The 262,117-nt window shown below is 40.8% G+C and overlaps 8 protein-coding genes and 1 long non-coding RNA gene across 16 annotated transcripts in view; 5 read left to right on the plus strand and 4 right to left on the minus strand.

Moving 5' to 3' along the window:
• Positions 1-9,339: 9,339 nt before the first annotated feature.
• rtn4rl2b (reticulon 4 receptor-like 2b) lies at positions 9,340-12,513 on the minus strand. Its single transcript, XM_079479292.1, has 3 exons — positions 12,369-12,513; positions 11,364-11,590; positions 9,340-11,283 (listed from the first exon to the last, which is right to left on the minus strand). Exons 1-3 carry the CDS (start codon positions 12,424-12,426, stop codon positions 10,210-10,212), a joined length of 1,359 nt encoding a protein of 452 aa, XP_079335418.1. The 5' UTR covers positions 12,427-12,513; the 3' UTR covers positions 9,340-10,209.
• Positions 12,514-17,589: 5,076 nt separating this feature from the next.
• On the minus strand, positions 17,590-34,016 carry slc43a3b (solute carrier family 43 member 3b). Its single transcript, XM_079479657.1, has 13 exons — positions 33,900-34,016; positions 33,583-33,823; positions 33,367-33,496; positions 28,420-28,466; positions 28,261-28,337; positions 26,544-26,636; positions 24,457-24,596; positions 21,991-22,076; positions 21,144-21,287; positions 20,873-20,980; positions 20,422-20,608; positions 19,974-20,097; positions 17,590-18,912 (listed from the first exon to the last, which is right to left on the minus strand). Exons 1-13 carry the CDS (start codon positions 33,924-33,926, stop codon positions 18,793-18,795), a joined length of 1,524 nt encoding a protein of 507 aa, XP_079335783.1. The 5' UTR covers positions 33,927-34,016; the 3' UTR covers positions 17,590-18,792.
• On the plus strand, positions 27,048-41,182 carry smtnl1 (smoothelin-like 1). 4 transcript variants are annotated; one of them, XM_079479661.1, is made up of 8 exons: positions 27,048-27,406; positions 29,113-29,584; positions 34,048-34,100; positions 37,557-37,801; positions 39,261-39,859; positions 39,943-40,057; positions 40,274-40,425; positions 40,521-41,182. In XM_079479661.1, the coding sequence occupies exons 4-8, from the start codon at positions 37,757-37,759 to the stop codon at positions 40,840-40,842; spliced, it is 1,233 nt and encodes a 410-aa protein (XP_079335787.1). In that variant the 5' UTR covers positions 27,048-27,406; positions 29,113-29,584; positions 34,048-34,100; positions 37,557-37,756; the 3' UTR covers positions 40,843-41,182. The 4 variants fall into 4 exon arrangements, with proteins under 4 accessions (XP_079335787.1, XP_079335786.1, XP_079335784.1 ...); XM_079479660.1 differs by lacking the exon at positions 29,113-29,584 and having other exon boundaries at positions 34,048-34,109; XM_079479659.1 differs by lacking the exon at positions 29,113-29,584 and having other exon boundaries at positions 27,053-27,406.
• Positions 41,183-76,605: 35,423 nt separating this feature from the next.
• On the plus strand, positions 76,606-79,893 carry phox2bb (paired like homeobox 2Bb). Its single transcript, XM_079479320.1, has 3 exons — positions 76,606-77,038; positions 77,675-77,862; positions 78,454-79,893. The coding sequence occupies exons 1-3, from the start codon at positions 76,798-76,800 to the stop codon at positions 78,877-78,879; spliced, it is 855 nt and encodes a 284-aa protein (XP_079335446.1). The 5' UTR covers positions 76,606-76,797; the 3' UTR covers positions 78,880-79,893.
• A 4,737-nt stretch (positions 79,894-84,630) lies between these two features.
• limch1b (LIM and calponin homology domains 1b) lies at positions 84,631-172,958 on the minus strand. 4 transcript variants are annotated; one of them, XM_079480583.1, is made up of 27 exons: positions 172,691-172,952; positions 148,247-148,317; positions 140,640-140,709; positions 124,703-124,806; positions 119,564-119,594; positions 118,939-119,049; positions 116,465-116,663; positions 114,432-114,687; positions 108,183-108,218; positions 106,935-107,058; positions 106,648-106,799; positions 103,936-104,317; positions 102,487-102,675; positions 101,248-101,329; positions 100,859-100,926; positions 100,630-100,735; positions 100,468-100,493; positions 99,687-99,800; positions 98,702-98,794; positions 89,845-89,967; positions 89,694-89,773; positions 89,188-89,288; positions 88,693-88,780; positions 88,484-88,567; positions 87,582-87,690; positions 86,718-86,820; positions 84,631-86,279 (listed from the first exon to the last, which is right to left on the minus strand). In XM_079480583.1, exons 1-27 carry the CDS (start codon positions 172,799-172,801, stop codon positions 86,254-86,256), a joined length of 3,039 nt encoding a protein of 1,012 aa, XP_079336709.1. In that variant the 5' UTR covers positions 172,802-172,952; the 3' UTR covers positions 84,631-86,253. The 4 variants fall into 4 exon arrangements, with proteins under 4 accessions (XP_079336709.1, XP_079336710.1, XP_079336711.1 ...); XM_079480584.1 differs by lacking the exon at positions 99,687-99,800 and having other exon boundaries at positions 172,691-172,958; XM_079480585.1 differs by lacking the exons at positions 140,640-140,709; positions 148,247-148,317; positions 172,691-172,952 and adding an exon at positions 124,986-125,143.
• Positions 172,959-190,847: 17,889 nt separating this feature from the next.
• On the plus strand, positions 190,848-216,635 carry LOC306907409 (catechol O-methyltransferase-like; the record flags this gene model as incomplete). The annotated part of the gene is made up of 3 exons (XM_079479464.1): positions 190,848-191,103; positions 206,248-206,444; positions 216,321-216,635. The coding sequence occupies 3 exons, from the start codon at positions 190,848-190,850 to the stop codon at positions 216,633-216,635; spliced, it is 768 nt and encodes a 255-aa protein (XP_079335590.1).
• A 9,200-nt stretch (positions 216,636-225,835) lies between these two features.
• On the minus strand, positions 225,836-228,078 carry LOC306907532. Its single transcript, XR_013787913.1, has 4 exons — positions 226,795-228,078; positions 226,653-226,714; positions 226,412-226,555; positions 225,836-226,270 (listed from the first exon to the last, which is right to left on the minus strand). It is a non-coding gene; the product is annotated as an uncharacterized lncRNA (long non-coding RNA).
• On the plus strand, positions 228,060-249,376 carry tcirg1b (T cell immune regulator 1, ATPase H+ transporting V0 subunit a3b). The gene is made up of 20 exons (XM_079479688.1): positions 228,060-228,453; positions 229,383-229,502; positions 229,797-229,875; positions 230,058-230,194; positions 231,437-231,532; positions 231,628-231,816; positions 232,113-232,195; positions 233,500-233,593; positions 240,752-240,964; positions 242,189-242,339; positions 242,436-242,575; positions 244,001-244,158; positions 244,248-244,338; positions 244,454-244,572; positions 244,710-244,923; positions 245,548-245,661; positions 246,781-246,858; positions 248,050-248,170; positions 248,247-248,418; positions 248,872-249,376. Exons 2-20 carry the CDS (start codon positions 229,386-229,388, stop codon positions 248,963-248,965), a joined length of 2,460 nt encoding a protein of 819 aa, XP_079335814.1. The 5' UTR covers positions 228,060-228,453; positions 229,383-229,385; the 3' UTR covers positions 248,966-249,376.
• A 10,002-nt stretch (positions 249,377-259,378) lies between these two features.
• mrnip (MRN complex interacting protein) overlaps positions 259,379-262,117 on the plus strand; it is a 12,545-nt gene continuing 9,806 nt past the window's right edge. For both annotated transcript variants that reach the window (XM_079480094.1, XM_079480093.1), the window contains exons 1-2: positions 259,379-259,580; positions 259,659-259,718. In XM_079480094.1, the coding sequence (XP_079336220.1) occupies positions 259,521-259,580; positions 259,659-259,718 (120 nt within the window). In that variant the 5' untranslated portion in view covers positions 259,379-259,520. The remainder of the gene's footprint in view (positions 259,581-259,658; positions 259,719-262,117) is intronic.

Consider the following 262,117-nt stretch of genomic DNA (forward strand, 5'->3'; position numbering starts at 1 on the left):
TCACGGATCGGGACCCGCTACTGCCGAGGCAGCGCGGCGTCTCCGTTCGTGGGGCTCGCAGATGGATGTTTATGAGGGTGTTGAGACGGCTTCGGCCTTTTCTCAACCCCCCAGTTCCATTGCCTCTGGAAGGGATACGGGAGCCCGCATGGCGGCTTCTCCCGCCCCATCCAGAAGCCCAACGCACTGCTCTAGCTCTGAGGAGTTAGAGAGTGTTGGTTTTCATGCACGGGACATAGATGAGCCCAATGAAATTCCCCTTTCCCCTGGGTATGAGGAGCTGTTAGAGGTTGTTGGCCGGGCGGTAGCCAGACTTGGCATTGACTGGCCCACAGAGCAACAAGAAGTTTTGTCTGTCAGTAAATTGGATGAAAGATTCTTGGAAAAACGGGTACAACCTCAGTGTCGGGGGTTGCCTTTTTTCCCCGATTTACACTCAGAGGTGTCCAAATCGTGGAAAAAACCATACTCTTCTCGCATTTCTTCCACATCGACGAATTTTTCGAATGTGTTAGGGGCTAGAGATAAGGGGTATGGCATGATGCCCAGGGTAGAAGAAACGTTGGCCGTGTATCTTTCACCAGATTCGGCATCATCTTTGAAATCCCCGACATTACCCTCCAAACCATGTAGAGTGACATCTAATTTGGTAGGCAAGGCATATATGGCTTCAGGTCGGGCTGGATCATGCCTACACACCATGGGTCTATTGCAGGCATACCAGGCCGACTTGCTGGGGGATATTAAAGAGGGCGAGGTAATAGATCCAAGTCTGCTCAACGAGTTGAGAACAGCAGCAGATCTTACTCTTCGGGCCACTAAGGAGACAGCCCAAGCTGTTGGGCGCTCCATGTCAGCACTGGTAGCCACAGAGAGACACCTGTGGGTAAATCTGTCAGGCATTAAGGAGAGAGATAAAACTGTGCTGCTTGATGCACCTCTCTCCTCGGAAGGCCTCTTTGGTGGTGCGGTCGAGACAGTTGTTGACCGTTTCCAGGAGACAAAACGCCAGACTGCTGCGTTTCATAAATATTTACCTCTCCGCTCTTATCCCCAGGGGTCTGCAGTCCAAGGACAGCCCCAGCCATCTACAAGCTCCTCATATAGGCAGCAGCAGAAGCAGAGTGTAGCTACTCGAACCCCCCCTCAGAGAGCTTGGGGGTCGAGGCAGCAACCTCCTAAACCTGCTAGGCAGGCGAAGCCGGATCTGAGAACAGTCATCGTCTCAAACCGGAAGGCTGCTGCAAAGAGGTCCTGATGTGTTTTCAGGACATCCGAGGGCGGCTCCTCTTGGAGGACTGAAAAGTTCGATCCTTCCAAGAAGTCCTCAGAAAATCTTTACGTTAACCCCGCCGTCCAAGACGTTTCGGGGCACGTCCGTTTCTATTACATGGAATCATCAGAGTCTACCCGAAGATGCTGTAGACCTAGTGAATCTGCAAATAAAATCAACAGTCCGACCATCCCCTGCCGGTCAGCCGTTTCAGGGCATCGGGCTTCACACAACCGACATCAATGTCGAAAGGTTGACCCCTTAGCATACCTTTCTCCACGAGTGGAGAAAGCTTTACAAATTCTAATGGGGTAGTAGAAGGGTAAGAGTTGTCTCTCTTGGTGAAAGGGGCCATAGAATATGTTCCCCCCCATGAGAGTCAGATCGGCTTTAAACAGCCGGTACTTCACAGTCGGAAGAAGGATGGAGGGCTGAGGCCCATTTTTATATCTGAGAAATCTCAACAAATCTGAAGAGATACAAGCTCAAGATACTCACTGTCCCTATTATTGTGGCCGGAATCAGATCAGAAGACTGGTTAACCACAATAGTGCTGAAATTTGCATACTTCCACACTCTTATCCTTCCTCAATATCGGAAGTTTCTCAGGTTTGCTTCGGGGGGCAAAGCTTACCTATATCGAGTTCTTCCATACGGCCTTGTTCTTTCCTCACGCACCTTCACAAAATGCATGGATTCAGCCCTTGCTCCATTGAGACTTCAAGGGATCCATATACTAAATTACATAGACAACTGGTTAATATTAGTTCAGTTTCACAATATGGCGATTCGACATTGAGATCTCGTTCTCGACCATATGAAGCGTGGGGGGTTACGGCTCAATGCCAAAAAGAGCAACTAAACTCCTCAATAGAGGTAGTATAGGATTCGGTCACGATGCAGGCACGATTGTCCCCTGCACGTGTCGAATAGATCCTGACAGCAGTGTCCAGGATCAAGTAAGGTCATGCTTACACTGTCAAGCATTTCTGTGAATTTTTTGGTCTAATGGCAGCAGCGTCCAACGTGATTCCTTTGGCCTCCTGCACATGAGATCTTTACAGTGGTGGCTAAAAGGCAAAAGGTTTTCCTCGAGAGGTAACCCGTTCTGTATGATCAGGTTAACGCGCAGATGCCTTCGTTTCCTGGTTATATGGAAGAATCCTTGGTTTCTCAATCAAGGGTTGAAATTGGAGTGCAGCATCACCAACTGCACAAATATTGCCTGGAGATTAGCTGTACTACAAGTACTGAGGTACTTCCTTCCAGTCCTTAGAGGCCATCATGTTCTTATCAACAGAATACGATAGTTCTCTTACATAAATCTTCAAGGGGGCCTGAGACTACGCCCTCTCTGCAGACTGGCGCACTAGGTTCTCCTATGGGCCCAGGAGAAGTTTACATCGCTCAGGGCAGTGTACATCCCTGGAGTCCAAAATGTGGGAGCAGACACGCTGTCAAGGCAGGGGCTGAGGCCCGGGGGAGAGGAGACTCCATCGACCTGTTTGCGTCCCAAGAGACGTTTCATTGTCCTCTGTGGTCTTCATTTACACGCCCAGCTCCGTTGGGACTGGACGCCCTGGTACAGACATTGCCACAACGGCATCTGTAAGCTTTCCCTCCGATCGCTCTGCTCCCAGGACTTCTAGAAAGAGTCCGACATACATTAAAGTGTATGTGGCAGCTATCTCGGCCTGTCACCCCCTATACCCGAGGGTTCTCTGGGGAGACATCCCTTAGCTGTTCGGTTCCTGCATGGAACCATGAGGATGAGGCCTTCATCTCAGGTGAAAGTTCCTGCTCTAGACTGTGATTCTAGAAGGGCTTTCCCAGATGCCTTTTAAGGCCATTGAGTCTAGCTGGGACATGCATTTATCCCTCAAGCTAGCCTGTCTGGTAGTCATTACCTCTCTTTGGAGGGTAGGCGACCTTCAAGCTTTATCAGCTTCTCAATCTTGTTTGGAGTTAGCTCCAGGCTTTTCATCCTCCACCTCACGAGATAGCGGATAACCGAAGGTAATAATTGTCATGCCCTGTCTGGGCGTTAGAAGAATATGTGCAGGTCTTCTTTATGACGAAATTCTAACCGACTGTTGGTTTGTTTTGGACCTCGTAACAGAGGTCAACCAACCTCTAAGCAGTCCATTTGTAAATGGATGGTAGAGGCAATTTCTTTAGCTTACGAGGTGCGTGGAATACCTTCACCTCTGCTAGTAAGGGCACATTCAACTCGGAGTATGGCTTCCTCGCGGGCCCTTCTGTCGGGCGTCTATGCGGGATGTTTATATGGTACTACAAACTGGACCTCTTTTCTTTACCTGGAACCCAGGCACTTTTGTCCTGAGATGTGCGTGGACACCTTCACACTTGGACAGACACAATGCATTATGGCGTAGTGGGCATTTCGTTCCCCAAAGTGTCAACATTGACGCAGTGTAGAGTTCCCTCGAAAGGGAACGTCTCAGGTTACGACTGTAACCGTAGTTCCCTGAGACAGGGAACGAGACACTGCGTCGTTGTGCCATAACTCCCTGTGCCTGGAGCATTTGCTTCAATAATTTTTGCAGAAGCTGATTTGCATTGCGTCCGCTTCCTATTTATACCTTCCGGTGCCGCGCGTCACTCGTGACGTCATAGTGACGTCATCGCGGCGCGACGATAAATCGCGGCGCGACGATAAGTCGCGAGATTAGTTTCACACAACGTATTCAGATGCGTCACGCTGCTGGCGTTCCCCAAAGTGTCAACATTGACGCAGTGTCTCGTTCCCTGTCTCAGGGAACTACGGTTACAGTCGTAACCTGAGACGTTTTATCTAATCACTGTGAGCTTCATGATCAAACACAGATTATCTGATTTGGACAAAGTGATGAATAATTAGAACCTGACGCTAACCATGACATGTCTGTAAAATACTGTTATTTTGGATACTTTTTTCATCTTGAGCTTTATTAAAAAAATATTTTAGAATTGACAGATTGACACGTTTCCTCAACCTCAAATAAAGCAGAGTTTAGTTTCCAATATGAACTACATGATCTTGAGTGAGATGGGTTATCAAAAGATACAATAATAGATTTATGATCGGACAGTGGAGTAGGCCAAATTTAAACCTTATTAACATAATCAGATATATTATGGATACTTTGTGTAGGCCTACTCAATTTATCTCTGGCTTTGCCTGGGGCACCACGAAAATGCGAAGGGCCTCAAAGCTGTAGCGTCACCCGCGTGCACAGGGACCTTACTGATTAACAAAGGTGTTGCAGAAACGGTAAGTGAAAGACCCCACAGGAATTGAATAACAGAGTAAACTCTAGACAAGACAATCAACAGTAAAATTCTTTATAGAATTCTTAACTTATCTTTATTTAAATCTGTTTATATACAGTTATATACAGTTGTGGCACTAAAGCAGCTTATGTTCCCCTTAAAAAACACATCTACACATAAATATATAGAAAAAATATTTTCACTTGTCAAACTGCAGTGCTATGACAATTTTTACACTAGTGGGCCCATATTTATGGTCTTGCCTAGGGCCCCGCAACCCCACGAGCAGGCACGCACACACTGTGTCTGTATGGGTGCCTTCTGGCAGGAGTATTTTTAGTTAAGAACAGAAGTTTAGTGGGGATGAGGGAAAGGGTGCAGCCCCCACGCTGCTGACGCAGTCTCTTAATCACCCTAAACTCATTAATGCCAAGCCCCCCCTTCCCATATCACACACTCTGCAGTACATGATCACTCTATACTCTACACTTGATGTTATTGTATTTCTGTTGTATTATGTTTTCAAATAATATAATTTCTGAGTATAAATTAGTTAAACTTGGTTGACAGCATCTGACAGCCTTGCTGCTGATTATCACTTAAGATAAATTATTATCTTTCATTATAATTTCATTACATTTCTTACCCATTTTTTTATAATCAAAGTTGGCCATTTTGAGCACTAATTTAAGCCCATATTTTGGTTAAAGTTTCAAAGCTGTGAGGTGTCTGTTTCATTCTTTACCAGTATATTTTTGGCAGGTGAGATTGTCCTGAGGGTGGATTGTTGAGGTAAACAGAGCCTATCTGCAATTCTTGCACATACTGTATCATGCTTAGATTATTACGTTTACGGCTTTAAATCACGACAGGTGCCAAAATATTTGATATATTTATTAACAGACAAACGTAATGATGTTAGTTTAAATCACAGAATATTTAAGTCTGTAAAAGGCAATAGATAGCCTGTTGAATTTTCTACTGAATTCTTTTGTAATCAAAAATAGTATTTCATTTGAATACATTTTCATTTTAAACAGTTTTCATCTTAAGTATGAGAATTCTGAAGTTTAAAATGTGCTTGCATAAATGTGTGTTAATTTACATCCATATGTTTTGCTCTTATATTGTTCACTTAACATTGTAGACTTGTAGATCCTCCATGCAAGTGTGTTTCTTCAGTATGACCTTGTTTGTCCCTAGCATACTGTTCACACACCTAACAGATGATGTCCATCTCACCCCACATTCTGTTAGTCCCTAAAATTAGCCGTCTCTGGTTATGGTCTTGCCAAATGAAAAATGACACTCTCTTTCTTTCTCTCAATTGCACTCTCTCATGCTTGACACACGACTGATGATGCACGTCACAAGCCCGCCAACACGCGTTCCATGAAAACAGAACCATCTGGAGAGAGAATAGCAGCGTGTGAGGAGATGATAAGATTTAGGAAACTGGAGATGAATGAATGGCCGGCTCATGAATGCTTTAGTGATTTTGATTGACATACAAGACAGAAGAACAATGAACAGAAAGTGTAGAACAAACAGCGCTCTGTGGGAGAATCAAGCAAATGCGTCTTTGGTAGAAAATCTTCCGGAAAATAATTCAGATTGTGAGCATACTTTATGCCTGTAGAAAAGTAAATTCCTAAATGAGACCACTTCGAGAGTGTGGATTATATATACACTGTGAGTGTTAATTTTACTCCTTTTAACACTGCCGATTTTACTGTGTAAAAGCAAAGTTTGTGACAGTTTCTAAAACTCTAGAGGACGTGACTCACCTAAGCAGGACACAATTTGCTACATTTAATGTCATTGTTGCCTGGCAAAGACAATAGAAAAAATAAAGAGGTCTCATTTAGGATTTTACTTTGTGCTGTGTGTTAATATCAAAGTTCAATCATAAGATTTATATATGAAGATTCTACTAAAATATGTAAATACTGTGTATAACTTCCAAAGAATTTTAAGAGATTCATCTGACAAGTTGTTGCTTAAGGACCTTTCCACCGAACGGGTTCGGTTTCATTCTATCTATATTAAATGGATGTAAAGGTTCATTCAGCAATTTCTGAGAAACACTGTTGATATTTGAAATCGACACCCCCAAATACATTCTTAAGTAAAAGAAACCTTAATAACATGCTTTACCACACATGAAGTGGATGTGTCTATTATAGATATAAAAAAGTGGATGAGTAGCAATTTTTTATTACTGAACTCGGACAAAACTGAGGTGTTACTTATCGGACCGAAAACCGCCCTACGTAACAACCAAGAATACTGCTTAACTATTGATGGATGTTCCATAAAACCCTCATCTTCAGCTAAGAATCTTGGCTTTATATTCGATAGTACTCTGTCATTTGAGAACCAGGTCGCCAACACCTGTAAGATTGCGTTTTTCCATCTTAAAAATATATCTAAATTACGTCATATGCTGTCATCATCAGATGCGGAGAAGCTTATACATGCCTTTATGACATCAAGACTAGATTACTGTAATGCACTATTAGGTGGTTGCCCTGCAGGCCTATTACAAAAACTCCAACTGGTCCAAAATGCGGCAGCTCGAGTTCTTACACGTACAAAAAAGTATGAGCATATTAGCCCGGTTCTGTCAACCTTGCACTGGTTACCTATAAAGCATCGCATAAATTTTAAAATCTTGCTTATTACCTATAAAGCCTTGCATGGTTTAGCTCCTCACTACTTGAGAGAACTTCTAACGTATTATAGTCCATCACGTGCACTACGCTCTCAGGCGTCAGATCAGTTGGTAATACCTAGAATTTCAAAATCAAGTGCAGGCGGCAGATCCTTTTCTTATCTAGCACCTAAACTTTAGAACAGTCTTCCCTGCAATATCCGGGAGGCGGACACACTCTGTCAGTTTAAATCTAGACTAAAGACGCATCTTTTTAATCTTGCATACACTACATTATCATAATATATGTATTTCAAAGATCTAGGCTGCACTAGTTAGATCAACCGGAACCAGGGACACTTCCAATAACAACTGATGCATTTGTTGCATCAAAGAGTGCAGAACAGTACTCTACTCTCAGCCAGTCTTGTCTCATTGTTCCAAGGTTACAAGAGCGGAGCGGGCAGGGCGCAATCCATTCCTAGACCTGACAAATGCTGGACGAAGGAAGTGACGTCCCTACAAAACTTCAGCCACTATTAGATTATTAATGATAATTTTAAATCTAATTTTTTTTTATTTTGCCTTGTTGTGCAAGCACTGTTGAGCTTGTGCAGAGGCAGCAGTTTTTGCCAGAGGGGAACTGGAATCCCCTGGTTAGGCCTGGTTTCCCTCCGAGGTTTTTTTTCTCCTCCAATGGAGTTTTGGGTTCCTCGCCACCGTTTGCATACTGTTTTGCACTGTTTTGCCTGGCCGGGGGGGCTGCTAGAATTTGGTAGTCTTAATTAATTAACACTGCATATAGGAATTTATTGTGTGTCTGATATTTGACCTGTGTTTTGAATTCCATAACCTTTTATGTTTTACTTATAGTCATTTTTTCTTGTACAGCTGCTTTGTAACAATGAAAATTGTAAAAAGCGCTATATAAATAAAGCTGACTTGACTTGACTTGATAAAGCAAAAGGGCCAGGCAAAATAATAATGCACATGATCAAACCAGTGCAGATGACATGAGATTATATATACTTTAAAAAACTCCAGATAAACAGTGACACTCAAAACTATTTGTTACTACAGTTAACATTACAACAACAGCAAATCTTTGTTCGGTGAAAAAACAAAACGAATGGTGGATCTGATTAAAGCTTTTTTGTTCTCCTTTCCACAGTAAAGGGTATGTGCAAACAAGATTTAACTCACACAGAACAGACATCTGCATCAACACTCACAAAATTGTTTGTTTGGGTGTGAATAAAAATTTTCAACAGAAATCGTATACTGCACCTTTAATTTTTAAATACATTTTATTGTGCAGCAAATTGTCCTGCACATGAAGCTAACTGCAAATTAAAAATGTAAATCATTTTGCATTTTTGTGTGACTACTTTTGTGTGACTACATATCCCAAATATGCTTGAAATATTTATATTCATAATTCATAAATGTTTTAGTTGTATCGCTACCAGATTTCTAGATAATCACCAAGCTCCCCCAACACACCAAAACCTTGAGACATTCCACAAGACACATTTTCAACAGAAAGTGGCATTGACTGGATCTTCTAAAGGCCACAAAAAACAATTATTGTTTTTATTTTCTGTATATTTATATTGTAGCTATAACTGACAGTGTCAATATATTTACAGGAAATTATTTATTATAAAAAAGCATCCATCTTCCAGTCAAAAAATAAATAAAGGTGTGTGTTATAAAAACTTAAAGTTAGTTATTAAAAGCTATCTAGGTTTATTTTATAGGTTTTCAACAAGTAAATTGCACTCATTTGATGGAATGCCCCTTAAATAAACATTAAGTAAATTAAATCTCCTAATCTGGAAAAATGCAGTTTCCCTATGGGTGTGTTTTAATACTTTCTATGTTCATGATGAGCTTCTTATGAGATAGGGGGAGAAACTCATATAAATTATAACCAAAGGATTATTACATATTAATAATATTACATATTAGTAATATTACATATTACCTAATGTTAGTATGTATATGGACTCTTAAAATAGTTGTAAGAAGTTTAAATAGTGGGGTTGGATGTAGGAGTGAAATTGCTTTGTGTGCAAACACAGACCCACACACAAGTGAAATACAGCAATAAAACACACAAACATTTCGAACATTTTTTGATGATGATTTATTAACAAGTTTTTGTAGACAGAGAGCATAATCCATTTGACCTTTTTTCTGCACGGAGCTGAACAGATTCTCGAAGAGAAAGACTATGAGATACCTTATACGCACACGGAAAACACAGTTTCTCACCCCAAGTGGTTTCTGAGCTCTTGAATTAAACAATGACTTCCTTTCTTAACTTTACTTGATACCCAAAGTTCCTGGCACGGCTTGTGTTAACTAACAACCTGAAGTACTTATCACAGTAATTTAACTGTTGATAATCAACATAAAATCAACATGAAAACCATCAACGTGTCATTCTTTTCTCAGTGTGATGTGCTTTAATTATTAGACAGTAGCCAACAATCCCCAAATCCACAGTCTTATATGTTCTGGAGAAATCTGTCTCAAGTATGTGTGTGAGCATGTACAGTATATGTTCCTATTTACTTTGACTGTGATTATCATTGATTATTTACATTCTCATTTGCTGGTATGAGAGTTTTTGTATGCACTGTCCTTGACAACCTAGTGTCAACTGCATCTTACTAGACCATGTAGTTTCACTTCCCCACCCACATATCTGCCTCTCCATCCATCCATCCATCCATCCTCTGCTTGTCTTTTTTTCTCTGACTATAGAGGAGGATGTGACTTGATGTTCCAAAGACAGCTGTGAGTGTCTGCATGAACGCAGTTGCCCTGTTTCTGTTGTGTGTGTGCAATAGAGTGTTGCAACATTCACCTGCAGATGTGTTTGAGACTTGATTTTTGTTTAAGTCTTGTCTACCTTCTCTGCGTGGCTTGTTAGCATCTGCCAGCATCAGCCTGACCGCAAGGGAAAGGGATTGTAGCATAACAGAACAAGGAGAACGAACACTCAGCCGAAGAGCAGATGGAAAGAGAGAGACAGTGCTGTAAGCGAAAGGAAGGACAGAAGTGATTGTGAGGAGGAGAGAACGGGAGAGTCATCACCTGGTGGACACTCTAGCTCGAAACAGCGGACTGAGGCTGCATCCTCATTGCCATAGTTTGCCCAGTACTCTTCAGGCTCTAGCTTGGGTAAGGCAGCCTCCTCCGCTGTGAGTTCGTACTTGGATGAGGAGGACAATGAAGGACTTTTGATGGAAGTAAATGGAAAGGCCTTTGCCGTCTCTTTACTCTTCTTTAAAAGGCTCTTGGATGATGAGGCTGGTTTGTTCTTAGAGAACCACCAACGTGTCTTGGTGCTGAAGGTGGTGGTTGTAGTGCCAGCCAGGGATCCTGGGTCAGGCAATGGGCAGATGGCAAAGTCAAGCTCTCGCAAGAACCTCAGGTCCTGGCCTTTACGAGGGACTGGTGAAGTGCAAATCAGGTCTGAGCTGGAGATCCGAGCTTTGCGGAACCACTCCCAGAGTGACCTTGCTTCACAACCGCAGGTCCAGGGGTTGGCATTGAGCCTGAGGAACTGCACTGACGATGTGTCCTTCAGCACCTGGCCTGGAAGCTCCTGCAGAGAGTTGTTAAAGAGATAGAGGATGGTCAAGCGGCCCAGGTCGCGAAAGGCTCGGCGGTGGACCTGCCGGATGCGGTTGTCGTGCAGAAGTAGTCGGTCGAGATTCACCAGGCCACGAAAGGCATTTTCAGACAGGGTTCGGATGCGATTGCCATGCATGAAGAGATGGGTGAGGTTGACGAGATCAGAAAAGAGGCCATCAGGAAGGTGGGTGAGCTGGTTCTCTTGCAAGTAAAGGAACTGTAAGCTGTAGAGCTTATGAAAGAGGTCAGCGGGCAGCTCAGTTAGGTGGCAGCGGTGCATGTGTAGGCTCTGCAAACGCTCCAGCCCCCTGAAGGCAGCCCCGTCTAGCCTGCGCAGTGATGGGTTGTCACTCAAATCCAGTTCCTCCAGTACATGCAGATTACTAAACGCCCCTGCCTCGATTGATGTGATGTTATTAGAGTACAGCCATAGGACCTGTGGATAGAGTGCATAATTTTTTTTTGTTTACTCAATCGGAATACTTACACAAAAATGCAATTGATCACATAATTTACCTGTGTCTCAAAACCAAAGGAGTCAGCTCTGAGCTCAGTGATGCGGTTGTTCTGCAGGAATACGCGCTGGGAGTCATAGGGCACTCCAGCAGGAACAGAGGTGAAGTTCTGAGACTGGCAACTGACCGTCATGGGTGTGTGGTAGCATACACACAGCCTGGGACATGCCTGACCCGGTGCACAGCGACATGCCAACAGCCACACCACCAACCAGAGAGACAAACCACCTGTGGAGAGAGAAGGATGGAGAAGTGGATTGAAAACAGTTGTTGAGGTTTGCACAAGATCTTCATGTGTTCACGGACATTAAAAAGGTGGTTACTGAAAGTTTTGGAGACATGCAGACATGAGGAAACACTTTATCAACGATATGCCCTGATTTACACAAAAAGCTGCAATTTGAGAAGAAATCCAAATTGATATCCAGATATTCTATATCAAAGAATCATATACCGCTGCTGTCCATGTCCATTCAGGACAGCCGAAAATAGTGCCTAAGAGTGCGTGAAACAAAAAGGTCGGATTATCCTCAGGTTCGTGAAACTGAACCTGATTCAATTACTTCAGCGCATTAATATTTAAGGGACCTCGTGGGGTTTCGTGACACTGCACAATAATGTAATGCTTAAAGACATGCACAGTGTGAATTAATCATGTTGTGTCCATTCATGTTGCTTGCGCAAGATTTTCCTATTACCTCACCTGTTACCTGGTCACTGCATGTCCTCTTTCAGGACAAGGTGTACTACTCTATCGACCAAACAGGAGTAATGTGGAAAATTAAATACATAACTAACGTTTTTTGGTTTTGAACCATGGTTCATTTTCTTAAGAGTGGTTATTCAAGGGCATTGTTTGTTAAAACAATCATTATTAGATTTTTAACAATTAACACAAAGACCTACCAACTTGTACATTTAAGAAGGTATAAGCATGCATTTTGTGCAAAGTGCATTATAAATCGTTAAGTTTAAATGAAAATAATAAAATCAAGCTGCTACTTACTTTTGAAGGTGAGAGTGTTGGAGGCGCGAGCGCTGCGCGCAGCCGAACGAGTTTCCATCCCAAAATGCAAACCGAGCGCGAGTTAGTCTAAGCGCGTGCCCGCTATCTGCGCTGCCGGTCTATGGTGCTCGAGTCGACTGCGACTGAAGAGCGACTGGGATGCGAGCGTTTATACTCTAACGCCGGCTGCTCGCGGAGGCGGGAGGCAGCGGATTCTCTCATACGTAACGCATGCGAGGGCGAAATGCTCGGAGGCGGGGGGGGGGGGGAACTGGACAGCGCGTGTGTGTACAGGTTTCTTTCACAATGTCTCCATAATGATTATAAAATTCGTAACCACCTACATTCAAAACGAAATTAATACTAAACTATTTGAATAAGCTTTTAACGACTTTTTTAACGTAAACACGCTAGAATTAGTCTTGTTTATCATAAACTGCAAGCGCGTGGGGGGGGGGGGGGTTAATAAGTAATGTGCTTTTGATAAAGCTTATTATATAAATAAATGAAATTGGGCATAATATTAAAAGAAAAACAAATTTTAATGTCATGATATCTCTTTTGGGTGTTCTCTGCTCTTATTTCTTTGTTGAATAACACAACAATGTCTTCATATAAATTCAGCATCGACATGACTTTCTGACTGTAGCAAAACAGTTACATTTGTAATGACAAGTGAACACTGAATTTTGTAAAACGTTTGAAAGTTTAATGTCAATATCATCTCGCAATTTCTTCAAAAGATCAATAACTTAGAACCATGATGTCAGTCCTGAAACCTATTAAAATGTTGAATTCATCGGAACCTAATTTAGAATTGAAAGTTCTTGTAATATACATTTACATTTATTCATTTGGCAGACGCAAAGATGCCAATAAGAGTTATAAAATTAATTTATAAGAAACATTTTTTCAAAATAAGTTATTTCTAACTGGAATCCTGATGTTTCTGATTATATCTTGAATTTGCCTCAATAAAGATCGGCTCATTTATTTCCACCTTTTAAGTCCACCTCGCTGCTTTTCATTGTACACTGTAAATACATAAGGCCTCTGTCTGTGTGACATATTAGAAATTTGTGCATTTGTTTTGTGAGTGTCATGTGGGGGCATCGAGTCATAGAACCCTGACCATGACTGAGGTCACAGTGTGTTCCAGATTAAGCATGATTCAGTCCATCTGCACACACACACCTGTGTCATGCCACGTGCTAGCAAACACACTCCACTCTACTAAATGCTAACATGTGCATTATGTAAGAATACAGTAAATACATAATCTCCATGTTGTCATAATACAAATATTTTATTTAGATCTCTAAGCCCTTTCTCTCACCAGACTATATCAAATAAACAGGTGAAATACTCATTATACACACAAAATGCACAATTTCACCTCGAACCTACACTGTAAAAATGAAATGTTGATTTAAGTTAAAATTTCAAGGCAACTTGCTGCACAGCTTTTTTGAGTTTACTCAGCTTTTGACCAAGTATTTCCCCTAACTCAAGTAACTGAGTAATGTCACATGACAATAAAAAACAAATAGTTGAACCAACTTAAATAACTATGCAACGATCAAATTTCTGAGTTCACTCAACTATGGACTAAGTCGACTCAACTCAAAAGACTTTATATAATGTCAATGTATATTTGTTCTACTATTAAACAGTCACTCTACTTAATAGTTATATTATATAGACACTCTTCCTAAGAAATTGCTTAAGTTGTTTGTGTATTAAACATTTTAGTAGTAACCTCACTGTGTCACTTACTTCAGGCCTCACCACTGAGCTCATGAGCCTCAATCATGGTAACAATCTTCTAACATCATTAAACATCATTTAGTTAAAAGAGGAACTCTTAATACTAAAGATAACTTACAATGACAACAAAAACTAAAAATTTTGCCAGCAAACACTAAAACAGCACCTGCCAATTGAACATTTTGCAATGCTAGGAACTTTAAAACACTAGAATTGTTTTTTGAGAATACACAGTTTGGCAAGTTGGTTAAACTTCTTCATTCGCTTTGGACAATCACTTAGATATCGAAGTACAGTCAATAAAATTGTTGTTGGATCCACATTTAGACTAATTTTGTTGTTAACTCAAAATTCTAAAAAAAACTTTGATCAAGTTACTTTATTTCCGTTGTTGGTAGAACAATTTGAAGTTTTTACAGTGTATAGCCATTATTCACTATTCAAAGGTTAGAAAAAGAGACGATGGGGGAAGAGATGCACAGCCTGCAGAGCCATACTGTACTCTCAGAAGCAGATCCCTACTCGTCATTATCAACTTTTTGTTTTAAGTTCGCTTTCTAGAAGCTACATGCACAATATCATGCACACACACTCACATAATTATCATTGCCCACAAGCACAGTCATCACTGAACATTCTCAACGCTACAGGGGGCCGTGGGGAGAACATACAGACACACATACATGAAGCAAGTTCAAACAGATGACCACACTCCCCCTCACCACTCGGGGCAGTGACACACTCTTTAAAGAGCAACAGACAGGGTTTTGGAAGAGTGCGCGCCCGTGTGTGTGTGTTAATTAGTATGTCGCCCCTTGACAACTGCCAACCTGTACTATTAGAAAACTAATTTGTTGTCCCCCTGTTGGACACTTTCTAATTGCGTAAAACAGATTGTTCACGCAATCTAATTGTTGAAGAACAGAAAAGCTTTTAAAACCATGTGTGTATCACTGTTTTAAATTCTTAATCTTTACTGTGTATGTATTGATAAAAATGTATGGCTAATGCTAAATGCTCTGTAGTTTGATTCCGATGTGATGTGAAATGAAAATGAGATATGTGGAGAGAGAAACGGCAGTACAGGTAACTCATGTCTCAGACCAGTGCAGATCTTGTGCCTCAGAGCGTCTACTTTTACATCATGTCCTCCCACCTGTTTGATACACACTGTTTACCACTGTATTTAGAAGTCTGACTTGTTTTTTGTCTCTCCTGTCTAAATCAATTGCTTTATACTCCTACAATCCTTTGCTTCTTATAATAGAGATGAGCAGAGCCTTATCATCTGCCTGTCATCTTTATATAACTGACTAATATTTACAGCCATTGCTGTTTCAGTGCCTCTTTCGTCTGTCTATCTGCTGTCCATTCATCCCTATTTTTAAACAGAGTCAGCACGTCATATCTCAAGCTATTATGACGCAGAATGAATGATGCTGAGTGAAGGGAGACACGCAAAGAGTGTGCAAGAGAAAGAGAGCAAGTCCCGTTGCTCTCTTGGCTGAGCTATTAACAAACCTGCTGTGATCTACATGGTTTAAGCTAAAATTGTATCCTTGTTTTATTTTCCAAATATGTGTTCGATTTACATAGTAACTATTTCTTCAGATGCTAGTCTACAAAAAGAAAGGTCAGCAGGTCGGATGAAGATTAGGGATCGTATGACTACTTGACTATACAATGGCTCTAACTAAAGGCATAGAAACGGATAAACAAAGCACTAAGGAAAGTATAAAGGTTTACCACAGCAGAAGACAATAAATGAATCCCATGATGACCAATGGAATTTTAAAGAACAGTTAAAGGGATAGTTGCCGCGAAAATGAAAATTCTGTCATCATTTACACATCCTCAGATGTATCTTTATACATGTTTTTGTTCTGCAAAACACAAAGGTGGATATTTGGAAGAATGTCAGTAACCAAGCAGATCGATCGGAAAAATATTTGGGTGAGTAAATTATGACAGAATTTAAATGTTTTGTTGAACTAGCACTTTAACATCACACACTCTCAAAGAAAAGATACAAAAGAACAAAAAAATGACACTTTTGCACCTAAGGAGAGCACATTAGTACCTTAAAGGTACATACTGATAATGTATATGTACATACTGTATTAGTTAATACATTGTAAATGGTAGCATCCCAGTTTTAGTATTCTTTTGTCTGAGAGTGCAGAAGCAGTCCTGCTAAAGAGGAGAGCATCAGGCTCTGATGTGATTCATACTGGTAACAGAAACCAACAGGACTGCATAGCTGCCTATAGCTAGACAGATGAGCTTCCACCAACGGTTCCTCACTAGGCCAAGCGAACAGACGGTAGAAAAGGGCATGAAAGACGAGAGGGTAGCCTTCCAATCTGTATCATGCTTGTCGAGAACATTACCACCAAATTACCGCCATAGCCACGAAGTTGTGTGAACGTGTGAAGTTTCAGAGTCAGATGAATCAGATGTATACCATTCAGAGCATCTTTAGTAGAACATGGATTGAGCACAACAACACTGCATACTGTATGTCCTCACTGTCACACACATGAATTTGAATTCAGATCCTTGCCTGATAACTGCCCAAACACTGGAAATTCAACAAGATAAATTAATGCAGGGGGAAATGAGCAGGAGAAAAGAAGAATTTCTATTTTTAACTTATAGTTTGTTGTGCTTTCTAAAATCCTGGTACTTTAGTGCCGTTGGACTGTCACATTACAGTATCTCACTGATTGAGTTCTTCTGTCAGTCATTACACATAACGGCCCTCGCTGATCTATTTCAAGTCCTTTTCTGTTCATTAGCACTTTTAGCAGCGCTGTCAGACCACGTCATACTCCAAACAGTTATCACAGTGAAAAGATGTTATTAGAGAGAGAATGATAGATGGAGAGGGAAGAATAAGATTGAGAAGGGGAGTATAAGCAGCCCAATCTGACTTTTTTTATTTGAGTAAAATTAATGTTGATGTCAACCTGTTCAATCAAGGAACTTTTTTGTTTACTGCTCTTAATTACCTGAAAAATCCCAGGATCCACAGTATTTATTAATAATCCTTTAAACATATTTTCATGAATGAACAAGAATGAAGGGCCAAATACTGAAATAGAAAATCATTCTCTGTATGTATACAACCCAATGTTGGGGTGCTTTTAATGCATTCGATTACAAAAATTCTTGTGAACTTTCCAGTTTGGAAAGTTTGTAAAAAAATAGTTTGGCTCCTGTCTCATTTGTTTACATGGAGAGGGTGGGATTTCATGACCTGTACTGCACCAGGTAGTTGCATATTATTTATTTTAATTCAAACCATTATGAAACATCATTAGCCATTTTTGATTGCCAGATCTTTAACCTCTAACCACAAAATGTTCATATTTTTCAACCAGAAACAGGGGCTGAAAATCTATCGAACATACATCACACAACAAAATCACCCAACCTCATTTGTTTTTCTTTTGAACAATTCCCTTTATTTTGAGTAATACAGGCGCATTTCAGACTGCAGTTGATTGAATAAAGCTTTCACAAATTCGAGCATGCAATTCATGTTACATCCTACAGAGGCCTCCCGCAACTACAGTTTTCCCAAGAAGCATGTACTCTTAACCAGTGGTTCTCTACTACTTTTGATTCAGGACCCTGACTTTACGGTAGATATCAAGGTATGAACAAGCATGGTACCAACAATTGTTGTCTCACATTGAAGCAACACATTATGAGTATAGAGCTATGAAATGAATTTGCCTAATGAATCCAATGAATCTTTTATCCCATTTTTGATAATCCTTTGATTTCACAATTTTAAATCTGAGTTTAGCTTGTTACAATTGTACAAGACATTTTCTGAAACTCTTTTAGAGACAATATTTTGAAAATATATCTGGGTCTTGAGAATTTTCTGAGACAGTCATAGGCAAATACTCCTCATTGAACCTTGTTCTTTTGAGATATTTAATTATGTCATCTGTGATTTTTCATTCTTAAGGGATGTCACCCAACCTGTCTAACCTGTCCTGATTAAGATAGCTTTTACCAAGTGACAGATGAATTTGTGCCAAAATACTGTTGATTTGACGTGCAACCTTTGATTGCAACAACAAAATATTCAGAATTTTCTCCTCCCTTTAAAAGATTTTTTTTGCTGTGAATAGTTATATGTTAACGCATATTTACTTTTATCAAAGTACTAGTTGAGAATCACTGATTAAAACATACACCTTTCGGGAGTTAAGTGCTCGGACAGATACACAAATAATTCAAAATGCCAAGAACGTGCAGATTAGTAGAACTTTTGTCTTGTTTGGACAAAACGTCCTTGTCATCTTATCACAGATCTATTTATTATGATCCCTTTAGGATTACTTTTATTCTGTTAATCCTTTAAAATTTAATTGTAAATCTCTTAACCGACTTTATACTTTGTTATGTAAAATGTATCATAGAAATGCCTTTTAAACTAGCTGTCATTATTTGTGCAATGTTCTTTTTAGGTATTTGAACGTGTTCCCAAATTGCAGGATCCAGGGCGAAGTGTGTGTGAGAACATTATAAAGGGTGGAGAAACCTGTCAATTTCCAGCAACCATCAGCATGGATAAAGAGTAACAGAAACCAGTTTTTAAAGTCAGAGGTCAGTTTGATATTCCCTTCGTCAAATAATCTTATGAAGAAGTGTTTATGTAGCCATTGGATCGCTGGGATGCTTGGCGCCGACAGTGCAAGTAAACATAGAGAGGGTTGATGAAGGCCAGGAGACTCAGAATGGTCAGAGCAATGTTCACCTAGAGACAAAACCATTTTTACAGTTCAGTCAGCACTATTGATCCTAAACAATGATATAGACGGGTGCTCGACTGATAAAACAAGCACAGAACAGTTTCAACAACCAATCAGCTGAACCATTTACACCCTTATCGATGCTAAATCTGGTATCTGACCAACAAACACTGTCATGGATTTAAGACGGAGGACTGGAGGCTTATTCAAATTACAGCAGCTTGATCTAATTTAAAAGCTGTCACCCTCCCTTCATTCCCGAATGAGTGATGCTTGACACATGACATGACTGTGAAAAAAACAGTACGTCAAGAAGAACAGTATGTCAAAATGAATTAATAGAACCAAGCACAGTGGCTGCCAAAATATTTACACAATGTGTCTCCAAATGTTCAAGCAATAAGGTTGTATTTGTTAACATTAGTTTATGCGTTAGCTAACATGAACTAACAAGGAAAAATATAAACCATTCATTACATTTACATTACATTACATTAACGCATTTGGCAGATGCGGTAATCCATTTTTCATTAAACTTCACATTTTGTTTTAGGTATGTGCAATCCCTGGGATCAAACACATGTCCATGGCATTGCTGACACCATGCTCTAACCACTGTGCCACAGGAAAGTAATTCATTATAGTTCATGTTAATTTCAGCAAATTTGAATTGTTTTTAACATTTTAAATCAAAAGTTGTCACTGTAAACATTAGTTTATATAAATATAACGAGAACTATTGTCATTAACTAAATAAATAAAGATGAATTAATGCTGAAAATCTATGTTGCTAGTTGGTATGGTAGCTAATGCATTAAGTAAAGTTTACAAATATAACCTTATCCGGAATGTGTCGTGACTTCATTAGCACTTGAGCATTAGAACTGAGAAAATTAAGACTTTTATTTCTTTGATTTTATATTTTATAATTAATGTAATGAAATTCATAAATATCTATCTGTGGTTGTCCAAACACTAAACATTCACCAACCCATCTTCCCTGAGCAAAAACCTAGAATATTAATCGTTTATTTTATTTGAACACTTTAAATACACAGAGACTTACATAAAGAGGGTCTCCACCCAATGGTCCTTTAATGAGGGCAAAGCAGGGATACTGGAGCAGAGAGATCACGGCTGAGAGTGCCATCAACGTTCCAAACAGTTTTCCAAAGTGCACAGGGGGAAACCTGGAAAAAAAACGTACCACATAACTACATACAAACACCATTACTCCATTACTTTCTCTTTTATTCAGGGATAATTCATTCAAGATTTCTTTAATGCCTTGTCACTAAGGAGTAATTTGGATGCCCAATTTATCTTATCACTTTTTTAAAAGAAAAGTTAAAAAACCTATATTAAGGATGTTTTTCATCATCTGGAACAGACTTGTTTATACAAATTCCATTTCATACTATGTACTTCGTATCAAAATCTAGATCAGATTTACAACAAAATACCTACTATTATATCAGCTATCCACCATAGTAAATGTGTCTGTGATAACTCACGCCATACTGACGAAGGCAGCGTTTCCTCCGAAGAGGAAGGATCTGTTGAGGACCTGAAGGACGAACGTGAGGTACTGCAGGGGCAGGACAGGTGTGGCTGCACACACTGAGAACAGCACACACTGAAGCACAGTCAGAGACAAAGACAGTATAGCTGCCCTTAGGTCGGCCTCTTGATCACTCTGACCTGCAAAAACAAAAAGATGTCCCAGCTAAACTGACCTGCATATGTTTTGTCTGCAAGGGTTGACCAGCCAAATGAGTTGATGTGATTGGTAACAGGGTTATGACGTCATAAACTGGGGTAGCTTCAAACTGCATTCTTTCATAAACTTTAGTTTTATGGAGAAAATACTCGGCAATGGTTTAAAATGATAGATTTACACCACATAGACATATAAACTAGATTTTTACTACAGGGGGAAAAGAAAGTATGTGTTTATGTCTTGACCTGGTTCTCGGCTTTTTCCCTTCCGGCGGTCCATGATCAGGCCATTCCAGGGAGCACAAAGGATTCCGCACAGCTGAGTGAACGCAAATGCGTTTGTATATCTGCTCACTGAGAACAAAAGCAAAAAGACTGTTCAAGGCAAAAACAGGACAAGATTATAATGCACAACTTGAGGTAAATTGCATGCATGTATCTACACATACTGCCTAAAGGAATTAGTTCACTTGGCAAGAAGGGATGATAACACTGTACATGTGTGAATATAGTGTACCAAGGCCTGCATCCCCAGCAGCAAGATGATTAAGCATCGGGTTTAATGTCCCGATGAACAGATAATGTCTCAGCTGCATCACAGAGAGCCACAGCAGATGACACATGAAGAACCAGGAGAGGAAACAGCTTTTAAAGGTCCGCTCTTAGAAAAACATACAATTATACAATCAACATACATTCTTTTTTGTACTATTGTAGCATTGTATTGTACTATCACATAAAATTCAGATACAGTAGTAGTTTTAAAAACTATAATATTATAATCCTACAACACTTCAATCTCTGTGTTTAGTAATGTCTACAGTTCAGTACACAATGCTGGATTTGGTTGCCAATATGCTCAGCAACTAATGTTGTTGGTTAACTTTATATACAGTTTTAAAACTATTTTAACTCTTGCCATTGTGTCTAGAGCACATTACAACAAATTGTGATCAAGAAATGACTGCTACTACATGGATAGAAATAATGACAAGGACATGTGATTGACATAAAGAAAAATCCTTTGGTCTGTGTTGGCATGTTGTTTTAGAGGTAGGTGATTAAACATTAGGGGCTAAAACATTGATCCACTAAACCAAAAACATCCAAGAAAATGTTGATTTTAAAGTTTACATTAGGTAATAAAAACTATTTGAGGGTTCTTAGTCACCAGCCTATAAAACTGGATTTAATCAACTATGAAAGTCAGAATCCTTATTAAAGACCTTCTTAAATTTGATAAAGCATATTATTTCCATTAGGATTTATGTTGTTTAGAGGTATATACATGTATTTACACAAATTGTAATTAGATTATTAGATTATTCGGGTTGAGCTGCTGTGAAATGCAAAAAAATGCTTACCCGGATTGTCTGTGTTATGGCCTTGAGGAGAATTCCTTCGAACTGGCATTTCCACTTGGGCCTGGGAAGTTCCCCCACATTTAATCCTGACAAAGCCAGAGAAAGACAGACACAAGCAAAACATTGGATATGAAGAATAACAGAATGTCAGTTTAAATTGTCACCTTTAGTTCTCCTTCAGTCGGTCTCTCGACGTTGTGTAGAAAGACTGACTGGGTTTGAACTTGAGAATCTATCATCTCCGAGATTAAGTTTAAAATGCCAATGGGCTTGGCGAATGGCACGCACATGCCAGTCTCCGCCTCGTACATACGGGTATAAAAGGAAGATGGCGGCGACCATTCATTCATCATTTGTTCTTCGGAACCTGTTTGGCACATGCTGTCTATATCGTCTTTGAGACTACTTTCCTGCTGGATTTATGACACGGAGCAGCGGACTTCTCCTTCTTGAGTGGACTTCCCCTGGGCGCTCCGGCAGACAGCTACAGACCTAAATGAGCTAAGCATGTCTCGTAGCTGTGTCCTTGGATCGTAGGATTTTGCTAATACTGAACCAGAGTTTGTTGCATTTTTGTCTTCTGAAATGTCTGCTGTCTCCAACTGAATTTGCTTTTGCTTCTGCATCATGTTCAGAAATGATTGCATTATGTGCTCAAATTTCTCTTGGATGTTCCATCTTCATCAACTGCTGTGGATGTTGCTGTACGGCCATATTTTCAAGTGCATAATGAACTTACTGTGCAAAAGGATTATGTATTCAGAGGATCACGACTTTTTGTTCCTGTTTCTTTATGACGGGTCTTGGTTTACTTGACCCATGAAGGTCATCAAGGAATTGTGCGCACAAAACAGCGAATTTGTGAACTTTACTGGTGGCCTGGGATTGACTGTTTAGTTAATGAACAGATTTAAACCTGTGAAGTGTGCTTGTCTTCTGATAAGACTACAAATGTCCGTGTTGCTCCTTTACAACCTGTGCCTTTTCCATCTGCACCATGGGAAAAAGTGGCTGTTGACATTGTTGGTCCATTTGAAACGGGGACCTGGGCTTGTCGTTATATAATGACACTAATTGACTATCACAGTAAATGGCCAGAAGTAGCATTCACTTCTTCGATCACAAGTAAAAATGTAATAGACTACTTGACGTCAGTTTTCAGCAGAAATGGAAATCCTTATTACATTGTTTCTGACAATGGATGTCAATTCAAGTCAGTGGAGTTTGCTGCATTTTTAAAAGCTAGAGATATCCAACATATACATACATCAGTATATCATCCTGCTGCAAATGGGGCTATTGAAAGATTTCACCGAGTACTGAAAAGTTGTATTCAAACTGCTATACTATCTGGAAAGGCTTGGAAATCAACAGTAACAGGGTTTCTTCAAACCTACCGTGCTACTCCACATGCTACTACTGGACAGTCTCCTTCTGAGTTACTTAGTGGTAAGAAAATGCGTACTCGCCTAAATGTTTTCCCTCTTCCTAATGGTTGCAAGGCTACTGCTGTGAGTCAAAAAGTGGTTTTGGCTCAAAGGAAGATGAAATTATATGCGGATCAAAGACGAAGAGCTTGTACTCCTACGTTCAAACCTGGAGACTGGGTGCATATACAAAGTCCAGTTCATGTTCCAAAAGGACATCCCAGATTTTCAAAACCTTTAAAAATTGTACGTCAGCTTGGTTCATGCACTTACCAGTTGTCAGATGCGAAAACTTGGCACGCTTCTCATCTTTCTCCAGTTTGTGCACCGATGGAAAATGTAAGTGAGAATGAACTTGTGCCCTTGCCTCTCCAATCTGGTTCTTCATCTACTGGGTTACCCAAAAATTAACTTGTGAACTTACCTACTCCACTGGTTGTTCTATCTGCATCTGCTCCTGGAAGGTCTTCATCTGCATCTGCTCCTGAAAGGTCTTCATCACGAGTAAAACGTCCTCCTCGTTGGATGCATGATTATGTTACGAAGGCCACAAAACGTGCCTTGGGTCAGTCGATGTCCCCTATGGTGGTCCAAGAGAGGCATCTGTGGCTCAATCTTGCGCAGATGGGCGACACCCAGAAGACCCGGGTAGGAAGACCCAACCTCCAATGTGTTGTGTCCAGTACACATGTGTCTTCATGCCACAATGCTGCGGCGACCAGGAGTGACCTCTCAGGTTCCTCAGAACAAAGGGTGAATGAATGACCGCCGCCATCTTCCTTTTATAACCGTATGTACAGGGCGGGGACTGGCGTGCGCGTGCCATTCGCCTAGCCCCTTGGGGTTTTAAATTAAATTTCGGAGATGATAGGTTCTCAAGATCAAAAGTCAGTCTCTCTACACAACGTCTCGTTCCCTCGATCAGGGAACGGAGGTTACAGTCGTAACCGAGACGTTTTAATGTATTAAGGTACTTATGTTTTCATGTATTTGGAAAAGGTAAGGCATATTGAGCACCGGTGTGGAATGTGTGGTTTACCCATAGTTGTAGTTCTCTGGAAGAGGGTAGGGAATACGGGTATTAGGTAACAGCACAAATGTGCGGAACAGATGAATGACAGCACAGCAGGACAGGAAGAGAAAAGACCAGCGGAAAGAAACTCCATCCTCAATCACCAACTGAAAGAGAGATGTGACCATTTCCATATTTCTTAATCATCAACATCATCTTTCCCAGGGCTCTAGACTAATATTTGTCAGGGGTGGCACTAATGCCACCAAGTTATACATTTGAAATTTAATACAATTACTTTTCATGTCGGCACAAATGATGCTCGAATCTTTCAATCGGAGATTAAAAAAGATAATATTAAACATGTGTTTGACTTTGCAAGCACAATGTCAGAGACTGTAATATTTTCTGCCCCCTCCCTGCTTATTGTGGTGATGAGGTACATAGTAGATTGTTATCACTAAACAGTCTGTTGTCTAAGGGGTGCATGCAGAATAATATAGCTTTTATAAATAACTGAAAGAGTTTTTGGGGCAGACCTGACCCGTTGAAAAGAGACGCTCTCCATCCCTCTTGGGCTGAGGCTGCTCTCGGCATGTAGTCTTAATTTTAAAACTTGTCTCACTTGGGACTTTGTCAGGGAGCTGACATAATGGCATAGCAAACCATCTGCTGGCTGTCAAATCTCACAGGAAACATAAAATCCAAATCATACAATAATCCCATCGCCAAAATATCTTAACACAGAAACAGTGTCCCCTTTGTCCCTCACACTAGTAAATACAAAAATACATAAACCATTTACAGGTAATCTGATTAATGTGAATCAAATAAAAAGCACATACAATGGGGATAATCAATTAATATGGCGGCTCGGTTTGCTAAATATTAGATCTGTTTCAACTAGAGTTCCTTTTTTCTAATTATGTAATACAGAGTGCCACAGGGCTCAGTGTGAAGGCCTTTTCTCTTCACATTATACATGCTACCCATAGGAGCTATAATTAAAGGTGCAGTAGGGACATACCAAACTGACATCACAGAACCAGTACTGAGGAAACCTGACTGTGACATCTCTTTGCATTGCCTGCGTAGCTGCAAAAACTTGCACTTGAACAGACAATCAATAACAATGACACTCTAAACACTTTTCCACACCAGGAGGTCTCGTCGATATTTGAACAGGGAAAACAGAAAAGTTAGAACTATATAAGCAAGAACCGTTCAAAATTGTTTACATAATCTGTGCACATTGCAGAGGGATTTGTGATGTTTTTCAGACATGGCCATTAAATTTCAGTCTGCACTGGAATTATCACTCTTTGGTGTTTTTCTTCTACTTCACCGGGAACAGAACCAGGAACACTTCCCATTAAACTGATGTACTTGTTACATCAAATAGTATAGAATGGTCTTCTACTCTCATTATGTCTATCACTTCAGTCTCCCGAGGTAACCAAAGCTGGATCTGGCTTGTAATGGGACTGGTCCGAAGGAATGAGATGATGGCCGGACTTCATCATAACGCACTATTTACTTTCTCAACATATAGCCGAACTAAAGCACCAAAATGTAATGGATTATATTGTCATTTGCATTCTTGACAGTTGAGGAGTTAACTTTGTCCGCTAGCTACGCTAATGTTTGCCTCTCGTAATTTAACAACAAAAAAAAAAATACAGTAATTCTGCACCGGCATACTTTCACACCCTACACTCCTACACCCCATCAAGAACCCTGCGTTCAGCAAACGAGCTGCGCCTTTGTAATGCCTTTTCATAAGTTTTATCCAGGAATGCTAACTGCAAGCCATGATATTATTGCAAATTCTCTTTGACCGTTTATAATATACTGTAGCCTATTTAGAGTTTATTTAGCTCATCTGTTAGACTTGCAATAATATACCATGAGAGTTTACACTGGATACAATTATCTTACCTTATCTATTTCATATTACTTTTAAGGTTTAAGGTGTTAAACTTATGTTGTTTTTCTTGTTTTTGTGTACAGCTGCTTTGATGCAATGCACATTGTAAAAGCACCATACAAATACAATTGAATGGAACCAGTCGCAAAAAAGTCGCAAAATATAATGTCTTCTATTGGCCTCTTACCTTAATGACGAGGAATACTGCAGAGGATGAGTCGAAAGCTCCATTATACAGAGTTATTATAGTGGAGCGATGTGTGCCAAAGAGATTTCCAACCTGACGGAAGCATGGGTGACACAAATAGGTGACATAAGAGGACATAAGTGTACAGGCCAAGAGGCCAGATTTACTAACTGCTTGCGGCTGCGTAAATGCCTCTTTTGGCGTAAGAAAAATACTGTCGGTATATTTACTAAAGATACGCAGTGAAACCACAGCAACATTTCTTTTACCTGACCTTATTGCATATGCATTTGTAGGCATTTCTTCTAAAGAAAACTTTATGGGAGGGGAGTATTTAAATGAATCATGCAACAGGATTTACTAAGGTTTGTGCTTGTCATTGTACTTGTATTTGTAGCTTTAATACCCCAAAAAGCACGTCTTAAACCCTGCGCCATAATGCGCGGATGAGCTCTAACGTCACCCAAATCCGCTGTTAAAAATAAATCACCCATCTCTCTATCTGAGCTGCTCAGATGGAGAGATGGGGAGATCTGCGGCGTGTGGCTATTTGCATTCCCTTATTAGTGGATTAATGAGCAAAACCTTTTCAAGAAGCTTATTTTTCTTTTGAACATTCAACTTGTTTTTGGTTGCTTTTTGGACCGTTTATAGACTGTTTCAGACACACTTGTCAACACTCCAGTCATTTTTCCCGTCATTTCTCCCAGTAAACTCCGAGAACGCGTGCGCCCACAGACAGACGCTCTCGCTATTGGAGCAATCGCAAGCAAGCAGACGGGGACTCCCCAAACAAGTTTGCGAAAGAACAGAAGGGGACTCCCCCGGAAGGCAACAATGGACTGTAACCCAAATATTGACAGGTATGGTTAAAATAGATAAACAGCCATTGTGCTTTTTAACCTGATAAGAGGATTAATGCATTCAGTGCAGCGGGAGTGACAAAGTAATGCAATTCCCATTTGACGAGAGACTGTACAGTGCCTGCTGAAAATGTGGTCTTAAACCCTTTTACATTTTAGATAGTGTTGATATTTTCATCATTAATAATTAATCAGATCCGCCCGCGACCCACCCGCTATTGATTACAATGTTAATTTTTGTCAATTGATCCACCCGACCCGCGGATTTTCATCATCACCCTGCTCAAATTTGCCCAACGTTTAATAGAAATGATATGGAATCATTATAGGAATGAGATTCTGCGCCTGTGTTTTTTAATGTGCACCTTGTAAATCAACCAAAGAAATTCCCAAAATACCTTCGCTATAGCACTATTTTGCCCTGTTTAGTAAATCTGGCCCAAATCTGGATTTTCCCTGCTATTTTAAAAACCTTTTGTGTACTATACTTAACACAAAAAGCATAACAGGCTGTGAGGCTCGTTATAATGAAGGTAGATATAAAATAAATAAATCTTACATGCTTACAGTGCGAAGATTATATTTTTTCTAAGAACACTATTGAAAACTAAAAAGTTATATAATGGTGTTTTTGGATCTAATAATGTAAAGAGTTCTTTGTGAAACCATATAACCTGGCAAAAAGCTATTTAAGAGACTATTTTAAGAAATGTTAGCACAGGTAATTTATGTTTGAGTCTATCAAAGGCACAGAGGCCTGTTTAGGGCTAAAGGTAGAAACATATTAAACCAATGCATACATAATCCTACATAATAAGACATTTATTTTTTCTGCAACCTGGAAAAATCAGTACCTGCATGTTGGTAATCAGGAGCAGAATTCCTCCCCCAGCGATTAAGGACAGAGCAGGAAAGAGAAGGACGGAGGTGGCTGAGGAATTCATTTATTCATTAATTTGGTACAAATACACGCTAAAATATATCAGTGAGGGTCCAGAAGAGACTGTATTTACCTGTACTCGAAAAGGCTATTAACAGCATTCCTACAGTGTAAACTGATCTGTAAAGAAATGACAAGACAGTGAGAATATTTCATTAAAAAAAATGAATCTCATTCCCTTCAAAGATGAAAAATGATATTACTGCATGTTCTAATTCATTAGTGTCATGTAAGACACACTTAAAATGTATGAATAAACAAACAAAATATCAAAACCAAGTAGGATCTGACGAATGGTGCTTGACCCTTTTTTCTTGGAACTAAATACACTTTTCTTTGCCATGTTTTCAGTGTGCACGTCTAATTTGTATATCTTGCACGATTATTTACAGTACAGCATGAACCAGGGACCAGGACATTTCTGGTCCTGAAGAGCCATGGTCCTGCATAGTTTAGCTTCAACCCTAATTAAATACACCTGAAGCAGATAATCAAGAGTTTCAGGACAACTAGAAAACTTCAAGGCATGTGTGTTGGAGCTGGTTGGAGCTAAACTCTGCAGGACAGTGACAGTCTCTTTAAAAATGCCCATGCCTTACATGAACCATTGACCTAGAGGAAACTTAACCATTGCTTTATTGTAAAAGTGCACTAACCATGTTTTTTGGAAGAATGATTATTTATATTACTCTAGTTTGACGACAATAATGGTAACTACTGTGATGGAAATTGTGGTTCCCTTTTTGTCTTTCTGACTTTCCTGTAGCTCAGTGGTAAGAGCATTGTGTTAACAACTACCAAGGTCACAGAAGGCTGTCCTATCTTGGCGACTGGCTCATGTTGGTGCACTCGTAAAATCTGTAGTGTATGCACAGGGATCTCATGCTCCTAGACCGGTTGGGACTTCGGGTCACCCCAGCGCAGAGCATCTCTTATCTTAGTATGGAATTGGATCTGTCTACATGACAGAGTGCCTTACCAACGAGTGCACCCAGTCAGTGCTGAACTGTCTGATTTACTTGTCGATAAGTGAGCCTGTACAAGGTCAAGGGTTGCTAGGCAAACCCGTATGCTTGAGCAGTTTGCTCCATACATTTTCTCAGAGGGTCCCGTATGATGTTCCTTCCACTCGATGGTCCCCTGTTGGTGAATCTGTGACCTCTCATCTGTGGTCTCCTTGGATGAGGTTCCGAACACCTATATTCCCTTGAGTTCTCCCCACTGGTGAGACCATGCAGGTATTACTACCCACACTGGAAAGTTACGATATCGTAGAGTGCTCACTAGTGACACACCCAAGACATCAGTGTTACTCTGCACAAGGCTGTGATGCAGCTCAGCACCATGGAGTTTTGTATAGACTGACAGAAATGGAGTGCGTCCCTCTTGCCACACGTTGTGTCTCTCTTGCCATGGCGCTTTGTTGTCTGCTGCAGCAACTTCAGACAAAAGCCTGAATGAATGGGTACGCCATCTTACTTTAGTACCTGTATGTACAGGGCAGAGACTGGCATGCGGATGCCATTTGCCTTTTAAAATAATGGTCAGAGTTGAAAGATTCTCAAGTTCAAATCAAATTCTTTCTCAACACATTTTGGCAACTGAGATGTTCCCTTCCTGTCATCCACTCAATGTTTGCTCTTGGGAAAAACATATAAATGTAATTGGCATGCCATTCTACCCCCATTCATACAGATAGCGCAGGGAAATGCCATGCACCATTCATTCAGCTTTTGTTCTTCGGACGCAGATGCTGAGCATCTGTTGGATGTCACAGTGGATCAGATCCATCCCTTTTTCAACATTTTCGACAGCAGAGCCAGTGGTGCTTAAAACATAATTTGCTGCTAAAAGAGCTCTGCACGTGTGTCTTTTTAATGATGCCTGGTTGCCTCTGTGCACTTGGATACAGGAGATATATCCCTGTGTCTGACGGACATGCTATCTGTATGATTCGAGAGTCTGGGGCACCAGACCTGAGCCAGGTTTCGTTGAAGATTAATTTTGAGGGCATTCCCATGAAAACATTTTTGATTTGTATTGTTATGCTCATTGGAAAACTGCACGTGATCGATTCTTAGTGACATTTACCTGAAGTAAACTAATGGTGGAATGTAACCTGCTCTGGAGATTAGTCCAACTGCTTTGATTACAAACATGATCAGTTTAGTGATTCAAAGATTGTGGAAGTTACTTATAAGTTAACTTTCTCCGTTCATTTGCTAAATCTTCTTTCTGTTATATTTGCCAAGCAGCTTTTTGTCAGGATTTAAATTGAAAGTGTGTTTCAAATTAAGCAGTATGAACAGGAAGAATAATTCAGAGAGGCCTAATGGCAATCATAATTCCACCAACAAGAAAGATCATCAAACTGGTTTCAGAAGGCATTGATCAACAGGTTTTTAACAGGTTTATAATCTAGCAAAGAATTAAAAACAAAATACTGTACGTATGCATGGTATGTTAAAACAATGAAACTGGATTAAAAAGGCTTTAAAGAAAGAGAAACATATGAAGCTGTAATGAGTGATGTGGCAGGAGAGTAGAGCAAATGGCGAGATAAGGACAAAAACATTGGGTTTCATTGCATCATAGTGTTATTTTGGTTTTAGTGTAAATTATTTAGTTTTAGTGTATGCAATTTAGCATTAATCACATTTCAGTCGTCCCCATTGTTTTAGTTTTAGTCTAGTTTAAAGGAAATAATGGAATAATGGAAATTCTGTCTTCATTTACTCACCCTCAAGTTGTTCTAAATCTGTACAAATGTCTTTGTTCTGATTAACACAGAGAAAGATATTTGGAAGAATGCTTGCAACCAAACAACCAAAGCTTGCAACCAAAGTTTCCTACTATGGTAGTCAATGGGGTCCAAGGACTGTTTGGTTATAAGCATTCTACAAAATATATTTCTCTGTGTTCATCAGAAAGAAGACATTGATTTGGAACAACTCGAAGGTGAGTAAATGATGACAAAATTTTAGTTTTAGGTGAACTGAATGTTTAAGAAATATCTTTAAAAAAGACACATAAACTGTATTTAATTTCTTCAGACATGTAACATACTTGGTTCAATCTTTAGCACATCATTCAATCTATAAATTAACAATCTGATTCACTTTTCACTTCTCTAATCAGTACAGCGCTGGTTTGTTTTGGCTTATGTGGCATTTCACGTTATGCACGAGCTTGCGTTAGTGGATAGGTAACATTGGCATAGGTAACATTGGCCAGGAATTCAATCCCAGCATAACAATTAAACAACCTCTGTCACATCTTTTAAATTTGCGCAGTGATGTTTACAGTACAGCGTGTGTTTGAAGCCCTTGCATAATGCCAAGTAATTTTTAAAACCATTTCTGAGCACTGTAAAATGCTCTAAGAGACATATGTGCATGTGTTTTAAAAGTTTCATAAATTCAATTTAGCTTAGTGAGGAAGTGATACAAATGGTGAAGCGGTTCCCGTGGTGATACTGGTGGAATATTGCATGGCTTTCAGCCAATCAGATTCAAGAACCAGAAATAACTTGTATACTGTTTTAAAAGAAATGCTACATATAATAACCAAAGCTATTGTAAGCATCCAGTGTGCCTTGTGCAATTACCTCAATCCTAATTGCAATAATGTTAGATATTAAGAAATATCTAGAGCAGGCATTGCAAGGTGGACTCATATTAACAGACATACCAAATTCATGACATCAGGTGCTGCGCAGAACTTGCTCATCTCAATGAAGAGATGAATTTGAGCATGCGACTCAAAACCTAATAGTGTCAACTGCCTGAAACCGAAATCAAACAGTCCTCAGAAAAAAAAAAACAAAGGAAACTAAATGTCTCATCAATCTAGGAACTCCTTACACAGGTGTGATTCATCACAACTAGCTGGCTGTTATAGTAGGTTTACCCCATGGAATATAGATTTGTACTGAAGATGGAAATCATTTGTGCATCTGTTTTAATAGATAGATATCCACACATCCTTCCATTACGGATGGATACATAACTATCATTTATTTCCCCTGATATTGTAATTAAAATGTTCTACTTGATGAATGCTATTTAGATTGTTTTTATTGCATTATCTTTGAACACTTGAAGGCTAAGTTATAACACTGTGTACAACACTGTGTAGCAAAAGTTAACAGTTGCAAGGAGTGACTGACATGTTTCAATTTGTTTAGGCATCAAGACAGTGATTCATATAATATAAGGTGGGATTTGACTGACTTGAAGAAGTTCCGACCAGTCTTGAATAATAAAATTAGATTGCTAACTTGTAAGACTAGTCTAAGCAGTTTATGCAACTGGCCCCAGGAGAAAATATGGGACTCACCAATACCAGTACCAATGGTAATGCTGTAATGGCATACACCATGGAACTAAAGACCATCATAGGATCATGGGATTGAACAGAACGACAATAGTATTTATTCCAAATTACTATAGTAATACTTTACAACGAAACAGTTTGTATTTTTTGTTAGTGGCACACTGTATTACCAAACGGTATAATCTACTCAATAAGCAAACTGTGAAAAATTGCATTTATCTTAAAACTTTAAGTGCATTTGACTATTTTGATATTTTGAGTTCCACTTAACTGGAAAATTTTAATTATGTCTTCCAATGACTTCAGAGCGATTCCCATTTATCACAAATTTAGTCAATTTAAAGAGTTTTGTAACATAAGTGATTTTAATGAGGTTAACATTGCGCAGACGAGCAGAGCATTTGCTTAGGAGGAAAACAGACTAATTTAAAATCTTAAGCGTTTGATGGCAATGCACAACATTGGTAATGCTACACCTGTAGTTGTCTGTTGTTCCTTCATGACAACATTGATAAGTGAAACTCAAGTAAATGAAAAAATATTTTGAGTTTACTATTCTCATGTGTTTAATATTCTTTACTTAAAAGTTTTGAGTTCTCTTAAAGGTTTGCAGTGTAGCCTACTTTACTGAAAACATCATTAGTCAGACAAACGCACACAAAACATACAGTTCAATCTGACTCACATTCCCAGTAGCCTGGAAACCATGGTACCAAAGTGGTCGAAAAGGAAGCCGATTGGCAGCGTAAGGAAATTATTCATAAAAGAGGCGATGGTGAAGATGAGGGAGAACTGCTCATCCTGCCCACTGCAATCTAGTAAAAAAACATTCATTATACACGTTTCTCAGTATCCCGGTGGACATGTATAATATTACCCACAAGTCCATTTAACTACTGACTTTCAGTGATGGTTCCATTTCTAGTGGTGTTCACGCACAGATTGCTGAAGTATCCCTGACTCTTCAGCACAAAAACCAGTGATGCCCAGCCGAACATGACCCCCGCAAACCCCAAACACTCCACCAACCCTGTGATCAGAGTGACCCAGTAGCGAACCCTCAGCCCAGCTCCCTGACAGCCAAACATCTTCCTGTCCTCTGCTGTGCTTGTATCAGACTGTCTCTGAGAGCCTCCAGTGACCTGGAAAACAAGACATTTACTGAGGAGTCAATTCAGTATTATTAAGATTATTTTAAAAAGTATCCAAAAGTTATACCTTTAGTGTTTTCTTATTCGCCAACATGCACACATACAGCGCAAGCTCCTAATGCGTATATAGACCTACTTCTCCCTCTCTCGCACATTTTCTCTCTTTATATAGACTTTCCCTCCCATTCTAACAAATCCCTCCTCTTCTTTTACAGAGGTGGGAAGAAGCAGTGTTTCTAAGTTTATACAAGATTCAACGTGGAGCACCGTAAGAGAGGTGTTTTGTGTAATTTGAGAATTTAAGAAGTTGACATAAACATCAAACTATATGTCATGCGGATATAGTTGGCACTAGCGTTTATCAATAGCCTTAAGAAATGTTTAAGAAGAATTGTTAATAAATATAATGCTTAAAAGTATTTTTTGGTATGTAAACGTGTTGGTTTGTAAATGTATTGGTTCTGCGACTCTGTGTACCATGCTATTATCAAGTTAATCTCGTTGAATAAACACGTGAATGTTGCTGCTTAGACCCCTGATAAAGAACTCTCCTGCAAGCTAAGGTATTTGTGTGTACCTAAACTCTATCACCACGCATGAAATAGGGTTGATAAGGATGCCACAAAAATGCGTAAATGGCCTACAGTTTTAGATTAGGAAATGTCCCATTCACATTCAAAGATCAGCTTCAAAGACAAATTCACTACCCATAGCACACTGGTTTGGGATTTATTATTACTATTCTTGTTATTTAAGAACGTTTTAAAACAAAGCAGAAGCGGAACCTGTGATTGGCACAAGACTCAGTCTTACTGAGGTTCTGCACTTCCCTTGTGGTTTGTAGCATTCGGTGATGCAACAGCGTTTAGAATAAGATGATTTTTGATCGCCCTTTCACAGTCCCCGTCACAAGACTACCAGAAGATTTCCTCTTATGTGTGACAAACGCTAATCTAACATGCACAATACACACTAACACACAATTCCCCCAAAATGATGTTCATAGAAAAAGTACATTTACAACAAGATCTATTCATTTACTGTTTTGATGTAACTGTCAGCAGAGAGGAGCCATACTTTATTTGTATGCTACAAATGGCAATCACATGTTAACTGTCAGATGTCAAATGTTCTTCTCAGCATATTTTTGTCTATATATATCATCCATTTCAATAACACGAGAGGATTTCATGGCTTTAGTTTTGCAAAATAGGCAAATCTCAGAATGCAGAACAAACTTTCTACCCAATTTTAACTAAAAGACCTGAAATATGTCAGACATAAAATCGGCTGTGACTGTACAAATGCAATTAATTAAGTTTTAAAAAGCATTCAGTGTTTCAACCTGTGTGTCGGATGACCATAAAATATCCCATGTCAGTTTCTCAATTGTCCAGTATACATACCTTTCTATTAAAAATGCCACCAATGAGGTCAAAATGTTTCGTTTACTTATGTCAACATCCCAACATTATGTCATTTACACCCGAAAAGTTTGTATAGTGATATACAATCGCTATAATCGTATTATACTGTATTCGTATTATTCTGGAAGCCGATAAAATATTTATGTAAAGAATGGTAAAACATGATAACTAATTTACTTCTAACCGAATAATATATGTCAACACAGTACATTTATTTATCTTTACAGATTTTGTCACAATCACTATTGACAGAAGCGATTCTGTTCTTAGTTCGTTCGTAGGCAATACTGTAGATATCCCACAGTAATAACGTTACAGATTATGTGAATGACGCGCCCGACATGTGGCTGAAGCTTCAGGAGCTGCTGCTGCTTAGAGATGCCCACTCCTCGCAGTAATAAAACGCTAAAGCTTTTGCTGGAGTGAGCATATTAAACATATTTAATGACAGTCTACCACAAAGGAAAGCAAGAAAGCAATAACACACGATAACACTAGAGATTTTCATTAACATCACTGTCAGTGTTTATTTTACAGTATAACAACAAAGACACCTTTGTATTTCATACAAAAACATATTACGTTCACCTGCACTGTATTAAAACTAGCTGTATGTAAGCACTGTATGCTTACAAAATACCACTTTCCTTCAAACAACCCGCTTTCTTCAAGAGAAGTTTTAAATTTGAGGGTTTTATTTTAGGCCTACTTTAGATCGTCGTTTTCGAGTAAATTAGTGTATATTTGGCGCCCTCTACTGAGAAAATCAGGAAACTTGTTCTGGGGAAGGTTGGTGCTATTTAATATTCTGAACTTGTCACACTGACTTTTGTTACAATTAAATTAAATACATTACTTTTTCTCATGATTCTCTATTTATGTATTATTTTAATTTAATTCATTCATTCAACTTGATTTAATTTTTTAGGTTACTAACCAATCCTCTCCAATTTTGTTAAAGGTCCCACACAACTTTAGATAACTTCTCCCTCAGGGTCTGTTGGCCTCTAAACAAAATACTATACATGTAGAAAGCACATATATATTTGGTTATTACTACATCAACAGGTAATACAGTGATTTTTAGCAGGATGAGTATATTCTTGCACCATGTTATGGACCAATGATAAAAAAAGAAAAGTCAAAGAAGCATGAGATTGCACTGCCACTTTTTATATTTTTTCATAATAGTTGAATTTAGCATTAATTTATAAAATATAGCAATAAATGACTTTCACATTTTACTGCAGAGGTAGGATACTATAACGACCTTATTGCAACTAAATTTAAATTGGCAGACAAAATCTGTCACTAGTATCATAGGAATTATCTACTGTAGGCAGTTTTTTCCACCTTTATTTATTTATGTACAGGAAATTGAGAGAAATTAAGAGCAACATGAAGTTGCTAGCATGTGTTTACACAGATCGGAGAGAGAGAAGATGACAGACAAATTGGGAGCGGTAGAGATAACCGTGGGGGTGAGTGAATGAAAACAAAGATAGCAGTTTATTTTTACATCCATCTGCTTTGTGTTGAGAGAATAGAACTATACATGTATGATAAGTGTGAGATACATACTGTATTCTCTGAACATTTACTAAGAAAAAGAAGAGAGACGTTATTTGTGTGCAATAACTTCAATATTGTCACTTTCTAGGTAAGAACAATTATGTTTAGATTCTATTATCCATTAAAACGATTTACTATTGAAGAACAGAAACTGTAATGATGTTTATGTTAAAACATGACTGGTACATTAGTTTATTTTTAAGCTTCTTTTGCTCTGTGTGAGTGTGTACATGTGTGCAAAGGGGTTTACAGTAGAGTGAAAATTATTTTTTGTTTTCTGATCTTTAAGGGCATGTACTGTATATATCAAAATATAGCTGTGGATAAAAACAGAAGTGCTTATTTATAAATGTGTGTAGAATTGGCCATACATGGTAAGGGAATTGTTTGTCTTCACAAATAGAATGAATAGTTACAAAAAAATAGAGACTTTTAAAATTGTATTTAAGGTGGTCCTCACTAGTAATAAAGACTCTAATAATGGTTTGACTCTAATAATGGCATTAAGTTTCCTGTGAGTGTTCAGCTTAGCCATACATGAAGGCTCTTTATTCTTTCAAATGCAGTTTTTGTCAAAACTGTTTGCAAATATGGAATATGATGTAATTCTGCAGTGTGTTTAAGTAAGTCTTACAAAGTATTTCATATTTTATTATATTCGTGAATTTGCATTAATATTGTTATTGCTACGGTGTACTGTATGTTTGTGTAATTTTGTGCATTAGTTTCCAGCAATAACAGCTGTTCAGTGGGAAACACTATTTCTGGAGCATGTGTTGTCTGAAAAGGTCAGAAGGACAGACACTGAGAGGATAGAAAGAAAGAGAGGAAGAAGGAACCAGACAGAACTTTTCTTCAGTGTCTGTTAACTCACTGAGTAGTTTGACTGAAGATTAATTCAGTTTGCAAAGACCACTCCAAAAAAATGGAGGATACTGAGAATATCACAGCGACCAGTGAAAATGAGCAGGTAAATATTGCAGTTTAATAACATTTATTTCAGTGTTTCTCTTTTATTTATAGAATTCATGTTGTTTTTGCAAATATATAGGCTATATATTAATAGCACTTTATTGGGTTCTTTTACTTTCTCACAAACACATGCACGGATAAGGTCTTAACTTTCATTTTAAGCTTGCAAAAAAATAGTTTAGTCCAACACAATCTGATGGACATTCATAGCTGTTTTACAAGGTAGCTAATTCATATAAATTCGTCCAATCTTTTTTGTATGTTTTAGTACTAATTGTTTTTTTGTGCTTTTTTTCCCTAACAATCGTATGTTTTTGCACGATTCACAGTGTACAAACTCACAGTGTACAATTTAGCCACCTTGTAAAATACATTCTAGTTCCCATGAGATCATGTTGTTTATTCAGTGTGTTGCCCTTTAAGTCGAAGGCAAATGTCAATGGAAAATTATTTAATTATTATCTGGGGTAAAATCAAATTCCCAGTCGGCTCATTGAGCTCATTGATTCTAGTTTGGTTCACATATGAGAATTCATTTTGAACATATTTACTAATGCACACACACACGCGTGCATGGACAATTACACAGACACACACACACACCTGCTCATATAAAGGAATGCTGCAGCTCTTTTTACAACTGGTGAGTCATGACCTCATGTGAAACCGGGAACAGCTTCTCAAAAGCAGAACTGATCACACATACACAGAGACACGACCCTTTAAATGCTAAAACAGAGAACATTGAATAAGATAGAAAAAGATAGTGTGAATAAGATAGAAAAAGATAGTGTGTCAAAGAAGGAGAGAAGACTGCTGCAAATAAGACATGACTTTGGGTTGTGACCCACTCGGGGAGAGCCACCGTTTAATGCACCTTGTTAAAAACCTTGTTTATATTTATAGTATGTACTATTTGCTGAGGGGTAATGAGTATATCTTTCCTTAGAAGATATTCTTTACCAGTGGAAAAAAACATTTTATTGAAAAAATAATTGTATTACATGCAGTACCATTTCAAATGCAAACTTTCAATATAAAGCTCGTATAATAACATGCATTTGCAGTAACTCATCAAGTAAAGACAACTGACTTCCACAAAAAGATAAAGATTTTGAATTCTGCCTGAATATCAAAGTTAAGGATGTACAGCATTTGCAGAAGATGATTAGACGCTTTATTGAATATTATGCATCATAGAATATAACTCATGGATATTTATCTGTCCAAATATGTGTCATACACAGCACATACAGAAATGCATGATGTTCAGACTATCTTAAAAGCAAGCCTTATTTATTCGAACTTTAGGTCTTATAGCAGTCAGACCAACCTGTCTAATAAATACATGTAAATGTAAAATATGTTATCATATGATAAGGTTCTGTGAGTATTAAGTTTGTATCACATCATTGTTCTGTTTAAATGCAACCATTTTTGGAACGGGCACTTCCCAGGACTCCAAACACATGGATCCCCAGGAGATCAACTGTACTGTAGCTGCCTCAGAGCCAGTGGATGGGACAGATACTACAGGCAGTGAACCTAATGATGAAAACAAAGAAGAAGAGGTGGAGACAAAACCAGAAGCCAATGACAGTGAACCATGTGAGCGAGGGGCTGGACTCACAGAGAATGTCAACACACTGAGGGAGGAGGAGATAGAGACAGAATTGGAGAAAAAAGAGGGGGTTGAGGAGCAAAACAATGAGACCGGGGTTAATGAGGAAGCAAATGAAGGTAACAATGATTCTCTCACAAAAGAAAATCATATTTATAAAGCTGATGACATATGTGGGGAGGAAGGAAAACTTAAGGAGAAGAACAAAGGAGACGAGCTGGGAAATAACTCTGAAAGTCAAACTGAACAAAAGACAGAGGACAAAGACAAAAAGGAGATTAAAGAAAATAAAGATCATCTCCAGGACAAGGAAAGAAATCCGACAAGAAAAAGTGAAGCAACTTCATTGTCTGCTCCAATGAAATCATCTGTGTGTCCACGTGCTGGACGGCCCTCTGCCAGAAGAGACGCCATGGCCAAGTTTCAGAAGGACCAGTAGGTCTTTATTTCCATAATAATTCTCATAACACCATGTGCTAATGTTTGCATTGACCTCAACATGCATTGCCCTGTTTCAGGACTCCAGTAGTTCGTAACTTCAAAGTTCAACGGACATCCATAGGCATGGCAGGTGGAGCTTCAATTAAACAGAAAATTCTCCAGTGGTGTAGAAACAAAACACAGACATATGAGGTAAACTAGTTTAAATTTTCTCAAATAATCTGAAGAACGTAAAACACCAAGAAAGAACTACAGCACAAAATAAAAACTAACGAGCCAATATGGTTCTTTTTTAACTTTTCTTTAGGAACCATTGAGGTTTTATTTAATGTCCATATACAATTGATTTGGAACCAGTTTCTTGAAAATAGTCCCATGTGTAAGTTATATCCTCTCCTTATCTTAAAGGGTGTCAACATAGAAAACTTCTCTTCATCTTGGAGTGATGGTATGGCATTCTGTGCCCTTGTTCACCGTTTTTTCCCAGACGCGTTTGACTTCTCCTCCCTTAAAGCCAGTGAGCGAGAGAAGAACTTCACTCTGGCCTTCAGCAAAGCAGAGTATGTTCCTAATGCAATGTGTGTGTGTGACTAAGGAAAGACCATAATCCAATGTAAAACACCTACAAATGCAAAACTCTCTTTCTCTTCCACAGGTCTCTTGCTGACTGCTGCCCCCTTCTGGATGTATCAGATATGTTACTAATGGGCAAAAAGCCTGACCCTATGTGTGTTTTTACCTATGTACAGGCCCTTTGTCATCATCTGTCAAAGATAGACAAAGAGAGGAAAGAAGAAAAGGAGAACAAGAACAAAGACGATGATCAAGAGGTGGCTGAAGTTCATGAACAAGAAGACAGAGAGAAGGATGAGAGTGACCAACATGAGGAGAATCAAACAGATTCTAGCATGAAGACAGTCAAGGAGACGGACCAGAATGAAAATGTAATAAACATAAATGCTGTGGAGGATGTTTAGAAAAACAAAGGAAAAAAAGAATACATACGACAGCCTATGTTCAAATAATATTAAACGATATATTTACATGTAAATAGTGTATTATCATAACCTTTACATTAGTGAATGTATGAATTGAGATTTTGACATAAAGTGTGAATAAACATATTATTCTGTTAATTTATTTAGGTATCATGATGCTATTTTTACAATACAGAGTTTTTCATATAAATGTTGACTAAACACATGGCTTTGCAGTATCTGACATTTTTGAGGCCTCTTAAAACCTTCGTAATTTTCAGCCTTATTGTGTCTGAAATTCTGATTTAATAAATAAAAAAAAAACATTTGTTGACATTACACTTCCTTGAAGAGAGCACAATTTATTTGAATGCTTTTACTGCTTTAAGAGGTTCTTTCCTGGGCTTTAGCTTTTTTTATTCCTTCTTCATTTAAATTGTATGTAAAAATATAGTTACATTTTTCCGTTCAATTGTGATCTTTATTACATTCCTAATGCTATCAATACTATGAAGTTTTATTTTGAAAATGAATGTGTTATTAGAATTGCAGCTGGGTGTTTTGTTACACTCCTAGTGGACAGCTTGTCATGGATCTCTATCACGTATTATAGGCCAAGGAGTAACACCGGAAACAGAAGCCATACTAAACTCTGTCAGCAGCAGTTTTTGTTGTTATGGCTTAAGTACATGACACCACCCAAGGGCCCCTACACAAGCCATAAATCACTTCACCTTCATGTTTGTGCTCGTGTTTACTTTAGCAAGCATTAGCAACAGGAAGAAAACAAGAGCAGAAAATGATTATATGCAGTGCATGTGCAATGCGACCTTGATGTTGACACAGTCAGGCAAATGTGTCTATAGACATATATGTGTTTTACTTTCACATCCTCTTCTCCACATGTTCCAGCTATTTGCTGCTATATATAAGCAGTGTAATATTATCTCTACTTCATTTGCACATCTCTCCCTTTCTTTCTCGCTCTCTCATATTTCCCTGAGTGTGGCTGGTATGAGTTTGGCTAAGTGATCTTGATGAGGTCCCTTCAGACGCCAGCTCTTGCACTGCAGTTGAAACACCCACAGAGAGAACCGAGAGTAAGAAACAAACCAAAAGTTTGAAATAAGAGAAGATGAAGAAATCAGTAAGTGTGTCTATGGGGTAAAAGTTCTGGAGCGCCTATTTGTTCGCAAATTGTTTCATCTATCAAGATCAACGAAGAAGTCCACAGATCGCCTTAAGACACACAGGATCATGCAATACTAAGGAAATTCTGACAGCCGGAACATTAATCTTTGTTGGATATGCCAAAGAAATTAATCATTGTTCATTTTAATTTCCTAGGAGGAGGAGGTTGTAAAGTTGCAAGTCAGAACTGAGAATATCTTCAAGTAAACCATTAAAATTATTTCTCCATGGAATCCATTGATCCAGAGTCCTCCAATTACATGGATTCGGACAGCACGACTTCGCCCATTCCAACATCTCTGACATCCCGTAAAACAACTCATTACCGTGACCACGGAGGATTTGGTTATGGCATGGGGATTGCTTGGACACATCTCCGTCCTTTCCTACCGTTCTTTTTGATCTCCTGTCTAGTGGTGATTGTGGTCTACCTTCTGCAGGCCATTGTATTTGGAGGACCCTTTAAGGACCCACTGTTTTTCAGCAAATTTGAGAAACGGTGGCCGTCACCTGCCCAACAGCCAGCCACCACAGCACATGAATCTGGTTTCATCTGAGACTGTGCAGTGTTATTGACGGGGGGCAACCAGAAACATCATCCTGGATCCTGTTATGAGGGGGGAGCTGCTTGTAAATCAAGATGATTTTGTTGCCCTTATAGTTTAGCTGAAATATATGCAAGGTCCAATAATTCACCTATAATACAATAAAACAAGAAGTTTTGTATAAATAGTTTAAACTTTTTGATTTCAACTTAAGGCTGTAAACCCTGTTTGAAAGTCAATCTAAGTAATCTTATTACATAGCCACATAGAATAGAAACAAAGCAGGCTGTTCTCTGTTAACCAATATTCCCCAAAATAAACTTTTATAAACTCTTGAAGCACCAAATAACAATTTGTTTAATATACAAATACTGTATTTATGGTTTGCTTTATGTTTTAATGTAGTCCAAATATGTCAATGTAAACTTATTTAACCCTTAAATGTAATTAATTTATTAATAAACCAATAACTGTAGTTGGCTATGTGCTTTGATTCTTTATTTTGCTTTAGTAATTTAAGTTTAACCTCTTGGTGCCATATGTTTCTATGGTTGGTTCAGACTTTGGATTTTTCTAATTCTAGCATAAGACATTTAATGTATATCACAAGGGGGTAAAATAACAAAACAGGGATGTATACAATATCCTAACAAGACAGGACCAAGACTACACTTAAATGAGACAAAAATAAACTCATTACTAGACTAGACTAGACAGGAACTCACCACACAATCACAATGAACCAGCACAAGACAAAAGACACAAGGGCATTAAATGAGGGATCAAATAAAGAGGGAACAGGTGTTGGGCATGAAATCAATGACAAACAATAAAGAGAAGATGAGAGGGCGGTACCAGGGATGAGACCAGAGAGAGAGTATGGAAGGCCATAAGGGCCATAACAACATGCCTCTCTCCACACACAACATGAGGTTCTGTTATGATCCTGCCACTAAACCAAGAGAAACATAACATGATGTGGCAGTATCATGACAGAAGCCCCTCCTTAAGGAGTGGCAACCTGATGCTCCTCAAGGCACAAACAAGACAAGACAGACTGTGACACTTACAAAAACAGGGCAACAAGACAAATACAAAACGAAATACAAAAGTCCAGGGGAAAGTCCAAACAAGGGCAAAACAGGGGAACACAAGTCCAAACTAGGACACGGACTGGATTAGCGGCAGGACAGGGAGTGGAAAATCGCGATCTGTAACAAAGAATGATGTTTGCACATGCACACTTTCACACATTAGCAGACACTTATTTGTTCTGATTTTTCACTGTTGAATTGATGAGGTGAAACTGACGCCATTATTGCTGTTTATTGCTAAATTTAAAGCTTATAAATACTCCACAGTTGCTCTGAAAGGAAGACCAAAAACAACAGCCTGAGTTGAAGAAGCTCGCTGATATGGTAAGGATGGAATCTCTGAATCGTTCTCTAAGCGGGGAACCAATCATGACAAACTGGGTCAGTTTATACCAATCAAACCAGGAGGGACTTTATGGAAACTGGAAAAAAATCTTTTTTGAAACATGAACATCTGATGTTAAACACCCAAATTCCTATGTTTGCCCCCTAAACAAATGCAAAAAAGGTTTGCCTTGAACTCCCTGAGATACGGGAACTTATTCGACTATTCGTTAGTACGACAGGCGGATACAGCCTGCACAATGAATGCTTGTACAGGACGCGGGATCGCTTGTGCTGTACGGTGGTGACTGCGTCAACAGCAATGCTTCAGAAACATAACATGAAAAAGAAGATTCTGAGTTTATGCCGTTGAGACAGCGCATTATAGTGGGCCTGCCCCTTATCGCAGTCTTAAACGGCATTGGCCAGTATGAGTTTAATGGCACTGGCGGGATTCAATAAGGCTTCAGGAAGGTTGTAGGAAGGAGGGATTACCCATTGCGTATGCATGCAATGTCGAGAGGCTAATCTCGAAACGTAACATAAAATAACAAAATAAATACATAAATGAATGATTTTTGAGTGCTTTGAATTTTATGAAAAATAAATAAAAACATGACATGTCAAATTTTACTTCATTTTAAATGCTATTGTAATCATAAGCTACCATAGACAAATTTGTCCACAAAGGTCTTCTAACGAAGACAAGCAGAGGGTTTAACAGACTAGTGACTCTTTAATTTAAACAATCAATTGAAGAAACTGCAAAAAGGTTACATAAGGTGACCATTGAATTACTTTTCTGGCCTTTGAATTACGTGTATTCAATATTATATATTTAAATAAATAAATGGTGACCATTGCTCGGGTAAACACACTTGAGTTACTGGACATTTGACTTACAGTTACAGAGGTAATGTAAAGAATTAATTACATTTGACTTCTCAACTTTCTCAACCAATGTTGATACGTCTGCTTACATTCTCATGTTGTTTGAGCAGTTAAGAGACACAGACAGTATAAAACTGCAAAAACCCTTCTCACTACGGCAAGGTCCTGCCAGATCCAACAACCCCACCCAGTGGAACAAAATGGCAATTACAGGAGAGGTGCACAACAGATTACAGCCAAACTACAGACCAAATCAACAAACAAGTATATAATGCTACAGAAATTAAGACAAAATAAATGAACTCGTTTACAGTGCAGAGTGTTTAGGAAAATAGTCCCCTTAATCGTCGAAAATGTGCAGGCACAGAGCTCCTGGTTCTAGATCAAGAACAACACAACCTGTACCCAATTTAATATTCTATTAAATAACAACCCAGGACCACAATGGCATTCCTATCCATATTTTTTGTTTGCACTACTATATAGACAGCTTCACTGGCAAATGTTATGTGGTCCAAACCTAACTTCTGGTAGACATCCACAACTGTTGTCTGTTAAGTAGTTTTAAATTAAATTAATACAATTAATGCACAATAAAATATCAAATGAATTAATATGAATACAAATGAAATATAACATAAATTGTTATTTTATAATCAAACACAGGCCAGCAAACCAAACAAACACAAACAAAATGTAGGGGGGGGGAGAACAGCTACACTGCAGCCGCTGCAACAGAAAGGTAATAGGCCTACTGCTCAGGAATAATTCTGAATTGCAGTTTTTTAGTTTTTATTTGTTACAAAAGCAACTTCCACACATCTTTCAATAGGTAAAAATTAGGTGCTTTTAGTAAAAGTTATATGATTTACTGCAGTACTACCAACTGGTCGGTCGCAAGAGTGTTATGATTGGGTCGCAGAGTGCACAGTCAAAAAAAGAACATCAACAACAAAAAAGTAATTCTAAATGTTGTTTGCTGATGTGAGATTGAAAGACGAAGGGCAGTTTAAGTAGAGTGCCTGAGTAAAACGTGCTGTACCGATTCAATATCTGGAATCAGGTCGTGGCAGGCCATCCAACTCATACGAACACATTGGTCGTTCCCCTTCAGTCGCTCTCTCGACGTTGTGAGAGACTGACTGGGGTTTGATCTTGAGAACCTACCTTCTCCGAGATAATTAATTATAAAACGCCAATGGGCTTGGCGAATGGCACACGCACACCAGTCTCCGCCCCGTACATACGGGTATAAAGGAAGATGGCGCCGGTCATTCACTCACCGTTTGTTCTTCGGAACCTGTGTGTTTGCTGATGCTACACGCGATACTCGACTTCGAGAAAACTTTTAACCTGCTGTTTTCATGACGCGGAGCAGCGGACTTCTCCTTTCGGTGGACTTCCCCTGGGCGTTTTGGCAGAAGGCTACAGACCTTAAGAGGTAAGTCCCTCCGGCTACGAGCATGTCTCGTAGCTGTATCCTTGGGTGTGACAGACTCATCCCGGAGTTTGACAGCCATGATTCCTGTGTCACTTGCTTGGCAAGCATGCTGAGGCAGGTTTCACTGATGCGGTATGTCCCGTGTGTTCGGACATAGCAATCAGGGTGTTGCGGTCACGGTGGCTACGTTCTTTCGAGCGCTGCCACCACCCCGTCTGTTTCCCAGGCGTGTTCAGCTGCCGTTTCGGTGAGGTTGACCGCTTTGGCGAGCGGCGGGGGTGATTTAGGGACTCCGATAGATGTTGCTCCGTCAGCCTCACGCTCGCGGACCATCTATACCCCTTCACACTCACCTGGTTCGTCCCCTACGAGCGGCAGACGGCCGTCTTATAGTGGTAAGACTTCGCACACGGATGATGACTGCGTCGGACAGCTGCCTGCTGGCATCGGATGCGGAAGACTCCTCTGATCTCCTGTTGTCAGGCAGTCGAGCTCCGGAGGAGACTGACGCTGAGATGTCGGTCATGCTTTCCCGGGCAGCCTCGTGCATCGGGTTGCAGGGTGTAACAACACCCACCCTCCGTTACCATTCTTCCCGGAGGTGCATGACGAGCTCGCCAAGTCCTGGAATGTGCCCCTTTCGTCGCGTTTCAGGCCGGAGGGCTCGGTGGCTGTGACTTCCCTGGTTGGTGGGGCGGCTAGAGGCTATGTCGACGTCCCCCGGGTGCAGCGTGCAGTCGCGGGCAACTTGTGCCCGCAGACAGCTGCCACTTGGGGGGCTCGACCTAGACTCCCGTCCAGAGCATGGATGCGCCCATCTCGCAAGCAGGGCTGCTTGGTGATACCGTGGAGGACGGCAGTTCTCCGCGGTCTGGAAGCAGACTGAGGCGATCGAACAGATCCTGCCATGCCGCAACGTGCCCGCCAACAGGTCGGCATGGTCTCGGGTGCAGCCTGGTTCCCAGCAGCCCCGCCCTCCTGCGGCGGCCCTCCGGTTGCAGGAACCTCCAAGAGGACGACCCACCAGAGACGTAGACCCCCGTGGAAGAGGGCATCTGTTCCCCGTCAGCAGCCCGCCAAGAGGTCCTTTAAGCGGCCCTGACGGGACGAATCAGGGGGAGATTTTACTGGGCCCGATTCCCGGCCTTTCCAGCGCCGGATCGGAGAAGGACGCTGCCTGCCGCGTTCCATCGAGTCTGGGCCCTTTTCAGGGTCCGGCGCCCACATACTCACAAAGAGACAAATCTCCCCTGGGTTTTCCTCCACAACACTCTCGTCCAGACCGTGTCTTGGATGGATCGGGCCGCCGACCGCAATCTCCCCCGGACGTTGCGTCAGGCCGTCTGAAGCAGGTAAACATACAGAGCCGTCAACCTCCCGGGGGTCCCCCCTGTGCGAGGTGACCGCACTGTCAGCCACCGAACCAGCCTCCCCCGGCACGGTGAAGCAGATTGCCCCTCTGGTCCCGTTGTCGCGGTTCTTGGGTGCTTGGCAGCGCACCAGCCCGTCACACTGGATAGAGAGGACAGTCCGTCTCGGGTACTCGATCCAATTTGCCAGGCGCCCCCCCAAGTTTCGGGGCATTCTGTACACCTCGGTGCGAGGAGAGAATGCTTCCGTACTTCGGCAGGTGGTCGCCGCCCTTCTGGCGAAGGGTGCGGTCGCACCCGTCCCTATAACCGAGATGTCGTCCGGGTTTTACAGCCCGTACTTCATCGTGCCCAAAAAGGGCGGGGGGCTGCGGCCCATTTTGGATCTGCGTCGCCTGAACAAGCACTTGCACAAGCTGCTGTTCAGAATGCTGACGCAGAGGCGCATCCTGGGCTCGGTACGTCACCAGGATTGGTTCGTGGCAATCGACCTGAAGGACGCGTACTTTCACGTTTATATTCTCCCCCGACACCGGCCGTTCCTACGAGCTAAACTATCTCGACGACTGGCTTATCTTGGCACACTCACGAGATGTGTTGTGCACGTAAGGGACCTTGTGCTTCGGCACCTAGACCGTCTAGGCCTCCGGGTCAACTGGGAGAAGAGCAAGCTCTCCCCCGTGCAGAGCACCACTTACCTCATCGGTATGGAACTAGACTCTGTCCGTATGTCAGCGCGTCTCACCAACGAGCGTGCACAGTCAGTGCTGCGCTGTCTGAGGTTGATCAGGCAGAATCCCTCGACGCCGCTGAAGAACTTTCATAGGCTCCTGGGGCACATGGCGTCCTCGACGGGAGTAATCCCTCTCGGGTTGATGCACATGCAGCCGCTTCAGCACTGGCTACAGAGTCGGGTTCCCTGGACGGCGTGGCACGCCGGCACCAGGCGGATTACGGTAACGCCTCAGTGCCTTCGCACTCTCTTACCCTGGTCAGACTTGACCTTTCTCCGAGCGGGGGTTCCAGTAGTCCGGTTGGACAGCACGACTGCCGTGGCGTACATCAATCGCAAGGCGGCATACGCTCACCGCAGTTACCACAACTCGCCCGACGCCTCCTCGTTTGGAGTCAGCAGGTGAAATCCCTGCGAGCCACATTTCTTCCGGGCAACCTGAACCAGACAGCCGATCCGCTCTCTCGACAGTGTACTGCCCTAGCACACAGCTGGCCGCGGGACAAGCGGAAGTACGCCTTCACCCCCCAGTGAGCCTCCTTGCACAGATCCTGGCCCAACCAGACCTGGCTCTCGGATCTGGTAGATCTGACGACGGCCCCCCCTGGCCCATTCCCCTGACGAAGGACCTTCCGTTGCTGGGGAAGGGCACGTTGTGGCACCCCAACGCAGGCCTCTGGAACCTCCATGTCTGGCCCCTGGACGGGACGAGGGCTTGCCCGTTAGCGGTCCGGGAGACTGTCTTACAGGCTAGAGCCCCGCCTCTAGGCGGTTATACGCTTATAAGTGGCGCCAATTTGTCCTGGTGTTCTCCCCGGGAGGAGAACCCGTGGAGTTGCCTGATCGGATCAGTGCTGACCCGCAGGTAAGTATCTCCGTCAGCACAACCTGGTCACCAGGTTCCTCAGGAGCGCGAGAAGGGTGTATCCACCTTGGCCGCGCTCCGTACCCTCTTGGGACCCTAATGTGGTCCTACAGGGCCTTGGTACGGCCCTGGTGAGCCCCTAAGAATTGCCAATCTTCCTCAGTTGGATGAAAGATGCACTCTTGGTGGCGCTCACCTCCATCAAGAGGGTGGGGAACCTATAGGCATTCTCTGTGTCCCAAAGGTGCCTGGAACTCGGGATCGGTAATTCTCACGTGGTCCTGAGATCCTGTCCCGACGACGTGCCCAAGCTTCCCACTACTCCCTTCCGGGACCAGGTGGTGAACCTGCAGGCGCTTGTTTCAACCAAGTTGGTTCAGCTATGACGCCACACAGGTGGTGGAGTAATGGCGTTTACTAATAAATACGTTCAGATCGAATTGTGTCTAATTCTTGCTGTTAATAACATATGTTGCATTTAAGGTCTACTTTTGTTGTCTGTTGTTTTATTTCACGATATTTAATTCATTTATAAGTGTCCTCTTATAATACGCCCATGGATTCCCCAAGTCATGGGCATGTGCACTTTTCAAAGAACAGCGCTTCTATTTTCTTGACAAACCGCCAAAAAAATTTAATTTGTATATGTTTAGAATGATGGCTTTGGCATGCACTACGTGTTGCTTGCTTTGATCAAAAGCTTGATGCATGTAAAGGGATGAGACGTTATCGAAATCAATGAAGCTATCGATACTGCTTATCCTGTTATCGATACTACGCTCTGTAATTTGATGTAAAAAGACATGATCTGAAAAGATGTCAAACATTTTGAGTTTCTCTATTACAGATGAGCTTTAGAACTGCAGTTTACAAATGCTTCTGCGCAAACAGAAAATGCCACATTACATAACTTGTGTGTGTTCCTTAGCATACTACTTAGCATGTGCATAGATAGGAGCACATGTAATTCAACATATTTACGTTACATCACTATGGTTATTTGGCGGGTAGACCGTATTTCTTTTTTCCTTTCTGGATTAGGTTTACATAAATGTAAGTACTATTTTCTAAGGATGTAATATTTTTTTCATTATATGTACTATTTTTATAATTTTACTAGCACATTTACTCGATATACTAAAGTAAGTAAATATACACCGTGGCCGAATTATTAAAAACAATGTTATAACTTCTGAAATAAAGGACTTTTATTTTGACGGGTTTCCGTAAAGAGGTATTTGACGGAAGCTTCCTCACTGAAAGCGCCAAAAGCGCAACCATCCCACTCTTTCGCTCATGAACACGCAAAACAGGCAGATTTTCAAATACATCGTAGAAATCATATGGCAATATGACATTATTCAGGGATGGAGAATGACCGGCAGCAGACTCTAATTTGCCATTTAACACCCGAGTACACAGATATAAAACAACACAAGTATCGATAACAGTATCGTTAAGCTTATTGATACTCTGTTACGACCCAATTATGTGCCGGTTGAAAAAAGTGCCGGTTCTCGCTACCCATTCATATGCATGTATGTATGTGTAACATTTGTTAGCTGCAGTGCTCGCGTGCTCCGCCAGAGGGCACTCACTCGTCACATGGACTGCCATTTCACACACACACTACACTTCCCATAATCCATTGCCGGATTTATTATGTTAATTATTCTCACCTGTGTCTAGTTTAAGTGTTGTCTCTCTGCCTATTTAAACCCTGATGTTACTTTCAGTCATTGCGAAGTATTTTATTTTGTCCCACTGCAATTCTGAGCGGTCCCTGATGGAGTAGTTTGGTTGAGTTTGGATTTAGTTGTCATTTTGGAACCGCTGATGCCTGCACCGACCTTTAGCCTACCTCTAGACATATAGTTCCAACCACGCAACTTTGGAATTCTGCTTGCATTGATACTTGGAACAGCGGTTTTAGGAAACAACATTTAAATTGTAATATACAGTTAAACAAACTATTGCCATTGTGATATAAGTAAAACTCATATTCACAGCTTTTTTAGCTCGTGATGAATGTGAACGCGCATATGGGACATTACTAACCTACACATTTTTTTAATTCAACATATTGTAAGTAATAAAATATGAGAATGTCATAGACAAAATTGATGGGACCCCTTTTGTTGCACCTTTAGAGCCAACCACTGCAAGTAAACGTTTTCTGTAGCTCTCAATGAGACTTTGATTTTAATAAAGCATTGCATATTAAAATGTAAGGCTTATTTGAAACTGAAATTAAAATGGACTATTACCAACATATTCGTGTATGCTCCTCCCAGGGTCACCGAAAATATCAGAACACCAGAGCTTACTCCCAGATAATCAAAAATGGGCAAAAAGGAAAGACGTGGACGGAGCTGAGGACCTGGTTGCTGAAACCACTCCCACCTACTTAGCTCAACGTTCTTAAGTTAGCTCAGGCTAAGGAGCCAATGCTATAGTATTGGCATTGGCGGTTGGTATAGAAGATATGATAATAAACATCATAAGATACAAATTAAGAAAATGCGCAAATACAGGGAATAAAGGGAACGTCCATTGACTGTTTTGCAATATATTTTAAGGTGACTTGTATTTTAAATTTAAAAGTCCTACATATTTTACCATAAAATTACATGTATCCAGGTATAAATACAGTTTATATTTTCACCATTAAATTCATGGTATTGCTACATTCAGTATAGTATTTATTCACATATATAATGATAACCGGAAACATCAGGTGTGCTGCAAAAAATATATATTTTGATGACGTTCCTGGCATACAGAAAATTATTTAGAATATGCATTTTCTGTTTGATGAAAACGAGTAACATTTACATTGTCATTTAGCAGACGCATTTTTCCATAGCGACTTAAGCAATAGCAATAAGCGATATGTCATATAAAGGTTTGATATTAGTGTCACGTTTCATCCAAACAAAAGGTTCAAGTATTGTTAAACTGTTGGAACAAATTTAATTTGTTTAATTAGATAAAAAAGACGTAGTGCTTCAGTTTTCTGCCAAAATGATATTCAGGTTTGATAGGCCTGCGCGTTATGCGGAAACGCTTACTTCATCATCATGACAACAGTTTGTGGTCAAGGCCCTTGATTAGACCATGTCTGAATATGTCTCAATTCAAGACACTGGAAAAATTTATATTTAAACATTTCTTCATTTTAGGTTTTTTATATGGTATATTTGTTAAAAATATTTTAAATAAAAAAAAGTGAGATGATGCTTGGATGGTATGATCTGTTGTGCTTTTAAGACAACTAAACATCAATAATACCATCAATTGTTATAAAATTGTTATAATTTTCATCGTTCAGGCAAACAATTGTAATAAAATTACAAACACGAGCGATTTAAGGCGACATTTCAGCAACCAAAGAAAAACCTTGTCACATGTAAAGAAAAAGCTCTTACATCAGGAGACTATAAACAACCTTTTTTTTATATTCCTTAGCATATATCTATTTTATATTTTGAAATATTTTAAGAATCTCATACTTTATAAATTAGAGAAAATTCCCAATATTGATAGTCATATTATATACAGTTCTGTATGAGGTATGCATCGAAACTGTAGCCTATTAAATGTATGTACAATTTTGCTGCTTGTCCTGCACGTGATCGCATGGGTCTGCCTCTTTATACTACACTGCAGTCTATAGAAGTAAAGGACGAGACAGAAGAACAGGCAAAGGGATTAACACTGGGCTGTATTCTATCATGGGCATGGCATGTCAGGTTTCTTTTTTATGAATGAATTTTTAAACAATTCGTTTTTAGTTTTCTGTAAGAATGCAGGACAAATATCAATTGATTAGTATTATTTTTATGCTACTTTTCTGATCCCTTTGACGCCAATTGTGTTACAGTCAAGGTAACGTCTGTGGTCTTAATATTTAATAAATACAAGTTTCATAATTTAAATAGTAATCATAATACCTTTTGCAACTCATTTATTTTATGGCTTTGATGGCATAATCGTTTTGCGCAGTCAGAATTACTTGCATTCGCATTGTTAAAACTACATTTTCAAATATAGCTTTTTAGGTGATGTGAGAAAAAAGATCTAGGCTGGCCTAAATATAGGCCTACTCTTAGACATCAATTAAATGTCAGCGTCTTATATGATACAGTCTACATAATGATGCTTTTAAGAACAATTAGAGAAATTCCTGTTTGAACAATATTAATGCACTTCTGGACATGACACAAAAATGTGCTTTATAACCGGAAAGCTGACTTGGGAAAAACAAATGATTAACATCTAAAATATTTTTTTCTACTTTAAGTTAAAGTTTACTCCTCCATAAAAATAATTCGACATATTTAAACATAATTTAGGCAACATAATTGCAGTCAACTAGTTTTTATATACATTTCTACATTTAGAAATAACAGAAATAACAGTAATAGCATAGTAATAGTAAACAAAAGTAATACAAATTAATCAACTAACTTATAGAGAAGACTGCATTTGCGCAAGTTACAATATACGCAAGCCAGAAAACGGATATTTGAGTAAAGCTCTGCGAGCATCCTGCTGTTCATCTTCCTCGCCTATTGTCCTTTTCTTCCTTCTACGCCGTGTCCATGTTTGACCATATGACATATTTAAGCCAGCTGTTAAAGCAAAATTGCGTTAGGATTCAATGCATCTAATTTGACAGATCCGCCAAACAACTCCACCATTACAAAACAGACACAAATAATCACTACAAAGTTTTTTTATTATAAAAATGCGTTATAAAGAAACGACCGTGGGTATGTTTAAAGAGGAATAAGCAGATGTACATTTTGCTCACAAGCTAGATAGTTAAACTATTTCGTACAAATATATCTGTTTACAGCTGTTTTGCAAAACTGTGTAAAGCGCCATAGGCTATACAACTGGACATCACGTGACATACACTTTCTAAAATGATAAGCAAATAATATTAGTTATAACTGATTGATAGTGCAGGTAGGCCTACTCAACAGTATAGTAACACAACTAAACGTTTATTAACAATTTAATGTAAATTTAACGATATGAAACGACTTGTTTTGCTCATCCGGACGTTGTTTACATGCCTGTGATTCTCTTCATAAGTCAGGGCATTGTCTATCACAAGGGCGTTTTGCAGGGTCGAGGAAAAAGAAAATCTAAATAGTCTTAACAGACAGAGGGCGCTATTCTCATTGCATCACGACAGTGATGCGGGCAAATGTGAAACATAATTAATTTATGTGCAATATTTGATCACAGCATATTTTTAAATCAACTTGTATACAGTCACGCTAAATGTATATTGTTAAGTTGATCGACAAGAGGGTCGAATAATGATGAAATTGTTTCTACGTCAGTTGAAAATATAGGCAATGTAAGCGATGCAAAATCTAATTATTTCTTTGCAAAACCTAATTAGGCATTAAAAAAGGTTAACGCCAGCGCCTGAAACCGTTTTTGTTTAATAATCCCATTACTGACGGCTCATCATGTATAAAATGGCGCAGAAGGACACAAACTTTCCACTTGTTAAAGTGAATCTCCTAGAAAAAGACAAGACAAACTCTACATTAGCCCACTGGTAGGATATGACAGGATACCGGACAGGAAAAGGCGCATCACGGCACTGTAAGTAGCTAGTGCGTTTTTAACGTTTTAGGGTTTGTACAATTGTTAAACGCTCACATTATAACATGCACTTTTACATGAATTAAATGCGGTGGATATTTTCTGTCTAATGCTGCATGTTACTCGGTATTAGAGACTGCTGCAGTATTGTGCAGTGTTTTTTTCCCTTTGAGATCACTGCACTGCTCAAACCGTCAGCCTACGTGGCAGAGCAGCTGCAAATAGTTGTTATTCTCAGAGGAATCACGTTGTTTGACTGCAGCTCATATGGATAAAAAACTTATTCGGAAAGATGTTTTTCATCCAGTAATCGAGGTCGAATAACTAAAAATCGGATATTTTACCGTTTTAACGTGATGCACACAGAAAAGTATTTAGGTCTGGAGGGTGAAACCATATCTATAGAAGCTTCGTGGATGTCTCAGTATAAATCAAGGCTTTAACGTCACTGTTTTAAATGAACTAGGAGCCTAAATTTATCAATTTCTTAACGGATTTCGAGAATATATGTTAACATGGACAATATACTGCGATTTAATCTCAGGTCCAGGAAGGACCAAATGACTTGAAGTAACATTAATGCTGCGTAACCTATTCTTTGGGAAATTAAACAACGACCAAGTGTAGCATTTTAGTAAAACCGATGCAATTACCAGGGAAACCCTTTCACTTTTCCACCCTTAACCTTTCGCTATTTTGAAACGGATCCATCAAATCGGGCGATGGCTTTTCGTCCAATCTGCATAGAAGCTAGGGCTCAACAAAAGAGACGGATTGACAGCTCAGAGTCAAAGATTGTGTTTAAAGGCAAAGAATCAAAGACTATCGTTAAAAGGAATGTGCTTGTTAACGGAGAAGACTGTATTCTCTCCGCAGCTGTGTATCGAACCAAGAATAAATAAATTAAACAAACAGGATGGGAAATAGGGCGAAACAAACGAATTTCTGGACAAGCAAAAAGGAATAAAAAGAAAATGGGATGCAGAAAATCGATTTCTAAAAGTTCTTCCAATTCATTGATCAAACGCAATTCCAAATAACAACTGTAAAAAGAATGCACTGGTGTAAAAAAGTAGGAAAAGTAGAAAAAAGTTATGCAACATTGAAATCTTAAAATAATATTTTAGTTAAAAATGCATACATGTGTATATATAACGGGGTATAGGCCTATATACAAATATAAGTTGTTTGTTGTTCGATGAATTTTATACCCCGTGCAAAAATAAAATATATCCGACCTATGACTATTTGTATATAGAATAGATGTAGTATTGGTTTAGTTGTTATATTTAATTGACCAGGTTCCGTTTAAGTTATGAGATCATGACTGTGAACGCAAATTGCTGAGGCGTTTCACAAATTTCAGGATGACATGACCTATTGTTACTGCCGCGTCCTTGAAGTTGCATTCAAATAGACGTAGATTATTGAAACATTTCGGGGAAAATGCCAATTAAATGTTATAACATTATTGAAACAATAACATCAAAAATTGCCGACATGAAACATTAAGATTAATTTAAAATATAAACGCATACCTATATATATGTGTGTAGTAGGCACACATTGTTTGATGCATCACGTATACACACATACATTCACATTAAGGCACATTTAAAAACACATTGAAAAATGAAATTACTAAATAATGAAAACACACAAGCGCATACTGCAATCTAAAGACAGTAGAGTTAGACAACGCCTTACCAGTAAAGCTGAAAATCTCAGAGGAAATATAAGCAAGCCATGTATGTAAATTATTCAAACATTGTTAATTATGCGAGTTTTATGTTCCATTTTATCCTCAAATTCGCTAATTAATCGGTTTTCATTTATTCCTGAAATATTAGCCTACTTACAGGTTTTGGATAAATTTTGACTACATGTTTTTTATGGATCATTTTCCTAAGCTAAATAAAGACATCAAATTAAAAATGAGTTATTGACAGGTTGAGGCAAATAAGCTAAGGGGCCGAAGTCTGCACACAAAGAAGCACTATTATAACTGCCCCATGGAGAATTTAATGTCAAGAGGACCATAACAGTATCGTTATTAACTATCAACTACAATCTCCGGATGACTTAATCAAACACGAGGAGCTGGAGTGGGAGCACGGATGCAATAATGGCTTTAAAATATGACGAAATTATTTCCCGTCATTTCAGAAAACAAATTGAACATTTATTGCATATATATTAAAAATTATACGCTGGTGTGTGAAGCTGATGTCTGTTTTATTGAGACGCTTCTAAAGGTGAATCCTCAGAGGAAGCATTTTCTGTCTTGTTAGTCCCACTGGAGAATGTTGCAAAATTGCCTTGAATCTAAAATTCTAAATTGATTCAGGAAAGAATCCACAGTCTGTGAGAGAAAACGAAACCACTCCCTTTAAATGCGCTTCCATGACCATTTTCGGGGGATCTGATGTGGCCTACTGTGGAAATGCTTTTATCTGCAAAAGAATAAATTTAGAACATTGTATGTTTAGAAACCCTGTTTACTTGGCCTGCACAATCTACACATAAAAAAGCCATACTTTGCTTTCATAAACATAACGATTAGGGATCCACAATGCTCGCATTGTGGAGTTTGGTACTGAAAATAGCGCAGACTCCCGTCGGCATGGCGAAGAGGCCTACTCTTTGTCTATGATGGTAAATGAATGGCTGGTGTCACCCACATGATTGGTTTGCACTATTAAATTGTCAAAAGAATGGATTTCCCTAATAATGGTTTTTATGAAGAGTTATGGAATGTGGCGTTCCTGGGGACGAACGTGAGGACTAACGAGGGTTGGAAGGGGAGGGGTAAGTGACCAAGGTCACACAGAGTTTTCGGCTGGGTTTCCAGAAACAGCGTCTCACGTATTTAAAACTTGTTTACGGCATGATTCCAAAGGCATCGTTAACAACATATTTGCATCTCTCCAATAACAGCCATTATGAGAAACAAAGCACTTAAAAATGAAGGTTATGAATTTGCATTATTGTAGAGCAATTCACTTTTTAATTTAATATTTTGTCGTTTTAAATTCGACTTTTAACTGATGTTATTCGAATGCTTCGCGATTTGCCTGAATTTCCAAAGGGAAATCTACTTTGATAAGCATCAGCCCATTCTAAAAATGTTTTGCTATTAAGCACTAAAAGTTCTTGGCTCTTAATAGGGGAATCGTTTTTAGTGCTATAGCACCATATCTTGGTGCTTCAGTGGTTCTTCAGAGGTTTTTCAGCGGTTCCTTGGAAGGACCGAGGTGCTTTAAGTTTTCGTATAAAGAACCTTCTAAGCACTCGTACAACCGCTGAAGAACCAATGAAGCACCATGATATGATGCAATATTTTGGACTAAAAGTTGTTCACCTATGATTATGAGCCAAGAACCACTTTTAGTGCAACATTGCACCATTATATAGAGTGAATGGTTTGTCCATTATATTGTTTGCACGAAGGGTATGAGTAGTGATCGTAGTTCATGTGTGTGCATCTATTACGTTAATAATTGTAAAAGTGTTTAAAGTGTTATTATTGTAATACACACAACCGTGCGTGTCACATCACATCGTTAAACTCTTTCCCTTTTCTGTATTAAGGCATGAACATTTCACACGTTTTACTAAAGCCGTTCTTATTATTGTGTGTTTTATTAAATTCTGATGTCAAAAGTGACGACCACTTTGGGAGACCTTTCAACGTTTAGGAATGTGTTCAGCACCTTTGAATGTGACAGCTCCCATAACAATACACACGATGTCGAACTAATAAACTAGAGCCTATAATACTATAGATTTAAGATCGTTATCTTTAGAGCGTGCAATCCGAAATGCGACATTCATCAATGATTATAAATAATTTAATTGTATTATTGTGTGATATGCTGAATAAACTTTAGCTTATGAACTCCTATACGGTTTGTAAACTGACAAAACCCCATTTGAAGTGTACACGTCTGACGACAGGTCGCATGTTTTTAAAGCTTCTTTGCTCAGATCTACGGCGTGGGCAACCTTTATTCAGCAAACTTTCATTCTAGTGCCAGCGTTTTGTGTTAGATGTTAAACAGCTCGGATCAATCCTTTCTTTTTTCTCACAACAAATTGGTGTTGACTCAAACACTCTGCTTCATTGTACGCATTGTGTTGCTGACCTCAGCTGAAGATTTATGTGTTTTTGATATTACATTTCGTCTGTCATTAACACTGCTCTCTTGTTGACTTTTCTTGACCCATCGACCCGTTGCCCAAACTTTCCCATATTCAACACAGGACCCCTCTCTTCTTCGTTGAGGTCGCCTGTCTTCTTTAGCTGTCAATGCGTTGCCCGTTTTTTTAAATTAGCTGTTTGTTCTGTGCTTGAACTTCAGTGTATTACACAGGCATTGTCCTCCTCCTGTACTTTGAACTCTGGATCTTCCCCTGAGTAAATGCCTTGTCCTACAAGTCTCCCTCTGGCTGCCCAGCTTGCTAATTAGTTAAACAAACGCATCTTCTAATGATTCCCTGGACCGAAGTCGTTTGTTCGTCTCAGCTTCCGCCGGCGAGGGTCTTTGCTTGTCCTGTTAGAGACTTGGCCTCTCTGACCCAAACTGACGGCGGGTTGTTAAAGCCGCTGGACGGCCCTGTCCGAAGGTTCATCCCCCACCAGGCCAAAGGGCACAAGGCTGAAACAGACTTGGAATGCCCACCAGCTGTTAACGGTAACAACGACGGCAATGCGCCAAGAATTTACAGTTTTCATCAAACTGTATAATTCATCTTTCCTGCTTCTTTGTATGTTTTTTAAATTATTTTCTTCAGAGCATAGCCCACTTAGGACGCGGCATGATTTTCAGTTGCACTATAATAGTCATATCTTTCTGTCTCCTTAATGTTGGGCAAAAAATATTGGGGACATTCAGTTTTCTTAGCAACGTTTCGCCATTTGACCGCCTCGTGTCTGGGCACTCCGAGGAGGTCTGGACAGAAATGGATACTAATTGCGGGGACTGTAACACTTCTGGTCGTTCAGTGCCTCGGGCGATCCCCAGACCTGCTCGTCAGCGGGTAATTGACAAGGCCTTGTCTGTTTTTGAGAGCAGCTGGTCCTAAGCACTGGCACACAAACGCAATCTTGACACGGCCTCTATTTGCCCGGAGGAGTCTGAGGGAAAACGCAGTTAAATAGAGGGAGATTTATTAAAACTCCCTTTGGGTGTCGCGAAGTAAGATATTTCCGATTGTGCCCTTGCGCCTCACTCCCCTTATTAATAATGGAGGGCGGCAATTTAGCAGGTGACATTTTTACTGCCATGGATCACGTGCAAACAAGCGCGAAAAAGTGTAAGACAAAAATATAGTGCTTAATAATATCTGACCGGATTGTCGCCATAACGATATGGTAATTGGAGAAATGCCTGTATTACTTTTATGAAATATATCATTTTTATTAGCATACATTGTTCGACATAACAACCTCTTCCACAGAACTGGATTTACCAAGTCGAATAAAATCACATTACCTTACACCATATGCCGTTCTATACTTTTAAAAGGAACGATCTAAAGTTGTTTAATAAAAGGTCTTTCTTGAGATTTGAGCCATATATTGAAGGCCTATATGTTTTAAGCCGTCAACAGACACTGAGGTTGTATTGTTTGCTTGTAAAATAGAAAGAGTTTCTCCAACTTTCCCACTGCCGGCCCGGATGAATGTAAAGAAATCCTTTCTGTCCGCTTTACACTGAAATCGTGATTTTTTTCGTGTATTCTCACGAAACTCCCCCCTTATGTCACAGTAACAATGCCTGGAGTGAAGCACCCCGTAGGAGCGCCACAGTTGGGGATCTTTTGGATTGTTTTAGACATCTTTAGATTTCATCAATCAAAATGACTGCAGTTTTCCATAAAAATACTGAATTTGGGACAAGGTCTGAGAGAGCTAGGTAGAAAATGCGCCGCTGTCTCGATCGATGATAAATGGCCATCCTTTCACTCAGTAAACAGAGAGATACGAGTTACTTGTCCTGCAGGTTTTATTTTTTTTATGAGTAAAAAAGTTTTGACAGTGACACAGGAGCTTATTTGAATTACATTATTGTTTTTCGTCAAAACAAGTCTAATATTTGCCGCATAGTAAAAATCCCCCTTTCCATCCTACATGTATTTGAAATAAACTGGAACTGTGATGGGCCAATCCTAATCATTTAACAAAAGAATAACAATTTTCCAATGGCCTCACGAGTGGAAAAAAGTCGACATGTTCCATATGAGGTTGAGCTCGTTGCAATGGACCCGGAATAGAGAATACCTTATTAAACATAAATAATATTAATTATGTGCGTGCGTGCATTTCGTAACATTTGATCTTATAAAATAAAATGGAATAATAGCATACAAAAGACTGCAAACAGGAAACACATTAAACAAAATATCTACGTATTGTCAAATGCGGTCTTTTTGTTGCACTGCGACATTTGAGTTCAGCTTATCCAGGCAATATTACTTTTTGATCATTAATGCTTACTGAGAAATAAACCCCTAAGTTAATTCATTTGTTATGAAAGAAAGGCATCCAAGGTCTGAATTGACCTTGTCGACTTGAAGAATTGTTTAATTTTGGTTCTTGGTTGGAGTACGGTGGGCATTGGTTGCTAATAGAGATCTAATTGATGGGTGAAGTGGCGTTTCTGCTCTTATTGCGCCCTGGCGTCTGCTGTAAAATAGAGCTATAATCGGATTGAGGTATTCCTCCAGGAGACTAGTGTGAGCCTACGGCCAGGGGGAAAATCGTTATTAAAAAAGTTAGGCACAGAGAGAGAAGTTCGACATACTGTTGAGGCCTGATGAAAATGGAGGAAAAGTGATATCATCGACAGACCTGACGAGACATCACTCTACCTCCGTAACCACTTTATACGCATTGCTCCAGAGAAGCTGCAAATGTGCATAAAAGGGCATTTAAAAACGTTACTATAAAACAGTTGAATGTAGGTTAAGAAATGTATTTTGGTGGTAGCATGCACGGCAAACTGATTTTTAAGAATCTAAGTGTTTTTTTGTAAAATGATAAACCCCAAAAGAACGTTAGTTGCTCTTAAAAATCACTAAACTAGAATTAACATGATCAAAAGGTTCTATGTTCTGGCAAATCGAGAAAATAGGTAATGCAACGTGAAATGCAAAATTTTATTTGCATTTTAATTGATAAAGGATCACAGGGAATTGTTGCGACCTTTCAAATGTTTGTACTTCGAGGGATCACCGAAACATTTCAGAACAAATGCCCAAATGATTTGATTGATCAGTCATGTAGTAAACATTCTCTATGTCTCCTTTTTCTCCTATAGAGACGCATTGAAGGCTGTCTGTGCTCTGAGCTCGGCCTCACAGGTGGATGATTGATGAGGGATGGGGGCAAGGCCGAGCACGCACAGCATAAAGACCCATACACGGCTCAATAAAGCCGGGCCTGAGCGGGGACCGGGCGCGCTCAATAGACGCTGGCGCGAGTAGATTGAGGCCAAAGGCAGAGAGGAAGGTGCTCTGTTGTCCCGTAATCCAGTTAGCCATTGAGCCACCAGCCGTCTACAGCACGATAGAGAGCAGTGGCGAAGGATGGGCGAGGAGAGACGACAGAAATGTTGGGACGGCCCAGAGGGGGGTGTGGGAGCGAGGCAAACCTCGAAGCCCCTGCTGAGAAAGGCTGAGCTGAAGAGTGAAAGAGTAAAATAAAGCGAAGTCATTGGAGAATATAGCAGTCCCACGCCAAGACAGTAGGCCTACTTTGAAACTAACTGCAAATGAAGAACTAGAATAATTTGGTTTCTTCATGCGAAACATGAACGACAGACATTGCTTCTAAACTTTTATTGCTTCGAACAATTAGAAAAATATGGAATAAATGTGAAGTTGAATTAAACAGATTATGTAAGACATTTTCATGTGATTGTTTATTGTGCATACAATGTAAATACAAAAATAAAATAACCGACGAAAAGATTTATGAATGACGTGTGACTTTTTATTTTATTTGTCAACAAATTATTAATCTAGTACATGGGAATATGTATATCGCAAACATGGGAACATCGATAGCCAGCCATCAGCATCCATGACAAATGCTCCCTACGTAGCCTGCACACCATGTTCCCTGCTTCTTTCCACCTCACCATTTCGAAACACAGCATCAGTCAAAACCACAATTAGTAGCCCATAATCTCCCGCCAGGACTGTCTTTCATCCAGCCAAGGCCACAGACAAGGTATCCTGCAGAACTGCCTTGTTCCTGGCGACCAGCGAGACAGAAGTGATGGAGAATGAGAGGGATGAAATAGTCATGCTCCAAGCCGCTGCCTGCTGGGAAACTCAGCAGGCTTTTATCAATTCTAATAATTTTCTTTAATCGCAGTTAAAAGTAAAACATATATTTTTTATGATATAATATCTTTATGAAATATACAAAAATAGATAAAATAGATAAGATTCTTAAAATAGATATGAAGAATGTCACAAATTCTGTCTGTGACTGTGTTGGAAGGAAGATGCATAACTGCATTTGACTTTCACTCCATCATAAAGCCGTTTTAATGATATATAACTTTACTCTGTCATCAGTACCTGTACATAAATTCTTTTGCAAAAAATCTCTATTGCTGTTTAACCTCAGGAAGGGTTCTTCCTTTTAGATACAATTATTATAATCTATTCAGTATAATTTCAAAGTGTCTCTTATACTGTCAAAATTATGAAAGCCAAAATGCTTAACAGGTTGAAGTGAGGCTGGTTCAGTATATGTCTGTATGTATTTGTGATTAGAGCAAGGGTGGGAACACATTTGGAGCCACAGGATCTTGTTAATTTAATTTCAACTTGGGTTTTAATTGCTCAATTGAAGTGATAATCTAGCCATAGGAATCTCTTTCACCTGTTCTCCAAGAATTCATTCTGTCGTCATTTCGTTAGCCCTCTGTTCACTTTGTGTAGAGTGAGGTTGATTTAGTATGCATAACTTGTTTTTTGTTGTAATGTTTTGTTGTTAGTTTTTTTGTCAGGAGAGAGCTAGAGGAAAAAAGGAATGTGTCGGCTGGCTCATATAGACCACTTCGTAAGATCTAAACAAAGGTGATGTGGACAAACTTCCTGTTTCAGTTTTTTAACATGGCACGAACATTGGAACAGAATACAACCAATGGAACATTTATAACCGGATCAAAATGCTTAATACATTTAAGATGAAATAAAATAAATCTTTGTTAAGTGGTCCATAAAAAACATTGATTCCAGTGGGGACCTGCCAGGTTCTATTAGTACTTGAATACAAATACAAAAAAAATGCTAATCACATTATTGACATTATAAATTTTGTAACATACTAATAAGATAGTACAAAAAATAGTTTATGAAATATTAATTAGAAAATTATAATATTATAAATTATAAAAATGTTCTTCTAATTTTGCTATGACACATAGACATAGTTATGCAAACAAAAATTCATCATCACACATAAAGTGTGTTTGAAGTATCGAAGACCACTTTTGAAAGTGCAAAATATTTGTAATCATTTATTTAAAAAGGTTATTTTTAAAATACTAATTTAGTTTATTTTCAGTTTTAAACTTATTTAAAATAAGATATTTTCAAGCCTCGGACACTTGGATCTCATATATATGTATTGAGAGAGAGACGTATATTTTGCCAGAAATATATTACTTTGGGGACATGAAATACAAGACAGACGGGAAAGAGACAGAGAAATAGAGAGAGAGGCCTTGGCTGCATGTGGGAGCATCCGCAAGCAAGAGAATAATCACAATGTAATCAGATTGCCTCGTTTGATAATGGACGGCGGGAAAACGAAGAGGAATTCCAGGCAAATTTGTGCAAATAAAAAAAGATTCCTCCTGACATGATGTGCCGGTGAGAGCCAGGATCTAATGAGGTGTAATTTGTCTAAGAGCATCCCCCTCCCTTCCTCCCAGCCACTGTATTCTACTTAAGAATCAGAGTTCATTTCATGAACTGCCCATCATTCACTCTCCTCTCTTTCCCATTCTCTCACTTCTTTCTCTCTGCCAATGAGCCTGACTTGCCTGAAGGTATGCAAGACTTATTTTTATGTGCCTTTACAGAGGGCTCATCCATTTCAGGTGGATGTTGCAACATAGAGCAATAGATGGAGTTGACTGGTGAAGTATGAGTTGTGCTGCTGGCAGGAATGATGATACAGTCAAAATGTGTGTGGGGGGGGGGGGGGGGTTGTTTGTGTGGTCTCCCCGACCGTATATATTTCTGCAACATAAGCAGGCATGCACACTTTTCTTTTTTGCTGGTGAGATGACTCCTCCTCTCCTGAGGGGAGAATTACCTACAGCCATCCAACTCTTCCCCTTGCCATTCCTCACAGCTCCCATAAATTATTGGAGATTTTCATATTTCATATTTCATCTACATTCATCTAGCGCATCTGGGTGGTACCGGGCAGGACTGATGGTGGTGGAGGGGGCCAACAGGGCGTCAGAGAGAAGAGTTGAACGTTCGGCAAGCTGGTGGTGGGGCCCCTGAGATGGCTCTAATTGAATTGCAAGGCCCTTGATTAGATTAGCCTTGCGGCAGCTTGCTGCCAATCTGAAGTATGGGTGCCTTCCATCCTACTTAACCCCTCTGGCCCACCCCACTACACACACACACACACACACCCACAGCAGTTGATACACACCGTGCCGAGCAGCCAGCCAGGCAGGCAGGCGGAGTGCCCCCTATACTTTTAGAGCATCAGAGTTTAGTGCTTTTGTGATTTTTCTTTCTTTGTCGCTCCTTGTAAAAAAGACGATCTTTCACCGCCAGGCCCTTCTACTGGAAACCCACCCCCCCCCCCCCCACTTCAGTCACTGCTGCTGGCCCAGAGTTAATCCAATTACTCTCAATTTGTGTATACATGCATCTTCCACATGTTTAGAAATGTGACTACAGTCGATAGTTACAAAAACAAGACAATAACATGTAATTGGTTTTAAAAGCTTTTTAAAACATGGAAAAGACAGAATTTATGTAGAGTTGGTGTGAAAAACAAAGTAAGGAAAGTCTTCTGTTAAAAAGATTATGTGTAAACATAGTCAAATTGGTTGTGAACATCAGTCAACCACTGATTTTACCCTTTCACGCAGTGGATGTCACAGCTCTCCACTTCTTACTTGTGTCTTTCTTCCCACCTTTATAATCATAACCCTATCACAAGGCCTCCCCATTTTCAGCTTTCCTCTGGCGCAGGCTTGACTCACTCCACCTTGGTGCCCCGAGTGGATGGATAAGGTAGATGAATATGCGCTGTTGTATGGCACAGAGAAATCATGTTGTGATGCAATTATCATCTATTGTAGCATGTAATTCTATCAGGTCTCTGTTTAACAATAATCTCATGTAGAATGTCTGGGGCCAGGTCCTTTCTTTCTCTATTGTTCTGTACTCCACTGAAAAACCCAATCCAATTGGAGACTTCACTATTGGATTTTTCCTCTGTAGAATAAACTGAAATCATATTTTTGCGGGATATTATCAATACATCTTGCCCAGGGAACTCAAAGAGACAAACAGATAAAGGGAACTCGTAGAAAGGAGGAGGAAGACATGATAGAGAAGGATAGATGTTGATGGAAGGCATGGGAACTGCAGGTGGCTGAGGTAACGGTTATAGTGGATACATGCCACCCCAACATGTCACACAAAATATGCACTGCGAAAATACACTGTGCAAAAACCCGTATCTGAGAGTTTAAAAGACAAAAATAATTCATAGCAGACTCATTAAAAATACAATCAATGTTATTTTTCAGTGCTTTATGTAATGTTTATTGAAAATACAGTTGAGAAATAAGAAAACAATACAGTAGAGAAACAAGAAAAATTCATAAAAGAATACTAGAAAACAGAAAAATTATAACATAAAATACATGGGATTATTGCAATTTTTAATATTGTAAACTGGTTATAAAATAGAAAATAACTGTATTTACAATTGTAAACAGTTCATATAACAAATGGGAAAGTGTATGTCCTAATGTAAATTCACTTATGCTAAACAAGCATATCCATACATACCAAGTGTCAAAGAGAGAATGTTGAATCCCTGCTGACTGGGTTTTCTGAATAGAAAGATGGCTAAATTGATATGTCAATTATAAACTTTTTCATGAAAAAAATGTTTGCTGTTTTATCTGAAGGCTCAGCACGATGCCTTGTATATGACACATTTTTCACACTGTATACTGCTTCATGTTCACTTACACAATGAAAAGAAATGATTGTGTCTTATGACATTTAAGAAATATAAAGATTTACTATTGGCAAAGAACTAACAAAGCACTGACTATATCTGCATTTTGAAGCACACACACACAATGCTCTTCTGAACACCTTCAATAATTTTAAACATCCAACAACAAAACTGTGGAGTTCATGCCAGCTTGAGGATATGCATTAGTCCTTAATGGTGGACAATACTATGCAAACTAATATTCTCAAATTTATTTTAATTTCAGGTTGTTACATTGACAATGCAATATGTAATGAAAAAGTGAATGATCTTAGATTTTTGGAGCCCATCTACAGACAAACATTCTCTGATATGTGCTACATAGAGACACACTTCAGTCCCCTCACCTGTTTACAACAGAATGTCTGTCTCCTCTAGTCTGCCAGCACTCTAGACAGACTCAAAGTCATCCATCCATCCCACCCGGCTTCCCTCTCCCCACTCTCTCACTTTTCATAATTATTAAATTACGCTCTGCGGTTCCCATTAAAAGGGGGACATTTTCTTCTTAACCACCTGCTCTTCCCCCTCCACCATGCGTTTTACACCATCAATCTCTCAGCGTTACCGGACCCCCTAAAAGCTTTCTGAATCCTCTATAATGGGAAGGCAATGTGGGGTCAGTATGAAGGGGGATGCTGGTCATTTTCTGTGTGTGTGTAGTGATGCCTCAGCACAAGTCTTGTGGTGGTGGTGGGGGGGACATGTTGGTCATTCTATCTGTGTGAGGTATTGTGTGCTAACACCCGGTCACTAACTGTGACCCCACAAAAGACAAAAGAGGGGGTGCGGTAAGAACACACAGATCCACCCAGTGGGTTGGTCAGTAATCTGCCCCTGATATGTTATGTGCCTTAGGGCAAAACATTGACCCCAAGTGAGGCCAGCCAAACAAACTACCAAACTATCTATTTATCTGTCTGTCTGTCTGTCTGTCATCAATCCATCAAACAAATCAGCTTTCCTAGCATCCTCTATATCTGTTTGCTTTAGCATCAGTTAGTGTATGGCATTGACATTGATATATCAATGTGTCTTTGGTATGCAGGTATTCAACAAGCACACTACTTGGAAGCCATTAAATTGTGTTCATAAAAAGAAAAACATAAGACTATATTTCTATCCATGTACATTTGCATATTTGAATTGGGCATGTACTTTTAGTATGTGCCTAATGCTGAACTTATATTTTTCCTAGATTGAGTTGTTTAGTTTTTGTGAGCATAGATATTATGAAAAGGTGTGTGCGCTTGTTCATACTGATGTGGTGTGTGTATGTGTGTGTGGTGTAATCACTGTGTCAGCACAGATGGAAGACTCTAGGCAGAGAGCTGGTGCTGATCGCTCTGTTCCCAGCATGCCTCTCATTACCTAATGCTCATAAAGCCACTCATATTATTCATCTCTGACAGCTTAGCCTGCTCTGCATAACCTAAACAAATCCTTCACACTCACACACAAGCACACACTTACGCACACCCATAAACAAAGATGTGCTCTCGCAGAGATAAAGGCAAGGGAACATGCAAAAAACAAGCAAAAAACACTTTATATAATTGTATTATATGTTTGTGCAATGACATGGCGTGAGAGAAAGACAAACACAACTACACTGAAATAATCCGTATTTCCTATGCACAAATGATATATTAAACATACTAGACACGCACTGGTACACACACATACACACACTCAAGCGGAGCCCAGACAACACAAAATTACACAAGCTGTATGAGAGATGAACAACCTTAATAACACCTTAAACTTTTCTGCCTTCCTCTCCCTCCTCTCTCTGCTTGCCTTCACTTCCCCCTTTAACGTTCAGTAATATGATTAGCGTGCAGCTAATGGCCTCTCCTTCTGGTGCTTGGAGACATTCTGCCCAGACCTTGGAAGGCACACCAGGCCTGCTGCAAAGAGGCTGCATCTGCAGAGAGAGAGAGGGAGAGAGAGAGAGAGAGAGAAGGAGAGAGAGACAGAGAATCTACTCCTCCTCCCCCAGAGCAAATCTATAGGGAGAGAAGAAGGCAGAGACAGGTGCATTTCTGCACAAATCGAGTTAGCCAAGACATGCCACATCCAATTGGACTAAATTGATGTGAGAGTTTGTGATGTCTGCCGTGGGTACTACAGCAAAGGTCAGTGTGCCGAGACAATGACATCAATCTGCCCTGCACGTGGCTAAGAAAAACTCTCTTCTTCCCCCCCCCAATTCACATGCTCACGAAAAATAAATAAAGTAATAAAGTAATAAAATGCGTGCTGCTGAACTAATTTATTTTATTACTGTTTTCTTTTACCCTTTGTTTGTAAGAAGGAAGGACGCCATGATGTGATTAATGACAAAATCAAAAAACTATTTTTAATTTTTTTATACTATCTACTAGCAGACATCTGAATGGGCCATGAGCACAAACTAAGCATTCACTCAGTAGATCATTCAAAGTGAGACTAAAGTTTTTGTCTCAAACAAGAGAAACTGAAATGAACAAGTGTGGCACAGGATTTGCTTTCCGCAACTCTTTCATTTCAGCCCAGGTCTGAAAATAGATATTTCTGGCTATTGCTGCCATCCCACCTATATTCAGAAAACCACTTTCTTTTATCACATTAGCGTTATTGCCACTATCGGGTGTTGACTCCGCAGCTCAATATCTTACCTCAGGCCTCCAACTTCTGTTTCTGTGATATGAGTCTGGCCCGAGCTCAACATCTGAACACTGCTCCTTAATCCTGAAACTACTGAAATTCTACATTTAAACATACAATCCTAGCAATTCTAAACTCAGAAGTGTTCTTATGGCAGGAGGAATCTTTATGCAATATTATTATGTATACTTATATTACTGAAATATACAGTATAATCAAATTATAATATAGAATTTTCTAGTTGTTGATCAGAAATTTGATTTTCAGTTTTTCTGTCAAAGTATTACTGTAGGATTGTTGTAAAACCTCAAGATTTCAAATAGGAACTTATGTTTATTTCATTCATGTTCAACAAATAATGCGCAAATAAAAGAGTTTTGCCATCCAATTGACAAAGTGGTTTTATAAAGTATGAATACAGTATAGTGTTTGCTTAGTTTGTCTGTAAGAAATATCACTTTTAATGCACCGTGAACTAACATTAACAGGGATTAATGCTGAAGAATTAAAATGTTCATTGTTAGCTAATGTTAGCTAATGCATTCACTACTGTTAACAAATAGCACCTTATTGTAAAGTGCCACTGCTACCGAAATATCATTGAATATTTTTCTAAACATTGATCTCATAGTTATCAAGTATGATTGACAGAGAAACCACAAATAGCCTACCAAAAAAAACTGAGAGAGCCTTAATCAATGGGTTACTCTAAAACATAGCTGTCTTTAAAAAAAGTCTATCAAGGACAACAAATATTTCAGGCAAAACTGGTCACAACAAACACCAAAATGATTAAACGTTATTGATAATTAAATATATTTATGACTTTATTCATGCAAACAACTGCCTTAAATCTGTGATTGACTGGCAAATAAAGCTTGTCTTAGACCATCTTTAAGTGTACAATGATGTTATTTTTTATTTTATTTTTAAAAGGTTGGAAAACTAAATCTATTTTTGTAGTTGTTGAAATGTGAGATAAATACCAACAGGTAACTGTCTATCATTAACATAAGCAGCCTGCTACAGATCATGACTTGCAAGCACACCTCACATCCATAATCGTGTTACAAAAATTTGCAATTATTTGTACAAAAAATAGCCTAGCCTATGTCCTATGTCTATGTAGAAAATGAAACGATTAATGACGTGAATAAAATCACATTGTGCTAACGCCAGGTGGGGAGAATACAATCGTAATCCATCAGCCCTCCCAGCAGAGCTATTCCATTACACCACATTAAGCAAGTTTGAGTTGATCTAACACCTTCGACTCTCAAAGCATTTTTCCCACCTCATACTATTAATACTCATTTATGTTCTGTTCAGGACTAAAAACAAAGCCGCTGACCGAGAGATTCATCATCGCCAGCTCGCGTTCATCACATTATAAATAGATGCTGATGATATGGCTAGAGTGTAGTAGATCTTTGTACCAAACCATAACATGACATTTTTCAGAGAAGACTATATGTGGCACTTCACATATGTAATTATTAAAGTTGCTTATAGCTTCTCATCTGAATAACGTTATCTTTCCTCCAACTTGATAGATCTAAGACTGACTGTTAATGCCACAAATTTTACAACAATCGATGCAGTATAATTTTATGCCATTTTCGAAAAAAACAACTAGTAGAAATGTAATAAAAATGACTAAATCTCTTCAGACACGAGACTGCGGGTTCAAATGTTCATGAGCGTTGGCTCTGTGACCCTTGTTATCTGTTCTCATTCATCAAAAACAATCGCTTATTCCAGGACAAATCCAAAAATCATGACAGGGAAAAAATGATTTATCGTCATGTATGGAGACAGAAGAATGCCGATCATTGTTTTCCCACTGAGATGTAATGTTCATCGGTGGCGCTGCTGCGGACTGCAAAGGCAGAAGATACCGAACCAGTGTGACTGACAGACATATAGGCCTCTTTACAACCTACAATTATTTTTTGCCATTTATGGTTGTCGTTATATCATTAGGCCTGTTATTATTGTTGTTGTTGTTACAGTTTAATTGTTCATCATTCGAACAGTCCAGACGTAATGGTTTGCATTTTGCACCTACAGTAATTACGATTCAACTTGAAGACCAACAAGAAACCCCAGAGAAAGCAAAATAAATTTGTTTCAACATTAAAAAACACTCAATCATTCTTGATGTTAGACTGTGTGCCCTTTTTACTGGTCAATCGCTTAATTCCAGTAAACCATCGTTCGGTACAATAGTCTGCTGTCTGCCACTAATGCATGTGTGATTAAGCATTTATCTTAGCACACGGGCAATATTAAGTCAGCAGGTCCTACAGAGACTCAGATGCCTTCGGGGGGCCGACCGGCCTGCTTGTGTAGGCACATGGAGACGGGCTTTGGTTAATGACAGTGACCCGAGCTTCATCGGCCATTCTATTCACCCATAATAATGGCCTGCTGGCTGATTTATGAGATCGGGGCTAATAATTGTCAATTGCTTTAATGCGGACAACAATGCCAGTGTGTTAAAAAATATGCCCCCTCTCATTTGTTTGTCCTCGTTTGTATAAATGACCTTGCTGTTCTACATTAGCCATGTTAAAATAAATAGGGCCTTAAACATTGACAGACCACAAAATACAGAGCCTTAACAGTTGCTTAAACAGATGTAAACACGTCGCTTCTTTTCGCATCCCCATTAAAATATACAATAAATTGTCAATTGCAATGGGCAATACATTTTTAAATAGTATTTACAATTTAAATTCCACTTTAAATTATATCATTTTGCCCTTAGGAAAATTAACCATGTGTTTATTGGTGGCCTAGTGACTTTTGGCAGATTGATTATCATTTGAACTGCTAGTTTTGTTTCATATATCATGGCAAAGCTATGGTTTTCATAAAGAACAAAATTAGTAGTAATTGATACCCTTAATATAGCACATCTTATATAAGAGAGCAATTGAAGATTTAGTGTGGGCCTTTCTTTCCAAATCTAATGAGGGTCACTGTTAAACCAGCGTTACACAGCAAGGGATGAAATGATGACAGGGGACTCCGATAAGAATTTAATTCCATCTCATTTTAGACAATTTTATGAATCGGGTTCTTAAACACTGGCAAGAGATTAAATAATCACATCTTTTCAAAATCTTATTTCGGTCCGGTCGATGGCATTTCTACTCCCGTTAATGTCGACTTAGAGGTTGGAGTAATTTCGTAATTGATTCCGAGCACAGGATCTCGGCGGGGCCAGAGCCGCGTTAGAGGGTAATATGTTTGCTAATACTGTCCCTGTAGAATAAGATTTTTATGCTAATCCGCTCCTCTGAAGGCAAGACATCATCGTGGTCACTTGGGAAGGCCCGTGAGCTGAGCTGATCATAACAATAAGGGAGCAGCTATCACGAATACACAGCCTATATATGGGACATCTCTTACACCAACTCTAAACTGGGTTTTGGCCATATTCTCAAAAAAGGCAAGTGATTTTATAGCCTGTAATTATGGGTATATCGATTTAAAAATATCCCAAGCACACGTCTTTAATACCACTTGAGGAACTTCATTTAAACAGATTTGCTGCGGGATTATTCGTTGGGAATAAACATGGCAGAATAATAATCACATGGAAATGACAAAATGATTCTAATTATGTTCACGTTTTATATTAATCTAGTTTCGATTAACTGCATTGTTACTTATGGTATGGGCTGCTTAAGAACAATGCAATGCAACACTTAAACGATTACTTTTTTAGTTAATTATATTTTTAAAGTTAGGAGAGGACTAACTGTAAGAAACTGCAATTACTATTGACAATCGTGAGTTATAATTGATGATTGCTGAATCGTTGAAGATCAAATTCTAGTTTAAAAACAACATGCAAAATATGCATTGGAGCAATGTTCAGAAACAATCCAATTATTAATAATGGATCAATATAAAACTAACAATTTATAAATATAATATTTTTTCTCAAAACAAAAATACAACTTTTATCATAATAATAATAATTATTATTATTATCATTACCTTAAAGGTCAAAATTTAATTTTCAATTCAATACAAAAACTATATAGCGCCTTTTGCCATTTTCATTGCATTATAACTAAATAGTAATAATTGAAATGATAGATTATTAAATAAAATAGAGACAAACTACGGTGTTAAATCCATGACGATGATAGAGATGAAAGAAATTTTTTCTAAAGCGTATACACCATAACCACACTTAAAATGGATGTAGGCTATATTAATTTTCTCTGACAATCTTAAGATTTGTCGACCTTGTTGTCGAACTGACAAGGAGTCCCACGATTCTGCGTTCTCTTATTCATTACTCTTTTTCTTTTCTCTTTTTTCGGATTGATCTACACACAAAGACATTTTGTTTTTCTTTTTGTCCTCCTGCCGACCCACAGAGCAAGAGAGCAGGCGGGCAAAGGATGAAGATGTCTCGACTGCGCCTTTTTAAACTTACAACCTTATTGTCAGCCACTTTGCCACCAAAGATTTAAGATCTTGCGCGCTTCACAGTGCTTTGATTTATTTAAGTGAAACCATATGGACGCTGTTATTTATACGTCATTAAATCACAAATTAACCTCTAAATTACTTTTATTGTACCATTATCAGACTGTTAATCACTGATAATTTACAGTTTTACGGTTTGCTATTAGAATGGGGCTTATTTTAAAGTGTTTCATGCTATTGACCTGTTAATGATATTATGCCGGTAGATGCTGATTTAACTGATTTATTACAGATTATAGTCGAGAGGATCTAAACACCTACTTGAGAATAACACGCGCTACAGTGTGTATGTCAGCGTGTGTGTTTGGTTTTCTTTAAGCATCGAGGTGGATATGTCGCTCATTCAAACTGTAATTTCAAACGTTTGATGTTGACATTTCAGACCGCCCAAAAGATCGTAGAACCAGTTGATAAAAGGAGATGTTGAAAATATAAAAGAGGGGCGTTTCAGTGGCTGGTGGACTAGAGAACACGAGAATAAAGAGCTGCTTGAATAGGAGAAACGGATGGTAAACGCTATAATCGTATTTGCCTCGGCAAAATATCAGAAAGGACTTTTTCAGCCCTTTGTTTGTTATTAGATTAATTCCTCCCGATGCCTTCTTTTCCGTTCGCAGACGCGTGGAGGGAGGACGGTGGACCAGTTGGTCTTTGGTTTCAATAATCAAATTAACCATTTGCTACATCTTTTAGTCACAACTCGCGCGTGGAAAGAAAAAAAAGCATAATAGGATGCGGGTTGTATTATAGAAAGACTGAACTTTTAATCGTCATTTATCTTTTTTTCTTTACAAAGAAGACGAAACTAACTGAAGGAACAAAGAAGGTTTGGAAAAAATCGTTTGGAAAACGTTATTCCTTGAATAAACTTCAACTCATGAATCTTAACCCGCTTTTAATGGGTCCGTTGCATTTTGCACCAAATACGTATTTTGACAAAAATCTGGTGCAACCACAGGTGCTTGTGCTTTCTATTCCTTAATAAAATCACACAACAGGTACCAATCAAATATTTGTTTTTCGTTTATGTCTGCACAAAGAATGAATCAGGTTATGACCGTGGCCTTGTTTTTTTCAGAGATATGTCGATTTTTTTCATTTATAGTTTTGTAAGATGTCCACAACTTTAATATACGAAGTATGATACCTTGCCAGCATATTTAGATTACAATTACCTCTAGGAATTTATGTATAGCTCATAGACATAGAATATATTTATTGAAGTATTTTTAAAACGTGTTTAAAATATCTGATGTTTATATAAGCCATTTAATTAATATTATGTAAATAAGTGCAAAGCGCAGCAAGCAACTTGTTTCAATAACAAAATTGTGTAACTAAAGAAAAATATTTGATCAGCAGGCTGATTTCTGACTTCGTTTTTCGGATTAAAAGATAAGGGCAAAAATTGTAATTCCATAATAATTTATAAATAGCCACACGGAACAGCCATATGTAAATTAGCAACTACATAATTTTAATTAAACTCACATAGGTTTGGATGCTAAAACATTTTTCTCTAAGGCCGAACGAATAATATTTCTTATTATTATTTTTTGGACCATCCCGCCATGAAATTGCTGTTAAATATAGTTGCAATGGAATCTGTTTTATGCTACATCCTTTATGCTGGCAAGGTTTGTGAGTATCCTGCTAAATTAAGCATTGCACATTCTTCGATCATAACACTATAGTCTTTTCAACTGCTGCAATTTAACTCCGAGTGCCAAAGCGGTGCTGTGGAAAACGAAAGAGAAAAGGAGACGGGGAAATACTATCGAAAATTCAGCCCAAGGTATACCGTCGGTTTAAAGGCTTAAAAGCTTGGGGAAAATTGGATCAGGGAGAATCGTCACCCAACTTTCATTATTTCCAAGTGGAATGATTGAATTAAAGGGCAAGATGGCGGTTTGAGCGAGAGGGCTATACGTGGTGGAGGGGGCTGGCGCGTAATGGCGGGGTATTAAATTCTAATTAGAGATGCAGGGGATCAATGATAGGGAGGTTGGACAGCCCGATCCCCCAGTGCCAGCCCAATAGACTGATGAGTTATTGTCATGTAAAAAAGCGCTAGCAATAAGACCCAAACGCTGTGCTATTGTCCAAGCGGAAAGAGCCAAGTTTATTATGAGGACTATATGCTCTAGAGACCTGGGGCTAGGCGGCTCCTTGGGAGGCTTTTCATAAAACAAGGCTCAGCTTCTATAAAGGAGGGCAGTTTTTGAGCAGGCGCCGAGCAGTGCACATCTACCCACGGCACGAGCCTCTTTCAAAGCAGTAAAATTCAGCCATCACAAGCTCCATCCGCGTTTTGGGTTCCTTTTTTCATGTTCTCCTCGCCATTTTAATCCAATTTTAATTTGACGTTTGTGTGTGTATTTTTTTTCTTTGGGAGTGCAGCTTTCCTTCTCCACTGAGCCTTTTCAATGTATAAAATGGAGTATTCTTACCTCAATTCCTCTGCCTACGAGTCCTGTATGGCCGGGATGGACACATCGAGCCTGGCGTCAGCCTATGCGGACTTCAGCTCTTGCAGCCAAGCCAGTGGCTTTCAGTACAACCCCATCAGGACGACATTTGGGGCCACCTCCGGGTGTCCGTCGCTTACACCGGGCTCCTGTAGTCTGGGCACCCTGCGGGACCACCAGAGCAGTCCGTACGCCGCAGGTAAGCCCCGAGTCAATTTTAGTTCGCCAGCTGAGAGACAAGAGAATCACGGCCCCTGTATATAGGACGCCTTGATTGCTTTCGAAAATGGAAATGTGTTTAGTATTTACCAAACGAAATTTGCTTACACAAATGAAAGAATTTATCACGTTAGAAGCGATTGCAGGCAAGAGGTAATTCAGTTACGGGGTTACACTACCCCAGTCACACCCTAACCGCCAACAAAATTATCTTAAGCTGCCAAAATGATGGCATAATTTATTTACTTTGCGATGAGACATAAACCTTCGAAAATAATGAAATAACCAGAGACTTAAGCTCATTATTGACACTGAATTGAAGTTACAGTGGCAACAATGGAGAAGATAAAAACATTTATGACAAGTTTCCAATCCAGTCTCCAATAACATTCAATTAACAGCGTTTCACAGATAACAGGATTACAGCTGCTTTTTATAACATTATCTTTTTTCATGATCTGATAGTATCTTACACAATTTATAAAGCTAGACCCCCTTTAATACAGAATGTTATTTCTTACTACTGTAGTTACATGCTTAATTTGCATGTTTTTCAAAACATTTCTGATAACATTACACAAATAAATAATAACTGGCTTATGTTTTATCTTAACAGTTCCATACAAGCTTTTCACAGACCACGGAGGTTTGAACGAGAAACGGAAGCAGAGACGCATTCGGACAACATTCACCAGCGCTCAGCTGAAAGAGCTAGAGCGTGTTTTTGCTGAAACTCACTACCCAGACATTTACACACGAGAGGAACTCGCACTAAAGATTGATCTTACAGAGGCTCGAGTACAGGTGCGATTCAATGTTTTTTCTGAGATTTATTTGCGTGTATTTCTTTTAAAACGTGATCCATTGTTAAATGTCAAATTAATATTGTGAATTTCTACTTTTTAAGTGCTTTTCACCATCCAGCTTTCTGCTTAAAAAATATTCAATTGACTGTACATGCATGCAAACCCAAAACGAGAAAAAAACTCCATAGAGCTTTCCTAAAACATAAGTATAAGCGTTATATTGGATTGGATTCAATTTATTGTCATTACACACATACAAGTACAGTGCAACGAAATTATAACAGCCATATATGGCTCTTATAGGCTACTAAAGAGAAAGAGTTTTACTGATAACTATTTTCTGCTTATAAATATACTATTTACTGTACACGCATGCAAACCTAAAACTCTACAAGAGTTGCATATGCCATCTTTATTTACTTAAAAATTTGTTAAAATCCATGTTAAAAATATGCAAACAAAATTTAACTTGTGTAACAATATTCATATAAAACTATATCGTTGTTCATTACCGATATTACCCACTAAAGCAATTCTAATTTTAATACTAAGACTATTGTAAAATGTAACCAAATAATATGTCCTACAGGTTTGGTTCCAGAACAGGCGCGCCAAATTCCGCAAACAAGAGCGCGCCGCTGCCGCAGCAGCTGCAGCAGCAAAGAACGGATCTGGAAAGAAAGCAGACTCTCGAGAGGAGGACAGCAAAGAGGCAAAAGCTACTGATCCCGATAGCACTGGTGGTCCCGGGCCTAACCCAAATCCTTCGTCTAACTGTAGTGGACCTAGTCCCACCGGAGGACAGGTCAGCGCCACAGGGAACGGGCCGGTTGAACAGGTGAAGACGTCAGTGGCTGGTATGGGAGGCACTGCGCCGAGTCAAGGTTGGGCTACAGCCCCCGGCACCATCACCTCCATTCCGGACTCTCTGGGCGGACCGTTCGCTAGTGTACTTTCCTCATTACAAAGACAGAACGTAGCCAAAGCCACGTTAGTAAAGACCAGCATGTTCTAAGTTAGTGTTTGATGCAGGCAAACAAAGCGACGGCAGCGAGATTCAGCAAACAAACTCGAGTTTACTCCAGTGACTGATACCATAAAAGAAGAGAAGTGAATGCCAAAAGAAGGACTCGCTGTTGAGAAAAACAGTTCTTGTCGCCAACTGACTACTTTCGATGCCATTGGTTTACACCACAAGCTGGATAATTGTATCATGCACATTATGCTATCATTTTGACTTTATCCGGACATTTTCGTTATGGCTGTGGTCAACTATCATGTCAAATGACTAAGTAAAATTACCAATAGACTGCAACGTGCGCGTCTGCTGCAAATAACATTAACGAAGGACTCATGAATATACAATGTCATTATACACGTCATTATATCTTGGCGCCATACTTATTTGTTTACATTGACTCTAACCGTACCAATAGCGTAAGTTACATGTCTGCATTACAGAATACTGCCAAATGAGGCATCTGTTATATATTTTTACCTATAAATTTACCAAGCCTTAGAGCCGGGGGCTCTGCAAAAATCCATCTTCACATTTACTATTAATCTAAGGCGAATTGTTCTTCAAAATGGCACAAGTACATACTTCACTGTTGACAGGAATACGTAAACGTTTTGTGTGTCTTTCTACAGCTGTGTTTTTGTGGCTCAAATTGTATAGTGTTAAAGCGTATTGACGTCTAGATAAGCATTAGACCACATCCCCCTTGTAGTTCACCGAGTCTTTATAATGTTTTACAAATTACAACTGGCGCATTCGTTTAAGGGAAAGGGGAATGGATGCAAAACATTGTATTTATTTTCTATATTATTTGCATGTTGTCTTCTCCGTCCAATTTTATAATGAGTTCACCTATTTTGTGAGCATAATGTAACGTTTTTTGTCCAGGATTTGAGAATTATTTATATGTAGGTAATGGATGCTTATATTTAAGAAGGAAATATTTCTACATGTGCACATAGTTTTCAGGTGTACCATTGACATGGCTGTTATAAAAATAATTACGATGCTAAAATTATAATAGTGTCCGCCTTTTGAATTTATGACGAAGTGTGTAATATCTTCAAAGCATTATACCTTAAAGTATGGGCGAAAGAATGCACCTGAAGAAAGCAGGATAATCCTCTGAATATTCCTCCTAAAGGTGTTCCTCCTAAACCAATGTGTTATCTGTTTCAGCACCGTGGACAGCAGCACAATATGCATGGTCACTAGGTCACATTTTCTTAAATACAAATTCTTTCAGGTGAATCATGCCGACAGAACACAGGATTCACTCAATTCGAGCGGACTCGAGACACTATTTAAACATACTGGGACAAAACGTCCAAACCATTAGCTCGAAAGTGAATAAATGTGTAATAAATATACTCGCTAAAGTCGCTAATGTGCAACGTGTTGTAACAAATTCAACACATAGTTAGGCCATAATATGGACATATTCAGTTAAACATATACATAAATACACACACATCCTGGCAAAAATATATCCTTCACAGTAAAGGAAAATGTTTTGAATAATTTAGCAATCACGCTTTATCGCCCCAACAATCAGAAACTGCTTTTTCTGCATTTTGTTATATTAATTATTTTTCTTAAATGTTTTTTTGACAGTCGTGCACAAAGATCCTTCTATTTGAATTGTTTAAAACAAATAAATAATGGGGGGGGGGGGTGAATTATACATTCACTTAAAGAGAGAAATAGAGAAGAGAGAAAGAAAACAAAAAGAACTCAGGCGAAAAATAATAAGATATATGTAAGTCGGCTTCTCTGTACAGAGATACAGTATGTAAAATATAATAAAACCGTTTTAAAGACATTATCAAAGAGATTAAAGGAATAGGTTCAGCCCAAAAATGTCCCCACTGACATTTTTGGGTGAATAGACATTTTTGGGTGAATAGACATTTTTGGGTGAGTAGACATTTTTGGGTGAATAATTTCTTTAAGGCACTTAAGAAAAGAAAATCATGTTTCATATTGTCTAATCACCTTTCTCTTCTCAAATTTGGTCAGATAAAGAACATGTTCTTCAAATTGATTAAAGGGCATAATATGAAAAGGGACATCTGATAAGGGTGGGGCCAAGACATCATTTGAGTTGAGTGTGAGTGCCTTCTGTTGATCCAAGAAGAGAATAACATGATTTTTTTTCGATTTACCACTTGCTTACCAATACAGAAAAATTATGTATAGAAATATATGTTAAACACATATAAAAACATACATGTTCGTGTATGGTTTCCACAGAGTTAAAAATATGTGTCAAATACTTACAAAAATGGCCGTCTTCTTATGTTACAAATATTTTCCCAAATACATAAATATGTGAGCCATATGAGTATATATGGATAAAACACATTTAGCATTACCATTAGGGTGATCAGTGTCTCATTTATGTGGGCTGTTGAGCTTTGACTTTAAATTGATTCAATTCAATCGGATGCTGTCAAATCAACAAATACCATGAAATAAGATCCATTTCTTGGCAGGAATATTTGTTAAGGATGTGCTGCTGTTATTATAGAAAGATTTTTGTAAACATTTTAACAGTTCCATTGAGAAAACTGTAAATATTCTGCAATGAAACCTCATTGATGGTGACAAACAAGTATACGTAACAAGCCTATGCATTGCAGAAGCATTTCAGTAGATTGTCACCTTTGATGAGGTTTGTATGTGGAAGTTTTTCTCAATGGTCCAAAAACGGTTTACATCAAAACAGCTGCATAAACAAGTTAAAGCCAAGAGTCAACAGCCCAACTAAATGAAACACTAATCACCCTAATGCTAACAATGTTTAACTGCACATGACCATGTATTATTTAGCTATATGGCTCATACACGATTTATGTAGGCAATTTTGCAACATATTTGTATGAAATGGCCATTTTTGTAATATTTTTAAACAGGCTTTTTATGTTGCATATATGTACAAGTATTTGACACACACATATATATATATATATGGAAACCATAAATTAACATGTGTTTTACATACATTTCCATATATCATTTTTCTGTATATAGAAAACTACTGTATATATAATGCACTTCATCTGCTTTATAAAGTCTATACAAATTACATTTAAAACAAACAAACAAACAAACAGACAGAATCTATCCATGGACCCAGTGGCTGTGCAGTCTGACAAAAAGACAAAACAAAACTCTTTGACTTCTCAAAGCATGACAAGTTGTGCAAATGTTCACAAGGAAATTCGATATCTGCATGGATGGAATACGTTCATGAAATTCGAATTTGACTGTAACATAACAGAACCAAAATTTCTATATCATACCAGAATGATTAGGAACTGGCTACTGGTTGTTGTAGCAGTGAGGATAGAGTGTACATTGCATTTTCTTCAGCAGAGGCAGCTCTGTCTAGTGGCAAGCTATCCGAACATTGGGTTGATGAAAACAAAGTTAGACAGGCTCTCCTGGACCAGTTTTCTCAGTTTAATGAAATTAGATGAAAAGGTCACTTAAAGGCGCTAGCGCTTTGCTTCCAGTACTAGTTTTGAACTCTATACTGACACCTGTCGACCTGGATAAAATAAAGCTTCTTTGCAAACTGCTGGTTCTTTACCGCTCCCTGCTGGTACATGTTAAATACACAATGTAAATTTAATGTGGTACAAAAGGATGTTTTGCCACAGCACAAGCACTATTTATGTCGTTTATAAAAATCGATTTCAGGGGTAAAAGTAAAATATATTTAAATAAATATATCATTCATAAATGTATATTGGTTGCTTAATAAAATATCTATATAACACAATGTCATCAATTAGCAACAGCCACCTCTCACTGTGGTGGGGAGAAAACTCTACTTTATGCATGTCAATAAATGCCACGATAAATTGCTGTGATATAAAAGATTGCATTTAGGCCTAACAGATGTTCAGACAGAGTGCGAACATTCACATAAAGTTTATTTTTGCCCTCAATCGGGTTGTTGTCTTTACTAAGATTTACACAACCTTTACTACTTTTAAAGTGAGCAGGGGGGACCTTGTGACACGCTTTTCAAAGAGATTTTTGCTTTCTTTTAATCAAACTTTAAAAGCAACCGGGCATGTGTATTTTCTGATGAAATTCTGCTTTAGAGCATGGACATACATTTGTGCTGTATTTCTCGTTTCCTTATCTTTATACTTTAATCACTATATATTTCATTATTTTTTCATTCTACCTATTCTATTTACTTTTCTTAATGTTGTTTAATCGTATGTTGGTATGTCATGAATTACATGAAACAGAAGACATGCGCAGACAACACTTTAACAAAACTCTTTATTACAACGAAAGGAAAACATGACTGAACTTAGTATTCCCTCAAGGGGTAAACAGAAAAAAACTAAAACTTATTTTTAACAAACTTAAACTTTTAACAAACTTAAAAGGAAAGTGCAGGGGGGCAACAAGACAAAGTCAGTACAAAGACCAAACACCAATAATCCAGCACAGGATTGCAAACACAAGGGCATTGAATAGGGTATAGGAACTAAGGAGAGATAACAAGGGAAACAGGAAAGAGTCGTAAACTAATGACAAGATAGAAAAACAACGGGGTGGGGCTATGATGTAAGACAGGAGACTACATGACACAAAGACACAAAAAACGTCCACGTGCTTCTAAACACAGGCGTAATACATGGGACTGCCATGATCTGGTCAGCCCGAGAAGCAGTAATTTTCACTGTCTGGTATCATGTATACTGGTATACACTGTCATAACACAACACTGCTGCAGGTTAAGCTTGTAGTAAAATAAAACTAACTATATAAAACAATCAATCATGGGAACAGGCAAATAGAAAATAAAAGAATACTTAAAAGTCTATAATTTTGTGGCGAGGACTTGTCTGGCCATTGTCTCCCATCAGTCGGAATACAAGGCAGATCCAGCTTTAGTTATCGTGGTAAATTAAAAGACAGATATACTAAGAGTAGAAAGAGTTTTTAATGGGAAGTGTTCCCAATCTGGTCAATCAAATTTACGCAGCTCCACAATACTGTAAAGGATCTAGACTACAGAACGAGAATCAAGTAGAGGCGATGTTGAATAGAAGTTGAATTCATTAAGTTCAGAAGGAGCATGGTTATGTAATCCAACCAATCACTGAGAAGACTATATAAAGCCATCCCTCACCTTGGTCCCATGACAGTTTTGCAGCATTGCATTGCCTCACTCTATGCCAGAGTGGTATCTATGAGTTAAGGGTTGAATCAGGGGCAAACATTCTGAGCTTTGAGCCCTCCCCCTGCATGGGCAGCATGCCAACCATTCTGAATTTACTAGTAGGCAGATGCTAGCCATTCAGTTTTTTAAATCAACTATACATTCCATCATCGTTGTGAAGTGTGTCGTGGGGGCTCGAGGAGCCCCCCACCTCAGCCAAAGTAACAGTGAAAACTAACTAACATGTCTCTTAATTATCACTCCTAGGGGTAGCATATATAGTGTGATAAGCTGTGACACTCTGCACTGAACTTTGATTGGTAAGACACCTCACTGTTACCACAAAAACGGTCAGATAAATATGATTTAAACCATGCCAGAACAATACCACTAATGGCAACATGTTTTGCCTACTCAGAAGGATAATGGGGTCTGTAGCATCAAAGGCAGCATGATCCGATGACAACAGCAGATTTGCACAGTTGTTTTATATATAATAAGTAACAATATTTACATCTTTAACATTTGTGTAGTGTGAAACAAAGAAACACTCAATTACATGTTTTTAACACTTTATTAATAAACATACAGCTGATGCATTTGAACATTGTTTTTTTATATTTTAGATAGTGTAGATTTGAATAATTATCATACCCTAGATTCACTCTCTCTCTCACGACCCTCCCGAAGCACATAAATACAGGCTAAATAAATTGATTACAGAAGAAAACAGCCAACATGATGAGAATTATACATTTTCTGATCCCAAGTCTCCTATGCCCATTCTGGTCAAGTATTTATAATGAATGAGTAAACAGTTATAGGCCTATTCTTTAGACGGTGTTAAATTAAGCCAGCTCATACATTTGTATTGCTTTGTCATGTTCAGAATGAATAAATGATAAAATAGTTTTTCCAGTGTTCAAAGTCTATAGATCCAAAGTATCATTAACTCTTGTCGCAATGTCTCTTGTAAAGACATTGCGTCTCTCATAAGGCACATTGTTTCAGTGCAACAACTTCCCAAACCACCTATTTAGAGTAAAAAATCTTAATACCTTACGATTTGTGTCAAAGAGGCAGCTTCCTCTTAGTACTGAACAGCACTTGTTTTTTTACATACATTTGATTTGTAAACAGCCCAAATTTGCCTTAGTATAAAAATACATACTTTCTCGTGGATAAGAAATACCATGATGGGGTCACTGGGGCAATACACATTTGAAAATTAATATGACAATATTACTTGCAAATCCCATTTTGTCATTTAAATCGTTCTAATCCTTTCAATGAATACTGTAAAATAGCTTTTATAATATATCCAAATGTTTTAATCTTCTAAATGGCAGGATTATCATGCAGTTGAGAAATGGATAAAATGAATGAAAGACTCTGCAATGTCAGAAACATTTGAAATAAAATACATTTGCAGGATCAGGATAAAGATGAATTCAGACACACCTGAATTATTTCAGATTTATCCATTTGATAAATAGCACAATTCTTCGTTTTCTCCTTATTGTGACATATTCTTTAAAACAGTTTTTCAGACAATAAACATTTGCTTATTTGTCTGTTACAATGTCAGAAAAATAAAACATGGTTTTCACTAAGCATTTAGTGGTAAACAAACGTATTGCTGTTGTTTCATGTTAAATGTGCTTGGGAATAGGGTTGGGAATCGTATATAATATAATAATAATTTTATCGATTCCGATTCTTCTTATCGAGTCCCAGTTTCGATTCCACAGTTGAAGTAAAACATTTAGATATCGACCTGTATGGTCATTTAGCCTGTTTATTGATTTGTTTGCAAATATATACATTTACGAGCACCGTTTTGTTTTTGACTTTTAAACACATAGAACCATGTTTTTTGAATTATTACAATTTCTATTACCATAGCTGAACTACATCATGGTTAAACTGTAGTAACTATAATTAAACTATGGTTAATTTGTGGTTCCTGTGCTTTTTGATGCAAATACTATAGTTGAAAATGTGCACACAGGAATTGATAAGAGGAATTCAAGTATCCGATTCCTATTCCTTTTGTTTCCGCCTTGCGATTCCGATTCCAAATTGGAATTGATTTTCAATTCCCAACCCTAACTGGGAATTAATATGTTATGAATATGAAGTGTTGTGTATAATATTCTTAAGCTCAAAAACTGAATAGTTCACAGGGTGGTGGGCTGTCCAGTGGCTGTAAGACAAGAAAAATAAAGAACATGTGACACTGAAAATCTACTGACGGAATTTAGTACACCTTAAAAGTGCTGAACAGTGTTTGAACCGAGGGGGGCCGGGGCTTTGGATAAAAGCATCTGCCAAATGCATAAATGTTAATGTAAATATTGGTTGAGTGGTCAAGTCAATTTTCTTTGTATAGCGCTTTTCACAATTTCATTGTTAAGTAGTCGTCGTTGATGCTTTTTAAAAGGGCTGATTGGGGACCCCCTAAGAACTCTATCGAACACTATTTGGAATGAACTCATATCAATTATTATTACATTTTTAATATTATTCAAATTGACATGTTCAACAAAAACTGACGGTTTGGAAATCCTTCTTAACATCCTGAATTTGAATACAGCATTAGAATAAAAAACTTCTAAAGGTTGATATTGGGAGATGGACTTACAGCGGGAGCGGATATAGCACTGATGGCAGTTGAGGAGTCCATTTCTGATCCTCACGTCTGTTCCTGTGCTGGTGTCACCCAGCTGGCCCTTACAGATTCCACACTAAGAGAATTGTGACAGGAAAAACATAACATACTTAAAACAAATGCTTACGGTTACTGGCTCAACACACCAAATGTTGTCACATTTGTCACTTTATTCACGGGAATAGAAAAAATTATGAATAAAAATGATAAATAATATATTTGATAAACCCTTTAAAAAGTTATACATCTTTAAAAAACCCTGAAAATTGACAATGTTATTCTATTTTTGCTTAGCCGTGAAAGTAAGTATCGCTACCTTTCTGTATACAGTGTATCTTCTGTTTATATGTTCTTCCAATATTTCTGCATTTTAAAACCTCTTAAACACTCCAAAGTATGACCCATAATGAACAGAGTTATTATAGTTTCTTTTAACTTTTAATTCAGTTTAATTCTATTTTGAATAAGCTTTTTTTTTGCGTTGCGTCGCCTCGCCAATCCTTTTTGTGTGATGATGTGTCTGTATTTAGTTTATTTTTGCTCCCCTTGTGGAAAGTGTTTGTTTTCAGTTTTGTATTTTATTCTGGTTAGTGTTTCCCCCCATCGTGGGTGCTTGTTTCGTATGTAATATTAAAGTCTTTGTGTTTAACCCCTTCATCCTCGCTGCCTGCGCTTGGGTTCTTCCACGTTCACGACAATCCCTTTCGGCCCTCCCAAATAAAGAACTTAAAATTTTAATGAACATTTTTCAGATGTTTGCCTGCATAATATTTAAGATATATTGTATTTTAATACCCCTGGTAAATTTACAGCTGATATATAGCTACACACATGTACCTTAAAGCACTGAATGTGGAAGTAAAGGCTGAGAGTCTCAATAATCATAGCTGCCCCTTTGCCAAGTGGGTTGCCACAACTTGAACACAGCTTCCTTCCACTGACAGACCTGCAAAACAAAACAAAAAATTCTAAACAAATGATCTGCCTAGATTTTGCAGAAATGTTCTCTTTTCATTTTTTTTAAGCAGCTGTTTAAGGTCTCACTCTGGAATTCTTTTAAACCGTATTGAAGGAGTTACTATCTATCCTTGCTCATATTGACTGATTTGGTCAGTTTTTTTCCTAAAAGACATTAAAATGTTTGCACCATGGGCAAACAATATATATTTCTATATTTACATGAACTATACTACACAAGTGGGAATATAGCCTATTTATTATGCTTGTGAGTATGTGTGTGTGCATTTTTGTCTTGGCATTCACTGCAGACAGTAAAGAAAGAATTTTGTTATAGTGAAACTTGTTTTCCTCACTGCGCATATGACAATAAACGCTTTGAATTTAAGGGCTTATTATTTTCAGAAGATACAGATTTTTTCAGTTAAAGGCAAGAGTTGTCCTTTTCCTTTGATTAACATTTTTATCTCAAATATTTAATCAATTTCAGTTTTCGTTAAAAACCATTACACTTATAAGCTATGACAGGCACCTCCGGCACTCCTGGCTCAAATGTCAAGCTACGTCTATGGTTGGCACACATATATTTTTTTGCCTACAAAAACATTTCAAGGCATATAAGCATATACCAAGTTTAGATGAAAAGATTTTTACATTTTAGTAGAATGACCCAAAAAGTATCTATGGGTTGAAACAGAACAGTGTGTTTGGCTTTCAGAACTTTGCTGAGACTTCTAGGTCAGTTGGTGGGACAGCTGCAAAAGTGAGTAACTGAGTTGTACCTGTTTGGTGATGGAGATGGTTGTGTGCCTGTGGATGAGGGTGATGTAGATGAATTTGCCAAATTTTTCTCTATAGAGCCAGACCTAAGGATGTATAGCCACATGCAAGGTTCAGCCCTCATGCACACAAACACACATGCTTACACAAGTTATATATAATAAAAACATTAAATTGAATGAATAAATGTTGTAATATTGCACACACACACCTTTTGCGTCCACCAGGTTTTGTCTGTGATGTATTCTTCTTCCAGGTCTCAGCTTGCTGCGATAGTTGTCTGTTGCTCGGTAGCACATCTGTAACAAAGAATAATGCATTGTTCGATTTTGGATACATCTTGTATGAACAGATTCATATTGATCCTAAATGGATTCAATACAATTAGCTAAAAATCACACTATGGAAAACAACAAAGAATCATGTACAAACAATAAACTTTAATATCAATACTTGTCAAACATGTCATATAATTCTTTTTCTGAAAATTTGATTTATACAAATGTTTTTCAAACACCTTTGTTTGAAAAAAAAGAAAAACACCATTCAGATTCATTGCTTGCATACAGAAATACCAAGAACTGGTGAAAATGTCAAGCTTCGGACACAAGTTCTGCCATCGATGCAATTCAAAATAATTATGTTGTCTTATATTTAATACATCTGATTTTAATCCGATTTTTTCAAGACTAGAGACTAGACTCACCATGACCAGACTGCAGTGTAGTCGGTTTCTCTCGGTTCTGGTCTTCTGGTCCTCTCTGGCCATAGGACTGATTCACAGACCCATGGCCTTGGGGTGGAGAACTGAAACATGAAAAAGTGAGTATGCAAATGATAAAAATCTTGAGGCATTAGAAAACAATATCTCTTTCCAATATTTAATAATAATCATATAAAAGGGATAAAAAGAACAATTCATCCAAAAATGAAAATGTTCTTATTATTTATTTACCCTCATGCAACCTATAACATGTTGTGAGAAACAGATGCAAGTCTTATAAATTAATTCATTTTCTATTCAGTATAACTGTACTGACACAACAAAATTGAGTTATGACAAGCAATTGGATCTGAAATCCATGTTCAATGATGATGAAAAACAATATCCTTTTTGTTTATTTTGAAGTTTGACAGCAAATGGGTTTGAAGTGACACATGAAGGGGATAATTTGCATTTTTGGATGAATCCCTTAAAGTTTGTTCCCAGACCTTACTGTCATCTGTAAAGACATCTGTCTTTGGGCCGCATCACCGATGACGTTGTCTCCTTGCCCGCAGTTCTCAGAGCTCTGACATGCAAAATACTATCAGTAACTTCAATATGCTGAAGCACTGTAACTGTAAATCCTGTAACTCATACCTGTGTCTCTGCCCTCTGCTGGAGCTCTTGCTCAGGCTGGGAATGGGTGATGCCAAGGGCTGACGGTGTAATCGATGTATAAGGGGTCAGCGGAGTAACAGTCTCTTCAAGTATTTTCTGCTCCTGTACTGACAGAAAATGAGGTTCACTGGGACACATACAAAGAGCTTTTACATTTCTCACATACAATTATTATCTAAGCTATGCATCTATGCTGGCAAATTTCACGTAATTAGTGTATATATTTAATAACCTTGTGGTTATTAAGCTGTGGCTCAACCTAATTTCAGGGACAGTTGTTAGCAGCATAACTAAAACTGTAAAAGCAACCACTTTTCTGATTTTTGCCCAGATATTGTGATTTTGTTTGTCATTTGTAAAAGTCAGCGTAATGTAAAATAAAACAAATGAAAATAAGATTTGTTTAGCCCTCTTTCCATATTATAACACATTATGCACAAGGCTATGCTTGTACACCAGTCAGGTGAAGTCAAGTCAAGTCAAGTCAGCTTTATTTATATAGCGCTTTTTACAATTTTCATTGTTACAAAGCAGCTGTACAAGAAAACATTGACTATAAGTAAAACATAAAAGGTTATGGAAGTCAAAACACAGGTCAAATATCAGACACACAATAAATTCCTATATGCAGTGTTAATTAAATAAGACTATCAAATTCTAGCAGCCCCCCCGGCCAGGCAAACAGTGCAAAACAGTATGCAAACGGTGGCGAGGAACCCAAAACTCCATTGGAGGAGAAAAAAAAACTCAGAGGGAGACCAGGCCTAACCAGGGGATTCCAGTTCCCCTCTGGCAAAAACTGCAGCCTCTGCACAAGCTCGACAGTGCTTGCACAACAAGGCAAAATAAAAAACAAAGTTAGATTTAAAATTATCATTACTAATCTAATAGCGACTGAAGTTTTGTAGAGTCGTCCTTCGTCCAGCATTTGTCAGGTCTGGGAATGGATTGCGCGCTGCCTGCTCCGGTAAACTTGGACTGCGTCCTGCCCGCTCTGGTAACCTTGGAAGAATGAGACAAGACTGGCTGAGAGTAGAGTACTGTTCTGCACTCTTTGATGCAACAAATGCATCAGTTGTTATTGGAAGTGTCCCTGGTTCCGGTTGATCTAACTAGTGCAGCCTAGATCTTTGAAATATATATATTATGATAGTCTAGTGTATGCAAGAGTAAAAAGATGCGTCTTTAGTCTAGATTTAAACTGACAGAGTGTGTCTGCCTCCCGGACAGTGCAGGGAAGACTGTTCCAAAGTTTAGGCGCTAGATAGGAAAATGATCTGCCACCTGCACTTGATTTTGAAATTCTAGGTATTACCAACTGACCTGACACCTGAGAGCGTAGTGCACGTGATGGACTATAATACGTTAGAAGTTCTCTCAAGTAGTGAGGAGCTAAACCATGCAAGGCTTTATAGGTAATAAGCAAGATTTTAAAGTTAATGCAATGCTTTACAGGTAACCAGTGCAAGGTTGACAGAACCGGGCTAATATGCTCATACTTTTTTGTACGCGTAAGAACTCGAGCTGCCGCATTTTGGACCAGTTGGAGTTTTTGTAATAGGCCTGCAGGGCAACCACCTAATAGTGCATTACAGTAATCTAGTCTTGATGTCATAAAGGCATGTATAAGCTTCTCTGCATCTGATGGTGACAGCATATGACGTAGTTTAGATATATTTTTAAGATGGAAAAACGCAATTTTACAGGTGTTGGCGACCTGGTTCTCAAATGACAGAGTACTATTGAATATAAAGCCAAGATTCTTAGCTAAAGATGAGGGTTTTATGGAACATCCATCAATAGTTAAGCAGTATTCTTGGTTGTTACGTAGGGCGGTTTTCGGTCCGATAAGTAACACTTCAGTTTTGTCCGAATTCAGTAATAAAAAATTGCTACTCATCCACTTTTTTATATCGACTATGCATTCCACTATTCGATTGAAATGCTGTGTTTCATGAGGCTTCGAGGAAATATAAAGTTGCGTATCATCAGCATAACAGTGAAAGCTTACTCCCTGTCGCTTTATTATATCTCCTAGAGGTAGCATGTATAATGCGAAGAGCATAGGCCCTAAGACTGAGCCATGTGGTACCATGTACTGGACTTTCGATTTGCGTGATACCTCATTGTTTATTGCTACATATTGAAAACGGTCGCATAAATAAGATCTAAGCCATTTCAAAGCTATTTCCTTAATACCGACATCACTTTCGAGTCTATGTAGGAGCATGCTGTGGTCAATGGTGTCGAATGCAGCACTAAGATCTAGCAGCACCAATAAGGAGATACAACCTCGGTCGGACGCCATAAGCAGATCATTTGTAACTCTAATCAGAGCAGTCTCTGTACTGTGATGTGCTCTAAATCCAGACTGGAAATCTTCATTAATCTCATTCCTTTGGAGGAAGGAGCAAATTTGAATTGAGACTACTTATTCCAGAACTTTAGATAAGAAAGGTAGATTCGAAATAGGTCTGTAGTTAACTAGTTCCCCAGGGTCCAGATGGGGTTTTTTGACAAGGGGCCTTATAACAGCCACCTTATATGCTTTAGGCATATGTCCTAATGTCAGAGATGAGTTAATAATGCTAAGTAGAGGATCTATAATTTCTGGGAGCATCTCTTTCAGTAGATTTGTAGGTATAGGGTCTAACATGCATGAAGTTGATTTAGATGATCTAATGATTTTAGAGAGTTCATCGTGATCTATAGTAGAAAATAAACGTAATTTCTCCTTAGAGGCGCTGTAGTTAGTCGTTTGTTCAGCGGGATTCACTTCTGGTTGCATAGTTATAATTTTTTCTCTAATATCTTGGATTTTATTTATGAAATAGTTCATAAAATCATCACTGCTATGCTGGTATACAGAATCAGAAGTCGCTGACGATTTATTTTTGGTTAATTTAGCCACAGTATCAAATAAAAACCTAGGGTTATGATGGTTTTCTTCTATTAGTGATGAAAGGTAGGCAGATCTCGACGTTTTTAGGGCTTTCCTGTATTTTTTAATACTATCCTTCCAGGCAATACGAAATACCTCTAGTTTTCTTAAAGTTGCGCTCCATTTTTCGTGCCGCTTTCTTTAGAGCCTGAGTGAGTTCATTTTTCCACGGTGTCGGTCTGTCATTTTTAATCTTCTTTAAGCGCAGAGGAGCAACTATGTCTAGCGTTTCCGAGAAGGTGGCATTAATATTTTCAATGGTAAAGTCAAGATCTTCAACGTTATTACTCATGCTAGAGATTTGAGACAATTCAGGCAAATTATCAAGAAACGCATATTTTGTAGTCGAAGTTAATGTTCTACAATATTTGTAACTTGGAGTTTGATTTGCCACCATTGGGTAGTGAAGCAAGCATGATACCAGATAATGATCCGAAATGTCTTCACTCTGCTGAAGGATTTTTACATCGCCCACGTTTATACCGTAAGACAATATTAAATCTAAAGTATGATTACGAAGGTGAGTAGGTCCCGACACATGTTGACTAACGCCCATGGAGTTAAGAGTGTCTTTAAAAGCCATTCCTAAAGCATCTGTATCATTATCTACATGAATGTTAAAGTCACCAACAACAAGGACTCTGTCTGCAGCCAGTACTAGTTCTGATAAGAACCCACCAAATTCTTTAATAAAATCTGTGTGGTGCCCTGGAGGCCTATATACAATAGCCAGAATAAATTTTAAAGATGTTTTGTCCTTAGTATCAAACTTTCATCGGCGGATCTAAGTCCTCTCGACGGAGCGTAAAGCCTTATCAAATAAAACCTTCAAAATCTTTAAGAGACAGAAAAGACCTTAGAAAGTTTCCTTAAATAAATTACCAGGTTATGTCATGATTCTCGAGTGGTGAGACAAGGACAGAGGACCCAGGTGCAGACAGCGGGTAAGGGGTTAACATATATTTAATAAATAATAAAACATAGACCCACGTGGGGGTAACAGAACAAAACAGGGATACAATAACATGACAAGACAGGACTAATACTAAGACTAACTAAACTCCAACAAGACTTAACTAGACTTAACTAGACACACGAACTCACCACACAAACTACAATGAACCAGCACAAGACAGAAGACACAAGGGCATAAAATAAGGGACCAAATCAAGAGGGGAACAGGTGTAGGGCATTAATCTAGTATGCCTAACAAGACGTTACTAGACGTAACTAGACGTAACTAGACACACAAACTCACCACACAAACCACAATGAACGAGCACAAGACAGAAGACACAAGGGCATTAAATAAGTGAACAAATCAAGAGGGGAACAGGTGTAGGGCATTAATCAATAACGAGGTAACAAGAGGATGGGAACAGAGACGAGACTGGAGAGAGTCTATGGAAGGCCATAATTGCCTCTCTCCACAAAAAACATGAGACTCTGCCATGATCGTGCCACTAAACCAAGAGAAACATGACATGATGTGGCAGAATCATTACAGGTTAATCTGTTTTTCCATTTTAAAATCATTATCTACTACAACAGAAGGCTTCACAAATGGTTTAAAAACACCCACATCCAGGTCAGGAGCCCCATATGCACCCCTGATTTAAGCAGTCTAACTTCTGTCTTGTCCTCATTAAATTAGAGAAAATTTACTGTCATCCAGGCTTAATTTCCTCAAGGCAACACAAAAGTGGCGCTATAGATTTTTGCAAATATAATTGTGTGTCATCTGCAAAGCAATGGAACACGATATTATTCTTCCTAAGAATGGATCCAAGAGGAAGTATATATAGAGAAAATAGAATAGGCCCCAAAAAGTTTAATTATAAAACGCCAATGGGCTTGGCGAATGGCACGCGCACGCCAGTCTCCGCCCCGTACATACGGGTATAAAGGAAGATGGCGGCGGTCATTAACTTATCCTTTGTTCTTCGGAACCTGTGTGTTTGCTGATGCTACACGCGATACTCGACTTCGAGAAAACTTTTAACCTGCTGGATTTATGACGCGGAGCAGCGGACTTCCCCTTTCGGTGGACTTCCCCTGGGCGTTTCGGCAGAAGGCTACAGACCTTAAGAGGTAAGTCCCTCCGGCTACGAGCATGCCTCATAGCTGTATCCTTGGGTGCGACAGACTCGTCCCGGAGTCTGACAGCAATGATTCCTTTGTCACTTGCTTGGGGCTCAAGCATGCTGAGGCAGGTTTCACTGATGCGGTATGTCCCGTGTGTGCGGACATAGCAATCAGGGTGTTGCGGTCACGGTTGGCTACGTTCTTTTCGAGCGCTGCCACCACCCCGTCTGTTTCCCAGGCGTGTTCAGCTGCCGTTTTGGCGAGGTTGACCGCTTTGGTGAGCGGCGGGGGTGATTTGGGGACTTCGATAGATGTTGCTCCGTCAGCTTCATGCTCGCGGACCATCTATACCCCTTCACGCTCACCTGGTTCGTCCCCTACGAGCGGCAGATGGCCATCTTATAGTGGTAAGACTTTGCACACGGATGATGACGCTATCTCTGTCGCTGCGTAGGACAGCTGCCTGCTGGCATCGGATGCGGAAGACTCCTCTGATCTCCTGTCGTCAGGCAGTCAAGCTCCGGAGGAGACTGATGCTGAGATGTCGGCCATGCTTTCCCGGGCAGCTGCGTGCATCGGGTTGCAAGGTGTAACACACCCTCCCCGGAACGCTCGCGGCTAGATGTGCGGTTTCAGGGGCGTGGTCAAAAGTCACGCCCCGCTCCGTTACCATTCTTCCCGGAGGTGCATGACGAGCTCGCCAAGTCCTGGAATGCGCCCCTTTTGGCGCGTTTCAGGCAGGAGGGCTCGGTGGCTGTGACTTCCCTGGTTGGTGGGGCGGCTAGAGGCTATGTTGACGTCCCCCGGGTGGAGCGTGCAGTCGCGGGCCACTTGTGCCCGCAGACGGCTGCCACTTGGGGGCGTCGACCTAGACTCCCGTCCAGAGCATGTAAGCTCTCTTCGACACTCGTGTCGAAGGCTTGCAATGCTGCTGGACGAACCGCCTCCGCCCTCCATGCCATGGCGGTCCTCCAGCTTTTTCAGGCGAAAGTGCTGAAGGATTTGGATGGCGGGAAGTCCGAGACAACTCGTATGAGTGAGCTGCATACTGCCACAGACCTCGCGCCACGAGCGACGAAGGCCACGGCACGTGCCCTGGGTCGGTCAATGTCCACAATGGTGGTCCAAGAGAGGCATCTGTGGCTTAGTCTTGCGCAGATGAGCGGTGCCGATGCGTCCGTCTCGCAAGCAGGGCTGCTTGATGATACCGTGGAGGACGGCAGTTCTCCGTGGTCTGGAAGCAGACTGAGGCGATCGAACAGATCCTGCCACGCCGCAACGTGCCCGCCAACAGGTCGACATGGTCTCGGGCGCAGCCTGGTTCCCAGCAGCCCTGCCGGTTCCAGGAACCTCCCAGAGGACGACCCACCAGAGACGTAGACCCCCGCGGAAGAGGGCATCTGTTTCCCTGTCAGCAGCCCGCCAAGAGGTCCTCTAAGCGGCCCTGACGGGACGAACCAGGGGGAGATTTTACTGGGCCCGATTTCCAAAAAGGGCGGGGGGCTGCGTCTCATTTTGGGTCTGCGGCTGACGCAGATGAGCATCCTGGGCTCGGTACGTCACCAGGTTTGGTTCGTGGCAATCGACCTGAAGGACGTGTACTTTCACGTCTCTATTCTCTCCCGACACCGGCCGTTCCTATGGTTCGCGTTCGAGGGAAGGGCGTATCGGTAGTGTCTCCACATGTCTCCCCTCGCTCCGTTGGGGTTGTGATATCGGTGCAAGCGCTGGGGCGTTTAGATAGATCCCCAGTCAGTCTCTCAACACAACGTCGAGAGACCGACTGAAGGGGAACGTCTCGGTTACGTCTTCATGCCACAACGCTGCACCGAATCACTGCAGAGAACCGCCGCCATCTTCCTTTATACCCGTATGTACCGGGCGGAGACTGGCGTGCGCGTGCCATTCGTCAAGCCCATTGGCATTTTATAATTAATTATCTCGGAGAAGGTAGGTTAATAATAATAATAATAATAAATTTTATTTGTAGAGCACTTTTCATAAGAAAATCTCAAAGTGCTACAGAAACCACATCAAAACACATGGATAATAGAAAACAACAGAAAACATTTACAATCAATAAAATACATACAGAAAAAAATGCATTCGAAAAGAAAAACAGCTAAACGAGCAGTGGAGAACAAATTTAAAAACCGCAAAGGCTACGAACAACTTAAGAACGCCTGCCTGAACAGAACAGTTTTTAGCTGTTTTTTAAAACTGTCCACAGACTGTGGTTTTCTGAGATGTTCAGGGAGGGAGTTCCAGATGCGAGGGGGAGTGACGGAGAAAGCTCGATCTCCCATGGTGCGGAGTCTTGAGTGGGGCTGATGGAGGAGGTTTGTGCTTTGGGACCGGAGGTTATGGGTAGATGAGTGCGGGCTAATGAGGTCTTTGAGGTATTGCGGGGCGTTGTTGTAGATGCAATGGTGGGTGATGAGGGCAATCTTGTATTGAATTCTTGAGGTTATGGGGAGCCAATGAAGGGTCTGAAAAATGGGAGTGATGTGTTCGTTTTTGCGAATTTTCATCAGAGTTCGGGCAGCACAGTTCTGAATGAATTGAAGTTTCTGAAGGTGTTTATTTGGGATACCGATGAGCAGGCTGTTACAGTAGTCCAGCCTGGAGGAGATTAGTGCGTGGATGAGTTTTTCTGCGTCAGAAAAACTCAGGAAGGGGCGGAGTTTTTAAATGTTTCTGATATGAAAAAAGCAGGTTTTGTACAAATAATTGATGTGATTTGCAAAGGTCAGTTGTGGGTCCAGCTTCACACCGAGGTTGGTGACAGTAGTTGAGAGGGGGATGTCTTGACCGGAGAAAAAGATAGTGGTTATGAGGGATGACTGGACCTGATGAGGGGTGCCGATTTGTATGGCTTCAGTTTTTGAAGTGTTCAGCTGGAGGAAATGTTGACTCATCCAAGCCCTGATCTCCTCCAGGCAGTTTGAGAGGACAAAAGATGATGGTGAAGAGGGAGCAGCTGATGATGAGGTGGCCAGTGATGGTGAAAGGGCCGGGGTGGAGCATGAATCGGTTCGCAGGTATAACTGAGTGTCATCAGCATAACAGTGAAAAGAGATGCCGTATCGGCTGATGACACGACCCAGTGGCAGCATGTACAGAATAAAAAGCAGGGGTCCCAGGATAGATCTGGAGCTGTTTGGGACCTGGCAGATCCCAGGCTGACATATTCTGTCCTGTCAGTGAGGTAGGAGATGAACCAGTCCAGTGCAGAGTGACGTAGACCAATGTCAGTGTGGAGGCGGTTCTCAAGATCAAACCCCAGTCAGTCTCTCAACACAACGTCTCGTTCCCTCCATCAGGGAACGGAGGTTACAGACGTAACCAAGACGTTTCTTTTAACTTATGGCATTGCTTGCAAAACTGTTTAAAAATAATAATAACAACAACACATGTGATCACACACAATTTAATCCTTACAAAATTAAAAGATGTAATAAATTGTTCATTATTAAAAATCAGGATTATTCAAGAAATTATTATTCTATATTTTCAAGAATTAACAGATTTTTCTTTTTGTAGTAAAGTTTTTAAGAGAAATTAATATCACCCTTATTATTAAACAGTGGCTGGGTAACCAAACATGAACACCATGCAATGGTTAAATAAGGACGTTAGTAATTTATTTGTAATTCTTTGGTTTGATTTGATTTAATCAAATTAAAATCAATGTCATAACGTATAAACAAGCTATGCGCATGTATTGATTCAATATTATGACCATATTAGAGAATTGAAAAACTGTACCAAACTTCCAAAAGTCTATTAACATTACAAAGATAACTCCACCTCCTCATGATATCGCCTTTCTTCCTCCTCCACCTCCTTCTGTGCCTGCTCCCATTCCTGCTTCAACTTCTCCTGTTCATGTCGATATTTCTCCTGTTATCACACACATGCATATCAGTCATTATATGTCAGTGAATATATCGGAATGTTTAGGTAGTCCTCCTCTCACTGCATGTCCACTTCTCCTGGTGTCCAGAAAGTTAATTCTGTTCTTTTTAAATAGGATGGGAGTGAATAAGGGGGAGATGTTAGTAGAAGGGATCAGAGGGGCTTAGATGGCTCAGGGGAAGCCAAGATCAGAAGCATGTTTAAAGTTAGGTTTTAAAGGTACAACTACAACAACTACAACCATTCTCACCTACAGACAGGCACACACAGCATCAGGGACTTATGGGCCATGATAGATGGCTTAAGCTCAGAGTGAAGAACCAAGAGCCTTCTAGTTATAATCAATATTTCCTGTACATTTTAGCTGGTAAATTGAGAAAAATCTGATCTACGATCACCTCCCTGAGACTGAATCAGTGTGACTGATTTGTGAATTGTCCTGTGCACAGCTTGGAAAAATTAATAACAGGCAAAAGGGTGAGCTGTAACAGCTGAAACATGCATCTACTTTGTTCTGAAATTCTTACAATAATAACAGTAGTTAAAACAGGGGTTCCCAACCTTTTTTACTGCAAGGCCCCCCATTGTATTCAACAATATTAAAGGCCCCCTTTCCACTCACAAAACCTCAACATTTATACCAAATAAAAGCTTTTAGAGCTTAATATTAAATATATATAAAAATGGCCAAACAATAAGAAATATATAATTTTTTAAATGCTAAAATAATAAAACATTTATTTTATGATTGTTTATAATTTTGACTAATTTCACCTAAGTCACTTAAGCCTGGTTAGTCTGGTTTATGGAATCAGGATCGTTTTGAGCTGGTGAAGCTCGGCCAGGTCTCAGTTTCAGCTCAGGCAGTATGTTGTACCTGAAGCATACGTTCCTGTTCTCTCTGCCATCTCTCTTGACGTTTGCGCTCTTCCTCGGGGCTCCAAGAAAAGTGTTCAGCGTGCTTCATCAGATTCAGCACCGTGGGAGGTACCTAACCACACCGTCCGCAACGACAGACATTCGGCACGCGAGGATTCACCAAATCACACCGATAAAGGTTTAGGAAGGAATGAATAGAAAGAAAGTTGGTCTATTACCCCTAAGGTATTCATGCTGTACCAACTCTACTGGAGAGAATATGGAAGACAAGATGGATATGTGAAGAGGGAGAAGTATGGAGAAATTCAGCTGCCATCTCATCTGGGTAAGAACATTCAGCACTTCAACAGGCTTTACAAATCAGCTGTTTACATTGGCTGTTAAACTTGCTTTGAGTTATGAAAGTTCTTTCCCCTTTGGCATTTTAAAGCTTATAGCTTTGAAACAAACCAAGCAGTTCCCACTATCACATCACAACATTTGTACTATACTTCTGATCACATTGTGAGTGCTGCTTGCAAAGATGCAAAACTCAAAGAAATAAAGGAGAACGGTGGGTAATTGATCATTTCGCATGGAAAATCTGTCTGTGTTAACAAATTAAGAGGGAAATATTGTTACTTACAATCTGTATTTTGAATGCGTTTCACTTCATGACAGCAACACACACAATTCATTATTAATTCAACACCAAATGAGAAACAGCAAGATACAAAAACAACCCCAAAGTCTAGATGCGGAAAGAGGAGAACTGGATGTGTTGATGTGTTATTACTTACATTCCCATCAGCTTGCTCAGCCATTTCTGAAAAAACAAAACCAATGAAATCAAGTTTCTACAACAAGGACTTTGATAAAAAAGTTTTAATAGCTTAAAAATGACCGGTGAAATGAAATGGGTTGAGTTTACTGCTGACAGAGTTCATATTTTTTTGATTTACCTGTTATTGGAACTTGGCACATTGGTGTGGTTCTGTTAGATTCACGGATGGATGAGTCTGATTCATTTGGTGATTTCTGTGGGGACTCCATTGCCGATTTTTTGACCTACAACCAGATTCATGGTCAAGATCAAATACATACAAATGCATAAACAAATACAACTTATATTTTTTGATATTCCAATTTTGCAGGAATTAAGCAAAGAAAATGGTTCACATTTGAACATACCTGTGCAGAGTAGGCATCGATGTGGGTCACATTCTCTTCAGACTCACTTCGATTGACATCAGTTGTATCTTTGCCCATTCATGTAGATATTCAGTGGAATGTCCAAATTTGGCAAAGTATAAAAAGTATAAATTCATAATTTAACTCACTGGCCACACAATCTTTTTCAAATAAAGCATTCATTTGTGCTATTTTGGTTAAGCAGCATTAAAATACTATGTTTCGTGCTTGGTCGTATAATGTTGTTGGTTTGTTTCATTTGATCAGTTCTCATTTTGTATTATATTAGACTACATGCAGAAACTCAATAAGCAGTTTCATCATGTACATACATGTACATTTCATCATTGCTTTATAAAGGTAAGAGACACAATTCAAAGCTGACTAACCTGTTACATCTGTTTTTAGTTCAGACACTTCTGGGGATATTTCGTTTTTGCCCCCCGTCAGCGGAATCATTTCTCTTTCAATCTGCAAAGAGTAACAGTCACTTAGACCCCTGAGCAGCTGCTCTTATAAACTCTCCAGTCAGGTTTTACTTCTTTAACTCCGAATCTTTTGCTAACAGTCCAGCTATGTGGTACTCATAAAGGGGTGACCAGAATACTGCAGTTTTTTGAAAAATAAACATTAGGTTGTTTCTGACCAATATTCCCAACGTGGTCAAAACGTACACTACCGGTCAAAAGTTTGCAAACACTTACTCATTCACTCATTCATTTTTTTTCATTTTAGAAAAATGGTAAGCCCACACAAAACTGTAGAATACCTACATAACTGTAGAATAAAATAATGATGTTGGGACAAAAAAAACTAAACAACTAAATAAAACTTGTGACAAGGTTATCACAACCCTGTTGCATTGTTGTCTTTTAAAGGGCCACTGAAATGCCTTGAAATGCACAGCACTATTTTATGTGTTGATGTAATTTCAACTAAAAAATTCAACGAGCAATATCGAGTGGCCACGCCCTCTTTTAAAATAACCAATAGGGTTTTGTTTATTGCACAGTCAACCTGGCAAAACTGCATTTAACAGCCACAGTGGTGTAAAAGTTTATTGGAAAGAAAAGGAAGATCAGTGATACCAGTGATGTGTGATTTGAAACATATTATTTGCTGTATGTTGGTGAGTTACACTGGTGTTTGTTTCTCCTTTACTCACTTATGTTGTGATGTCTGCGATGTCCGATTGTCCGATTGTCCGGCTGCGATGTCCGATTTCTGAACATTCCTTAACATTCAATATTCGGTGTAGATTTGAAACGGGTCGGATAAGGTTTGTTTTTCAGCGGATTTGCGCGTATGATCGCCGCATATGATCAGCTCTGTGCTATCATGTATCTGAACCGGAGGACACTCTCCCATGTAGTGCACTATGCGTCATTCACCATGTAGGACACCATACAATTCATAAATGAATTACACTTACCGGAGGAAAATAGGTGAATAATGATTTGAACTTTAGCCTGATCCTCACATAGAGCTATGACTTGACTTCAGAGTACAGTTTAGTTTCAAGATTGAGGACGAGAAAACAATGTTTTTTTTGTGGGATCACAGTGTGCAAGGTGTTGCTATATTGTATATTATGTGAGATTGTAAAGGAAATTTCTGGTTCATCTCACCTCTGTCATCATCAGTGTGGATGAGACTTCTGACGCATCAGTCTGTCTAATCTCTGTGTGCTGGGAGGGAGATGTGAAGAACTGCAGAGAATCTTCCTCTCTGTGTCTCTCAGGCCCTCCCCTCTCCTCCTCATTAATGCTGTGGACATCATCATCGCTCACTCCATTCACCCGCACTGTCTCATCCACCTGACAGAAAGAGTGAGGCGTTTATCATGAATGACATGGAACAAAGCTCACCCGAGAACCTGAGAAACAAAGATTTCAAATGTGTGTAATTAGAATTATTATGGATGTTATGAGTTGTTGTTGGAAATGTGGAAATACTATACTGCGGACCTGATTAATTCATTTCTGCTGAACATTTATCACATATTTCTACACAATCTAAAATTATATTTATGAGCAGAGCTTTGGCCAGTGAATGACTGCACATCTGCGCATCACTGAAAAATTACACACTAGTAAACCTTCATGAAATTTAAATATAGATCAAAAAGAGTAGTGGGTGACACTTGGGGAGGATCATCATTAACTCAGTATAAACAGATCGATTGTCAATTGTAGCCTAACCAAAATGACATAAAAAGCTTGTGTGAGTGTGGGAGAGAGAGAGAGAGAGAGAGAGAGAGATAGAGAGAGAAAGATGGCTATAATGTTTCACATTTGCTGAGTTGCTTTTTTTGTCTGTGTAAGAAACACTTCACACAAAGAGAGTCCATTCATACACTAGAACCCATTCAACACACTCCCACTAACACACACTACTCATTCCAGCCACCAGAGTGCAACATCTGCTCTTTCTGATGCTGTCTGAACCATACAATTTCACCTTGAGAAGTAAACAGAAGTTATTCATAAAACGTTGTTATGTAGTTTATTGTTATTCAGTTCGGACAGTATGGCCTATAGCTTCAAATATAGGGCTGCAATTGTCGGACCCAAGACTGTATGTTTTGTTTCAATGTAGTATCAATTTACGTCTTGAATGTTTAATAAAAACAAATAAATTAATTAAATTAAATAAATTAGACAAGTGTTTACAAAGTAAGAGAATAGGCCTATAATGATCAGAAAAAAATTCAGATCATTTAGTTTTGGAATAACTTAATGGGAAACGATTTGAGTTTCTAAATATTTTGACTTCTGTCTGCAGAAATGTTTTATATATTAAGCATAATCAGTAAGAATTTCCCAATCAATCCTGTGAGTTTACTAGAGTGATTCTTAGTGTTTATGATCACTGACTATAAATGCAGAACAAGTCAGACATTTAATAGATGTATTTCCTACTCCAATATTCTCCTTGAGCGAAACCTTTAACCCCAGGATGTAGTTGTAGTCCTTGTTATAGTAACATTTGTGGCTTGGCATTATTTTACGTCTCAACTTTTTCTCATATACTGTATCAGTGATCAAAAGAAATGTCAATTCAACAGCTGTGTGTACCTTATCTGTCCCAGCGCTGCCATTTCTACTCTGTCTGTATGGTATTGGATCCAGTGAATGAGCAGGAGCCAAAACGTTCTCAACATCTCCCATGAAACCCGTCACCCGTGTCTCAACTGTGGATGTGAATTTGGGAGCGGGGAGTGACTGTTGTCGAAGGTACTGCAGCAGGTTGGAGGACATATCAGGGGAGACGTGCAGGGAGGAGTGGCGGGTGGGGTCAGCTGATACACTCCTCTCCAGCAGCTTTGGGAGTTTGAGGCGCTCAAGAATAGCCTCGCTGATGGTGAAACGTTGGGCATAACGCTGCAGCACAGCAGATGCCTCTTCAGGTGTGCGGGCATTCCGATATGCTTCATGCAGGTCCCGCTCACGATGCTGCCTAACACAGAAAGGGAAACGAATTTGTTACGGATGTAACCTCAGTTCCCTGATGGAGGGAACGAGACGTTGTGTTGAACCGATAGATGGGGTTTGATCTTGAAAACTCTGATTGTACTTTTAAAAAGAACAATGATGTTGGCGAATGGCTCGGCATGCCCATTCATTCACCTTTTGGGCTGAGGAACCTGGGAAGGATAACCTGTTCGCTGCAGTGGGCAAAGAGTTGTGGCATAAAGGACACAACTTCTCGTTCCCTCTATCATGGAACTGAGGTTGCATCCATAACCCTTTCTTGCAGTCTCTCGACATTGTGTCGAACCGACAGATGTGGTTCCTATACTCGCCTGGAGAAGACGCTACGCCGGCGTACGCCCAGTGGGCCGTCGCAAAAGTTGAGGGTGTAACCCAGCCCCCAGCTTCTGCGGATGTCTGCCAGAGAGGTGCCCTGATCCAGTGAAAAGTGATGGGGTCCACCACCCAGTGCGCCAATCTCTGTTTGGGGACAGCTCTCCCTGTGCTGTGCTGTGCTACAATACAGACAAAGAGCTGCTCAGAGCTACCGAAGCTCTGTGTGCGGTTCAAGAAGAGGCGCAAGGTGCATACTGAACCAACACGGTAGGGGTTGGGTCTTCCTACAGAGAGAGTGCATGTAGACCCCCTACCATCGAGCACCTGCAGGAGACCCGTCTTTATCATAGATTAGATAGAGCGGCCTCTCCCCGGGGCTCTACAGGTCCCACAAGAACCACATAGAGGTCCTGAGAGGGTATGGTCCGCACCCCCACGCGCCCCTCAGGAATCTGATGATCAGGTCGTGCTAAGCGATACTTACCTGTGACCAGTATGTGACGCGCTGCGATGGCGGCAAAATACACCTTAAGGGTAGAAGGGGAGAGATTGCTCACCAACCCATGACACTGACCACACAACTTTGCAGGTCTTCCCAGCGGGAAGCGAACCAGGACGAGAAGAGGCGCTACTTTTAGGCTTACAGATGCCTAGTGGTGGAAGCCCTGGACGTGCAGGCTCCAGAAGTCTGGTCTCAGGTGGCAAAGCGTGCCCTTCCCCTGAAAAAGCAGGTTCTCCATCAGTGGAATCGGCGAGGGCGGACGTCGTCAGAAGCCTCAGCTCTGAGAAACAAGTCTGGTCGGGCCAATAGGGCGCAAATAGCAGTATTTGATGTCCCTCCTCCCTGACCTTGCACAGAACCTGTGCAGGGAGGCTCACTGGGGGGAAACTTACTTCTGCTTGCCACAACATCGCAACCAGCTGTGCCAAAGGTGTCCATGTCGAGGGGGGACCTCGATCAGGGCGTACCAAAGCGGGTGATGGGCGTGGTCCAGTGAGGCGACAGGACCACCTGTGCCTGCCTGAACTTGCGACCTAACGAGCGGGACACCGCGGGGTGGAGTCACCACTCTCCGTGGAGCGTAACCTGCCAAGAGAGAGCATCGGCTGTCCAGTTGAGGTCGCCCGGGACGAATGGTCTGCAGGGATTTCATCCTCTGCTGACTCCGGAGGAGGAGGAGTCGAGTGAGCTGCATCATCTGCCGCGATTAAAAATGCCACACTGGCATTGCTGTCCACAGAGCAACACATCCTGAATGAGGGTTAGAACCTCTTCAGAGCAAGCCCAGCAGTCAGCAACTCCAGGCAATTGATATTCCACTGCAGGCGGGGTCCAAAGCCCCAACACTGCATGCCATTGCGCACATCACCCCAGCCGAGCAGGGAGGCGTCTGTCGTCACTGCAGTGTGCCTCAACCTGCCCGAGCGAGACTGAAGCAGGCGAGGCTGTGGCTGCATCCCGGAGGACACAGCGAGCCGTGACCGCAATACCTCGTACGAGTCGATCGCATACAAGGTTACAGCTGCAAGACATGTCAGGGACACGCCCACGCTGTAGAAAATGTGCTCTTTTAGACACCTATGTCTTCCACTGAAACGCCAGAGGGGAGTCGTATAGAGCAGGCGATTCCGCTGATATGCGTTGCATGGTCCAGTAGGTAAGAACAGAGCGATAAATTGCATAAAGATGATGCTTTGCAGGTTCTGAAGAACAAAAGGTGAATGAATGGCCGTGCCGTGCCATTCGCCAATTTCATTGGCCTTTTAAAAGGTACAATCAGAGTTCTTCCAACCCCATCTGTCGGTTCGACACAACTTCGAGAGACCGACAGAAAGGGAACAGGATTTTAAAAACACACAATTCAATACAGGGTTTTAGCGGACTTGCATTGTAAAAGGGCCAAGGACATTTCAAATTGTCCAGTGGCTGCTGTTTTCCTTTAACACAGCAAAAAACATTTGAAAAATGGGCAGTCATACTTCTCCTCCACTATCTCTCTGTACGTCTTGATGCTTTTCCTTCTCTGTGATTTGTCTCCACTCATCAACATCTCCATCATCTTCCTTTCCTCCTCTTTCTTTATCAGGTCTTGAGACACGCTCCTCCTGCGGCTCTTCCAGCGGGCCAGGTCCTGACACACAAACACACAGTTACAGTCAAATACTTATCTTCCATACACAAACTGCAGCAGAACACTAACAAACAACATGAAACAATGTGAGCAAGATCTAAGTACAAAGATGTAAAGCTGGTACAAAACACATACGTCCTGCCAATGGTCATCATCCTCTTTCATCTTGTTGTACTGGTTGTGCATGAGCTCATGTCGAACTTGACTGTGGGGTGACAACAAATCTTCTTCACTCCTCATGTGAATCATACTTACAGACCTGTCGGACAGCCAACATTCAGCAAGTTACTGTTGGCTCAGATTCATTTTATGAAATGTAATCTGTTTGTTAGCCATTTTGAACTGAAAAGGCAAGCAACGTTATAAGCGACCAGTTAATAAGTGCTGCTTGAAAGTCAAAGGTGAGCATTTTTATTGACTGACTGTGCCACACCCATGCATCCAAAGAAAGAGGCCAGAAGAATCCAAAAAGAAGAATGAATATGTAGTGGACAATATAATAAGATGACGTCGAATTTATTAACAGCGCATGTTTTTTTATTGCTGGGGTGATGATAACATTGTCATTCTTACTGTTCAATATAGTGTTTGTTTATACAAATTATATAATTAAGTCTGACATTTGATAATGCTATGATACATTTTATGATGAATAGCGGCCGATAATTAAAACTATTTTCAAATTATTCATTAAATAATTTTACCTTTCAAATACAGATTGTGAGTTTACAATGAGGTTACATTGTATTAGCAAACTACTAAACAAGAGAATGGGTTACTCTTGGCTATTCTGTCATGAATTCTGTCGTTCGACGACAGATAAAGAGGACCTCTGTGCGTCTTCAGAACACAAATTAAGATTTGTTGAGGTCCTGGAGCTTTCTGACTCCCCCATAGACCGCAAAGCATCCAATGTAAGGAAGTCCTGACACGGATGTCAGGAAATTGTTGAATATATTCATGAATTTTGTTTGCTTGCCCACAAAAGGTATCCTCGTATATCATTATTGCTGAATAACTGGTGTGACATGGACAATTTCAACGATGTCTTTACTCAGTTTCTATGCTTTGAAATTTGGTTGCGTTGCAGTCTATGGGGGAGTCAGAATGCTCCTGGATCTCAAAAAACAATCTTAATTTGTGTTTTGAGGATAAACGGAGGTCCTAGGGTTGTCAAACAACTTAAGTTTGAGTAATTTATGACAAAAGTAAAATTTTTGGCGGAATAACCCTTTAATCAGCTTAATTTACTAAATTGTCTCCATATTGTACCAAAATGGCATGCTGAATGCACAGATAGCGCAGGCAGACATTAAGCACCGTGAGGGTGGATGCTTCCACACAAGAGTGTTTCAAACAGCAGCGTGAATTAGAAAGACTTACTCAGTATCGTCAAAAACACTAGATGTGCGGCTCAATCTACAACAGGCAAGACAAAAAAGCACAAAGACAATGATTTATGAGGACAAATAATTAAAATATACATATACAAAACATCAAATGTTGTCCCTTTTTGTGTACATTATTAAGGACCAATAAAGGTACCTTTGGAAGTACATGTTTTGTTTCCCTAGCATACACAGGTACACAATAGGTCCAAAGGTACATTTTATGTTTTGTAACTGTAAGGGTAAAAAGTTTACGCTTAATGGTACGACCCCAGTGATGTTAAAACGCACAGCTTTTTACTTTTCTGACACTGTGTTCTGTACTACTGGATAGGTCCACCCACATGAAACCTCACTGGTTTTAAAGTCTTACAAAACACATGACAGTCATGTCATATTCACATTCGATATGGACAAACAAATTACAAATTCATTCAAAGCAGTGTGGCTCTATATAAATGGCACTTGGTCTAAAATGTAATTTAACAAAAAATACCTTAATGTTTTGAAGAGCTTAAGATATACAAGCTGAGCGACTTAAGCACATGCCATTGCTTGTCTGGGGTTGGTCATATTACACTGAATTCTCCCTTAGGCCCAAATTAATGATGCACTTTTTGGTCTAATGTTTTCTTCTCATGTTACACTCACATCATTCATACTATCTACAAACATCTCAGAATCCTTCCTTCTCATGTCTTTGAATTAATTTTAGTAAAACACAAACACCAAAAACAGTCTGATCAATATGTTTTGTGATTGAGGTCAAAACCATATATATGTACAATATATTGTTAATTGTATTGACATTCAGGAACTTTACATAATAGTAACTTTAAATAATAAATGTAGCACATTAAAGATCCAGTGTATGAAATTTAGCGGCATATAGCGGTGAGGTTGCAAATTGCAACCCACAGCTCACTCCACCCTCCCTTTTGAAGCACTACGGAGGCTGACACAGAACAAAGATGTTGTTATGGTTTCGATGTTGTATTTACAAAACGTGCTCTGTAGAGCAGTTTGACCATTTAGGGCTACTGTAGAAACAACATGGCAAATTTCATTCAAGGGAACCCCCGCTGAATGTAGATAGAAATAATGTATAATAAAAACGTAACGCTTAATTATGTAAGGTCTTTATACACCTCTGAAGACATGTATATTATTTTTGTCAATAGATCATCCAAAAAATTACACAGCAACTTTAAATGTTTTTTCCTTAGTTACAGTTAAAGACATCTTATATAAATTACAATAAGTACACAGATTAAGTACACAAGCTTATCCCCCGAAACCACTAAAGGATGTTTTCTCAGTTCCAACTCGCACATAAATATCCAATTCTTAGACTAAAAGCAAGATCTCTATTAAACAAAGTGGGTGTGTGTGTGAACTGGGTTGGGGCTGAAATTCCAGCAGTGCTTGATTTCCTGTCCATTCTAATAGCCAAGAAGAAAAATATTATCCTTCAACACAGCAAAATGTGCATTTGGCTTCTGGTTAATGTGTTGTATACTTTTTTGATTGACCTTAAGTCTTAAATCACATCTGAAATATTCAGATGTCATATAAAGAAAGCCTAAATTCAGCCTTTCATCTACAAGTATAAAACAAGCGGCCAGTCTTAAGGGACTTAATTAAGGGTTCCAAGTTCCCAACTGATAGTCCATCCTACCGTCCCACAAATCTCCACTGCTTTATGCCAAAGAGCACTGGCACTATATCATGGCAACCAGCATGAGATCAACTCAAACATACATCTGACAATGTCCAGAGAATCGTAATATCCATTTAATATTCTTTACCCTCACAATTGCGAACAAAATCAAACGGTTAACTTCCCTACTGTATTGGTAAATAGACATTTTTTTCTATCGATCAAACTGTAATTGCATTTTTCAAAAGCAATTCAGAGTGTGAAACCATAGACTGTAATTCCAACAGGTTAAATGACAAAAAACAACCCATTCTCTTTTACAAAAGCCATAATTCTATCTGTGTTACAGTGTATCTGTCTATCAGTCTTTGGTGTAGCAGTAAGTACTAAAGATGTTTGTTATTAGTAAATTTGAAATGATTTCAGCTAACAACCAAATAGTTATTATCTTGCAAATGATCAAATTGATACATTTTTAATAGAAGTTATAACAACACATCCTACTTCTATTTGTACTGAGTAAGTTCTAAATAGAGGTGTGGAGACATATTGTCATATTCAAAATATGCTCCGTGATGAACGAGGTTTATCAAAAAAAGTATATTACAGAAAATGACAGCAGAAACCTATGTATAAAATCTTTTATATTTTTTACTTTAGCTTAAAAATGTGATACTATGATACTATAGTGAGATACTGGTCAAGGTCAAAAGCATCCACTTTAAAATATTTTTTATGGACGAGGGAGCAACTTCTTATAAACATCTGGGGTGGTGTTATACAAGGACATTTATATTCAGAACAGTGTTTGCACGTTTGCAAGATTTCCCCCACAAAACAGTGGGAGGTTGCCAGTATATTACCATGTGGTTACTAGGGCGTTCTTGAAATGTAATTATTTGATCAATCAAAAGAGCCCACGACAAACTCATGATAATACTCTGGACCCTAGATATGTATCTTATCCATTCCTTCATACTAAGCCAATAAGACCAATTTTATTACCCATCAGTCTGATCAAATGGTAAAGTACCAAAATAGCACATTTTCCCATATCAAGCTGGATGTTTTGAGGTATTGGCATGGTTTTGAGCAACATAAATATTGATGCTTGACAAGTGGCTCACCTTCGAACAATGTTACACATCTCTTTCGTATGATGTTTCTTATTTTCTACACCTCCTGTGGGCCACAATGTACTAAATTATTTGTAAAAAGTGCCAAGGCGAACTCAGTTCAGCCCAGTTCATGGCTTAACACAGGAAACCTGCACATTCCCTGGCTTCCTCTGGGTGGGTCGGCTGTTCCTTGTGTGGCTGCGTAAGAGGCTGTTTTCATAAACACACACAATGGGAAAGTACACAGTGCACCATTTAAAGGCTTTTCTTAATGTTGAAATGTACGCTATACAAATACGGTCTACATGTGTATGATACAGTTAGCAGTTCAGTGGCATTAACATATTAGGTTAGGTTGATTTGCAAAACTTTGCAAAACCGAGTTCCTGGTGCAGCAGTGGAGTTTAATAATACAAAAGGGTCCAAAACAACAAGGAACCAGCCACACCAACACACATCAAAACAAACAAACACAAAACCAAACCAGTAACAAGGGAAACACAAGCTATGCATACAGCGGGGTAAACGTGTACACCAGACAGCCCTGGTGAGACAATCAACAGGGAAAAAAGAAAAGAACTACAAACAGACTGCAACAGGAAATGACATGATGCAACATGGCAGACTAGAGACAAAATCGAGGACACACTGGCGGTGTGTTCCAAATGGCATATCTTGCCCTCCAAGGGCCCTTTGGGAAGGGGAAAACATACAAATAATCACTCCAAATAAAGAGATGACGTCGTTATTATTGCTCCTTTTGCCAATTCAATTTGAGGGATGATCCCCTCAGAATGATACGCAGGGTTAAGAGGCACATGACACGTGATACGTTATGGCCACCAAATGTGAGTTTTTTTATAAAAACATTAATTTCCTTGATATGTAAAGTTTATGACACCTATTGCTAGTTTTGTCCAGTGTGTGTAGGCTACAGTATGAGGTAAATGCTGCTGCTGATGATGATTTTTATATTGTTTTATAGTGCTCACATATTCTGTACATTCTGTATATTCTGAGTATGCATTTTTCTTGATCCAGAATATTTTTGTGAAAAATGGATGCATCCAATGTGTTTCTCTTAATTTCTCATGAAGCAAGCTAAGTCTTCAACACAAACTGTATTTTAACCAACGAAGTTTGACCTAATTTCTCCCACCTCTGTTGGCAAGTTCGACTGCTAAAGCGCTTTATGATGCAAACACAGTAAGGACTACCGTGTTTCAGCCAACCGTGTTAATCTGAGCTATTAGACCGAAAGACTTTCCTCAAAGTTTCACTGAAAATCCTTTAGGCTGACCTACATCACTCCAAAACATTATAAACACCAGACACCCACTTTGGGACAGATACCCAAACTTCTCCAAACAGATACTTAAACATTGGTGGTCACACAGTGGATTTGCTTCTGTAATGGACATCAAAGTCAAACAAGTTGCATTTGCTCTTTAATACTCATGCAACTGTAAATTTAGGAAGTTGAAGGATTTTCACTGGATCAATGAACAATGATTTGTAAATTTTCGAGCACATTTTTTAGGAAAGTATGAGTTGAAGAGGAGAATATACATCACAATTTTGGTTTATGCTTGCAAAGATATCTGCCAGTGAGGTTTTCAACTCATTTGTAATTTCAACTAATACGTTTTTACTTCTCAAATACATGGAAAAATCTTAATTTAAGAATAGTATTACATTTGTATTGGGAAACAAGACAAAAACACTAAGAAACAATTGTTTTGCAGTAAGTATGAAAGTTGGTGTATGTGTATGTTTGCATGGTGGAGGGAAGTCTATGCACCTGGCATCATTTTCTGCAGTCTGATTATGCAACATCTGTAAATTGCAGTGAAGGAAAGCTGCAATGTTTTTAGTGACCCATCCATCTCTCTCTGTTTCCTCCCCCTCTTTCCTCTGACTGGCTGAGTGCCTCTGCTCTATTGGTTGGGGTTGTACAGAAGGATGGAAATGGTCATTGGAAAGAGGGGGGAGTCTAATCTGAGGGTCACTGAATTGTGTATAATTAGAATCGGGGTCTTTAGGGGGTAGGTCATTTGGAAGAGACACACTGGAATGCTGACTTTCAGACTGAGTATCTACTGGATCCAGGCCTACGTCCTGAACATCAGTTCCTGCTATCATAGAAGACAATTGTGAAGAAAAGAGATCATCCTCACTAAATCACACAATAACAGTGACACACCCACAAAACAAGATAATGAGACAACAGCACAACCGTGTCAAATCACAAACAGAAACGTGATGGGAGGAAAATGACAGGAAAGGGAGATAAAAGGTTTAAAATGTCAATGTTACATCACAACAGAAATAAATGTGAGACAAAAAGACAAAATTAATACATCATGCATATGAAAATATTCAGTGGCTGTAACATATATTTTGTCTGTAAAACTGTATGCTGAAAGCTATAAAAAGAATTCATATGACAATGACATCACACATGTACACTTGTTGGCAACACTTTACCGGAGCACAATAAGGTCGTATACATTTACAATTAATAATTTTTTTTATTTATACTGTACTGAACATACAGTATGTGCTTAAAATTAATACGACTTATTGAATTTTGAATATTTTGACTGTGAACAACAGTAAATAAGTAAACTGCAATTAATTACAAGATAATATGGTCTCTACCTTCTGATGCATACTGAAAGGTGAACGGCTGCACAAAGTACAGTATATATAACATACTGTGAAATGATAAATATGATTTATAATATTAATAATAAATAATAATAATCCAAATAAAACTATCAACTCTAACCACAATTAATGCAGTTACTGTTACTTTATTACTGCTCACATTTACATTGTACGTTTGTGAAGATGTGCATTTAACTTTAACTTATAAATTCTATTTGCATGTCATGGTGCACTTTTTTCTTGTACAGAAGCTTTGTAACAATGAAATTGTAAAAAGCGCTATATAAATAAAGTTGACTTGACTTATAGTATTATTGCAAATTGGTCTGGCATGTTGTAATTTTTTGTTTCCTGTAGAGATAATATTTAAAATAATATACTATGACCCAACATAGTATTTATTTCAGTTGAATTCAGTTAAAAAGTTTAATACCAAATATTTTATTACCATGTACTGTCTGCGTCTTACTTTATTTATTCATCTATTATTATTAATATAATTTTTTTATAATAATGTGTGTAAGGTTGCTTTGCAAACAATGAGGTTGTAAAAAGCGCTAGGTAAAAAAATTGATTTGGCATAAATATAAACCTAAAAAATATAAACCTGATCCTTGATCTACTGACACAAAATGAATAAATTTATTTAAATATATATTTTAGCTAGACAGGTCTCAGAAATCTTGGAGCAAAATCATAGATTTATTTCCGTAGCAAATCAACATTTCTAATATCCTGATCTTCTTCAATTACCAATTAAGCAATATATTACTTTCTCTGATGTAACTGAATTTACCTGAAAGGTCTCTCTCCTCCTACAGGTGATGTGGCGTTACTCCAGCTCTTTCGGTTCTCCTCTTTGTCGACATGTGGTTGTTGTACCGCTGTGGTCTGTAGGTATGAAGTCTGATTACTCCTGTTAGGAAGGTACTGGTTGAAAGGGACGGCCGCCCTTGGCTCGCTGCACGAGGTTCGACGCACCAGCATGTCGTCCTTATGCACATCTGGCATCTTCCTCTGTGGGGTGTCACACTCAGAGTCGCTCCCGTGGTCTGCAATTAGACAGTAATTTAAAACAGTTTTACAACAATCATCCAAAATCACATTCCACTGTCATAACTGCACATAACTGCTTGTGGGTAAAAAGTTGACAAATCTTTTGTAATAAAAATATAAGATTTTAAAAAGTATAATACACCAGAATATGGTGGTTTAATAAAACAGAACAGTAAAACATCACAATCCTTTTGTTGTTTTTGTCTGTAAGCCTTGATGATCAAAAGGCAAAACCGATATGGATTGTCTAGACAGAAAGTAATGAAAGTTCAATCTGTGCCAAATTTATTCGAGCACACTGGAGTATGATCAAACAGCTATTTTTGGCCGCAATGCGTAGATTCAGAATAATAATGTTTGATTATCTATTGATGATTGTGAATTAACATTTTGTCTGAAAAAGTTTGCTCTTGTCTTTATGGAACTAAGTTTGCATCCGTCTTTAGAACTGAATGAGGATGTTTCTTCAAAGGTAAAATGCTGGATCTGGATCAACAGCGACCCTCCACAACAGTCATTTTTTGCAATTCCTGGTGTTGCTACAGACTCCAGGTGAGTTATTACAACTACTGTTTCTCCAAATGTATACAAAGTTTGACCAATTGTGGGTAAACAGTTTCAAGGCCCCAGCGAGTATTTATTAGTGTCAGCTGTGCGTGCACCAGTCTCGCATCTCTCACCGAGGAGCTCCGGAAGCATAAAAGGACGAGCGACAGAATAGTACAACGAGAGAGGACCAGGCCTGGAGTTTATGTTGTGTTGAATTATGATTGTATGACCGGCATTTTAAGTTTGTTTTATTGTTTGTTCATGTAATTAAAAGCTTGTTTTACGTTCGCCGGTTCCTGCCTCCTTCCTTCCTCTTATTGAATCTTTATACAGTCTTATAATAGCTTGACTGAAACTCTACACCTCAGCTTCATTAAGTATACGCAGAACATGAATATGCAAATCCTAAATTACATTTATAGTGTTAAGTACTTGTCAGAGGGGCAGTTTTGTGAAACAAACGACAAAGAATGTAAACTCTCTATACTTTCAAATGCTTACAAGATTAAACTTTCTGGGCTTTTTTATTATACTTTGTACTCTTGCTGTTAGTTGTTTTGGTACAACAAATGCTGCAGAAATAACACGCTTATGATTTTAAGATGTATCAGACAGTCTTGGCACCTTGATCTATTTCCTCAGTTTGCTTGCAACCCCTGGAAGCCCTATTACTAAGCATTTCATTCTGGGATAAAGTATATAACTTTGTAGTCTAATTTCTGTTGTAGGAGATGGATGGAGTTGTATTTGGGGCCGACTGCAGTCAGTGTTTCAACTTTCAGTTTTACTCGACCCAGATGTGTACTGATATTATCTGGGGGTGTTAAAGCGTTAATGGGCTAAAGGGGTCCAGTCAACCACATCTCTCACAACTTTTGAAGAACTTCTTAAAGCCTATCTCTTCTGTGAAGACTTGACAGGCAAATGATCACAGATATTTCATGTATTGCAAACACCTTCCCCCTCGGAACAAAAGCTTGAAAGCTACAAGCTTCTTTATTTTTCCTCTGGGGTTTGTGGGACACTTGTTGCTGCTTCTACCATTTTGATCTTGTCGTGGCTAAATACAGTATTTAGAAACCCATATATTAAAACGTGCTGCACAACCACAAAAGAAAAAATGCTCAAAAATGTTGCATTTCTATTGGTTTATCATTTTAACAGGTTTGTCATACCCCCTAGATGAGGTCACATGTTATTCATGGTGTTGTGCATAGGACTCGCCATCGCTGTAGCCACAGGCGAGCAGGCCGTCGGGTGAGGGGGTTTGGCAGGAATGTGAGCCGATGGAGTCCAGGCTGTCAAATGAGTCGTCTCGCACGTGTCTCGAAGGAGAGAGAGAGTCACTGTGTTCAGACTCCCAGCAGTCAATGTAACCACTGTCCCTGATGCAGAGCTTCGGGCTGTCTCGATCCTCTGCCTCCTAACAAACCCAAACACAAAATATTAAAGTTAATGTAACCTGATGTTCATGTAACCTAATTGCCTTGTTTAAGGAAACAAACCGTTCTTATTCACATCCATGTGCTGACTTGTTGTTTTGATCACTGAAGTCCCTCCCCAATTGTTTAGTGACACTTTTGCAGCTTTTAAAGACATATTTACTATTTTATACACTAAATGATTAAGTATCGTATTGACTTTATTATTATTGAGTTATTTTAATCACTTATAAAGCCTTAAACGGTTTAGCCCCTACCTACATAACAGAGCTTCTATCACACTACAAGCCATCACGCTCTCTAAGATCTCAAAACTCAGGACTTTTGATAATACCTAGAATAACTAAATCCACCAAAGGGGGTCGACCTTTCTCATACATAGCACCTAAACTCTGGAATAGCCTTCCCGACAATATTCAAGGGTCAGACACACTCTCCTAATGTAAATCTAGATTAAAGACACACCTTTTCAGCCAAGTATTCACTTGATGCAAAATATGATAAATAAACCACCAGGAGACTGCATTTATTAGATATTATTTACTAGAATAATTTAACTTGTTATATAAACACAATGCACTGTGCTTTAGCTTTTATGTGTTTTTCGTTTTTTCTCCTGTAAAGCTGCTTTGGAACAATGCACATTGTTAAAAGCGCTATATAAATAAAATTGAATTGAATTAAACCACATCTAAAAGAGAAGAAATTATGGTGTGGCAGAGAAAATGGAGCTCAGTGGTTAGAGCATGGTGCTAACCAGACCAAGGTCGTGGGTTTGATTGCACATACTTATAAATAAATGTGTAGTGTAATACAATGTTAGTCTCTTTTGGATAAAAGCGTCTACCAAATGTAAATGTAATCAAAAGTCTAATCTTTCAGAGAAAACTGCTGGACCAAGTGAACTGAGATCGGTCCTGGAACAGTGGAGAGATCCATCAGTTTGTGACCAGATGGGGAAACACTTTTCTTGCAAAGGACAAGCAACATGATGGAAAAATACATTGCGGCACAGTGACATCATCCCCCATCCAGTGGTTTACCATAAAAGAAAACACCCAACTCACTAGAACAATGTGATATAAGTTAAAAACATTGATATATTTAATTGGCCCACGGACTATGTGTTGTGAAAAATCTGTATTCCCTGGAGATCAGTATTGGATGGTTACAGTGGTCCCGAAGTGACAATAATACTCTCCTCCAATAATGACCTCAGGAATGAAGGACAGATGAGGAGTGTGATTCTCCAAGCCAACAATGCACTGTAAATCTACAGTGGGATGAATCCCTGTGCTGAGGCCTGGTTAAAAATGTATAATCAAGCTTTTTAAGAGTAAAAAAGAAAAAAATCTATTTTACAATTATTGGATGAAATGATACAATAAGCTACATAAATATTTGTTTGAGGAGGTGATGGAAGTGGTGCCTGCACATGTAAAGCTTGCCACCACATTGTGGCTGGTTTCCATGCCATTACTGTGTGGTTGCTAGGGTGTTCTGGGTGGTTACTCAGTAGTCAAAATAGCTTAACCCCAGTTCCATTATAATGGCATGGTACTTGGATCCCTTCTATAACGCAAGCCTCTGGGACATTTTGTCTGACTTATTGTCCATCAGGCAAACGTTGATCACACGATTTGAGGTACTGTATCATTCACGTCAGATAAGTAAGGGGTAATGTACAGGCAGCCGGTTGTTATCGCAGAAATACGAGCCAACAGTGTGACCAGACTGTGTATCACAATGAAGGGGCTTATTTTGCGATAACATCTGGCATGGCATTACATGGCTACTTGCAACATGAGAAAAAAAACAATATGAAATGTGAATTGTGTTTGCAATTTGGTTTAATCATTTGTAAATATAATGTCATATGTTATTAAAAGACATATTTATATTTAATGTACTAATTACTAAATGCAAATGTCAATGTAATTTGTAAACAAAACGGCAAAATGATTTGCTGCATCTGGGTTACCGTGCGTTATTAGTTTTGAGCTGTTGCTATCTGGGAATAACGAAATCTGCAAATGTCACAACTGGCCAATCAGAATCAAGCATTACAACGAGCCGTGTAATAAATGGATTTGTGAAAGAACAGGATATCTAAAAGCAATATTGATGTAAAGACCTTTCACAAACACCTTAAATTAGTGAGTACACAGCACTGAAGACATTTTTTAAATGTTTATATGGTCTGTTGTGTTGAAGAAGTTAGAAAGTTAGTAATGCATGAGGTTTTGATGTCTTCACCTTTTTCATCTGTGACAGCAGCCCTTCAAACTCATGCAGGTCCAGGGTGGGCCCGTTATATGTGGCGATGCTATTGGCTGCTCGGCCCAGCCAATAGATAGTGATCAGAATCTGAAGGAACGCATTCAATTCATCAAAAGATTAATTCAATCTTTTGAATTGAATTCATTACCAAACAGATCTAAAATTTATGTGTGATGTGTTGATATCTACTGTAGATCTGACAGCACACAGGATCCTTCAAATAAATCTTTAGATCAGCTTCAAAGAAGCTTTAAATATAATGCCATACAGTGATTCTAAGATAGTTTGTATGATATAAAAGTAAAAACATAAAAAAAAATTGTTATGAAGAAGTATCCCAGTTAAACAGAATATTACTTAGATTTAGTAGTAGAGCAACGTTACTAGCAGATTTAAATGAAGTCATATTTATGCATCAGCTACACAATGTCAGATATATACAGTATATGCTAGAACTACAAGGCAAACCAAAGGTATTACAATTTTAAATATTTTTAATTTACATCATTCATTATTACAAATATTGTCACTATAGCATGCTATACTGGCTTTTCAATCTCCCTTTCTGTAGAATAGACTTGAACAGATATATTTTACTTACACTTTTTAACTTCCTCTTGTTGTCTTGGCCTCTGCAGGAGAAAAAGAGAGAAAATAATTGCAGCCGTGCTATATTATACTTTTGTCTATACAGTGTATATAGGCAGTGATACAAAAATTTAAAACAATGAATCATTGAAAAAAGTATTTCAACTATTGTGCTCTGATGAATGTGGCTTATTTTAACCTATATGAACCTGACCCTCCATATACATTTCCAAAAGGTGTGGCCACAGTGTGACTTTTATCAGTCTGAAAGTTCTGTTTTATTCATTTTTTTTAATCGAACAAAACAATATAAGAAAGAGACAAGACTGTGAGACCGATTTTTCTATTTTCCTTCTTAACAATGACAGGGTGATTTGTTTTTCTAAGCGATTCTAATTCATATTAGATCTTTCTGATCTGATAACAGCTTCTGTCGCTCAACTCTTCGCTCTCTTCACCTGTCATTAAGCGTTCACTGTTTCCATCAACAAACAGAATATCTGCATACCATATTCCTGAGCTCACTTTATAGATTAGGCTGAGTTTCAGTGGAAAGACTGATGACATAAAGATATGAGAGAGAGACAATACACAGGGGAGATACCAGAGACAGGCCAGTACAGGTGTGAGGCAGACAGTACAGAGACACAGGCTGACTTAAAGAAAAAGTAATGTGCACCCAAGTATGGTATTCCCTACTCAGAATTTGTGCTCTGCATTTCAAGTTAAGTCAAGTCAACTTTATTTTTATAGTGCTTTTTGCTATTTACATTTGATCAAATAGCTGTACCAGTAAAACCACACAAAAAAAACATAAAATATTAAAAGAATGTTAAAAGAAAAACACATATTAAATACACATAGAATAAATAAAGACATGCCATTTGAGAAACAAGTCGCCAACACCTGTAAAATTGCGCTTTTCCATCTTAAAAATATATCTAAACTACGTCATATGCTGTCACCATCAGATGCAGATAAGCTAATTCATGCCTTTATGACATCAAGACTAGATTACTGTAATGCACTATTAGGTGGTTGCCCTGCAGGCCTATTACAAAAACTCCAACTGGTCCAAAATGTGGCAGCTCGAGTTCTTACACGTACAAAAAAGTATGAGCATATTAGCCCGGTTCTGTCAACCTTGCACTGGTTACCTATAAAGCATCACATTAACTTTAAAATCTTGCTTATTGCCTATAAAGCCCTGCACTCCTCACTACTTGAGTGAACTTGTCTCGTATTACAGTCCTTCACGTGCACTACGCTCTCAGGCGTCCGGTCAGTTGGTAATACCTAGAATTTTAAAATCAAGTGCAGGCGGCAGATCCTTTTCCTATCTAGCGCCTAAACTTCCCTGCACTTTCCGGGAGGCAGACACACTCTGTCAGTTTAAAGCTAGACTAAAGACGCATCTTTTTAATCTTGCATACACTACACTATCATGATATATATATTCCGAAGGTTTAGGCTACACTAGTTAGATCAACCGGAACCAGGAACACTTCCAATAACAACTGATGCATTTGTTGCATCAAAGAGTGCAGAACAGTACTCTACTCTCAGCCTGTCTTGTCTCATTGTTCCAGGGTTACTAGAGCGGGCAGGACCCAGTCCAAGGTTACCAGAGCGGGCAGGACGCAGTCCATGCCCAGACCTGACAAATGTTGTGATGATAGAGATGGACAAAGGACGTGGCGACTCTACAAAATTATTCATGATAATCTTAAATCTAATTCTTAGTCAATGTTTTCTTGTACAGCTGCTTTTCAACAAAATTGTCAAAAGTGCTATATAAATTAAGCTGACTTGACTTAATATGAATTGACTTGACAAAAGTAATATTAAATAGAGAAACTAAAGACACCAAATACCACATACTGTGTATGCATACTCATACGTATCTAAATACATATGTACACATGCAAATAGGCATTATATGCTACTGTATATCATGGAGTACAAAACACTGTATTACTTCAAGTCTTAGAAAAGATGAGCTAGAGACACTAGATATATTATCAACAAGTCAAAAGAGAATTTGCAATAATATCACAGATTGCACCAATAAAATTACTCTAAATAAAGTAGTTAAAGATCCACTAAAAACGAAAATGTATTATTAAAAATAAGATATCCTTAAGGACATCAACAAACAAATATGCTCCAAAGAGCTGACAAAATTAGAACCGACAGTCTTGCACGTGCACTGAAAAAAATAAAAAAATATGATTTCATGAGATCATTCTACACTTCAAAGAAACGACAGCGATATGTACTGATCATACGCAGTATAGAAGACCAAGATAAAACTAGTAAGGGTGAATGCAAAGAGGTCTGCAGCAAAAGAAAAAAGTGGAACAATTTCTGGCAAGAACTGGCTGTTCCTTACATGTGAAAACTATTACATAATGCTTACATAATTAGGATTTTGGCAATATTGCAATTACCCTTTACCTCATGTTAACACAATAAAAATATCGAAATTTACGCTCAAATTTGCAGTAAGCATGATTAAAGTAACATCCGTGGCATAAGCCAGCTTTAATCACAATAAGAAGGCATGTAAACAACTTAATCGCATTTATGCTGCTCTGACCAAAGTGCGCATGTGCTTCTGTCATGCATCTTAAGCTTAAAGTCATAATAAACATGACAGTCTGAAGTTTTACCATTAAAACAACTCGCTGTCAGCAATTTCTGTTCCTTATCTTCACACAGAAAAACAGCGTATACACCAACTGCACCAAAAGTACACCCTCTCCACAGCAAAGCATGGAGGTAGCAGCATCATGGCTGCCTTTCTTCAGCTGGAACTGGTGCTTTAATCAGGGTGGATGGAAAAATGAATAGCTCCAAATACCAGTACATTTTGTCCCAAACCCAAGGCATCTGTCAAAACACTTAAGATTAAGAAGAATTTCACCTTTCAGCATGACAATGACCCAAAGCACACCTCCAAATCAAAAGAAGTGGCTTCGCCAAAACAAGATCAATGTTTTAGAATCGCCCAGTCCAGATCTAAATCCCATTGAAAATCTGTGGTGACCTGAAGATGGCTGTGCACAGGAGAGGGCCGATCAATTAGAACGCTCTTAGGAAGAACACCGCAAAATGTAAAAAATTTACTTTTTTGACCTGAAATTTTCGTAATTTTAGTGGGTAGATGGTTTTACTGGATAATAGGACAGTGGTATTCGCCACAGTTACAGCATTCCTAAAAATTCCTTTCCTGATGCTATTGCAGAATAACAATTTTTACAGACATATCTTTCAGCTAAATTTATTACATGACATTTACTCATTTGGCAGACGCTTTTATCCAAAGCGACTTACATAGCATTATCCTATACATTTTTTACATAGGTATCTCCAATCGCCTGGGATCGAACCCACAACCTTGCGTTGTTTAACACAATGCTCTTACCACTGAGCTATCAAGGTGTTCTAGGGCTGTTGACCGCATTACAGTTCCATATCACTTCGCCAAGTTCAAACAATCTACATGCCATCACCACGCACAGCACCCTGCTCTTGAATTGGTGTTTATAATGTCAAACTTTACTGTAAATGGAAACGTGTGCAGTTTCATAAAAATAAACAAAGCATTTCAAAAACAAGAAATATATATACTGAAATCGAATAAATAAAATAACTAAATAGAAAAACTAAATGCCTTAATAAACACTGGTAGCCTACTGGTTAGTTTTCCTCTTCATGCTGCTTATAAAAAACTACTTAAAACCCATCTCTTCTGTGAATACTTGACAGACAAATAAAACATAAAAATAAACTATTGTACACTAACCCTCTCTCTTTCTCTCAACAGGTATCTAGCTTTTGTTGAAAGTAATAACTTTGTATTAGCACCTATTTTAAATTGTCCTACCATCAACAGCATTTTAAAGACGATAACATGACAAACATTGAAATTAAACATTTAAACAATTTGCTGTGGTGTGGTAACCGTGGTATAAGCGGAACAATTGACTCCGGTCCGTTCAATTATTCGAAAGTTACTGCACACACCAAGGTGGTAATGTGGCCATGACACAAAGCGGATTAACATTAATTTTTGAATAGTTGAACTGCCTGTCGTAAATTATTCCTTACATATTCAAACGGTGAACACAAATTAAAACAACAATTGAATCTATCAAACTCAAAAAAAGTATTTATTTACGTTTAAATGTAAAACAACAAAAATATATAGTTCTTTTAATAAAAGGTGTTGATAGTCGTGATGGATTAACCAGAATAATCTGTCATGCCCTTGAGTCAAAGTATCTTTAAATCTGACCACATATTCACACAGGGCCTAATTCTTATCGTTTTAGTATGGCAAACCAGTCTTGCAAGAAAGGCAATCTCTTCAATTTACTGTAGTTTCACTCTGGCCTCTCATGCCTGATGGCTTATTCCTCACTGAAGAGAGCTACTGTACACTCATGAACTCTGATCAGGACATTTGAGACGATGAAATGAACTGCACAAACACACCTCTGTTTAATGTCTGAACATAGTGGCTAAGACTTCTGAATAAACAAAGCAAATCAACAACAAAAGATCTGCGCCCTTGAAGCCGGATGGCGAGGTCATGGAGACGGAAACATTATAGGGGGGGTCAAGATTTCCTTGGGGACAGGAACAATACTTTCTTTGGTAATTTATATATAAAACATTTTTTAAAGCCTTATATAGCCTAGCGCTTAAACTTTTCCTATTACATTTGTCCTAAATTGATTTTGTAGAAATTTGAATCTGACACAAATGAGGAAATCGTGTACATTGCATATTTCTGAGCTGTTCTAGATTAAAAATTATAATTAAATACTTTTCAAGAGTCAGATCTTTCCGGTGGATCCGTTCTTCTGGTTTATGAAGTTTAAAGTAGTACCTATACAAATCGGACATCAGTGTTCCACGAGTCATATTACACTAACAGTAATTTTGTAATTGATCATAACAATAGCAACAAATGTCTGATTTACAAATGTCATACTTTTGGAAAATATATAAAATTGTTCTTTTTGCCAAGGTTCCTAGGTCAGCTGTTTAAATAAATAAGTAAGCATGTTCTGTATGCATACACACACAAACACACAAACACACACACACACACACACACACACATAAATGTTGTTCATCTTACTTTTTGGTGCTTATTGAGGGGTCTTGAAGATCTCCTGGATCAAACAGCTGTGAGGTCCTCAAACCGAGTTCTTTACAACCCTTCAGGAAGAGCACCACATTATCCTAAAACACAGACGCACACACACACACGTGAGTGGAAGCCGCACAAACAGCTCCAAGACCAACTGAACACACAACCAAAGCGTAAGAGAGAAGGCAAACTGGTTCCAGTAATTTTGGGCATCTGCAGCCAGCACACTGAACACACGTCTCTCACTTCAAGTTTATAAACTACAGTTTACCTCAGGTGCTGAAATCTCTCTTACAGGTGAGTCTCGGTCTTTTGTGTAAGTCTGCAAGGTGAGCCCTGCTGCCCGCTCTGTTCTGCTTTTGTTCGCTGCTTGATTTCACTGCGCTCTGATTCTCAGCTACAGTGAAATGTCCCTAACCCCTCCCATTCCTGCTCTCTCTCTCTCTCTCTCTCTCTCTCTCTCTCTCAATGACCTGGAAGGGTGGCACAGTTTCCTGTCCCTAGTGACTGCTGTCCCACTGTTGTTGTTTTTGAAGGGATATACTGTACCTTTTACTGTATATCTCATGCTTACCTGAAATAGAGAGACTGGTTCATGAAATTGGGTATTATGAGTTTGTGATAGTTATTTCATATGGAGAAAATTACTTGATGCCCTCTATCTGCACTTCACACTCCTCGAATAAAGCCAAGAGATGGTGACTTTGTTGATTTGGGAAAGATCTTCCTTTGGATCAAAATCAATATTTCACCTTCAATAACTTACGTAAATGGACGTGTAATAAGCGGGATAATGTACAGCGAGCAGGCTGGATGTACTACTTATTATACGGCTACTTGCAACATGAGACAATTATTGGACACAAATTATTGATTTAAATGTTGTAATAGCTGTTTTGTAACAAACACAATTTAGATTTAGGGTGTGCACTTAGTTTCAGAGGTTATTATCAGAGAATAATCATACCTGCAAACTCGGAAGAGGTGAAAATGGTGACAGCCATAAGATGGGGGGGGATTTGATTTGGTTTTGTTGGTTGGGGGATTTTCAAGTGCACCACATGACACCTATGGAGTAGCAGCTAATCACATGACAATAATTTTGATCTACAGGACAAACGTGAAAAATATGGATTTTGGTCGAATTTGAGATTTTCATAAAAAATAGATACATTGCCCATGTTCTAAGTCATACTTAAACATCTAAAATTAGTGCTCTTAAAATCTAAAAATAGTTTTTGAGAGAGATAAAGTGCAGGACCTAATTAATGCAAGTTATAAGAGCTCAAAAAGAAAAAAAAGAGTTATTAAGTGCTTTCATAAAAAATAAAAAAGCAGATACAAGCAATACAAAAATAATCCGCGTGGCACCTCTCGACATATTGATGTATTATGAAGCGAATCGATCAGTCTCTAAAATATTCTTAAATAACATCTGTAAATCTGTCAATCGCACCCAAGTGCCTTACTCACTAAGAAGGGCAGAGCTCTTGAAGTGGAAATTTTTAAGGGAAATTGGCAAATGTCTCTCATAACAAAGCCGTTCCGATCACACTGGAAAACTGAATAATAAATATCAGACGATGGTATCTTGATTCTGGTTGGCCCAAGGACGAAAAAAAGACGATATTGAGTCTGGTTGGCCCAATGACCATAAAAGACAATGCTGTTGGCTCGTATCTCGATTCTGGTTGGCCAAATTAATCCAGGCGCCGGACCAAAGATGTTTCAAAAGCTCGAGACTAGACGCCTAAGACCCCCCCCAACGAAAAGAAACTCTTTGGATTTACACGATTCACAAAAATGACCTATTTTTTATTTTAAATGGTGAATTTCGCCAAAAGCGACTAGTTTGCAGGAATGATAACGTACCCTGGAAATTTGTCACTGATTAAGAATCGCATAATTGCATAGGCATTAACATAGGAACTGGATTTAAAATGAAATGCCACTGTACTTAAGTGACGGATGTTTATTTGTATATTTATTTAAAAAGCATCTGCTGAGAACATGCTTAGCAGTCATCTTGGCAATGGACATGGAAATCATGGTGTTATTGGACCTTCAGCATCTTTAGCAGGGCAGAAATTTGAGAAATAAGTCGACAACATTTACAAATGCATGCATAACTGTGCGGCCGGATTACTGCTCCGGTCAGCAGTAAAAAAAGCTAAATCCAGATGGGGTGTACAGATAATTCTGGCTGTGTAGTGTAGCAGTGATATTCCCAGCTCATACACATTCACCTTCATCAACACAGCCTCCCAACAAAAGATAAAATGGCATGTTAACAATGCACTGACACTTGCATGAAAAGGAAATAGTGAACAGACAAAATATGTTGGTGGTGGGAAAATAATACAAATAAGGAGCAGGGGGAAATAAGGGGAGGAAATGGGCTGCAAAACAAGGCACTCTGAAAAAATTAAGGTTTGAATTAGAAATAAACACATATATTTGCATTCACAAAATAAACAGATAAAATATCTTTCCAACTGTAAACTCTCGCCTCACGAGAGCCCCGCCCTAAAGAATCATTAGTCTTTACTGATTAAGGATTGGCTGGTTTTACTGTAAGGCAGGACATCCTTTGCTAGAGCGGCCATATTAAGCATGGCATTCCGCGCTATTCCTGGTAACGGCAGTGGCGCATCTTGTTAATATTAATATCTTTGATAAATAAAGTTCAAACACAAAAGAAGATATTTTGTGAAATGTTTGTGAATTGTCGCCATACAATAGAAGTCAATTAGAGCCAGTGGTTGTTTGGTTAACAGCGTTCTTCAACATAATTATCTTCTTTTGTGTTTTGCAGAAGAAAGTCACACAGGTTTGGAATACACGTTTTGGAATAGTCAATGATTGAAGAATTGTAATACTCGAACTGTGCTTTAAATTCCTTTTGTTAATGGATGGTTCCTAAAACCAAAACACTGGCTTGAATTTAATTCTCTGTGTGAGCATGTAGCCTGAAATTTTACTTCTACTGTATAATATCAGATTATACCAACAATGAAAAACAAACTTGAGAACCCCTCTAGACTACAAAACTGTGAACTATAACAAACTATGAAGGGGCCTGTTAACTGAAGGACAGGAAAAGGAAAGGGGAGTTAACCTGTTTATTTACGATGTGGGCGATAACAATATGTTGCACAATTTACTCAACAAGTGCCAACAGACCTGCAATAAATGTAAGCATTCTTTCTGAAGATGACAGACTTAAGACTGTTTGTGAGTAATGCAATAAATCAGGCCCTGATGTTTTTATTTGTCATGATTCAAGCTGAATCAAGATCTTCGTGCAATAAAACAAACACATTTGTAAAGTTTAATTTCCTTAAAGCTCAAACTTGTCATGAAATTGAATGAAAGCAACCACAGTAATAATTTAAGATGTGTTATAATTACCCAAAATACTTAACAATTTAATTATTATCTAAAAGGTTTTTGGTAATGTAACGAAGTTCTAACGTAGGTTCGGGGGGAGCCTAAACATGCAGTCCAATCAATCATCATTAGGAGCATTTACAAGCGGCAGTCTATTGCAAGGGGACCGGTTAAGCTCGGAGCTCGAGGCCCCTTCAAGCAAGCCAAGTAAATTTTTTTACCATTATCTATTAAGACTGAAAAGGCAGGTGAACCCGTGAAACATAAAACAAATAAGGAGACAACAGAGGAAGCGGATAAACATTTACTTTGTTTCAAAACCTATATTCCTCGCTAATTTCTATAACTATTTGAGTGATGTATTTTTATCTATAGTCAAGGTTTAGGGGCTCAGTTTGCACTGCCGCAAGCTGTTTGTAATTCTGATTGGATGCCTTGTTAATACTGTATCTTTGTCTTGTTTTCAATAGTTGATGAAAATCATTATCAATTAATTTTCATCATAGTTTTTGTCAAATAAATGAACACTGTAATGAAACATTGTTTTTTGCAATGCATTCTGAGATTTACAACCGGATTTACATGACTACATATAGTCCCTGCTGCCTACGTTTTGCTAGGACTGCCCATGAAAACCTCACCCTTCTCCCCCAAACACTGTAGCTCGTAAGCCTCATTTGTGGTAAACCAATCATAGAATACTAGACCATCTGACCAATCAGATTAAACAGATGATTCGCTGAGTCAAGAAAAACTGCCTATTATAGCATAATAATGGTGTATTTACACCTTGTATGTATGTAAACTTATGTAAACATAAATAGGACATTAAAAATCAATGAATATCTACTCTTTAAAACTCAATTTAAAGTTTGACATTTTGACTGATGTTTGAGTAACTAATAACACTACACGTAAACACGCGTAGTGACCTTAAGGTTTTGGCAACCTCCAGCTACCAAACGTGTGCAGTTTAGATTTTCCAGATTTTTATCAGATGTTCTCATGTCTGTAGAAGGTTCATGCAAAAGCAACAAATGCCACATATATTATTGACAGAGATGATTTCATGTGGTATACATCAACAGTGACTTTTGAAAATGTTTCAATATCTGCAGAAACTCATTGTTTTATTGTGGCACCAAATATTTATTTGAAACTGTCTGAATGCCATCCATGAGGCCTCTGCTGAGACACAAAATCATTCCATTAACTGTAAGTTAGTTTTGAGCGTGAAACCTTACACTCAGTAAATTTGTAGGTTAGTTTGTGTGTAGGTTGATTCTTGTTTTACTCCACTGTTGAATTTCTGTATTTATGTAACACTATGGTCCTGTGAGGCATGACATTTCTTTCCACTTTATGTCCCCACATGTAGCGGAGTGACAAGAGTTGACTTGACTTGCAAAGAACTGTTTATATGGTTGAGAAGAGGTATAGGTTTAGGGTAAGGTGCTCCAAAAATCTTTAAACTATAATTGTTTATGTAACCTTTCAACCTTTTCAAATACAAAGAATTAAATGTATCTTAATCTGACGCATTAGGCGAACAACCTATCTGTAGGCTGTAATAAGCTGCTGGCAGCTAGAGGGTGCTTATCCTTAAAACTTAAATATATACGCCATAATAAGCTGCTTGGACAAACAACTTACGGTTGTTGTTTTTTTTTTGGAGGAAAGTCTTGTTTCAGCAACAGCATGTAACGTATAAAACGCAGTGGTGCTTATGATCAAATTCTACTTAAATGGAAGGCCTACTTGATACACAAACAACATTGGCTCTCTAAATGTTCATTTCTATTTTAGCGTTTTTTGTGAATGAGATGGTTTAAAAGGATAGTTCACTAAAAAAAGGAAATTCGTGTCATTAATTACCTTCATGTCCTTCCACAACCGTAAGACCTCGTACACAAAGATGAATGTTTGCTCTTGTGAATTCGCATCAGAGACTGACACAGAAGAGAGTAATAATTTGAATAACTCTCAAAATTGAATAAAACATATTCTTATGATTTTATAGAATGAAGGTTGAACCACTGTAGTCACATGGACTATTTAAATGATGTCTTTACTACTTTTCTGTGCATTGAAGGTGGAAGTTGCATTGTCTGTCTATGGGGGTCAGAAAACAATTTGACTTCATCAAAAATGTCTTAATTTGTGTTCCGAAGATGAAAGAGTCTTAAGGTTGTGGAACAACATGGGGGTGAGTAAGTCCTGACAGAATTTTTCATTAAACTATCCCATTAACTAATGTGTATTGTTCTCTAACTTATGCTCTGTTTCATTTGTGTAATTTAATTTTGAGTCTCTGTATGATAAAATTAAGTTGTTGGTGTTGTTCTATCTTTGGTGAGATTGAAGTTAAAGTCCCCCTGTGGCAAAAATCAAGTTTTCATGTTGTTTATATATCTACAGTACGCCAACTTTTTTGCACATAGCACTGGTGCTACAGAGGTTGAAGGTTTTGTAGCACAGGCCAAACAAAGGCCTCTTGTCATTTAAAAAAAATACGCAAGTGGCCAACATAATTTTTAGTTCACCTAACATTAGGCCAAATAATTTTTAGTTCACCTAAACTGAGGTTTCCTTTTTTTTACTATACAATAGTAACATATTTGTTCACATAAAAATACAGTAGTATACTTTGCAGTGAAAGTCCTAATACTGTAGTGTTCCTAATACTGTAGGGTTCCTCTCTTCATTGCTGTCAGCGGTTTGTTTGTATCACTGCACTTGCACTTTGTTTTAATATTATGTTTATTTTATTATCGTTACTTATCACTGTCGTTGCTAATTTTCCTGATATCCCAATAACCCACTCCTGGTTATTTATTTGAAGATTAAACCAAAATTGATAGTTAACGCAACGCCGTTAGCATAGCATTAGCGTGCTAGCTTGCATTATGTTTACACTTTTTAATATCATCTTGCCTTCTAGTTGTCTTGTGTGCTAATTATTTCTCTTTTAAGCGTATATACTACGATTCATCGAGCCACCTTGGTAAATTGGAATTACTACTCAAACCCGGTGAGTTATAGCATCTAATCTTATTATTGTTACTTGCTCCTCATGTCAAATGTTTAGCTTAGTCTTCTCTGTCAGCGGCGAGGACTTTACATGCGATAAATGCAGGGAAATAGCTAGGCTGACAAAGAAGAGCTCAGAATTAGAGCTTTGCATCCAATCTTTATCTGAGGATATTAAGAGTGTAAGGACCATAGAAAACACTTTGGATGCGAGCAACGTTAGTGCGCACAGCTCGGTTCCGGTTGAAGATCCCTCCCAGATGGGAAACTTTGTGACTGTGAGATTGTCAGAGCTCAGGTTTGACTTACCATTCACTTCTGTTGACGCTCAGCTGTATCCACTCAGGCTCTCTTGATTTTGTGCACCTGTTCCTTATTTTCTCATTACCTTCCCTTGCTTTATATACTCCTTCTACTGTCCTCTCCGTTGCAAGTGTGTTGTGTCCTGACATTAAAGCCAGTGATATGGTTTTGTCGTGTTGCTAACCCGTTTCCCCAGTTTGTACTGGTGGTTGTTTTGTCCTCAGGAGTTGCCGTTCCACTGTTTACTTCCCGGTTCTCCGACCTCTTGCCTCACTACGAGTTCGCCGTGCTTCCCCGGATTCCGTTCACGCCTTGCCCGACCCACGCCTGATCGACTACACTCACTCTTATCTCTCCACGGACACGGTTTATGCCTTGACCTACCCATGCCTGCCCGACTACGAATACTCGTCTCCTCCCGCCTACTCCAGCTGCACAGCCGCGTGTCTTTGTTGCCTTTTTGAACTTTGTGTTTAATAAATGTTAACTGACGCATCTGCTCTTGGGTCTTCCTTCTGTCCCTGACAGAGACAGCGTAGTCGCAGGTCAAAACATCACTCAACCGTTCCAATTACAGTCTCAGACAGGTTTGCCCAACTCTGTGACGCACCGACGGAGAAACCTGTTGAATGTGCCCTAGTTATCGGTGATTCTATTGTTCAGAACGTTAACATAGAGGCACCAGCCACCATAGTCAAGGCTAATTGTAAATTCAATAAGATTGTTGTTCACGTCGGCACAAATTATGTTCCACTTCACAAAAGATAATATTAAAGAGGTGTGTGAGCTTGCAAGCATTATGTCAGACACTGTTATATTTTATACAGACCTGACCTGTTGAAGAGTGACGGCCTCCACCTCTCCTCGGATGGTCCTTTCCTTCTGTCTAGAAATATGGGACATAGTCCTGATGCTAAAACTTGACTCACTGGTGCCCAGGTCAGGAAGCAGACAGAATGGCATAACCAACGGTCTGTTCGCCGTCTCACGTCGCAGAATGCACAAAATGCACAACATGCGATAATCCCTTCTCCCAAACATCATAAAATTGAGACTCTGTCCCCCGACTGTCCCAAGATTATTATTTTAAACATGAGCCTCACCTAAAAGGCAGAGGGGGAGGTGTTGCTGCACTTTACAATAACTCTTTTAGCATTTCCCAGAAGTCTAACTCTAAATACAATTCTTTTGAAGTCATGGTACTTCATGTATCAACACCTAATCCTAAGTATAAAACATCTTTTAAATGTATTCTGGCTATTGTATAAAGGCCTCCAGAGCACCACACACATTTTATTAAAGAATTTGGTGGGTTCTTATCAGAACTAGTACTGGTCGCAGACAGAGTCCTTGTCGTTGGTGACTTTAAAATACATGTAGATAACGATACAGATGCTTTAGGAATGGCTTTTAAAGACACTCTTAACTCCATGGGCATTAGAAAACATGAGTCAGGACCCACTCCCTTTCATAATCATACTTTAGATGTAACACTGTTTTACGGTATTAATGTGGATGATGTTAAAATCCTTCAGCAGAGCGAAGACATTTCGGGTCATTATCTGGTATCATGCTTGCTTCACTGGACTATGGCTGCAAATATTACTCCTTACAAATATGGTAGAACAATAACTTAAACTACCAAAGGTGCATTTCTTGATAATCTGCCTGAATTGTCTCAAATCTCTAGCATGAGTAATAACGTTGAAGATCTTGACGTTACCATTAGAAATTTAATCCCACCTTCTCGGAAATGCTAGACACAGTTGCTACTCTGTGCTTAAAGATGATTAAAAATGGCACCCCGACACCATGGTATAATGAAAACACCCAGGCACTAAAAAAGGCACCACGAAAAATGGAGAGCAACTTTAAGAAAATGTACAGCACGGATAGTATTCGAAAATACAGAAAAGCCCTACAAACCGCATAACATCTACTTTTCATTACTAATAGAAGAAAACCAGCACAACCCTATGTTTTTATTTAACACAGTGGCTAAATAAAAAATTAATTGTCAGCGACTTCTGATTCTGTATATCAGCATAGCAGTGATGAATTTATGAACTACTTCACAAATAAAATCCAAGATATCCAAGAACAAATTATAACTATGCAACCAGAAGTGAAACACACTGAACAAACAACTAACTACATGGACCCTAAGGATAAAATACTATTATATTTTACACTAGATCACGATGAACTATGTAAAATAATTAGATCATCTAAATCAATAGCATTCATGCTAGATTCTAAACCTACAAATCTACTGAAAGAGATGCTCCCAGAAATTATAAATCCTCTTCTTGGTATTATTAACTCATCTTTGACATTAGGAAATGCGCCAAAAGGTGGCTGTTATAAGGATCCTTGTCAAAAAACCCAACTCGACCCTAGAGAACTAGTTAACAACAGACCTCTATCGAATCTACATTTCATATCTAAAGTTCTGGAAAAAGTTGTCTCAACTCATGACATCAATGAAGATTTCCAGTCTGGATTTAGAGCACATCACAGTTCATTAAATTATGATTTATCAGAAAATTATGTCGGCATTAAGGGAATAGCTTTGAAATGGTTTAGATCTAATTTATCCGAACGTTTTCAATTTAAAGCTATAAACAATGAGGTGTCATGCAAATCGCAAGCACATCATGGTGTACCACAGGTCTCAGTCTTAGGGCCTATGCTCTTTGGAGATATAATAAACCGGCACAGAGATAGCTTTCACTGTTGATGATACGCAATTTTATATTTCCTCGGAGCATCATGCATAGTCGATATGAAAAACTAACATAGTAACAACATTTTATTACTCAACTCGGACAAAACAGAAGAGTTACTTCTTGGACAGAAAACCGCCATAGTTAATAACCAAGGATACTGCTTAACTAGTGCGGGAGGTTGAGAGGTTCCGACTAGAGATAGTCGGGATCACCTCTACGCATGGCTTGGGCTCTGGAACCACACTCCTCGAGAGAGGATGGACACTTCATCACTCTGGAGTTGCCCATGGTGAGAGGCGGCGGGCTGGTGTGGGTCTGCTTATAGCCCCCCAGCTCTCCCGCCATGTGTTGGAGTTTACCCCGGTGAACGAGAGGGTCGTTTCCCTGCGCCTACGGGTCGGGGTTAGGTCTCTCACTGTTGTTTGTGCCTACGGGCCGAACGGCAGTGCAGAGTACCCGACCTTCTTGGAGTCTCTGGGAGGGGTGCTGGAAAGTGCTCCGACTGGGGACTCCGTCGTCCTACTGGGGGACTTCAACGCCCATGTCGGCAACGACAGTGACACCTGGAGGGGCGTGATTGGGAGGAACGGCCCCCCTGATCTGAACCCGAGCGGTTTTCAGTTATTGGACTTCTGTGCTAGTCACAATTTGTCTATAACGAACACCATGTTCAAGCATAAGGGTGTCCATCAGTGCACGTGGCACCAGGACACCCTAGGCCGCAGGTCGATGATCGACTTTGTGGTCGTTTCATCTGACCTGCGACCATATGTTTTGGACACTCGGGTTAAGAGAGGGGCGGAGCTGTCAACTGATCACCACCTGGTGGTGAGTTGGATCCGATGGCGAGAGAGGAAGCTGGACAGACTCGGCAGACCCAAACGTACTGTAAGGGTCTGCTGGGAACGCCTGGCCGAGTCTCCTGTCAGAGAGATCTTTAACTCCCACCTCCGGCAGAGCTTCAACCAGATCCCGAGGGAGGCTGGAGACATTGAGTCCGAGTGGACCATGTTCTCCACCTCCATTGTCGGAGCGGCCGCTCGGAGCTGTGGCCGTAAGGTCTCCGGTGCCTGTCGAGGCGGGAATCCCCGAACCCGGTGGTGGACACCGGAAGTAAGGGAAACCGTCAAGCTGAAGAAGGAGTCTTATCGGGCCTGGTTGGCTTGTGGGACTCCTGAGGCAGCTGACAGGTACCGGCAGGCCAAGCGGACTGCTGCCCGGGTGGTTGTGGAGGCAAAAACTCGGGCCTGGGAGGAGTTTGGTGAGGCCATGGAGAAGGACTATCGACTGGCCTCGAAGAGATTCTGGCAAACCGTCCGGCGCCTCAGGAGAGGGAAACAGTGCCCTACCAACGCTGTTTACAGTGGAGGTGGGAGGCTGTTGACCTCAACTGGGGATGTCGTCGGTCGGTGGAAGGAGTACTTTGAGGATCTCCTCAATCCCACCGTCACGTCCTCCATTGAGGAGGCAGAGGCTGAGGGCTCAGAGGTGGACTCGTCCATCACCCAAGCCGAAGTCACTGAGGTAGTCAAGAAACTCCTCAGTGGCAGGGCACCGGGGGTGGATGAGATTCGCCCTGAGTACCTCAAGTCTCTGGATGTTGTGGGGCTGTCTTGGCTGACACGCCTCTGCAGCATCGCGTGGCGGTCGGGGACAGTGCCTCTGGGATGGCAGACCGGGGTGGTGGTCCCTCTTTTTAAGAAGGGGGACCGGAGGGTGTGTTCCAACTACAGTGGGATCACACTTCTCAGCCTTCCCGGGAAAGTCTATGTCTATGCCTGGAGAGGAGAATACGGCCGATAGTAGAACCTCGGATTCAGGAGGAACAGTGTGGTTTTCGTCCAGGCCGTGGAACGCTGGACCAGCTCTACACCCTCTACAGGGTGCTGGAGGGTGCATGGGAGTTTGCTCAACCAATCCACATGTGTTTTGTGGATTTGGAGAAAGCATTCGACTGTGTCCCTCGCGGCATCCTGTGGAGGGTGCTTCGGGAGTATGGGGTCTGTGGTCCTTTGCTAAGGGCTGTCAGGTCCCTGTACGACCGAAGCAGGAGCTTGGTTCGCATTGCCGGCAGTAAGTCGGACCTGTTCCCAGTGCATGTCGGACTCCGGCAGGGCTGCCCTTTGTCACCGGTTCTGTTCGTAATTTTTATGGACAGAATTTCTAGGCGCAGCCGGGGGCCGGAGGGTGTCGGGTTTGGGGACCACACGATCTCGTCTCTGCTATTTGCGGATGATGTCGTCGTGTTGGCCCCTTCAAACCAGGACCTTCAGCATGCACTGGGACGGTTTACAGCAGAGTGTGAAGCGGCTGGAATGAAAATCAGTACCTCCAAATCCGAGGCCATGGTCCTCAGTCGGAAAAGGGTGGCTTGCCCACTTCAGGTTGGTGGAGAGTTCCTTCCTCAAGTGGAGGAGTTTAAGTATCTCGGGGTCTTGTTCACGAGTGAGGGGAGGAGGGAACGGGAGATTGACAGACGGATCGGTGCAGCTTCTGCAGTAATGCGGTCGATGTACCGGTCCGTCGTGGTGAAGAAAGAGCTGAGCCGCAAGGCGAAGCTCTCAATTTACCGGTCAATCTACGTTCCTACTCTCACCTATGGTCATGAGCTTTGGGTCATGACCGAAAGGACAAGATCCCGGATACAGGCGGCTGAAATGAGCTTCCTCCGCAGGGTGGCTGGGCGATGCCTTAGAGATAGGGTGAGAAGCTCGGTCACCCGCGAGGAGCTCGGAGTAGAGCCGCTGCTCCTCCACATCGAGAGGGGTCAGCTGAGGTGTTTTGGGCATCTGTTACGGATGCCTACTGGACGCCTTCCTCGGAAGGTGTTCCAGGCCCGTCCGACCTGGAGGAGACCCCGGGGAAGACCTAGGACACGCTGGTGGGACTATGTCTCCCGGCTGGCCTGGGAATGCCTCGGTGTCCCCCCGGAAGAGCTGGAGGAAGTGTCTAGGGAGAGGGATGTCTGGGCATCTCTGCTTAGACTGCTGCCCCCGCGACCCGGCCCCGGATAAGCGGAAGAAAATGGATGGATGGATGGACTGCTTAACTATTGATGGATGTTCCAAAAAAACCCTCATCGTCAGCAAAGAAACTTGGTGTTTTATTCGATAGTACTCTGTCATTTGATAACCATGTCACCAAAACCTGTAGTATTGTTTTTTCCATCTTATATATCTTTATATCTAAACTACGTCATATGCTGTCACCATCAGATGCAGAAAAATTAATTCATGCATTTATGTCATCATGACTAGATTACTGTAATGCACTATTAGGTGGTTGCCTTGCAGACTTATTACAAAAACTCCAACATAAGAAAGGGTTGAAAATGTTGCTGAATGTCGCTGAAAATGTCACCACGCCTCTCACATCCTTGCACAGCGCTTAGATCTCGCTCGAGCTGCCATCACACATCTACCCGGGCCCTTCAAAGACAACGCATGTAAAAAGAAGTTATATTCAAGTTATTTTACAACATTAAGAAATGATTGTCACAGAAATAAACTTTTACATCTGCGATTTTGAAGCTCAAAACCCTCTGCTAAAGTCCCACTGCATTTAATAATTGTATCACTTAAAAGTCTTAAGCTTTTAAATTAACCGATGACTGGACTGTAATTATTGGAGTAAGTTTCTCTATTTCACTTTCCAAGAGTTTGTACTGAAACATTTATTAATACAGTTTGCTTTAAGTCCCCTTGCAGTCATAATTGAATCACTTAAATCTCATCTTGAGCATTAAAATAGCATACGTAAAAGTAATTTTTCTGTTATAACATTTTCTTCATGCCTTAAAATGACTTCAATGTAACTCTAGACCCTCACTGTATTTAGTTTATGTGGATATGAAAATTCTCCCTTCTAATTAATCACATCAGCTCTCTTCATACACATGGATATTCAAATTAGTCTCCATCTCTATTCAATCACTGTAACATGTCACTGACGATGAACGATGCCACACGTGAACAGGAGTTAATAAAAGTGAACACAGGAACAAAATAGGGTAATACAAACTTCCTCGGGTAAAAACTGATAAATCCAAAATACATCCACGAAACAGACAGAGAACAGCAAAACATCCACGGAACAAACAAGGTAATCCAATGAGTATAAATCCTCCACGGATACAACGGGTACGGAACAAGGAAACACAAACTTATAACTTACATTAACAGACAATAATCAAAGGGGAAGTAAGAATACATATAGTGTCCGGGTAAAGGGGTGCAGGTGCAAAAGTCAATGATGAGGGACTCGTGAGAGAGCATAAGAAAAGGACATCCTTGGGTAAAACAGGGAATAATATACTAGGGACCGACAGAGTGTTACAGTACTACAGTGTTACAGAAGGTGCAACCTTGTAAGGGGGGGAGGTGTCCTGGAGACTCATGATAGACACCGGGGACAAGACAGGGAGCCTCCAGGACGCAGCTACCAACTCAGGGAATCCATGGTGGTGTGCCTCGGAAAGCTGTGACCGTACAGGAGGATGAAGACGAGGAGCCTGGTACGGCCGCCGTGGTAGTGACTTGGAAGCAAGGAGATGAGGAGCTTGGCACGGCTGCCGTGTCTTGGGGGCAAGGAGACGAGTAGCCTGGCATGGCCGGACCAGAGAGGCAGTACACAACCGCAACACACCTGCGGCCTACGGTCCTCGTGTCTGTGCCAGCCATCTTGTCCCTATACTGCACCCCAAAACAATATTTGGGGCGAGTCCAGGGGCTCTGGGCAGTCTTCAGGACGTGCCTCTGGGCAGACTTTTGGATGGAGCTCTGGGCAGGCTTCAGGACGGAGCTCTGGGCAGGCTTAGGGACTGGGCACTGGGAAAGCTTCAGAACTGTTCCGTACCGCCCAGACGTATGCCAAAGCCACGGCTATGATGGTCACAGTGGTAACCTCTGGGAACTCTGGAAGGCCACACGGGACCTGCTCAAAGTCCTTTGGAAGGCTGGACGGGACCGGCTCGAAGAACACTGGAAGGCCAAACGGGACCGGCTCAAAGACCTCTTGAAGGCCGGACGGGACCGGCTCGAAGAACACTGGAAGGCCGAAAGGGACCGGCTCAAAGACCTCTTGAAGGCCGGAAGGGACAGGGTCGAAGAACACTGGAAGACCAAACGGGACCGGGTCAAAGACCTCTGGAAGTCCGGATGGGACTGGCTCGAAAAACACTGGAAGGCCGTGCGTGACCGGTTTGAATAAGAGCTAATTCCTTGACATCAAGACTAGATTACTGTAATGCACTATAAGGTGGTTGCCCTGCAGGCCTATTACAAAAACGCCAACTGGTCCAAAATGCGGCAGCTCGAGGTCTTACACGTTCTAGAGTGGGCAGGATGCAGTCCAAGGTTACTGGAGCGGCAGGGCGCATTCCATACCTAGACCTGACAAATGCTGTGATGATAGAGCTGGACAAAGGAAGTGCCGACTTTACAAAACTTCAGCAACTATTAGATTGTTAATGATAATCTTAAATCTAACTTTATTTTATTTTGCCTTGTTGTGCAAGCACTGTCGAGTTTGTGCAGATGCTGCAGCTTTTGCCAGAGGGGAACTGGAATCCCCTGGTCAGGCCTGGTTTCCCTCTGATGTATTTTTCTCCTCCAATGGAGTTTTGGGTTCCTCGGCACCATTTGCATACTGTTTTGCACTGTTTGCCTGGCTGGAGGGGGGCTGCTAGAATTGTATAGTCTTATTTAATTAACACTGCATATAGGACTTTATAGTGTGTCTGATATCTGACCTGTGTTTTGACTTGCATAACCTTTTATGTTTTGCTTATAGTCAATGTTTTCTTGTACAGCTGCTTTGTAACAATGAAAATTGTTATAAATAAAGCTGACTTGACTTTGAGCCGCAAGTAATCAATTTCTTTGTAGGTCTTGTCTTCTTTAACACAAATACTCCCAGACGAGATGATCTTTGGGAATAATCCTTTTAATCCAAAATCACAAGGAACAACAGATCTGCGCGCGAGCGCACACCCACACACACTGGTTACATTTTAGACAAGACAAAGAACAAAGGAACAGGTAGAGTATAAATAGTGTTTGGGTAATGAGTCTGATGATGGGCAGGTGCAGAGAAAATGACGAGGAACAGGTGAGGGAGCTTGAGAAATAGACATCCTGAGGCAAAAAAGTGGAAAACAGGCTGGGGACAAACAGAGTGTTACAGGAGCAAGGATGATTCAGACTGTTGCAGCCCCATATAACACCTGCTGCGAACTTTGAACTGCATCTCATTATAATAAATCAATCAAGAGGGACCCAGTGTATCAGAAATTTCACTGAACTGTTGTATAGTTTGTCATTCCCTGCAAGTTGCGCTGAGATATGCACTAATTGTAAAAATGTCTATTAGGGTATCCAGCTTGGAACCCCAAAGAAGAGGGAAACAAAATCACAGATGCTTATACATTTTAGGTGGGCATGATACATAATGGTTCAATGTAGAAAAGTTCTTACCAGAGCAGCCACAGGAGTGGGCAGTCTGTTTATCTTCTTCACAAGACCAGGTCTGATGGAGCTCAATAGTCTGCGAAAGAGAGATACATCACAGAGTCTAAAAAACTTTGGGTAATTTTATCTACCCAATGGCTGGTTTGAGTCAGTTTGGTCATGTAATTGGGTTATTTTCTCTGTGTTGTTGAGATTTACTGTAACCCAGTTCGATATGTTAAAAGTTTGGGTAATTTTGATTGACCACTGAGACAACCTAAACGCTATGGATACTATAGGGTGCACAATTATAGATTTTGTTGCAACGATTATAGTCTGAAGAATAATCACAGTCACACGATTATGACGATTATTCTGCATTCATTAATTTAAAAAAAATTTATTTCATGTTTAAATGAAATATATATTAAACCATATTAAAATTAAGAAAGTTAATCAGTCAGTAGTGGTGAGTGTGTTTTGTCATCGTTTTTTGTCGTTTGATGAGCATTAATATGTAGATGTTTATTATGCTGCTGTCCCTTTAGGAGCTACCGCACACGGATCACAAGTATTTTGTTTCCCTACTGTATTCATTCACAGCAAACAATAATAGAACGTGATATAGAGCCTATTTGCTAAATAACGTTCAAAGCTCAGTAATTATTTAAGTAAAATAGCATACAAATAAATTGAATTGGTTCAACTTGCATCAGGAGTAGACTTTAAATATAAGCTTGCGCATACAGAATGTACGCATCCTCTGAGCTGTCCTTATTAACCGTGGCGTTTTTAAGCGCGGCTAATCGTAAATTCAGTAATCGCTTAATCGAACAATCACGTTCCACGAACTGTATTACTCGCGGGTTTGTTATTTTCGCATGAGTGACACGGTCTGACAAATATTTTCAACATGCGTGGAAGACGAGATTGACGCAATGCGTTCACGTCTTTGCATTGACTTTGTACGTAATTTACTAGCACAAATCGGTTAATTTGTGTTTGGTGTGAACCCCCCATAATACTTTATGCTTCAGCACAACTCATGCCACAAAAAAACATCATTGTTTCTTGACGCAGGAGTTTTAAATCGCCTCAGTATTTTGGCACGGAAAAATTGTTGGATTTATTTGGAGAAACAAGGTTTGTATCAATGTTTTATATCTACAATGCATTCATGTACTCCAGGAAATGCTGGACTATGCAACATAGGACATTTCACAAAACAAAATATATGTTATGTAACTTCATCAACTTTGGTAGTCTATAATTTGTACTGAATCGTGGAAATTCGTTAATGTCTTTTTTTCTCTTTAGAATGAATGAAATGCCAAATTTATTCAAAGTTTGACCTTTGGTTTGCAAAAAGCCCTAACTGGGTTAATTTAAACTAAAAAAGTAACAAAAAACGTGTCAACATGTTAAATCCAAGAAACTACAGCACGACATTGCAGACTTTGCTGTCTGGGACAGGGATGAATTGGGATCTATCTGCATGAAGAGGCGACACAGAAAATCATAAATTGGACATTCTCTGGAAACTGATGATAAACCAAATAAAGCTCCAAAGAAATCTGTCTAGTTTTTTTCTGGAATTAAATTCCTTGGGGTAATGATGTGAAACAAAGGGAGGAAGGTAAATTACAAGGGTAAAACAATTGTAGTAAAGGTCTTGCTGGAGAAAAGGGCTCATTTAGTTGTTCTGTTTCATAACACCAATTTTTTTTCTCAACTCAGACGTAACCCTAAATTAATGGTTATGTCCCAGGGACACAACATTCTATATAAAATAGAAGACAGCAAATGATTAAAAAAACTAAAGTTTTTTCAGATACAGTATGGGAAGCATCACTTCAACTGGTGCCCAAAATATTTAAAGCAAGTAGCAAGCAGTCCAAATTACAGTAAAATTTTCAAGTCGTGTTTTCCAGTTTTTCAAATAATGAAGAATGATACCGAATTATTTTGCTAGTTAAACAGAGGTGTGAATAAATACACCCCATACTACTATCAAAAGGTTGCTAAATAAATTGAAGCCACTTGAAAAAGGGGGTACTTTCGAATGAGATAGTCTGATGTCATGAACGTGGATGAGGGGAACGTGGTGGAAGAACCCAAGTGCAGGCAGACACAGGGATGAAGGGATTAACAAAGACTTGAATATAAAACACGGCAAAACAAACATCCACGATGGGAAAACACTAACTAAACTTAATACCAAAACTGAAAACAAATACTTCCCACAAGGGGGGCAAAAATAAACAACCAGGAATAAAAACAAGGAACTAGGAAACATACAAACAATCCAACAGGAACCAGGGAACTAGGGAACTAGGGAACTAGGGAACGGGCAAGACAAGACTTAGGTACAGGTACAGCATACAAGTATAACGAACGAGCCCAAGACAATAGACAAGAGGGCATTTTATAGGGAGACTAACAAAGGAGATAACAATGGGCAGGTGTGGGTACTGAAACACTCAGGGAAGGTTAACGAGACAGAAGGGCGGGAAACACTGACGAGACACGAGAAAGCACATGGCAAGTCAGAATCAAAACAAAGCCATGTCTTTCTCACACAAAACCTAAGGCTATGCCATGACTCCGCTGCAAGACCAAGAATAAACATGACATGATGGCGGAATCATGACAGTCTGATAAATAATAAAACAAACTATTAATATGATACAATAAAGAATGAATCTACATTATAATACCATAAAGGGACTCAAAAACATAGTAATAGACAGCAAACTTCTACATAATTTTACGCAATGAAAGCGCAGATACTAGTGTGAATCAGACGAGAAGATTAACTTCCTGTCTTTACCTATATCTTGTTAAAACATAGCTGGTTACTGCAAAAAGCTACAATGTTTTCAAAAACTTACTGTGGTTTAAATTGAAAATGCTGTTAAGAAGGTGGTTTCTCACTGAATGTTGGTGCCATAGTGGTGTAAAAATGTAGGGGATACAATATAGGATGTGTGTGTGCACTTCATCTCATGCTGTTATCAACTGTTTCAGCAGAAGTGTGTGAGGATGCACCTTGAATCTTATAGGACGTACTCACACTGTCCTAATCGAACCTCGCTCGAGCACAGTTGAGAGCAACCAGGTTAAATGTGAGTACGCCCTCGGGTCAGACACAAGTGTCCTGCTGGCCACACTGTGGATGCTCATGCAAAATATCATTCATCCTACTTTTTTTATATTTGTCTCAACTAAAAAACAAAGCCTGTATATTTCCACTTGTTAAGTCTGACAGCACACACCCCTGCTTCTGGGCACAAACGCTCTATCAAATGCTAAATGCAAACTAAATATGTGATATGAATGAACATCTATTATATGTGGCTGTTTAAATAGTTTCCTCACTTGAATTGCAACCAGTGGCTCACTCCACCGCTCACCTCTCCCTTTCGAAGCACTACAGCGGCTGACACAGGAAAAATATGTCGTCACTTTTTCACTCCTTTGCCAAAGGAGATATATTTGCAAAACGTGTTCTGGAAAAGCAGTTTACATTGAAGTTTCAAAAAGTGAGCGGGACATGTCCTCCCTGGGAACTGTGCCCCTGAGTGACACTACGAAAAAGTTCACAGCCCTATGGTGCGTTCCCACCAGACGGGAATGAAGCGTTAAGCGCAAGTGATTTACATGATAAGTCAATGCAAAGACGCAATAGACATCCTGCAGCATGATTCGTGTGAGTGGCATGGCACGAATTGAGCGTTTTGGGCATTTGACACATCGTGCAAGTTGAAAAATCTGAATTTTGGCCAATATTCGCGCCACATTAACCAATCAAGAGATTGCTCTAGTAGTGACCTGATTACCAGAGCCGGACAGTAACGGAGTACATTTACTCGAGTACAGTACTTAAGTACAATTTTGAGGGATCTGTACTTTACTTGAGTATCATTTTTGGGGAGTACTCATGACTTTACTCAAGTACATTTGAGAGGCAAATATTGTACTCTTTACTCCGCTACATTTCTATCCATAACCGTAAGTACACGTTACTTCTAAAAAGGAAAAAGAAAAATCTCGGAAACCACCAATTTGTTTTTTCCCTCTCAAACGTGATTGGATTGTGCAGGCGCCACTTATTGGGCGAGCCTATCAGCAACAATCACTCAGACCTCAGAGCTCTATCATTTGCTGTACACAGCTGTCAATCATCTCACGTCTGCATGACACGTCCTGTGTACACTTCCTCATTCAGGACATCCGTGATAAAGCTAAAGTGAAATTTCTTCACCAAAACAAGAAGCTAATAAATGCACGATTGAAGAATATGTGTTTTGTGTGTATTTTCATGCGATTTGGGGGTATTTTTATATGAATAAAGGTAAGGGAAGAGTAGCCAATAGCGTCATATAAAATGCTAAATATAACATATTTTTTTGACTTGAAAACATCGCGACCGGTCAGCTGATTTTCTTTAATCATTATTATTTTCTCTTCTTTGCTCTATGCTGCGTGTATAACACGGTCAGGTTCAGAGGTGTGTCAGAACATTGCTATATCGCCTTCTTTGCTGTTTTAGGTTTATTGATTTCAGGGGCGGCGTTTGTGTATGGCCCTAGCGTTCAGAAAACATTGTTGAAACAAAGTACGTGTGCATAATGAGACTCATTATAGATAATTAAACTACTTTACACTGATGTGTACATGTAGCATAGGCGTCGGAAGCATGTGTATTTGAGAATGTATAAACACCGTTAAGTCACATAGCGTCATTGACGTATAGTCGGTAAGACCGAAGATATGTAGTTTTGACGTGACATCATCGTAATGTTGGTTCGAAGCTCTTTTTGGCTAAACTCGTTTGTCTGCATTTTCCACATTTAAGATCATATACAGGCATTTATTTTCAATAAAACAAAGAAACTGTCTACAAAATGCCTAACAGTGGTTTTGGAATCAAGTGTGAGGTTATGGGTAGTGGGGATGGTCTTTATTTTCCCAATTAGTTGGCATCCATTTAATAATTTTAATAAATCGAATAATTTACACTATTGTTATTGTATTTCATTCATAATGTACAACGCTATCTGTGAAAAATTAAAAAAATATATCGTACGGAAAGACTTTGTAGTGCAGTCGCAGTTTAGGCTATTATGTATTTTGCGATTTGCCACTAGCTATGCCAGGATTAGCTTAAAAATGAAAAGAATCAAGGCTTAACAACCTTGCGACAAGGTAAGACATGTTTTATATTTAATCTTGTTTGCTGAATCTGATCAATGGTTGGTTTATATTTTAGTCTCATAGTCGATTAACGTAGTCGTTGGTGGTGGTTATGACAACATCTGGCTGGGTTATTTTTTACTACTTTAAGTTTTGTGGTTACATATATGTGGTATCATTTGGTTTCATTGTGGTTCGTTTTTGTATGGTCTTAGGAAATTTCGCCATACCCTAGGTTTTGATGAAACGCCACCACTGATTGATGAAAAAACAGAGAAACTCACATGTACACACAATTGTTAGCTGAATTGTATTTTCTAATATTACTCATTAATGTAAGCCGAGTATTTGCTTTGATGTTCTTGAGTATGCAGTTTGTTGTTTAAAACTGTTCGGTTCAAATGTGGGTGCAAAAAATCCATTAAAACTCTAGCAGAGGTGAAAAGAATAAAGCATGGTAAAAAGATTAAAATTACTTTATTTTACTTTAAATTCCTTTAACATTCTCCAAGGTATTAACATTAACATTTTTCATAACTCCATGTAGGACGTTTCTGTACATAAATGTAAGCACTGTGGCAGTAGTAATGCAATATTTAAAAAATGTACTCTTGTACTCTTGATACTCAAGTACTTTTAAAAACATGTACTTCAGTACTTTTACTTACGTACACATCTGACTGTAGTACTTTTACTTGTACTTGAGTAAAATTTAGCAAGGGGTATCTGTACTTTTACTCAAGTAATGAACCTGTGTACTCTGTCCGCCTCTGCTGATTACAGCGTAGCGAGCTGAGGCATAAATCCGAAACATCAATGGACCCAGACACAGCGCCGAATGAGTCTACACCGTTTTTCAGCCTTCCATAGCACATAAAGCGAAGCTACCCTCTCTAAAAAGTTCAGTTCACATTTAAGATTTTTTTACCTTTATATTTAGATTTATACCGTATATTATCTCTATCACGGCAGACCAGAGGCTATAAGAGGCTATAAGCTCACAATGCATTTGTCAGGCAATAACAATTGTGTTGTCAGGTGTTGTTTAGAGAATTTTGGACTGCAAGACATGTTTTTGTATTTTACAGTATACAATGCTTACTATAAAATTATAGAACCTTATCTGACGACCATCTAACATGTCAATAAATCAAGATGTGCAATACAAAACTGTACACAAGACTTACTGCAAAGTTTTGGGATTGATAACCACATTTAAATGCGGGAATGAATTCACTAAAAGATCATCCATGTGTGTACGGAGCGGGAGTTTTTCCTGCATTTAGCGAGTTGTAACTATAGCAACGCGTTGACCCCAGCAGTAAAGAAACATGAATCCCAAGAGTTTAACCTGTTTGGTATGTATCCCTGTTTCCTAATTTTTCAACTAAAATATCTGGCAGCACTGTCACTTTACAGCACGTCTAGCAGTTATAGCAACTAGCCCTGTTTCAAAACATGTGACCCTACAGTCTTTTTTTACACAGACTTGTGTAAAGACGATTTTAAAGCAACAGCAACAGCATAAACAAACGTTACTGTGGATATGCGCGTTCGTGGACTACCCTTAACTTCCGGTATACATTTGCAAATAATAGAGTGCCTGTAGATTATTTCTGACAACAAAAGAAACGGAGAACAACTGTTACTTAACTATACTTGCCTCTCCAATATTTTGAAATGTAAATGTAAATGTAATTTAGACTGCAATACCAAGTTCAACCGCTAGATGTCAATGTACCATAAAGTTTCTTTTAATGCAACAAAACTATCAGGACCCATTCAACAAATTGTTTATTTTATACAATTAACATACAACAATTAAACAATAAAATAATTACATAAATTAAAAGTAACAAATTCAATTTAAAAAAAGTTATATTGTTAGACACTAATCAGGCCGATAAACAAACACAGACCGGAAGTTGACTGCAGTCCACTCACAAGCGTCCACTGAAAAGGCCTATAGATTGACTAGTTCTCACAATAAATATAGCCTTAGATGCTGGAATGATGTTAAGAATGAAACAGCAAATAAATATCAAGATATTTCAGATTTGATGTTAATGAAAAGTAACATAAAAACATTTTAAATGTCCCCACAATGATAGTCTCACACACTTACATTTTCAATTCAAATGGATTATTAAACATACTAAATGATGTTTATTTGAAAATGTAAAAATGCAGAAAGTCTTCTGTGATGGTTAGGTTTTGGGGTTGGGTTCGGTGAAGGCAATATAATATACAGTTTGTCCAATATAAAAATCATTACGCCTTAACGCAAGGTTTTGGGTTCGATCCCAGGGGATTGCACATACCTATGTATAAATGTATAGGATAATGCTATGTAAGTCGCTTTGGATAAAAGCGTCTGCCAAATGCATAAATGTAAATGTAAATGTAACTGTGTATGTGTTGTTTAGGAGAGTACTCACTCGCACAGAAGACTGCCGTTGTCCAGTCCACATCTGAAATCTTTTTCAACAAAACTCCTACCAGTCACTGCCTGCAACACACACACATTCTTCCATGAAACATTTGTATAATAACATGAAAATATTATTCCAATCAGTCATAAACAACAGCACACATGCACGTGTGTCCAGGTGTGTGTTGAATAGTGTGTGTAGTCTCTGTCACTACAACAGAGAATATTCCAGAAGATGAGACATCAAAAACTGTGACAAGAAACACGAAATGACCTTCCCTGACCCAGCACAAATCAAAGATCAGTCCATTGTTTATTTCAGACTTAAGAGAAGATAAAATAAGCAATAAAGAGATAGATAGTAAAATTCTCTTACTCTATCATGGCAAAGCTAAAAGGCTTTGTGTAAGCAGCCCTCATCCTGACTAAATCTCTCTCTTAAGCGAATAAAGACACTAATTATTACTGACATTTGGGATTTACTGTGTGTTTGTGTTCTCCTCACACACATAATCTACAGGCAGGTTACAGTATGTATCCACAGTTGTATAGTGCAGCTCATTAATTTTAGACTATATACAATCTTACCTTAAAGCAGAGATCTCCTAAGTGCTTTTAAGTGAGATCAATGAACATAAGCTGTAGTTACACAACTAAGATTTGTGGTTACATGTTTTTGCCATATATATATATATATCATATTGTTTGTTTTGGGAAACATTAACAGAGCTGAAATAAGGCTTTGAATGAGTCTGCCTGCCACCAGCAGTAATTATTGCTGTTAAGTGAAATGGAACTGTGAAGTGTTCTAAAGACATTGTCTGCATATGTGAGGATATGAGAAAGGATATAGAACAATAGTCCAGGCATGCACCTTAGCATTTTTGCAGCATGATCATTAACAACCCATCAAATTACACAGAAGCTTCTGGCAAACGCTCTACATTTCACAGTCAAAAACAAAGATGGCAGGCCACAGGACACCCAGTTAGACATTGGAATGTGTCCCCACTGCTGCTGCAAACAGAATACATCCCGGTGTGTGTCTGCGTTGTTTCCCTAAACAATCCAAATATGTTTCCTTTTTTCTGTGACTGCTGCCAGCTGACTTTTTAATGATATAACACAGTCCATTCTCACGCATCCGTGTCCAAGTTTACCACTTCCGCGGCTTTGTTGTGCTCTGCGGGGGGGAGGGGGGTTAATCCTCCACTCGAGAACAAGAGATGGAACTCACTGAAGTTACAAAAAATAACACCGAGATATTCTAATGAGACAACAGCACGCTGGGATCACTGTGTTTGCTTGGTGTCTGAATTGTAGGAGATTTTTAACTGGATGTATAAACAATCCTGAAAATGCGGTATTAAAACAACAAAGCATTACTGATGTTACCTAAAGGCCGAAACTTGGTGGAAACACAATTTGTGAAATTAAATGTCGTATTTAAAAATAGATAGAAAAGCTGCCGTAAATGGATGACTAGTCATGGATAGAATAGTCATGGAAAAGTAGCCAATAAGTTCCCAGTGCTTGAACACCTTCAGTACTGAATAATAGCATTTCGAGAAGAACGCACATAAGTGTTGACATAAAACTGGGAAATATGTTTGTGTTCATGTGTGTTTGTGTGCACGTGCGTGTAATATATATTATTATATACATTACAGCTTATACAGTGAGGGAAATACATTTTTGAACCCTCTGTTGATTTTGTAAGTCTGCCTGCTTGCAAAGAAATTAAGTTTCTATAGTTTTTATGGTAGGTTTATTTTAACTGATAGACACATAGTATCAAAACGAAATCTGTAGAAAACATGTTATATAAAGGTTATGTCAGGATCTGGGTATCCTCCCTGTCTCTCTCTTTACACACACGCTCTCATTCACCCCTTTAGACACACATTTATTCATAGTTATAATTCATCTCTCTTTGATACACGTTAAGCCTGTTTTCACCTGTCGCTCGTCACAATCAGCGCTCGCGCTGTTTTGTGGTGACACCTGTTTCTTGTCTTGTCTTGATTGGTCTGTCTACTTCTAGCGTTTGTTCCTTCTGTTTCTTGTCGGATTATTATGTGAGTAAGCTCTTGTCTGCTGGCATTATATTTACCCTGTCTTGTTTTTTAGAGCAGCCTTGCCTTGCCTACCCTGTCTCCAGCGATCTATTGAGGTCGGTCTGGACTCTGGACTCTGGACTCTGGACTCTGGACTCTGGACTCTGGACTCTGGACTCTGGACTCTGGACTCTGGACTCTGGACTCTGGACTCTGGACTAGTCTCCTTCTCTGAGGTTCCTGCATCCACAGGGAATTGTTCCCTGAGACATTCGGATTACTTTTGTGTTCCATTTTTTCCTGTTTTGATTCTGACCTCCTCGGGAGAGTTTCTGTTCTGTTTTTGCACAGCTATTGAGTCTGGCTGTTGTACATTAAAGCCTCAGCATTGAACCTACCTCGCTCTTGGGTCTTCTGTTTTGAACCTCATAACAGGTTATAAATTGATTTGCATTTCAGTCAGTGAAATAAGTATTTGATTCCTTACCAACCAGCAAGAATTCTGGCTCCACAGATTGGGTATGTGCCTATATGGACCCCAGATCATCCCTTCCAAGCTAATCGTCAAACTTGGAAACCTAGGCATTAACAACCCTACCTGCAACTGGATTATGGACTTTCTCTACTCCCTTTTCACACTTGACTGCAGGCCTGTGAACGGATCTAACTCCTTCATCAAGTTTGCAGACGATACAACGGTGATTGGTCTCATCAGCAACAATGATGAGACTGCATACAGGGAGGAGGTCCGGCACCTGGCCACATGGTGCTCAGACAACAACCTGCTCCTTAACACCTCCAAGACAAAGGAGATCATCGTGGACTTCTGGAAGGCGAAAGGAGGCACACACGACCCCATCCACATTAATGGGATGGCTGTTGAACGTGTTTCCAGTTTTTAGTTCCTGGGGACTCATATTTCGGAGGACCTGTCTTGGACCACCAACACCTCATGCCTGGTCAAGAAGGCTCACTAGCGTCTCTTCTTTCTGAGGACACTGAAGAAGAACCAACTGTCTTCAACTATCCTGGTGAACTTCTATCGCTGCACGATAGAGAGCATCCTGACCAACTGTGTCACAGTCTGGTACGGGATCTTTTCTGTTGCTGAGCGCAAGGCACTGCAGCGGGTGGTGAAAACAGCCCAGTGCATCACAGGGACTACACTTTCTCCCATTGAGGACATCCAGAAGAAACACTGTCTGCGTCGAGCTTGCAGCATTCTCAAGGACTCCTCTCAACCCGCTCATAGACTGTTTACTCTCCTGCCTTCCGGTAGGCACTTCCGATATAACATTGTTTACATTGCAATACAGGGCTGCATGCATGACTGAACTGTACACACCAGTACTTCATGTTATCTGCTCTACTGGACTGTTTACACACGCACAGCATCATTTGCACTCTATACTGCTCACTTGCACATCTGAAATATTTAACTGAGTGCTCATTTGCACTAATGGACCACTTTCATAACTGCACTGCAACTTATCTACTGCACTGTAACTCTATTAACTGCATTAACTCATCTTCTGGACTGCAACCTATTATTAACTCGTATACTGCACCGTAACTTTAATAACCGCATTAATAACCGCATTAACTCATCCACTGCATTGTTACTTCAACAACTGCATTAACTCACCTATTGCATTGCAACTTTAATAGCTAATGTCAATAATCTATGCACACTTAAGTTACTTGCACTATTGTTTAGTCTAAATTATTATCTGTTCATATCCGCCTGTACATCAATGTTCATAGTGTTAATGTTCATAGTATATAGTCATCTGTATATATTGTTCATAGTACATACCTACTGTCGTATTTTCATAGAACATACCTACTGTAAAATATTTTCATAGTCCATGCCCACTGTTTAATATTTTATTCTGTATTTATTCTAACTGTATATCCTGCACTTGCTAATTACACTTCTTGTATATGTGTAATGACAATAAAGTTGAATCTAATCTAATCATCTAATTAGTCCTGTCACTTTACGAAAGTACTCCAAGTCAGCATATAAAAGATGCCTGCCAACAGAATCTGTATCTTTCATTTCAACCTCTCCACCGCCATGGTCAAGATCAAATAGGTTTTAAAGGATATCAGGGACAAGATTGTAGACTTGCACAAACACTGAATAGGCAGAAGCTTGGTGAAGGAGACAACTGTTGGTGCGATCATTTGGAAACAGAAGAAAAACGAAATAACTATCAATTGCCCTTGGTCTGGAGCAGTTAGCAATCAACCCATTGGTAACAAGCTATGCAAAAGTAGAAATCCTGAAGCACCCTCAAGGTCCTCCTTCCCAAGAAGCCCGGACGAGCTCTGCTCGTCAGGATGACTTCACTGCATTGAGGGGCTGAGGGAAGGGCCCATGTAAGTAACAGTAACATCTACTGGGGTGAGTAAATTAACAGCAATTTCATTTTTGGGTAAACTAGTGCATTAAGGAATATAAAATACAATTGAAAAGACAATACCTCTTTTAATAAAATACAATGAAAAGGCTAGATGCAATATTTGTTTGCATGCTTTAATATATGAACTATAAGTTACAGCAACAAAAACAGTATTAAAGGAACAAAATGCAATAATAAAATATCAGAAGAAATTATGATATGGACAAAAAAACTGGCCCGCATCCTGCATAAAGTTTTGGAATCTGGCCCGCAAAAAAAGGTAGTTGAAGACCCCTCTGGTCCTAAGGTAATACTGGGTGTGGTTCTGCTGATTAGTCTGAATCTAAAAACAGAAAGTGGGGCAGAAATTATCTTGCCACTTCCAGTCCACTCCCATGATCCCCTGGGGCAGTACTGGCCTCTTTTAGTTCATGTTCACGCTCTTATTATCTATTATTCATTTGAACACTCTGAGAAGTCCTTTACAAAACTAAATAAAGCACAGTGGGTAGCAGAACATTCATTTGCTGCAAAGATTTTTGCACCTCTTGACTAGACTCTCTGCACATATAAATAACCTCTTTGTTAATAATCCTCTCATGGCTGAGAGAATAAACCCCTACAGCACATGTAAGATGCTGCTGAGTGCATTTTATGTGCATTTGCTTTAAACAATAACCGTAGCTCATCTGCAATATGTGCTGTAATATAATCGCTGTTGTATGTTCATAATAAATACATTGGATTTGCAAGTGTGTTTTCCTTTTCTTTTTGCTAAAAAGTTTCAGCTGAGCAGCTAGAAATTTCAGCCATTGGCAGTGTGTGTTGGGGACTTGCTGCGACTGCAGACCATATTGCATGTAAAATTCACAATGTTTTTTGGGTTTAAATTTAGACAGGTACATAGGCTAATAGTCTACTTTGAGGTAATTTATACAGTCATTAATGCAATGCCCTATACAGCTGATATGATTGTGCAACTTTTAGAGTTTTAACATTGTTTCATCATTTAACTATTTGTCAACCTTTATTTAAAGATCTGTTTGAGTATCATTTATTTGTGGGTTATTTTGGTTGTTTAAACTGCCATAAACACATTTAATGTATAAAGTAATTTCACTACCGAATGCAAAGAAACTTTGCAGTGAAAGCAGTATCTCATTGGGTTTAGTTTTGGCTGTCTGCCACCCTAGTCTCTGTCTGAGGAGAGAATGGAGCTCTGTGACTCTGAGTGTGTGAGATGGATGCGCTCTCTAACCTTTGGCTGAACCACATGAATCCTGGTGCTCTTCAGACAGCAGAGAAAAAGACAGCAGTCTTTCCTCACTGTATACCAACCCATCTCTTAGTTGGCACCAACCCCAGCAACCGTGTTCTCAATAAATACATCTACATATACACAAAAAATATTTTAATTTCAGCGAAAGTCCATTAAATAAAATAGAAAATAATAGGAACACTTTAAATGGTGATAAATGAGAACATACAGACTGATATTCCATTGAAAAAAATATGGCACTAATATTGAACCAAACCAGCCATTAATTAGTGTACATATGACTAGATCTGCATCTATTCGTAGTTTAATTCATTTTTGCTGTGTTTGTCTGTTAAAATCCAAACATATTAAAATTTGAAAGTTCTAATTGAAAATGTGGACTTAATGTAAATAATTATGTAAGAAACAAAAAAGAATATTAAAGGTACAAGTCATTAGTTCTCTTTCGATTGTGTCTGTGCAGACACAGGCCTACCTAGGAGTAATGTGGATTATTTATATCTACTGAATATCTGTAAAATAGAGAAAAATGGAGATCCTGTGGAGTGCAATAAATGAGGAGACAAGAGACGGAGATGGGTCGAGTGAACTTTACTCTCCACTTAAACAATATATATATAAGAACAGTGAGTCAGAGTATACTTCCACACACCCGTTAACCCGGAACCAATAAAACAGCTGTGAAATCTCCTTCCACTTGGCTGAGTATTCTAAAATACAGCAACATGCTAGAGACCAGGGCTGGATGATATGGGCAAAATTGATATTGAATTATATTTCTTCATTTCAGTTGATACAATGTAATTCCAATAACGACATGAACAATATTACGAAAAGCAAAATGTAAGATATAAGCCCTCTGATATGAACAATAAAATACTGATCAAAATCATTCTAGATGCCGGCAGTGTGCAAAGCTACATATGATTAGAATACAATTATTTTGGATAGGACTGTACCCTTACCTTGTGTAAGTATCAAATATTAGAATCATGTTACCAATAAAAGGGAGAATAACTTCTCTAAATGTTCTTCAAAGCATAATTCCATAACTTCAACATGTGCTTTAAAGCAGCATGGGAGTATCTTCAAACGGGGTATCGGCCTCCGATTACTTGACACTTCTTTCTTGAAAGCCTGCTATTGACATAGCCTATTCATCTAAATAAATACTATTCTATAATAAAATTATAAAACTGTACGAAATTTGACATTCTATCCTCGAAATTTACATTGAGAACTGTTTAACTTAACGTGTATTTAAGACGAAATGAGATGATCAGTTATAACTTGTGCATCATGGCTGTCGCACACTCACACCATGAACAAAACAGCATTTAATTCTTGAATTTGAAGTTAAGACTTTGGTATATGAGAGGCTGCAGGAGTTTAAACAAACAAACTCTGGCATTGATGAACAATAGATCTCTGTTACCGTGTCAGACAAGTAATGACAGATAATCACATGCTATTATCATCATATTACAATTTGGAATCTGTGTTTCACTTGCCCAGTGTGTGCACGGCATCACCATGGTCTCCCAGGGGGCGCGGTAAGTGACAGGGTGCCGTTCCCGCACATCCACTGGGTCACGCCTACCCCGAATAACTACTTCAACACCTTAGCCCGGTGGCAGGATGGCGTCTACCTGGGGTACCGACACAGCCCTTAGCTCCTCCAGAGTCGAGGGAAGTCAGGGCAACCGAGCTCGTCTGTCGTGAGCTCCCCGAAGGAGGCGTTCCCGGCTTCCGTGCTGCTCACACCTTCCCAGGAACTTGGCACCTGGGCAGGACGCGGTTCCCCGCATCCGTATTCAGGTGCCAAGAGTCCAGCCGTGGGCTGTGGGGAAGGCAGTGCAGTACACTGCAGCCCGATGCTAACAGCGACCCGGGTAAGCATGGCTGACAACTCAGCATCGGTTTCGACCTGGGCTCGACCAGCCGTGGCCGGGAGCTGCAGCGAGTCCTCAGCGTCTGATGTCAGAAAGTCGTGGTTCCACTACGGGACAGTCTGACGACGCCCATAGGAGACAGGTTCGGTGAGCGCAACAGGGTTCGGACGGTCCGCGGCAAAAGCTGCTACGGATTTACCTCCGTTAGACCCCGCCTATCACCAGCGCCGCTCGCTGCCGCAGACGGCTTTGTAGCCACTGTCGAGCAGGAAGCACACGTTGTTGTGGCTGTGTTCGCATGGATGTAATGTGATGCAATACCGTGAACGTCCAGGGGAAGTCGCTAAATGCCCGGAGTTTCGCTCCTCTTCGTCATAGACCAGTAGGAAGAATCGAAGATCGCTCAGCATAAGCCTCGCAGGTTCCGAAGAACAAAAAGGTGAATGAATTGGCCGTCCCATTCGACAAGTTCATTGGCCTTTTCAAAAGTATAATCGGAGATGATAGGTTCTCAAGTCAAACCCCATTCTGTCAGTCTCGACACAACGCCCAAGAGGCCATTTGGTCATGTTTATGGTTGTGGAAATGTCTCTGCGATAAAGTTTTTGAGTTTATGCCATGAACTTTTTAGAAATCAGTCTAAGCCTATTGTGATGAATGTTCATTGACACCGAAATAAACATGACAGCTTTCTTAATAGATCAGATGGCTTTATGTTGTTTCCAGATGTGTTGTTTAAGAACATTTAAGAATGGGGGGGCTGCTAGAATTTGATAGTCTTATTTAATTAACACTGCATATAGGAATTTATTGTGTGTCTGATATTTGACCTGTGTTTTGACTTCCATAACCTTTTATGTTTTACTTATAGTCAATGTTTTCTTGTACAGCTGCTTTGTAAAAATTGTAAAATTGTAAAAAGCGCTATATAAATAAAGCTGACTTGACTTGACATCATGAGGATGACCTGATTCAAAGCCACTATCTGCTATATCTGCTTGACTTTTGGGGTAGGTTTTGACAGAATGCGCGATGTGATAACGTCACATGATTTGTCTTCGGCCAAATTATGCCGAAAATCTGCAACAATCTCAAAATTTTGCAAGTTAACGCCAATTGCGCATATTTGCCGTATTTGATTATACGTAAAATTTTGGATAATCCGGCAGCGACTGTCTAGTAATTTTACTATAGTAAATGTTCAGTAATGTTTTTTTTGTAGATTGATAACAACTTTACCACAGTTTAATGACAATGTCATAACAGTTTTATGACAATGTCATAACAGTTTTATGACAATGTCATAACAGTTTTTTTTACTGTAGATAATATAGTATAAATATTTAGATTTATTTTATTTTCGTTATCATTTAGATTATGGCCATTTGAACGAACAGACAATAAATATCTCTATAAATGTTTAATCCAAGCTTATTACTTAACTGTTAGATTTTATAAGATGAAGGAGGGGAAAGAAAATTCCTTCCATTTCATGAAACGTTTCTCAAAAGTGCATGCCACCCTTTAGGGCAGACTTTATAGCACAGTAGCATCTGGAACATCTAAAACAGAGATGAAGCAGCATCACTAGAAGCCCACCAACATCTTCACATGCTAACACATGCAGATAGTTGGAAACTCTTGAAGAGCGCAACAAATAAAAACGAACCAGCTAAAGAAATAGAAAATGCACTGTTTAAATTTGCTGTTACAGACAGAATGGAACAGAATAACACATTTACACAAGCTCTAGTGAAATGGCAGCACTGTCAGCACCACAGGTCAAACACACCATGACTTCAATATCAATAAAGACAGACAGTAGTCTGTAAACCCTCAGGACCACAAGCAATCTCCAGAAAGAGTTAGACTACAGGTATGTCGTACACACAATGTGACAGAATTGTTGTGTATTTGTGTAACTCTTGAGCTTGCAACAAGAAATTTAAAATTTTTATTCACATACGTCATCAAGAGCCAGTCAGGAAACACCAGACATACAAACACTGCTTTTAATCATGTCTGAAAGAAAAACTTATGCGAGTAAAACCCAAGGTCTGTAATTCTTCTGCTTTTGCAGAGTGAATGTTATGATGTTTTGTGTACAACCTATTAGTTTCTTTTCTTGAAATCCCTGTTTATTCACATAAAATTTTAATGGATGGATATATAGTCAGGACCTTTTATTAAAGCCACAGTTTACTACGTAGCTGACTGACACAGCATGGTGCTGTGAAATGGGTCAGCACTTATTGATATTTATTTCCGGCTGATGTGTAGGAGGGCTGACTAAATGTACAGTAGCTTACACTACCGTTCAAAGTTGAGGGTCACATGAGTGAAATGTTTCCATACAAACCTTATGCCCGAACGCCTGAAACGCATGTGTATGTGTATGCTTAAATTTCAGAAAATAGTGGGCAGGCAAGATGAATCGACTCGTGACCCTCTGAATTGTAAGAAATGAAATCGTGAGGCAGGCGAAGATGCACAGCTCTATTTGTCACATCACACCACATTCAGTGTGGACAGCACCATCGATTATTATGGGTTCTTTTGTATTTCTCATGTCGCATCGATCCAATCTCATCTAGTGTAGACATGGTGCATATATCAAAAAAAAAAGGTCATGTGTATGTCAGAACCCGGCCTAGAACTCGGGTCTATGGTGTGATCGCTAGGCGGTAATACCACTGAGCCACCAGCAAACAGGGGTAGGATCCAATAGAAACACAGGAACTGAGGTCTCAAGTAAGAAGGTTTAATAAATAAAAGATGACAAAACTCCAACAAAGGTTCTTCTCCAAATGAGGTATTAAAAGGAAATCAAAACCTCCACGAGGGGAGAAAAAAAACTAAAGACAGATGCAAAGAACTTCTCTAAATCACTTAAACAATTCTTAGACTCAGGGCACCAGGCAGACATCTCATACAAAGACCAAGTAACAAAGTATAACAAAGACAGAACTTAAATACACAGGGGGAAACAAGGTGCAGGTGAAGATGATTACACAAACGAGAGACAACAGGTGAGTGACATGACCTCTAGTGGCAGAACTAAGGAAACAGCAGTCCCAAATGCTGACAGTGTAGCTAAAGATGCTACTGGTAATGTGATTGATCACTGCTGTAGTGCAATATCTTGGTTACAAACAGAATGATACAGATACAGAGATCTCTTTGATCAACCACCAATGCAAATATTCATTTTTCAACAGGGACCTATTTCAATAAGGAGGTTCAAGCAACACAGAGTTAAAATATGAACTCTGAGTTGATTTACTCAGATAATCGCTACTCTGAGTTTTCTGTTTCAGAATAACTGGTTTCAATTAGTTCAATCCACTGAGTAAGTTCACCCTAGGTTACGCGCGTTCACTGCGGCTTTAAAAAGCCATCATCAATTGAGCGAAGATAACTGGAGCGCTCAGTTTATTTCTCGCCAGTCGAATTGGAGGCACTATACACACACACACACGGCAGCAGCTGAAAATTAAATATAAGAACATCATTCAGTCCGGTGAGTTTAAATGCTCTTGCTAGTAGAATGCCTGACTGGGAAATGTTTGATATATTTAATAAACTGGCCTTGAAAGTTATGAGGATATGAGAACCGAGAACCTGGCTATAGAAGACAAAAAACTGGCCATGCTTGCCCCCCCAAGAAAATCATGGTTGGTTTTTCTAAATCCTATTTCTAAGACAGCTATGCACCCAATCACATTGGGAAATCCTAAAGGGTATTTGAATTATCAATTCCAAACGGGGCTTCACCATATATTCCCTCCCGACGTATATTTAACTCTCTCTGAATTAATGCAGCTTCCTCATCTACGGATTCCTGAATAAACGGACATGCCATTTTAATGTCTTCTGACGAACTTGTGTGCGATTAAGGAAAACGAATGAAAAAACAAACGGCGTAGGCAAGTTCAACACTGCTCGTGCTTCAAAAAGGGTTGGAGATTGTAACAAACCTCGGGTTTGTGAAATAAAACCTGCTCCCGACCAGGTTAGGTTCACAGAGTAAGTTACTATGGTTACTCACTCTAGGTATAAGATACCTCAATTTCTGAAACGGGTTTGATATACCTCACGTTCTGAAACTGAAAACCCACAGTGTCCCGTTTTCTGGGGTTAACTTACACAGAGTTTGCACTTACCCTGCTTTCTGAAACGGGTCCCAGATCAAATGTAAAAAAAGATTAAATTAATTAAACATCTATCTCTGGACAATAAGCCAGATTTTTTACATAAACACAAAACAAATATTTCCTACAAAACACCAACACCAGTTTTTAGGTGGGTGCTTGCAGGACATTCAAAACCTAATATGGATTGTGCCGTGATCAGAGTGGAAGAACCCAAGTGCAGGCAGCGGGGATGAAGGGGTTTAACATATACACTTTCATAATAAAAATGAATACAAAACAAACACCCACGATGGGGGGAAAACACTAACCAAACTAAATACCAAACCAGAAAACAAATACTTCCCAGAAGGGGTGCAAAAATAAACAACTAGGAACAAGGAACTTGGGAATATACATACACAGTGACAGCAACATGAACGAGGGAACTTTGAACAACGAACAAGCACAAGACAATGGACAAGAGGGCATTAAATAGGGAAACTAACAAAGGAGATAACAATGAGCAGGTGTGGGGAATGAGACACAGGTGGAAAGCAATACTAGGAACGAGGGGGGCGGACCAATGACGAGACTGGAGAGAACGGATATTATGTCCTGATTGACAATAAAACACGTGGGTCTGTCATGATTCTGCACCTAGACCAGAAAATCAAGACAAGAGAAGGCAGAATCACGACAGGATTGAAGTTTTTTATTTTCGTTTCTTATAAATGTTTTGCTTGATGTGTGTTATATTTTTTATGTTTAACAAAACAAATAATCACAAGCAAATGTCATCGTACTTTTTTGTAGTTTTGTTTGTTTTTATTAAGATATTGAACCCACCATTAATTCAAGCAATTGCCATACAGTCGGATCTTCTAATTTGGTTTCAGTGGATCTTTAAATGCTGATATCAACAAATACCACAAATGTAAACAAAGTTCATAAACTGAACAATTTCTTTGTTATTTTATATTTCTTGGAGCAAAATGTAAATAGATTACGAATAAACATGATTTGACGTGCAGCCATAAAATACTATATTCATTAACATACCAAAATACAGCTAAATGTGATGACTAAATAAGTTTGCATTGCATGATAAATACTTATATTAATATATTCAATTTACCATAGAGAATTTGTCAGGTACAGAAGGCAAGGACTCAAATGCAGATTCAAAATAATAATGGTTTTAATCAAATAAGCAAGAACAAAACAAAAAGCTAAGCAGAGCTTCAGACAGTCCAGGGCAAAGCAGATGCAGGGTCAGACAGGCAGGTGGTCGGTCGAGGTGCAAACAGAGTCCGAAGGGGTAGTCCAAAAGAGGAAGCACAACAGGCAAGGGTCGGTCGAGGTGCAAACAGAGTCCAGAGGGAAAAGGCAAAACTCGTAATCCAAACCGGTGCAAACTAACAGAGAGAATCCGGATCTAAGCGGCAGCCCAGTCAAAAACAATTATCCAGTGCATGAAAACTATAACTAGAAGAGAGCAAGGTTAGTATAAATAATCCAACAAGGCAAGAGGCTAGAGTGAGGTAGTTAATACAACGCAACGGCAACGAAGGAGAGAAACAGAGAGGAATATAAAGGGAGGAAAATAAAAGCCGCACACAGCTGATTGCCAAGCCGCATCAGCTGTGCACATGGAAAGGCGAGTGAGAAGTGAAGGGAGATCAAACCCGGGACCTGACAGTACTCCCGCCTCCAGAAGCGCCTCCTGCCACGCTTGAGGAAGGATGGTTGCGGTGGAAGGCATCGATGAGAGAGCGGTCCAGAATGTCCCGAGCCGGGATCCAGCTCCTCTCCTCAGGACCATAACCTTCCCAGTGTACCAAGTACTGGAATCCCCGGCCACGGCGTCTGGAATCCAAAATCCGCTTGACCCTAAAAGCGGGAGCGCCTTCAATGATCAGGGGTGGGGAGGACACAGGGGGGGTGTGGGGGAACAACGAACAGGTTTGACTCTAGAGACATGAAAGACAGGATGAACACAACGGAAAGGGTTGGACAATCGAAGCTTAACCGTCACCGGGTTAATGACCTTGATGATGGGGAACGGTCCAATGAACCTGGGTCCCGCAAAGGGAGGTCCTTGGTAGAAAGCCAAACTCGTTGCCCACATAAGTATCTAGGTGCCTTCCGGCGGTGACGGTCGGCGGAACGCTTGGTACGGTCCCGGGACCGCATAAGCGCCTCCCTGGCCCTTTTCCAGGTGCGCCGACAGCGTTGGATAAAGGCCTGGACAGAGGGAACCGCAGCTTTGATGGCCTGGGAAGGAAACACAGGAGGTTGGTAACCAAGACAACACATGAATGGAGACAGCCCGGTCGTAGATACCGGCAAGGAGTTGTAAGCATACTCCACCCAGGTTAACTGCTGGCTTCAGGTGGAAGGATTGTGGGAAGCCATGCATCGGAGCATCCTACCCAGATTCTGGTTGGCACGCTCGGACTACCCGTAGATTTCTGGGTGGAATCCGGATGACAGACCGGCAGAAGTCTGTCGACAGAATTCCCTCCAGAATTGGGAGGCAAACTGAGGACCTCTGTCCGAAACCACAGCCTCGGGAAGGCCATGGATGCGGAAAACATGATCCACCAAAACCCAGGCTGTTTCCTTGGCCGAAGAGAGTTTGGGAAGACCAATGAAATGGGCCGCCTTAGAGAAGCGGTCCACTACGGTCAAGATCACAGTATTGCCACTGGACTGAGGGAGACCGACCACAATGTCCAGGGCAATATGGGACCATGGACGGGAAGAAACCGGTAGAGGCCGTAATAAACCAACGGGAGGCGCATTGGAAGACTTATTCTGCGCACATACCAGACACGCTCCCACGAACTGGTGAACGTCCTCTCTCATGGCTGGCCACCAAAACCACTGGCAGCCAGCGATCTCCTAACACCCGGATGGCAAGTGAGCCTGGAAAAATGACCCCACCGAAGGACTGCAGTGCGGGCCGACTCAGGGACAAAGAGCAGGCCCGATGGGCACCCTCGGGGCAACTCTATACCGACCATAGCTCTCTTGATGCGTCGCTCAATGCCCCAGGAAATCGCCCCAATCACACAACCCTCTGGAAGGATGGTGTTGGGAAGAGAGGGCGGTTCCTCTACCGGAGCAAGGCAGCAGGAGAGTGCATCCGGTTTACCATTTTTAGAGCCTGGTCGGTAAGACATGGTGATATCGAAGCACCCAAAGAATAATGCCCACCGAGCCTGTCTGGCACTCAGTCGCTTGGCAGACCGAATGTACTCTAAGTTCCTGTGATCGGTCCAAAGGATAAAAGGAATGGCAGCGCCTTCCAGCCAGTGGCGCCACTCCCCCAGGGCCAATCGCACGGCCAAGAGCTCCCAGTTGCCGACATCATAGTTTCGTTCAGCGGGAGACAAACGGTGAGAAAGGTAGGCACAAGGATGTAATTTTAGATCGTGCGAACTAACCTGGGAAAGAACCGCTCCGACCCAACCTCAGAAGTATCAACCTCCACCACGAACTGACGAGCAGGGTCAGGAGTGACCAGAATCTAACCGCCCCGGAGGATCACGAGCATAAATCTCGTCTTTAATGTCACTGATCAACCCCTCAAGAAAAAGTGCAGAAAGTGCCTCTAGATTCCACTGGCTGGTTTCCGCCAGAGTGCGAAATTCGATGGCGTAGTCTGCTACGGATCGATTCCCCTGCCGGAGAGCTGCTAGGATTCTGGAAGCTTCTTTACCGAACACAGAGCGAACGAAGACCTTAATCATTTCCTCCTTGAAGTCTTCAAAGTTGACCTGAACACCGGAGTGGGCTGTCCACCACGCCACGATCGCGGGCACGACCGGACAGGAGTGAAATGACAAACGCCACCCTGGATCTCTGTGAGCCGTATGTGATCGTTTGAAGAGAAAAAACAACTTCACATTGAATAATGAAGGCTCTGCATAAGGTGGGCTCACCGTCATATGGAAGAGGGTTGTTTATGCGGGGTTCGTGGGCTCGCTCCGAGCTGGCGGGGATGACAGGGGGCTCAGAAAGTTGGAAATGCTCCATCCGGGTCACGAGGTCAGCTACCTGGAGGGACAACGTCTCAAGAGTCTGCTGGGTAGCAACTAAGCCTTCTTGGTGATGGCCCAACAAGACCCCTTGTCTCTCCAGCATCGAACGAAAAGGAGATGAATCCGCTGAATCCATTACTGGTTGTTGCATTCTGTCAGGTACAGAAGGCAAGGACTCAAATGCAGATTCAAAATAATAATGGTTTTAATCAAATAAGCAAGAACAAAACAAAAAGCTAAGTAGAGCTTCAGACAGTCCAGGGCAAAGCAGATGCAGGGTCAGACAGGCAGGTGGTCGGTCAAGGTGCAAACAGAGTCCGAAGGGGTAATCCAAAAGAGTTAGCACAACAGGCAAGGGTCGGTCGAGGTGCAAACAGAGTCCAGAGGGAAAAGGCAAAACTCGTAATCCAAACCGGTGCAGACTAACAGAGAGAATCCGGATCTAAGCGGCAGCCCAGTCCAAAACAATTATCCAGTGTATGAAAATTTGAAAACTATAACTAGAAGAGAGCAAGGTTAGTATAAATAATCCAACAAGGCTAGAGTGAGGTAGTTGATACAACGCAACGGCAGCAAAGGAGAGAAACAGATAGGAATATAAAGGGAGGAAAATAATGAGAGCAATAAGAAACAGCTGTGCGCTGCTGAGCCGCTCAGCTGATTGCCAAGCCGCATCAGCTGTGCACATGAAAAGGCGAGTGAGAAAGTGAAGGGAGATCAAACCCGGGACCTGACAGAATTCATGTAGCTACTAAAGTTTTATGAATGCTCAGTAATGCAGGTATAGTACTGTATAAAGCTGTTAATCAAAGGTTTCCCTACGCATGTATTCTTGAGAAAAGATGTTAACTAAATGCAGCAGAAAGGATCAAGTTCTGCTCTGTCTGTGTCCTCAACTCATTTCACAGTCAAATTATAAACAAATCGCAGCGCAAGCAGTAAAATGACAGAAGCTGATAAATGAGAAGAACTGAACAAGAACTGAACAAACCTCTGGAGAATTACTGCACTTGCTAGCATGTGGGAGGTGTTGAGTGACAACACTAAATAGTTTGGCTTAGACTACATCTACACTGATCTGCATAGATTTCAAAACAATTTTCATTTACGCTCTTCGTCCATACTAGTGTTTTCCAAAAGGTGATCTTCCACACTTAAAGATCAAACATTGTTTACCTGCATGAGTAAGATGCTTCAACATTTATGTCAGGCATTTATTTACTGTCCATCTCTTTATAATGTAACGGCAACAGTTGCAAAGCGAAGGAAAATGTCCTTTGCATTCCCCCTCGGAACAACAACTGTGAGTAAAGGTCTGGACCTTTGCTTCGTTCTATCCAGACCACGAGACATAATAAACCATTAAAAACATTTGACTATTTCTGTAGTTGAAATTAAGCTGCACGTCTACACAACGGGGCTGTGCGCTTTCAGAGACATCCAATGAATACAATGAATATGCAATAAATGATAAATATAAATGAATATTATAAATGAAATATAAAAATAATTGTTATTCTCATGGTCCTGTCCTTCTTGTCCGGAGGTTTCGAGTTTTGTGGACAGGGTCATGACAGTATCATGTCAAGGCTGTTTGTTTTGACATTGCGCCACGTGTCTTCTTGTCTCATGCTTTGGCCCCGCCCCCTTGTCTCCCCGTCATTGTCCTATTAGTGTTTCATTCCCTTCACCTGCCCGCCACCCTTGCTTTGTCATCATCCCTCTTTAGTGTTTGGCTTTATCAAGCCCCAGTTCTCTCTGTCCAGTGCCGGTTTGTTTTGTGCCTACACCATCCAGCGTGTGTCAAGCCCTGTGAGTGCACTTGTCCTAGTTCGAGTCTGTGCTTGCCTGCCTTTTTGTCTATTTTGTTAGCCTTTGGACTTCCTCTGTTTTTGTCCCCTATCCTGCGGAAGTTGTTTAAATCTTGTTTTTGTGAGGATTTTCCCCCATTTTGTTTTTACAATAAAGCTTTCTGTTCACTCCACTTTGTCTGCGCCTGCGTTCTGCACAGTCTAAACAGTCTATATTAAAGTATTTGTATCCGTCAGTCTGTTTGCTGTATTATTCCAACCATTCAACTACTGTAGACCAGTTTAACCATAGCATTTTTAACTATATTTAGCATATCTGATCAGCATGTTAAGAGCATTTGGAAATTTCATTATTTAGTCCATATTAAAGATATTCACTCGCTAATGCAGATCTATGTTCCTGCCAGATCACTGCGGTCTGCAAAGGAACAACGACTAGTGGTACCATCCCAAAAAGGAAAAAAGTCACTCTCCCGTACCTTCACTGGATCTGTTCCACATTGGTGGAATGATCTACCAGCTGCTACAAGATCAGCAGACTCTGTTGCCATCTTTAAAAAACACCTAAAACGCATCTCTTCCGTCAACACGTTGCTGATTGAGTTTTTCCTAATTCTCTTCCCTTTCCTTCTTTAAAAAAAAAAAAAAAAAAAAAAAAAAAAAAAAAAAAAAAAATTACTAACCTCGCTATTCTTAGCTTTTATACTGTGCTAGGCTTTAATGGACTAGTTTGATGCACTTATGTATTTTTCGTTGCCTATGTTGTTATAATTGCTTCCAATGTTTCCTCATCTGTAAGTCGCTTTGGATAAAAGCGTCTGCTAAATGACTAAATGTAAATGTATGTAAATATTGTTATATTTTCACTGTTAATGTAAGATCTACTGAAAACACACACACACAAACACACACACACACACACACACACAAAAGCTGGGTATTCACAGGCAAGGTTTTATAAAAAGTTCTGATTAGGAACATTATTTAAAGATAAAAGTAGTTCTGGTATTGAGTGCCTGGGAAGGCTCCTTTAGTGAGTAATTTTGTTTTATGTTCGTGATGAGAGCATTTAAATTGTTACATTACATTTGCTGTTTGTATGTTAGTAGTTTTTTTTTACAATATTAAATCTCAAACTTCCTAGGGCAACCCTAAAGCCCTAGAGCCTGCATTACTGAATACTGTCCTGTGGATATAAAAATGTTAAATAAGTGACCTGATACATTTTCTGTATTACACAACATACACATGGAAGAAAATATAGACCGGACCTCTTGGAACTTTGCCTTAGGGGTATATTCAAATACTTGGTAAGAATGAGCAACAGCCTAAAACAAAACAAAAAAAAGATTACTGCCCCGATAATTTGCATGCGTTCACGCATAGTCGTAATTTGCAGGTGGGACAGGTGGGGCATTTTTTGCCAAAGTTGTTAGTGTCCCCACCATTTTCTGGAAGAAATAAAAACATGCTTGCAAAAGGTCTGTATTGTTTATGGACCATTACATCAAAAACACTCTTCTCATACTTTCCAACGCTGTGAACACAACTTTTACAAACGTCTACAACGTTCTATTTGAATGCCCTTGTGGTACGTCTCCATTTAAAATAACTGGAGTGCAACATATTGCAAACAGCCCCTAATATAAATCTTCATTTTTTAAAGATGAGGTTACACACAGTTTGTGCCAATCTCATATTAATCTTGAGTACCTATACAGTAGTATTGCATATAGACCTGACCTGCATATAGTGACGGTCTCCATCCCTCCTGGGCTGGTGCTTTCCTCCTGTCTAGAAATATGACATGTAGTCTTAATGCTAAAACTTGACTCACTGAGGCCCAGGTTAGGAAGCAGACAGAATGGCATAACCAACGGTCTGCTTGCCGTCTCACGTCGCATAAAATAGCGATAAAATATCATAAAATACAGAGTGTGTTTGTCCCCCGGCTTAGCAAAGATAAAATAATGCGTATTTGGTGGGTTCTTATCAGAAGTACTGGCCGCAGACAGAGTCCTTGTCGTTGGAGACTTTAACATCTAGATAATGGCTGCAAATCAAACTCCTTGTTACAAATATGATAGAACAATAACTTCAACTACCAAAGGTGCGTTTCTTCATAATCTGCCTGATTTGTCTCAAATCTCTAGCATGAGTAATAACGTTGACTTTACCATCGCAAATTTGAACTCCACCCTCTGGAAACGCTAGAGACATTTGCGCCTCTGCGCTTAAAGATAACAAATGGCAGCCCGACACCGTGATATAATGAACACACTCAGGCTCTAAAGAAAGCGGCACGAAAAATGGATCACAACTAAGAAAACTACAGTTCGAGAGCAACCGAACTTAGACCACCTCCTTCGGGTAGTCTCGGGTTCGGTAGCCAGGTGCGCACCGGGGTTCACTTGACAGCTTTCACATTAGCGATTTTTCATGCGAACTTGGCCCCGTTCCAAACTAAACCTCAAGGGTGAAAGCCCCCTAACTCACCCCTCAGGCCAGTTTTCACAAGCTCTAATTCTACAGAGATGACTAGCCTCTGTGCACTGAGCTGTACCATTGTGCAGGTGAATAAACAAGAACATACTAAATAGCCACCAAGTTTGAACTACCAACTCTAATCTTATGGAATGTTGTCCTATCAGAATCTAGTCTCACTTTAAAATCCTTCACAGATCTTTAACACAAAACAGTATTGTATTACACATACAATGTAAAATATAGCTACAGCAGGGAAAATCAGTATTTGAGGGGATTTCTAAGTGGGCTATTGAGACAAAATTTTCACCAGATGTAGCCATCAAGCAAAAGATTGAATTCATACAAAGAAATCAGAACATTTAGGTATACAAGTTGAGTCATAATAAATAAAGTGAAATGACACAGGGAATAAGTATTTATTGAATAAGCCTAGTGGTTAGAGCATTGGGCTTGTGATCAGAAGGTTGCAGGTTCTGTCACGAATTAGTAAGGAAGAGCCCAAGTGCAGGCAGCAAAACGGGGATGAAGGGGTTAACAAGGACTTTAATAAATAATAAAACAGAAACAAAACAAAAACCCACGAGGGGGGTAATAAAACAGAGTACACAATAAACTGATGAGTAAACACTTGACAAGAACTTCAACTACAAAAAACACCTAGACTAACAGAACACTGACACTGACACAATAGTTCATGGGAGGAGGTCCAAAGGGGTTGGGACAGGGAGGGGCAGTCTTAGTCCCTGGAGACGCTCGAGAGCGTGGGGTCCTGAGGAACTTAACAGGGGGTACCCTGGGGGAGTCCCGGAGGCTCTAGGAGTCCCCGGCTGAGACACCGGCTGGAAGGCCGGCAGGGCAGGGCTTGGCACCGGCTGCAAGGCCGGCAGGGCAGGACTTGGCGCCGGCTGGAAGGCCGGCAGGGCAGGACTTGGCGCCGGCTGGAAGGGCAGGACTTGGGACCACCGTACTTGGGACCACCGGACTTGACGGGACCACCGGACTCCGAGCCTCCCTCCGTTGCCTCTTCTTCTTAAGCCTAGCCACCCACCTGGTGGCCGGCTGAAGGAACGACTTGAATGGGGCGGGCGTCTCAGGATTGGAGGCCTCGGACGAGGACCCCAAGGATTCCCGTCTCCCCTGCTTGCTAGTGAGACTGGGCGGCTGTGGAGAGACTGCAGAGGTTGGAGAGTGGTGTGTGGCGATGCCCACAACCCTGATCTGCAGAGGACCACTCTCTGGTATCGCAACCAGCGGAGATGAGTAAAATGGGTTCGATGAGGTCGCAGACTCCGAACGCGCTGCGGCAGTTACCCACACGGCGTCGAAATCCAACGGCCTCATAGCCCTCATCTCCGAGCGAAAGAGTGGCTCTCTGAGACCGGTGTTAAACAGCACCGCCAGCTCCCTCTCCCCGAAGACGCCCTGTTCAGCAATGTCTAGGAATCTCTCCACATACTCGTCCACAGTCTCATTTCCCTGGCGAAGACTGCAGAGGCGAGGGGCCAAGCTGGACCGGTCAGTGTCCATGCTGCTGCTGGGTTTTGTAGTGGCTGGTTTGTTCTGTCATGAACTGTGTAGGGGAAGAACCCAAGCGCAGGCAGCAATACGGGGTAACAGACTTTAATAATAAATAACAAAAGAAACACCCACGTGGGGGTAACAAAACAAGAAAAGGGGACACATTAACCAAACACGAACTACTGACAAACTAAACAAGAACTTTAACTTCAAAAGAAACCTAAACAAACTATAGTTAACTGCATAGGATTTCAGGACAATGTACATGTTCCCTTGCTTGTACTTGTATCCTGCCTCTGAGTTGTACATTGTTCCTTGGGCCTCTTTTATGAACTTTGATCTTCTCAGTTCTCTCCATAGATTTTCTATGGGATTTAGGTCAGGTGATTGACTGGGCCATTCAAGCAGCTTGATTTTTTTTCTTTGAAACCACTTCATTGTGTACTTGGCCTTGTGTTTGGGATCATTGTATAGCTGAAATGTCCACTCTCTCTTCATTTTCAGCTTTCTGGTAGATGGCAGCAGATTTTTATCCAGAATGTCCCGGTACATTTCTCCATTCATCCTGCCTTCAATGAAGTCTGCCAGTACCCCTTGCTGAAAAGCAGCCCCAAACCATGATGCTTCCACCCCTAAACTTAACTGTTGGTATGGTGTTCTCGGGGTGGTGGGCAGTGCCATTTCTTCTCCAAACATGGTGTGTAGAATGACTGCCAAAAAGTTCAATTTTGCTTTCATCTGACCATACTATATCCTCTCAATAATCCACAGGCTTCTCCAAATGCTCTTTTGCAAACTTTAACCGAGCCTCAACATGCCTTTTCTTCCACAATGGAGTCTTGCGTGGTGAGCGTGCATGGATGCCATGGCGGTTTAGTGCATTCCTTATAGTTTTCGTTGAAACAACAGTACCTGCTGATGCAAGGTCTTCCTGAAGTTCTGCCTGAGTGGTTCTTGGCTCTTGGAGAACTCTCCTGATTATTCTTTGGACTCCTCAGACAGGGATCTTACGTGGAGCACCTGATCGTGGCCGGTTTATGGTGAACTGATGCTCTTTCCATTTCTGGCTAATGGCCCCCACAGTGCTCACAGGAGCATTCTGGAAATGCGCCTATAACCATTCCCATCAAAATACTTTTCAACAATAAGATTATGAAGATCTACAGAGCGTTTTTTGCTTTTACCCATTATGAAGTCTTTCCTGTGTGCCTCCTAGGTAATGAGAAGCCTTTATAGGCCATCAATTAGGATTAAAGCAGTTTACATAAATTAGTACTGATAGGGGGCAGGGTTTCTCTCTCAATACTGACAGATTTCAGGTGATCTCCTGGCTTTCTATGCCATTTTACACCTTGAATGTATACTTAAATGTTCTGATTTCTTTGTATGAATTCAATATTTGGCTTGATGGCTACATCTGGTGGAAATTTTGTGTCAATAGCCCACTTAGAAATCCCCTTACTGATAAAAATGCTGATGTGTCAAATACTTATTTTCCCCGCTGTATCACAACTCTTACGGAAATCAATAAAACATTTGAGAAGAAGGGTGCTGTTATATCATAACTGAGAAATCAAACTTTACCTTGTAAATAATAAAAATATATAGAAAAATTGTAAAAGTTAAAAAACCAACCAGAACAGCATCTTACAACATTGTAATCCTTTATCAAGGCCATTATCATCGTAGACTTCAACAGCTACATTACATGTAACGACTCACACATTGTTTACATTTGCTGCATTGACATAGGTGCAAAATGAAAAAAATAATAAGACTTTAGAGAAACACAACTTTTCCCTGCGCTGTGAAAACACTCCCAGTTTCATACAACGATCAAAGCAAGGGTTGCTGTGTCCATTTTACACACAATGGACACAAAAGCTGTGAGCTTTGTTACATTGAGCTCCATTTAAAAGCCTCTAGCTGAGGTGTGTACTTTTCAATAACAGTTTTTTGGGGGCATTTGGGGTAGTATGGCTACTGCAAGTTAACCCAACATTGTAGATGTTCAGATGGCACATGCATTGATACATTTTGGTGACTATGAACCATTACAGATGTACTTAACTCTTAAATTGCATAAATGTCCCAGACTGTGTATCTTCCCCAGTGCTTTCTGAATATACAGTAAATGCATCAGCATTTGTATTATTATACTAAAGAGTATAAACGAATACATAAACTAATAGTAATAAGAATGAATATGGATCAGATGCTATCCTAGACTGGCCACTCATATAATGTGCATTGGCTAAGACCAAAAAACTATTTTTGATTAATTATTATATTTTATATATATCATTTATGTTGACTTAACATATTAAAAAATAAATATTGTTTTAATATATTTGTACTAAGCACCATAACACAATAGATAAAAACTGTCATGTGGTATAATACACTATATTTTATGTCATTGTGTGCCATGCCTTAAATTCTAACGATGCAACGCGTTGAAGATCCCCGAACTACGTTATAGACACCTGACATACCTGTACATTTCCTGGTTAACCTAAAAACGATGTTTTGAATATTTAACTAAATAAACTTAAATTCTGAACTAAATCAAGGCAAGAATATTAGTTTGATCCCATTAGAATTTGCTCCACATTATAATGGAAGATATTCCAGATTTTTAAAAAGACGTCTTGATTTATTTCAACAGGTCACCAACTATAGTTTTAACAGAACATCCGTCTACCAGATACCTGCGTAAATAAATACACCCAAAACATATGTGACAGGTTTTCTGCACGGGCTTTAATCATATTAGTACATCTATATCCTCAAATAACGCAGTGCCGTGACGTCACTCACCTCTATCCATCTCTGCGCCTCGCGGACAGCGGGTTCGGTCGCCGGTTCGGTGTGGTGATGATGAGGCTGCAGCGCTATATGCCTTCCTGCATCCAAACCTGGACCTGCCATTTAGAACTGGTGTCTCAAAAACCACAACTCACCCGATGGCGCTTGAAAAGTCACGCAACTCGGCAAGTAAAGTTGTTTTGGTACGCTGTTTGTGTCGTGACGCAGAATCGCTGCTGTCGCCGCACTGACGGACGAGCCAGGCGCTCCTCCTGCTTCCAAGGACCGCCCAGGCCTCAAGTCAACCAATCAGAGCAAAGCCTCACATTCCAGCGTTGCCCAACGGTGTCGACTTTTAATTCATTCCTATTCCAAAGCAATAATTTTCATAAGAATTTTCGTTAATAAGTTATTAACACATAATTCCGAACTTTTAATTTGTTTAAATACTTTCAAAGTAGGCCTACATGCTTAAATGCTACTAATACAATGCTCTAACCACCGATCTACAGAAACAACATTTAATAAAAGGGAAATTCTACCAGAAACGTAGCTACATTATCTGTCTCGAATCGTACTGTTACATATATTTCATCAAAAAAGTATTTCATCAAAAAATTTCTAAAACTGACTGATGTTTGAGTTCTGTGAGTTGTTCTCTAAAGGAACATGTCATTCGGGTTCTCGGATATTATATTCTTAAAACACGTCTGAAAATCACAAATCTCAGCTAAATTGGACCACAGCTTTCATAGTTTTGATATGCCAAATTTATTTTTCAAAAATACCACATATAAATAGCCTACTATTTTACAATTTTTTGGGGCAGCAGTCTTGTCAGTCACGTAACATAAAACTCAACATAAAATGTGTGCAACACGCCTGTGGATTAACTGTGTCAGGCCCTGTCACGGTAAATATACGTTTCTGGTAGAATGTCCCAAAATATACAAAAACATTTTAACGAATCTAACGAATCTAAACGCATTTAATTGAAGGAAAGCTAGGAAAAAGAAAACTTCCGAAGCAACACATTCCTAAAATGTTTGACAACAGAAAACAGATTTCTTTTTTAAAAACAAAGTAAAATAAAAACTTGTCTTATCTGATGTTGGTAATGTAATGTAATGTGAACTACAGGGGAACCTCAAGAACATCTTTAAGCACCCTTTAACCTGCTTTTCTGTGGCTCAGAGGTAAGGTCATGGGTTCGAACCCATGGATTGCAAATACTTAAAAACAAATATAATATAATGTAATGTAAGTGGCTTTGGATAAAAGCGTCCGCCAAATGCATAAATGTAAACGTAGGCATGAGTTTTGTTTAAACATTGTTTGTCATGCACAAATGTGTAATAAAGTTACAAAATAATTAAGAGAGACTGCTGCCATATCATAAACAAGTCAATGATTTCAGTAGAGATTGTACACAAGTTTTATTAAAACATCCTTTATTAAATTATGAAAGATTCTTTCTGGTTTCTAAGATTATTTAAGATGCACGTCAATGCAAACCTTTTTATACTTGCTGCAATAAGTTTAATTGGCATTCGTTTAAAAACTTTTTTAGGAGATGCAGTGCTGCTCTCTAGAGGATAAACAAATGTGTTTCAGAAACAAATTAATACATTTCAGAATAACAGTAAATTCATAAATACCTACTATGAATTATCGTTTTTTTCTATATACAAGTAAATGTAACATTGGGATACATGTCGTCACCTGTAGACCTAGGGTTAAAATATCTAGTTTGATATGAGATTGCATGCTCGAAAAGTAAAAAAGTCATTTACAAGTAAGTTTAATGCTCAGTCCAAGCTTTTGTAACATCTGCACCGGTCACCTTCAAGCAGCCGCCAGAGGGAGCCGTCTACCTTGTTCTGACAGCCACGACACCGACTTCACCAAAAAGTCCTCATCATTTACTCAATCCAGTAGTTCTAAACCTGTTTAAATATTTTTGTTCTTATGAACACATCGATGAATGTCAGCAAATAGGTCTTCTGGGCCTGACTGTCATGATTCTCGAGTGGTGAGACACGGAGAGAGGACCCAGGTGCAGATAGCGGGTAAGGGGTTAACATATATTTAATAAATAATAAAACATGGGAATATAATGACAAGACAGAACAGAACTAAAACTAACTACACCTTGACTTGACTTGACTTGACTTGATAACGAGGGTAACGAGAGGATGGGAACAAAGACGAGACCGGAGAGAGTGTACCATAACAATAATTGCCTCTCTCCACATTAAACATGAGGTTCTGTCATGATCCTGCCACTAAACCAAGAGAAACATGACATGATGCGGCAGAATCATGACACTGACACAGAAGAATGTTAGAAAAAATAATAGATGTTACAAAAGGTCCATCTGGCGCAATTATTTTATTTTATAAAAGGGGTTATTAGATCATAATATATAACTCATACCTCTAAACAACAGTTGTAATTAAAGGAAAAACAAAAGAGGATGCTTATGGCACATTTCCAAGTCACCATTTGTAATTTTAAATCTTGTAATAAATACCGCCCAGGGACTTCATACAGAGGTATTAACGTACACTGAAATTTGTTGTTATTGTTACATCCCTATAAGCAAATTATATTTCTGAGGCAACATTGACTATTGTACTAGAAAAAATCTTGTTTGTTTATTTATTTGATCTGTTTGAAAGATATTTGGAAGTTCCCTGGGGCACCTTTGACAACTATTTTTGAGTACCCCAAAAATTATACAGGTTTAGAACTCCTTGAGGGTGAGTAAATCCCATTATGCCTAATTTCTTATAGTATAAGCCATGTTGCAAAGCATAATTAGTTCCAATATTGGGGAAGCTACCTAGAAATTGTAGTTAGATAAACTACATGTCACGAATGCCAGTGAAGAATCCTCTGTCGGCCACCGGAGGTCTCACTCTCCTGAGCATTAGCTTTGGTAAAGAACTACATTTCCCAAAAAGCCACATGCTGGGACTGAGTACTGCACACCTGATCATCACCATCACCAGACTATTTAAACCCTACCTGCCCATGCACACATTGCGAAGTCTTGTTTGCCCCGGCTACATTTCTGAGCGTTATATTAGCCTTGTATCGTTTACCTGTGTTTGAACCCTGCCTTGAATTACCGTTTATGACTCTTCTCTGCCTGCCCCTGACCTCTGTTGTACCTGGATACCTACCTCTGATGTTATCTGCCTGCCTTGACCTTTTGCCAGTTTTTGACTACGTCTGTAGCTCTGTCTCTGATATTGTTGTCTGCCCTGTTATTCTGATCCACTCCTGCTTTTACATTGAGCCTGCACTTATTTATTAATAAAGCTGCATATGGATCCTACCCCTTCTTCGTTACACTAGTCTTCGTTACACTACGTAAGCTTAAGTTTACAGCTTAGCTACCCATCTGAAAAAGTTTGCTACACTACAAGTTACCATAAAAATATTAGCTAGCTTCTTTGAAACTACTTTTATTTTTTACATTCTCACATGAAAAAATACAGGAATATAGTAATTGTTATAGTAACCTGTATAGTGAATTTCCTTGATACATTACCATTTTTTACTCTACCACAGTAAGTGTTAAAGTATACTACAAGATTTATAAAGTGTATAAATTTACTATGTGGTTGATTAATGTTTTACATAGAGAAGTTATAACAATGTAATAAAATACGATTATCCTTGTATTGTATATTTATTATTTTTATTACATTAGATTCATATTTAATATGTAATATGATGGGTGTGTCGAACTTTAAATATTTACCCACACATTTACTCGATAATGAACCATTTCAGCTTGTGATACAGTAGTTACAGGCTACTCAGTCTGAAGGCAGAATGGAAATTAGCTTTTGGTTGCACTACTGCTACTTTCTTAAAAAAAGAAATTAACTAATGGAAAAGCTAAACTGTTTTAAAAGTAGTTGAACAACCGCCAAGCTACTGAAAAAATTTATTCAGTCAGTAGCGTGGCTACTTGTAGTTAGCTACTCCCCAACACTGGTTAGTGCCATTACCGAGCGATTACTTGTTTTTATTTCATGCACGCTTCAAGTATATGATTTTATGCCTGTTTTGACTGTGTTTTTGGATGGTCTTTTCTGTCTTGTTCGCTGATGGATTGAATATATTGTTTTTGACTGGTTGACTACGCTATCTTGGGTGTTTTTCCAAAAGGTGTCAGGGTTTGTGGGGGAAGAACCCAAGCGCAGGCAGCAGTGCATAAACGGAAACTTTAATAATAAAATAAAGCCCACGGTGGGGTAAAGCAGTAACAAAACTAAATAGGAACAAGAACAAAATACTTCCCACAATAGGGCAAAAACGAGAACACAGGAAACACGATGGTGAGACCAAATAATAGTTTGCAAGGTATTACGACGACAAGGCAGGGCAACAGGATCACCAGACATGAATGTAATACAAAAACAATTCAGCCCATGACAGCTGTGATGGCTACGGCCACACAGGGTAACATCACCTCAATTCTAAATATTTGATTACAGTTTAATTAGTTTGTTGCACTGATTATTTAGTCATCTAAAACTGATATTTAAATAACAAACCCAAGACAGTTTCTTTGATTTGGTTTATTTTGCTTTACCCTTATATTGATTTACAGGGAGTGCATTAATCATATGTTTCTTTGAGTTACCTGGATCGTTGGGGGCGGTCACTTCCTGGTTGGGCGAAAGGAGTGGCAAAGGGCTGAGGAGACCTATATCCGGAAGCCAGCTCATTAGGCCATACCATGTCTCACCATGTGCCAGGGGGGAATTTTGCCTTTCCCAGCCGTTCAAGCAGGTCATCAATCCTGGGTGTTGGATAGGAGTCAAACTGAGAAACTGAGTTCAAGTACCTGAAATCAATACAGAATCTTATGCTACCATCCTTCTTCGGTACCAGGACTACCGGGTTGCACCATTCACTCTTTGATGCCTCTATGATACCCTGGGACAGCATGAGATCCACCTCCTCCTTCAGTGCGGTCAGCAGGCGCTCAGGGATCCTGTAACTGAGTCATCCCACCGCTGCCACCAATTGTAAGGGACCAGAACAGTGAGGCAAGGGAACACAGGAAGTTGTCCTTTAAAACAAAGGGTATTTTATTGCCCAAGCTTTTATAGTCTTCAATGGGAACACCTCTGGGTACTTGGTTGCATAGTCTGTTATAACCAGCATGTAACGGTTCCCAGCTCTACTCTTCCCTCCAGAGCCCCACTCCTACCCCTCCCCATCATTGCCATTCCATTTGAACGCAGTCCTCCCAGGATTGATGACCTGCTTGAACGGCTGGGAAAGGCAAAATTCCTGACTACATTAGATCTTAGCAAAGGGTACTGGCAGGTACCCCTGACCGAGCGATCAAGAGAGCTGACTGCTTTCCGGACTCCATGGGGCCTATTCCACTTCACAGTGCTTCCATTTGGTCTTCATGGAGCGCCAGCAAATTTCCAGAGGCTGATGGACCAGGTACTTCGTGATTCCTCTACATTTGAAGCAGCCTATCTTGATGATATAGTTCTGTACAGCGACAGCTGGGAGCAACATCTGGAACATCTGCGTACCGTCTTGGGCTGTCTTCACGCGGCTGGGCTGACCGTAAATCCCTTGAAGTGTGCCTTTGCTGCATCTGAGACAGAGTATCTGGGCCACATCATTGGGAATGGCATGATACGGCCACAAGTTAGTAAGATCCAAGCCGTTGAGTCATGCCCTTTACCCCAAACAAGGAAGCAACTCAGATCTTTTTTGGGCATGGCAGGCTTCTATCGTCGTTTCATCCCGCAGTTTTCTACCAGGGCGGCTCTGCTCTCAGACTTGACTGGATCCTGGAGTCCCAATCAGATCCAGTGGACCGAGGAGGCTGTGGCAGCTTTCCATGATATCCGGCAATCAATGAGTAAGCAACCAGTACTGTATGGTCCAAACTTTAAAGACCATTTCTTTGTGCAGACTGACGCTTCCGACAGGGGTCTGGGTGCTGTGCTTCTTCAGGGGCCACCTGAGGACCGCCATCCTGTTGCTTACATCAGCAGAAAACTGTTCCCCAGGGAGGTCCGTTATTCGACCGTGGAAAAAGAGGGACTGGCTATCAAGTGGGCATTGGACTCCTTTCGCTACTACCTCCTGGGTAGAGAGTTCACACTGGAGACTGACCATAAGGCACTACAGTGGATGGAGAGAATGAAGGACACCAATGGAAGAATCACCCGGTGGTACTTGGCCCTGCAACCATTTCGCTTTAGTATTCAATACATCCCAGGCAAAGAGAACCAGACAGCTGACTACCTCTCTCGCTGGACTAGCGAGAGTCCTGAAGGGGGGGAGTGTGTGATGGCTACGGCCACACAGGGTAACATCACCTCAATTCTAAATATTTGATTACAGTTTTATTAGTTTGTTGCACTGATTATTTAGTCATCTAAAACTGATATTTAAATAACAAACCCAAGACAGTTTCTTTGATTTGGTTTATTTTGCTTTACCCTTATATTGATTTACAGGGAGTGCATTAATCATATGTTTCTTTGAGTTACCTGGATCGTTGGGGGCGGTCACTTCCTGGTTGGGCGAAAGGAGTGGCAAAGGGCTGAGGAGACCTATATCCGGAAGCCAGCTCATTAGGCCATACCATGTCTCACCATGTGCCAGTGGGGATTTTGCCTTTAGTTAATTTTTGTGGCGTTAAATGTTAATTGTTTACCCCTTCTATGTTAGTTGGTTTTGCTTAGCCGTTATATAACCGCCCTTCTGTGTCTTTGTGAAAAGGCAGTTTTTTGGTTCAGTTGGTCTTGGGTTACAAGGCAATGTACATAATCCTATTTGCCATCACTGTTGTGTTGCTGGTTTCAGGGCCTAGATATATGGATGCGGGTCCTTTTTGTAATTCCTCAACATCTTGGGCAATAAAATACCCTTTGTTTTAAAGGACAACTTCCTGTGTTCCCTTGCCTCACTGTTCTGGTCCCTTACAACAGCAAACACAAGGGCAATATATATGGAGACTAACAAGGATAATTAATACAAGGCAGGTGTGGGGACTGAAACACTAAAGGGAAGCTAATGAGAGAACGAGAGGGGCGGGGCAAAAGACGAGACCGAAGAGACGCACATTATGTTGCGACCGACAATAATGTGCTTCACTTCACACAAAAGACGTGGTACTGTCAAGATCCTGCCCTAAGACTAGAAAAACCTGACACCCAGTGGCAGAACCCTGACAAAAGGAGGGTAACTTACCATTAGCGAAACCCTAAATTCTGGGTTTATTACACAAAACCTTTACGCAGGGCATATCGGCCTGAACACGCTTTAAGGGGAAGTTCTCGTAAATTACCCTGAGGTAGCACACGCTCACGGCAAAAAAATGAAAAAATGAACCCCTTTCACACATACAGACTTTACTGGTAAATTGCCAGCAATGGGACCGTTCCGGTACATCAGCTGCCAATTAACCAGTAATAGACGTTGTAACATCGGCAAATTACCAGTGACGCTGTGTGAATGAAGAATTACTGGTAAGAGCATGTACAACACAGGAATCACTTTGGATTAGTCAACACTGTAACGCAGATGAGGCACACACTCTGAGGTTGTCTATCTCCCTGCCTACACCACAAGCCAATGGGGTGGCGCAGTGTATCGCTGGGATAAGATTAAGTGTACAATAGAAACATCAACAACACCACGTTCGTTCAATACTCTCATCACTCCTGTAAGCTAGGTGCCGCTGATCGACCATGAGTTAATTATTGTTCCAGGAAAGAAGACCATGATGCAAACACAATCCCTGCGTCCAAAATTGCCTACTTCCACACATTATAGTAGGCGTAAATGAGAATGAGTATGAGTATGAGTCCTGGATACCCTTATGGTCTACTGCTCCCGCCGAGATATGCGAGTGTGTATCAGATGGACCCTGCATCAGATGGAGTCTATACAAACACCATGTTCAAGCATAAGGGTGTCCATCAGTGCATGTGGCACCAGGACACCCAAGGCCGCAGGTCGATGATCGACTTCGTGGTCGTTTCATCTGACCTGCGACCATATGTTTTGGTCAAACGTACTGTAAGGGTCTGCTGGGAACGCCTGGCCGAGTCTCCTGTCAGAGAGATATTTAACTTCCACCTCCGGCAGAGCTTCAATCGGATCCCGAGGGAGGCTGGAGACATTGAGTCCGAGTGGACCATGTTCTCCGCCTCCATTGTTGAAGCGGCCGCTCGGAGTTGTGGCCGTAAGGTCTCCAGTGCCTGTCGAGGCGGCAATCCCCGAAACCGGTGGTGGACACCGGAAGTAAGGGAAACCGTCAAGCTGAAGAAGGAGTCCTATCGGGCCTGTTTGGCTTGTGGGACTCCTGAGGCAGCGGACGGGTACCGGCAGGCCAAGTGGACTGCTGCCCGGGTGGTTGTGGAGGCAAAAACTTGGGCCTGGGAAGGAGTACCAACTGGCCTCGAAGAGATTCTGGCAAACCGTCCGGCGCCTCAGGAGAGGGAAACAGTGCCTTACCAACGCTGTTTAGAGTGGAGGTGGGAAGCTGTTGACCTCAACTGGGGATGTCGTCGGACAGTGGAAGGAGTACTTCGAGGATCTCCTCAATCCCGCCGTCACGTCTTCCATTGAGGAAGCAGAGGCTGAGGGCTCAGAGGTGGACTCGTCCATCACCCAAGCCGAAGTCACTGAGGTAGTCAAGAAACTCCTCGGTGGCAAGGCACCGGGGGTGGGTGAGATTCGCCCTGAGTACATCAAGTCTCTGGATGTTGTGGGGCTATCCTGGCTGACACGCCTTTGCACCATCGCGTGGCGGTCGTGACGAAAGAGGTGGTCCCTCTTTTTAAGAAGGGGGACTGGAGGGTGTGTTCCAACTACAGGGGGATCACACTTCTCAGCCTCCCTGGGAAAGTCTATGTCAGGGTACTGGAAACGAGAATACGGGGGGAGGAACAGTGTGGTTTTCGTCTGGGCCGTGGAACACTGGACCAGCTCTACACCCTCTACAGGGTGCTGGATGGTTCATGGGAATTTGCCCAACCAATCCACATATGTTTTGTGGATTTGGAGAAGGCATTCGACTGGGAGGGTGCTTCGGGAGTATAGGGTCCGGGGTTCTTTTGCTAAGGGCTGTCAGGTCGCTGTACGACTGAAGCAGGAGCTTGGTTCGCATTGCCGGCAGTAAGTCGGACTTGTTCCCAGTGCATTGCGGACTCCGGCAGGGCTGCCCTTTGTCGCCGATTCTGTTGTGGAATGAAAATCAGTACCTCCGAATCTGAGGCCATTGTCCTCAGTCGTAAAAGGTTGGCTTGCCCACTTTAGGTTGGTGGAGAGTTCCTGCCTCAAGTGGAGGAGTTTCAGTATCTTGGGGTCTTGTTCACGAGTGAGGGAAGGATGGAACGGGAGACTGACAGACGGATCGGTGCAGTTTCTGCAGTAATGTGGTTGTACCGGTCTGTCATGGTGAAGAAAGAGCTAAGCCACAAGGCGAAGCTCTCGATTTACCGGTCAATCTACGTTCCTACTCTCACCTATGGTCATGAGCTTTGGGTCATGACCGAAAGGACAAGATCCCGGATACAGGCGGCCGAAATGAGCTTCCTCCGCATGGTGGCTGGGCGATCCCTTAGAGATAGGGTGAGAAGCTCGGTCACCCGGGAGGAGCTCGGAGTAGAGCCGCTGCTCCTCCACATCGAGAGTGGTTAGCTGAGGTGGCTTGGGCATTTGTTCAGGATGCCTACTGGACACCTTCCCCGGAAGGTGTTCCGGGCCCATCCGACCGAGAGGAGACCCCGGGAAGACCCTGGGAAGATACTTGCTGGTGGGACTATGTCTCCCGGTTGGCCTGGGAATGCCTTGGTGTCCCCCGGGAAGAGCTAGAGGAATTGTCTAGGGTGAGGGATGTCTGGGCATCTCTGCTTAGACTGCTACCCCCGCGACCCGATCCCCAGATAAGCGGAAGGAAATGGATAGATGGATGGAAGTTGGTCAGTTTCACGAACCGTCAGAGATGAACACAAAAGATGAACCAAAGAAGAAAACTGTCTCTCCAGCATTTTTTTGTCCCGTATGCGTGTGGAGATAAATCTTCAATGGTTTCAGAATGCAGTCCTGTTGAAGCACTGAGTTTAGGGTCTAGCCCAGGTGTCCTTAGCCTAAATCAAAACTTGCATCATTAAAGGTTATAAAACTTTGGAGAAGCACCAGGTATCAGGCTATTTGGAGCAGACTTCTCTGTAATCTAGGTGACCCCCAAGCGAGGTCTTCAAAACTCTGGTGAGGGGGAAGTTCCCTTTCTGTCGGTCTCTCGACGTTGTGTCGAACCGACAGATGGGGTTCGCCCCTGAGAACCTATCATCTTCTGACTATTTTGAAAAGGCCAATGACATTGGCGAATGAAATTTGCATGCCGGGCTCCGCCCCCGGATATCCGGATATAAAAGGGGAGCCGGCGTGCTCATTCATTCACCTTTTGTTCTTCGGAGCCTTCGCATCTGATGACATTCTTCGAATTGCCGAATTCTTCGACGCGGTGCAGCGGAGATTCCCCTGGGCGTCCTGGCAGTTCCAGAGGTATTTTTCTAAAAGAGCAATTTCCTCAGCATGGCATTGCCCGCTGATCTCTTGGGTGCAGTACACTCATCGAGGACGGGGACGGACACGGTGGTTGCCGCAGGTGTTCGGGGGTCCGACCACTGTGGCAGCCTCGTGGATTCGTCCTGCCCGGGCGCGACTCCAAGCCGTGCCCTTCAAGTGCCAAGTTTTACCGAGCTGCATAAGGAGTTCAGTAAGACCTGGAGCGCCCCCTTCGGCGCGCTTCCGTCTAGCTGACTCTATCGCCCTCTCTTCCCTCGGGGCGGGGAGGCAGCTAGGGACTATGTCAATGCACCCTGGGTGGAGCATGCAGTCGCGGGTATCCGGCGGCCACCTGGGGAGCTTGACCTAGACTCACCGTCCAGGGCATGTAAGGTCTCGACATCTCTGGTGTTGAGGCTGGTAGTGCCGTGGGCCAAGCTGCCACCACTCTTACGCCATGGCCATCCTGCAGGCCAGGGCGCTAAACAGAGCCCCAAGGGGTAAGACCGACCCAAGTAGTGCCGCCGCCGACTGGCCCTCCGGGGACCACGGTGGCAGCGCAGGCTGGGTCGGACGATGTCCACATCAGTGGCCCGGAAAGACGCCTCTGACTCAATCTTGCGCAGGTGGGCGATGTCGAGAAAGGCCACTTTCCCGACTCCCCTCTCGCAAGGTCGGCTGATTGGTGGCGCTGTCAAGGACTGCTCCAGCAGCCTTTTGACAGTGAAGAAACAGACCGGCCTGCTGTGACCCGGCCGCCTTTCGGCCGTCGAGGTCTCGCACGTGGTCTGCCCCCAGCAGCCCCGGCCTTCTCCAGCGTTGACTCCGGTTCTGGTGCCCCCGCAGGTGGCACCCCGGAAGAAGACGTCGAGAGAAGGACCACCTAGAGAGATTGAACCATCGGGCCCGACCCAGCATTGGTAGCTGGATGGTCGGACTGGGGCGGTCCCTGCCGCGTCCCAACACCTTCTGGGCCCCTTCGGGGGCCTAGTGCCCGCCTTCTCACAAGGAGAGGTCTCTCTCTGGGTCCCACTTGCAGCCGCTCTCACCCTCTGAAAGATGGTGTTCGGCAACTCGACGTTGCTACGTGGTGGCACGCAATGGCGAGTATAAAGCAGCCCTCAGCACTCTCGCTTCGTCGGTGCGTCGAGCTGCGCCATCGCCGGGCAGGTGATTTAGCGGAGCTGTTCCCCCCGGGTGGGACCAGCACTGCTAGTCATTGAACCAACCCCCGCTCCCTGGCGCAGAGCTCCCCTTTTCCTGGTAGAGAACGCACAGTCAGTGCTGAGCTGCTTGAACTTTCAGGCAGCAGCCAGCGGTCCCCTGAAATCAGTTTCAGAGGCTCCTGGGCATGGTGTCCTCGGGGGTGGCCTCGTCCCCTCGGGTTGACGCACATGGGACCGTGACAGCACTGACTACAGAGATGAGTTCCCTGGAGAGCGTGGCGCACTGGCAGTAGGCGTATCGTCATTACGCCTGCTGCCGTCGCATCCTAACCCCGGGCAGGTCTTGAGGCCGGTCCTGGTAACGACAGACGCCTCCCTACGGGGTGCGGGTGCGGTGTGCAACGGGCGCGCAGTGTCGGGTCGCTGGACTGGCACCCGCCTGCGTTGGCAAATCACTGCCCTCAAGTTGCTAGCTGTCCTGCTTGCACTGATGAGGCTCCGGCCTCTCGTGCAGAGCCAGCATACTGGCCCGGACAGCACGACCGGCGTAGCGTACTAAACCTCAGGGTGGCATTCGCTCGCTGCAGACATCGCAACTCGCCCAAACGCCTCCTCCCGTGGAGACAGCAGGTGGCAAAGCCCCTGCATGTCACACGCCCACCGGGTGTCCTGAACCAGACAGCCAAGCGCTCTCTCATCAGTTGACACCTCGTGGGAAGTGACGACTCCACCCCTGGTGGATACAGCAGGTGGCAAAGCCCCTGCATGTCACACACCCACCGGGTGTCCTGAACCAGACAGCCAAGCACTCTCTCGTCAGTTGACACCTCGTGGGAAGTGACGACTCCACCACTGCGGGCCGGCTTGGGTGTGGTTTGGGCAAGGTCTGGGAAGGAAGTATCAAGTGCTGCTAGTTGCGCCTTACGGGCCCAACTTCACTTGGTCCTCGGAGCTAATACTCCTGACGACAACTCCCCCTGGCCAAATCCCCTGGCGAAGGGCCTACTCGCAGGGGATGGGCACGTTGTGGCATTCGAGCCGGATCTTTGGGTCTGGCTCCTGGATGGGACCAGGAGTTCCTGGATGATCTACCCCCCACAGTGGTGGAGACTATCTCTCAGGCAAGGGCCATGCCCACAAGGCTGGATGCCTTTAAGTGGCGCCCCTTCTCGTCCTGGTGCTCTTCTCGAGGAGAAGACCCGCGGAATTGCTCGCTCAGGAACGTGCTGTCCTATTGCAGGAGAGGCCGGGGAGTAATCTCCCCTTCCACATTGGAGCGTGGGTACCCGCTGTCGCGGTTATCACGTACCAGTTGCTGGTGAGCCTCTGGGGCGGCATGACCTGATTATTAGGTTCCTCTAGGGCGCGAGGGGCTTAGGCCTCGTCCGCGCCCCGTACCCTCTTGGGACCTTAGGGTGGACCTTTGGGTCCCCTTTTTTCGGGCCCTGCGGAGAGCCCCCTTCCTCGTTCTGCGAGGGGCGGTTGGCTCTCCTGCTGGGGCTCGAGTCCATCCAGAGGGTGAGGCACCTGCAAGCATTCCGTGTCCACCGATTGCCAAAATTCAGGCCCGGTTACTCTCACGTGATCCTGAGACCCCGGCCGACTTACGTGCCCAAAGTTCCGCCGCCCCCCTTTGGGAACTAGGTGGTGAACTTGCAGGCGCTCCCACACCGGGAGAAAGACCCAACCTGTACGTGGGGTGTCCAGTAAGCGCATTGCGCCTCTACTAGAACCACACGGCGGGCTTCAAGGCCCTGAGCAGCTCTTGTCTGTTATGGAGGTCAGCAACGGGAGTGGTGTCTCCGAGGAGAGTTGTCGCGCTGGATCGCACACGCCGTCACTACGACGTGCCGATCCTAGCCCGTGCCCATTTGAGTGACGGTACACTCCGCTCGGGGTGTGGCCTCCTCGTGGGCATCGGCTCAGTGCGCCTCTCTGGCAGACATCTGTAGAGTTGCGGGTTGGGCTACGCTATACCTCGCAGAGGCTTGCAACCTCCGTGGGGAGTCGGCAGCTCGAGTCTTGCCAACAGGTGAGACCAGCAGTCGTAGGGCGTACGCCTGCCCATAGCGCCATTCCCCTTCTTAGGTGGATCAGTGCGCTATGGGCTGCCTCCCTTCTTTCCCCAAGGGTGAAGAATAGGCAGTCCGTCCATCCATCAATAAGCACTCAGGGCGGCGGGCTCGGCGGAGCAGCCCTGCCGCCTATGGCCGGGTATCAAGCTGAGTTATTACATATAGCTCTAACCGGACCTAGTGCCCCACACGTAGTAACCCCCCACTACGGTGGTTCCGTCTGAGATGTCGTCATGAGATGGTTCCCCGCGTGGCAACCCATGACCTCCCCCAGGTGGACATCCACCTTGCGGCATTCCGCACATACCTCCCATGAGTTCTCCCCTATTTGGTGAGACCATGTTGGTGTCTCCACTGTATTCCCCCCTATGGTGGGAAGTGGTCTCCGTAGCGCACGTCCACATTGAGGGATCAGCGCTTACCCAGTAGCCCTACGGTACTGGACGGCTTCTCGTTTAGAGAACAAGGCCTCCGTCTGTGGTGGCCGAGGGCAGGGCTACTCATCTTTGCCAAAAGCTCTGGGAGCCCCTGCCTGCCCACTGGAAGGTTACAAATTTCGCGATAGCGCTCACGTGTGGCTCGCACAGGCCGGTCAACGTCGCTTCGCTAGAGATTGTGACGCGGCTTAGTGCTGTGGCGTTTTCAATAGGAACCCCATCTGTCGGTTCGACACAACGTCAAGAGACCGACAGAAAGGGAATGTCTCGGTTACGTATGTAACCTCTGTTCCCTGATGGAGGGAACGAGACGTTGTGTCCCTCATGCCACAACATTAGCTGTCCGCTGCAGCGATCGTGAGAAGCTCTCAGGCTCCTCAGCACAAAAGGTGAATGAATGAGCACGCCGGCTCCCCTTTTATACCCGGATATCCGGGGGCGGAGCCCGGCATGCAAATTTCATTCGCCAATTTCATTGGCCTTTTCAAAATAGTCAGAAGATGATAGGTTCTCAGGGGCGAACCCCATCTGTCGGTTCGACACAACGTCTCGTTCCCTCCATCAGGGAACAGAGGTTTCATACGTAACCGAGACGTTTTATGACATGATCCAACATTTGGACTCTACATAAGAATAGTCTAAAACAGATGTATGCAACCGGACTCAGAAATGTATTGAGAGTTGCATTCCTCCCCATTCATGTAATGGCAGTGCTTCATCTTCTTAATATATTATTAATATATTGTTAATATTTTATAAATGCTGCCTTCACATGCTCTCGGACATTTGATTCATTTTCACTTAAACCCGGAAATAATTAATGGAACGGTGCTCTTTTAATGTTAGTAGATATGTTTTAATGCTACTAAATCATTATTAACATTAATGTTTTAATGTTACTAGATACTTCAATGCAGTGGTGTGCGGTGGACTTAAAAAATGAGGAGGCAGATTTCTACCCATGTAATTTTTGTTCATCTCTGTACTATTAACAAGTGCGTTTGTCAGTCATTTCAGTGTTTATGTGTGAAAAAATCCTTTTAATTACTACAAGTTCATTACAGTATGTACTTCTGATTTTTGTAGTTTTATATTTTCCCTGCTTTGGGAAAAGGTACATCAACACCACCTTCATCTTCCTCTGGTACGATATTTCCTATATAAGAATTACATCATTACCAGGGCCAGACGGAATCTGCAGACTTTTTTGTTAATTCTGCGCAGATTTTTTTTCTTAATCTGCCGAATAGTTTTTATATTGTTTGAAATATGTTATAAATTGAAAAAAGGTTTTAAAATAAATTTGTTAAAAGATTTGAGAGAATGGGCCTTTAAACTTTACAAAATAAAAGCATTTGCAAATCAGCTGTCAAAATTGCAATTAAACCTAAATAAAAACGTTATCAACATGTTTTATAAACACCATTATTGAATATAGACCTACTTGTTTATTTATAATATACATTTAACATGCAGAATGACATGTTTTTATAATGATGATCATACATGCTGTTCACAGCTTTAAACTATGACGATCTCAGTCGTGTTTTTGACTACTTTAATGGATCTTTCAGTGATACTGTTTCAGCACATGAGATGAAGAAGAAAGGAATTTATGTGGAAAAAAACATACGCGCTTTAACAAACTTGTTCGCTCATTGTATTATTGTGTGTGAGTTTGCTGCGTTTGATTACGCAGCGCTTCTTAAACCCAAGTGTAATGTGTAGGCTAAGCTTGCTTTTATCAACAAAAACATGTGATGCAATACGAACACGACAACCATATCGTGTGGACATTTATATAGACAGATTGCTTCATTAGTGGTTTTTACTTTTGCTTTGCGTGAGGTAAAATTCGCTTGTTCTGTAGCCTATTTTAGAAACGATCACGATCTATAAGATTCGCTTGAGAAGTAGACTGTGGGTGTCTTTGGAATCGATCACGCCATAAAATCATCAGATTGAAACACTAAACAGCAGTACTTGATGCTTACTCTTCCGCGGAAATATCCGCGGTCCGCGGACGCGCATTCCGTCTGGCCCTGATCATTACCAATACCATCAATTTAATTATTAGCAGTCCCAGAAATATTCAAAGCATTTAAGAGATCAAATCAAATAGATGTGACTTACTTTAAACTTGCTCTTATCCTGAGCAAGCCTGATCACAAGCAAACGTTTTTGAACAAATCTGAACCACGTAATATTCTGTCAACAATCGATAACTCCTCTGCCTCTGCCGTCTGCGAAACGAATCCTAAACTCCGATTAATACAACTAATAAAACTATTAAATTAACGTTCAATCTAATTTAGCGCCCGCAGTTTAAAATGAATGACGAAGACGAGCAGGAAGGCGGGATCTCGCTGATGAGTTAATCCAATCATAGCCCGTTGGAGGCATTGCCTCCTCTCACGTGACTTTTCTCCATTCTTTTCAATTACCCCCACTCAAACTCACGGCACGCTTTAGCGGGTATATATAAAGTCAATGAGCTTAGAGGAGGCAAGAGAAACGCTGCCTCCCTTTGGATTTCTTTCGAGCGGGGTCGCTTTTTCACACTGTTTTATACGCTGATTGATCTCATATTTCGCTTAATACATTCTATCAGCTGTCCTATTTTATTTCTGAACTGTTAATAATATTCTCATTCGATTATTTTCGAGGGGGAGGGGAGGCACCGCCTCCCTTGCCTCCTCGGAGGAAACGACCCTGCTTCAATGTTCCTAAATCGAGACATTACTTCCGGGTTGAAGTGGGAATTACAGAATTTCCAAGAGCACATGAACCTCTCGAAAAATGCAGGCAGACAACCACATTTACCAAAACTCGAGTATGTGTACAGAACCGGTCTCAACAACTAGTTGTTAATGACGTTTCTAAACGCCCATCAGAGATGTGTCTTCATTTGTTTTTATGAGGTAAAAGTAGAACAAACCCGAATTCCGAAAAATTTGGGACGTTTTTTAAATTTGAATAAAATTAAAACTAAAGGAATTTCAAATCACATGAGCCAATATTTATTCTCAATAGAACATAGATAACATAGCAAATGTTTAAACTTAGAAATTTTACACTCTTGTCCACTACATTAGCTCATTTAAAATGTAGGCCTAATGCCTGCTACAGGTCTCAAAAAAAGTTGGGACGGGGCAACAAATATCTAAAAAAGCAAGCAGTTTTGAAAAGATTCAGCTGGTAGAACATCAAGTGACTAATTAAGTTAATTGATATCAGTTATGTAACATAATTAGCTATAAAAGGTATGTCTTAGAGAAGCAGAGTTTCTCAGAAGTAAAGATGGGCAGAGGCTCTCCAATCTGTGATAGACTGCGTAAAAAGATTGTGGAATACTTTAAAAACAATGTTACTCAACGTCAAATTGCAAAGGCTTTGCAAATCTCATAACATCATCAAAAGATTCAGAGAAACTGGAGAAATCTCTGTGCGTAAGGGACAAGGCTGGAGACCTTTATTGGATGCCCGTGGTCTTCGGGCCCTCAGACGACACTGCATTACTCATCGGCATGATTGTGTCAATGACATTACTAAATTGGCCCAGCAATACTTCCAGAAACCGCTGTCGGTAAACACAATCCGGCGTGCCATCATCAGGTGCCAACTAAAGGTCTATCATGCAAAAAGGAAGCCATATGTGAACATGGTCCAGAAGCGCCGTCGTGTCCTGTGGGCCAAGGCTCATTTAAAATTGACTATTTCGAAGTGGAATGGTGTTCAGACGAGTCCAAATTTGACATTCTTGTTGGAAATCACTTGTTGATTTTACTATTAACAGTGTCGTGGTCTAACATTAATATATTCTCTCTTTAAGGGTCATTCATGTTCAGTGATCTCTCTGTAAGGGTCATTAATGCTTTGAAATATCTTTGTTAGGGTCATTGAGGTTCAGCGATGTCTCTTCTGGTGATCTCTCTGCCTCTGCTTCCGGTTGTAGTTATGATAACAGTTCGGTTCTGGTCACCACTGTTGGCCCTGTGTCATCGAATGGGTGCTGGCATAGTGAAGCTCTCACACAGAAAGGTCTGTGCCAGCTCCACACATGCCTATGTTTTCTCCAACTGCAACCATGGACAGGCCCAGAGTGTTCTGCTGACCTTTGAGCTCTATTCCACCAGACACGCCTCTCTCAACATTGGCCCAAAGAAAGGTCGGTTTCTTTCTGGAGTCACTTTTATGGATGTGTGTGAGTTTTACGCATCCACTCACCACACTTTTACAATGGACTTTTAACTGTTGAAGGGGCCATTTCTATGTTGAATTATAATTAGGCTATATATATATATAGTGTAGCAAGGTGGAAGAATACACGACAAGGTTAGCTCAAAATGAAAAGCCCCAGAGGGTGGTTTTTATTTTACAAATATGTGGTGGTGTGAAAGTGCGTGGTGGGATCCCTCTTCCGTGGCCTTCTCCGTGTCCTCTGTGAGTGTTTGTCCGTGTGGTCCGTGTGGTCCTCGTGGCGGGGTTGGTCGGTCACAGGCTGCACTCTGTAGTGAGACAAAGAGATCATTAGTTCAGGTCTCACAGAGAGGTGTCTCACCTTCTCTCTGTGAGCTGGCTGTTTATGTGTCTCCCTGTTGATCGCTGTCAGCTGTGACCAATCAGCCCGTGATGAGTGTTGCCAGGTGGCGGGGGCTCCATGTAACCCAAAGGGGAGGGTCCGATACTGCCAATGGCCACTAGGGGTGCTAAAAGCTGTCTTTGGTTTGGCAGACTCCGAGATCGGCACTTGCCAGTATCCTTTGGTGAGATCGAGAGTAGAGATATACCGGGCCCTCCCCAAACGGTCCAGCAGCTCATCGACCCGAGGCATTGGGTACCCGTCGAACTCAGAGACCTCGTTCAGGCGACGAAAGTCGTTGCAGAAACGGAGGGTGCCATCCGGCTTTGGGACCATCACAATGGGGCTGGACCATGGGCTGCGGGATGGCTCGATTACCCCTAACTTGAGCATCTGTTGAACTTCCGTCTCAATAGCCTGCCGGCGAGCCTCAGGGACGCGGTAGGGCCGTTGTCGGACAATGACTCCTGGCGGTGTCCGGATCTCATGTTTTATTATCCTCGTCTGCCCGGGTTTTTCGGAGAACACATTGTTGTGGAATTTTCTTATTCCTTAATCAAGGTGAGTCAATTTTGACAAACGCAATATACAGAGACATCAGGTACTTTGCAAAGTATTTTATTGTCGTTTAATCTGCATCATAAGCAATGAGCATGTGCAGAGAAAAGGCACTCTTTCCTTCTGCACCCAGAGTTTATATATTAAAACGTGAAAACCCCCTCCCTTTGCCCCCTAGCCAGAATCCCGAGCTGGTTTCCGAGAAGTGATGCCCGTTATTCCAAACAGAACATCTTGGCCTCTGCTCGAGGGCAAAGGCAGAGTGGTATGACGCGTATAGAGAAAAACATGATAACATAGAGAAGAAAACATAGATAGAAACTTCATAAACATATAGATAGACACATCAAGAAGCTAGACTAGAAAATTTCCATTACATTCCCCCCTTTTATCATATATGATAACCAAAATCTTTATACTTTGACCATGTAAGATGAGCAACGCCCTTTCTCTTACAGGTTCTATCTAAACAGTTCTTAAAATCCCACTAGAATTGGTAACACCACCTGCTTCAGCCCCATTCCCCAACTTTAGCAATTCCACCACTTCAACAGGCTGTTCAGTCATATCATCCAGCTTCCTGAATGTAGAAACAACAACTGACCCTGAGCTTTTTACACACACGCTGCTTTTCTCTGCGGTGAACACATCTAAAACTAACCTACCCTGCAATCCTAATTCCCTACTTCCAAACTGTTCAATTCTGTACTTTACTTACCACCTGGTTCTCTGCACTGTCTTTTCTTCGGCCTTGTTGGTACAGTTTGCAACTGTCAACAGGGTTGTGACTTCGCAGGGTGACCCTTTAGCCTCTTCCGGTCCTCTAATTTCAGAAGACTAACTTTCCATGCCTGCTCGAGTTGCATACACCACTAACAACTGTCATTCACTCCAATATTGCCTTTCTCATACCTACGTTTGTCTCTCCTGGGTCTATCCATGTTCTAGCCTCTACTCCTTGTGCCTCTTCTTCTGCCTGCTCTGCGGCCTGAAAATTCCTTGGCTGCACTGATATCTGAAGCTTCTGACCTGTGTCTTTCCCCCTCGTCCACCACACCAATACTGACCTGCTTAAACCTTCATCACTTGCTTAAACCTTCATCACTTGCTTAAACCTTCATCACTTGCTTAAACCTTCGTCACTTGCTCAACCTTCGTCACTTTCCATATTCTTACTCTCATTTGTGAAATTGCTCCCGTTCCCTCATAATTAAAATTTTCTGAGTTAGAGCTAGTCTAAAACTTTCTCCTTTGCCTTTTTATTTGGCCGTCCCAGGGGACATAATGGCCCACATTTTCAAATTTTGTTGCCTTATCCAGAACATAAACTTAGGTACACGTACCTCTACACAAAGACATATTTGTTCCCCAGTACCTAGCAGAATTAGGGTAACACTGTCCCTCCCCATACCATTTTATTAAACTTGGAATATAGTGTTGCACAAAAAAAATTCTATAATCTCGAATTTCTCGGGGTTCGATGCATCCCCGACTTCGAACAGTTGATTCCCTTTGTCTGCACGACCATTGCGAAGAGCCATTGTGGATGGAGTTGCCCCTCCTTGGACCTTTTTGCAGTGGGAGGTGTGTCTTTCCCACGACTTCCTGGAAGCTGTGTAATGATTTGTCAGCTCCATTTGCTACTGCTCTTTTGACCTGCACAAAAATTTTGAGAGCAAAAAACACAAAAACACATTGCCTTGTAACATCCCCCCTTTTGACGCGTGGTCTAGGCCATGCGTCAAAATCGCAAAAGCAGGGAAAAAATGTTTGGCAAACAGGTGAGGCCATTTGGGCCCCCCCAAACATTGTCTGTGTATTTACATGAGCACTCCTTCCAGAGTGCACGCTCAGCTGGTTCTGCAAAATGTTTGCATCTCTGCAAGAGAAAGAGTTCTGTTAGTGATTTCTGGAGACAATCTGTCTGTCTCTGATGTTGCTTGCTTTGCTGCAAGGTCAGCTCGTCGGCTTCCTGCAAAAAATAGTTTCAGATACAAAAGTGTGTGTGGCAGTCACACACAACAATGGCTGATGGGATAAGAATGGCAGATAGCATATCAGCAACCTGTGTGTGATAAGGAATGTTTTTACCATCAGCTTTTACAAAGTTTCTGTGTTTACACAGTGTGCCAAAATCATGAGTTACACCAAATGCATATCTACTATCTGTGTGAATGTCTACATTTGTATTCTTTGATAATTTGCATGCGCGTGTGAGTGCAATGAGCTCTGCTGTCTGAGCAGAGAAATGGTCCCTAAAAATGATATCAATTGCTTCTTTGCTTTTGGACTTGCGATGTCTGTAATTGCAAACACGCTTTGCGGACAGCTGTCTGCCGCGGTCAGTAATTTCGTGACCCAAAAATGAACAAATCGTTTTGCCAGCTGGACTTTGGAGACATTTTACTTTGTGTTCTTTTCTCTTATCTTTTAAACTGGAAACAAAGGCCTGCGCACCGGTAAATTTGGGCATGGCACAACTATGCCTCTTTTTCCTTTTTTTTTTATCTTTTTAAACTCATTAAATATTGGCCTTATGCCATTGAGGGCTTCTGGTTTGAGGCTTCTGTTTTGAGGGGGAATTGCTGTTTGCGTGGACGAAAATTACCCTTGGGCGTTATCACAACAGGCTCACAAATCCTAATCAACTCAACATAATATTTTCCTGTTACCCACATTTGTACGGGCACCTTTACCAAAATTTCTGGTATGTCAACATGCATCATTAAACTATTTGTGTGTGAAAACACTTCAAGTCCCCTTGTTGCTGACAGACAGGCATGATTCTCACGATGGGCATGCAACACATTTGAATATTGCACGTCGTCCCTTTTAACCCATTCTATGGCGTGCGCATATTTGTCAGCAAAACACCCACAGCTCCCCACACCATTGTAATCAACGTCATGAGGCTCTGTGAGGCAATACATTCTACATCATACTTACGTAATTCAATATTACATCGTACAGCTGTACGAGCGCTGCACTCGGGTCGTGTTGGTATCATGCTCAATCTGTCATCATACACATTATGACTCTGCCCAGCAAATGAATCGGGCAGCAGTCAGACATGAGAAACCTGTGTTGAAATTTGACACTCCCCAACTCACATTGCACCCTTTTGACATAAATTATTTTACATTAGAGCCACTAGCATTTAGGAAAAACACAGCTAGTTTAGACTCTGGCAAATTTAAACACTTCTTGTGAATCACAGTAGGCTATTTGTTGCCCCTGAATCTATCAAAAATTCAAGCGGTTTGTTGCACACAAGCATTGTGCATTTTAGCAAAGTTCAGAAAGCGGTTTCATTCATCATGGAATGTGAGCTAAGCAGATCTTCATTGCATACAGTAGGAAAAAGCATTTCTTCATTGCATATGCTAAGTGAAATCATACTCACCACCCTCGGAATGATGCCTCTCCTCCTCACTTCCATCTACCTTTTCTTTGACCCCATTGGTCTCAGAGGCTTCGGACAGTCGTTCCGCCAGTGCCCCGTTCTTCCACAATTGAAACATTTCTCTGGATCATAGGTGCTAGAGGGTTTAAACCCTCCTCTCCCTCTTCCTCCATGCTCTACTCCGATATTCATTAGAGCCATGTGGAGTTCTTTATCTTGGGTGTTTTTCTTCTGAAGCTCTTTCTTGCCTGTTTGTCTTTCGGCGTGTACAGCATGACGGACAATCTCACTCATTCTCGCGCGATCTGGCTCGATGCATGATTTTTCCACTTCTCGTCTCAGCTCTTCTCTGAGGTTCCGCAGAAAAGCGGATCTGAGATGTCCTTCGAACGGACCAATGTCTGGTCCGTCTGAATCAGGTTGAAGTCCAGAATGTTCTTTAAATACTTCCTCCACAGGCCATTTACACTGTAGCTTTCTTAGGTCAGATGGTTTCAGTTTGACTTTCAACAGTCTCTCTAATTCTTTCATTGAGGGTGAGAATTCTTTGCAAAAGGTCAAAAGTTCTTTATACGTCGGTGCTGGTTGCGCTCTTTCTTGCTTTTGATGCACCACGGGCTGTGGCATGTGCGGCACTGGTGCTGGTGGAGATACTGGTGGGGGCACTGGAGCTACCTCGATCGGGTTCAGATGTCGGTGAGGAGGGACACAATCATCCTCCGGTTGGTGTTTGTAACAAGTCATAGATGGGGGTAAAGAAGACAGAGGGGTTAAATCATTATATTCAAGCAAAACAGGGTACAATGGAGTTTTCGGTGGTGGCAGTTCTTCCAATGCCATTTCTTTAAAAACATAGTCACGTCTATTAGCTTCCCTCTCCCATAACTCTAAACATTTACACGCTTCATCATATTTTTCCCTTTCTCTTTTGGACATTTTAAATATGTCTTTTTTCCCCATGTGTTCTCTTATTTTCCCTAATTTTGTGGTACTAAATGTACCGTTTTCTGGAAAGTTAGCTTTTTCTATTAAATAGGGTACACCTTGTAAACTTCCCGTTCCCCACCTTTTCCTCATTTCTCTGTATGTTGGTTTATCCATAATTCTGAATAGTCTCCCAGACTGTTTAGAATCTATCTCGATTCTGAGTAGTCTCCCCTCTTTAACTGTCTTAAGCAGTCCTCCAGACTGTTTAGAATCTATCTTGATTCTGAGTAGTCTCCCCTCTTTAACCAGACTGTTTAGAATCTATCTTGATTCTGAGTAGTCTCCCCTCAGACTGTTTAGCGCTAAGTAGTCTCCCCTTTCTTCTTAGACTGTTCAGAATATTTTCAACTCACCGTTTTTCACTTTTGTGCCTTGCACTGAGTTCTTTTGGGATCACGTCAGCCTGGGGTCCGGAGTAGAGTTCTCTCGTCCCTGTATGGGGTTAGAGCTGGATTTGCTATGTCCAGGATGATCAGTCAACTCTAATCCGTTCTCCATCAGCCTTGTGATCCCATCCTCGTCGCCAAATTGTTGTGGAATTTTCTTATTCCTTAATCAAGGTGAGTCAATTTTGACAAACGCAATATACAGAGACATCAGGTACTTTGCAAAGTATTTTATTGTCGTTTAATCTGCATCATAAGCAATGAGCATGTGCAGAGAAAAGGCACTCTTTCCTTCTGCACCCAGAGTTTATATATTAAAACGTGAAAACCCCCTCCCTTTGCCCCCTAGCCAGAATCCCGAGCTGGTTTCCGAGAAGTGATGCCCGTTATTCCAAACAGAACATCTTGGCCTCTGCTCGAGGGCAAAGGCAGAGTGGTATGACGCGTATAGAGAAAAACATGATAACATAGAGAAGAAAACATAGATAGAAACTTCATAAACATATAGATAGACACATCAAGAAGCTAGACTAGAAAATTTCCATTACAACATCCTGGAACTGACCGACCAGGTGTTGTAGCTCAGTTTTCTGGGTTGCCGACAGCAGGGGATCCATGTCCACGACGACCGGGTCCAAGGTGGCGAGGGCAGCGAGCTGGTCTCTTGTTCCCGTCCACTTCTTGAGGATGTTGATGTGATATATCTGGTTCACCTTCCTTCTTCCGGGCTGACGGACACGGTAGGTGATGGGGCCGATCTTTTCGGTGACTGTGTATGGGCCCTGCCAACTGGCCAGAAACTTGCAGGCGGAGTTAGGGACAAGGACCATTACCCGGTCGCCGGGACTAAACTCACGGGGCTGGGCGGCCCGGTTGTACAGGCGCTGCTGTGCTTGCTGAGCTGCGGTGAGGTGTTCCCGGACTAATGGCATGACCCTGTTGATTCGTTCCCTCATCTCTCGGACGTGTTCTATCACGGAGCGGTGTGGCCCTGGCTGTTGTTCCCATGCCTCCCTGGCCACATCCAGCAGGCCACGGGGCTGTCGTCCGAAAAGCAGTTCGAAGGGGGTGAAGCCCGTTGATGCCTGGGGGACTTCACATATACCAAAAAGGACGTACGGCAGCATGAGGTCCCAGTCCCGTTTATCCTCGGCTGCAACCCTCCGCAACATCTGTTTAAGGGTTTTGTTGAAGCGTTCAACAAGGCCGTCTGTCTGGGGATGGTATACAGAGGTCCTTAACTGCTTCACCTTCAGGAGCTGGCAGAGGTCAGCCATTAGCCGGGACATAAAGGGAGTCCCCTGGTCGGTCAGGATCTCTGTGGGTATGCCAACCCGGCTGGAGAGTATGAAAAGCTCCTGTGCTATTGCCTTGGCCGTTGCTTTTCGTAGAGGTATGGCCTCGGGATACCGGGTGGCATAGTCGACGATCACCAGGATATGCTCGTGACCGCGGGCAGACTTAGGTAACGGCCCCACCAGGTCCATCCCGATACGCTCGAAGGGCACCTCGATGATGGGTAGTGGTATCAGCGGGCTGGGAGGAGGAGTTCTGGGAGACGTTCTCTGGCATGTAGGGCAGGCCTGACAAAACTGCCGCACTTCGGCGTCCAGCCCTGGCCAATGAAAACGATCCCTGATGCGTTGGATGGTGTTGGCCACTCCGAGATGCCCCGCCATCGGATGGGAGTGGGCCAGCTCCAACACGGTCTCAGTCTTGGTCCGGGGTACCACCAGTAATGTTTTATCCTCCCCCCTTCGCTGTGCGACACAGTAGAGCAGGCCATTTTTGACAACAAAGTGTGGGAGAGGATGGGGCCCTGGTTGTGTCTCTTTTCCGTCGATAGCTCTCACCTGTGTCCAACAGTGCTTTAGCCTGTCGTCCTCTTGCTGTTCCTTGGCGAATGAATCTCCACTTGTGACCTGCTGGAAGACATCAAGATATAGGTTAAAACTTGAGTAAAGGGGCTCACCATCTCTCCCGCTGTCCGAGGCCACCCGGGCGTAGCGGTGTCCTCTGCCGGGCGTCTTGCGGTGGCGCTGGCGATTCCGCTTTTGGCTGGCAGGCTGTATCGTGGACACTAGCAAGCGCTCAAAGCCGGGCCAGTCTCTTCCGACCAGGACGGGGACCGGTAGGTCCCTCACTACTCCAAACTCCACGGGCCAGGTGCCGGGGCCGGCTGAGATCGTTACCCTCCGGGCTGGGACGTGTCTGGTGTCTCCGTGCACACACGTGATCGGAAGAGAGGCTTGCGAGCCACCTCGAGGCGAGACAACGTGGGTCTGGACCAGGCTGACCGTGCTGCCAGAGTCCAGAAGAGCGGTGAATGGTCGTCCGTTTACCTTTACTTCTTTAGGAACCCCGGTCGGAACGTCGTGGTGCACCATACAGCCTGTCAGCCATGTTCGGACGGGGGGTGTGGAGCTCTCGGTGGGCATGGGTTCGTCTGGATGGTTGGAAGCTCCCGGCCTGCTCACTGGTCGAAAGGTGCCCTCCGGGCATGCGTTGCTCCTGGACCACCCTCCGGGGAAACGGCACGGCTCGCTCCCCAGCTTCCCGATGGTGAGTAGCATCCGCCAGTTCCAATGCCTCAACCAGCTCCGTGATGGACACCGGGTTTCTCATCCCGACTGCTTGCCGGTGTGAGTGGGGGAGGGCTCGGAGCAAACGGTCGACCACGACACGTTCCATCACCTTGGCAGCCGTAGGTTCTCCCTCCAACAGCCAATGTTGAGCGAGACGAGCTAATTCGGCGGCCTGTGCTCGGGCCGGAAGGCGGGGTCTGTACTCCCAGTTGTGGAAAAGTTGAGCCGCACAGATCGGGGAAAGTCCCATGCTGGCCAGAATCTCTCTCTTCAGGTCCGTGTAGACATCTGCTACCTCAGTCGGGAGAGAAAAGTAGATTCTCTGGGCCTCACCTGTGAGAAGGGGTGCCAACAACCGGGCCCATTCTTCTGCCTCCCAACCCTCTCTGGTCGCCGTGGTCTCAAACATCTGGAGGAAGGACTCCACGTCATCGTGAGCCGTCATCTTTGGCAGTAGTTGAGTCACTTGCACCCGTGGGTCGGGTAGCGGAACGCGGTGAGCAGCAGCAGTTCGTAAATTGCCGAGTTCCATCTCAGTCTGGCCTTGCCGGGAGGCGAGGTGCTCTGTAATTTGTTGCTGGCGGATGCTTACCTCCGTCAGCCGTTGGAGGAGCTCATCCATGGGGAAGCGAGTGTCCGTCTAAAAAAAAAAAAAAAATGCCGGTATTCTTAAATTTAAATTAATTAATCCAATGTTAAATTAATCCAATGTCGGTCGATTAATATCAGTGGCCGAAACATCGGTGCATCCCTAAATATTATGCTGATTAAACTAAGCATTCACGTTTATCCTAATAGCAATTCACAATGTGAAGTTTGTTATCTTTGCTGAAGAGCTCACACTTTTATTGAGTCAATCACCTGACCTGTAACTACTATGTGACTGATTTCTATGAAACCACAAGACACGTCATGACAGACTTGATTTGACTGTATTTCTTAGATTCCACCTTTAAACCAATTCTGTGCCATAGGCCATTGATTTTGAGCAGTCATCCTCAATTGGCGGACCGAGGTCTGGACCTTAGCTTCTGTTACAGAGCAGGCTTCCTCTCCACCTCCTCTCCATCACTGTAGGACAAACTCACCAGTATATTAACCGGCTCAAACTCAACATCCCATCATGCCATTCACCTGGGACTGATTGCATGCACACCTGCAGCTAATCTACACCCATCCATATAAGCCCTGTTTACCTTCAGTTCATCGCGAAGTATTGCATTGCCCCGGCGTACAATTTCTGAGCGGTTTATTCATTGTGTTTGCTATTCTGTTATCGACCTTGGATTGTGTATATCGACTTCTGAGTCTTCTGCTAACTGCCTCGACCCGGATTGTTATATCGACCTCTGATTGCTCTCTGCCGGTATCGACCCCTGCCTGTGACTCACTTCGGCTCTGGGATTATCTCCGTTGTTCTGTCTGTCCCCGATTTACCTTGGCTGTTTGATTGTTCCAAATAAAGCTGCAAATGGATCCTGCTGTGTCCGACACTTCATTACAGAATACTTCCCCAACTACCGATCCAGCAGCAGTCGTACAATTATCTACGGAACTCTCTTCCCAAGCTTCACGTCTGGACCTGCATCACCGTCAGTTAAGCCATCTGACGTCACGGACCGAAAATCTTGTACAGGGATTACACGATCTCCGGGCGGCAATTGGGAATGCTACCAGCACCTACGCCATGCCACCACCAGCAGCACCACAGCCTGTCCCACTCGCTGCAACTCCATCAATAAATCCACGACTGGCATTTCCCGAGAAGTTTGATGGTAACCCGACGAAATGCAAGGGATTCTTATTGCAGTGCACTCTCTTTGGCGATCAACAACCGTCACTCTATACTACTGACGCGAGTCGCATAGCATTCGTCTGCTCATTACTCTCGGGTCGAGCATTAGCTTGGGCTACAGTGGTGTGGAGACCAGAGGGGTTGTCATTCGCCACGTTTGGGGAGTTTATTCAACAATTCCGTCACGTCTTCGAACACCCCACGGAGGGCGGAAACGCAGGAGAACAATTACTCACGCTGTCACAGGGAGGAAACACAACGGTTGAGTATGCACTCACATTTCGCACACTGGCAGCCCAGACCAACTGGGTGGAGGATACCCTGAAAACCCTCTTCCGAAAGGGACTCGCCGCGGAGCCCCAATCTGAATTAGCCTGCCGTGATGAGGGAAGAGATCTAAACGGATACATCGATCTAGCCATCCAGGTAGACAATTTAATCCGTTCTCGACGCTCTGGGCGTATTTCCACGCGTTATCTTCGGGACACGCCCACCCTGCACGAGCCCATGCAAATCGGCTTCACTCGCCTAACCCCAGAGGAACGAGAACGTCGGAGGCGGAACCATCTGTGCATGTACTGTGGCCAGCCTGGACACATGAAATTCGCCTGTCCAGCTCGCCCCTCTGCTGAATCGCGCTCGGTGAGTATCCACACTAATGCCCACACTACCACATCCAGTTTCACATTACCTGTACGCCTAGTGATTCACAATACAGTTATCAGCACCACTGCTCTGATAGACTCAGGAGCCGCGGGGAACTTCATATCTCACAAATTCGCTGTACAATGCAACCTGGAATTAAAACCTTTTCCTTCCTTGACAGTGGAGGCACTAGATGGTCGACCTCTTGGGGAGGGGAAAATTCATAGGACCACAGAACAAATCAGACTACTTGTCGGATCATTTCACACCGAGAACATCAGCTTCTATGTCATCCAATCACGTCATCACTCTATCATTCTCGGTCATCCCTGGTTACATGACCACAACCCTCACATCTCCTGGAGAGAGGGGCAAATCCTTTAATGGGGTCCTGCCTGCCTGCCAAAAACGCTGCTTATCCAGAGTCACCCGCATTCCTCCAATAGATCCAAATCCTGTCACGCCAGGTCCAGAGCAACCCAAAGTACCTCCTGAGTATGCAGATCTCATCGAAGCCTTCAGTAAGAGCAAAGCATCACGACTCCCCGAACACCGCTCCAGCGACTGCGCCATCGACCTTCTTCCTGGAGCTTCTCCTCCGCGGGGAAGGATCTTTCCTCTGTCGCGACCAGAATCCGAAGCTATGAAACAGTACATTGAGGAGGAGCTTACCAAAGGTTTCATCAGACCGTCAACTTCCCCGGCAACCGCTGGATTTTTCTTCGTAAAGAAGAAGGACGGGGGGTTACGACCCTGCATTGACTACCGAGGGCTAAACGATCAGACTGTGAAGTTCCGATATCCACTGCCTCTGGTTCTTGCAGCACTGGAACAACTCCGTCAGTCCAAATACTTTACTAAACTGGATCTACGCAATGCTTACAACCTGATTCGCATTCGTGAGGGAGACGAGTGGAAGACGTCTTTTTCCACCACCACTGGACACTACGAATACCTGGTCATGCCTTTCGGCCTGTCAAACAGCCCTTCAGTGTTCCAGTCCTTCATGAATGATGTGTTCCGAGACATGCTAGATAAATGGGTGATTGTCTACATCGATGACATACTGATATACTCAGATTCTATGGAGGAGCATATCCGTCAAGTCAGATTGGTTCTGCAACGTTTAATTCAATACCAACTCTACGCCAAGGCTGAGAAATGTGAATTTCATCAAACTAGCACAGTATTCCTGGGATACATCATCAGCCAGGAGGGGGTAGCTATGGATGAGAAGAAGGTCAAGGGGGTTCTAGACTGGCCATTACCTCAAACCGTTAAGGAGATGCAACGATTCTTGGGTTTTGCTAATTTCTACAGGAGATTTATTAGAAACTTCAGCGTCATTGCCGCTCCACTAACCGCCATGACCAAGCGTCACACTGCTCGGCTGAAATGGTCAGAAGAAGCACACCAAGCATTCCAGGATTTGAAAATTCGTTTCACGTCAGCACCCATTCTGCATCATCCGGACCCAGAATGCCAGTTCATAGTAGAAGTCGATGCCTCCAGCACAGGGGTTGGAGCAGTATTATCCCAGCGACATGGTAATCCAGCAAAGATGTTCCCGTGTGCTTTCTTCTCCCGCAAACTCGCCCCAGCTGAACTTAAGTACGATGTGGGTAATCGGAAACTGCTTGCCATGAAATTAGCCCTGGAAGAATGGCGCCATTGGATGGAGGGGGCTACACAACCGTTCATAATTCTCACAGACCACAAGAATCTTGAATATCTCCGCTCGGCCAGACGTTTGAATCCCCGGCAAGCCAGATGGGCTCTATTCTTTACCAGATTTCAGTTCACCGTAACATATAGACCTGGAACCAAGAACATCAGACAGAGATCGCGCAAACGCCAGACCACGAGAGCATCCTTCAAACAAATCTCCTAGTAGCTTCTGTACAATGGGATATCATCACAGAGATCCAACAAACAAACCGTCAAGAAGGACCACCCCCAAAGTGCCCAACTAATCTGCTTTTTGTTCCAGACCACCTTCGTTCGCGTCTTCTCACTCAAGTTCACTCCACACCCAGCTCTGGTCACCCTGGGTTCACCGCTACCATTCATCTGCTTCAAAATCGCTTCTGGTGGCTCACGTTACGGTCTGATACCATCAAACACGTTCAGGACTGTACCTACTGCAACACATCCAAATCATCCAGACAGTTACCTGCTGGACTCCCAACACCACTACCTACACCACACCGCCCCTGGTCTCATATCGCCATTGACTTCATTACGGACCTACCCAACTCCCAGGGACATACCACCATACTTACCATCGTGGACCGATTCTCCAAGGGCTGCGGTCTAATACCACTACCTAAACTCCCCACTGCACTTCAGACTGCCGAACTCCTCTGCAACCAAGTATTCCGCTTCTATGGTCTGACCGAAGACATAGTTTCGGACCGTTGGCCTCAATTTACCTCCAGAATTTGGACTGCATTTTTCAAACAGCTTAATATCAACATCAGTCTCACCTCCGGTTATCATCCCCAGTTCATCGGGCAAACGGAACGCCTGTATCAGGATGTCACCCGCTTCCTTTGGACCTACTGTCAGAAACAACAAACAGAGGGGAGCAGATACCTGTTTTGGGCTGAATACGCCCAGAACTCCCTAGTTAAACCCGCCACAGGCATTACCCCTTTCAAATGTATTCTGGGCTTCCAACCTCCCCTGTTCCCTTGGTCAGGAGAACCCACAGAATTACCATCAGTCACCGAATGGCTACACAAGAGCGGGGAGATCTGGGACCAAGCTCACATTCACATTCGTCACGCAGCCAGACGACAAGAACGACAGGCTAACCTCCATCGTCGGCCGGGCCGGAATACCGTGCAGGTCAATGGGTGTGGTTATCCACCAAGAATCTAAGACTCCGACTCCCTTGCCGCAAACTCAGTCCCAGGTATGTTGGCCCGTTCCAAATTATGAGACAAATTTGTATCTTTTCGATTGGATTTGCCTGCTGACTATCGCATTTCTCCTACATTCCATGTATCGCTTCTGAAACCGGCCGGTGGTCCGAGAGGAGAGTTGGAGGAAGTCGTGGCTCCAGACCCCTGCCCATTCTAGTTGGCGGCGAGGAGGCGTACCGTGTGCACGAGCTGCTGGACTCCAGGCGCCGGGGTAACGTCCTCCAATATCTGGTTGACTGGGAGGGGTACGGTCCGGAGGAGCAATCATGGGTCGACGCTGGAGATATCCTAGACCCCACACTTACTGATGAATTTCACCAAATGCACCCGGAGAAACCAGCTCCTCGACCCCGTGGAAGACCCCAGCGTCAGTTGTCTTCTCAGCCTCAGGAGCTGCTCGCAGGGGGGTGGCTCTGTTACAGAGCAGGCTTCCTCTCCACCTCCTCTCCATCACTGTAGGACAAACTCACCAGTATATTAACCGGCTCAAACTCAACATCCCCTCATGCCATTCACCTGGGACTGATTGCATGCACACCTGCAGCTAATCTACACCCATCCATATAAGCCCTGCTTACCTTCAGTTCATCACGAAGTATTGCATTGCCCCGGCGTACAATTTCTGAGCGGTTTATTCATTGTGTTTGCTATTCTGTTATCGACCTTGGATTGTGTATATCGACTTCTGATTCTTCTGCTACCTGCCCCGACCCGGACTGTTATACCGACTTCTGATTCTTCTGCTACCTGCCTCGACCCGGATTGTTATATCGACCTCTGATTGCTCTCTGCCTGTCTCGACCCCTGCCTGGGACTCACTTCGGCTCTGGGATTATCTCCGTTGTTCTGTCTGTCCCCGATTTACCTTGGCTGTTTGATTGATCCAAATAAAGCTGCAAATGGATCCTGCTGTGTCCGACACTTCATTACAGCTTCGTTGAAGATGTTGTTATATTTTCACAGAAGATTTTTGTAGAAAACTGTATAAAAGACCTTTGCTGGGTTTTCAAAAGCAGGGTGACATTTTGTAACAAATAACATTCGAATTAATTAAAGATATAAGTAGTTCTGGTATGTATGACATGGAAAGGCACATTTATTAAGTAACTTTGTTTTCTGTTTATGATGAGATGAATTTAATTGTTACAATACATTTGCTGTTTGTGTGTTGTCAGTAGTTTTGTTTATTTACATATATTAATTATCAGTAATATTATTATACTTCCCCTAAAGCCACAGAGCATTAGGCTAAATACATACTGTGGATATCAATCATATTCTATACAGTGTATATATACTATATCCAACTGGTCTAAATCTATTTAATATTTATTTATTTTCAAAAAAATTATTTTCCAGACCTACGTTTGGAAGAAAATACAAAGAGGAGAACTCTTGGAACTTTAATTAAATACCCCTGATCTTGAGTATTGTATGTTGTCAGGTGAGTTTCTGGATGAGATTGTGAAGCAGAAAGCTCCACTGAGGGTTCTGGAGCTGGGAATGCACTGTGGCTACGCTTCTGTTAGAATTCTGAGTCTGCTTCCTCCCTCTGGAAAGCTGCTGACCGTAGAGATTGATCCTCTGACGGCAGATAGAGGCGAGGAGATCATACTAGTGGCAGGCTTCAAAAACACACAGGTATTAAAACTAGAGCCTGACCGATTTATTGGTTTGCCAGTTTTATCGGCCGATATCAGCCTGTCACAGGTATATCAGCATGCATGCTGCAAATATCCCACCGATATGAAAGTTTTTTACAGAACAAACAGATAAAATGCTTGTGAATTGTGTAATTACTCAAGTTCGTCCAGTAGAGCTTGCTCCATTGTTTGCTACTGGCAACCCAGGTCACTGTAGTAAGATCTCTGCATAAACAGAAACATTCTGGTACGTGCGCTAGTCAGACAGGATAAGCTTTGCCGGCTGAAGTCCTAAAGGTTTGGTTTTAAGATGAAAAATGTACAATGCACAATGTTTTCTCGCCATTCCAATATTGTAACACACATAGGGGGCCCCTTTTTATCGATCCAAGCACATGGTCTAAAGCACAAGGCGAAAGTGCACTTGTCCTAAGAATGAGAGAGAATAAAAGAGTTGCCCCATTCACTTAATGAGTCACAGGCACTAATCCCTAGGTGCACACTCCAGGTATATTAAGTTAATAAAAAAACTACAATTTAACAGTTTATCTTAATCCTGCATTAAGTATTTTCAATATATTTCAATATCATTATTAGATTAAACATTAAAAGGGCACTCTTTATCAAGGAACTATAGTTAAAATGGTTTAATAGCCGCTGGACAGGAGTTTGTCCTCATGAGGAGACAGAATAACGGAGCTTCATTCAACACTGCCACAAAACTAAAACACTCAACACAATACTGCAAGTTCACTCTGTGGTGTTCACATAAATATCTTTGAATTTTACTATGAAAATCAGCATCTGTGTTGTGTTAGCCGCTAATGCTTCTCATAAAACCCCAATTAAATAAATATGAAAGGTTTTTTCCTTTTATTAAAAATAAGTTAGCTGTAAGGACGTCAATAAACTGATATGCTACTACGTGCTGACAAAATTCCCATTTAGAAAATATAAGCATTCAAAACTGACTGGCACATGTGTAAAAAAAACTAGAAATTCCATGACATCACGCTACACTTCAGCCTCTTGTCAAAGTTTTCGTCCAATCAAATCCGCTTTAGAATCGAAAAGTCCTGCCCCCTTTACTATGAGAACTGCGGAAGCGGCAGCTCATATCAGCCACTTGTTCGCACATTTATTATGTCATACATGCTGAATGACACATAATGTATTTAATGGGAATTGCACGTGAGTGAGACATGATAGCACAGAACTGATAATTTTCGCAGATCATACTCACAAATCTGCTGAGAAAACAAAACGCTGAGAAAAAATAACAAGCTTTAAATGACACATCATTGGTATCACTGATCTTCCTATTATTTTTTAATAGACCTTTACACCACTGGCTGTTACGCTGTTAAATGCATGTTCTCTATCACAGCATCACAGAGCAGAATGAACTTGCTCCGAGGTCGTTAGAGGTGTTCCTAGCTTTGGTTGTCCAAGAGACATTTATAAACAAGCCCTGCAGTAACTGAAGAGGGACGGATTACGTGAGCTCCACTGCTGTACTCCTATTGGTTGTCGCCCCAACATAATTTGGATAAAGTTGAGCGAATCTTAACTTTGTCACGTACATAGACATACCAACTCCACTGGTTCTTGTGACACTGGTGTGATGGAAATTTTCATGACGTGGGTTTCTTCATGCTAATCTCTGTAAAAATTGATTCAAGACTGTCTATCTTGTTGTTCTTAAATTCCTGAGAAATGTTTTGCTACGTGGCAGACCACTCATTCCAGTGTCTCCACCAGCACCAGTGCCGTCTCCACCACAGCCGATGGTGCGTCAAAAGCAGGAAAGAGCGCAACCAGCACCGACAGACAAAGAACTTTTGACATTTTGCAGAGAATTCTCACCCTCAATGAAAGAATTAGAGAGACTGTTAAAAGTCAAACTGAAACCATCTGACCTAAGAAAGTTACAGGGTAAATGGCCTGTGGAGGATTATAGAAGGGAACATGTCAACTGGTCGCATGCAAGCAATGCTGAGTACAGGAGGATTCTGGAAGAATTCTTAGAAGGACTAAAATCTACTTTTCCCGAAGCTCTGAATCTGTATAAGATCGCTGCTTGTGTGCAAAAGACTGATGAAAGAGTGGAGGATTTCTTGGCCAGACTGGAGGAAGTATTTAAAGAACATTCTGGACTTCAACCTGATGCAGACGGACCAGACATTGGTCCGTTCGAAGGACATCTCAGATCCGCTTTTCTGCGGAACCTCAGAGAAGAGCTGAGACGAGAAGTGGAAAAATCATGCATCGAGCCGGATCGCGGGAGAATGAGTGAGATTGTCCGTCATGCTGTACACGCCGAAAGAAAAACATCCAATATAAAGAACTCCACATGGCTCTAATGAATATCGGAGGAGAACACGGAAGAATAGGAAGATGGCGAGGGAGAGGAGGTTTTAAACCTTCTGGCATGTATGGAGAGAAGTGTTTCAATTGTGGAAGAACGGGGCACTGGCGAAATGATTGTCCTGAGCCTCGGAGATCGCGGAGGTCAAGAGAAAAGGTAGATGGAAGTGAGGAGGTCAGGCATCATTCCGAGGGTGGTGAGTATGATTTCCCTTAGCATATGCAATGAAGAAATGCTTTTTCCTACTGTATGCAATGAAGATCTGCTTAGCTCACATTCCATGATGAATGAAACTGCTTTCTGAACTTTGCTAAAATGCACAATGCTTGTGTGCAACAAACCGCTTGAATTTTTTATAGATTCAGGGGCAACAAATAGCCTACTGTGATTCACAAGAAGTGTTTAAATTTGCCAGAGTCTATCTAAACTAGTTGTGTTTTCCCTAAATGCTAGTGGCTCTAATGTAGAATAATTTATGTCAAAAGGGTGCAATGTGAGTTGGGGAGTGTCAAATTTCAACAAAGGTTTCTCATGTCTGACTGCTGCCCGATTCATTGGCTGGGCAGAGTCAGAATGTGTATGATGACAGATTGAGCATGATACCAACACGACCCAAGTGCAGCGCTCGTACAGCTGTACGATGTAATATTGAATTACGTAAGTATGATGTAGAATGTATTGCCTCACAGAGCCTCATGACGTTGATTGCAATGGTGTGGGGAGCTGTGGGTGTTTTGCTGACAAATATGCGCACGCCATAGAATGGGTTAAAAGGGATGACGTGCAATATTCAAATTTGTTGCATGCCCATCGTGAGAATCATGCCTGTCTGTCAGCAACAAGGGGACTTGAAGTGTTTTCACACACAAAAAGATTAATGAAGAGTATTTACATACCAGAAATTTTGGGAAAGGTGCCCGTTCAACTGTTGGTAACAGGAAAATATTATGTTGAGTTGATTAGGAACTGTGAGCCTGTTGTGATAACGCCCAAGGGTAATTTTCGTCCACGCAAACAGCAATTCCCCCTCAAAACAGAAGCCTCAAACCAGAAGCCCTCAATGGCATAAGGCCAATATTTAATGAGTTTAAAAAGATTAAAAAAATAAAGGCATAGTTGTGCCATGCCCAAATTCACCTGTGCGCACACCTTTGTTTCCAGTTAAAAAGATCAGAGAAAAGGGAGCACCCGTTGAAATGCGGTCCGTACAAGATTTGCAAGCAGTTAATGCCGCAGTACAGCCACGAGCACCAAACGTACCCAACACGTATACCATTCTCAGCCAAATTCCGCCTGAGACGAAATGGTATACGGTGATTGATTTGTCAAACGCGTTTTTCAGTGTGCCAGTAAACCCAGACTCACAATACTGGTTCGCCTTTTTATTTGATGGCAGGCCATATACATTCACACGTCTATGCCAAGGGTACTGCGAATCACCGACCATTTACAACGAGGCACTGCGACAATCACTGGAGCCATTCCATCTCCCGAAGGGGGTGGCATTGCTTCAGTATGTGGATGACATTCTTTTATGTGCACCCACCAAAGCGCAATGTGAAGAACACGGTACGACTGCTCACTCATTTGCACAGGAAGGACACAAAGTGAATATCTCCAAAGTCCAGCTGGTAAAACAATTTGTTCGTATTTGGGTCACGAAATTACTGACCGCGGCAGACAGCTGTCCGCAAAGCGCGTGTCTGCAATTTCAGACATCGCACGCCCAAAAACAAAGAAGCAACTAATGACATTTTTAGGGATGGCCAGACTGTAGGAATTTCATTTTGAGGTACACAGAGATGGAAAAACATCTCACGGTATTGATTCACGGGAAGCCCATGACTGCAAATGCGCAGATTGAATGGACTGATGCAGGGGTTGAGGCTTTTGGTAATCTCAAGCGAGCTCTGCAATCTGCGCCTGCGCTAGGTATCCCAAACCCAGACAAACCATTCACACAAATGGTAGACGAAAAGACGGCACAATGCTCTCTGTGCTGCTCCGAAAACACGGAGACCAGCTGCGCCCCGTTGCTTATCTTTCATCCAGATTAGATGGTGTGGCACAAGGTCTCCCACCGTGCCTGCGCGCAGTGGCAGCGGCAGAGAAAGCAGTGATGGCCTATTGGGAGTTTGTTGGTTATTCTCCCCTTACTGTGTTTGTTCCCCATGCAGTGGCCATGATTCTGTTAGAACAACGAGTGTCACATTTATCTACAGCGAGGTGGCTGAGATATAATCTGACGTTGTTGGAATTGCCAAACATCACGGTAGGGAGATGTAACACACTAAACCCAGCCAAGTTGATGCCAATTACTGACAATGGTGACCCACACAACTGTGTTGCCACTTTAGAGCAAGTCTGCTCGCCATGTGTTGATCTCAGAGACGAACCTCTGCTAAATGCAGACTTGACTTTCTATGTAGATGGCAGTGCACGAAAAGATGAGGCGGGAAAGAATCACGTGGGGTTTGCTGTTGTGTCTGATTTTGAAACAGTACAGTCAGGCCGCCTGCCTGACCATTTCTCTGCTCAAACAGCAAAACACATTGCACTCACACGCGCATGCGAATTGGCAGAGGGTAAAAGTGTCAACATTCACACAGATAGTAGATATGCATTTGATGTAACTTGTGATTTTGGCACACTTTGGAAACACAGGAACTTTTTGAAAGCTGATGGTAAAAACATTCTTAATCAAACACAGGTTGCTGATATGCTATCTGCCATTCTTCTCCCATCAGCCATTGTTGTGTGTGACTGTGACACACACACCCCCATCTATGCCACACACACTTTTGTATCTGAAACTATTTTTTGCAGGGAGCCGACAAGCTGACCTTGCAGCAAAGCAAGCAACATCGGAGCCACAGACAGATTGTCTCCAGAAATCACTAACAAAACTCTTTCTCTTGCAGAGATGCAAACATTTTGCAGAACCAGCTGAGCGTGCACTCTGGAAGGAGTGCTCATGTAAATACACATACAATGTTTGGGGGGGCCAAATGGCCTCACCTGTTTGCCAAACATTTTTTCCCTGCTTTTGCGATTTTGACGCTTGGCCTAGACCACGAGTCAAAAGGGGGGATGTTACAAGGCAATGTGTTTTTGTGTTTTTGCTCTCAAAATGTTTGTGCAGGTCAAAAGAGCAGGAGCAAATGGAGCTGACAAATCATTACACAGCTTCCAGGAAGTCGTAGGAAAGACATGCCTCCCGCTGCAAAAAGGTGTCCAAGGAGTGGCAACTCCAACCGTAGGCCATCAAAATGGCATCCACAATGGCTCTTCGCAATGGTCGTGCTGACAAAGGGAATCAACTGTTCCAGTCGGGGATGCATCGAACCCCGAGAAAATAGAGATTATAGAATTTTGTTTTTGTGCAACACTATTTTCCCAAGTTTTATAAAATGTTATGGGGAGGGACAGTGTGGGGAGGGACCCAATTCTGCTAGGTACTGGGGAACAAATATGTATTTGTGTAGAGGTACGTGTACCTCAGGTGATGTTGTGGATAAGGCAACAAAATTTGAAAATGTGGGCCATTAGGTCCCCTGGGACGGCCAAATAAAAAGTTTTAGACTAGCTCTAACTCAGAAAATTTTAATTATGAGGGAACGGGAGCAATTCCACAAATGAGAGCAAGAATATGGAAAGTGACGAAGGTTGAGCAGGTGATGAAGGTTTAAGCAGGTCAGTATTGGTGTATGAGATTGAGGGGAAAGACACAGGTCAGAAGGTTCAGATATCATTTCAGCCAAGGAATTTTCAGGCCGCAGAGCAGGCAGAAAAAGAGGCAGGAGAAGCAGAGCTAGAAGGTAGATACGAGAATGGCAGTATACCAATGCAAAGGCAATAAGGCATGTGCATTGGCACTGATAGAAAAGAAAGAGGTTGGAGTGAATGACAGTTGTTGGTGGTGTATGCGACTCGAGCAGGCATGGAAAGTCAGTCCTCTGAGATTAGAGGACAGGAAAAGGCTGAAGGGTCACCCTGCAAAGTCACAACCCGGTTGACAGTTGCAAACAGCACCAACAAGGCCAAAGAAAAGACAGAGTGCAGAGAACCAGGTGGTAAGATAAGTACAGAATTGAACAGTTTGGAAGTAGGGAATTAGGATTGCAGGGTAGGTTAGTTTTAGATGTGTTCACCGCAGATAAAAGCAGTGTGTGTGTAAAAAGCTCAGGGTCAGTTGTTGTTTCTACATTCCGGATTATGCTGATAATGTAATAGACATCATAACGCACAGGAAGAATGCTATCAGGGAGCCGGATTATATGACTAACAGTCTGTTGAAATGGTGGAATAGCCAAGGTTGAGGGGCGTGGCTGATGCAGGTGGCATTACCCATTCTAGTGGGATTATTATTTCTTATAATTATGTTACCATGTTTTAATTTACTGTTTTCAAAAGTGTTTAAATAAAATACTATTAGGGAGCATGGCTGCAATTGCACAAAGGTTCATGACGCAGACCATCGATCTCACGGAAGGGGAATTTAGGGAGTACGATGACAATGGCCTATGAAATCTGTAGGAGAAAGGGCAGTGCTCATTTTACAGGTTGAGGCATCATGAGTTTGGTTATCATATATGATAAAAGGGGGGAATGTGATGGAAATTTTCATGACGTGGGTTTCTTCATGCTAATCTCTGTAAAAATTGATTCAAGACTGTCTATCTTGTTGTTCTTAAATTCCTGAGAAATGTTTTGCTACGTGGCAGACCACTCAGCTCCTTTGCCCTTGAGCAAAGACCAAGAGGTTCTGGTAAAGATAAGGGATGGCGACACATTTGTGTTACCAAAGATACGTTCTTGCTCAAGGGAGGGGAGAAGAAGGGGTGTCATGTTAGGATCATATAAAAGCCCCTGTAAATGAACAGCAAGGGGCCTTCACTCTGCATATGTCTTTTGATGCAGACTGAATGTCAATAAAACTACTTTGCAAAGTACCTGATGTCTCTGTATATTGCGTTTGTCAAAATTGACTCACCTTGATTAAGGAATAAGAAAATTCCACAACACTGGAAATAGCCTAGTTTCCAAATGAGATCACGTCTCTCTTTCTCTGCCAGACGGCGATCTGAACGGGGCATAATCCGTCCACTTATTTTGAGGATTCGGTATTAAATTGTTAGTATTGTACTTTGCAGAATGCTTGCGCTGCAGACATTAGAAGCGGCTGTTCAGCTGCTCTTGAATTTGCATAGTGTAGACACAGCTGTCTCAACTCGCGCTCTCGTTTACAGCAGATAACATAAAATAGCTGATTTTGATTAGGTTAAAAATGCCTTGATTGGCCCCCCATTCCAATCTTTGTGTTCGGCTCAGGACATCCCTAGCCGGAACACACCTTGTATGCAGACCAAGCACGCCCATGGGCACAAATGCATTTGCTATTTAAACAAAAAACTAATGAAAAATGCTGCTCTCTGTACTGTATGTTTTCCTGCAATCTTGATAGCTTTTAATCATCCAAACGAACCAAACTCTGACGTTAATCGAACCCAGGGTGCGCCCAAAAAGTGCTGCTGTGAAACCATCCTTAGAGTGTCCCCCGTCCCTTAAAACTGCCATGTCACTCACCGGCGGCGGCAGGGAGCCTCTTGGGGGGTCTCAGATGGAAAGAAATGGTGCCTCATCGCTACATCGGGCACGGATGGTGGGAATCCTGACGGCGGAGAGGATTTAACAGGGGATTTAATCCATGGCCCAGCCGAGAAACCAAGGCAGCCTCAACTAAAATCATACCCGCGTCGTTCTTTTGGATTGTAAATATGTTCTCTGTCATGGGTGTGGCAAGCGCCGCCGCTCCCACCATGCGCATCACGCGCTGTGCGTAGGGCACCAAGTGCTGAGGGGTCACCAAAAATAAACTGATGAAAAAATAAATAAAATCTAATAATATTTCATTAGGCTATAGAAAAACTATTAGACAGGCACATTTCAGCCATGTATATGTAAAAAAGGGCCGAACAATCCCATATCACCTCCCCACACCACCACCCGCCCATGTACGGTCCGCACCAGGTGCGCCTGACGCAGTTTGACAGACGGTAGCCTAGGCAACTTATTTGGAAATGGCCCCGAAAAGACAGCAGGAGTCAAGATCAGAGGAAAGAAAGAAGAAGAAACTGCGAGATGATGCACGTGCATCACTTGCCGGTATGTCCATGTATAATCAACATAAATTTGGGAAATGTGGATGTGCTCCTACTAATCGTAATGCGCCCCGAACTTGCTGACGTATGTTAGCAAACTATGTTGCTATAACTTTAATTTCGGTGCAGCTTGCAATCTGAATTGAGATTTTACTGTTAAACATTGATAGTTTTTTTTTGCTATTCTGTTTACTGAAGAAAAGTTTGCACTTTCAAATGTATAGTGTGTGTTGGCTATTCTACATATGTTTACAAAGTCAGCAAAGCTGTGAAGATTTTACTTTCTCTATTTAGTGTTCTTAAGTTTTATACTGTGATGCTGCTGTTACTGGTATTGAGTTATATGTTTGGTAATAAAAAGCAAAAATTATTTCAGGGTGGGGGTATATCATAATAGAATTATACTTAGGCACCAATATATGGCTAGCAGCGGACTGGGTGTGGCTATGGCAATTAAAGTTCGAGCATATTGTTTGCAAACTACAATTGATTAATTAATTAAAAAGAAAGTAGTTGATATGCTGTGTAGTTTTATTTGTTTACTAGCACTTATATGCAGTTATTAGCCGTGTCCACTGTATTTTTTGTTGGTTTTCATGAGACCCCCCTTGAAATTACCAGGATCCCCCATTGACCCCCCAATCAAAATTGTCTGGATCCGCCACTGATGTCACTCATGCTTATCACTTCTGTCACATCAGCATAGTTTGTCAGAACAATCAGTAATCTAGTGTCCTTTCTGCAGTCCTATAGATGGCAGTCTGTTGAATGGTGATTCCACACCAAGTTGTCACCTTGGTGAGACGCAGTGGTGTGAAGTAAATGAACAATGTCGCCGTCTTTTAGTCTCACAGTGAGTTTATCATATTCGTTTGCTACATTAGTAGGGCCCTATGATTTCCGCCCAATTTGTAACATTTTTGATAAATAAATAAAAAAGGACAAATTTTCGAACCTATTTTTGAATTGTCAAATACCCTGCCTCTATTACATATATTAACTATTGCAAATATTGGTTTTGTGTATATATATATATATATATATATATATATATATATTCTGTTTATGTATATACTGTATTATACAGCACTCAGGTTCTGTACCATAATATACACATAAAGATATTGGCCGATACATTAGCATCGGCCCCCAACAAACCCATATCGGTCGGGCTCTAATTAAAACACGTACTTTTTCACAAAATTATCATTCAGACTGTATAAGTAAAACAGGTCACTTTTACATTACCCTTTAAACATGGTACATTTTTGTAAAACATTTCCATTTACAATACACTGTTTAATAAACACCAGTCTTTGCTGAAGAACATTGTAATGTTCCTTAGTTTCAGGTTCTGAAATGCTCCTCCGCTGAGGCCATCTCTGCCTTATCCTCTTGCCTTGAGGACAGTTGTCTGGACCTGGTCCTAATGGATCATGACCCTGAGAAGTACCTACCAGACCTGCTGGCCCTAAAGAGAGAGAAGCTGCTGTCCGCCTCCTGTATTGTGTTGATCAATAGCGCTGTGACAGCTGGAGCTAAACACCTGCTGGAGTATGTGAGAGCCAGACCTCTGAGCTACAGCATGGGCAAACAGCTCGAGGGAATGATAGAAATACAGTGTCATATGAACAAATATACTGAAGCCTCAGAGTATTAGTGCTTAATGTTTTGTTTGTTTAAAACCATTCCAGGTTCCCGTGTTTGTTTAAAGGGTAAAATATTAAGATGGTACAGTATGTCGTTGTATGCTAGTGTAGTAGAATTCTTGTAACCAAACAGATCTCATCCCCCATTGACTCCCATAGTATAGAGAATGTGGCGCTGATATCACACCATGTTGCATGCTGGGTGTCGCGGTCATATTTGTAGGTCGTAGCAGCTCTTTTCTGCTACTGAGTTTGTTGTTCCGTTTGACTAAGAAGACAGAAACTTGGTGGTTCATTTGTGCTGTTTTATAAACTGCAACAACAAGTCATTTAGGACAGAAACTAGACAACGGAATACGTTTTTTTTTCTGACTTGTGAACCACGCAAAGGAAATTACATCGAGGATCATGTATCAATCGCTAGTAAACAACCTCCGAAGATGGTGACACCGCCCCAGCATGAAACGTCGATTGACAATCTCTGTTTGGGGAGGCTGCAGACCTGGAGCAGGCAGTTTTATGCCCCAGGCAGTTTTACGCCCCTGTTGTTCCTGATTTGTCCAGTAAAGGGAGTTAAAGGACAAAATAAATTGTTTGTAAATGAATCAAACTGTTAAAAAATGTTTTATTATGTATGTGTAAGATTAAAAGTAAATAAATAAACAAAACTGAAACTGGAAGTGATTCTGGGACCCGTTTCAGAAAGCAGGGTAAGTTAACCCCAGAAAACGGGATACTCTGGGTTTCAGTTTCAGAATGCAAGTATGTCAAACCCGCGACCGCTGGGTAAGTCAAGCCCGTTTCAGAAATCGAGGTATATTATACTTAGAGTGAGTAACCATAGTAACCTACTCTGTGAACCATGGACCGCGGAACGCATCTGAACAAGGGGGGGCCATAATTTCAAGTCACGCGGAGGGGGTGGGGCGCAAATGCATTGAAACAGACAATATTACTGATATATTAAATAACGTTGCGGAGCACTTTATTTTATTCTGACACCACACAGTCACATCTACAGTACACACATGATGAACACGCACACATGTTTCCTCAGATTAACCCCTCTGATCCCACTTACATTCACACACAACAGGCCAAGCCTATTTACACATAAACGCACAGATGAAACTATAGCAAACACATAAAGTACATCCAGTCCACAACCACAACTCATCTTGCTGCCTTGAATCTAAATCAACATCATAGTCATTATCATCACAAGTCAAGACATTATTATCAGATTGATGTGCAGAGCCGCACAGACACACACTCACACCCACAAAACAAGTAAAGTTTTCCGCTCGTGTCACAAAATGTCAGCCAGTTAAAATCTTTGAACCACTGATATTGAACTGATCTTGCTTGTTGTTCAGCACTCACTTGTACAGTGGCTGTCGGTAGCTTGGCTTGAAGCCGGAGGAGAGCAGCTAGCGGGCTCGTCTGAGTCTGTGGTGGAGATGGACGCTCCGGGTCTGTTGTTGAGGCGACAGTGGAAGCTGGAGTAGTTTGCTCATTTTGTTTTGCCAGTTTATTTGTTAAAAATCTGACATTGACTTCTGTCCCTTCATTGTCGCAGCCTGGTAATGCCGCCAGCGGTTAAACAGGTGCCCGCTGTTAGCTCGCGACGATGCTCTCACATGACAGACCTAGTAACTACGTCAACGTAACGTCGTAGTTGATAAACAATGCACACTAATTTCAAATCAAAATGCAGTAGTCAGTGTGAGTTTTTTTTATCGCAGCAGTTGGTGAGAGTGAGTGAAGCTGTGTGGTGACTAGTATTGTTTGGCTCGTAAAAACACGGATACAACTTAGGCTTTTATTCATATCAGATAGTTTGTCAGAGTACAAAAGTTGCCCGGGCCGTGGCCCCCCTGGCCCCCCCAGTTCCGCGGTCTATGCTGTGAACCTAACCTCAGGTGCAGGTTTTATAATCTCCGCCTCTTTTAGAAACGCGAGTGGTGTTGATATTGCCTACGCCGTTTGTTTTTTCAATCGTTTTCCTTAATCGCGCACAAGTTCGTAACAAAGACATTAAAATGGCATGTTGGTTTATTCAGGAACCCATAGATGAGGAAGATGCATTCATTCGGAGAGAGTTAAATTTACTTCGGGGGAGAATGGTGAAGCCCCGTTTGGATGTTTTATCATATCCGGAGGATTTTTTATTTGAGCGATACCGTTTTTCTTTACAGTCCATTAAATATATCCACAATCTGCTTCATCCTTACATCACAAACCTCACTCGTGAACGCGCTCTTACATCTGAGCAGATTCTCTGTATGGCTTTACGTTTCTTTGCTAATGGATGCTATAACACCGGGGATGCAGAACACATTAGCAAGGCGACTGTATGCAGAGCAGTAAGAAAAGTATGCATCGCTCTCAAGCACTTTTTATACATTTTTGTTAAGTTTCCTGTGAGAGCCATCAAAGAGAAGTTTCATAGGATTGCAGGTGAATGGTGTAGGCCTACGTCTTTCTGAATTAGGCTGATCAAATAAATGTGGTCTTGCTGCCACCTCTGGAAGTAGCTAATAATTCAAATACCCTTTAGGATTTCCTATGTGTTCAATGTGATTGGGTGCATAACTGTCTTACAAACAGCATTTAGAAAAACCAGCCATGATTTTCTTGGGGGAGCAGGTGCAAGCATGGCCAGTTTTCTGTCTTCTATAGCCAGGTTCTCGGTTCTCATATTCTCATAACTTTCAAGGCCAGTTTATTAAATATATCAAACATTTCCCAGTCAGGCATCCTACTAGCAAGAGCATTTAAACTCACCGGACTCAATGATGTTTTTATATTTCATTTTCAGCTGCTGCCATGTTCTTTTTATTGCAGAAGGATTGCACCTACAATGCAAATCGTATAGGCCTATATATATATATATATATATATATATATATATATATATATATATATATATATATATATATATATATATATATATATCTACGATTTGCATTATAGGTGCAATCCTTCTACATACATATATATATATATATATATATATATTAAGCAATTAAACTTACACACTGACACGTAAAGCAATTTTCTCCCACGCCGATTCTCTCTCTTTTTCTGCTGCGGCTGTGTTGCGCTTCCTTCTATAAATTTGCTCATATTCGCTGTATTTTTGTAACAGTACCCCAAGTACTGGCGAGAAATAAACGGAGCGCTTTTTGGCACATGCCGTTGCCATGGTGAATCGTGTTATCTTCGCTCAATTGATGATGGCTTTTTAAAGCCGCGGTGAATCTAGTGTGAACTTACTCAAAGTGGATTGAACTCATTGACACCAGCTGTTCTGAAACAGAAAACTCAGAGTAGCGATTATCTGAGTAAATCAACTCTTAACTCAGTGTTGCTTGAACCTCCTTATTAAAACGGGTCCCAGGACCAGTGAAAATTAACTATGGTATTGATGATTTGCCTTAACTAATGATATGCAGAACAGGTAAAAATATTTGTAGGTATCTACTAACGGTCTTAATACATAGCTTACAGGAGACCATTGATTTGCAACTGCAATTAAGTATTTTTGTGAATTGAAAAATGAATAATACACACAGTTGGATCAGATATGTACAGTACAACAATAATGTACAATCTACTGTAGCCTAATAATATAGAAATATACAGAAGACTTGAATGAGGAAAAAAAGCTTGAAGAGAGAAAGTCGAAATTTCATTCCTGACTTGGAGTCTGACTTTAAGGACATTAAGAGTCAAGGAATGTACTTTTCTGGAGTCAACTTCCTAGTTCATGTGTTTCTATTCTCATACAAAGAAGACTCAGACAAATCCTTGACCATCACTCGTTATAGTATGGTAATCTGTGCACCAGATGGGAATGAGGAATCATGTTATTTAAATATGTCATTGATTATTGTCACACACAAACAAGCACCACGACAAACGCAACCATCTGTCAGAATTTTCTTTTTTTGGTGAACTATCTCTATAAGTTCAGGGGTGCTTGATAAACTGCGCAAACGTTCATTGTTAATTATTATATCAATGGCAATAATAGGCTCAATAACTTGCACTCATAATAAGTGTGATCAGTGTGTGAATAAACTAGGCTAAAAATCGAGTTATTAGTGACGAGCATCAGTTTGATTTTAACCATTTGTTTCAATATGATTTACTGTAAGTCTCTGACATGGCCTTAGTCAGTCAAAATCTAACTAAATAAAAATCTAAAGATTATACTTTCATAGGATATTCGTTACATTTTGTTGGTTGCCCTGCTGAAAAAATAATAGAACCCTGAACAATAGTAATAGTAGTAAACCAATAGAATGTATGTAATACAATTTATTAAGCAGGGTAGGTTTATGTCTCACAAATAAATTACTTTATAGCTGGGTTTTCACATGGATCACAAATGTGCATTGACAATTGCCATCTGATAAAACCTCTGCTTTCGGGGTGTATAAATATACCATCTAAGGCTAAATGTAACTCTTAACTGGCTGAGTTAGACAATGATTTACAAAACCAGGAAGTTCCCGCCTGCTGTCATTGTCTATTGAAATCTTGCTTGCAATAAATCTTTCAGAATGCTCTTTATTACATATAGAGGCATACTCTGTGCATTCGTGAGTGTGGTGGTGCTCATGGCTTGTCGATCTGGGACAGGTGAGTAGGCTGGGGGAAATCAGAGTTTACTCACTACAAAAAATGTTCAGACTACATATGACTACCAAATGACATACTACGCAATATGCACTTAAACTATGCACTATGTATGCACTCAACAATGTAGTGTATGGATTTTAGAAGGGTAGTATCGTCCCAGATACTACATACTACTTTTTTTTTCTTTATTGAACAAATATTTGTGTACAAACAATATGGCAATAATAACAGTTATTACCAATAAAAACTTACAAAACGGGTACAGGTGTATAACATACAAGAAATATACAAAAATAATAGTAATAGTAATAAAATAAAATAATAAATAAAATAAAAAAACCAAATATATATATTTAAGGGGCTAGGGTTTTTCTTTTAAATCATATTCTTCTATTGTAGACAAAAGACTAATTGCATTTTTCTTCTTGATCACTGTAAGGGCTTTTGTAAATTAAACAAATTCACCATGAAATGCGTAGAACCTTGGTATCACCTTTAGGTATTTAGATTTATGCACAAAAAATCCCAAGCATGAGGATATTGTTAACCAGAAAGTTGTCATTGTCATTTCCCATTAAACGTCCATATATAATGTCCTTTGCTGTGAAGTCTTCGAGGTGAGGTATCTTTGGATAAAGCCAGTTATAAATGTAGCCGAAGCTCATGGGAGGGGAAGGAAGGTACAATAAAACAAGAAAAAGGGAATTGATATAACCGACTACGCCACCCAGCACACCTATCTGGGAAATATATAGACTCAGACACACAGGTTCAGATTTCCAATGACTGAAGAGCATGAGACGTGAATATCAAAATATAATTTATTTTATCCAAGATTTGGGAAAAACCCCCTGCGTGCTTTTAAAATCGGTAAAAATCTTAATACACATGACAGCATGGGTTAGAAAACATTAAAATAGCAGAGTTAGATTAGAGCTGCCGACCAGAGTCTGGGGATCGCCAGCAGGGAGGCAGGCTAGGGGTCCGGCTTCCCAAAGGAGCCACACGTGCTACAATTAAATCAAATACAAATGTGAAATTCACAGCAAGGACAAAACCTAAACCAAAATAAGAACAGGAAAACCACACAAGCAATTAAGGAACTCCGGTATATGGCCGCACCAGCCTGCAACCCCACTGGTCCTCCCCAACTCCTAGAAGCAAGCAAAGAAAAAGGACAATTACTTATAACTAAATAGACAAGAAGAGTAGAATACAATTAATATTTCTAAAGCAACAAAAACATAAACCTAATACAAAAACCAGTTGTGATTACCCAAAGCATGGGCAACCCACACATATACACAGATAATCCGAAATAAACAAATATACTAAACAAAGAAAATAACAAATTCAAAAAAAGGGTATGCACACGGGAAATAGAATTGATATTTCCAGCAAACCGTGGAAGAATGAGAAACCCGACACCACAGGTTTACATGCGCTCAGAAGTGGGCAAGCAGCTAGTCAAGCAAAGCAAACTTGCCACATAAGCGACACCGGGGTCTAACCACAAATGAATACAGACAAAATTGATTGGACTGCAAGCAACGTAACCAAAATGTAAATCAAAGAAATCAAAACAAACAAAGCGAAGCAAAGCGAAGCCAAGCAAAGCCAAGCAACACAAAGCAGCACAAAGCAAAACAAAAAGCAAAACAAAGCACGACAAAACAGCAGCAATGGAGCGTCACGACATGCAGCAGCACCACACTACAGTGTACTAATGCCTTGCTGTACATCTGAAACCCATAAGAATAAAATAGTCACGTACCTTTCAAACGAAGTGCGATCAATGCATTAAAAGTGAGCGCTACAAACCCATATGCGGAGGACGCCTCGTCCAGTCGTCAGAACAGCACCCCAACGCTACACCACATACACGAGTCGTATAACTTTTGATGTAATAAACTGTAATCAAACTATAAATATATACACATCTGCTTACCAGCCAGGAGGACAGCAGCCACACATGCGGTAATGTAACGAGGTTAAGGAGCTTTACCGTAGCGAAATCGAGCGGTCTTTTTCAATGCAGCAAATATAATAGGCACCCGCCAAAACAGACACCAGCCTTTCCAAAGAGGGGTAAAACATTCAATGATATCACCCAAGCACAAGGATGAACGAGCTACGGTGAACGGTAAACGACCTACCCTCAACACCAGGCAGCAGAACACCAGTCCACAACGGAAGTTAACTGAACAATGACGCCACATCCTCCGACCGGAGCAACCCCTTTATATAGAGCTCGAAACCTACTAATGATGGGCGTGGCCTTAATTCCACTTCACCACATAAATATCAGACCATAAGGCCTCTACATACATACAATGAAAAAACAAATGCTCTGAGGTTTCAATATCATCACAAAATAAACATTTATTTGAGTCAAAACCAAATCTAATTCGTAATAAAAGATGGATATATCCCTCAGCCTCCCCAGGAAAGTCTATGCCAGAGTATTGGAAAGGAGAATACGGGCGATAGTAGAACCTCGGATTCAGGAGGAACAGTGTGGTTTTCGTCCTGGCCGTGGAACGCTCTACACCCTCTACAGGGTGCTGGAGGGTTCATGGGAGTTTGCCCAACCAATCCACATGTTTTTTGTGGATTTGGAGAAGGCATTCGACTGTGTCCCTCGCGGCGTCCTGTGGAGGGTGCTTCGGGAGTATGGGGTTCGGGGTCCTTTGCTAAGGGCTGTCAGGTCCCTGTACGACCGAAGCAGGAGCTTGGTTCGCATTGCCGGCAGTAAATGGACTTATTCCCAGTGCATGTCGGACTCCGGCAGGGCTGCCCTTTGTCACCGGTTCTGTTTGTAATTTTTATGGACAGAATTTCTAGGCGCAGCCAGGGGCCGGAGGGTGTCAGGTTTGGGGACCACACGATCTCGTCTCTGCTCTTTGCGGATGATGTTGTCGTGTTGGCCCCTTCAAACCAGGACCTTCAGCATGCACTGGGACGGTTTACAGCCAAGTGCGAAGCGGCTGGAATGAAAATCAGTACCTCCAAATCCGAGGCCATGGTCCTCAGTCGGAAAAGGGTGGTTTGCTCACTTCAGGTTGGTGGAGAGTTCCTGCCTCAAGTGGAGGAGTTTAAGTATCTTGGGGTCTTGTTCACGAGTGAGGGAAGGATGGAACAGGAGATTGACAGACGGATCGGTGCAGCTTCTGCAGTAATGCGGTCGATGTACCGGTCTGTCATGGTGAAGAAAGAGCTGAGCCGCAAGGCGAAGCTCTCGATTTACCCGTCAATCTATGTTCCTACTCTCACCTATGGTCATGAGCTTTGGGTCATGACCGAAAGAACAAGATCCCGGATACAGGCGGCCGAAATGCGCTTCCTCCGCAGGGTGGCTGGGCGATCCCTTAGAGATAGGGTGAGAAGCTCGATCACCCGGGAGGAGCTCGGAGTAGAGCCGGTGCTCCTCCACATCGAAAGGGGTCAGCTGAGGTGGCTTGGGCATCTGTTCCGGATGCCTACTGGACGCCTTCCCCGGAAGGTGTTCCGGGCCCGTCCGACTGGGAGGAGACCCCGGGGAAGACCTAGGACACGCTGGTGGGACTATGTCTCCCAGCTGGCCTGGGAACGCCTCGGTGTCCCCCCGGAAGAGCTAGAGGAAGTGTCTAGGGTGAGGGATGTCTGGGCATCTCTGCTTAGACTGCTGCCCCCGCGACCCGGCCACGGATAAGCGGAATAAAATGAATGAATGAACGAATATATCCCATTTAGGATTTTGAAATGAACTTCTTTAACTTTGGGGGGCAAAGGAAATCTTGAATATTTGGTTCGAAGTCTGAGAATGGTATCTTTTGAAAAAAAAATTGAAATTGAGTTTCTATAAACTAATATAGGAAAACAAATGTTGTTAAATTTATTTCTAATCGTTTTGTTTGAAAGTTAGCATCCTTTAAAATCACATCCTTCAACTGAAAGTGCTGGGAGATGTGGGATAATAGCGACAGAATAAGAGAGAGTTTCTTTAATTAGACATATAACAGATTTTGGAATGGTTTTAATAATAGATTCAAATTTGGCCCGATTGCAAATGAGATTATATTTAACACAGAAATTTTCATATGGTATAATTCCAGTATTACTATCACTGACCAAATACCTTTTAGAATACTACATATACCCGGAAGTATATCGGTTTCCCAGATGAGCACTGTCGCTACCCGATCTGTCCCGGAAACACGATTTGTTCCGCGCATGCGTGAAACTGACGTCACTTCCTGTCTGAAAAAAATCGAAACATTTTACGGCACTTTCGGGTATTATTTATACCGTGACTGCTGTTGTTTTACACTCACTACCCGATACGCCCACTGTTTTTTAATACATTTTGTATTAGATTGATCAATAAGCGTATTCATCATATTTGTATAAGTTTCTTTTTTCTTAATGTGTTTCTTATGCTGCTTTGAGATATTTCCTGGCTTGTTAAATTGTTGCGAGTTTGGTTGTGTTTGTTTTAAGGTACTACTCGATCCATTTCGGTTAAAATTGGTTAATATGTAGCACAAATTAACTTTGTTGAATTAAATAAATGGTCAGATTAAACTGAATTGTTTAAATTCTCTAGACAGAAAAGTACAGATGTGTATACAGATGTGTTTCAATTCATTTTCTAAAGAGGGATCTACTTAACTGTTCTAGATTGTTTAACACATGTCTGCATTTAAGAAACATACAGAATACATTTCTCATTGTAGAACATAGCATTGACCTTTAGGCCTTGTTCATCAACACAATATGAAAAAAATGTTTCCATGTCTTCTTGGTGGTAAAATATAAACAAAAAGTCAGCCTTCGTCTCAGAGAATTGAGCCCCCAGGAGGTTCTTGATGGCATTTTGTCGATCACCCCCGGCCTTTTTGCAGTTCATCTGCAAAAAGGCCAGCTCTATCACCTCCCCACGGAATAAGTGTCTGTGATTCTGTACCCAGTACCATGCTGTATTTAGGTCTCGTACAATGGTTGGTTCCTGCACCTACTGAAGTAAGTGAAGTTTATGTTACAATCTAATTGGTTGACTAAATTATTCCTTGCATACTAAAATGGCACAACAGTTAAACTATTTATTCAGCATGCATGCAAATGTTTCATGTATAACCACTACTGTATAATCATTTACCTTATTAATGTCCTTGTCATCCACTACTCTTCTGCTGGGTGACAGTTTGGTGGTGGTGGATTTTGACACCCAAACACAGGCTCAACTATCCCCTGAAGGAGTTGGGAGGCTTCTTCAGTCCAGTATGCAAACCTCTGTCCATGCCTTTGAAATATATGTAAATGTATATGAACTATGTAATAGCTTTAGCTTACTAAATACAGCCAAGATACTGAAATTATATCTGTAGAATCTATCATACCCTTCTAGGCAAAATCTTTCCATGAGGTTAATGCACCACCACTGGCGAATGAATGGCACCTCCTCCCAAAACACACAAACACAAAAAGAAATGTACACATACCAGTAGTTAAATTACATACTTGTGTGAAAATGCAGCTTACCTTTGTGAATGTTAAGGGACATGATGTGCAGATGCTGAGAGCATACTGTGAAACACCAATTACATTGAAAGACTTGCATGTAGACACCACAAGAATCCCCACTGGACTGTTGAGGAAAAACTGGAAAAGGAAAAGTGCATCCACAGTTAGTTTAAAAAACAACTGTTGCAACTGCCTCGGATGCCACAGTGATTGCCAGGTCCAGGGCTATTATGGCAATCCGCAAGAACAGCCCTCTTCTCTTCCTCGGCCAGGACAACTAGCCGCATGTACTGTTTAGTTGGGCCGGCGTAGAAGAGTCTGTCGCCTGTTTAAATAAGAACAAAAAGCATGAAAGTTGCAGTTAAAATTCATATTATCTGACTATCTGATATCCATAAAGGTCAATAAAAACATCACATCAATTTAACCAATTTTTTATATAAATTGATTTTATAACCAATAACACAATACAATCCTACAGGAATCATGCCCAAATCATACTGCAAGGAAAGACATTTGTAATGGTTTTAATAGTAAAAGCTAATAGTTCATAGTAGTATTTTAATGGAAAGAATGTGCATCTCTGTGAAGGTTTTTATAGTTTTCTAGAAGGTCAGTTCTCCTTTTTTTAAATATAAAATCGCTTAACGCTACTTAATTATCTTTGATGGTAAAATTCGAAGATGCCCGGTAGGACAGTCAGGAATTTCTCCTTTTAAGATAAATTTTTGTCTTTCGTGAAAAGAAAATGAATCCATCCCGCTGTCACACATAATGAAAGGGGTTTGGCTGCACGACGTAACCGAGCTGGTCCCAGGTCGAGAACACTGTCGTAAAACGGTGGTTTCACGCATGCGCGGAACAAATCGTGTTTCCGGGACGGACAAGCGCAAATGACGTCAATCGCACAGGACAATGCGTGTGAATAAAAATCAACTGGTTCAAATTGTACGTTTAATGTAGTTTTCATCTGTTTTGCACAGCATTACTTTAGTGAGTAAAGTTTAGTCATCATCAGAATGAAAAAGTTATCATTCTGCAGGGGAGTTTTGCACAAACAGCGTGATAGCCCCGCCTCCCTTCCGCTGCGTAAGCGAAACCTCGACTGTTGAGTGCGTGAAGAGTCCACAGTTCCACACTTCATATTTTCGTTAAAGATGGTGCATCATCCAGTACTCAAAGAGCACTTCTTTTAAGAGAATGTTCAATGGGAACGCACTAGTCACACTATTTATACTACGAAATGGTGCATAAGTGCGCGATTTGGGACGCGACTACAGCTCGACAAACTTCCGGTTTCTTGAGTCACGTTACTGCAGCTTGTCACGTGACCGCAGTGCTAAACTGTTGAATAAACATAACATTACAGACAGCACTGTAATATTTGGAACTAACAGATTTAAACTGTGTACGTTTTAATTGAAAAAATAATAATAACCTACAATTTTCTGTGTAGCTCGACCACTGATGCGCTGAAATTTTGGTCTGTGGTCACGTGACACGATACGGTAACGTGACTAAAGAAATAGGAAGTTCGTGACTCCCTCTCGGAGCTGTTATAACTTTATTCCTTCAACAAGATACGGACGGTTGATCTCCGCTACAAGACAATTATTGTCAACTAGTGTGGATAAAAGTCGATCCTGTTTGCTACTGGTGTCGGTGCATTATCAGCAGGTAAGAGTGTGGATCAGACTGGATTTGTACACGGATGGTGTTATTCTGCTCATGACACTGTTTTAATATCTGATCACACTTTAACACGATCAGATTTCACATATCATGTTGATTCAAGTAGGCCTACTGAAAATAATACACACCGTTTTAATGTTTTGCCTGTTTAGATTTATTTACGTACATGTAATATGTATGTATTGTGTCATGACTGTATGTCTCTCTCTTCTAAGTTATACCTTCGATATAAATATATATAAATATATTCCGAATCTCACAAATAGCAGAGTGACAGTCGAGGCTGTCGGGAACGGTCAATATATTTTAATGTTTTTATGTTATGTTTTACAATGTACGAAGCACGTGAATGGAAAATGCACGCTCACTTCTGTTCAATGATATACATTTTCAATATTTTTTAGGATATTTTTTAAATATATTTATCATGAAAGACCTTTAAGTCTCATGGCTCATTACTGAAATAATTATTCGGAAAAAACAAGGTCAAAACTGACTGGCTGCCTGATTTTATGAAATATGAACATGACATTTCTTAATTAAATCCCCTATGTTTTGCAAGTATTCTGACAATTATGTTTTTTTATATATTTTTTTCTGATTTGATTTTCATTTTGTTGATGTTAGAGTAAGTTGATGTTTTAGCGCAAATTATATATGTTAATATATTTGGGATGATTCAACCATAGACCATAGCAAAGTTGATATTGCTTCAGGGTAATTCTTAAGTTGAGCATGTAGGATATTTTGATTATGCAACTTTAAAAACTCCACAATCAAGGACACACACACTCATGCTCATGCACACACTGAGTCAGATCAAAAGAGGAAGTGTCATGTCTAATTACAAAAATGTATTCCAGGTGCTTCCTCATTTTCAGATGCAGAATAACTGATTTGTGTTTGTGTTTTAGGTCATGGGATCTATGTTCCGCAGTGAAGAGGTCTGTCTGGTGCAGCTCTTTCTCCAGTCAGGATCTGCTTACAACTGTGTCAGTGAGCTAGGAGAATTGGGAATAGTAGAGTTTAGAGATGTGAGACATTTTCTTTTTTTACGGTTCTGTCTTTCTTTATGTCTACTTGATAAGCGTTGGGCTTCATTTGCATGATATTTGCATTTAGATTTACATTTATTCATTCAGCAGATGCTTTTATCCAAAGGGACTTACAGTTGAGGATTAATTGTAAAGTGTGATATGCAGTGGCGAACAGCGATTGTGAAGTGTGTTTGTCCTACATTTGTTTTCTAATGTCACAAAGCACATAGGACTATGAGCTAAACAAGGTTACAAAGAATAAACAAACTTTCTGTTATCTCTTTATCTCAGTTAAATCCAAATGTGAACGCATTCCAAAGGAAGTTTGTGAGTGAAGTAAGGAGATGTGAGGAGCTAGAGAAAACGTTTGGTGGGTCTCTCACTCTAAGACATTCATGATTTTCACTTCTTCTTTATCAACATTATAACATGATTCAAGTCATCTTGTTTATTGAATGTTTTGTTTCAGACATAACATTAGATAAGTCAAATAGGCTGTGAATTCGAAGGTTTTATACTTTCTCATGTTTTATTATTCTTTCTGTCTTACAGTGATTCTAGAGCAGGAGATTGTTCGCACTCTTTCTCAGACACTGCAGCCCCCCATTCCAACCCCTGCAGCCCCTCAGCCCAGAGAATTAATCACCATAGAGGAAGACAGTGAGCGCTTAGCCCGCGAGCTTAAGGAGGTTTGTGTAAATTTGTTTCCATTGCTGTGTTGATGCCATTCACATTCTCAACTTTGACCAAAATGTCATATAGAACCAGTGGTGTAGTCTAGTTTTATGTAGTGAGTTTACTGTGAATTCTTTTTTTTTCCTTTCAGCTTTATACTCACACATCCCAAATCGACACCCCATGAGCACAACCACACTTATTAATGCATGCAGTATACACCTACATGTAGATAAGGGCATTCTGAAAAACTGCTTAACAATTTATTGTTATTGGTGTTCTATAGATTCCCATCTCCATCCGTTGTGTTTTCAGCAGGGCAACCAACATAATGTAAAGAATATCCTGTGAAAGTAAAAATTCTTATATCTTGATTTAGTTTGATTTTGACTGACTAGGCCATGTCTAAGACTTACAGTAAATAATATTTAAATAAAAGTCAAACTTTGATGATTGTCACTAATAATTAGATTTTAGCCTAGTTTTCACAGGAGCAACTTACACTCATAAGCGTGACCCTGTTTTGAATTGACATTGACAATTAACAATAATAACTAACCTTGAACATTTTTGCAGTTTTATCAAGCTCTGGTTGCACTTAGATTGGTGGCAGAGTCTTTAGCCTGACTTTCTGGCTGGCCAGGAGTTCCCATCTCTCATCATTAAAACAGTTATGAACATTGTAGTATGTTGGCACACAGTTTTCTGAATTTTATAATTTGTCTGAGCAGTCGTTGGGTGGCTCACCAATGTAACTAAATCAACTCAAATGCTTCTAGTACATAAATGAAGAAAGCAGGACCAAAGAGTTTATTGAAGGTGGTGGTGTAGCATGGTTCTTCTGTTGCATTATTCTCGTGCCAACCTTCTACATTCTTAACCATATCTAAACCGAAGGTACTGTCTGTGTGATTAGACCTCTAACCTGGTAACACATGTGACACAAACAATACAGTGACACCAGTAGCTTCTGGGGCAGACTTACGAAAACACTGAAATAATGTAGTTTAAGTTCATTTTAGTCCATTTTGAGTCATATCTCCCGGTTGCACCAATGTTCCAAAAGTCAGTTCAAATCCTCAACACGCGTAAAAGAATATTTGTAACTTGCAGTTTTATATTTCAAACATTGTGTGATTTTAGACATAATTTACGGATTGATGCTTTCTGAAATGCATCACATTATATATGAAGTTCAGTCTTATGAATGATTTTGCATGTCAATTTGTGATTTTACCCTATGGTTTCACTTGCAGGTGTCCAGGAACAGAGACAGCCTGCGAGCTCAGTTCACCCAGCTCTGTCAGTACAGAGGAATTTTGAAACAGACACATTCACTAACAGTATCACAGGTCAGAATGCAAAGACTTTAATGCACAAATCACAATGTTCTTGCGTGTTGTGTGTACATGTCTGATTCATGTATGTATGTGTCTGTGCATCTCAGGCCCCGCTGGGGTCGTTCGACCCGGTGGGTCTGGCAGAGAACAGACAGGATGTCAGGCTGAGCTTTGTTGCAGGCGTAGTTCACCCATGGAAAGTTCCCGCATTTGAGAGGCTGCTGTGGCGTGCTTGTCGTGGTTACATTATTGTGGACTTTCATGAAATGGAAGAGAAACTTGAACATCCGGATTCTGTAAGCACACAAATAATTCAAATGAATACTTCTATTATTTATAATCTTTCTATGGTTTAACCCCTTAACACGCACAGGGCTCATTGGAAAGGTGTTTTTTGCACGTCTGCATTTTTTATTACCTTTTTACATTAATATTCAGTCAACTATCAAAAACACTCAACATTCATGTTCTGAACTTGTTTTTACAATCAATACGATGCACAAAAATATTATAAAGGTTAAATATTTTTAAACAAAGAGTTTTGTTTTTTAAACAACGAATTCTGTTACATTGTGTATGACTGATTTCTCAGGGCGAGGAGGTGCAGTGGACTGTGTTTTTAATCTCATTTTGGGGAGATCAGATCGGCCAGAAGGTGAAGAAGATTTGTGATTGGTAGGTGACCTCGATATGTTTTTTTTCACATCAGGATGAAATTAAAATGAAGCATAAAAAGTATTTTTTTCTATATGCTATCGTGAAGAACAGTTTTAACAAGAGTTTATTACAGTACAGTGACAGACTGGTATATCCCGTAATTAAATATTTCATATAACTCTTACAATTTTAGACTCCGCTTTTGTCACTTTCAATAAGCAGCCTTTTCAATGGATAAAACACACCAACAATATTAAGACCAAGTGGCATTTGTAAACCAATGTTAACTCTCCACACAGACGTCCTATCAAAGGAACCGCAGAAACACAATAATTTTGAGTCACTAATATTTTACTACAACTGAATGCCCCAATTTATACCATACAGTATACATTGTTGTATACATTGTTCGTTAACACTTTATTTGACAGTGCCCTTTATTTGACAGTGCCCAAGTTACAGTGTAATTATACATTTATGTCCTGAGTAATAAAAAATGACTACATGTACTTACTATAGTTAGGATTCGGGTTTTGTTTAGGGTAAGTAATAATTTATAGTAAATACATGTAACATGCGTAACAAGGGCCCGTAAAATAGTGTTACAAGTTGTTTTACCTAAAACCTAACAGCCATGGAAAAAAGTAAGAGACCATTTCAGAGACTCTTTTTCTGATTTTGAAGTGTACTATTTATTGGTATGTGTTTAGGAAAAATGATCATATTTGTTTGATTCTGTGAACTACTAACAATATGTTTACCAAATTTAAAATAAATATATTGTTTCTATTTGCATGTATTTGCAGAAAATGAAAACTGGAGAAACAGGCCAAAATAACAAAACCTCAAATACAGCAAAGAAAAAACTAAATGCTTTACTTTTAAAGGTCCAGTCAGTAAAATTGCAACCAACTGCTCTCACTCTATCCCTCCCTTTTGAAACACTACGACAGTTAACAGAATATGGCGAATTACATGCAAGGGGACCCGCGGTGTATGTAGAAATAGCTCACGCTAAGCTAATGAAAACATAACGCTTTATTGTGTTTAAGACATAGCTATGTATATTATATTGCATTTCTATCCATAGATCATCCCAAAAATTACACACTGGACCTTTTAAACAAAAGTTAAAAAAAAATGTGTATGCTAACCCCGATTTTATTATCATATCTTGTCATGCTGTCATTCTTTCACATTGCTATTGGATGACTTTGTCACTCCTGAAATTTGGTTTTATTGAAATATAACAAACACCGGTCTGGAATGGCCACAGTACATTTAGGAATGCTAACTTCTTTTTTTATTAATATCACATGCAGCTTCCACACACAAACATTTCCTTATCCAGAGAATCAGACCGAGAGAGAGGAAATTCTGAATGGACTGGGAGGAAGAATCGAGGACATCAAATCTGTATGTCACACTTTCAAAATCAGGCATCTTTCATTTTACAAAAAATTTGGTTCAGTTAATGACTGATTTGTTCTTCAAAGCTGCCAAAAAGCATAGGTTTTGTGTAGCTAATTGATGATAGATTTTTTGTTTTATTACCAAAGTTTTTTTTCAACACAGTAAAACGCTGACATAAAGAGAACAGCCAAAAGAACAGTTATTCACAATCAGAAGTCAAGTTACACTTTACAAACTCTACTGTTCGCTGCTGTAGGAACTAAAAAGCAATATGTGACCCTGGACCACAAAACCAGTCATAAGTAGCATGGGTATATTTGTTGCAGTAGCCAACAATACATTGTATGGGTACAAATTAGGGTTGCAACAATGCATCGACGTCATCGATTCATGGACTACTAAAATCTACACCTTATTTGTAATGGTATTTTCTTTTCCCGGGCGTGTGTTATCAGCAGAGCAAGAGAACGTATAATAACGGTGGCATTATTACAACCATGTATGCAGTACTTGTCATGATCCTGCCTCTCCTTGTCTTGGTTTTCGAGTCTTGTGGCAGGATCATGTCAGTCCCATGTGTTTTGTGTGGAGAAAGAGCATTGTTTTGGTTTGTCACCCCATGCTCTCTCTCCAGTGTCGCGTCCTTTAGCCCCGCCCCCTTGTTTCCCTGTTAGCGGCCCATTAGTGTTAGTCTTGTCACCAGCCCTGGTCCATCATTCTCTTAGTGTTTCATTCCCCTCAGCTGCCTTGTGCGATCCTCCTGTTAGCTTTCCTTTAGTGTTTCATTCATGTCACCTGCCGCCACTCTCCCTGTGTCATCAGTCCTTGTTAGTGTTTCCCTTTATCTGGTCCCAGTATCCCTCTGTCTCTTGTCTGTTCATTTGCATTATTTTTCCCTGTTCGTATTCACTTGCCCTGTCGGAATATTCCTGTCTATGGATTATCGTGTTGGTTCTAGTTCAAAGTTTGTGGATTATAGTTTATTATTCTTAAAACCTCGTTTGTTTTGTCCCCCTTGTGGGAAGTTTTAGTTTACAGTCTTGTTTTTGTTCATGTTTTCCCATTGTGGGTCTTTTGTTTAAATAGTTTGTTTAAATAAGTTTTGATTTTGTTCTCACGTATGCCTGCGCTTGGGTTCTGTCCGTAAACCGTGACAGAATGAAACGACCAAGAAGAACCCAGCAGGCTGCAGTGTTCGCTGCAAGGTCCCGCCAGCCTCGTCCCCTCTGCAGCGTTGGCCAGGATAACTCAGACCTGGCGGACTGCCTTGATAGGTTTCTGGAAGCTGCAGGAGAGGTGGTCCTCGGAGAGGAAGAGGTGACCGTAGCATTCATCCACGGCCTCAGGGTTCCCCTTTCGCCAGTGGAGATGAGGAGGCTGAGACCGCTGGACTTCGAGGTTGTGCTCAGGTTTGTCATGAGCCGACCGGAGCCCAGGGTCTCAACCCATCCATGTTTTCCATCTCTGTTGGGCCCCATTCCTGAGGGTCTCGCCCTGAAGCTCGGGGTGCCGCGCTGTCAGCCTCTGTCCTTGCTTCCTCTCCACCACCAGCTAGCCTCCGTGGTAGGCGTGCACGGAGGGAGTCGTGGGACTTCCCGTCCGACTCTTCCAGCACGGAGGTAATCGGGTCCCCCACCGCTTCTCTGCAACCGGCCACATGTTCTGTGGGCCGGTCCAAGAAGAAGAAGCCTCGGAGGGGGCAGGCGCCCAGTCTTGCCCAGCCGCAGGCGCCCAGTCCGGTGGTCCCGAGTCCGGTGGTCCCGAGTCCGGTGGTCCCGAGTCCGGTGGTCCCGAGTCCGGTGGTCCCGAGTCCGGTGGTCCCGAGTCCGGTGGTCCCGAGTCCGGTGGTCCCGAGTCCGGTGCGGCCCATTAGTGTTAGTCTTGTCACCAGCCCTGGTCCATCTTTCCCTTAGTATTTCATTCCCCTCACCTACCTTGTGCAATCCTCCTGTTAGCTTTCCTTTAGTGTTTCATTCATGTCACCTGCCGCCACTCTCCCTGTGTCATCAGTCCTTGTTAGTGTTTCCCTTTATCTGGTCCCAGTATCCCTCTGTCTCTTGTCGGTTCATTGTCGTTATTTTCCCTGTTCGTATTCACTTGCCCTGTTGGAATATTCCGGTCTATGGATTATCGTGTTTGTTCCTGTTCAAAGTTTGTGGATTATAGTTTATTATTCTTAAGACCTTGTTTGTTTTGTCCCCCTTGTGGGAAGTTTTAGTTTACAGTCTTGTTTTTGTTCATGTTTTCCCATTGTGGGTCTTTTGTTTAAATAAAGTTTTGATTTTGTTCTCACGTCTGCCTGCACTTGGGTTCTGTCCGTAAACCGTGACAGTACTTAGTACTAGATTTTATACTGTTCAATTGTTAAATTTTAATGTTTTTGACAACACTGCACAGTGTCTCTATTAATGAAACACAATTCAAATTAAATATAGTTAAACTGTCAATTCATGTTGAAGGGGATACTGAGGTGATTTATTCATATTTGAGTATATCAATACAGAAATTAGATTCAGTGCTGTATTATAAATTAATATAACAAGTTACTTAAAAAAAAGCCAGGGGGGCCCACACATTGCCTTTGCACAGGGCCCAAGATTCTGTGTGACAGAATTTATGTCTCTATATGGTGATAGTTTTGTTCAATAAACAGAGATGCAGTCATGGCCAAAACTGTTGGCACCCCTGAAATATTTTCAGAAAATCATGTATTTGTCATAGAAAAGTATTGCATTAACACGTTTTGCTATACACATGTTTATTCCCTTTGTGTGTATTGGAACAAAACAAAAAAAGGGAGGGGAAAAAAGTTAATTTGACATAATGTCACACAAAACTAAAAAAATGGCCTGGACAAAATTATTGGCACCCTTAACTTAATATTTGGTTGCACGCCCTTTGGAACAAATAACTGAAATCAATTTCTTCCTATAACCATCAATAAACTTCTTACACCTCTCACCTGGAATTTTGGACCACTCTTACTTTACAAACTGCTCCAGGTCTCTCATATTGCTAGGGTGCCTTTTCCCAACAGCAATTTTAAGATCTCTCCACATGTATTCAATGGGAATTAGATCTGGACTCATTGCTGGCCACTTTCAGAACTCTCCAGCGCTTTGTTGCCATCCATTTCTGGGTGCTTTTTGAAGTATGTTTGGGGTCATTGTCCTTCTGGAAGATCCACGATCTCGGACGCAAACCCAGATTAATGACACTGGGCCCTACATTGCGACCCAAAATCCTTTGGTAATCCTCAGATTGCATTATGCCTTGCACACAGTCAAGGCACCCAGTGCCAGAGGCAGCAAAACAACCCCAAAACATCTTTGAACCTCCACCATATTTGACTGTAGTTACTGTGTTCTTTTCTTTGTAGGCCTCATTCCGTTTTCGGTAAACAGTAGAATGATGTGCTTTACCATAAAGCTCTATTTTGGTCTCATCTGTCCACAAGATGTTTTCCCAGAAAGATTTTGGCTTACTCAAGTACATTTTGGCAAACTGTAGTCTTGCTTTTTTATGTCTCTGTGTCAGCAGTGGGGTCCTCCTGGGTCTCCTGCCATAGCATTTCATTTAAATGTTGATCCTGCAGGACAGCTTGAATTTCTTTGGAACTTGTTCTGGGCTGCTTATCCACTATCCGGACTATCCTGTGTTGCAACCTTTCATAAATTTTTCTCTTCCGTCCACGTCTAGGGAGATTAGCTACAGTGCCATGTGTTGCAAACTTCTTGATAATGTTAGCGCAGGGAAGAGATCATGCGGGCATTAGAAAGACTTTAGAAAGAGCGATGTCTTATTTATTAAATAAAATAAAAGTTCTGTAAATTTTAAGTATAAAAATGATAAAAGTCAAGCAGAGCAAGGACCTGCGTTAATATTTTAAAGACTCTCCAGCAGAGACGAGTTAGGACCTGCGGTACTCAAGCTTTTAGCGGAGATACGAGGAGGTTGCTTTGATTCTGATCAATATGTGTGTAACATTGGTTTTCTGTTTGTTAGAACCAAGATATGATAATGTTGCTTTTACATTTAGTCATTTAGCAGACGCTTTTATCCAAAGTTAATGGATAAATTAACTTTGGATAAAGTGGATATATCCAATAAGCGATATGTCATACAAAGAGCAATAGTACAATAGGTGCTCATACAAAGTTACTAGTTTCAAAGAAAGCTAGAGCACTACCTGTTGAGAGAAGAGGGTTAGTGTACTTTTTTAAATATTTAAATTATTTTTTATTCATTTTTTTTTATTCATTATTCATTGTGGCCTAATGGTTAGAGCATTGGGCTTGTGATCAGAAGGTTGCCGGTTCTAATCTCAGTGCCAGCAGGTCATGACTGAAGGGCCCTTGAGCAAGGCACCTTACCCCTGATTGCTCTGCAGTAATGTGCCACTATAAAAATACTACTTGTAAGTCGCTTTGGATAAAAGTGTCTGCCAAATGAATAAATGTAAATGTAGGAAGGAGTTGTGAAGGAGAATGAGCGGGAAAGGGATTTAGTGCCCTTATGAGAAGGCATTAAAAGGCGCCGCTCGTTTGCTCGTTTCTTGATGGCGTGTAGGAGTGTACTAGGGTGTGAAAGTATGCCGGCGCAGATCCAGTGATAGTCCTGTTTGCAAACATCAGTGACTTGAATCTGATCTGGGCTTCAGTGGAGCCGATGAAAAGGGGTGTCACATGAGCCCTTTTGGGCTGTTGAAGACGAGGCGTGCTGCTGCGTTTTGAACCAGCTGAGGTGGTTTGATAGGCTTTGCAGGAAGACCTGCAAGGAGAGCATTGCAGTAGTCCAACCTTGAGATTACCAGGGCCTGGACAAGGAGTTGTGCCGCATGCTCAGTGAGGTTGGGTCTAACCTTGCGAATGTTAAATAAGGCATATCGACATGATCGTGTTGTCTTTGCAATGTGATCATTGAAGGACAGCTGTTCATCAAATATGACACTGAGGTTCCTGGCTGATTCAGAGGGAGTGATAGCGGAATTGCCAAGCTGGATGGTGAGATTTTGTTGGATGTGCGGGAAACACAAGTAGTTCTGTCTTGGCCGGGTTCAGCTGCAGGTGATGCTCTTTCATCCAAGCTCATGGTATCATCTGGGTAAAACGAGATGTAGATCTGGGTGTCATCAGCATAACAGTGATACGAGAAGCGGTCATATGGTGAGCAGTGGACAGCGAGCCCCTCCATGACACCTTGAATGATCTGCCAGAGAGGTAGGATTGGAACCAGCGGAGAGGTGAGCCAGAGATTCCTAAGGATAACAGGGTTGCTAGCAGTATCTGGTGATTGACCGAGTCAAACGCTGCAGATAGGTCTAGCAGAATCAGGACCGAGGATTTGGATTCCGCCTTGGCTAGCCGCAGTGCTTCTGTGACCGATAGCAGTGCAGTCTCAGTGGAGTGGTTTGTTATGAAGCCAGAGTGCTGGTCATCCAGTAGATTGTTCTGGGATAGGTATGAGGAAACTTGGTTGAAAACTGCCCTTTCAAGAGATTTCGCAATAAAAGGGAGGAGAGAGACAGGTTTGTAACTGTCGGTAATGGTACGGTCCAATGTGGGTTTCTTGAGTAGGGGCGTGACCTGGGCCTGTTTGAATGTGGATGGAAAAGTGCTGGTGAGCAGGGAGGTGTTGATGATGTGTGTGAGTGTGGTGGATGTGGCCAGAAGGAGATGGGAGAGGATTGGGTCAAGCGGACAGGTGGTGGGGTGGCGAGAGAGAAGTTGGGTGACTTCAGTGTCAGACAGTGGGGTGAAAGAGGAGAGTTCGGTGTTAGAAGTGAGGGTAGTGTGTACCGAGGTCTGCGGTGCTGAGAATTGTTTGCTGATGGCTGATGTTTTCTCATTGAAAAATACAACAAAGTCCTTAGCAGTCAAAGAGGTAGTGGGCAGAGGAGGAGGTGGGCAAAGAAGAGAGTAAAAGGTCTTAGAGCTGCCGATTGTTAGTTGCATTGCTCACCTTGGTGGTATAAAAAGATGTTTTCGCCATGGTAACACTAGCAGAGAAAGAGGAGAGCAGTGATTGGTAGTACCCTAGATCAGAAAGACTCTTGGTCATGTGCCATTTCCTTTCAGCCGCCCTGAGTGTACTTTGTTGTTTACGGAGGATGTCAGCCATCCAGGGGCAGGAGGGGGTGGCACGAGCTGGTCTGGAGGACAAAGGACAGAGATTATCTAGACAGGATGTAAGTGTAGAGCATAAGGTGTCTGGGGCAGTGTCAGCATCTAGAGATGCAGAGTTGGAGGGAAGAGAGGATGTCACTTTAGCAAAGTGGGTGCTAGGGGAGAGAGAGCAAAGGTTCCATCTAAAAAAAAACTGGTGGTGGTGTTTGGGTAATGCATGTAGGGAGGTTGAAAGAGATGAAGAAGTGGTCAGAAATGTGAAGAGGTGTGACTTTAATTTTGTCCGTGGTGCAGTTACGGGTGTTGTTGATATGTTGTTGATATATTAGTTGTGTGACGAAACAGTTTTAAGCATCATTGTTTATCTGGAAGCGCTTTAATATTGTACACATCAATATGGCGCTAAAACTGGAGAGAGCGAGAGCATGTTTTGAAGGGGAGAGGAAGAGGAAATGCACGCTGTAGAGTTGTTTGTCCGTTTATGGCACCACCCTGTATGTATTTATAAATAACTCTAAGGTTAAGAAAAGATCATGTTCCATTAAGATTTTTGTAAATTTCCTACTGAATATATATCATTTATATATACTTTTCTGAGTGAATGCAGCAAAATCGCTAATAAAAATTGCCGGAAATACACCTACAAACTCGCTCTCTGGGAATAACCCACTCAAGTTTGGTATCTTTGTAAAGCTTGGAATTTCAGCTTCCTGGTTCGTCCTCGCTCTATAATGAACCAAACGAAACAAACCTGTTTCTTAGCAACGGCCTTCTACAGCACCTCTGATGGACAACTATGAATGCAATTTTCGCAATATTAAGATTTTTTTGCTCCCTCAGATTCCAGATTTTAAAATAGTTGTATCTCTGCTAAATAATGTCCTATTCTAACTTACCGTACATAAATGGAAAACATATTTATTTAGCTATACATCTCAATTTAAAAGAATTGCCAGTATGACTGGTTTTGTGGTCTAAGGTCACATATGGGCTACCCCGTCAGGTTTGACATGTCTCGGTTTTCTCTTGGCTCTAGGTGATGGCTCAGACAGAGCAGTACATGCAGCAGTTGCTGGCTAGAGCCCTGGCCCGTCTGCCTGAATGGCGTGTGCAGGTTCAGAAGTGTAAGGCCGTGCAGATGGTGCTGAATCTCTGTAGCCCGTCCGTCACTGATAAGTGTCTGATTGCAGAAGCCTGGTGTCCCGTCAGCCAGCTGCCCGCCCTGCAGAGTGCCCTGAGAGAGGGAGGAGTAAGTATCTGCGTTCAGCTCCAGTTGAACATGTTGCATTGTGAGTCCATAGACTAGCGTTTTCTGTCCAAAGTAGCATGCCATTTGTATTGTACATTAACACGGGTGATGTTCGCTTATAAATGAAATATTGGTCCGAAATGAAAAATAATGCAGATTTGCTTTGCCGATAAAAAGACATGTTGATTACAGTAGGTCATCATTGTTTTCATTTTGCTGAGTGTTTTGCTACTCAAGGGAGTGTGTTTTGGTGTGTTCACGTGGGAAAGTGCCATCACTTGCGCACCCTCTATATGTTAATGCTTTAGCACAGTACTGTACTTCTGTAATATGTGTCCATCCACATTTGCTCTATAATATAATCAGTCAGCACAGAGTCTGCAGGTATTTATGAATGTAAGGACAAGAGCTTATTGGTTATGGCAGATTGTAGTGTGAGTGATTTCCTTGGTATGGACTGTACTTGTTAAATTAGTGTTTTGATTTTTTTCTTTAAAGGTTTTATTAGTGCTATTTTATTGCAATCTAACAGTAAAACTCCCTTTTAGAAACATCATGTATGTATATTTAACAAAAGTTTGTAAAATATAACCGTGAATAAATAAATAAAATGTATTACTGCCTAACAATTTCAGATAATAAGTTGTTTTGGAGCACCCTAGTGGTCTTTTTTGGAAATCCCATAAGAGAAAAATAAAAAATTGCCCACTATACTCTAATTCACTATTCCCTACATTAGTTCACTGATATAGTCCACTTTAAGGAGCAGGTGAAAACGAGTGAGCAAATTCGGACACTCTGCACACTTGAAAACTCTATCTTCCGCCGTGACACGAGAATTCATTTAGCACGAGCATCACGCTAGATGGCTAGCAGCTAGCTGTGAGTGTACATCAGTTGTTAAATCGGTTAGTATTTAGTATCATGGGATTGAATGTATGCAATCAATAATGTCCCCTCAAATAGTGCACTATATTAGGGTATATAGGGCTATTTCGGACACAGCCTTAGAGACACACCTTTTGTACTATCATCCTCGAAAAAGATTTATAGGCTTACAGATATTGATATCAGCTAAAATTACATGAAAAATATCCGCATATTGGATATTGGCAAATATAAAATATCATGCATGCCAACTTTTACATAACCTCTCCTTTGTCAGTCTATTTATCATCTTTCTCTCTCTCTCCACCTCTTTATGTCTTTATCTTTCTCTCCCAGAGAAAGAGTGGCAGCAGTGTGGACTCATTTTATAACCGCTTGCCGGCCACCACCTCTCCCCCCACCCTCTTCCCCACCAACGCTTTTACTGCAGGTTTCCAGAATATAGTTGATGCGTATGGAGTGGCCAGCTACAGAGAGGTCAACCCAGGTAACACATGCAACACCAACAGCTGTTAGGAGTTTAATCTGAAACCTACATACCTTTTCATGCAATTTCTATCTTCTCTTTTCTCTAAATATGTAGCTGTGTACACCATCATCACTTTTCCCTTCCTGTTTGCTGTGATGTTTGGAGATGTTGGTCATGGCCTGCTAATGACATTAGCTGCCATCTGGATGGTTCTAGAGGAGAAAGATCCAAAACTGAGGAACAATACCAATGAGGTATAAACCGGGAAAATTGCAACCAATGGCTCACTCCACCCCTCACTCCTCCCTTTTGAAGCACTTATAGGGGGCTGATAGAGGACTAAGATGTCATGTTTTTGCTTCTTTGCCAAAAGGAGATAATCAAATTGGACTTGGTTTTGTATAACTTTTCGTAAGGGTAATTGTTATTGTTACTATTATTATTAACATACAGCATGTGGCATATGAATATTAACTAATGAAAGAAGCAGATGAATATTGCTGTACTTTAGTCCTTGGAGATTGTAGAAGGCTGGCAAATGAATCTGGAGATGTTCAGGTGAGTGCCTGCCTGGGAGAACTTTGAAGGCTTTGAAGGCAGGTAAGGCTTGGCAAACTTGGAGCGTGATAGGTTGTAGTGTGATAGAAGCTTACATCTTACATTAAGTGGAGAAAGTGTTTATGTTCCGGGCATTCTGTCTCGCAGAGGGCTGCAAAGCGGAATTCATCTCGGAACTGGGTATACTATATTCCTTGCGAACTTTGGCAGATAACTTCTCTGGAGGATTTTCGATGGTTATGGCGACTGGAGTGGATGATTTGGGTAGATCAGGTTCGGAAAATGTTGGAAAACAGTCCTCAACCCACTTGAGAATTTCTCCGGTTTTCCTGCATATTTCCGGTTGATGGTTTATGAGCCACGGGCGACCCAGGATGAACTCTGATTGATGGAGCTGGTTCTGGCGGAGGGAGTGAGACATGGACAGGCGATCCACGAGTTGGATGGACAGCTTGAAGAACCTCTCCAAACTAATGTTATCTTCCCAACTAGCGATGTTAATTGTAGCTGTGGTTGAAGTCCTTGGCGGTAAGTTGTTAATACTCGCGGCGGCCAGAGTACAGAATCTGATGGCATAATCGTGAACCGATATATATCTGAGCACTTACTGAGGGATAGCCAGTGCATCGCCTGAAAAGTACTGCAGAAACTAGTTGAGCGTCTGCATTGGTGGACCCGCCTGAGCCCAGATGGAATCCGCCCATTGAAGTGCACACTATTGAAGTGCAATATTAACTGATGAGAGGAGCAGATGAATACTACTGTCCTTTAGTCCTAGGAGATCGTGGACGGCTGACAGAGGAATCCGGAGATGTGCAGGTGAGTGGGTGCCATGGAGAACTCTGAAGACTTTGAAACACTCGGAAGCCTTGGAAACACTTTGAAAACTTCAATTGGTAGCTAGCACAAAGAGAGTCCGCTTCTATTCGAGACCTGACAAAGACAGTGAGCAAGAGTGAGTCTTTTAAAGCGTGGCAGATGACGGGGCTGATGAGGTGCAGGTGATGATGATTAGAATTCCTGTGTGAGTGAGCGGGTGCAGGAGTGGTGAGAGAGCCTGGTGTCTCTGTGACAACTGTAGCAGCATTCAAATTTATTTTCGTATTTTCTGTCTTTTTCAGATCTGGCGTATGATGTTCGGAGGTCGATATCTCATTTTGTTAATGGGCTTGTTTTCTATCTACACTGGAGCCATTTACAATGAGTGTTTCAGTAGAGGCCTCGCCACCTTCTCTTCAGGGTGGCACGTTCTGCCAAATGCAGAGTTCTACAACTGGACGTAAGTCACCATAATAAACTCCTCCACTCATTTAGACAAATATATTGCATATGACTAATTTGTTCTTTATGTCTTTCTCTCTCCGTCAGTGAGGACACTTTTAAAAGTAATCAGTATCTCTCACTGGATCCAAATATCACTGGAGTTTTCACCGGTCCATATCCATTTGGAATCGATCCTGTACGTCAACCCATTTTTATTTTAAATCATAGCCGTTTTTTATTCTAATTGAATAACAGTTCTGGTTTCAATTTATTTTAACGTGTAATACTAAACAGAATTCCTTATATCTCAGATTTGGGGTTTGGCCAGTAACCACCTGACATTCCTCAACAGTTATAAAATGAAGATGTCTGTCATTATTGGGGTCATTCACATGACCTTTGGTGTGTGCTTGTCCTTTTTTAACTACATGTAAGTATGTCTGTCAGTTCTTGCTTCATGATATATTTTTGATTATATACTGTACATTTTAAACGTATACAGTAGGTCCTACATTATTATTTATTTTGTGTCTTGTATCATGTATCTCTCCTTTTCTTGCTATTAAGCCACTTTCGGGATATCGGCAGTGTGTTTCTGGTGCTTATCCCAGAGCTGTGCTTCATGCTCTGTCTGTTTGGATATTTGGTCTTCATGGTCATCTATAAATGGGTGGTGTACGGACCTATGACCTCCGACTCTGCCCCCAGCATCCTAATTCACTTCATAGACATGTTCCTTTTCACGGAGAACAAAGACAACAAACCGCTCTATGAGGGCCAGGTGTGTGTTGTCCTTGTGCTGATTTACAACATCTGCTTATGCGGTACAGATAGTTTGCAACTTGCTAAATAGCTAGAATTTCATCGTAAGTGTATGTTGGTATATGCACAGTTTGTATTTGTACAAATTAAGGGAAACTGGGGATCAAGCAGTCAAAGAAGCAAGAAATGGGGGGCAAAAAAATAAGGTAAACAACAATTGCCTGTTTCACAGCCAAGGTTTAAAACTAGTCCCAGATTAAAATGAAAGTTTAAGTTGCCCTGACATATTGTCATTCGCAATGTTTTGTTTCAAGAGGCACAACAGTAATTATTTTTTGATCTAAGGCATTTTAATATAGGGACTTAAATGTCCTAAATTAGCTAAACTAAGCTTGTCTGTGAAACCGGGCCAATGTGTTATAGAAAAAGTGCATAAATTGTGTTGAACCCTTGAAAAAGTTCAAAAGATTAACTGCCGTTTCATCATTTATTATAAGATATTATTTGTTTTATGAAAGCAAATGGAAGACATGGGCATTAAAGTACCACATCTACCATTTTCTTCATCTTGACTTTGACATTTCTCATGCAATACAGATTATGATTAATATGTTGAAATTACTGTCCATGTTTTTCTCTGCAGATGATAGTACAGAAGGTTCTGGTGATTGTGGCTGTTCTGTCTGTTCCTGTGCTGCTCTTAGGAAAACCAACCCAAGAATATGTTGCATACAGGATGAAGAAAAATCAGCTGACAGTGAGCCATTCTTCTCAATATAATTTAACATTACTATGAATGGCCAGGGAATGAAACACTCAATATGGTCACTCTTTTAAAGGAAGTCCCGCCTTCCACTAAAAAGAGTCAATCATCAATCGATAAAGATTCTCTTGAATGGGGCTCCACACACAGGCTTGTGAGGCGCTTGCCAACCTGTGAACATGCGCAGTAGCTGAAGCAACCTTGATAAAAGCAATTATTAAAGGGATAGTTCAGCCAAGAAACAAAATTATCACATGTTTTTACTCACCCTCAAGGCGAATATTACTTTCTTCTTGAAGAATAATGCAGTCGGAGACACGTATCCTTTTTCTTCCAAGCAGTAGAATGGGTGTGAATGGGGTGCAAATAACTGCTCGACAAAGCTTCGTGGTCTTCACAAAGGTCTTCTGAAGTGAATCGATGCGTTTGTTTAAGGCAAATTACTGTGATGAAAGCTCCCGCACCAAGGAGACGTATCCAATTGTAACAAAACAAAAAATGCTACGTTCGTCAGCGGAACTTATGGACACGCCTGCGTCATTTGCCAGAAAACAAGCCTCTGGTTCACGCGCAGCCAAGGGATAACATTATCGTTAATAGTGTTGTCAATATGGATATTTCTCTTAAACAAATGCATCGATTCCCTTCAGAAGACCTTTAAGACCACGGGGCCTCAAAACATTACCCCATATTTACGCCCATTCTACCGCTTGGAAGAAAAAGGATACATGGTATTAAAACTCTGACTACATTCAAGAAGAAAGTCATATTCAGTTAGAATGCCTTGAGGATGAGTAAAACATGGGGAAATTTTGTTTCTTGGCTCAAGTATCCATTTAAATTCCTAAACGCAAATTAAGCTTTGGAAGCAAGCGCTATGATTCAGTTAATTGTCAGGTTTAATTGTTGGGTGAAGATATGATCTGTCTTCTCCCATTCAAGTAAATTGGACCGTGGTCTTGTTATGACTGAAATTAGCTGTCCGGCGGCATTCCAAACATGGCCTGAGTGGCGTGACTTCCATAAACAGATTTTAAAATAATCTCCCGTGTGGTTAGGCCCCACATACATTACTTTCTGTCTTGGTAAATGTTTATATTTGTATGTCTGCAGGGAGACAGGCGTCCTCTTCTAGCAGAAAATGGCTCTATAAACGCTCACCAGGGAGACATGGAGACAGGAGAAGAGGAGGTAAGTAATTTGAATAGGCGTAAAGACATTCAACAATACAAATGATCACACAGGAGATGCAGGGTATTATATACATAAGTGAGTCTTTGTACTTTTTCTAATTGAATGAGTGCCCTGTTGCAAGACGGACCACTCGGGACAACAGAATGTTGAGTTTATATAGTTAACTTGAGACAACGGTGCTATAAATCCACAGGCAACAGGTACCTGTATGTACAGGTATATCCACAGGTAACAGGTAGCCAATCTATATCAGGGAGGTTGGCTCTGTGAGATGCCCAGATCCCTTAAAGCCCCAGCGAAATCAATATGACATTTTTTTCCTTTTTTTTTTAAATAAGTTAGCCTTAACTTAAGGTCGTCGATAAACTGACATGCTCCTACGGTATGAAAAGAAATCCCATTTAGAAGATTTAAGTGTTCAAAGTTATTTCCAATCAAAACTCTGCTAGTGAAGGGAGTGGGACTCTTCGGACTCTAAAGCGGATTTGATTGGACAAGAACTTTGACGAGAGGCTGAAGTGTAGCGTGATGTCATGGAATTTCTAGATTTGTTTGTAAGATAAGGCCTAGTCCTGTTTTAAACTAATCCTATTCTGGGAAAACGCCCCATCTCCTGAATGCAAATTTTGTCAGCGCTTAATAGCATATCAGTTTATTGATGTCCTTAAGGCTCACTCTTTTTTAATAAAAGGATAAAAGCTTTTGTTTTGATTTCACTCGGTCTATAAAGCAAATATTATCATCTTTTTTTGTCAGAGTGCGCCAGAATGTTTCCATGTCAAATATTTGATTTCTTAATCTTGACTAAAACATTTCAGCCCTGAAAATATATTTCTAGACATTGTTAATGTTCTCAATCTTTGTAATTTGTTTTACAATTGATCTCTTACATTTGAATCTGTTTGAAACGGTTGTTTACGGTTATTTAAAGATTTATTAGGGCTCAAGCAGCAAGGTGCAGGCTCTGTAGCGCCCCCTGTAATGCAAAAAAAATCTTCATCAAGCTCACATACATGTACACACATGTACTAAACTAGACATAAGTGTATATAGGTGTTTGTGCCCAAGCGTTATCCTGAGAAAAACCATAGTGCTTTGCACCTATGGGGAGCCGTAATTATAAATGAATGATGAGTTTCTCATTTTGCTTCTCTTTTTTTGTGTGTGTCTTATCCGGCTCTCTTTAAGGAGTTTGATGCATCAAATGTGTACATGCACCAGGCAATTCACACTATAGAGTACTGTCTGGGGTGCATCTCCAACACTGCGTCATACCTCCGGCTCTGGGCTCTGAGTTTGGCTCATGCTCGTAAGTATATGTATGCACTTTTTGCTGATTTTATGATTTCGGAGGGTGTTCATCACATGTTGTGTGTGTATTTCAGAGTTGTCTGAGGTGTTGTGGTTGATGGTAATGAGGATTTCATTCCATCAGCTGAGTTATGTGGGCTCAGTTATTATGGTTGGTATATTCGCCGCATTCGCTGTGCTGACCATATCAATTCTGCTCGTCATGGAAGGCCTGTCTGCTTTCCTGCATGCTCTGCGACTTCACTGGTAATATACAAACTGACAAAATGTTTTGTGCTATAAACATAATGGGCTGTTCACATCAAACAGGAATTAAGCGATTTGCGTGATCAAAAATACATACAAAGTCAATGCAAATAAACTTTTCCCACGAGTATTAAAGAGCAAGGAACGTGATTGCTCAAGTTTGGTGTGAACACAGCATATGCTGTGCTATTACTTTTATCAGACTTCTCAAGCTTTGACAAATTTAAACAAGTATTAGTTTTTATATTTATTTTAAAACAACACAATACTAATGTATGTACATGTATTTGAGACATTTTAAGAAAAATGAACTATAATGTAATAAGCCTGTTTTTTTAACAGCTTTCATGTATGTTGGCATTCTCTCAATCTTTCACATTGCAGTTAGATAACTTTGTCATTCCTGAGGTTTGCTTTTATAGAGCTCTCTCCCTCTCTCTCTCTTTTTCACAGGGTGGAGTTTCAGAATAAATTCTACAGTGGATCAGGCTATAAGCTCAGCCCATTTGCCTTCTCATTAATTATCTGCACCTCCTCTCTCAATTGACTTCAGAAATTATGGCGTTACTTTGCTGTTAGGGAACACAAGCATTTTAAAATCTATCATTCACAAATTTTTTATTTTATTTTGAATTGATTGCAACTATACAAAAAGCTGGCCCTTAATGTTCCAAAATCAAAGGGATGTTGTTGACGAATCCATATCTAGTCACTTATGTGACAATGAGATAAAAGTATTTTAGTATTAGAATTTTAATCAAGTCTTGAGCATGAATGGATCATAAATGTGTACTTTTATGATAATTATGTTACACTCTAACAAACACAAACTGTTTATTGCAATTATGAAATTATAGCATTATAATATGAAGTAACATGTACATACCTTGTCTTCCATACCTTGACCTTGATGGTACCGTTTTTAACGAAACTGCTAAAATAAATCTTCCAATCAAGAGTTGTTCAGATGGCATATCAGCTTGCTAGATAAAAAATGTCTTTACGGTATTTACAGCATATTCAAAGGGAATAATCTTAAATCCTGGTGCTTTTATGTTTGCTCTTGTGTTATTACGATGCAACTATGTTTTAACTGTTAGAGGTGAATCAAAATGATACATGTGATGCCTTACAGTGGTACTTACCACAAACCCTATCAATAAAGACCAAATATAAAACAGCTGATGTTGTATGTGTCACAAAAAAGAGGATAGTGTGAACATTGCTGGGGAAATTATCCTGATAATGAAAGCTGTGTTCAAAAAGGTCAAGTCCTAATGATTTGTGCTGTCTTTATTAAAATTAACCATGTTTTTTATAGTAGTCTATTTTGTTTTTTTAGAAGAAAAGGTAAGGTGTAAACAATGGTTTTGCTACAGTATTAACCTTGGTTTTGAAACATTTCTCCTGTAACCTTTTTCATTTTTAAGTATTACACTTTTAATTAACCACAATAAAAAATATATATAGAAACATACAAACTTGCCACGGTTAACAAATATAACATAATACAATTACATCTTATGTAGGATGAATACAGAGATACGGGTTTCATAGCTTTCAAATTAGTAGAACTTTGGATAGTTTCCACATATTCTTCTTAGTCAACTTTGAACAAAGGAAATTTCCAAAACAAATGTGTAGCAACGTTCCATGTAAGGAAGGAAGGAGGTGGGAACCGGCGAACGTAAAACAACTTTATTAAAAGTAAACAAACAACAGGTGAAAGTTTTCCCTCACGGTCGACTGCCGGCCACACAAACATAACATCCACATTCACATCCAGGCCTGGTCCTCTCTCCTTGTACCCTCCTGTTGCTCGTCCTTTTATCCTGCTCCTCCATGAGAGATGCTAGCACGACTCTCGTCCCGCCTTGCTCTTTACAAAATGCATGAAGTCTTCTTCGTGAGATTGACAAAGTCTGCTGTTCACTTCAATGTCTGACTTATATTTCCTGAGAAAGGCTTTAGCTGGGTCCAATTTATGAATCAGTTTAAATGTTATTCCTTTTATTTTATTGTTAAACAGATAGTTCGTACCCTCTCCCAAGATATATTCACCACAATATTATTTGAATATGGTATTAAATAAGGTATTGTTGTTAACTTTCTGAAAGAGAGATCTGATTTTATAGTTATTCTTTTGTTGGTCTATCGAAAAGCACACACTTCCGATGATTGTGTCAGTTAAAGAGAGAGAATAAGTTCTTGGCCATGGAAATGTGGTGCCTTGCAAAAGAAAAGACACGACAGAAGGAATGGCATTGAAAACAAAAGCATATTCCACAGTAGATACAGGAATATTGTATGTCTGCAAGAATTATGAAAAGTTATAAAGTCTGCCTTGCCAGTTAAAAAACTGTCTAACTAAAATAAGGTTGTTTTCTAACCAGTTCAATCAAAGAAAAGTGATTTATTATAAAGAATATCCTTATTATTCCATAAATAATATCGGTGCTGAGAAAAGTTGTGTTTGTACGGGACCAGGTCAAGAGGATCTGCTTATGAAAATTAGAAAGTTTGATTGTAACGTTATAATGACAAAGCAGGAGAAAATTCAAGCCACCAATTTTAGAGAAAATATAGGGGTAATATTCCAAAGTGAAAATGGATTTTAAGAAAATTCTTTAGCCAGTTAATTTTGAAAGTTGTTTACAATAAAAAAATCCAGTCCCCCTGTTTTATTGTATTCATTTTACTGACTTTTCAATATAGTGGGTTTTATTTTTCCAAGTGAAGTTATTTAACATGCTATCAACCTGTTTAAACTTTCCTTTATCAACCAAAGGAAAGCTGCATGTGAAAACAATCCTTCGGCTTTAGAGAGCAGAATATTCCTCTTATTGATAAATCTCTCTGCAACCATGAATTAAACTTTCTTTGAGTCTAATAAACGAGAATTTAGTTTACATCTTGAATTTTTGGTCTTTATTCATTACAATTCCTATTACATAAAGACAGAACATCACAGAGTTTGATTGACATTAAGTCACATTTGTTTATATTTAAACAGACTCCCGAAAAGGACTCAATCAACCTCAAAGCTAATTCTCTGTAAATCTGCAGATGTTTTTTTTTATTTTATTTTGTTTTATTCAAAGAAATCTTTGAAAGAAGCAATATTATACATATCACACAAAGAGAAAAAAAAAGATTGATAAAAAATAAATAAGTACAGAAAATAACAGCAAGTCTTTCCTATGGACACATTCTAAATCCACAAAAAAAATTTATATATATATATAAAAATATTTAAACAAAAGACCATTCATAAAAATAGACGGGATATTAAATTGAAAAAAACGTCTGTATAAATTTTAACAACTTAGACAGAATGGCTTTAACCAACAGTCTGCTTGCCGTCTCACGTTGCAGAACACACTAAATACACAACATGCAAGAACACTTTCTCCCAAACATCATAAAATAGAGACTGTGTCTGTCCCCTGGATTAGCAAACATAAAATAATGCGTAAACCTCTCAAAGGTAATTTAATTAACGTTAAACTAACTATACATGAACATAATACAGATAATCAACTGTTGCGACTCGGATTGCTAAATATTAGATCTCTCTCTAATAAAGCACTTTTTGTTAACGATATGATAACAGGTCATAAAATAGACATGCTCTGTCTAACAGAAACATGGCTAAAGCCAGATGATTATATTGCTTTAAACGAGTGTGTCCCCCAAGATTATTATTATGAGCCTCGCCTAAAAGGCAGAGGGGGAGGTGTTGCTGCACTTTACCGTAACTCTTTTAGCATTTCTCAGAAGTCTAATCCTAAATACAATTCTTTTGAAGTCATGGTACTTGATGCATCAATACCCAGTGGCGGTTCTACATTGAATTGCACCCCGGGCGAGAACATCTTTGAGCGCCCCCCCCCTCGAAAAAACTAAATTATGTCATATTTTTCTTGACCTAAACTACAGTGGTACAAATTGAATTTGTCATTAAAATGTAATTGTACCACTGTAGTTGAGGTCAAGAAAAGAATACATGACATTGTTATAAAACAATTTGACAGAGTATTAACACTTAATGATATTTTACTGACATTCAATTTGTACCACTGGAATAAAAGTGGTCAGAAAAAGATTCATGACAGTTATAATGGCCTCATGACAGCCAATGTCAAAACCAATATGACGGTTAACCCAGCTGTAGTGGCCTTAATTCATTTATCTTCTTATTGGTTATTTGTAATCACGTGTTTTGTTGTGTTCACTTCCGTTTCCTTTATATCCGGTTTGTCGTGGTTGGTAGGGGGTGAGCGATGGGATGGCCAACTTTCTGTTGACCGTACAAGTAAAATGTTTGTTCTGTCAAATAAAACAACTGTGACGCGTACAGAAGTGTCTCTAAGGCAATATGGTTAGATGCCGAAACACCAGCTAAGTAGTGTCTTACATTCAATTATTAATCTGCTATGTCATGTTTTTATGACAATTATGACAGGTTAAGATGTATTGGTTAATGTAAAGTTGTCAACAAAGACCTCAAACAAACAATATTTGCATTAAAAATGTCATAATTGAGCGAATGACACTTAATGACAGTTGTCATAAACATGCATAAAACCTTCATATTCATGACATGTGTGATGTAGCAAATAAATAGCAAAGGTTATGTTCGTCTTAGAAACTAGCTACAGATTGGAAAATTCTGTTTGCTCATTACGGGACCTTACGTTAACCCAACTGATGGAAATTAATAATAATAACTGAACATGTAACAGTTTTGTTGCAAAGCACAATATTATGGTGTAATTAGATCTCGTGTTTGCTGACCTAAAACCAAATCTGTTGTATAAGTGTTGTCGGTTACCTGCCCTGCGCGGGCCTCGAACCGGCGTCCGTCCAAATGAAAGTCGGGCGCTCTAACGACTAGGCTAAACAGATGACAAAATGGATACAGTAATCATAACACAGAGAGAACATTATAGTTGCATACCTTTATCTTTTCAGCATGCAGGGGCGCCAATTTGCCAATTCCCCAATTCCCCACACAATGAATGAATGATAGATAATAGATAACCGTTTTGCGGCGGCCCAGACTTTTTTTTTACTGCTCGTGCCGGTGCTGCCCCCCACGTGACATGAAAGAATTTGGTGGGTTCTTATCAGAACTAGTACTGGCTGCAGACAGAGTCCTTGTTGTTGGTGACTTTAAAAGCCATTCCTAAAGCATCTGTATCATTATCTGCATGAATGTTAAAGACACTCTTAACTCCATGGGCGTTAGTCAACATGTGTCAGGACCTACTCACCTTCGTAATCATACTTTAGATTTAATATTGTCTTACGGTATAAACGTGGGCGACGTAAAAATCCTTCAGCAGAGCGAATACATTTCAGATCATTATCTGGTATCATGCTTGCTTCACTACCCAATGGTGGCAAATCAAACTCCAAGTTACAAATATTGTAGAACAATAAATGCTACTACAAAAGGTGCGTTTCTTGATAATTTGCCAGAATTTTTTCAAATCTCAAGCATGAGTAATAACGTTGAAGATCTTGACTTTACCATTGAAAATATTAATGCCACTTTCTCGGAAACGCTAGACATAGTTGCTCCTCTGCGCTTAAAGATTAAAAATGACAGACCGACACCGTGGAATAATGAACACACTCAGGCTCTAAAGCGGCACGAAAAATGGAGCGCAACTTTAAGAAAACTAAATTAGAGGTATTTCGTACTGCCCTGAAGGATAGTATTAAAAAATACAGGAAAGCCCTAAAAATGTCTAGATCTGCCTTCCTTTCATCACTAATAGAAGAAACCAGCATAACCCTAGGTTTTTATTCGATACAGTGGCTAATTGACCTATAATTTCTATCAAAGCGGGTATAGAAATCTCTGGTTTGGTGATAAACAGTAATATGTCATCAGCATAAAGCGATATTTTGTATTCAATGTCTCCTAAAGTTACACCGGACAGTCCATTGTGATTCCTAAAAGTCTCAGCAAGTGGTTCGAGAGCAAGTGCAAATAAAAGCGGTGAGAGGGGACAACCCTGACGTGTACCTCTACTCAAGGGAAAAATATCAGACATCGAACCATTTACCCTGACCTGGGCTACAGGAGACCTGTATAGAAGCTTAACCCACTGAATAAAATCTGAGCCCAGTCCAAATTTATCAAGAACATCAAAAAGGTACTCCCACTCCACCCGGTCAAACGCTTTTTCGGCGTCTAATGAGACCGCCAGGACCCTCTTCTTTGTACAATGTGAAAATTGTATTATGTTTAGGAGCCTTCGAACATTAGAGACAGAAAGTCTATTTTTGACAAATCCAGTCTGGTCTGGTCTAACTAGGACGGAAAGCATCTCCTCCAGCCTTCTAGCCAGGAGTTTTGATAATATTTTGCAATCAACACCAAGCAAACTTATTGGCCTATAAGACCTGCAACAATCAGAAGGCTTGTCTTTTTTTTAAATCAGAGAGATGTGGGCCAGATTTAGAGTTGGTGGAAGCGTGCCTTTTTCAAACGATTCAGTAAACATGCTAGTCAGGGGACCTACCACCAGCCTGATCATCTTTTTATAAAATTCAGGTCCGAATCCATCCGGACCTGGGGCTTTCCCACTCTGTAGTGATTTAATGGTCTCTGTAACTTCTTGTGCTGTAATCGGTCTACATAAGTCATTTCTACAATCTTCAGTTAAAGTGGGAAGATGAATTCCATCAAAAAATCTTTTTCTCTGCTCTGAAGTGTTTTGGCATTCGGAGGAATATAGTTCTTGATAAAAATCCTTAAATATTTTGCACATGGTTTTGGTTTCGAAATGCTCTGTGCTTTTACTATCCCTAAGTGATGGTATAACGTGAGGCCCTGTTTGGCCCCTGGCTAGTCTAGCCAGGAGCCTCCCAGGTTTATTGCCAGATTCGAACAATCTATGCTTAGCTAAAAAGATGGCAGATTCTGCTTTTTGAGACAAAAGTTGGTCTAGGGCAGAGCGGGCTGCTGCTAATTTTTTAAGTACAGATAATGAGGCTGTGGTCTTGAGGTCCCATCCAGAGCCACAATTTGTTGCTCAAGTTCTATTTGTTTTGCCAATATACTTTTTCTCTATGCAACAGTATAGGAAATTATGGCTCCCCTCAGGAATGCCTTGCCTGCTTCCCACAGAGTAGACGCAGAGATCTCAGGTGAATCATTTGTTGAAATGTAAAGGTCCCATTGTGACTCCAAGTATGTTAAGAATGCATGGTCACTTAGAAGAGAAGTATTTAAACGCCAGCGTCTGGATAGGGGATTATAGTAAGGTGGCATGAGTTCTATGGAGACCGATGAATGGTCTGAGAGGGCACATGGATTAATAGAGCAGGCTATAGTCTTGTCTAGGGTTAACCTTGAGACAAAAAAATAATCAATTCTTGAAAAAGAATGATGAGGGCGAGAGAAAAATGTAAAGTCTTTATGTTGTGGATTAATTACCCTCCATGCATCAAATAAAACCAGATCTGAACAGAGCCCCTTTGTAGCTTGGGCCATTTTGGTGGTGGGTAGAGTCTTAGGTGGGCTGTGGTCCATTTCTGGGGCCAAAACGCAGTTAAAGTCCCCTCCAAGTATGACATATGGAGGGCAAATTGAGGAGATGTCAGCCAATAATTTAGAATAAAACGAGCTGTCAAATGTATTGGGGGCATAAACGCTTCCTATGAGAACACGTTCTCCATACAGACACCCAGTAACAACAACATACCTTCCTTCAGTACCTTGTATAACTTTATCAAGTGTAAATGTAAGATTTTTATGGATAAGTATTGCTACTCCTCTACTCTTTGAGTTAAATGAAGAGTAAAAAATTTGGCCGACCCAGTCCCGCTTTAATTTCAAGTGTTCCAGATCAGTGAGGTGGGTCTCTTGCAATAGTGCCACTTGTACCTTATCTTTTTTGAGCATGGAGAGAATTTTCCGCCGCTTCACCACATGATTGATACCTTTGACATTTAGTGTAATAATTTTTGTGTTACTCATGATGTGGACTACTTATCGGGTAGCAAGTGAGAGTGATCCATTTAAGGTAAACAAAACACAATATATATATAAAAAAATAAACAAAAAGAATAATAAGTAAAATATATAAAAAAAATACATAGAATAAAAAAACACTTATTGGGCAGGAAAACTGTGCTGGGATAAACATGTAGTCAGAACTGTAGTTAACTACAGACCTATTTCGAATCTACCTTTCTTGTCTAAAGTTCTGGAAAAAGTAGTCTTTTGTCTGGGGGCAGTGGCCCTAAACCAAAAAAAGGGGTACTAAGGGGGTGGTTGCTTGTTAACACAAATTATCCAGTTATTAGAAAATATACAATTAAAAAAGAATTCAGCACACGCTCAAATACATTTTAGACTTTATTGTAGATGTTTTGATAGAACATACTCTAACCAGGGGTGTTCTTCATACCACTGTCCCTGAAAAGAACGTACTTGTTCATTGTACCACATTGTACATTATATTTTTTTTTTACATGCACAGGATCTGATGGATTTTGTAACTGAAGCAAAGACTCAAATGCTTCTGGCTTTTTCTCCCTTGTGTACATGGTAGTGGCTGCCTCACTCTCCATTTCGTCCTGCCCGCGTCTGTCTCTTCCCTCTCTGTCTCATTGCATTGCCTTTCTTTCTCATTCTGAACTTTTTCTGTCTCTGACTCAGTTCCAAGACCTTCACTTTTACTCTGTTGAGTTTATTCTGAGGCAGTTTCATCTTAATAGAGAGAGTTTGAATAACAATCATATCCCAAATACAATTGTTAGGCTTAGTGCTAATTCAATTTATGTTCTTGTAATATAACTACTCTTCCATTCAAATAATTGAATGTCTATCTTTCTTTTTATCAAACTCTAGCATATTCAGAATCCTTTACTGTCAGCCAGTTTAACAACACTTACCTGTAAGTGGCTGATTTACAACATCTCACTCCTAGTCCTGCTTGACCTTAGTGCTGGTTTCGATACTGTAGACCATAACATACTTCTAGATCGCTTACACAATTATACCTGTATTGAGGGACAGGCACTAAAATGGTTCAGATCTTGCTTGTCAGACAGACATCAATTTGTCTTTTTTAAATGGGGAATCATCAAATCTAACGCAAGTAAACTATGGACTACCTCAGGGATCGGTTCTGGGACCTGTGCTGTTCTCCATTTACATGCTGCCCCTCGGAAACATTATTAAAAACATGGAATTAGCTTCCATTGCTATCCAGATGATACTCAGCTATATATCTCATCAAGACCAGATGATTCCTCCCCGCTATCCAAATTAGCAGAGTGCATTGAAGATATAAAACATTGGATGACTTGTAATTTCCTTCTTTTAAATTCTGATAAAACAGAAATATTACTTATCGGACCAAAGACACGCAAACCGAATATTTCTGATTATAAACTGCAAGTTGAAGGATGTACTGTTACTCCAACAAATACATTAAAAGATCTAGGCATTATATTAGACAGCAACCTGTCATTTCGAAATCACATCTCAAATAAAAACAGCCTTTTTCCACCTAAGAAATGTTGCAAAAAAAAATTTCACCTAGAATAACTAAATCCACCAAAGGGGGTCGAGCTTTCTCATACGTAGCATCTAAACTCTGGAATAGCCTTCCTGATACTATTCGAGGATCAGACACACTCGCTCAATTTAAATGTAGATTAAAGACACATCTTTACAGCAAAGCTTTCACTTAATGCAAATATGCAAAATAAACCAGCGGGAGACTGCTGACATTAGATATTATTTACTAGGCGTTATATATCAAGTTAAACTATTCATGTACTGTGTTTTACCTTTTTTTGTGTTTACACTTCCAATAACAACTGATGCATTTGTTGCATCAAAGAGTGCAGAACAGTACTCTACTCTCAGCCAGTCTTGTCTCATTGTTCCAAGGTTACTAGACGCGGGCACGGCGCAATCCATTCCCAGACCTGACAAATGCTGGACGTGGCGACGCTACAAAACTTCAGTCGCTATTAGATTATTAACGATAATTTTAAATCTAACTTTTTTTATTTTGCCTTGTTGGGCACGCACTGTCGAGCTTGTGCAGAGGCAGCAGTTTTGCCAGAGGGGAACTGGAATCCCCTGGTTAGGCCTGGTTTCCCTCTGAGGTTTTTTTTTCTCCTCCAATGGAGTTTTGGGTTCCTCGCCACCGTTTGCATACTGTTTTGCACTGTTTGCCTGGCCGGGGGGGCTGCTAGAATTTGATAGTCTTATTTAATTAACACTGCATATAGGAATTTATTGTGTGTCTGATATTTGACCTGTGTTTTGACTTCCATAACCTTTTATGTTTTACTTATAGTCAATGTTTTCTTGTACAGCTGCTTTGTAACAATGAAAATTGTAAAAAGTGCTATATAAATAAAGCTGACTTGACTTGACTTTGCGTAATTATGTAGAGCGGCAACTGACGCTCCACATTCAGAGTCATCCGTGCTTTGTCCGAGTGATTCACACGATAATTGCTAATTTCCACGAGGCACGCAAATCCCTATTAACACGTTTTCTGCCCATTAAGTTAAAAAAGGCTGATATTCAGCAATAATAACGATCGAGTTAATTTTAGCATCCGCCAAAAGGGGTAAAAATTACCATCTAAATAGAGTTTCTCCTCATATAGCAAAGGTGCAAGAAAAATACGTCTACTCAGCAAGACGCCATCTTGGACCCCCTGCAGATATGTTTTTTTAAAATCTTTATTAGATCTTTATGATACAAACAGTAAAATACACAAATAAAGTCATTAATACAAAACAACAAATAGTAGACAAGAGCAGAGCCAGGGGGAATTTCAACATTAAAGATAGAGCATAACTGAATGGTTTTAGCAGCTTTCTTATTCCTTGAATCACAAATGGATTTGATGTACTGTTCCGTCTCCTTCAAACCCCTGCAGATATGTGCACTTGGCCTCTCCTGCAGGATGACGCGTCAGTGGTGTCATTCTCCCTTACACCATCGGGAGGCGACGTGACACAAACCCCGGGAAAATACAAGAAGAGAAGAAGATTGGCGGCGGGATAGAAATCACTTGTTAGTTTTTGTGGACTGTAAATATTACCCAGTTATGGCTCAAGAATTTCACGTACTCAGATGTTTTTCGTGTCAAATCTTTCAAGTACAGCAGGTAATATCATTTACTCTGATTAATCAACTTTGATGTGTGCATGATAAATCCATTTTAATGATAGTGTGTTTTTCTCAGGTCAAAAAGAGCAAGAAATGGCAATGTAAAGTTTGTGGAGAGAAGCAGTCAGTTATACAGGTAAACTTGTTAAAATGGACGTTTGTGTTGAAGTCTATTCACGTGTACGCTATTTAATACGGGTGGTGTTGCAAGCTAGTGGTTGAGAATTGAGAGTCTATTTGAAAGGTTGGAATCGATTTCATTTAAGGAATCGACTCCTTTGAGAGCCTTCATAAGCACAAGCACCGCCCCTTAGCAGATGTCATCGGTCAACTAAATCACATTAGTTTCTTGTCTAAAACAGTGCAGACTACAGAAAAAAACTGATGGATAACGTCTAGCGCTGTGGAATGACATAAAATATTATGCACCCATTAAAGAAAAAGCTTTGTTTGCGTACACAATGCCGATATAATTACATGTTATACAGGTTTAAAGGAATTGTTCACGTTCAACATACATATTCGTGATAATTTACTCACCCCTGTTGACATCCAAGATATTTTACGTAATACGTGAAGTCGTTATCGCGCTCTCATAACAGAGCAAGGCGATCATTTGTGTTTATAAAGCATATACATTTTTTTAATGGCCGATCATTTCGCTAGATAAGACCCTTATTCATCGTCTGGTATCGTTTAAAGCCCTTTGAAGCTGCACTGACACTGTAATTTTGACCTTCAGCCATATGGAGTCCATTGAAGTCCACTATATGGAGAATAATCCTGGAAAGTTTTGATCAAAAACCTTAATTTATTTTTGACTAAAGAAAAAAATACATAAACAACTTTGATGACAACGGGATGAGTAAATAATCATGAAAATGTATGTTGAAAGTGAACAATTCCTATAATCATATAAGCATGTTTGCTTTTCAGACGGACTGTATACGGACCGTCTTATCTTATTCCCTAACGATGAGCTTGAAATGAACGTCAATGTATTTTACAAACGTAACTTATAGGGACGTACTGTGTGAAAAAAAGGAGGGGCTGATTAAAATATAACGTCCTTCTTTGCAGCGTCTTTTGTGTCAGGGTCTGTCCCAAATGGCGCACTTCATGTGGACTTGCGGTCTTCATGGACTTAAATTGCTAAGTCTACAAGTCCGTAAGGTGTCCCATTTGTCTTTTTTGAAGTTACATACTCAGGAATCCCTGCGAACGACCAAACAGAGAACAGATGGGAGGAGTGTTGGGCATGTCAGACATACATAAACCTGACAGAGAATTTTTCAATGTGCAGTAAGGTCCATAAATAACTGGACAGAAGCACATTTTGTGTTATTGAGCTGTGTATTCAAGTTACAGCTTTGTATTGGATATTGTCTTAAAGTGCTCTCTCAGCTTTATTTAGAGTGTATTCAATGTGTATTAAAGTGTATGTGAAGATGTTTTTCTTTATCATGGAGAGGTAATTGTTCAGAGTAGAACAATTACCTTGACTTCTAAAGATAGTTTCGCAAAGAGCTTGCCAGATCTGACTCCTTTAATAACCACACCAATAAATACAGAATCGCTTGATAACATGGCCAGCAAATTGGGCACTATTTTCTCTAATACATTAGAAGCTGTTGCACCTATGAAGTAAAAAAAGATGAATGAGACAAACATAACACCATGGTACAATAGCACCACCCGCGCCCTTAAGAGAAACATGTAAACTGGAGCGCAAATGGAAACAAACTAAAGAAGAGGTCTTTAAAATTGCGTGGAAAGAGTGTGCAAACTGTTATAAAAAGGCACTAAAAGCAGCAAAGGCTGAGCACCTCCGTAACCTGATAGAAACTAACAAAAACAATCCAAGGTTGTTATTTAGCACAGTTGCTTGATTAACAAATAAACAGACATCATCTGACCTGGATACTCCTCCGCACCTTGGAAATTATTTGATGAAAAGCCCACACCTGTGAATAATTACTTTTGGTCACTTTAAAAAGGGGGAGGTTCAAATTAAAGAGCTGTAATTCCTAAAGCTTTCAGCTAATCTGGATGTGAATACACTCTAAAAGAAATGCTGAGAGTTTGCAATTTAATGCTATATATATATATATATTACTTACTTGAGTAAGCCAAAATCCTTCCGGGAAAACGTCTTGTGGACAGATGAGACCAAAATAGAGCTTTTTGGTAAAGCACATCATTCTACTGTTTACCGAAAACGGAATGAGGCCTACAAAGAAAAGAACACAGTACCTACAGTCAAATGTGGCGGAGGTTCAAAGATGTTTTGGGGTTGTTTTGCTGCCTCTGGCACTGGGTGCCTTGACTGTGTGCAAAGCATAATAAAATCTGAGGATTACCAAAGGATTTTGGGTCGCAATGTAGGGCCCAGTGTCAGAAAGCTGGGTTTGCGTCCGAGATCGTGGGTCTTCAAGCAGGACAATGACCCCAAACATACTTCAAAAAGCACCCAGAAATGGATGGCAACAAAGCGCTGGAGAGTTCTGAAGTGGCCAGCAATGAGTCCAGATCTAA

Source organism: Barbatula barbatula, assembly GCF_947034865.1.
Source record: "Barbatula barbatula genome assembly, chromosome: 18".
Classification (NCBI taxonomy): Eukaryota; Metazoa; Chordata; class Actinopteri; order Cypriniformes; family Nemacheilidae; genus Barbatula; species Barbatula barbatula.

What these genes read in the sequence shown, in the direction of transcription:
- rtn4rl2b (XM_079479292.1), bottom strand. Translation starts at nt 12,426, where the DNA reads ATGGAAACTCGTTCGGCTGCGCGCAGCGCTCGCGCCTCCAACACTCTC. An exon ending in CAACACTCTCACCTTCAAAA is followed by an intron (nt 11,591 to 12,368) that starts GTAAGTAGCAGC and finishes CTCTCTCCACAG; the next exon opens with GTGGTTTGTCTCTCTGGTTG. An exon ending in CCTTTGGTTTTGAGACACAG is followed by an intron (nt 11,284 to 11,363) that starts GTAAATTATGTG and finishes CTCTATCCACAG; the next exon opens with GTCCTATGGCTGTACTCTAA.
- slc43a3b (XM_079479657.1), bottom strand. Translation starts at nt 33,926, where the DNA reads ATGTTGGCGAATAAGAAAACACTAAAG. An exon ending in AAATGGAACCATCACTGAAA is followed by an intron (nt 33,497 to 33,582) that starts GTCAGTAGTTAA and finishes TTTTTTTACTAG; the next exon opens with ATTGCAGTGGGCAGGATGAG. An exon ending in GCTGCCTTCGTCAGTATGGC is followed by an intron (nt 20,098 to 20,421) that starts GTGAGTTATCAC and finishes TTTTTTTTCCAG; the next exon opens with GTTTCCCCCTGTGCACTTTG.
- smtnl1 (XM_079479661.1), top strand. Translation starts at nt 37,757, where the DNA reads ATGGAGGATACTGAGAATATCACAGCGACCAGTGAAAATGAGCAG. An exon ending in CGACCAGTGAAAATGAGCAG is followed by an intron (nt 37,802 to 39,260) that starts GTAAATATTGCA and finishes GGCACTTCCCAG; the next exon opens with GACTCCAAACACATGGATCC. An exon ending in ACAAAACACAGACATATGAG is followed by an intron (nt 40,058 to 40,273) that starts GTAAACTAGTTT and finishes CTTATCTTAAAG; the next exon opens with GGTGTCAACATAGAAAACTT.
- phox2bb (XM_079479320.1), top strand. Translation starts at nt 76,798, where the DNA reads ATGTATAAAATGGAGTATTCTTACCTCAATTCCTCTGCCTACGAGTCC. An exon ending in GAGCAGTCCGTACGCCGCAG is followed by an intron (nt 77,039 to 77,674) that starts GTAAGCCCCGAG and finishes TTATCTTAACAG; the next exon opens with TTCCATACAAGCTTTTCACA. An exon ending in TTACAGAGGCTCGAGTACAG is followed by an intron (nt 77,863 to 78,453) that starts GTGCGATTCAAT and finishes TATGTCCTACAG; the next exon opens with GTTTGGTTCCAGAACAGGCG.
- limch1b (XM_079480583.1), bottom strand. Translation starts at nt 172,801, where the DNA reads ATGGCAGGTCCAGGTTTGGATGCAGGAAGGCATATAGCGCTGCAGCCT. An exon ending in CCCTCAATAAGCACCAAAAA is followed by an intron (nt 119,595 to 124,702) that starts GTAAGATGAACA and finishes TTTCTCCTGCAG; the next exon opens with AGGCCAAGACAACAAGAGGA. An exon ending in AAAGGCGATATCATGAGGAG is followed by an intron (nt 89,968 to 98,701) that starts GTGGAGTTATCT and finishes CTGTCAGTACAG; the next exon opens with GAGCAGAAAATACTTGAAGA.
- tcirg1b (XM_079479688.1), top strand. Translation starts at nt 229,386, where the DNA reads ATGGGATCTATGTTCCGCAGTGAAGAGGTCTGTCTGGTGCAGCTCTTT. An exon ending in CTACAGAGAGGTCAACCCAG is followed by an intron (nt 242,340 to 242,435) that starts GTAACACATGCA and finishes CTAAATATGTAG; the next exon opens with CTGTGTACACCATCATCACT. An exon ending in TCTGAGTTTGGCTCATGCTC is followed by an intron (nt 248,171 to 248,246) that starts GTAAGTATATGT and finishes TGTGTATTTCAG; the next exon opens with AGTTGTCTGAGGTGTTGTGG.